At 49.5% G+C, this 284,690-nt stretch overlaps 3 protein-coding genes and 1 non-coding gene across 6 annotated transcripts; 1 reads left to right on the top strand and 3 right to left on the bottom strand.

Annotated features, from left to right (window-relative positions):
- Nucleotides 1-84,330: 84,330 nt before the first annotated feature.
- On the top strand, nt 84,331-229,074 carry MYH10 (myosin heavy chain 10). Of its 2 annotated transcripts, none has more exons than XM_062215692.1 (41): nt 84,331-84,412; nt 92,865-93,238; nt 114,474-114,630; nt 128,755-128,782; nt 143,129-143,231; nt 151,458-151,550; nt 166,212-166,275; nt 167,905-168,003; nt 169,607-169,750; nt 169,968-170,063; nt 171,856-171,974; nt 172,638-172,790; nt 177,399-177,572; nt 181,135-181,308; nt 181,684-181,798; nt 193,745-193,938; nt 194,018-194,139; nt 196,445-196,514; nt 196,613-196,773; nt 199,906-200,014; nt 200,105-200,236; nt 200,889-201,095; nt 204,390-204,527; nt 204,926-205,049; nt 205,943-206,114; nt 207,364-207,576; nt 210,727-210,871; nt 211,781-211,987; nt 212,699-212,803; nt 213,758-213,910; nt 214,267-214,515; nt 215,242-215,454; nt 217,015-217,227; nt 219,283-219,444; nt 222,241-222,369; nt 222,505-222,593; nt 223,126-223,249; nt 223,330-223,538; nt 225,021-225,129; nt 225,921-226,093; nt 227,536-229,074. In XM_062215692.1, exons 2-41 carry the CDS (start codon nt 92,894-92,896, stop codon nt 227,678-227,680), a joined length of 5,931 nt encoding a protein of 1,976 aa, XP_062071676.1. In that variant the 5' UTR covers nt 84,331-84,412; nt 92,865-92,893; the 3' UTR covers nt 227,681-229,074. The 2 variants fall into 2 exon arrangements, with proteins under 2 accessions (XP_062071676.1, XP_062071675.1); XM_062215691.1 differs by lacking the exon at nt 84,331-84,412 and adding an exon at nt 84,857-84,975.
- LOC133746876 (basic proline-rich protein-like) lies at nt 85,305-86,809 on the bottom strand. Its single transcript, XM_062175116.1, has 2 exons — nt 86,806-86,809; nt 85,305-86,050 (listed from the first exon to the last, which is right to left on the bottom strand). The coding sequence occupies exons 1-2, from the start codon at nt 86,807-86,809 to the stop codon at nt 85,305-85,307; spliced, it is 750 nt and encodes a 249-aa protein (XP_062031100.1).
- Nucleotides 229,075-233,282: 4,208 nt separating the features above from the next.
- On the bottom strand, nt 233,283-271,376 carry NDEL1 (nudE neurodevelopment protein 1 like 1). Of its 2 annotated transcripts, XM_062215810.1 has the most exons (10): nt 271,225-271,375; nt 259,852-259,949; nt 258,409-258,562; nt 257,082-257,230; nt 254,549-254,685; nt 251,749-251,922; nt 248,455-248,546; nt 241,897-242,048; nt 238,695-238,729; nt 234,378-234,467 (listed from the first exon to the last, which is right to left on the bottom strand). In XM_062215810.1, the coding sequence occupies exons 2-10, from the start codon at nt 259,935-259,937 to the stop codon at nt 234,460-234,462; spliced, it is 987 nt and encodes a 328-aa protein (XP_062071794.1). In that variant the 5' UTR covers nt 259,938-259,949; nt 271,225-271,375; the 3' UTR covers nt 234,378-234,459. The 2 variants fall into 2 exon arrangements, with proteins under 2 accessions (XP_062071793.1, XP_062071794.1); XM_062215809.1 differs by lacking the exon at nt 238,695-238,729 and having other exon boundaries at nt 233,283-234,467; nt 271,225-271,376.
- LOC133747378 (U8 small nucleolar RNA) lies at nt 257,299-257,412 on the bottom strand. The gene has a single exon (XR_009864332.1). It is a non-coding gene; the product is annotated as a U8 small nucleolar RNA (small nucleolar RNA).
- Nucleotides 271,377-284,690: the final 13,314 nt, after the last annotated feature.

Raw genomic sequence — 284,690 nt, 5'->3', positions numbered from 1 at the left:
AAGTTTATTGTACTGTATTCATTTTTTTAATTTTTCATTTTTATGCAGTGTATTATAATGACATTTCCTGTCATTATAATGAAATACCTCAAGCAGGCTACTTTATGAAGAAATGAGGCTGATTTGGCTCATGGTTCTGGAAGTTCAAGTTCATGGCTCTGGGAAGGCACAATGGTGGGAGCGTTGCACATGGGAGCAATCACAGCACCAAGACAGGAAGTCAGGAAGGGCCTGCTTCCAGTGGCAGAGCCCCCAATAACCTGGGGCCCTCCTGTTAGCCCCAGCTCTCACTAAAGGTCCACACCAGCTGCCAGCATCGCCACGCTGAGGACCAAGCGCCCAACCCACAAATCCTTGGGGAACACTCGCAAACCAGAGCACGTGGTCTCTGAAAAGTTGCAAGTGACCAGAAAAAACAACAGACAAGGAAAAAAAAAAAGGCGCAATCCCAAGCAGGAGGGTTTTCTATAGATGACCCCTTGGAAGGAAGCCCAGTGATGTTTTTGCTACTTTGAATGTCTTCTGTGAAACAGACCGACAATCTGAGGTTGCCGCCATGGTCCAGGCCAACTTGGACTTGTGCAAAGGGGCTATTTGTGTAACTGATCCAAGCAGAGCCTGTGGTTGAACAAGAAGGGGGTTGGGGGTAGAAGTGGGGTGAGGAAGGAATCCAAAGACTTCCCTCGCTCCTGACAAGTAGACCCTGGGATGTCCCGGGAAACTGAGACTCTTCGGAATCCTGCTGACATTTTGGTCTAGGTCTTTCCCAGGTTTCTAGCTGCTTCGCATCCTGTGCTACATGTTTTAATCCTCCTAATTTTATTCTCATTTATTTACCTACTCTGCTTATACTTACATATCTTCAAATGATAAGGATGAATTGTGCAATTTTTTTAGAGACTTACTTATTTATTTGAAAGAGCTACAGAGAGGCAGAGAAAGAAAAAGAGAGATCTTCCATCTGCTGGTTCACTCCCCAAAAGGCGCAATGACTGGGGCTATGCCAGGCAGAAGCAAGGAGCTAGCCAGGAGCTTCTTTGGAGTCTCCCACATGGGTGCAGGGCCCCAAGCACTTGGGCCATCGTCTGCTGCTTTCCCAGGTACACTCACAAGGAGCTGGATCGGAAGTGGAGCGAGACTCAAACCGGTGCCCATGTGGAATGCTGGTGCCACAGGCACCTTTACCTGCTACGCCACAATGCTGGCCCTGCTTCTCTGCTTCTGATTCAGCTGTCCACTAATGTGTGCCCTGGACTGACAATGGTAATGGCTCAAACTTCCGGCCCCTGGGGCCACCACCTGTGATGCTGGCAACCCATGGAGTCCTGGCTGCTCCACTTCCTGGAATCATCAGCCGCCATACCGTGAGGACACTCAGGGAGCCCGGTGGAGAATTCCACGTGGTGGGGAACTGAGGCCTCCCACCAACAGCCATGCGAGTGGATCCCAGCTGCCACACCACTGCCGCCCTGACTGCTTCCCAGAGACCTGGAGCCAGAACCACCGAGAGGGAGAATCGTCTTGCTTGGAGCCCCTACATCTGAGATAATTTGAGACTCAGGCGTAGACAATGACTGCACATAGCTAGATTTGTTTTTTCTTTTCTGCCTCTTCATTTCAAAGTAAGCGGCAGACGTCACAAACCTTTACTCCGCTAAATACTTCAGAAAATTTCTCCTAAGGATACTGAAACACAAAACTGTATTTAGGGATCGATGCTGTGGCACAGCTGGTAAAGCTTCCACTTGCAGTGCCGGCATCCCATATGGGCGCCAGTTCGAGTCCCGGCTGCTCCACTTCCCATCCAGCTACCTGCTAATGCACCTGGGAATGCAGTGGAAGATGGCCCAAGTGCTTGGGACCTTGCACCTGTGTGGGAGACCTGGATGAAGTTCCAGTCTCCTGGATTCGGCCTGGCCAGCCATTGTGGCTATTTGGGGAGTGAACCAGTGGGTGGAAGATTTCTCTCCATAACTCTGCTTTGCAAATAGATAAATAAGTAAATAAATATCTTTAAAAAGCTGTTTTTAAATTTACCAGGGGTCATCACACTAAAGAGTTTTAATACTGACTAAAGGATATCTAATCAGTTCAGATTGTCCCCAAAGAGTCCCAGCAGTCAGCCACAGTCTCAGAGTTCCTACAGAGGACCCGAGACCCTCCACTGTGAGCCCACCCCCCTTCCCGATCACCTCTCTGACCTGACCCCGCCCGACCCCTGTTCTCTTCTCCCCAGCCTCGTGCGCTGCTTCCACACTGCTCGGACCCTCCAGGCACACTCCCACCACACCTTGTGCCTGGCTACAGAGTGCCCATGAGCTTCAGCGTGGCCAGTTGACTCAGACGTCCCCTTCTCAGCGGGGTCAACTATGCCATCCATATTTTTTTTTAAATTTATTTATTTATATGAAAGGTAGAGGCAGAGAGAAAGAGAGATCTTCCATCTGCTGGTTCACTCTCCAAATGGCTGCAATGGCCAGGACTGGTCCAAGCCAAAACCAGAAGCCAGGAACTCCATCCAGGTCTCCCACATGGGTGGCAGGGACCCAAGCACTTGCGCCATCTTCCATTGCTTGCCCAGGCCATTAGCAGGAAGCTGCATTGGAAGTGGAGCAGCCAGGACTTGAACCAGTGCCCATATGGGATGTTGGTATTGCAGGCGGTAGCTTAACTCACTGTGCCACAATGCCAGCTCCTATGCTAACCATTTTTAAAATTCCAGTCCTCATCCCTGGCCCTCCTACCCTTTTGCTCTGTGGTTTTTTTTTTTTTTTTCTGCATATTGCACAGTTTACTTGCAGATTTTACTTAACGTGTACCCACGGTTAGAACATAAGCTCCATGAGGGCAGATGCTTTCCTTTGTGTTGCTGGCTGCCATACCCCACTACCCAGAAGGGTGCTGAGTGCACGCATTCATGGATGCTTGTAGGATGGATCTATTCAGCCAGCTACAGCTAGACATGCGGCATGGGCTATCTATGATAAAAAGTAGGTTTGTTTGAACTCAAGGCTTTGGAGGTCCACAGGACGAGACGGAGCACCCCATGGGTCTGTCTGATGCAGGTGATGGATGGTGGAACACGTGCAGACGAGGGGTCACGCGGTGAGCTAGGAAGCAGAGCCAGAGCAGCTAGGCCAACTCAGGCTTGTAAAACCAACCCTGCCGGGGCCGGTGCTGTGATGTAGCGGGTTAAGCTGCCGCCTGCAGTGCCGGCATCCCATATGGGCACCAGTTTGAGACCTAGCTGCTCCACTTCCAATCAAGCTCTCTGCTATGGCCTGGGAAATAAATGGAAGATGGCCCAAGTCCTTGAGCCCCTGCACCTGCATGGGAGACCTGGAGGAAGCTCTTGGCTTCGGATCAGCACAGCTCCAGCTGTTGCAGCCAACTGAGGAGTGAACCAGCGGATGGAAGACCTCTTTCTCTCTCTCTCTCTCCCTCTCTCTGCCTCTCTTTCTCTCTCTATGTAACTGTGACTTTCAAGTAAATAAATAAATCTTAAAAAAAAAAAAAAAACACCACAAGACTACATCCTGACGGCATGCCCCACATGACCTAAAGACCCTCCCCCAGAGCCCACCTCTTGGACACCACAGTTGGATCAAGTGTCCACCCTTGATCCATAAACCATGATTGTAAGACTTTGGGGACAAACCCTTAACATATGAGTCTTTGGGGACCCCCAAACTATGGCAAAAGATTAATTGCCTAGCACATATGGGAGGGACTAGACAAGATGAGGGCGAGCCTGGCTAGCCAGAGAGGGCCTGAGGGGCAGAGCTGTCAGGTGGCCATCTCCCCAGGCCACCAGTGTTACCTGCATTCTGTGCCGGCCCTCGATTCCCTCTCCTTGCAGAATATGTTTCTGCTCCTCCTTGAAGAGTTGATAATACTAACCATTGCCAGCATCCCATATGGAAGGTGTGCCTCGAGACAGGTACAGCGCCAAGCAGGTTCAACTCATCTTATCCTCTCAATGTCCTATAAGACAGGTATCACTGTAAACCTCATTTTTATAGACAAAGATGACTCAGAGATTCACCTGCCTTTTAAAATTAATATTTATTAAAATTCAAACCAGAAAGCCTCATTCTTGTCTAAGCTTCCACTTACAAATCTCACTCTATCCATGTCCAGCATATGTTAACTACCGCTTTTGTACAGATTCTGACTTTAAAGTTTCTGTAATTGTGATTCCAATTTCAAAGTTAGTTTGTAGACACTTTAGGTTGCATTTAGGCCTTTATTGTGTTCCGTTTTCCTGTTATGTCCTTGAATGGCCTGACAACAAATGAAACCTTTCCAGGTATTTAAATTGAGATTATTCATCCAATGAATTACATGTATAAATATGGTGAACTTTATGTTTTCTGAGATGTTCCAGTATTCTATATAAGTCAAGGAGTTTAGGAAATTTTCAGGGTAGAATCAGAAGTCTGAATCAATCAGATACTTATTTTTAATTGAAATTTCAAAACTTTTGCCTTCAATAGGCTAAATTCTGCTTTTTTAAATGATTATTTATTTGAAAGACAGGGGTTGGGGAGAGAAGGAAACAGAGAGAGAGAGAGAGATCCTCCATCTGCTGGTTCACTCCCCAAATGGTCACAACCGCTAGGCTGTGCCACAGTACTTGCCACTAGGCTAAATTCTATTAAGTATAAACATGCATACCCACATAAAAACACTGATACTATGGTTTGGATTCCCTTAAACCTTCTATTTTTAATTTGAAATTTTCCTGGAGTTAAAAGGTTCTCATCTAGGGTGGGTGTTTGGCACAGTAGTAAGAGACCGCTTGGGATGTACGCATTCCGTGTCAGAGTACTTGGGTTTGAGTCACAGCTCTGCTTCCTGCTAATGTGCACCTTTGGGGGGGGGGGGGGAGTGATGGTGCAGGTGCTTGGGCTCCTGCCACCTAGTGTGGGAGAAATAGATTGAGTTCCCGGCTCCTGGCTCCTGACTTTGGCGTGGTCCAGCCCCAGCTGTTGTGGGCATTTGGGGAACAAATCAGTGGATGGAAGACCTCTTTCTATCTTTCTCTCTCTCTCTACCTTTTAAGTAAATATAAATGTAAAACAAAAGATTCTTTTTTTTTAAGATTTATTTATTTGAGAGGCAGAGGCAGAGAGAGAGAGACGTCTTCCATCCACTAGTTCACTCCCCAAAATGGCCACAACAGCTGGAGCTGAGCCAATCTGAAACCAGGAGCCTGGAGCTTCTTCCAGGTCTCCCATGTGGGTGCAGGGGTCCAAGTACTTGGGCATCTTCCACTGCTTTCCCAGGCCATAGCAGGGAGCTGGATCAGAAGTGGAGCAGCTGGGACTCGAACCGGCACCCATAGGGGATGCTGGCACTGCAGGTGTCAGCTTTACCCACTACACTACAGTGCCAGCCCAAAACAAAAGGTTTTTATCTGCCAAGGAAACTAATATAATTTCCAGTTTGGAGAGGTTGTCTTCTCAGCTCTCCAGAGATGACATAAGAGCCACTCTGCCCTGCCAACCATTGCTGTGTCAAGAACCCCATAATTCAAGGAAGGTACCACAGAGCCTAGGACATGTGGATGTGAGTTGCGTGTTACACTCCTACCCAGGAAGCTCTGCCGCCTGATTTAATTTTGCATATCCTTGGCTTCAAGACTGGCAAAGTCATTTCTGTATAACACTAAAGACCTCTGAACCTGAGGGGACCCTGAGGTTCAGATCTACCATCTTTTAGACTACACACATCTTCGAGATATGAAAATGATGCCTGGGGTTGGCACTGTGGCACAGGGGGTTAACGCCCTGGCCTGAAGCACTGGCATCCCATACAGGTGCTGGTTCTAGTCCTGGCTGCTCCACTTCCCATCCAGCTCTCTGCTGTGGCCTGGGAAAGCAGTAGAAGATGGCCCAAGTCCTTGGGCCCCTGCACCCATGTGGGAGGCCTGGAAGAAGCTCCTGGCTCCTGGCTTTGGATCGGCGCAGCTCCGGCCATTGCGGCCATCTGGGGATTGAATCATTGGATGGAAGACCTCTCTCTTTCTCTCCTATTTCTCCATAACTCTGACTTTAAATAAATCTTTTTTTTTTTTTAATGATTGAATCATGGCTTAGGCATCAGTTCTGTTTCATGTTAAGTGTGGACTTTAGGCACTATGAGCCATGGGAACGGAAACGGGGTGGGCGTGCTGGTGTCATTGGTTCTTTTCCAGGTTGGGACATCATACCCTGTGCTTCCATGGCCTTCGAGGTCAGTCAGCTCTTACGGGATATTTTTCTCCTGGAGTCCTGTGTTGGAGTCTGTCGCATCCCAAAGGACAAATGTCACACAGATGGGACCAGGAAGACACAGAGGCAGCAGAGCTGCAGTTAGATACAGGCCAGAGGAAGCTCAGAGGGGCCTGAGCACGTCTTCATGCATCTTCTCGTTTGATTTACAAGTCTGGCTAAGTGGGGGGGGGGGGGGGGGATGGTACCCATTCTTCATTCATTCACGAATGCATTCAACATTTACTGCCCGTGTATTGTGGACAAGATCACTGCCTTCAGAGAGCTCACTGTGTACCAAGGAGACAAACCAGCCAGAGCTCAGGACTGAATGCAACTGCTGTGGTTTGGCAATTGTTTGTACACCCAAAGGTTCACGTTGGAAGCTTGGGTCCGAGGGTGGTGGTGGTGGACAATGGACCTTTGAGATGTGGGGCCTGGTGGATTATTGGGAGTACCACCCTAAGAAGGGGATTTTGGTCTCCTGGAATGAGTTCTGGCATGGGTGAGTCTCGCTCTGGCTTCCTGTTTCAAGATATGATCACCAACTCTTGCATGGGCTCCCACCATTGTGACCCAGCATGAGGTCCTCACCATATTCAAGCCAACATATGCACCATTCTCTTGATTCTCCGGAACTTGAGTTAAAGAAATTTCTTTTCTTTATAAAGTTAGCCTGGGGCCAGTGCTGTGGCTCAGTGGGTTGAGGCCTTGTCCTGAAGCGCCAGCATCCCATATGGGTGCCGGTTCTAGCCCCAGCTGCTCCTCTTCCGATCCAGCTCTCTGCTATGGGCTGGGAAAGCAGTAGAAGATGACCCAAGTGCTTGGGCCCCAGCACCCACATGGGAGACCCAGAAGAAGCTCCTGGCTCCTGGCTTCGGATCGGTGCAGCTCCGGCTGTTGCAGACATCTGGGGGAGTGAACCAGCAGATGGAAGACCTCTCTCTTTGTCTCTACCTCTCTCTGTAACTCTGTCTTTCAAATAAATAAAATAAATCTTTAAAAAATAAATAAATAAAGTTAGCCTGTCTCAGTTCTAGTAATGAACAACATAGAATCTACATTGTGGAAAGGATAGGTGCCATGGGGGACCAGGGGAAAGCCAGTGCCTAGTTGGTGGAAGATAATTCAAGAAAACTTAATGAAGGAAGGAGGTATTACCGAGTGCCTACTGAATTCCAGGCACTGCTGGGGAGAAGGGTTAGGGATGAACAAGAGGGGTCAGCGCTGTGGCATAGAAGGTTAAGCCTCTGCCTGCAGTGCCGGCATCTCATATGGGCGTCCATTCACGTCCCGGTTGCTCCACTTCCCATCCAGCTCCCTGCTAATGCACCTGGGAAAGCAGCAGCAGATGGCCCAAGTGTTTGGGCCCCTGCACGCATGTGGGGGACCCGGATGGAGTTCCTGGCTCCTGGCTTCGGCCCAGCCCAACTCTGGCCATTGAGGCCATTTGGGGAGTGAACCAGCAGATGGGGATGAACAAGAAACAAGAAAACAGACAATTTGCAGTTGTGAAGAGCTCAGGTTCACTGAGTGCTTACTGTGTGCAGACACTGCTGTAATGCTTCATGGGGACCCACCCATGGGCTCCTCCCAGCCCTTCTGTGGTGCAGGGAGCCACGGTCACGCCTACTTCGTAGGTGAGGAGACAGTTGCAGGTATCGATTTCTGCGTGACAATCTACCCCAAAACTGAGTGGCTTAAAACATCAATCATTTTAATTTTGCACGACTTGGTGGGTCAGGAATGAAGGCAGGGCTCGGGGAGAGAGATCGCCTCTGCTTCACATTGTTAGCTGGGGGTCTTGTTGGGCTGCAGGATCAAAGTGGCCTCGCTCCCCTGCCTGGACCTTGGGGCTAGCTGTCGACTGGGGCACGTCAGTCGTCCTTTGTGTGACCTGTGTCTCTAGCAGCGTAGCAGGACCTTCTTTAGATGGTGGCTGGCTCCCCAGAGCACACAACCACAAGCTGCAAGGGAGGTAGCATCGTGTCCGCCACATTCACTTGGTCTGAGAATGTCACAGAGACAGTCCAGGTCTAATTGGGAGAGAAGTTGGCAAAGTCACCTTGCAGGATGGAAAGAAAGAATCATTGTGTTCTTCTTTGGATGCATCTGAAGACGTGGAACTTCAACAACCTGCCAAGGCCATCTAGCTAATAACTAGGTTCACAAAGTCAAGGTCAGAAATGCACAAATGTGCAGAAGGACTTTTCAGATCAAATGATGCATGGGGTAGGGCCCTGTTGACAGGAAAACCTGAGTGGATTGTTCAGTCTGATGGAAGAAGTGGGTGGACAAGAATGACGCCAGGGGCCAGCGCTGTGGTGTAGCGGGTAAAGCTGCTCTCTGCAGTACGGGCATCCCATATGGGCACCGGTTCGAGTCCTGGCTGTCTCACTTCTGATCCAGCTCTCTGCTATGGCCTGGGAAAGCAGTAGAAGATGGTCCAAGTCCTTGAGGCCCTGCACCCATGTGGAAGACCCGGAAGAAGCTCCTGGCTCCTGGCTTCAGATCGGTGCAGCTCCAGCCATTATGGCCATCTTGGGGGTAAACCATTGGATAGAAGACTTCTCTCTCTCTCTCTCTCTGCCTCTGCCTCTGCTTCTCTGTAATTCTGCCTTTCAAATAAATAAATAAATCTTAAAAAAAAAAAAATGAGGCCAAAAAAAAAAAGATGGCTGGGCCAGATGGTGGGATGATGACCTTGAACACCAGGATAAATTATTTGAACCTGATTCGGAGGCAGTGGGGAGCTGTGGAAAGGGTTTTGAGCGGGAGAGTGACCTGAACAGGACTGTGCAGTAGGGAGAGTAATTCAGCCCCGTGCAAGCTGGGTGGAGGGAGGAGCTCCCTACCGGGAGCAACAAAGACCTGACCCACATAGCATGTGTGGGACTCAGGGGGTGGATACAGATTCAGGAAGCATCCCAGGAGCATTATATAGATGAGGGAATAGTGTTTAACCCTCGAGATCTCTCAGCAGAGAAACAGCAAAGGCATCTGTTAAGAGCTGAATGGGTGAGAGGAGGGGTGGCCGGTGGGGTCCAGGCTGGAAGCTGGGTCTTGGGCCCCTGGTCCATTTAAGCACAATGGGAGGGCTCGTGGTAGAAAACCATGGAACTTGAGGGCTCCAGCGATCTCCCTCTGGGGCACACTGGCACCAGCGTGGCATCCATGCTGTGAGCTGTTCAGCAGGGAGATGGAACAGCTTGGGGCTTGAGCTAACAGGGGAGGTCCCCTCTGGTGGGGAACCTGCGTCCTTCCTGCTCTTGGGGGTGGAGGGGTCCACGCGGGGTGGGGCTGGGTCTGGGGCTGGGTGTGGAGGCGAGAGTGGTGCCTGGAGTTATGTCGCCTCCACATGCACCCCGAGTTGCCTTGAGGGCCTTTCTGGGTAAGAGAAAGTCTCAAAGAGGGGACAGGCATTTGGCCTAGAGGCTAAGACATCTGCATTCGCGTTAGGGCACCTGTGTTCAATCCCCAGCTTCTCTCTGGCTCCAGCCACCTGCTCTCGCAGACCCTGAGTGACAGCTGTGATGGCTCCTGTGCTGGGGCCCTGCTACCCACGTAGGAGACCTTGATTCAGTCCCTGGTTCCCAGTCTCAGCTCCAGGCAGGAGCCACTGTGGGCATCTGGGGAGTAAACTAGGGAATGGGAGCTTTCTGTCTCTGCCTGATTTTTTTTAGTCAAATAAATTAAAAGAATTTATTTAAGGCAGCAGGGAAGAAGGGACTGCTACTCAATTCTTTCAAGGCTCTTCATTTAAAAAGAAATTCAGTTAAAAAAAAAAAAATGGGGCCGGCGCTGTGGCACAATGGGTTAACACCCTGGCCTGCAGTGCTGGCCTCCCATATGGGCACCAGTTCTAGTCCCGGCTGCTCCACTTCCTATCCAGCTCTCTGCTATGACCCGGGAAAGCAGTAGAAGATGGCCCAAGTCCTTGGGCCCCTGCACCCATGTGGGAGACCCCGAAGAAGCTCCAGGCTCCTGGCTTCGGATCGGCGCAGCTCCGGCTGTTGCAGCCATCTGGAGAGTGAACCATCAGATGGAAGACCTCTCTCTCTCTGTCTCTCTCTGCCTCTCCTCTCTCTGTGTAACTCTGACTTTTGAATAAATAAATAAATCTTAAAAAAAAAAAAAGAAGAGGAAGAAGAACCTGGTTAATCTCCTTATTAGCAACGCTGGCTGGAGAGATGCTCCTTGGGATTTGGCTCTTCTGTTCTTCTGACACACTCAGAGCTCATTTTGGCTCCTTCCAAAACTGGACCCTAAATTTAGAATTGGCCTCAAAACTTCTGATCTTTGAGCTCAACTCGTCTGGGTTGGCGCAGCCTGTAACAGCCACCTCTTATCACCGGGGATGTTGTTGTTCCTCGCTGGTTCCCCCGTTGTCTTAGAAACACGGACTGGTATGATCGGCCTCAGCCAAGGAATGGGAGCCAGAGCCCACCCGTCCACCCGGGAGGACCCTGCCCCTGCTCTCTCCTGGTGAACAATGTTCTCCCAGAGAAGAAAACATTCCCCTCGTTTTCTCAGAGCCGGGCCTCTTGGGCCTGATCCAGATTCCTTCTGGTCTCCTTTCCATCTGCTGTAAGTTCCTTCTCATCCTTGAAATCACCAGAAACCAGGGGAAACAGACTCTGGGTTGTGTCTCAGCCCAGCTGTTGGCCATCTGGACTCAGGCCTATTAACCCCTGACCCTCAGCCAAAGTCCTGCCCTTCGCCTCCCTCCCCACGGGCCCGGCTCTGTGGTCCTGTCAGGAGAAGGGGCTGAGAGCCATGGGACCCTCCCCCAAGGCCCCCGTCCTCACCACGCTGGGTCCTGGAGGGCTGCAGTTCTGACCAAGCAACGGCGTCTCCCTCGGCACCCAGCAGTCTGCCTTCTGTGTCCTGGCCTCTGCCCCTCGCTTGCGTGTGCCCCTGGACAAGTCATTTGACTTCTAGCTGCATGCCTGTTTGCTCATCTCTGAGATGAAGAGGTGGAAGGAGCTGGCCTCTCCCCCACCCGGTTGCACGTCCAACATCGCCCAACATCGACGCCCGTGACCTTGACCCGTCTTCACTGGCGACAGCGCCCTTCCACATGAAACCACAGTGTAGTCCACAGCCTCCCTGCAGAGTACGTGTCGGGAACACTCTGGAGACTTCCAGCACCCCTCCATGAAAGGTAGGGACGTAGCCCCCACTCCACCCCAAAGTCAGCGCAGGATGCTTCTGCAGGAGCCAAAGCCATCTGGATCTCGTTTGTGGTCGTTTTGAAGGGCAACAGTGATCAAAGATAAAAGTGGAAATTCCTCAAGCTGTGTTTCCCAAATCGCTTTCCACCGAACGCTAGGATCCCACATGCACTGCGCTTCACAAACCAGTTTGCCAAGTCAGTTTAGGGAAACTGGGATTTCTCAGAGCCTTGAACTCCTTAGAGCCACTCTTCCCACCCTTCATGGCAGCCTGTTTGGTTTTGCTATTTCCATTCTAAATAGCTGAGAAAACGCAGCTCCACTGGGGAGGACACTGACGCTAGCGGCTAAGATACTGTTCTGGTAGGACTGGGTTCCTGAGGAGAGGATGTTTTTACATATTTGAGAGACAGAGAGACACAGGCAAACAGAAGGAGCTCTCGTCCACTGGTTCACTCCCCAAATTCCTACAACAGTCAAGGCTGGGCTAGAAAAGGCCATCCAGGTCCCCCACGGGGGTGGCAGGAAGCCAGTTGCTTCAGCCATGACCACTGCTCCCCACGGTGTGCATTAATGGGAACCCCAAGTCAGGAGCCAGAGTCGGGAATCAAACCCAGACACTCCGATGTGAGATGTGTCAATCACTAGGCTAAGTGCCCACTCCTTAATAGATACAATGTTTATGTCAGTGATACTTCAATAAAGCTAATTTTTAAAAAAATATTTATTTATTTGAAAGGCAGAGCTAGAGAGAGAGAGAGGGACACACACACACACACACATACAATCTTCCATCTGCTGGTTCACTCGCCAAATGGCTGCAACAGCTGGGGCTGGGCCAGACTGAAGCCAGGAGCCAGGAGCTTCTTCGGAGTCTCCCACACGGGTTCAGGGGCTCAAGCACTTGGACCATCTTCTGCTGCTTTCCCAGGTGCATTAGCAGGGAACTGGATCAGAAGTGGAACAGCCAGGACTTGAGCCAGTGCCCATACATGATGCTCATGTCAGAGGCAGCAGCTTTACCCACTGTGACACAACACCAGCCCCAAAGCTAATTTTTCTTTAAAAAAACTTTTCTTTAAAAGTATAGTTTCCCTGGTGAAGTCTATCAGACATTTGAGGAAGATAGAGCAGGGAGGAAGATTTCCCAATTTGCTTAAGACTAACAATAACCTGATACCAAACCCTAACTTTAAGTACATAAGTGGCTTAAATACATGATCCCAAATCTCAGTATCTTAATTCAAGTGAAACCCTACTCCTTACTTATTCTTGGAAGGAGAGAAGAATGAATAGCAATGACCACAGGAGTCACGGGTGTGACTGTATAGTGACAGAAAAGAAGGAACGGGAACAGCTTGCCCAGTGAGCGGACAGCAGCCTGGGAGAAGGGAGTGAGCCCAGGACAGAGGCTGCGTTGGGGCAACCAGGGAGAGAGGCGAAAACTGGGTGAGTCCAAGGAGGGACTGGCCAGCTGGATCTAACGTGATGTAGGGGTTGTAGCGAGCAGGATGTCACTGTCAGGGAGGCACCAGCCGGGGTAAAGTGGGTCAGATCTGCCTGTGAGGTGTAGCCACGGAAATAGAGACCTCAGGTGTCCCCTGGGAGAAGCTGGGGAGGGAAGGCTGGCAGTCGCGGGGAGAGGATGTGTGTGACGAGAGGATTGTTGGCTTGTTATTTCAACCGGGAGACTTGAGAATGTTTAAATATCAACAGGAAGAGTCCAGCTTGGAGGAAATGGTTAAATATATAAGAAAATGGAGTCGCTGATAGCATATGTTTCCTGGAAGTTGAAAGCTGGCGGCGAGCGGGGCCCTTAGGTGAACTTGGAGGGGTGGCGACCGAGAGCCCAGGTGATGTTGGTGAGAACCAAGTCAACGCAGAGGAAGCCAGAAGCCACGGGGAGCCAGAAGAGCCCGTGTTGAGAGAGAGTGGCTGGGCCCTGGGGCTGCTTCCACTCCAACTTCCAGCTCCAGTTCTGCCTCTCCCTCATCCTGACCACAGACCTTCCTTTCTTGAATACATTTCTGTTCACTCCACAGATCTCTCTGGGGCACCTGCCCCAGGCCAGGCCCAGTCCTGAGAGCTGCGGCCAGCGCAGTCAACCAGACAGAGGCCACGGAGCCCCGGCCTCAGAGCCTCTCCCTGCCTCCTAGGGAGCTGGGTGGCCCGGCCTCTTTGGAGAGGCGGGCAGGTGTGCTTCTCCTGGACTGTTTCCTGAGGAGCAGCAAATAGAGGCCATGGAGGTGGGGGTCACAGGCAAGCGCGGGCTTCCCACCGTCGAAGGGCAGGGCCTCTCCTCCGGACCTCTCATCCAGGCCCACCTCTGGAGCCCCTCATGCCAGAAAATCTATCTGTTTGTAGAGAGTGCTTTGATGGATAGCTCGCTGTGGTTGCCCCGATCTGTGTGATGAAATAGACTGACCAACAACCTGACCGCCCTCCTAGGAAGTATCCCACCTTGTCCGCTATTTGCTGTTTGCTTTTTGTTGCAGACATGTTTTAAAAAGATTTATTTATTTGAAATATCTTCCATCTGCTGGTTCCCTCCCCAAGTGGCCCCAATAACCAGGGCTGGTCCAGATGGAAGCCAGGAGCCAGGAGCTTCTTCCGGATCTCCCACGTGGGTGCAGGGACTCAAGCACTTGGGCCATCTTCTGTTGCTTTCCCAGGTGCATGAACAGGGAGCTGGATCAGAAGTGGAGCAGCTGAGACAAACTGGCACACATATGGGATGCCAGCACTGCAGGCGGTGGCTTTACCTGCTACACCACAGCGCCAGCCCCTGTTATAGGCATTTGACTACACATACCAAAGTGGAGAGAACAGGGCAGTGAGGGTCCCCGGCCATCATTCTCACTGCCGCTGACTGCCTCTTACTTTACACACCTCTAACCTGTCCACACATCCCATTCGGCTATAAATTTTGTTCTTTCTCATGAAGTCTTTGCATCAGCAACTCTTGCCACCAGCACTATCACTGAGCTCTTCTGTTATGTGGACAAATACCTGTCTTCCCATATTTCAATTTGAAATGAATTATTTTTTTGTTTTTTATATTAATTATTATTATTATTATTATTATTATTATTATCTTTTGACAGGCAGAGTGGATAGTGAGAGAGAGAGACAGAGAGAAAGGTCTTCCTTTTTGCCGTTGGTTCACACTCCAATGGCCGCTGTGGCCGGCGCATCTCGCTGATCCGAAGCCAGGAGCCAGGTGCTTCCTCCTGGTCTCCCATGCGGGTGCAGGGCCCAAGCACTTGGGCCATCCTCCACTGCACTCCCGGGCCACAGCAGAGAGCTGGCCTGGAAGAGGGGCAACCGGGATAGAATCCAGCGCCCCAACCAGGACTAAACCTGGTGTGCCGGCACCGCAAGGCGGAGGATTAGCCTGTTAAGGCACGGCGCTGGCCTATTTATTTATTTTTAAAAGATTTATTTGAAAGTCAGAGTTACACAGAGAGGGAGAGACTGAGACAAAGACATAGAGAGAGAGCTTCCATCCTCTGGTCACTCCCTCAGATGGCTACAATGGCTGGGGCCAGAGGCCAGCCCAGGAGCCAGGAGCTTCTTCTGGGCCTCCCACATGGGTGCAGGGGCCCAAACACTTGGGCCATCTTCTGCTGTCTTTTCCAGGCCATCAGCAGGGAGCTGGAAGTGGAGCAGCCAGGACTCAAACTGGTGCCCATATGGGAGGCCAGCACTGCAGGCGGTGGCTTAACCCACTATGCCACAATGCTGACCCCGAAATGAATTATTTTCTCTCTCATAATGTCTCACACATTGCCAACCTTATCTGCCTGCCACCCCACCCTGGTCCCAGCATCCCTCTAACGGCATCTACTCCTGCAGGGGCGACCTACAGTGGCATGGCCAACTCCCCCAAATTTAGTGGGCAGAGTAGCGAGGCTCCCAGACGACCCTGAAAGATCCTCACCCCCTAATGTCCATTCCCTTGTGCATCCTCCTTTCAGAGCGGGTCTGGGGCAGCTCGCAATGGAAGAGGGAGGAAGTGATGTAGTGCCACTTCTGATGCTGGGTCAGAAAAGGCCCATACCCCGGGGCATATCCCATGGCATCCCACCACGATTGCCACTGGCCTCGCACTGGGGAGCCAGGGAGGACTTCCTGGTAGAGGCAATGCCTCATCTGAGTCCCGAGCCCTCACCCTCCCCTCTGAGTGCTCGGTGAACACAGGTCCCCAGAAGCCTTTGTCCCGAAGGACACTCATCCCTTCCACACAGGCCCCCAAGCCATCCAGGGTGTCAGGGGACACATCTGGCCCTGAATGTCCAGGGAAGGGGGAGCCAGATGAGATCCCAAGCACTATTTCCCTCTTGGGCCACACAGGAGCATTTTTTCAGGGGGCCTCATGCAGCCAATGACCTAGGCTCTGTGGTCAGCTCAGAGAGGTTAGGCTAAAGGAGGAGCCCCAGGTAAGAAGTGAGGGGTGGGGCCGGTACTGTGGTATAGCCAGTAAAACTGCTGCTTGCAGTGCCGGCATCCCGTATGGGTACCGGTTTGAGTCCCGGCTGCTCCTCTTGTGATCCAGCTGCCTGCTAATGGTCTGGGAAAGCAGTAGAAGATGGTCCAAGTTCTTGGGTCCCTGCACCTGTGTGGGAGGCCTGGCAGAACCTCCTGGCTTCGAATAAGCCCAGTTCCAGCTGTTGTAGCCATTTGGGGACTGAACCAGTGGATGGAAACCTCTCTCCCTCTCTCTGTAAACTTTGCCTTTCAAATAAATAAATACATCTTAAAAAAAAAAAAGTGAGGGGCGTGTGTGTTGGAGAGGGATGTTGACCCCACGTCACATGCATCCCGAGTTCCACCTCTGCTCACCAGCTGTCTGCACTCCTGTCTGTGCCTCCCCCAATGGAGGAGAGGGCAGAAGGTTCTAGAATGTCCCTTGCCTTCCAACAACCACCTCCTGCCTGACCCCGCACCCCCACCCCGCTCTGTGTCAGCGCACCTTCCCCAGGCCTGCCTTCTCTGCTCCGTCTCCTATTGTTCTCCTCTTCCTCCTCCTTGCTAGATTGCCTTGTTTGTCAATGTGGCATTGAGCAGGCTTCCCTGTGCACATTCCTGAGTGCCTGCGTGTGTGAGTGACTGAGTGAGTGAGGAGCGCCTGTCTGACCCAGCCTATGGGGATGTGCATAATATCTAGGCTCCACAGCTGGGATGTCACAGCCTGGGGGTGAGGGCAGAGGTCAGATCTTTGAACACCTCCCAGCGAAGGCTCCCACCACTCGAGAATCCACCCCGCTCCTGGTCTCTCTGCTCAGCCTGGAGTACCTGTTCCTAACTTTGTCCTTTGCAACTCGGCTCACCTCCTCCCAGAAGCCTCCTGGAGCCCTGAGTGTGGCTGGGTGTGGGTGGATGCCCTGTGGAGCAGTCTTCCCCTGCCTCCTCTTTCCCCCAGGGTGAGCCCAGCCAGGAAAAAGATCGTGTGTGCGTACCGGTCCCTTTCCCCAGCATCCAGCACGGTCCCTGCCCAGGCCACTGTGGAAACCCACTGCGGAGTGACCAATCCAGGCATGCATGGGGTTTGAATGCTGGAGGTAGGGCAGAGGGTCAGAAGGAAAGACTTGAGGAAAGAAAAAAAAAAAAGTATAGATAAAGGCAGCTTCCCAAAAAAGCTCATGGAAGATGGAATTAAAAGTATGAGTTTATTTTGGTGCAAAAGCAATTTTGAAATCCACACGTTTCATAATACCCATCTCCCACACGCTATGAAAAGAAATTTTCTGCACCAAAATAAATTCATACTTTCAATTCTATTCCTCCACCAAATTTGCCAAGTATGTGTTTGTGTAAGTTTTGTTTTATTCTGTGCTCCCAGCTAAGCTACCTGGACTTTCCTGCTGCTGGGTTAAAGGAACTGAAGCGATGTTGGGGACCATGTGGCTCATGTCACCCCTGGGATGGAACCCAGAAAGGCCGGGCCCCTCACCCCCGCCCCACCCACACCCACACGCACGCCGGCACTGCCCCAGGCCCCTTTCTGGTCGCTCAGTTTCTGATCTTTCTGGTTTTAGCCTGGGGTCAAACACACCCACAGCCCAGAGGCTCCCGAACCCCCCACCCATCCTCTGCATAAGCTGCAGAGGAGCTCCGCCGGGCCGCCCGCGAGTGGGAGGAGCCGCGGGGGTGGGGGCTCAGGCTCCGCCCCTCAGCCCCCTCCTCCCGCAGCCAATCCCGGAGCCCCTGAGGTCCCCGGAGGCGGTGAGAGGGGCTGGCGGGGCTTTCGGGCGAGGCGTGCGCTGCGTGCCCGGGGCGCTGACGCAACTGCAGACTTTGGCTTCTTTTTATCACTTATATCATTTTGCCATATATGGTCACCGAGCACTGCTGGCGCCGAGGCCGGGTGCGGAGGGTGGGCTCGCGGAGGGAGCTGCGCTCGCCCCCGACAGGTGGGTGGGCCGGGCAGGGGGCTGCGGATGCTGAGGCTCGCATTCCTTCGCCGCAGCCTGTCGGCCCCCAGATGCGCAGTCTCCATTCCTGGCTTTTTTGACTGAATGTGCTAATTGCTATTCTTCCATAACCAAGGGAACGCAGAAAAATTCCAGGAGGAATGTGGTGCTGGGGGCGGGGTGGGGGAGGGGGTCAGTGAGCTGCCAGCCCGCCTAGGTCCTCTGGCCCTCTCCTCCTCCTCCATTCCTCGTCGCCATGCGAAGCCCCATCCATCCTCACCTTTCCCCGCCCCTCCCCCATTTCCACCCCCCACCCTCACCCCTCCCTCCTTGCCGGCTTGAAACCCCATTCATCCCCAGCAGCGCAGGTGAAGGTGGCCAGGTGGCCAGGAGGCTGAGCAGGGTTCAAAGAAGCCTGGAGCCCCCGCAGACAAGATCCCGCAGCTCCCAGAAATACTTGGGGGCGGCCCCTTGTCCGCTGGCGTGACCAGGCAAGAGGTGCCTTCGGAGCTGGCCCGAAGGTAGCAAACCTGATGACCCAGAAGCCCAGTCCCTGAGGTTCAGTCCTGGGGTATCTCTCATCCGCTGTCTGGTCTTCACTTTCTACCTCTGGCCTGAGGCAGCGGGACTGCCAAGGTTCGTAAGTCCAGCCCACATCCTCTCCAGAGTCTCAAAAAGTGACAGGACAGAGGTGACACTCGTGTTGTCCAGCCAGGGCACTGATGCAAGCCTCAAGCGAAGATAGATGGGATGGGTTTAGACAGCCTTTTTCCATTTTTTTTTTAAATGTGTATTTTCATTTACTTGGAAGGCAGAGAGGGGGGAAATATGAGAATGCTCCCATCCACTGCCTCACTCCCCACAAGCCCTCAGCAGCTGGGGAACTCCATCCAGGTCTCCCACATGGGCGGCAGGGACCAGAGCACTCGAGGCGTCCTCTGCGGCCTCCCAGGTGCATTAGCAGGGAGCTGGATAGAAGCAGAGCGGCTGGGACTCCTGCCAGCACTCTGCTATGGGATGTGGGCATCCCGAGGGGCAGGACCCGCCTCTACTCCAGCTTCTCCGTGGCGAGGGCCAGCTTGAGGGTGCTCGCGGGAGCAGCTGAGCCTCCGGGGTCACGGGCAAGGAAGGCGGCCAGCCTGTCACACGCATCCTGAAGCCATGCTCTGAGGTTTCAGTGACTTCTGTCCTCTAATGTACCCAAAATAATGCATTCTGATTGTTTTCTCCTTGTGCCACTACTACAGGGGCTCAACCCCACTACCTGTGAGCAACACTGGAGTAGGGAGTCTCCTGTTTCTAGCCTCAGACAGGTCTCAGGCATGTGTCGTAATAGGCAGCCCTCCGAACCCAGGGATTCTGCATTCCACCACCACCCCCAAATTCCAGAAAGTTCCAAAAAGAAAAACCTGAATTTGCCATGCACTGAGTACTACGTTGAATCCCCATGAGCGGTGTGGCCCTGCTGTAGCCTCCCGCCATGCCTGTGTTGTCTGAGCATCGGTCACCTCGTGTCTCATTCATGTGCTGCGCAGTTAGGCCTAGGTTGGAGGATGTGTGTAGGCTCTATACAAACACTAGGCCATTTTATGTAAGGGCCTTGACCAACGGCAAACTTTGATGTCTGCCAGGGGCCCTGCAGCCGAGCCCCATAGATTCCGAAGAATGACTCTATCGCTGTTCTCCCAAGTTTCTGGTGCTTACGCAGCTGCAGACCAGGCCAGCTCTTTTCTGAGATCTCTTACCCAAGCCCATCAGCTCCTGATTCCCCGTTCTGGGGCAGTCCCAGGGCTCTCAAGCAAAACCCGCTGGCCAGGGGGCTAAGGAACCGTGTTCTGTTGGCCAATGAGGATGAACCCTGGCCTGGGAGTTGGAAGCCGGGCTCCTGCATGACTCTGCCCTGAATTACCAGGGCCTCCTCCCTTCCCTGTGCTCCGATTTCTTAACACCCCAGCTCCTTCAGCCACCAAATTAGGAGGTAGAGAAGTCCTACAAAGACTAAATGGGGCCAGCGCTATGGCATAGTGGGCTAAGCCTCTGCCTGTGGCATCCCGTATGGGCGTTGGTTTGAGTCCCTCTTCCGATCTAGCTCCCTGCTATGGCCTGGGAAAGCAGCAGAAGATGGCCCAAGTGCTTGGGCCCCTGCATCCAAACTGGAGACCCAGAAGATGATCCTGGCTCCTTGTAGGCTCACCACAAAGCACGTCAAACACTGGAGTAAGGGAAAGGGTTTATTGGGGGAAACCTGACAGACTGAAGGGAAGGGGTGAGGAAGGAAAAAAAGGGAGAAGGAGAGAATAAGAGAGTGAGACACAGAGACAGAGGTCAGGAGATGGAGACACACACACACACACACGTGTTCAGGAACAGGTCCTTTTAAAACTTTGCTGGAGGGCGGGCAGGGAAGCAGGAGCAGTGAATCCCATTAGGATGGGGGTGGAGCTTGACCCCGGAGGTTGGGCCATGTGGCCACCTGGCTTCCAGCAATGGTGGCCTGGGCTAGAGCCTAGGAAGTGTCAGGGTGTATCAGGGTGTAGATCGCACCATAGGTAAGATCACCATTTTACTAACACTCCTGGTTTCGGATCAGCCCAGCTCTGGCCGTTACGGCCATTTGGGGAGTGAACCAATGAATGGAAGACCTCTGTCTCTCTCTGTTCCCTCCATCTCTCTGTGACTCTGCCTCTCAAATAAATAAACCTTTTAAATAAAAATTCCAAGATAGTTTACACAGTGGTAATGCTACCGAACAGCTGCTGTGCACCTGCACCGTGCTGACCGCTGGAGACACGTTATTTCATTCAATTCTATTCCTTTGCTTTTTCCTTTATTACTTTTTAAAGATTTATCTTATTTATTTGAAAGGCACACTAAGGGAGAGAGAAGGAGTGACAGAGATATAGAATATCTTTCATCTGCTGGTTCACTTGCCAAATGTGCCCAGCAGCTGGAACTAGGCAGACGGAAGCCAGGAGCCAGGAACTCCATCCAAACTCCCTCCTGGGTGGCAGGGACCCAAGTAGTTGGGCCATCTTCCACTGCCTTCCCAGTGACATTAGCAGAAAGCTAGACCAGAAGCAGAGCAGACAGGACTTGAACTAGCATTCGAATACAGGCTGCTAACATCAACACTGGCCCCTGCACATTTTTTTTTAAAGTTGTATTAATTTATTTATTCAAAAGGCAGAGTTACAGAGAGAGCGAAAGACAGAGAGAAATCTTCCATCCACTGGTTCATTCCCCAGATAGCTGCAGTGACAGAGTTGGTCCAGGCTAACGCCAGGAGCCAGGAACTTCTTCCCAGTCTCCCACATGGGTGGCAGGGACCCAAACACTTGGGCCATCTGCTGCTGCTTCTCCCAGGCCATTAGCAGGAAGCTGGATTGGAAGTGGAGAAGCCAGGACTTGAAACAGCGCCCATATGGGATGCCGGGACTGCAGGCTGGGGCATAACCACCCACCCCTGGCGTCCCACCCACTTTCCAAATGAGGGAACTGTGGCTTAGAGAAGCTAAATCACTTGGCCCAGTCCTACAGCTGTCACACAGGGGAGGGAAACCCCAGAGCTTGCATACACCGGCAACAGCACTGCTTCATTCCCCGTTGTCTTCTCTTGGGATGTCAAGGCCAACCTTGGCCAGACAGACTGCCGGAGGGCACTTCCGGTTATGGAGAGACGTCTCCTTGGCACGTTCCTTGATCTGGGCATGAAAGTCCCTGCCTGCCACGTGGGCTGCCCAGGTGTAGGCTTCGTTTAATTGGAGCAGAGCAGTGGCTGGCCCACAGATGAGATGAGTTCAGTCAGCTGTGGGGTAACAGCAGCCACTCTGTGCCCAGCAGGAAGGAAAGATCAGAAATGAGAATGATCAAGGAGTGTGACCAAGCAGGTGAAGAGCTGGTCCCTGCCCAGAATGCCGGCAGCCTGCAGGTTCAGGCCTCCCGTCTTGAGCAAAACCAGAAGGAAGGGGAATTTGAGCTTAGAACAGGGTCCACGGTGAGGCTGATGTCTTGAGGGGAGTGGAGGTAGGAGCTGCCTGAATCAGATAACTGGAGTTTTTGTGGGTCTTTTTGTTTGTTTGTTTGATAGGCAGAGTTAGACAGTGAGAGAGAGAGACAGAAGAAAGGTCTTCCTTTTCCATTGGTTCACCCCCACAAATGGCCACTACAGCCAGTACTGCGCCGATCCAAAACCAGGAGCCAGGTGCTTCCTCCTGGTCTCCCACGCGGGTGCAGGGCCCAAGCACTTGGGCCATCCTCCACTGCCTTCCCGGGCCACAGCAGAGAGCTGGCCTGGAAGAGGGGCAACTGGGACAGAATCCGGCGCTCCAACTGGGACTAGAACCCGGTGTGCCGGCACCACAGGCGGAGGGTTAGCCTAGTGAGCCATGGCGCCGGCAGATAACTGGGATTTGAAGCCGGCATTGGCAGGTGCAGGCAAAGCCAGGAGGCCACGGAAGCACGCAGAGAAGTGGTCTCGTCGCAGTGTGTTCCCTGTTGACAGCACTTAAGGGCACTTGGATGAGAAGGATCAGCAGTTTAGAGGCTGTTGATTGCCGCCAAGGTTCTTGGTGGAAGTTTAGGGAAGCTGCTGCCAGTGGAGGCTTTGAGCCACAGTGTTTAACAGCTTGACTGCACTTGAAGCATGGATCGCTGTAAAACTATTCTTCTGTAATATAAAAAATACTATAAACATATACTATAAAATAAATACAGCTATGTACCCTCCGATTATACTATGTACATTATCACCTTCCTCTCATCTTTTTTTTTTTTTTTCCTTTGACAGGCAGAGTTAGACAGTGAGAGAGAGAGACAGAGAGAAAGGTCTTTCTTCTGTTGGTTCACCCCCCAAATGGCCGCTATGGCCAGCGCTGCGCTGATCCGAAGCCAGGAGCCAGGTGCTTTTTCCTGGTCTCCCGTGCGGGTGCAGGGCCCAAGGACCTGGGCCATCCTCCACTGCCCTTCCGGGCCACAGCAGAGAGCTGGACCAGAAAAGGAGCAACCAGGACAGAATCCAGTGCCCCAACTGGGACTAGAACTTGGGGTGCCGGCGCCGCAGGTGGAGGATTAGCCTAGCGAGCCGTGGCGCCGGCCATCCTCTTTCTTAAACACACGCATACAACTCTTAATTGAAAAATCAAGTGTGAGTTACCCGGATTCAGTTGCTAGCCCTGGCTCCTGGTAACACAGACCCTGGGAGGCAGTGGATGACGGCTCAGGGAATTGAATTCCTGCTACCTGGGTGGGGAGAGCCAGATTCAGTTCTAAGCTCCCAGCTTCATCCTGGCCCAGTCCTGACCATTGTGGGCATTTAGGGAGTGAACCAATGGTTGGAAGCTCTCTTTATGTTCGTCTGTCTCTCTCACTTTCCCTCTGTGCCGCTCCAATCAATCAATCTGTCATGATTGCTTAAAAATTAACCTTACGAAACAAAACACAGAGGAACTGGTTGCTAGTTACCTCATGGCTCCTTTTTCACAAATGCCAGGTTTGACCAATTCTTGCTTTGAGGGATTGCATTGAGGGAAAACCTGGCCTTTCTGTTTCACCTGTGTGATCCCATGACCACTCTTAACCTGTGGCTCAGCTCCGAGCTGCCCTTAGAACTCGCGCATCCCTGTTCTTGTGAGTCGGGTTTTGCTGCTGTCCCAGCAACCGAGCTGCGGGAGGAAGACCGGAAGGTATGGAGGGCGGGGATGGCGGGAGGGTGGGGAGCCGCCCTGCTCTGATGCTGATTCTGGGGTCACCACCCTAGACAGGATGTGCTTTCCACTTCCCTCCAAGGAGAAGGCAGCGGGTCCGGGAGCCACAAGAAAAACTCGTGTGAAGTCTCTTGACCCAGTCTTGTACCCCTAGAGGAAAGAAGAACCTATTGAAGGGGGCTGGCGCTGTAGCGCAATGGGGTAAGCCACCACCTGCAATACCCACATCTCATATCACAGCACTGCTTTGAGTCCTGGCTGCTCCACTTCCTGTCCAGCTCCCTGCTTATGTGCCTGGGAAAACGCAGTGGAAGATGGTCCCAGTGCTTGGGCCCCAGCCACCCATGTGGGAGACCTGGAAAGAGTTCCTGGCTCCCGGCTTCAACCTGGCCCAGCCCCGGGTATTGCAGCCATTTTGGGGAAGAGAATCAGTAGATGGAAGATATCCCCCTCTCTATCACTCTGCCTTTCAAATAAACAAAATAAACCTTAGAAAAAGAAAAAGAACCCAGCAAAGGGAAGTGCCGATGAGACCCAGGTGAGGCGGCATGGGAGAACCAGAGTTGTTGGCACCAGGGTTTCCACAGCTGACCAGTATCTCCTAAGCTGTTTTCATCATTGACAATTTCAAATATACCCAACAGTAAAGAAAATAATGCAAAGAAACCGTCGACCCTATCACCTAGTTTAACAGCAGCCAACACTGTCTGTCTCGATTCAAGATTTTCTCCCACATGGTTTTTTTTTTTTTTTTTTTTTTCCTGGAATATTTAAAAGTGAGTATCAGGTATATTATTTCACCCAGAAATACATCAATATTTCTCTCCGGCAGAGACTCTGTTTTTGTAACGCAACCATCATACCAGCATCACATCCAAAGAAAATAATTCCTTAACATCAGATAATCGGTGTCCAGTTTTCCCTAATTATCTCAAAAATGCCTGGGTCCAGTGTGTTCAAATAGGGAGCCGAACAAGACTTCCACACTGCGACGCCGCAAGACTTTTAGTTTCTGGCAGCCTTCATTCCCCTGTGCCATCTATTTCCTGACCCTTATTTGTTGAAGAAACTAGGTCACTTGTCCTATAGAATTAGTCACGTTGGCTGACTGCACCCTCAGGGGGTCGCCTAGCCATTCTTCAAAGAGCAGATCAGATGTTCAGATTCCACACCTTATTGGGGGTAGAGGGTGGTATTCTCAACTCTAACTCCACAGCAGCATCAGCTGGGGAGATGTGAAACATTTCAGAATCCTACACTGTACCTGGTAATTCTGAGTCCTCAAATCTAAGATAGCACCCAGGTGTGTAATTTTTTTTTTTTTTTTGAAAGGCAGAGTGACACAAAGGCGGTGGTGGGGGTGACAGATCTTCCATCCACTAGTGCATTCCCCAGATGGTTGCAACAGCCAGATCTGGGCCATGCCAAAGCCAGGAACCAGGAACTCCATCCAGGTTTCCCGTGTGGGTGGCAGGGGCCCAAGTACTTGGTCCTATCTTCTGTTGCCTTGCCAGGAACATCAGCAGGGAGCCGGATTGGAAGCAGAGCAGCCAGGACTTGAACCAGCGCTCTGATACGGGATGCCCACACCACATACCCCACTGCACCACACGTACCTGATGTAAATTTTTTTAAAAAGTTGCCCAAGTCATTTTGACATGCATCCTCCTGTTGAGAACCACAGAACTTGATAGTTGGGCTTTTCTGAGCTACTGATTGTCCAGAAATAATAATAGAAAGGAAGAGGGTGAAATGGAAGTGGGGGAACAGGAAGAAGAGGGGATGGAGGAGGAGACCAGTAGTAGGCAGTGTGCATTACACTGGGATTGTGATGATCTGGATCGAGATGGCGTTACTGAGAGAGAGATCAAAGACTCACTTTCAGGTTGGTGAGTTTAGACCAGTGAACCAGAACCCCAACTGTGAAAACACAGCAGACTTCAAGTCCAAGAGCCAGCCCATGTTTCAAATCACTGTCCTAACCGAGAGACCCCAGAGCATTGGTGGGAATCGGGGCCTCTGCCCAGAATGGACGCCTGTCCTCGCATGGGCCCTGGGGCCTCCCCAGCCTTGCAAGTGAGTTGTATACCAGAGTCCAAAACATTCATGGCAAATGAAATTAAAAGACAAGTTTATTGTGGTGCAAAAAAACTTTCCATGCATTTAAGGGGTCTTAAGACAGTTGATGGAAAATAATATTATGAAAAAACAAAGCATGGATTTCAAAAAACTTTGCACCATAATGATCTTATCTTTTAATTCCATTCTTTAAGAATTTGTACCCTCACAGATCAGTGTCATCCTTTGGGAGTCTACTTGTGAATAGCAGAAAGACGAATAAAAGATAGTGCCGGGCCGGCGCCGCGGCTCACTAGGCTAATCCTCCGCCTTGCGGCGCCGGCACACCGGGTTCTAGTCCCGGTCGGGGCACCGATCCTGTCCCGGTTGCCCCTCTTCCAGGCCAGCTCTCTGCTGTGGCCAGGGAGTGCAATGGAGGATGGCCCAAGTGCTTGGGCCCTGCACCCCATGGGAGACCAGGAGAAGCACCTGGCTCCTGCCATCGGATCAGCGCGGTGTGCCGGCCGCAGCGCGCTACCGCGGCGGCCATTGGAGAGTGAACCAACGGCAAAAGGAAGACCTTTCTCTCTGTCTCTCTCTCACTGTCCACTCTGCCTGTCAAAAAAAAAAAAAAAAAAGTTAACCGGCACTATCATGATTTGTGACATTCGGCACCGGGCTACATCCCCTATTTTGAATGTAAAGAAAGCCATATTCTGCTACAATTGAAGAACTTGCTTCTGCCCAACATTTAAAGAGTGTCAGTTTGACAGGGTACCCTGAATGACTGAGTTTGACAAATTTCTCATAATTCCCAGATGTGAGTCGATAGATACTAAACAAGATTTAAGTTGGAAAAATCCATAAATGAAAAAAATTTTCCTTCTAATACAATTCAGTTAGACACTTGAGTAATGCAGACTGAAGATTTAACAGTTAATTTAATGTAACAAAGTTAAAAGTAGTAGGTTAGAAATATTGGCCAGAGAGTTGATCATTTTTTTTCCACAAATAAATAAAAAGCTCCCACAAATCAATAAGAAAAACACAAGCAATCAAGTAGGAATAAAAGGACAAAATAATTTCTTAAAAGATTTATTTTGTTTATTTGAAAGTCAAAGTTACACAGAGGAGAGGCACAGAGAGAGAGAGGTCTTTCATCCGTTGGTTCACTCCCCAGATGGCTGCAATGACTGGAGCTGCGCTGACCCGAAGCCAGGAGCCAGGAGCTTCTTCCCGGTCTCCCACGCAGGTACAGGGACCCAAGGACTTGGGCCATCTTCTGCTCTTCCAGGCAATAGTAAAGAGCTGGATCAGAAGAGGAGCATCTGGGACTAGAACTGGCGCCCATATGGGATGCCGCTGCTTCAGGCCAGGGCGTTAACCCACTGTGCCACAGCACCGGCCCCCAAAATAATTTTTTTAAATAGTTTATTTTATTTGTTTGACAGGTAGAGTTATAGACAGTGAGAGGGAGAGACAGAGAGAAAGGTCTTCCATTCATTGGTTCACTCCCCAAACAGCAGTGACGGCTGGAGCTGCACTGATCCAAAGTCAGGAGCCAGGAACCTCCTCCAGGTCTCCTACACGGGTGCAGGGGCTCAAGGACTTGGGCCATCTTCTACTGCTCTCCCAGGCCATCAGCAGAGAGCTGGATCGGAAAGGGAGCAGCTGGGACCAGAACCAGCGCCCATATGGGATGCCAGTGCCGCAGGCGGAGGGTTAACCTCCTGCGCCACAGCGCCGGCCCTCCAAAATAATTTTTAAAAAAGGACAAAATATCTGAGCAAGTAATTAACTGAAAGGAATTTCCAAATGACCCAGACACAAGATAGTCAAGTGCAGTAGTAATCAAAGAAGTACAAATTAAAACAGCAATAAGAGAGCATTTTTTTCAATTCTGTAGTAAATTTAAAGTTTCTAGTTAATAACATGTTGGTGAGAGTGGGAGCAAGTGGAATCTCTTGGCTGCTACTTACAGGAGCATAAACTGGTCAGGCTTGACGTCAGTTTGATGGTTTCTAGAAATTTTAAATGCTTGTACTTTTTTTTTTTTTTTTTTTTTTTTTTTTTTTTTTTTTTTTTACAGGCAGAGTGGATAGTGAGAGAGAGAGACAGAGAGAAAGGTCTTCCTTTTTGCCGTTGGTTCACCCTCCAATGGCCGCTGTGGACGGCCCATCGCGCTGATCCGAAGCCAGGAGCCAGGTGCTTCTCCTGGTCTCCCATGCGGATGCAGGGCCCAAGGACTTGGGCCATCCTCCACTGCCTTTCCGGGCCATAGCAGAGAGCTGGCCTGGAAGAGGGGCAACCAGGATAGAATCCGGCGCCCCAACCGGGACTAGAACCCGGAGTGCAGGCGCTGCAAGGTGGAGGATTAGCCTGTTGAGCCACGGCGCCAGCCTGTACTTTCTTTTTTTAAAAAGACTTATTCATTTATTTGAAAGGCAGAGTTACAGGGAGGGGGAGAGACAGAGACGAGAGAGAGAGAGAGAGAGAGAGAGAGAGAGAGATCTTCCATCTACTGGTTCACTCCCCAGGTGGCTGCAGCTAGGGTAGGCTGAAGCCAGACACCTGGAGCTCTGTCCAAGTCTCCTACATGGGTACAGGGGCCCAAGCACTTGGGCCATCCTCTGCTACTTCCCCAGGTGCATTAGCAGGGAGCTGGATGGGAAGTGGAGCAGCCGGGACTCTAACCAGCGCCCACAGCATTGTGTATTGCAGGCGGCGGCCCAATTCACTGGGCCACCATGCAGGCACTTGTCTGTTAGCTTTTGACTCCGGGCTTCTACATCTAATACCTCATTAGAAGCAGCAGTAGCCTGTATGGCCAAAGAGCTACTTCTGAGGATGGTCTTTCATTCATCCATTGATTCAGCATGTCTTTATGAATGCCTCGTGTATCAGACACAATTTTAGGCACAGGAAGAACACAACAGGAAAAGCTTTGCTTTGAAGAAATGATAATGGCCGGCACCGTGGCTCATTTGGCTTTTCCTCCGCCTGTGGCACTGGCACACTGGGTTCTAGTTCCGGTTGGGGCGCCGGATTCTGTCCTGGTTGCTCCTCTTCCAGTCTAGCTCTCTGCTGTGGCCCGGGAAGGCAGTGGAGGATGGCCCAGGTGCTTGGGCCCTGCACTAGCATGGGAGACCAGGAGGAAGTACCTGGCTCCTGGCTTCGGATAGGCACAGCACACCAGCCGTAGCGGCCATTTAGGGGGTGAACCAACGGAAAAGGAAGACCTTTCTCTCTGTCTCCCTCTCTCTCACTGTCTAACTCTGCCTGTCCAAAAAAAAAAAAAAAAAAAAAATGATAGTGCCAGTGGGAGGGGTCAGAACATTAAGCAAATGAGCAGCTAATGAACGCAGGACCAAACAGGAAAGACCCAGGCAGTAACAAGCACTGTGAGAAAATATTTATAGCATGATAAAGAAGAAAAATGGGAGCCCGATTAAATGTCCCTCGAGTGGGAAATAGTTTTAAATAAAAATAACCATACTGTGAAATATCATAGCATTTTGAAAGGACGAGATGTGTATCAACATGGTACATTCTTCAATACATAACTTTAAGTTTAAAAAAAAAAAACTCAGCCACTTACAATTCGGCATGTCGAGTTTAAGCCCATTTGTGTTTTTTTAAAAGACACCAAATTATATACATGCACATACACGTATGGGAATGAGAAGGTCCAGGAGGCCCAGCAAATGGATAGCAGTGATCACTTCTGGGCAAGGGATTAGGGTGTGTAGGGGCAAGAAAAGGGGATGTTTTGCCCTTTCTGTGTGGTTTGAATTTTTTACGGCTGAATGTTTGTAGAAATGCCTCACATATTAAAAAGAACAAAGTGACCGGTGCAGAACACGGAAAATGATGGAAAGCTTCCCAATTCAATTTGCAAAACTAACACAACCCTGCTATTAAAACCTGACAACGTTAGCACAAATAAGGAAGACTAGAGATCAATTTCACTTATGAATATGGATGGAAAATTCCTAGGTAGAACATTAGCAAATGGAATCCAGCAGTCTATGAAAAGCCATGACTAAGCAGGGTTTATTCCAGAGGCACAAGGATGGATGAATATCAGCAAATCTAGTAGTTCTATTTATCAAGACAATCAGCGCTGCCCTTGAACACAGCAGCCCCGCCCCCGCCTCCAGCGCTGGCTCCCCCCTTCCTCCTCTTGCTTCCCAAGGGCAGGGGATTCCTCTGGGCAGTCCCTTGTCCCTCGTTACTCCTCCATTTTCAACCACACTTGCAACTACTGGAACCCCAGATTTCATCACCCAAATGGCCCCAAGCCCAAGTCCGGGGCCTACCCCCATGCTGTGTCCTGGGTCCCTTTTCTTCAAGGGTGGCTCTTGCAGGCCCAATGATGCTGTGGCGCAGAGGGTTAAGCCACTGTCTGCAAGTGCCAGCATCCCATATGGGCGCCAGTTCGAGTCCCGGCTGCCCCTGTTCCCATCCAACTCCTTGCTAATGTGCTTGGGAAAGCAGCAGAGGATGGCCCAAGTCCTTGGGCCCCCACACTCATGTGGGAAACCAGGAAGAAGCTCTTGGCTCCTGGCTTTGACTTTGCCTAGCCCCCGCCATTGTGGCCATCTGGGGAGTGAACCAGAGGATGAAAGACCTCTCTATCTCTCTACCTTTCAAGTAAATAAATCTTTAAAAAAACAAACAAACAAACCACAAAGGGGATCTTGTACCAGAGCAGTGCACACCCCTAGCCCTGAGGGATGGCTAAGGTGAGGCTGTTTGTGTTGGGTAGAGGTGGAGGAGGGTGGCCACAGTGCAGCCTGGGATGTCCCCATCTGTGCTCGTGAGGTCCCTTGCGGTGTGGGATGAGCTGGGGTTGGAAGAAGGATGGCCTGAGGTCGGGACTAGGCATCTCTCCCTCTGCCTGCATACTCCAGCGTGATGTTCCAGGAAGCAGGAAATTCTGAATTTGAACTTGGCCTCTAAGGTGGTTACCCAGGTAAAGTCACAGTAGGAAACAAGAGCATGCTTTTATTTAACAGGGTGACGTTTTGGTTTCTTTAGAAATAGAGTATAGACATATTTGTAATCCCAGGACCCACAATTGTGAAGCACAGCCCAACATCACCCGTGGGAGAAAAGCATGAGCCAAAAAAATAGAAAGACACAGGAGAGCAATTAGGAAAAAGAAACAGGGTAAGAGAGATGGAAATGCTGCATCGCTAGGTACGTAAGTCGTGGCTGCTCAAGTCCTCCTTTGCTGGATGTGATGAGAAATTCCAGGGTAGAGAAGGGTAGAGGAGCTGTGTTGGGGGGTAATGGGTTAAGCCGCCGCTTGGGACACTGACATCTCAAAGCAGAGCACTGGTTTGTGTCCTGGCTTCTCTGCTTCCGATCCAGCTCCCTGCTAATGCCCCTGGAAGGCAGCAGAAGATGGTCCAACTGCTTGGGCCTCTGCCACCTACATGGGAGTCCTGGATAGAGTTCCTGGCTCCTGGCTTCAGCCTGGCCCAGCCCTGGCTGTTGTGGCCATTTGGGGAGTGAACCCCAGTGAATGGAAGATCTCTCCTCCTCTCTCTGTGGCTTTGCCTTTCAAATAAATATTTAAAAAAGAAAAAAGAGATGGAGAAAACATTTTGAAACTTTGAGAGTGAAGATTGACATCTAAGAGTTGGGAACAGTGTTCTCATTCTAGAAGTGGACATTTGAACTTATATCTAAGGCTGACTGTTTCATCATTGTTTTGGTAAAATTCACTAGAATTGACCCATTATTTAGCTCAATTATAAAGTGAAATTACTGAGCCATATGTTAATCTATTTTAAAAGCTGTCAAACTCTCCAGATAGTCACAATGACCAGGGCTGGGTCAGGCCAAAGCCAGGAACTCCATCCAGGTCATGGATGACACATGGGTGTCAAGGACCCAGGTAGTTGCACCACCATCTGCTGCTTTCCCAGGTGCAGTATCAGGGAACTGGATCAGAAGTGGAGCAGCTGGGACTTGAACCGGCACACACATGGGATGCTTAAGCTACTGCACCACAATACCAGCTTCCTGTACATGCATTTCAATTTATTTTTGCATCAAAACAAACTTAACCCTTTAATCCAAAGTTTCCACAAACTTTTTGAACTACTCTGGTACTGTATGGCACTTAGTACTGTTATCATTCATTAAATGTCACTCAACTGTGGCAGACATTCTAAACAATGTGCTGTTAGGTGATTTTGTCTTGCTGGGCAAAAATTCTGGAGTATACTTACACAAGAGAGGATAGTGTCGGTCAGTCATCCAACCTGGCCTCTTGATACATGAGGCTGGTACTGATAAACCTTGATTTGTTAGAAGTAGGAGTTCACTCTAATAATGATTAAAAGTGTAGGACAGTAAGTCCATAAGCCAGTAACCTAGTCATTTATTATTATCAACTATTCTGTACTATACATAATTATGCAGGCTCTCCTTTTATATGACACCGTGCAGTAGATCTGGCTTTGTCTATGTAACCACAAACATGTGAACAATGCACTGAGCTGGGATGTTAAAATGGCTATGACGTCACCAGGCAATTAGGACAATTCTGTTCCATTATAATCCCGTGGGACCACTACTGCCTAGGCAGCACGTAACTCCAACATCCTTATACGGCCCAAGACTGCCTGCCAACCTGTAATTTCTCCTTGTCTTCCATTCTGTTCAGCAGGCTCTAGAAAAGGAGCTTGGGTGCCCCAGTATTGCCTCCTTGTAGTTTGTTTTTTTTTTTGTTTTTTGTTTTTTTTTTTTTTTGATAGGCAGAGAGAGAGAGAGAGAGGTCGGTCTTCCATCTGCTGGTTCATTTACCCGATGGTCACAACAGCCAGAGCTGCATCGATCCAAAGCCAGGAGCCTGGAGCTTCTTCCAGGTCTCCCACTTGGGTGTAGGGGCCCAAGGACTTGGGCCATCTTCTACTGCTTTCCCAGGCCATAGCAGAGAGCTGATGGGAAGTGGAGCAGCCAGGTCTCGAACTGGCGCCCAAGTGGGATGCTGGCACTGCGGGCAGCGGCTTTACCCGCTATGCCACAGCACCAGCCCCCAGGCGCACATACTTGATAACAATTGCACAAAGGTGTGAGATCCTTGAAAGGAATGTTCTAAGCAATGTCAGTCGATTCTGTGAACCCACACGAGGTTCACCTGCAGCAGTGGCCAGAGCCACAGGGGGAGACCTAGGGACTGAGGCGATGACAGGATCTCCAACAGATAGAAGATTGATCTCTCTCTCTCTCTCTCTCTCTCTCTCTCTCTCTCCTGTTTCTCCTTCTATGTAACTCTTTCAAATAAATAAATAAATCTTAAAAACAAAAAAAAAAATGACGGTCTTGAATATTTTCCCCCTGAGTTGGTGTCCTTTAGGAGATGAGCTATTTAAGTAAGAATCTTATTTATTTTATTCAAATTTTTAAAAAATGTATCCTATTTCTTTGAAAGGCACACAGAGGCAGAGAGATTTCCTATCTGCTGGTTCACTCCCCAAATACCCACAACAGCCAGGGCTGGACCAGGCCAAAGCCAGGAGCTGGGAACCCAATCCAGGTCTCCCACGTGTGTGGCAGCGATCCAAGTACTTGAACCATCCATCACCTGCTTCCTTCCAGGGTGCACATTAGCAGGAAGCTAGAAAGGAGAGTGGAACTTGGACTCAAATCTAGGCACTCTGCTATGGAAGGCCAGTGCCCTAAGCAGCAGCTTAACTGCGATGCCCAGTGCCTATCCCTATTATTTCCTCCATCCTTATTGAGGTGTAATTGACAAATAAAAACTGCACATACAACATAGTACTTTGATACATGTATACATTGTGAAATGTTCATCACCATCAAGCTAATTAACAGATCCATCGCCTCCTTTGGTGTGGGTGTGGTGAGAACGTTTAACATCTACTCTCTCATTAATTTTTAAATATGTGACACATCATTGTTAACTACAGTCACCAGGCTGTATGAGAGAATCCCTTTAATTTGTGCCAAGTTGCATGATTTTGGTGACAGAACCAAGACCAGGAGGACTGAACTGAATTAACTCAGCTGGGAGCTTGGTGTTCCACATCCCCAGGCCAGGAGTCCCCCCAAGCTGTGGGAATGAGGAGCAACATAGCTAGAGATTTTTTTTTTAATTGCATTTATTTATTTATTTATTTGAGAGGCAGAGAGAGAGAGACAGATGGACAGACAGTGAGAGCATCACCCTACTGGTTCACTCCCCAGATGCCTGCAACAGCCAGGGCTGGGCCAAGGTTAGACCCAGGAGCCAGGAATACAATCCAGGTCTCCCATAGGGTCAGGAGAGGGGGTGGAATGACTTGAGCCATCACTGCTTCCCAGAGTGTACATTAGCAGGAAGCTGGAGTCAGGAGCCAGAGCCAGGACTTGAACCCAGGTATGGGACAAGGACATCTTAACAGGTAGGCAAAGCAGCAACTCCTGGAGGTGGGGTTTTGAGCCTGGCCAGGTTTCAAGCACCTCCATCAGACTGTGAATCCGAGCCCCTCTAGACGAAGGGATCGTGCAGACTTCAAAAAGTCCTCGCACCAAAATAAACTCCTCTTTCAATTCCATTTTCCACAGACTTTTTGAAGTCCTCTTGCATTTAAGAATGCCTCTCAAGTTGTGGGCACTGGCTTATTCATGCTTCTGTAGACACTGAAAATAAAATCTCGCCTTGCGGCGCCGGCACACCGGGTTCTAGTCCCGGTCGGGGTGCCGGGTTCTGTCCTGGTTGCCCCTCTTCCAGGCTAGCTCTCTGCTATGGCCCGGGAAGGCAGTGGAGGATAGCCCAAGTGCTTGGGCCCTGCATCCGCATGGGAGACCAGGAGAAGCACCTGGCTCCTGGCTTTGGATCAGCATGGTGCGCCGGCTGCAGCGGCCATTGGAGGGTGAACCAACGGCAAAAAGGAAGACCTTTCTCTCTGTCTCTCTCTCTCTCTCACTATCCACTCTGCCTGTCAAAAAAAAAAAAAGAAAAAAAGAAAAGAAAATCTCTATAAAGAATACACCAGAGAAGATGGTTATCTGTTTTGGTTGGCAGGGTGGGGTGAGGAAGCAGATTGGGATCAAGGGTTAAAGAGGAAAGTTTGACAAGAAAACTCAAAACAATGTCTTGATTTTGAAACAATCTCAAAATTAGACAAAAGCTGCAAGTATCATAAACATATCTTTTTCTCCAGAACCGTTTGAGAGAGGTTGACAGGGTGCCCTATCCCCTCTGAATACTGTAGAGTGTGATTTTATTTTTTAAGATTTATTTTATTTATTTGAAAGATAGAGTTACAGAGAGAGGTAGAAACAGAGAGGTCTTCCACCTGCTGGTTCACTTCCCAAACAGCCACAACGGTTGGAGCTGGGCTGATCCAAAGCCAGGAGCTTCTTCTGGGTGTCCCACATGGGTACAGGGGCTCAAGCACTTGGACCATCTTCCACTGCTTTCCCAGGCCATAGCAGAGAGCAGGATCAGAAGTGGAGCAGCCGGGACTAGAACCGGTGCCCATATGGGATGCTGGCACTGCAGGCTGGGCCTTTAACCTAACGTGCCACAGCGCCAGCCCCAGAGTGTGATTTCTCCAAGGATGTTCTCTGAGGTAACCACGATACAATCACAACATCAGGCGATTCACATCGATCTATTTCCACCCCTCAACTTACACCAAGCATCTCACTTGGTGTCCTTTATAGCAAAAACAGCCAGTTCATAATCAACTGTCGCCTTCGATCACCTCCAGCCTGGAATAGTTTCTCTGTCTTTCCTCAGCCTTTGTGACCACAAAGTGTATAGGCCAATAATCTTACAGAATGTCTTTTCATTTGGGTTCATCTGATTAGATTCAGGTTATGGATCTTGGGCAGGAATAACACAGAAGTGACAAACGATCTTCTCGGAGCGTCTACCAGGCAGCTCACGACTTTGATGTGTCCCGTTACTGATGATGTTAACAGGAGTCACTTTGTTAGTGCGGTGTCTGCCAGGGTTCCCCACTGTAAAGTTACTCTTTTTCCCTGTCTAGTGAGCAAATATTTTGTGGGGAGGCACACTGGGGTAAGTAAATGTCTTGTTCTTTATCTAACTCCTTTTTTTTTTTTAAAGATTTATTTTATGTATTTGAGAGGTAGAGTTACAGAGAGAGAGGGAGAGACAAAGAGGTCTTCCATCCACTGGTTCATTCTCCATGTGACCACAATGGCCAGAGCTGAGCCAGTCCGAAGCCAGAAACCAGGAGCTTCATCCGGGTCTCCCATGCAGGTGCAGGGGCCAAAGCACTTGGGCCATCCTCTACTGCTTTCCCAAGCACATTGGCAGGGAGTTGGATTGGAAGTGGAGCAGCCAGGACTTGAACCAGTTACCCGTATGGGATGCTGGTACTGCAGGCCAGGGCTTTAACCTGCTGCACCGTATTGCCAGCCCCTTTACCTAACTCTTGATTCATTCTTAAACTTTCAGACTCAGTTTCCTATTTAATTACTATTTAACTTCTTGTTTTACAGTTGTTTTTATTGATTTGAACAGCAGAAAGAGAGAGAGAGAGAGAGGGAGAGGGAGAGGGAGAGACAGAGAGAAAGAGAAAGAGAGAGAGAGAGAGAAACCAACCTTTTATCCACTGGTTCACTTCCCAAATGCCCACAATACCCAGGGTTGTGCCAGATTGAAGCCAGTAGCCAGGAACTCCATTTGGATCTCCCACGTGGATGGCAGGGACCCAAGCACTGGAGCCCTCATGTGCTGTCCCCCAGGGTATGCATTAGCAGGAAGCTGGATAGGAAGCAAAGGTGAGACTTGAACCGGGCACTCTGATATGGGATGTGGGCATTCCAAGTGGAAGTCAGTGTTTGCACCGTGACACCGTGCTGCTGTTTAACTTCTTACGCCTTTTGGAAACCATGTAAATACATATGAACTCTTTAACGAAAGGTCCTGAGCTCTAATACCTCCAGTGATCAGGCGCTTTTCATGGCATTTGTCATTGTCCTTGGGCAAGTCTCCTGACATGCACTACCCCGGTGCTTGCTGTGTGCATATGGGAGTGAGGTCTTATCAACCCCAGTGGGATGGAGGACTGAGAACGGGTTGGGATTTGTCCCCAGATAGAAATGGCTGACTATGACCAACAGAAGGAAGCACGTCCACTGGACAGCAGAAAGAGTCAGGGTCAAGAAGAGTTCCCAAAGCTGACGGAAGAACAACAAAACACACAAAAGAGGCCATGACCGGAGGGCACTTGGAGTCCAGTGTTGGAAAATAGGAGATTTATCGGAATAGAGATGGATGCCAGCAAGTGATGGAACAAGATCCAGAGCCAGAAGGCGATCATGGGACCGGGGAGCCCCTGCTTGCTGGCGTTTAGCTTTGGAAGCCAGACCAGTTTCCATGGCGTGGAGGCCCAGGTAGGGACAGGCAGTCAGCAGGGGCCACGCAGGGGCAGGCGACCAACAGTTAGGAAATCCCAACAGCTCCTCCAAAACCTGATCCGTCGCGGTGGGAGACTCCCGATGGAAGGGCACCCTGAGAAGTTGCTGGTTGTTCTTCCCAGGGGTGGACAGCAGCACAGCATTTGAACTTTGGCAGGGAGGCTGGTCCGGGGAGAGCGGCTGGTGGAATCTGAACTCTTGGTGGATTCGCATTTTTCAAAGGCAGGAAGTATCTGCCAAATGACGTGAATTACGCCTCATGCCACTCATTCTACTGCTCTGTCCTGGGCTATTCTCTCCCCACCCCTCAGCCACAACTCCACGGCGTCTGCTTATCATTCCTGCCTGCGTGGGATATTTTAGGAAACTGTGTGTTGGCGGCTGTGCCTGGCCTGACCAGAGCACACCTCCGCAGACAGACACATTCTGCAGATTTCGAACAAAGCAAATATGTTGCTTTTGGCATGGGTTAGCCCCAACTTATCAGCCTATATTGCTCAGTTGACTCGGAGGGAATATCTAGGGAAAACACATTTTATGACTTTAATTGTTATTATAGGTGCGTTCAAAAAATAAATCTGTGACCTGTAATATATTTAAGTGAAAGAACCCACATCTGGTCCCCATTAGCTCTGGAGTCTGTTGGCTGACTTAGCATGGGAGCCTTTTCTGGAAGTCAACTCTGTGTCTAGGGATTTTGTTTTCACCCAGAGAGGCACAGTGGAGACCTTGTTCCGACACAAAGGCATTAACTGTTAGGGTGACCCCCTCATGAACGCGGCAAGGCTCACCAGAGGCCCCGAGTCAGAGTCCTGTCCTGGAGGACTGAGACAGGCAGATCTGAAGGCAAAGGCTGAGTGCAGAGTGACAGAGAGTTCCAGAACAGCTCAGCAGACTCCCGGCTCTGGGCGTTGCCACTTGTACTTCATTCACAGGCAGCACCACCAGGAGCTGGGACCCAGACAGCAGGGCCTCTCCCCCCTTATTCCAGTAAAAGGACAGAATCAGTGATAGACCCTAGGGTATGCCTCGCTCCCATCTTAGCAAGACGGCACAATCTAGAAGAGACGCCTTGGCGTGTTGCCTTGTCTTCTCAGAAGATAGAGCTATTATAAACACATCAGCACATCTCCTTTTATTTAAGGGGAAGATGGCAGGATTTATGGCAAAAGTGGGTGAAAGGAAGCCAGCGTAGCCGGTAGCTGCGCTGGGGCCCATTGACTCAGAGGATCCTACCAGACAGTGGTCCAGGACGAGATGGCTTTGACGTGCATCTTGGCGATGTGAAAACCTCCTGGAGATTGCAGTTTCTGGCTAACAGGAGCAGTGCAACTTTTCCTGGGTGTGAGGAAACCAGTTGAGCTTCGACCTCCAGTTTCTCCCTCTCCAACTCATATTCTCGCCATGGACGGTGGAAGTAGTGAAGCTTACCCATGGCAGAAGGTGTAGGAAAGGAGATCATGGGGGAATGAGAGGATCTCCCTTGGGGCAGCCTCGTCTCCTCTCCATCTCCATCATCAGCTTCTACACACCCCAAGGGCTCCACCTTTGCTCAGGTGCCTCCACAGTTTCTCAAAGAAGATAGACAGACTGATGTTTACCAGCTACACGCTGAATAGAGCGAGATGATCTCCTTGAATGAACCTGACTTCATTCTTTCCCAGGTGCACGCATCTAAAAACGTGATGGACGTTAGCCTTCCGAAAGCTTTCAACGAGTTGGCCCATGGATGGTTGGTCAGTGTTTGTGACAGGTACAGAGCTACCTTCAGAGTAAGGGTGAGTGAGTATTTTCTTGTGGAAACATATGAATGATAATCTTTAAAATATCTGACAGACATTGAGCACTTATTCTATGCATTGTTATTAAGGCATTGTTCTAACTGCATTGTAAGGATTGACTGATTTAATTTTCACCATAGCCCCTAAGGGAGGTTCCATTAGGATACCGATTTTACAGATGAGGTTCTAGGCCGGCGCCGTGGCTCACTAGGCTAATCCTCCACCTTGCGGCGCTGGCACACCAGGTTCTAGTCCCGGTCGGGGCGCCGGATTCTGTCCCTGTTGCCCCTCTTCCAGGCCAGCTCTCTGCTGTGGCCTGGGAGTGAAGTGGAGGATGGCTCAAGTGCTTGGGCCCTGCACCCCATGGGAGACCAGGAGAAGCACCTGGCTCCTGCCTTCAGATCAGCGCGGTGCGCTGGCCGCAGCGGCCATTGGAGGGTGAACCAACGGCAAAAAGACCTGTCTCTCTCTCTCTCTCTCACTGTCCACTCTGCCTGTCAAAAAAAAAAATAAAAAAAAGAGAGAGAGAGGTTCTAGAATAATCACTGGGGCTAATACAATCATTTAGATTTTGTAGTAGAATCTCATTATAATGTTTGTGAATGACATAAAACACATGTATTGAAAATTCCAAGAGAATAAATTGCAAAAAGATCCCGTTAGGTTTCTGGTTGCATTTTTGGCTCTGCCCATCTTCAGTCTCCCAGCCACCTTGCATCATCCCTCTGCAACGTCGCCTCCTTTCCAAACCCTAACCTCCACCCTTCTTCAAGCCTCTACTCTGTCTTCCTCTGAGCTCTTCTGATTCCCCCTTAATAATGGCTTGGCCTTCCACCACTTCCTCACTACAATCCAGTTATCACATCACTGGCAGATTAGGTGAACACGGCACGGCTCTGCCATAGCCTTCACCAGCTCAAAGCCCACCAGCATCCACGTTCCAGGCCTTTTCCCTGGCATGCCACAGTCAACTCTTGTGTTATCACTTGAGCTATGTTCTTTGATTCCACACATGTTTGGTAAGTGACTCCCTTGAACCTAAGACCTATTGGTAGGTTATGGAAACTCAAACTCAGAGACAGAATTTTTGTTCTCAAGTTGTTTGCAATAGTGAGAAGACAGACTTGTAAACAAATGCAAACCAGTAAGATCATGGTTCCAAAGGAGGAATGGACAAAATATGGCAGGAGAAGGATCTGTGTCTGTCCTGAGGTGTCAGAAGGCCTCACAGGGAAAGGGAGCCTTGAGCTAAATGAATGCATTGAAGTTCCAGCTGGAACATTCAGAGGGGTGAGTTCCAGGCAGAGCGCACGATGCACAACACCAAGGGAGAAGAGAGTGCGTGCCTGGAAGACGAACTGGCTAAGCCTGCTTGGAGCGTACAGTTTGATAGGAAGAACAGTAAGCTGGGAAAACAGCTTCCCGATAAAGACCCTGCCTGCGCTGACTTATTGGATGGACATAATGCCAACTCCAACCTCCAAAATTATTCTAAAGTTTGGAAATAGAAGTGTGAAAATTGCCAGAAACTTTTGGGAAAGAAGAATAATGAAGAAAGGAAAAAAAAAAAACCACATTGTTCTACTCAACATTAAAAATGCTATGAAATTTTTGTGGGCCTGATAAGAATGAGAAAGATAAAAAATAGAATACAAAGTAAAGAAATGTATCCAAGTATGCATTACTAGGGAATGGATATAGATGTGGCATCTCAAATCAGGATCATAGTAATGGGTTGTGCAAGAAAATCATGAGGGGCTGGCGTCATGGCTCACTTGGTTAATCCTCTGCCTGCAACACCGGCATCCTATATGGGTGCCGGTTCTAGTCCCGGCTGCTCCTCTTCCAATCCAGCTCTCTGCTGTGGCCTGGGAAGCAGTGGAGGGCGGCCCAGGTGCTTGGGCCCCTGCACCGCCTGGGAGACTGGGAAGAAGCTCCTGGCTCCTGGCTTCGGATCGGTGTGGTTCCGGCCGTTGAGGTCATTTGGGGAGTGAACCAACAGAAGGAAGACCTTTTTCTCTGTTTCTCCCTCTCACCATCTGTAACTCTACCTCTCAAATAAATAAATAAAATCTTTTTTAAAAAATGGTAAAATGGTATTGGGGCAACTACTTGTACTGTGTTTCTTAGTCATCACTAACAAAATCTAGACCAGAGTTGTCCAATAGGACAAAAAAAAAAAAAAGATTTATTTATTTATTTATTTGAAATGCAGAGTTACAGAGAAAGGGAGGGAGGGGGAGAGAGAGAGAGAGAGGTCCTCCATCTGCCAGTTCATTCCTCAGATAGCCGCAATGGCCAGAGCTATTCCAATCTGAAGCCAGGAGCCAGGAGCCTCTTCCAGGTCTCTTACGCAGGTGCAGGGTCCCAAGGACTTGGGCCATCTTCCACTGCTTTCCCAAGCCATAGCAGAGAGCTGGATCAGAAGTAGAGCAGCTGGGACTTGAACTGGCATCCATATGGGATGCCAGCTCTGCAGGCGGTGGCTTCAACTGCCACAGCACCAGCCCCCCCCCCCCCGCCCTTAAAGATTTATTTCTTTGTGAAAGGTGGAGTTAGAGAGAGAAAGAAATTTTCCGTGTGCTGGTTCACTCCCCAAATGGCTACAACACCAGGACTGGATCAGACTGAAGGCAGGAGCCTGCAGCTTCTTCTGGGTCTTCCAAGTAGGTGCAGGGGCCCAAGCACTCGGGCCATCTTCTGCTGCTTTCGAAGGCACATGATCAGGGAGCTGGATTGGAAGTGGAGCAGTCAGGACTAGAACCAACACCCATATGGGAATGCCAGTACTACAGGTGGTAACTTAATCTGCTATACCATAGTGCCAGCCCCTCCAAAGGACTTTCTGTGATGATGGAAATATTCTATACTTGGGCTGTTCCATGTAGTAAACACCAGCAGGAAGTCATTATTGAGAACTTGAAGTGGGGCTACTGCACTGAGGTACCATATTTTTAGTTTTAATTGATTTAAATTTAGCCATTTGTGGCTAGTGGCTACTGTATTGATCAGCATAGTTCTGGATGAGCTAACTACTAATATAGGAAAGGAAGTGAAAGTGCTACAGTGAAATATAAGTGTGTATTTATATAATCTTGGAGTAAAGATCGTCGTCTTTAGCATAAAATCAAAAGCAGAAATCATAAAAGAAAACCTGACCTTACCTAAAAATGTCAAACTTTGAAATACATGATATTCAATAAGTTAAAATGCAAAGTCAGAAAAAATTTACTTCCTATATGAAGTCATTTGAAGAGTGCCTGGGTTTAAGTCCTGGCTCTGCTCCTGACCCCAGCTTCCTGCTGGTGCACACCCTGAGAGGCAGCAGGTGCTGGCTCAAGTGGTTGGGTCCCTGACCATGTGGGAGACCTGGACTGAGTTCCAGGCTCCTGGGGAGTAAACCAACAGATGAGAGACCTCTTTATGTGTCCGACTCTCCTTTGAAACAAATATATATATATTTTAATGTTGCTAGCCACATTACTGGGGAGGAAGCAGGGGACCAGGCATTTCCCCACCATGTCTGTGCAAGTGCAGAGGGGTGCAAACTTTCTTTAAAGCAATTTAGCCATAAAGATCAAATGGCACACTCTTGGGTCGAGCTTCGGGGCTCCTTAGAACACTTGTGTTAATTTTTCACCAAAACCCACAAATGGAGGCCCCATGATGACCGTCACCCAGGCTCCGTCTTGGTGTGTTTGGTGGCTTTCCTTGTGGCACTGGAAAGGTGCTGAGGGCCCAAGGGGAGTCTAATCACTGCCCCCCACTGAGCGCTCGCTGAACTGTGTGCCAAGCACTTTGGGCAGAGCGTCTCGGTGACCTCCCTCCATGCTCTGGTGACAGGCACTGCTCTCTCCGTTTTTCAGTTGCAGAGGTGGGGCCAGAGGAGTGCAGCACTATCATCAGGCGGCCGGGAAGCCCAGGTTTGCAGCCAGATCTGTGATCCTGAACTGTGTGCCTGTTGCTGGCAGGGACTCCAGGGCCACTGGTGGCATCCAGGGCCCCTTAGGGCAAGCCTGTGGGCCCCGCCCTAAACAGAGAAGCTCCAGCCCTGGGCCCTGCTGGGTTAGGAGCAAGCAGTCTCTGCAGGGAAGCCCCCACAGACAGTCCCCAGGGCTGCAACAGACCCAGTGGCCGAGTCAGCTTGTAGATGCTTCCTCGCCTATGTGGGAAGGGAGGAGCTGCGCTTTAATTAGTCTGCAAAGACTCTAATTTGTCGGGGCTGAGACAGGGGAGAGCTCTCCGAAAAGGAATTTGGGGAATTGAGTGTCTTCAGACTTTTCCATCTGCTCTTTGGTGAAGACCTGCCAAGTGACGAGGGAATGCTGGTGCGTGAGCCCAGACGAGGCTGGGCTCATCTGTCTCCCGCGCCGGGCTGGGGGCAGGCTCTCCAGCCGAGGAGGGTTGGGGTAAGCGCCTTGGGGAGGCTGACCTCAGAGGCTGCCAGCTTCCTCCTGCAGCATAGCTGAAGTCTGAGGTCTTCTGTGTGCTCAGAGGGAAACGGGGTGGGCGGGAAAAGCCAAACACCATTTGGTCTCCATCAAGCCTTTGAAAGCAACTTGGGTCAGTGCTGCGGTCCGAATTGGGGCTGCCACGAGGGAGAGGGGAGCTGGGACATTTTCTCCAGGGGCTAGACTTGCCCAGATGAACAGGACAAAGGCAGGAGAACCTAGGAGAACCTAGGAGAACGATCCCCACTGGGCCGGGAGGGCCGGGCCGGGGCTGCCTTGGCTGAGATGTGGAGAACGGAACCCAGAGACCAATTTGTAATGTACAAAATGGCGGGCCTGCCACTTTGCCCAAGGAGATGAAGACTGGGATCTGATTCGGTTTGGAAAGCCATGGAAAAAGTAGCTGTGTGCATTTGGACAGTCAGGTCTGCTGCATTGAACCTCAGCTGCGTGATTGGCACAGAGGCAGCTAAGCCAGAAGGTGTTCTGTGTTGAGATCAGGGGTCCTCTGAGATGGGGAGTCCCTGGGATGCTTGGGAGAAGCATTCTCAAATTCTGCCCCAGAGCTGCTCAATCAAAATCCCCAGGGGACAGGCCTGGGAATGCTACACCTTGGCTAGGTCTTACTACATCGGGAAATTTCAGGAATTGCTAGTAGGTGGCAGGACAGCTCTCAATTCCCCCAGCCCTCTTTTTGAGAACGAGAAGAGGGGGCCAGTACTGTGGTGTAGTAGGCTAATCCTCCACCTGCTGTGCCAGCATCCCATACGGGTGCCAGTTTGTGTCCCAGTTGCTCCTCTTCCAATCTGGCTCTCTGCTTATGGCCTGGGAAGGCAGTAGAAGATGGCCCAAGTGCTTGGGCCCCTGCACCCACATGGGAGATCCAGATGGAGTTCTAGGCTCTTGGCTTCAGCCTGGCCCAGCCCCAGCTGTTGTGGCCATTTGGGGAGTGAACCAGTGCATGGAAGACCTTTCTCTCTGTCTCTCCGTCTGTCTGTAACTATGCCTCTCAAGTAAAATAAATAAATATTAAAAAAAAAAAAAAGAAAGAACAAGGGGAGACTGAAGCTGGGAGCATTGGCCTTTAAGGAATCTATGATCCCTGGGTCTTTCCCCTTTGGGGTCCTTGACATTGCTGTTCAGCAGTTCCAGGGCTCTGGGGTCTTCCCTGGGCTTCTTCACATTTCTGGGCACTCTGGAGGGGCCTCAGAGGAGCAGCACTGGGTTAGGGGGAGTCACAGCCCAGAGCAGGGTTTAGGAAACTGGGGTCCTGTCCTGCCTTTACCACCTGATCCCAGCAGAGGAGCTTTGCAGTGCCTCGAACCCCAGTGTAGCGGGGACAATTCATCAGCATCAGTAAGAAGTATTGCTGAGGTCTGACCATGAGGATCTCTCGTGGGACTGCAGCAAGCCCCCGCGAAGTGCTGTGAGCAGCCGGAAGCTCTTTATCCACATTTCCCAAAGGGTCCCCCGTGGAGTGTTCCACACCAGTAAAAGGACACCTGTATTCAGCGGAGGAAACGTCTGCTTCAGCTGGATTCACCAGTCTTTGAGAGCTTCTCTGAGTCTTTCCGTGTGCCCTGGGGCTTGCCAGGGGGTGTGTGTGGTGGGTGAGAAGGTGAGAAGGTCATGCCAAGATGGCCGCTGACCACAGAAACTGCCTGGCAACAGGTCGTGATTGGATGGCTTTGGAAACCACATGACAACAAACCTGACTGACAACAGGCAGTTTCTGTGGTCAGCGGCCATCTTGGCATGACCTTCTCACCTTCTCATTCCACCACAGGTGTGGACAGGGGTGTGGTGCGGGTCTCACCAGACTCATTTGGTGCTGTCATTAATTGGCAGACCACCTCTCTGTCTGCTTGCCTCCTTAAAAAAAAAAAAAAAGTGGTAAAATATCAAGAATGTGAGTTCACTATTCAGGGGCATTCAGTACCTTCATGTTGTTGGGCCAGCATCACCACCTTCCATCGGTAGGACTTTTATGTCTTCCCCAGTTGAATTCTGTGTCCCATTCTACAATAACCCCCGAAGCTTCTGGTACCCACCGTTCTACCTTTCTTCCCTTTGAACTTGACTGCTGTAACTGCCTCATCCAGGTAGAAGCAGACACTCTGTCCTTTGGGCACTGGCTGCCTTGCCTTAGCGTGCTGCCTTCAAGGTTCATCCACATTGTCGCACATATCAGGAGTTTCCGTCCTGTTAAGGCTGGGTCCCTTTAAGGCTATGCGCACCTGCTGCGTTTTGTATACCCGTTTGTCTGTTGATGGACCTTTGGGTTGTTGTGAACAGCACAGCTGTGAGCGGAGGTGTGCAGGCATTATTCCAGAGCAGGCGCTCAGCTCCAGAAGTGGAGCTGCAGGATGACAGGGCCTCCCTTGGACGAGTGTTCCATGGAACACCCTTTGGAAGTGTGCCTCTGTTGCCCCGAGGGAGCACTATTAAGAGAGAAAATTCCTGAATTTTCCAGAGATCTTCCTGTCCTGGATGATGCAATGGGTCAGCATCCCCAGTTAGGAATTCAGATCACAGTCCTCTCTGAACTCTCTGGGCCTTCCCATCTGCAACAGTTCCACAAGTGGAATAAAGTGGAGGACCGGGGCCAGCACTGTGGCTTAGAAGGCTATAGCACCAGCATCCCATATGGGTGCCAGTTCATGTCCCAGCTGCTCCTCTTCTGATCCAGTTCCCTGCTTATGACCTGGGAAAGTGGTGGAAGATGGTCCAAGTACTTGGGCCCCACATCCATATAGGAGACTCAGAAGAAGCTCCTGGCTCCTAGCCTTGGCCTGGCCCAGCCATGGCTGTTGTGGCCAATTGGGAAGTGAACCAGCAGGTGGAAGACCTCTTTCTCTCTCTCTCTCTCTCTCTGTCTCTCCCTCTCTCTATCTGTAACTCTGCCTTTCAAATAAATAAATAAAGTAGAGGACCTTTTGAACTCTCAGATGCTTTGGTCCAGTGTGGTTCCCCTCCCAACCAAAGCCCAGACAAAGAGCGCAGATGAGGGGTGGGAGTGATGGGAGGAGGAGAATGGGAGAGGCTATTAGCATGCAACAGGGATTATTTGATATCTATGTATTTTTAAAAATATTTATTTATTTACTTATTTGAAAGAGTTACATAGAGAAGAGGCAGAGAGATAGAGAGAGAGGTCTTCCACCTGCTGGTTCACTTCCCAATTGGCCACAACAGCTAGAGCTGCACCGATCCGAAGGCAGGATCCAGAAGCTTCTTCTGGGTCTCCCATGCATGTACAGGAGCCCAAGCACTTGGGCCATCTTCTATTGCTTTCCCAGGCTACAGCAGAGAGTTGGATAGGAAATAGAGCAGCCAGGACTCAAACCGGTGCTCATATGGGATGTTGGCACTGAAGGTGGCGGCTTTACCTACTACGCCACAATATCTATGTCTTTTGACCATGACATTGCAATTTTTTGGTTAATTTTTTTTGACAGGCAGAGTGGACAGTGAGAGAGAGAGACAGAGAGAAAAGTCTTCCTTTTTCCATTGGTTCACCCCCCAATGGCCGCTGTGGCCGGCGCATCGTGCTGATCTGAAGCCAGGAGCCAGGTGCTTCTCCTGGTCTCCCATGGGGTGCAGGGCCCAAGGACTTGGGCCATCCTCCACTGCCCTCCTGGGCCACAGCAGAGAGCTAGACTGGAAGAGGAGCAACTGGGACAGAATCTGGCACCCCAACCGGGACTAGAACCCGGTGTGCCGGCGCCGCAAGGCAGAGGATTAGCCTAGTGAGCCATGGCGCTGGCCTGACATTGCAGTTTTTTTAAACCTAGTTTCTTTCCTAAGGGCAAACACGATTCAGCTCTTTCTCAGTGTTCTGCTTGAGGATGCAAACACTTCTCAGGTACTTCTCTCTCAGAGTTGTTCTTACCTGCTACAGAGCTTACGAGATGATGTCCAGAAGTTCATGGGGAAACACAATTTAAAGTTAAGGTTGGGGCAGGTTTTCAATGTCGCAGTTGGGCCCTCATCCCATCTCAGAGTCCCAACCCTGCTTCTGACTCCAGCTTCCTGCTGATGCACCCTGGGAGGCAGCAGGCGAGGGCTCAAGCGGTTGGTTCCCTGCCACCCACGTGGGAAGCCTAGTTGGGGTTTCCTGGCCCAGACCCAGACCTTGGGGGCATTTGGGAAGTGAACTGGCAGGGAGGAGCTCTCTTTGCCTCTCAAATAATAATTTGAATTATTCCGAGGGGAAAAAATGGAAATCTGTGCATAGTTGTTTCCTAAGATGCATTTTTCACGAACTTTCCAAAGACCGCTTGTAATTGTGGGTCTCCCTGCTCTCTCAGTCTCCGTGTCCTCCATGATGGCTGGAGAGGAAGAGCACGTGACTGGGTTTCTGCTTCCACTCTTCCCTCCTTGGCGTGGTTTGCCCTTTCTTTCACCTTCAGAAACCAGAAGCAAAGGATAGTCCACTGCGCCTGTGTCTGAGCCACAAAGGGTGACCTCCAGGAGCTGCCTTTCCCGTGGGAGATGAGTACTTCCCCACTTCCCTCTTCAAAAGCAGGGCTGCCTCTCTCCCAGTAGAAATCTCTAGCCACTCCTTGAATTTTAAATATAATAACCAGGTTTATACATTAAGCCAGCTTTGCCCGGTTCCCTTAGCAACAGCTCTAACATGGAGAGCTTGCCATAGCCCGTTCTAAAGGAACTTGCACATTTCATTATAATAACATCCTACTGATCCAGAAGAGAAGAAATCGTAACCTTTGGCAATGAGGCAAATCTAAAATAAAGCCTCGGAGCAGAACAAAACCCCGGTGAGCCCCCTGGGACAACCTCTACAAAATCCCTCGGTATAGTGCAGAGCTTTGCTTGCAAATCTTTAGACCCTGAGCGTCTACTGCCTTTTTTTTTTTTTTTTTTAGCACATCGTTCTCAACAGAGAATGGAAAGTGAGGAAGGGCTGAGACAGAAATGTCTCAGGCATTGGCAAGCCATCTGCTAGCCTGAGGACAAGGCAGGCAGAAAAACTAAGAAAAGCTGGCGGGAGTACTGTGCTGTGTCATTTTTGACACATCCCACTCAGAATAGATCAAATAAACGGTGTTGGGTTTTGCGGAGATAAGCTCCAGTTATCTAGAAAGCTCGTTTGGTTTTGCAGAGTTCGGTGCCTGCTGAGCTGACTAATTGAAGCCTCACATCTCTATGTTTTGAACCAGAAAAGCTAGCAAGGCATTCACAATTGCAAATCTATCCGTTGGATAAATTCCCCAGTGGTGTGTATGGGGTGGGAGAGCAGGTGAGACCCTGGCTAAGATGGAAATCTTAGGATTCATGAAAGTTGGTTTGTTCTGTGGATGCTTGGAATGTGTAGGCAGGTGCCAGTGCTGTGGGACAGCAGGTTAAGCCTGCTGTTTACAGTGCCAACAGCCCATATCAGTCAGTGTCAGTTCAGGTCCCTACTGCTCTGCTTCTGATCCAGCTCCCTGCTAATGCACCTGGGAAGGCAGCAGATGATGGCCCAAGTGCCAGTGACGTGGGAGACCTGGATATGGAGTTTCTGGCTTCTGGCTTCAGCCTAGCCCATCCCCAGCTGTTGCAGCCATTTGGGAAATGAAGCAGCGGACAGAAGATGTCTCTCTTCCTCTCTCCCTCTTTCTGACATATGTCTTTCAAATAAATAAATAAATAAATAAATACATCTTTTTAAAAAAAAAAATGGGTAAGCAATGGTATGTTTAGGTAGAGGCCAAGATTTCGCCTGAGGGCAGCTGACATTGTTGATTTAGGGATTATAATGGACTTTTTTTTTTTTTTTAACAGGCAGAGTTAGAGAGAGAGAGACAGAGAGAAAGGTATCCCTTCCATTGGTTCTCCCCTCAAATGGCTGATCCAAAGCCAGGAGCCAGGTGCTTCTCCTGGTCTCCCATGCGGGTGCAGGGCCCAAGCACTTGGGCCATCCTCCACTGCACTCCTGGGCCACAGCAGAGAGCTGAACTAGAAGAGGAGCAACTGGGACAGAATCCGGCGCCCCAACCGGGACTAGAACCCAGGGTACCAGCGCTGCAGGCAGAGGATTAGCCTAGTGAGCCGCGGCACCGGCCCATAATAGACATTTTAAAAAGTATATTCATTCATTCATTCATTTAACAGGCAGAGCAACATGCTGGAGGGAGAGAGAGGGGAAGATGGAGAGAAAGATTTTTCATCTGCTGATTCACTTGCCGAATGACTACAACAGCCAACTCTGGACCAGGCCAAAGCCAGGAGCCAAGGACTCCATCTGGGTCTCTCCACATGGACTGCAGGGGCCTGTGTACTCAGGGTCCTCTTCCTCTGCTTTCCCAGGCATGTTAGCAGGGAGCTGGATTGGAAGCGGAGCAGCCGGGATACAGACACATATGGGATGCTGCTGTTGAAAGCTGTGACTTGTCCTGCTGCACTACAACACCGGTCCCTTTTAATGATTCATAAAATAAAGGTATGGTTGTGGAACAGGGACAGCTCCGCTCTGCATGGCCATGTACAAGACGGAGGTCAAGTGCGTCACAAGGGTGGGGACAGTGATCAAAAGACTCAGGAGCTGAATCCTCGCCACAGGCACTGAAGGCAGCTGGCCGGACGTACCTGTGTCTTCCTGCAAAGTGCTCCAGGCTGGAGTACTGTGGAGGGAGCGGACACCATGCACAGGGTTGGCGGGAACGGAAGTTCATTTGTCCATTACAGAAAACTTGTCTGGGGGTGCCTCAAAGCCCTGGAAATAAAATTAGCCTAGGATCCAGCAGTGCCACGGTGGGGTCTCTGCTCAGAAGATTTGCATTTGTTTGTCATAGGGACACCTACCCTCCCATGCCCATTGCAGCACTCTTCCCAACATCCAAGTCATGGAGTCAACCCGAGTGTCCACCGTATGCGTGGACAAAGACAATGTGGTCTGTGTGTATGATAGAATACTAGTCAGCCTTTAAAAAAAAAAAAAAAGAGGGAAACCCTGTCCTTTGGTTACAGCATGGCTGGAACTGGAGCACATGTTGGTGAATGAAATAATCCAGACACAGATACCCGATGTGCTCATCATCAAAGCCCTAGAAGCAAGGAATGGAATGGGGCTTTCAGAGGCTGGGGGTGGGGAAGTGGGCAGGTGATGTTCCAAGGACATGAAATTGCAAAAGGAATACTTATTCCTCTTAGATCTGTTCCTTAGATCTGTTGCCCAGCATGGTGAAAGGAGTTCCTGCCCATGTGTTGTACTAGGAGAGTCATTCTGGGGTATCCCACCACACACACACACACACACACACAAAGGTGGGTGCTGGCGGCCAAGGCTATCTATGTTCATTCATTTGACTTCCTGAGTCCACACTGTATTCATAAACCATAACATCACTTTGTATGCCATAGTATCTACAATTTTAAATGATCAGTGTATAATACAAACATTTTTTAAAAGATTTATTTATTTGAAAGGCAAAGTTACAGAGAGAGGAGAGACACACAGAGAGAGAGAGAGAGAGAGAGTCCGTCCATCTGGCTTGGTTCACTCCCCAAATGGTCTCAAAGGTTGGGATTGGGCCAGGCCAAAGCCAGGAGCCAGGAGCTTCAGGGACCCAAGTACTTGGGCCATCTTCTGCTGCTTTCCCAGGTGCATTAGCAGGGAGCTGGATCAGAAGTGCAGCAGGGCCGGTGCCGCGGCTCACTAGGCTAATCCTCCGCCTGCGGCGCCAGCACCCCATGTTCTAGTCCCGGTTGGGGCGCTGGATTCTGTCCCGGTTGCTCCTCTTCCAGTCCAGCTCTCTGCTGTGGCCCAGGAGTGCAGTGGAGGATGGCCCAGATCCTTGGGCTCTGCACCCTCATGGGAGCACCTGGCTCCTGGCTTCAGATCAGCGCAGCGCGCGGACCGCAACACACTGGCCATGGTGGCCACTTGGGGGGGTGAACCTACGGAAAATGGAAGACCTTTCTCTCTGTCTGTCTCTCTCTCTCTCTCACTGTCTAACTCTGCCTTTCAAAAAAAAAATTAAATAAAAATTAAAAAAAAAAAAAAAGAAATGCAGGAGCCAGGACTTGAACCGGCATCCGTAGGGGATGCTGGCATTGGCTTAACCTGCTAAGTCACAGCTCTGACCCCAGTGAAAAATGTTTTAAAAGAGCCACTAGGCTAGGTAGACATTAGGAAATGCGCTGACCAAGTGTTGTCCTGCCCTCAGGAGGGGGTAGCACAAGAGCACATTCTTGTTGGGGAGGAGGGGCAGTTACCTCCCGGGAAAGGATGGGCGACTGGGCGATTGGACGATTGGTCATCCTGGGGCCAGAACTAGGAACTGGGAGGAGACTTGGACTCCCAGAGGGGAAATCTGCTTCCTGTACACAATGCTGGAATCCCAGTTGAATTTGAATCTCACTGGAACAACAAATAATGCAACAGCCTAAGTATGTCCCCAACAGTGCGTGTTCCTTAGTATGGCGGAGGACACACTGACCGCTGCACAGATGACTCAGTCACTTCTCTGAGCACCTTGTGCTTTTTATTTGCTGACTCTGACCACACCCCGCGGAGGGGACCTCTCCACACTGCCTTTCTCTGCTGCCTCCAGTTTTTCAGTAAAGTGTCCCTAAATAAGAAAATCTGCTTCAGCCTTGACAGGGGCAAGGGGTGGAGGGGAGGGCTGTGCTCATGGTTGGGGTGAAGGGTGAAGCTGCACTGAGGGGACAGGTCCTTGGAGTGACCCCAAAGTCCCAGGGCTGATTAGGGTGGCGGTGGGGGTCAGGGTGAGTTAGTAGCTCTTGGGAGCGTGGCTGCTGGAGCCCTAGGAAACTCGAGTAAGAAGACCCCTAAAAAAGTGCATGGCCAAGGGGGCTGGGGCACTGGACTACTGGGATTTGGACATTAATTGACATCGGGACCTCCCAAGCTGTTGAAATCGGGGATCCTTGGGCTACAAGTGCAGTTTGAGGCATGGAGGTTGGGGACACTCTAAACAGAAGTCTCCTTTATCCTCCAAGAGACTGTAACAGGGTCTCAGCAAATGGCTTTTCCTGCCATCTCTGTTTAGGCAGAGGCCCCCAAGTTAGAAACATAGGATGTTGGGTGCCCACGTACTGTAAGACAAGTACACCATCCATACAGAACTCACTAGAGAGTGAACCAAAAGGAGTGAACCAGCAGATGGAAAATTCTCTGTCACTTGCCTTCCAAATAAGAAGTGTGACCCCAAAAGGCTAGTCTGGGGTCTCTCAGAGCATCAACTGCAAGGGGAGCTGGGAGATTGGAATGGGCAGGTTAGCCCAGGTCCTCAGGATGTGGTACAAAGGGCAAGAGGGATGGCTTTCCTGTCCTCGGGCCAAGCGGACCTGTAAGTTCCCCGGGGAAATCAAGGAGGTGCAGCTCAGGGCGGTGCCCGGGGAACTGGCTGCACTCGCATTGTGTGACAGGTCACGGATGACTTCCCGTGGAGCTGACACGCCCCTATGGAAGGTGGCTGGGCCGAAGTGGTCTTGGGGAAAAAAAAAAAAAAAAGGACCCCACGATGAATCTAAAAGGAATGACACCCAGTGAAAGAAGCCAGATACCACCCCCTACAAAAAGAACACACGCTCTCCAATGCCATTGATGTAAAACCAAACCAGTGGGCAGTGCCGGAAAGCTGGTCAGTGTTGCCTGAGGCTGGGGCTGGGACTGGAGAGAGGAGGGTGCTAGGTCATAGGTGGTTTGTCTGACACAATCGCTGGGCTGGAAAGTGGGGCTGTGGGATGTCCTCTCTGAAAAATCCACAGGAGATGTTCTTGTCACAAAGACCCAGCATTTGGCCACCTGCCGCACCCAATCGACAGTAGAGGCAAGGAAGCTGCCCCTGCCACCTTGCCTCCATCCCACCCCAGAGCTTGAGGCGGTGAAGAGTGGAGGAGGTGAGGAGCGGTACTGTTGAGAAATCAGGACGAAGCCGACCGTGACAGCCTTCCCTGTTTCAGATCTCCAAATCTGAGGCTGGAGGACCACTTTCAAATGGTCGCGAGACTAGAGTTTGATACTGGACTTGATCTCAGTTTTTCAATCCCTAAGGAGGAAGGGTTTGCTAATTCCTGCACTCCTGCGGGGTGGAACAAACATAGTTGCTTCCTGCTTGGCATACCAATGAGTCCAGCCCCTGTCTCACCAGCTATACGTCATTACACAGTCTGTCCACCTGGTCTACCAAGGAGCAAATGCTGTGCCCGGCATTCTTCCTTTGCTCCGTGGAAAATGAAGAGAAACAGCATACACGAGGGCACCTGCCAGTTTTGAAGGAAAGCAACAAGACACTCCCTGAGGCGTTGTCATCAAGTGGGGAAGAGCGTGCACTATGGGGAGCAGCTGTTTGACACAGCAGTTTAGATGTCACTGGGGGTCAGTGTTGTGGTGCAGCAGGCTAAGCCACCACTTGTATACCAGCATCCCACATGAGAACACTGCTTCCAGTTCCCGCTGCTGCTCTACTTCCAATCCAGCTCCCTGCTAATGCACCTGGGAAGGCAGCAGAAGATGGGCCAAGTACTTGGGCCCCTGCCAGTCATGTAGGAGACCTGCATGGAGTTCCAGACTCCTGGCTTCAGTCTGGCCCAGCCCCAGCCACTGCAGCCATTTGGAGAGTGAACCAGCAGATAGAAGATCTCTCTCCCTCTCTTTTTCTCTCAAAGAAAATGAAAATTTTTTTAAAAAATATAAAGGTTATTTGAAAGAATTCTGTTAAAAAAACAAACCAAGAGCACGCATCCTGGATTTGAACCTTGATTCTCCCACTTCCTGAGTTGTGCGATCCTGGGACAGGTTGCACAATCTGGAGACTCTGTTGTTTGGGAAATGGGAATGATGACATTCGTCAGAGTAGGCTAAATTGCTCTGTAGTAGCAAACACGCCACACACTCAGTGGCTTATGGCAACAAAGGTTTATTGCTTGCTTATATCACAGGGGTAATGCGGGCTGCCTTTGACTCTTCCCTCTGGGATCAGACTGAAGGCGCAGCTCTTATCTAGAACATTCTTGGAGTCAGGGCAGCAGGAAAAGAGTGGGTGGTGGTGGATCTGTACACTGTCCCTTAAGCCTTCTTGAAATGACACGTCATGTCTGTTAACATTCCTTGGCCAAAGCCAGTTGCACAACCAGGCTTGGTGTCAGCATGGTAGGAAGATAACAATTCTCTCACTGTGATGATTTAGATGTCATTTCCCCACCAAGGGTTCATGCGCTGGAAGCTTGGTTCCCAGTGCAGTGGAGCTGGGAGGTGGTGGAACGAAGTTGGGGGCTTGGGGATGGTGACTGGGGCACTGCCAGGGAAGGATTCATGTAGCTCTCATTGTACCCCATCTGGTTCCCGCAACAGCGACTTCCTATCCCGCCGTGCCACCATGGTGCTGACCTTCTGCAGAGACTGAACCATGGCGCTGCCTGATAAACTTTCAGCCTCCAAAACTGCGAGCTACGTAAACCCCTTCTAACATGACCCGGCCCTTGGTGTTTTGTTAAAGCAGCAGAAAACAGACCGAGACACCACAATGATATTGGGGATATTGGGGACCTACAATGTGCTGAGATAAATATTTAGGTCAAGTGCTTCCTATCTCTTCCTGGTGACATCACAGATGCACGGGATAGGCTTATTGCTTATGCTGCTGCTTTCTCTGGAATTTGGTTATTTTCTTAGGGAGGCCAGTTGCTCTCAGAGTGTGATTTAGAACCAGGGACTACATCAGGAACTGCCCAACTTGGCAAGAGCCATCAAAAAGCCTAACAGAAGTAGTTGGAACCCAGACCCCAGAGTCTGATTTACGGCCTCACTGGAGCACCCTAATGAAGGGGCATAAATAATGCTGTTTTCCTGGCCCAGACTCTGGAAGTCTCTCCCTGCAAGACGGGCAGCAAAGAAACGGGTGCTGGTAGCTCCGCTATTTCAGGATGACACGCCGGGAAGCTCAGCCCCTGCAGAGTTATTCTTAACTTGCTTGTCTGGAGCAGACAGCAGTCACTCCACTCTGCTAAGTGCTTAGACTGTGCAGGGAACTAGCCTGGGCTCTGGGCCAGCCATCCTGTTTCCTCTCAATGTGGGGAATGGCGAAATCAGGCCCCTGGGGCTGGCCAGCCACTTTGCCATGAGCTCGATGGGGACCCAGACGACCCAGGCATGGAGTCTGACACAAAAGGTCTTCTGGCAGTGGGTTTGACGTGGGGTTTTCAACTGGGCAGTTGGATTCTATGGCTGGAGGTTGTCCCTGGATCTGGGGGAGTCTTCATTGATAAAGTTTAAGTGGAGCTGGAACTCATATCCCTGCAAAGGGATGCTGTCTGCTTAACTGTCGGCTGGATACACCCAAGATGCACCTGTTGAATCTGTGACCAGGGCACACACATGCTCAGACCCAACCCTGTTGCACATCCAACTGGGGTACCACCCCATTCCTTATTTTTTTTTTTAAAGATTTTATTTATTTTATTTGAAAGATGGAGTTACAGAGAGGCAGAGGCAGAGAGAGAGAAGTCTTCCATCTGCTGGTTCACTCCCCAGATGGCTGCAGTGGCCAGAACTGAGCTGATCCAAAGCTTGGAGTCAGGAGCTTCCTCCAGGTCTCCCATGCAGGTGCAGGGCCCAAGCACTTGGGCATCTTCTGCTGCTTTCCCAGGCCATAGCAGAAAGCTAGTTCACAAGTGGAGCAGCCGGGACTCAAGCAGACACCCATATGGAATGCAGATGGTAGCTTTACCCACTACGCCACAGTGCCGGCCCCCACCCCCTTCCTTATAAAGAGGTAGAAGACAGGAGAGGGGTTTCTTTTCTTTCTTCCGCCATGCACCGGGCTGGAAGGCCCTGCTCTTGTTTTCCTTTCTGTCCAGCACCAAATGCACTCAGACTTACCACTCTTGCCTTCTCCTTCTTGCACTCAGGTGTCAGGCAGACCTCTCCTCTCACAGGTACCGTTTTACAGTTTTTTTTCCCCCTCCCTCATTTACGGGCAACTCTTTGGCCCACTCATGTTGGGTATCTCTTGTGTAGGGCAGCCCACACTCATGTGTGAATGTGTGTTTATTCCCTCACTGTTACATAGATACTGTTCCTCTTTGCATGCAATCCTGGTCTCCACTTAATGGTTTTTAAGCCATTTTATCAGATGTAATCAGCTTGATTTTCTTTCTCTCTCTTTTTTTTAAAATATTTATTTATTTGAGGGGCCAGTGCTGTGGTGTAGTGGGTAAAGCTGCTGCCTGCAGTGCCAGTATCTCATATGGGCACCGGTTCGAGTCCCTGCTGCTCTACTTCTGATCCAGCTCTCCACTATGGCCTGGGAAAGCAATAGATGATGGCCCAAGTCCTTGGGCCCCTGTACCTGTGTGGGAGACCCGGACAAATCTCCTGGCTCCTGGCTTTGGCTTGGTTCAGCTCTGGTCTTTGTGGAAATTTGGGGAGTGAACCAGTGGATGGAAGACCTCTCTCTCTGCCTCTGCCTCTCTGTAACTCAGCCTTTCAGATAAGTAAATAAATGCTTAAAAAGAGATGTATTTATTTAGAAGGCAGAGTTATAGAGAGAGGTAGATCTTTCATCTGCTAGTCCACTCCCCAAATGGCTGCAATGGCCAGGTCTGGGCCAGGTAGAAGCCAGGAGCTTCATCTGGGTCTCCCACCTGGGTAGCAGGGGCTCCAGCACGTGGGCCACTCTGCTGCTGGTTTGCCAGGCACATTGTCAGGAGCTGGATCACAGGTGGAACAGTGGGGACTCAAGCCAACACTCATATGGGATGCTGGCACCACAGGCGGTAGCTTAACCCACTGTGCCACAATGCCAGCTACACACTTGGTGTTTTTACATCTGTGGGAGACAAGAACCTAGATTGGAAATTAATATATTCATTGCCCACATCAAGGCCACAGTAGTCACACAGCAGGACTGTTCCATTCCTGGGTCTCAAAGACTCTTCTAGGCCCCTCTAGATCTCTCCCATCTAGACGGGATTTAAGAGACCAAAACTCTTACTATTACAGCAGGTGAACTGTGTATCAGTGCTTATTAGGGCGGCTTTCATTTTATTTTCTTCTAATGGCTTGCAAATCATTCCAGAAGGCACCGTTTCAATTCAAAACATCAAACATATGTAGATTATCTTTTTTTTTTTTTTTTTGACAGGCAGAGTGGACAGTGAGAGAGAGAGACAAAGAGAAAGGTCTTCCTTTGCTGTTGGTTCACCCGCCAATGGCCGCTGCGGTGGGCGCGCTGCGGCTGGCGCACCATGCTGATCCGAAGCCAGGAACCAGGTGCTTCTCCTGGTCTCCCATGGGGTGCAGGGCCCATGCACTTGGGCCATCCTCCACTGCACTCCCGGGCTACAGCAGAGAGCTGGACTGGAAGAGGAGCAACTGGGACTAGAACCCGGCACCGCGACCAGGACTAGAACCCGGTGTGCCAGCGGGCAGAAGATTAGCCTATTGAGCCGCGGCGCCGGCTGTAGATTATCTTTTGACCAGGAAAACAGGGACTGAGCCCAGGCTTTGGATTACGCAAACAAGGCTTTGATCCCAGGCCAGGTTAGTCAATTCACGAGTATCTCTTCTTCCGCAGGGCCAAAGTGATAAGGCTGCAGCAGCCCCAGACATGGGTGTTGCTGGTAGGTGATGCAGTATTTTCTGGAAGGCAACACATTTCAGTTGGGCTTTGAATGATGACGTTGTGGATTGAACTGTGTCTCCCCAAACTACTTGCTCAGGTTCTGACCTCCAGAACGTGTAAATGTGGCCTTATGTGAAGATAGGGCCCTTACAGACGTAATCAAGTTAAGGTGGGGGTCATGCTGACTGCGGTGGGTCCTCAGTCAATGACTTGTGTCCTTGAAGAAGAGGGAAATTTGGACACAGACACAAGTCAGGGGGGCAATGCCATGTGATTGGAGATGTGTCTATGAGCCAGGGAATGCCAGTATGACTGGCAGCCATCAGAAGCTAGGGAGAGGCCAGGAAGGACCCTCCCCTGGAACCTTCTGAGAGAGCGTGGCTCTGCTGACAACCAAGAGTTTGGACTTTAGGCCTCCAAGACTGTGAGAGAATAAATTTCTGTTGGTTTAAGCCACTCAGTTGATGACCTTTTTTTTTTTTTTTTTTTTTTTTTTTTTAGGGCAGCTTAGAAAACAATGACAGGTGCTGGAACTTTGAGATGGAGCTATATAGACAGCTACAATGAGAAAACCTAACAGGCATTGAAAGCATGCAATGTTTTGGGTGGAGGGGGAGGAAATAGTGATTTCAGGTGCCAGGGCGAAGGTGATGGGAAGGAAGGAGGAGCCAAGTAATAGAGGGAGATGATGATGGAAATATAGGCCGAGGTGTTCAGTGACAGGCTGAATTTGACCTTGATCCTGTACAGGATGGGAAGCCATTAACCGTTTTGACTGAAGTCTGAATTGGGCTTGAGATAAACATTTTCTTTTTCTTTCTTTTTTTTCCCCCAAGATTTATTTATTTATTTATTTGAGAGAAGAGTTACAGAGAGGCAAAGACAGAGAGAGAGAGAAGTCTTCCATCCGCCAGTTCACTCCCCAGATAGCCACAATGGCCTGGGGCTGAGCCAATCTGAAGCCAGGAGCCAGGAGCTTCTTCTGGGTCTCCCACACAGGTGCAGGGGCCGAAGGACTTGGGCCATCTTCTACAGCTTTCCCAGGCCATAGCAGAGAGCTGGATCAAAAGCGGAGCAGCTAGGTTTTGAACCACCACCTATATGGGATGCCGTCACTGTAGGCAGCGGCTTTAACCCACTATGCCACAGCACTGGCCCCCAACATTTTCAATTTTCAGGGGTACGACTTTGCTGGCCAATATGACTTTGAGTTTCCTTTTGTCTTTCTCCAGGTTTTGGCCATAGTAATGTCACATGGTGCTCGGCTTAGTACCACTGGATGGATGACTCAAAGGTAGGAGCAGGGTCTCATTTGTCTTTACATCCTCAGCACATAGCCCAGGGTAGGTGGCCAGAGCTGCAAGTCAGAGATACATAAATTGGCTTAAACCCCCTGGAAACCCATTGGCTCCCAAGTCGGGGGAAGTGAGACTCTATTCATCTTCTGGGGCTCCTGTAATGAGTGACCACAAATTTGTGCAGCTGCAAAGCAACAGACACCTCTTCTCTCACGGTTCTGCAAGTCAGAAATCAAAGGCTCAGCAGGCCTGGTCCCTCCCAGAGATTATGTTCCAGGCCGTCCTTTTAGCTTCAGGTGTTACCAGAAAATCTGCGCATGCCTTGGCTTGAAAATGCATGCCTCGGGGCCAGCGCCATGGCTCACTTGGTTAATCCTCCGCCTGCAGCACCGGTATCCCACATGGGTGCCGGGTTCTAGTCCCAGTTGCTCCTCTTCCAGGCCAGCTCTCTGCTGTGGCCCGGGAAGGCAGTGGAGGATGGCCCAAGTGCTTGGGCTCCTGCACCCGCATGGGAGACCAGGAAGAAACACCTGGCTCCTGGCTTCAGATAGGCCATAGCGGCCATTTGGGGAGTGAACCAACGGAAGGAAGACCTTTCTCTCTGTCTCTCTCTCTCACTGTCTATAACTCTACCTGTCAAATAAAAAAAAAATTAAAAAAAAAAAAAAAGAAAATGCATCCCTCACCCCCGTGGTGTTCCGTGTGCTATCTCTGCCTCTTCCCTCCAAGCACCTTGGGTGAGGGTCTACTCCATAAGCATTCATGACTTAACCATATCTGCAAAGACTCCGTGTCCACATAAAGTCACCCAGGGATCAGGACATCAGCTTAGCTCTTTGGGCAACGCAATTCAACCCACAACAGAGGGGGAGTTCTGTCTCTCTCTCTTTTTAAGATTTTTATTTATTTATTTGAAAGTCACAGTTATACAGAGAGAGGAAGAGAGGCACAGAGAGAGAAAGAGGAAGATAGAGAAAGAGAGAGGGCAGTCTTCCATCCGCTGGTTCACTCCCGAGATGGCTGCAATGGCTGGAGCTGCGCCAATCCAAAGCCAGAAGCTTCTTCTGGGTCTCCCAAGCAGGTGCAGGGGCCCAAGGGCTTGGGCCATCTTTTACAGCTTTCCCAGGCCATAGCAGAGAGCTGGATTGGAAGTGGAGCAGCTAGGACTGGAACCAGCGCCCATATGGAATGCCGGATCTGCAGGCGGTGGCTTTACCCACCATGCCACAGTGCCAGCCCTGGGAGATGTCTCTTTAACAGGCAGGCTCCCCACCAGAGAGCTGCAGGCAATAGGAGAAAATGTGTTGATGGAGATGATACCTGTGTGGCTGGGCAGGGAAGGGGCAGAAGGAGCTCTTATGTTCCATGCTCATGGAGGCCAAGAGGGATTGTGAGTGAGGAGAGACAGGAGCAAGGCATGATTAGTGAAAAAGTGCATGGTGGTTAATTTTGCCAACCTGGTTGGATCAAGGGATACCTAGAAAGCTGGGAAAGCATGATTTCTGGGTGTGTCTGTGAGGGAGTTCCCAGAGGAGATTGAGAGTTGTGAGCAGGCAAGATCTGCCCGTCTCTCTCTCTCTCTCTCTCTCTCTCTCTCTCTCTCTCTCTCTCTCTTTCTCTCCTGGAGATAGGACATCCTCTTCCTCCTGCTGTTCTTAAACATCAGAGCCACAAGCTTGCTGGCCTCTGGACTCTGGGACTTACACGCCAGTGGTCTCGGACTGAGAGCTACACCACTGGCTTCCCTGGCCCAGAGGGTTTTGTTTTTTTTTTTTTTTTTCTAAGATTTATTTATTTATTTGGAAGTCAGAGTTGCATAGCAGAGAGAGAGAGGCCTTCCATCTGCTGATTCACTCCCCAATTGGCCACAATGGCGGGAGCCTAGCTCAACCAAAGCCAGGAGCCAAGAGTTTTTTCCAGGTTTCCTAAGCTGGTGCAGGGGCCCAAGGATTTGGGCCATCTTCTACTGCTTTCCCAGGCCACAGCAGAGAGCTAGATCAGAAGTGGAGCAGCCGGTACTCGAACCAGTGCCCATATGAGATGCCGGCATTGCAGGCAGCAACTTTACCCACTACACCACAGCCCCAGCCCCAGTCCCCTGGAGGCTTCTGTACCTGGATTGAGCCATGCAGCTGGCTTTCCTAGATCCACAGCTTTCAGACGGGACCACTTAGCCTGCCTAAATACGCGAGCCAGCTCCCCTACTAAAATCCCTCTCACCGATCTGTCTGTCATCTGTCTGTCCTTCTGTCTATCCATCTAAGTGTTGTTTCTGCAAGTTAAAGACAACGTGGAGGGCCGGCGGCATGGCTCACTAGGCTAATCCTCTGCCTGTGGCACCGGCACACCGGGTTCTAGTCCCGGTCGGGGCGCCGGATTCTGTCCCGGTTGCCCCTCTTCCAGTCCAGCTCTCTGCTGGAGTGCAGTGGAGGATGGCTCAAGTGCTTGGGCCCTGTACCCACATGGGAGACCAGGAGAAGCACCTGGCTCCTGGCTTCGGATCAGCGTGGTGCGCCTGCCGCGGTGCGCCGGCCGCAGCGGCCACTGGGGGGTGAACCAACGGAAAAAGGAAGACCTTTCTCTCTGTCTCTCTGTCTCTGTCTCTGTCTCTCTGTCTCTCTCTCTTACTGTCCACTCTGCCTGTCCAAAAGAAAAAAAAAAGACAACCTGGAGAAGGAACAGAGCCAGTGGAGCGGGGCTCTCACTAGCGCCTGGGACACCACGTTACCTCCTTGGGACAGAGCTCTTGAAAGGCATGGGTACCCAGTGCCAGGCTTGAAGAAAATTTGTGTGGAGTGTGGTACCTTCTGCTGGGACTGGTGGGGTGGGCTCTATTGTTTTCTCAACCTGACTTCCATTCTGCCTCCCTTTGGTGCCAGCATCATCCCTCCCTACCATCTCCAGCTCCTGGGGTCTCCGGAAACCCCACGACTGAGCCATCAGGAGACTCCTCTACCCCACCCTTGGCCACCGTGCCTGGCTTGGGGAAAGGCCTGCTGGGGATCTCGTGAATTCTAATCCTTAGACTTGCTGTGAAACTCTTAGGAAAGAGAAGCGCTTTCCTTGTCTGATCCAGTTGGACGGGAGTGTGAGGCTGCCAGGGACCATCTGTGCCGCCTCGTGGGAGATGCTGCTTTTAGAGGAAGGAACCAGGACAGAGTGGGAGTGGAGCTGAGGAGCAGAAGGAACCAGAGGCCGGGGGCCTGTTTGGAGTGAGTGCATCTGGCCAGGCCCCCAGTGGTGTCTTCGGAGATACTTTCCGGAATCTCTGCGGGCCAATGGATTGCTTGCTGTGCCTCGGCTGGAGTGAGAAGGATTTCCCTCTCCTAAGCCAGAGCCCGCAGTCCACAGGACTGTTGCTCAGATGCACCCCAGCCTTTGGTTTGGGCCAGCGAGAGGTGGCCCTGGTGCTCCTAATTTTTTTTTTTTAAGATTTATTTTATTTATTTGAAAGGCAGAGTTACAGAGAGAGAGAGAGAGAGAGAGAGAGAGAGAGAGAGGATCTTCCATCTGCGGGTTCACTCCCCAAATGACCACAGTGGCCAGCCTGGGCCCAGCCAAAGCCAGGAGCCAGGAGCTTCCTTGGGGTCTCCCACATGGGTGCAGAGGCCCAAGCACTTGGGCCATCTTTCGCTGCTTTCCCAGGTGCATTAATAGGGAGCTGAATCAGAAGAGGAGCAGCCAGGACTTGAATCAGCACCTATATGGGATGCTTGTGTTGTGGGTAACAGCTTAACCCATGACAGCACAATGCAGGCCCCGCCCTGGTGCTTTTAATAGGCAGGAAGTGGAAATTGACAGCCCTGGGCCTGGACACTGTCCCAACAGCACTGATCTTCTGTTTTTGGTTCAAAGATTCACAGAGCCCACCCAGAGTCAAGGGTTAGGACATATGATCAGTTTTCAATGGGAGCATTGCCAAAAACTCGTGACCATCTTTCACCCACCACAGGTACTAACAACAGGAGTAGACAGGGAGGGTGACAGGTAGAGGATAAACCACAGAAGACACAGGACTGGCACCTGCCTGGAGCCATTCACGCGTGATAGATCTGTGGAGCATTAACTAAATACAAGGCAAGGTTACACACACTGAGGATACAAGAATGACCAAAACAGACTTAAGAAAATAAAACCACCCCGCAGAGCTCCTGGGCAAGGGGGTCAGAGAGCAGAGGATGGGCCTGAGGTTCCCCATGCCTACCCTTGGCAGCACAGCAGTGCCATTGGAGTAGGAGGCCCGGGGGTCGGTTTGAATCCAGGGTTGATAACATAACCAAGAGGCTAAGCGCTCAAGTCGCCGGGCACCCGGGCTGAAGTCATAACCGCAGGAGCAGCCCTCCCACGCCGGGCTGTTGAGGAAATCCAGGATTTTGCTTCCAACCACAGGCAGGGGCTTGTGAGATTACCAAGAGAAAGACAGGCATGTTAACAACCTCTTAAGGGCAGGCAAAGCATGTGGCGTCCTGCAAAAGCGCAGCTCTGTGTCGGGGACACTCCAGGCACAAGAAGGGCTCTGATGCTGGCATTCACGCTTGAAACGCTCAGCTTAATTCCAGCTTGGGTTTGTACACGAGGACTCTTCAATGACCCTCCACCCCCACCCCCTGGGGTTTTTTATTTTGTTTGTTTTTAAGAAAAACAAGTTTCTGGACTTAGAAAACTGTTTTGGAAGCATAGATTTATTTAGTTTTGTTTTATTTCAGAGTAGATTTGGATGCTCATCTTACGTTATTGGGCTTTTTTTTAAAAAAGCAAATTGCAGAGTGGTATGTATAATTAACATTTTTTGGAAAAAATCGCATGTGTTGTTGTGTTTATACATGCATAGCAAGAGGTATGGAAGAAAATGATATCAGGATAGGTAAGACCATATCCCAGGAATAAGCCATCTCAGAATCTCAAAGTTGGGTGAGTGTTGCGACAGCAGTTAAGATGTTGCTTGGGGGGGCTGGTGCTGTGGCGTAGTAGGTAAAGCTGCCACCTGCAGTGCCAGCATCCCATATGGGTGCCGGTTTGAGTCCCAGCTGCTCCACTTCCAATCTAGCTCCTTGCTATGGCCTGGGAAAACAGTGGAAGATGGCCCAAGTCCTTGGGTCCCTGCATCCATGTGGGAGACCTGGAAGAAGCTCCTGGCTCTTGGCTTTGGATCGGCACAGCTCAGCTCTGGCCATTGAGGCCATTTAGGGAATGAAACATCAGATGGAAGACTCTCTCTCTCTCTCTCTCTCTCTCTCTCTCTCTCTCTCTCTCTCTCTGCCTCTGCTTCTCTGTAACTCTTTCAAGTAAATAAATAAATAAATCCTTTTTTTTAAAAAAAATATGTTGTCTTGGATGGGGTTGGTGCTGTGGTATAGCAGGTAAACTACCTCCTGCTCTCCTGCAGCACCAGCATCCCATATGGGTGCCAGTTCAAGTCCTGGATGCTCCACTTCTCTTTCTTTCTTTCTTTCTTTCTTTCTTTCTTTCTTTCTTTCTTTCTTCTTCTTCTTCTTTTTTTTTTAAAAATTTATTTATTTATTATTCGAAAGGCAAAGTTACAGAGAGGCAGAGGCAGAGAGCTGGATCAGAAGTGGAGCAGGGAGCAGCCGGGACTTGAACTGGCACCCAGATGGGATGCTGGCACCATAGGCAGCGGCTTCATACACTATGCCACAGGGCTGCTCCTGTACCACTTCTGATCCAGCTCCCTGCTAATGTAGCTGAGATATGCAGCAGAAGATAGCCCTACTGTTTGTGCTCCTGCACCCACATGGGGGACCCAGATGAAGCTCCTGGCTCCTGGCTTCAGATTGGCCCCACTCCAGCCATTGTAGCCATTTGGGGAGTAAACCAATGGATGGAAGATCCATATCTCTCTGTCTCTGTCTCTGTCTGTAACTTTGCCTTTCAAATAAATAAATCTTAAAAAAAAATATTGCTTGAGATGCCCATATCCCATATCAGAGTGTCTGGGTTCAAGTCCCATGCTCCACTCCTAATTCAGCTGCCTTCTAATGTACACCCTGGGCAGCAGCAGGTGATAGCCCAAGAACTTGGCCCATTTGGCAGGCCTGGGTTGAGTTCCTGGTGCCTGGCTTCAGCCCCACCTGTTGTGGAAATTTGAGGAGTGAACCAGTGGATAGGAAAAAGATTTTCTCTCTCTCTCTCTGCTTTTCAAATAAAATAAAAAGACTAAGAACCTTAACATATGTCACAATAAAGTTTTACTTGTCATACATACCTGTGTCCATTGAGTATTGGCGGTGACTCTATTCTCTGCTTTCTAGTACCCAACTGTTCCATGACAGAGAGGAAAGACAACACAGGAAATGTGGACCATGTGCTGGTTCTTTTTTTAAATTTTTTTTTAAAGATTTATTTATGGCCGGTGCCGCGGCTCACTAGGCTAATCCTCCGCCTTGCGGCGCCGGCACACCGGGTTCTAGTCCTGGTCGGGGCACCGATCCTGTCCCGGTTGCCCCTCTTCCAGACCAGCTCTCTGCTCTGGCCCGGGAGTGCAGTGGAGGATGGCCCAAGTGCTTGGGCCCTGCACCCGCATGGGAGACCAGGAGAAGCATCTGGCTCCTGCCATCAGATCAGCGCGGTGTGCCGGCCGCAGCGTGCCTACCGCGGCGGCCATTGGAGGGTGAACCAACGGCAAAAGGAAGACCTTTCTCTCTGTCTCTCTCTCACTGTCCACTCTGCCTGTCAAAAATTAAAAAAAAAAAAAAAAGATTTATTTATTTTTACTTGAAAGTCAGAGTTACACAGAGAGAGGAAAGGCAGAGAGAGAGAGAGAGAGAGAGAGGTCTTCCATCCGCTGGTTCACTCCCCAATTGGCCTCAATGGCCAGAGCTGTGCCGATCCGAAGCCAGGAGCCAGGAGCTTCTTCTGGGTCTCCCACTTGGGTGCAGGGGCCCAAGGACTTGAGCCATCTTTCACTGTTTTCCCATGCCATATAGCAGAAAGCTGGATGGGAAGTGGAGCAGCCAGGTCTCAAACTGGCACCCATATGGGATGCTGGTGCTTCAGGCCAGGGTGTTAACCCGCTGCGCCACAGTGCCGGCCAGATGTGCTAGTTCTTTAAAAAAGAGCCTACACGGGGGAACCCAGCAACTTTGATCAGTTCATCGGTCAGGCAAATCATATGAGTAAGCTGGAAGTCAGTGGGGCCCCACCTATGTGTCTTTTGAAAAGCTTGTATGAAGGTACTTCAATGCATGGACAAAATGGAATTAGAAGATACATTTAGGCCGGCGCCGCGGCTCACTAGGCTAATCCTCCGCCTTGCGGCGCCGGCACACCGGGTTGTAGTCCCGGTTGGGGCGCCGGATTCTGTCCCGGTTGCCCCTCTTCCAGGCCAGCTCTCTGCTGTGGCCAGGGAGTGCAGTGGAGGATGGCCCAAGTGCTTGGGTCCTGCACCCCATGGGACACCAGGAGAAGCACCTGGCTCCTGCCATCGGAACAGCGCGGTGCGCCGGCCGCAGCGCGCTACTGCGGCGGCCATTGGAGGGTGAACCAACGGCAAAAGGAAGACCTTTCTCTCTGTCTCTCTCTCTCACTGTCCACTCTGCCTGTCAAAAAAAAAAAAAAAAAAAAAAAAAACATTTATTTTGGTGCAAAAAAGCTTTGTAATCCATTCACACTTTTTCCATTTCGCATTAACTTTTTGAGATGCTCTTTTCCTATTTTTGTATTAAAAAATACCTTTTAGAGCTTATTTTTTTATCTTTTTATAATGGAAAGATTCAAGCATATGCAAAATAAGATAGACTATATGAGGAGCGCCCACGGCATATCTATCGTCCAAAGTTTTAATTTTTTTTATTGATTAATTTTATTTGAAATAGAGGACAAGAGAGCTCCTAACTGCTGGTTCATTCTCCAAATGACCCCAACAGTGGAGCTGGGGGCTAGCTAAAACTGGGAGCCAGAAACTCAATCTGGGTCTCCCACCTGGGTGGCAGGGACCCGAGCACTTGAGCCATCACCTGCTGCTTCCCACACTGCATCACCCTTAATTCATGGGCAATCTTATTTCTTGGATTGTGTTTCTACCAGGAAGCCCATGTCAGGTTGGTTTTCTTTTTGTAACATTGGCATCCATGGGTGATTTTTTTGTATAGTGCCAGGATTCGCGGGGGTTGTAGAACAATGATGTCCCAATTTTATCATTCCTTTGCCATCTATCAGCTGTAATACTTCTATCAAGAACAACTTCCTGCTCCTCTCTTTGGCTCTCCTGAGATACAATGACACAGGAAAAGCAAGATAGATGCTTGCTTTCCTTCTCTCCCTCTTTCCTTCTTTCCCTTTGTTTACCTGATTTCAAAAACCATGAGGTTATGAGATTGTTTTTCCCTCTTCAAAGCCAACCATTGAATTAGCTTTTCTTGCTTTTATCACCATGAACTCATGCGTCTAAACATATTTAATATGTTTCAGTTCATTGCTGTGCATCTCACTTTTGGCCAGCAGGAGCCTATTCCAATTAGCTCCTGAATTCTTTTGTCACAACTTCCTGGGTTCTGATATTTGGTTTCAGTTGTGGCAAGATGTCCTGAATTCATTTGAGCATATTTCCTGCCTCAGTACTGGACTCAGCCATTTCTCCAAGGAGTGTTGGTTTCATCAGTGGGGAACTGAACTTGTAGATCATGATTTGCAGTCTTTAGCAGTGTTCAATGTTTCAGAACCTTTCAGTGGGCAGAGCCAGGGAATACTTTAAAAATAATAATAATAATAATAATAATAATAGTAATGTATTTTACTTGTTTTTAAATTTTTTAGCACTGGGGCCAGTGTTGTGGCATAGAAGGTAAAGCCAACATCTGCAGTGCCAGCATCCCATATGGGCACTGGTTCAAGTCCTGGTTGCTTCATTTCTGATCCAGTTCCCTGCAAATGCAGCTGGGAAAGCAGTGGAAGATGGCCCAAATTCTTGGGCTCTACACCCACCTGGGAGACCCAGAAAAAACTCCTGGCTTCCACCTGGCCCATGCTTGGCCATTGTGGCTGTTTGGGGGAGTAAACCAGCAGATGGAAGATTGCTCTCTCTTCTCCTCCTCCTCCGTAACTCTTCCTTTCAAATAAATTTTATTTCTTTGAGAGGTAGAGTTACAGAGAGAGGGAGAGACAGAGAGAGAGAGTCTTCCATTCACTGGTTCACTCCCCAGATGGCCACAATGGCTAGAGCTGGGCTGATCCAAAGCCAGGAGCTTCTTTTGGGTCTCCCACATGGACGCAGGAGCCCAAGCACTTGGGCCATCCTCCACTGCTTTCCCAGGCGATAGCAGAGAGCTAGATCGGAAGTGGAGCAGCTGGGACTCCAACTGGCACCCATATGGGATGCTGGTGCCCCCTAAAATTTTTTTAATATATTTATTTGAGAAGCAGAGAGACCGAGAGCTCTCATCCACTGGTTCACTTCCCGAATGCCCTCAACATCTAGCGCTGGGCCAGGCCAAAGAGAGAGCTGGGATTCAATCCGGGTCTTCCATGTTGGTGGGAGGGTTACAGCTGCTCGAGCCATTGCCTGCTGCCTGCCAGGGTGAGTATTACAAGGCCGCGGGAATCAGCTAGTTTGTGAAGCACGCTCATCTACTCCAGCTTTCTCCTACACTGACAATATAACCAAATTCCTCATTTCTTTATCCCAGAGTGTATGCATCGCAGTCTCAGAATAACACTACCACCAATAGTACCGAAAATGGGTCAAGATGTCTGTCTTTTCCCTTTTTTTAAGGACTGTTCTTTTTGTCCTTAAAAATACATCCCACTAGGAATGTACACTCAAGTTTTTAGGTTTTAAAGTCACTTGGAATAATTTTTCTCTGTTGTGTGTATATGCTTCGAGTTGTATAAAATGTTAAGTTCATTATTTTTCATCGCTTTAGTTTTTTAATGATGACCCTTTTTAAAAAATTGAATTGTGTTGTAGTTACATAAACTACTTACATGGTTCCGAAGTCATACCTGCAGAACAAGGTATATTGAGGGAAATCTGGCTTTTTTTTTTTGAGAGGCAGAGAGAGAGAGAGAGCTTCCAAAGGCTGGGACAGAGCTGGGGCCAGTGCCAGGAATTGAGAATGCAATCTCTATCTCCTGGGTGAGTGACAGGTACCCCGTTCCTTGAGCCATCACGACTGCTTCTGAGGGTCTGCATTAGACGGAAGCTGGAGTCAGGAGCAGGGCTAGGAATCAAACCTTCAACATAGGACGCAGGTGTGTTAACTGCTAGACTGAGTGTTGGCCACCAGCTTCTACTCTTGATCCTCCGCACTACTCTCTCTCTTTCCGTGTAGATATCTTTTTTTGTAAAGATTATAGTTTACCTTTTGTACACACACATACATGCACACACACACAAATCTCCTTTCTTAAGTTCTATGCACTCTTTTTCCTATGCTGCTCTTTTCCCTGGAGTTGAGTCCAGGACAGAAGTTCCCTTGGCACTTGGCAATAAGGATTCCTACCCTGGGTCCCTGCTCTGCACTCTATACTTCAGCGGGTCCCACAGATCAGGAGCAGCGCACTCTAATTAAACAGGTCACCAGTGCCTCAGACACTCAGCACTCAGCACTGGCACAGGGAGATGCAGGGTCCTAAGCAGCCTCTCCCATCACCAACACTGTTCAGGCCCCCAGCAAACACTTGCCTCTTGCCATGTGGCTTTGAAACATAGTGACTGTCTAATGCCAATGTCACAGATGGACACAGCTTTGAGGTTTGGGGGAGGAGCTGAGTGAGGAAAACACTCGAAAAGAGCAAAATAAATTACTTGGTCAAATCCTTCCTTCCAGCATAAATGCACGGATTCTTGCAAAACAAAATATACTTTGCCGTTCATGTCCTGTGCACCTGTTCTCTACAGCCTTGCCCAGAGTATGTTGTGACAGTTTGGGGGTTTTGCCAATCTGATAAGTTTGAAATAATATCTATGTAGTTTAAATTTTTATTGCTCTTATTTTGAGTGAGGTTGAGTGTGTGTGTGTGTGTGTGTGTGTGGTGTGTGTGTGTGTAATTAGGATCATCTAAGTGTCTTTTCCTGTGGTTTACCTCTTCATAGGAAGAGGCTTGAGAAACTTCTTGGAAGTGTGTATTATGAAAAAACTGCAGGTGGACTTCAAAAAGATTTTTGCACCAATGTAAACTCATCTTTTAATTCCATTTCCCACAAACCTTTTGCTCTTCTCTGGCACATTTTTCTGTTTGTGTGACTGAGTTTTTTTTCTTCTCTATTTTTAGAAGCTCCTCATAAACAGAGTTATAAAATTTTTGTCTGTGAACACCTGGATCCTTCTCTGGATTAGATTTCGGAAGGTCAACCAAAGGTAAGGAATACCCAAGTCTCTAAGGAGCTTTAAAAATAAAGGAACAGCAAGAGAGACAAGTAACTTCATGAACCAACGTGAAAATGAAGATCTCAAAGTGGTGCAGAGTTAAGTGCCAGGTATACCACCCTAGAAGTGCAGGGAAATTGGGTGATTAAGCTATGGCTTCCCAGAGGTCTGAGGATATTATAGCAGTGGCTCCTCTGCTGTAGGATTGAGTGAGCATATACCCTTCAACCCTGAGCCCGAGAAGCAGGAAGCAGAGGGACACTGAGAGACTGAACATGATTTTCTCCTCCCTCTCCTTCCTCCTTCTCTCCCTCCACTTCTCTCCTCTCCTCTCTCTTCTCTCTTCTTCTTCTTCGTCCTCGTTCTTGCCCCCCCCCCTTCAGATCTTCCATCCATTGGTTCACCATGGGTTCACTCCCCAAATGACCACAACAATCCAGGAGCCAGAAATTCCATCCGGGTCTCCCTATGGATGGCAGGACCCCAAGCTCTTGCCATCAAGGGCTCCCTTCCCAGGCTCATTAGTGGAAGCTGGATGGGAAGTGGAGCAGCCAGGACTCCAACTGGTGCTCCGACAGGGGGATGCAGCCGTGGCAAGTGGTGGCTTAACCTTCTGTGCCACACCACTAGCCCCAGAGAATGGGTGTATTTCTTAAGAAGAATGAACATTGCCTAAACAGATTGTTTAAATGATTATATCACATGAGGATTACTATTGAATTATATCCTTAGCTTCTTCCACGCCCTCTCCTATGAGTGGAGAGATGGAGGGGGCCGAGGAAGAAGGCCAGATGAGTTACAATAGTGTAAAGTAATACACAGGTGCTCTCCACTCATCTCAGTTGTAGCTTGAACTAGAATTTTTGACCCTGGGGCCAGCGTTGTGGCTCAGTGCATTAAGCCACTGCTTGTGATGCTGGCAATCCCATATCGACTCTGGTTTGAGTCCCAGCTGCTTGACTTCCAATCCAGCTCCCTACAAATGCTCCTGAGATAGCAGTGGAAGATGGCCTAAATGTTGGGCCCTTGCACCCACGTGGGAGATCTGGGTAGAGTCCCATGCTCCTTGCTTTAGCCTGGCCCAGCTCCAGCTGTTGCATCCATTTGGAGAGCAAACCACCAGTGAATAGACAATTCATTCCCCACCCCCACCACGCTGTCTCTCTCTTTTTGTCCCTCTGTATCTGCCTTTCAAATAAATAAATTTTTAAAAATTAAAATTAAGAAAAAGTTTGAACCTACTCTGTAATAGTACATGTTGAGCATCCATAGTCCGAAATGCAGTAAAGTCTGAACTTTTTTTGAGAACCAAGATGACACCGCATGCCTGACCCATGTGGCGTAGCCGTGATGGGTCACAGCCAAGACACAGGTGCACTAAAAATACTGCTCAAAATTATCTTTAGGCTATGTCTACGAGGTTTATATGAAACCCAAGTGAATTTCGAGTTTAGACTTGGGTCCCATTCCTAAGGTATCTCATGTATCTGTGAACATTCTAAAATATGGAAAAAAAAATCCAAAATTTGAAATACTTCTGGTCCTGAGCATTTTGGATAAGGGCTACCCAACCTGTCGCGCCGTGGGCAGAGTGTTGACGTCCCCTTCCCCTCAAGTTCCTGTGTTGACATTCTGACTCCCAAGGTGACAGCTGTAGAAGGTGTGACCCTGGGAGGTGATGAGCTCATGAAGGCTCAGCCCTCATGGATGGGATTACTGCCCTTACAAAAGGGACCCACCTCTTTCTGCCATGTGAGGATATAAGGAGAAATCATCAGTCTCCAGCTCAGAAGAGGACCCGCCCCCGAAAGTCACCAGGCTGTCAATCAGACATCTAGCCCTCGGAACCATGAGAAGTAAATGTCAGTGGCATTCTGCTATAGCAGCCCCAACTGACCAAGACTGTTGGAAGGATGTTGTGAGACCTGGCATAGCAGGTGCTCAGAACAAAAGTACTAAGCCAGTGTGAGCTATGACTGTTAGCTGGTCAACAAATGATTGATGAGGGAGGGAACGAAGAACTGGATGGAAGGATGGACGGCTGAGCAACGGGCGGTAGTCCTTGCTCATAACGATAAAAGCCATGAGGACCAGACAAGCCCAGTCCCTGTGCCGTCCTGTCGAGAGCCACGACCAAGTCGCCCGCCCTGCAGGGGCTGGTGCTGGTCTGGCACACAGATTCCTTGGCTCTGTCCCTTCGACAAGCATAACTGAGGAATGTGGCTTATTTTGGGTGAAATCCCTGGAAGTCCAAGTTCAGATCTCAGTCTGGGCGCTGCAGCCACATTTTCCAATGAGTAACTCCCTCCGATATAACTGCTGGCCAGCGATCTATCGGTTGCTGGGAGAACGTGCTGTCATACGTGGGAAATAGCAAGCCCACTGCATGGCGCTGGGCTCGTCTGTCAGAGCAGGGGTATTTTGAAACCTTGACCTCATTTGCAAACATGTGTCTGCACATACCTTTGGTCAGATGTAACTTTTCCGTTCCTGATTTAGCTCCTCCAGCTTTTTCCCTGGAATGAAAGATGTGACTCTGAAGACAGACAGAGAAACTCTTAATAGGCTCTGACTGCAGGTATGAGCTAGGGAGCTCCTGTGTCCCAGAGCCAAAGTCCTATTGAGTCAGAGGCCAGGGCTAGGGAGACAAGAGGAAGGAAGTGCCAGGCTGATAACAGCTGTCTCCTTCTGCAGTGTAAGCTGGACGCCGGGCACCATGCTTGCCAACACCCGTATTGTTATGCCAGTACAGCAGCTCCTTAATCTGTTTCATGGCCCTGGCACCTTGGAAATGGAGACCCAGAGGAGCTGGGATAGAAACTCAGGATGCCTGTCTCCAAAGTGCCTGTGGAACTACTACCCTACACACTTTTTAGGTGTTACCTCGGTTACGGCATCAGCCAAGGGCCTCCCGCCTTCTGCCTGGGGACCTGGAATAAGTTTTAGACTTTTTCTCAGGGTGATGGGCTTTGTAGGGAAGAAAATGAAACAGAGGACTCCGTGATTTGTGAGCAGACACAGTGCAGGGAGAGTGGGCAGCTCTCTATTTAAGCCTCCTCGAGGTTCCATGCTTGACTCCCCCCTCCACCACCACGGCATCCTGTGTCCCCCTCTCATCGTGAAATAACGACAAGCCCATGACCTTGACTTCTTTCCGGTCACTGCCTGCCACAACACCTGCTGAATTCTACAGAGCTTGATGGAGAGCCTCTCTGTTATTTTTCCTCCACTGCGTGACACGGATCTGCAATGGCTACGACTACTGCCACTGACGACAACACACAGAGAGATGCAGGGAGGGCAGCTGGCTTGGGGCCGCTCCTACCTCTGCCCCGTTTGGCTCAGGGGATCTTGGAGGATCCAATCTGCGCAATGTGGACCTTGGCTTGAGCATCCCCGTGGTGTTTCTCACATCCGAGAGCTTCTGCCAGGCTAGAAGCAAAGGAGTGTCTCCCTGACCCTGCGCACGACTGTCCCTTAGGGAGGCTGCCCAACCAACCCCCTGTGGCCAAACTCCTTCTAAGAAAAAAAATAGCTAACTTGACATCATAGTCATGCTTGTGTGGGAATGGGATCCTACCACTCTGATTCTCTGCCCTCCCTCCCAGCTGACATGTACGTTTAACTCACTCACGGTGGTTAAACTCTGTGGTTAGGGTCCAAGCCAAAAGAGTCACTTGAGTGATGGGAAGTTTAGGACACGTAGGCAGACAATGCCTGGCAACCCTTCCTCATGAGCGAGGGTTTCTGGGCCAATGGGGCCTCACAATGCCCCCCAATCCCGAGACTGGTGATGGAAGTGGCCACGCCCTCTGCCAAGAGGCTAGATGGAGCCTCACATAGAATATCATCCCGAGAGCCCAGCCACTATCCTAGCATGCCTGTAGGTTGCACACTTGTCCTAGCAGCTCTAATGTTTGCTACACTGTTAGATCAACAATCATAGGCAGGGGTGCAGGGCTGAAGGATATCCAGGACTTAGTCCAGTCTAATAAAAAGTCTGGGCACAGGTGTTCGGTCTCGTGGTTAAGATGCCAGTTAGGAAGCTCATGTCCCCCATCAGGGTACCTGGGAGCTAAGACCAAGAACAGGTGAGTTCTGGGGGAAACAGCTGAGCTGAGGCCTGGAGACATGGATTTAAGGAGGCAGAAGATGTGAATCCTTCAGATTACAGAGGATTGTAAAAAATCAAGCTGAAGAATTTCTTGTCTATGCCAGGATCTCATTTCCTTTCCCCTAGAATTCAGCCCTCCCAGTAGAAGCCATACCAACAACAGTTATTTTTAAACATTTTTGTTATGGAGAATTTCCAGTATTTGCAAAAGTAGAAAGAGATGGGTGGACCACCCATCACCCAACTTCAGCAATTCATGACCAAACTCCTTCCTATATCCTCTCATGTAGGGCACTTAAAAAAAAAAAAAGATTTATCTTATTTATTTGAAGAGAAGAGTGACAGAGAGATCTTCCATCCCCTGGTTCACTCTCCAAATGGCAGCAAAGACAGGGGGCTGGGCCAGGTCAAAGCCAGGAATTCCATCTGTGCCTCCCATATGGGTGTCAGAGGCCCAAGCACTTGGGCCATCCTCTGCTGCCCTCCTAGGCACATTAGCAGGGAGCTGGATCAGAAGCAGAGCAGCCAGGACTGGAACCAGTACTGATACAGGATGCTGGCATCACAGACAATGACTTAACCTGCTGTGCTGTAATGCCAGCCCCATCTCCTGTAGTACTTTTAAGTAAGTCCCAGACACTATATTCTTTCATCTATAAACATTTCAGAGTACTTATCTAAAGGGAAGGGATCATTTCTTTTTATATAACTACAATGCCGTCACCACACTTTTAAAAATGAATTAATGCGTTAATATCCAACGGCCAGTTGGTATTTAATTTTTTAATTGTTTCATTAATTCTTTCTCTTTGTTTCTGGAGTAGTTGTTTGATTGTGTGGCTCAGGATCCAGAAATAGTGTGTGATTGGTTGATAAGTCCGAATCTACAGCATTGTTCCATCTCCTTGTTGATATTGCTATTCCTTGCACTTCGCTGAAGAAGCCAGATTGTCCTGTGATGTATGAATTTTGCTGATTGCGTTCCTCTGGTATGGTTTAATATGTTCCTTTGCATTTTCTGGAAATTGGTAATTGGATTCAGAGTCCTAATCAGATTCAAGTTCGAGCATTTAAATGGCTAAGTATCATCCAGCAGACTTCGTGGAAGCCCCTTGCTAAGCCAGGTCTTTGCATGCCTGTCTCATTTAATGCTTAGGACAAACTCATTGGAATCCTTGCTATCATCACTGCCAGGTTACCAATAAGGAAACCAAGGTGTTGGGAGGTCAGATCATTTGTTTTTTTGTTTGTTTGTTTGTTACTTTTTTGACAGGCAGAGTGGACAGTGAGAGAGAGAGACAGAGAGAAAGGGCTTCCTTTGCCGTTGGTTCACCCTCCAATGGCCGCTGCGGCCAGCGCACCGCGCTGATCCGAAGCCAGGAGCCAGGTGCTTCTCCTGGTCTCCCATGGGGTGCAGGGCCCAAGCACTTGGGCCATCCTCCACTGCACTCCCGGGCCACAGCAGAGAGCTGGCCTGGAAGAGGGGCAACCGGGATAGAATCCGGCGCCCCAACCGGGACTAGAACCCGGTGTGCCGGCGCCGCAAGGCGGAGGATTAGCCTGATGAGCCATGGCGCCGGCCGAGAGGTCAGATCATTTGTACAGGATCACGTAGTTGTAGGTACTGGAGACAGCTTAGTTAACTGTGGAACCCGCACACTTCTCCACTGTGCCATCCATCCCTGTCAGCTGCAAAAGACCCTGGGCGTTAGCCAGGTGTCTCATCAATGCAGTACTCTGATGACCCCTGATTCCTTCCAGTTTCTCTTAGATGAGCAGAGTAAATGCTCCTAAGTGGGTACAGGCATCCGCATGCTTACCACCATGAATCTGCCCATGAAAAGGCCATGTGTACGGTCGGTTTGTGCACACAACTTCTGGTTGGTTTTGTTTTTCTACCTCATGCTTTTTCTTTCCTTTTGTAGGAGCCTTTTAGATAGCCTTAGACTATTTCTTAGACAGTTATTTATTCAAGTGCCATTTAAAACTCCAAGCCAGGGGCGGCATTGTGGGTAGCTGGTTAAGCCTCCGTGTGCAACACCATCAGCCCATAGGGGCATGGGTTCAAGTCCTCTGTGCTCCACTTCTGATCCAGCTCCCTACTAATGCACCTGAGAAAGCACTGAAAGATGGCCCAAGTGCTGGGGCCCCTGCACCCACATGGGAGACCCAGAAGGAGCTCCTGACTCCTGGTTTCAGCCTGGCCCAGCCCTGACGATTGTGGCCATATGGGGAGTGAACCACTGGATGGAAGATCTCTCTGCTTTTCCTGGTCTCTCTGTAACTCTGTCTTTCAAATAAAGAGAAGATAAATCTAAAAATCAAACAAGCAAACAAAAACAAAAAACTCTGAGCCAGGAATAATAGTCATCTTGATATTAATGTGTTATTAATATCTACCTCTAGAATATGATGCAAGAGCACTACAATCTTTTTCTGAAACTGTGTGAGTCTTTTCTAAAGGGAAATGATAATGATGATAAACATAATAATAATAAATACTTATTAACTGCCAATTTGTGCCAAGACGTTTACAAATGGCACCAGGCAAAGATGTTTACAAGTGTTGACTCACTCTATTTCATCCCTGTAGGAACCTTCTGCAGTAGGCATTGCTGTTCCTGTTCTCAGACAAGTAAAATAAGACTCAGAGAGGTTACATAACTTCTCCAGGATCACACAGGATATTTTAAACGAGAAAAGAATTGACTGGCGTCGTAGCCTGGCAGCAACTCCAGCCTCCCATACTGGAGCACTGGTTTGAGTCCTGGCTGCTCCATTTCCGATCCAGCTCTCTGCTAGTGTACCTGGGAAAGCAGCCTGGGCCCCTGCACCCATGTTGGAAGACAAGGATGGTGTTTCTGGCTCCTGGCTTCATCCTGGCCGACCCCGACAATCATGGTCATTTGGACAGTGAGCCAGCCAATGGAAGATCTCTCTCTGTGTCTCCCTCACTTTCTGTCACTCTGCCTTTCAAATAATAATAACAATAAGAACAATGATAATAATAAAAATTTTAAAATGTGACTGATTCAGATTTTTAAAGCAACCTCCAATGAGAGGCCTACACACTTTTTTTTTTTTTTTTTTGACCTGAAGACTCATATCTATTTTCAGCAAATCCAGGGCAATTTCTTGATTTTTTTCCTAAAACACAACACATTATGTAGGACTGATGCAAAGAAAAGCAAACCAGCTCTGTCCTCGAAGAGGAGATGGCAGCGGTGCTGTGCCAGGCTTGGTGTCACACTTGGGCCCTCTGTACAACCAATGGCTCCCCTGTCCCTCCAGCCTGGTCTGCCAGCGGAAGAGCAGAAACCGAGAACAACCCTATTTTCTTTTCTTTTTATTTTTAAAGAGTTATTTATTTATTTGAAAGTCGGAGTTACACAGAGAGAAGGAGAGGCAGAGAGAGAGAGAGAGAGAGAGAGAGAGAGAGGTCTTCCATCCAATGGTTTACTCCCCAATTGGCCACAACGGCCAGAGCTGTGCCAATACGAAGCCAGGAGCCAGGAGCTTCTTCCTGGTCTCCCATGTGGGTGCAGGGGCACAAGGACTTGGGCCATCCTCCACTGCACTCCTGGGCCACAGCAGAGAGCTGGATCAGAAGTAGAGCAGCCAGGACTAGAACTGGCACCCATATGGGATGCCGGCACTGCAGGCGGCAGCTTCACCTGCTATGCCACAGCGCCAGCCCCAAACAACTCTATAATCTATTGACCCATTGGCCCGACTTCAGATTTCTCAGTTGCCTGAGCCCTCTCTCTGACTTGTTCCTCCTTCTGCAGCCACTCATACTAGGATGGTGACGACCTGGGTCCTCTAATGAATTTGGCTATTGTTTGTTATTTGCCAACATTGCAGCCAATCGCTGTTACCACCTTGCTAACATTCTTTGCAGAGGTTACTCTTTCATCTCTTCTGCTCATTTCTCTCTTTATCTGTTTCTCAAATATTGACCAAGGGAATTATTCTGGAAGTTTTGGGGGCTCCCTGATGTCTGCTGGCTTTGGTATCAGAAGGTACAACATGTATTCCAGACTCTGGCTGAGTTTGATTAGCCTTGTCCCCAAAGCTAGAGGGGATCCCTTCCTCGCTCATCCACCCACCCACCCACCCACCCATCCTCCCATCTTTCCATCTAACAAGCACTTATTGAACTTCTACTATTTGCTAAGCTCTGACTTACTTCTTAGGGAATACAGGCTGGCCCTACCCACTAGGAGTCCACAGGGTAGTGCTATGCTGTCCTATTCATGTCCACATGTAAATGCTGAGTACTTAAAATGTGGCTAGTCTGAGTCGATGGATTCTGGAAGTGTAAAACACACACTGGATTTTGAATACTTGGCGAGAAAAAAGAAAGGAATGTGAAACATTCTATGAATGCTTGTTCGTTGGTTACATGTTGAAATGTAATCTCTCCATATTTGGTTATATGTGATCAAAAGCTCTGTGAATGATGTGTTTCTAGTTTTTAGAGGTGGTTATTAGAAAGTTCTATGTTACAAATGTAGCTGGCATTGCTGGATCATATTCTATTTCTGTTGGACAGCATTGGTCTTTTTTTTTTAAGATTTATTTATTTATTTGAAAGGCAGAGTTGGGGTGGGGGGGTCTTCCATCTGCTGTTTTACTCCCCAAATGGCTGCAATGGCCGGAGCTGGGCTGATTCAAAGGCAGGAGGCAGGAGCTTCTTCTGAGTCTCCCATGTGGGACCCAAGAACTTAGGCCATCTTCTGCTTTCCCAGGTCATAGCAGAAAGCTGGATCAGAAGTGGAGCAGCTGGGACTTGAACCGGCGTCCGAATGGGATGCCAGCACTGCAGGCAGTGGCTTTACCCACCACGCCACAGCACTGGCCCCACAGCATTGATCTTAATGGCAATACAGGGATGGAGAAGAAAGAGCATAAGGATTTTTTTTCTTAGTTGTTTTTATGAATGTGTACGCAGGATATGGGGTGGGACTGTTTTTTGCCTAGGAGAACATAAAAAGGAGGAAGGAAATCAATGTGTAACGAGTCAGGCACTGTGCTAGGGACTCTAAAGGATGGTAGGCACTTTTTTTTTTTTTTTTTAACTTAAAGGTGTGTTTATTTATTTGAAATGCAGAGTTACAGACAGGCAGAGGCAGAGAGAGAAATAGGTCTTCCATCCGATGGTTCACTCCCCAATTGGCCGCAATGGCTAGAGCTGTGCCCACCAGGAGCCAGGAGCTTCTTCTGAGACTCCCACATGGGTGCAGGGGCCCAAGGACTTGGGCCATCTTCTACTGCTTTCCCAGGCCATAGCAGAGAGCTGGATTGGAAGTGGAGCAGCAGGGACTTGAACCAGCACCCATATGGGATGCCGGCACTACAGGCGGCAACTTTACCCGCTACGCCACAGCGCCAGCCCCAGGATGGTAGGCACTTGAGCCATCTTCATCCTAGCAAGGGCAGTGTGCACAGCCTGAGCGCATCTCTCCAGGCTGCTTAGTCTGAGTGGCCATCACCTCTTGACTGGATGGCGGGTGGCAGCCTTCAGCCCATTCCTCACTGTAGGGCCAGGATGATCCTTCTCAAGTGAAAACCTGGTCTTGTCACTCCAAGTGGCAGATCCCCTCCCTAGAAGAAGCACACAACTGATTTCCCACAGCATTTCAGAGGTTTTCCAGAATGCTTAAAGCACTTCCGTTTTCTGTGGATTCAGATTAAGAACCCCTGCTCTATTACAGTGATCCACTGATGTGCTTATATTTCCCAATAGACTGTATGCTCCTGGAGGGCAGGGACCGTGTCTCTGTTATTTACAAGCATTTCTGCAACACCTGGCACGGTCCCTAGACATAAACGACACTTGGCAAGCTGTGTCTGTCGGGGCAGACATTGTGGCTCAGTGGATGAAGCTGCTGCTTGTGACACAGCATCCCATATCAGAATGACTGCTTTGAGTCCTAGCTGCTCCAGTTCTGATCCAGTATTCTTGTTAATGTGCCTGGGAAGACAGTGGATAATGGCCCAAGTACTTGGCCCCTGCCACCGATGTGGAAGACCCTGATGGAGTTCTGGGTTCTTTGCTTGGCATGGCCCAGCCTTGGCTGTTGCAGTTATTTAGGGAGTGAACCAGCAGATGGAAGATCCTCTTTCTGTCTCCCTCTCTCCCTCTCTCTGACATTCTGCTGCTCAAATAAATAAATAAATCTATAATATGGCAAAAATGTGTCACAGGTGAGGCTTGCTATAGGATCCTAGACTGCAAGGATTATTATACCTTCATTTTTCTAAATCAAATCTTAACTGGTTGATGAGAAATGCTAAATTTGTAATTTTTTGGGAATCCTTACTTATGGATTTTTCCAGAACTCCCAAACATAAGTGGCCCAGGAAAATTCTGGAAGATTCCTTCTTTCTCAACTTTATTGGAATCTTTGTGTTTATATACATCCTTTGCTTTCAAGACACCACAGTTGGCCACTGGATTTTCATGTTGGTCAGGTACTATTGTCCTGGGTGGGCTGTGGATGCCTGTGCAGGGGTCCATGCCCTGGGGTTCCACCACCTGCAAGAATCATATTCCTAAAGGGGGTCCTGCCTCACAGACACCCCAAACCTCCCACTGTGTCACCACTGTCAGGGAAACAGCTTGTCAACTCAAAACTACCACCCTTTTCCTCATCACTTGGGGTTGAGCTTACAAGTCAACAGGCATGACAGGGTTTGAAAATTCAAATGCGTGTCTTAAAGACCAGGAATATTAATAACCTCCCTGAGTGAGTCAGGTCAGCTGTAAGAGATAATAGGGAGTGGTGGCGACTGGGGCAGCCAGGAGAGCACTTGCTCTGTCTAAAAATGAGCAGTGGCTAAGGCATCAAGTTGCTGCTGAATTTCCAGATCTTCCAGTTTTCAAGGGAAGTTGCAAATCTGGATTTCCTTGCGATAGTTCTTTTTTCTTGATTTTTAAAAATAACCATTGAGGAATAGTTTGCATCCTTACGTAATTCCCAGAGTACAGTTCAATGATTTTTTTTTTTTAGTACATGTACCAAGTTGTGCAACTATCACTGTATATCAGTTTTAGAGACTTTTCATCCATCCAGAAAGATATCTTGTGTCCATTTCCTGTTAATGCCTGTGTTGTCCTCCTCCTTCACCCCAGTCCTCACCCGAGGTGACCACCCTTCCACTTCCTGCCTCTGGTGCTTTGCCTTTAAGGGGTGCTTCCCCTAAATGGGGTGATTCCTGTGTGTCCTCTTGCAAGTGGCTTCTGTCACTGAGTATGGTTTCTAGTTTCGTCTGTGCTATTGCATCTGTGTGGTTGGTCCCTTTGCCTTGCTGGATGGTGTTCTATTGTATGATATACCACTTGTGCTCACCCATTTTCCCTCTTCTGGCTATAATGAAAAACAGTGCTCTTGACATTTGTGTGCAAATCTTTGTGTCCACATTTTTTTTTTTTTTTTGATGGATACCCTAGGGTAGGATTGTAGGATCTCATGCTACATTTATGTGTAACTTAATTTTTTCATGGTAGTCAAAACCACACAATATGTCTAGCTTTTTATGAAACTGCCAATCTATCTTTCAAAGTTGCTGTGCCATTTTTGCACTCCCGCCAGCAACGACGGAGGGAGGATTCCTGTGTATCTGTATCCTCACGCACATGTGTTATCGTCCTGCTTTTTGGCCTGTGGATGTTCTAGTGGGTGTGAAGTGGGATCTCCTTGTGGGTTTGATTTGTATTTCCCTAATGGCTAAGGACATTGGAGAGCTCTTGATTTTTACATGTTGGAATTCATTCAAATTTAAAAAAAAAAAAATGCTGCATATCAGTCCTCTACGGATGGAACAAAACAAGTTCATGGGCTGGCACCAGACCCAAGGGAACGGCTTTGGACTTCTGACCTAGGCCCAGCAAAACAATGGTCTGTGAACTTTTTCTTCTGGGGTGAAAGCAGCCTTGATCACCAGCAGAAATTACTGTGGAGAGGAGGATCTCTCACTCTTGGCTAATAAACTTGCACACTGGAATAAAAGATAAGTTTCGATCTATTTATTCAAATAAATGATCATGCTACTTAATCGTTAAGGGAGCCCTTGAAGTACATATTTCCATCTTCCTTTTAGCAATGAGGTTAAGTCATTTGTCAAAGGTTAAATACCTAGGAAATGGCAGCGTTGGATTCAAAGCCAGGTCTACCCGATTGTCAGTCTGGTACTTTCCTCATCAACATGGCAGCGACTAGCTAGCTGGAATGGGACTGGATGATAGGGGGGAGGAAGCAGAGAATTCGGGGCTGGTCTCATTAGCAGACACGGGGAAGGCGGGAAGAGCGAGCTTGAGTGGAGAGATGAAGAAGAGCTAGGAAGAACAGGTTTTGCCAATCTTCCTCCCATCCAGGTGTAGCCGTCCAGCAAAGAGTTGAAGATCTAGAACCCAAGTGCTGGTTTGGGGCCGTTCTCTTGATTATTGATTTCTCATTAAGAGCAACATCTCCGTGATGTAAATTCTGGTGAACTTCCTGCCCTTCTCTTCTGATGGTCCGCTGAGTTGAAAAGTATGGGTAGCCACTGACTCCGCGGCTGATGGGGCCACTTGGGTGTGGATGCTGTAAGCACCGGGTACTGCATTCAGACAGGACTTCGGTGCCTTCTCTAAACGCATTAAAAAAAAACTCAAGAGAAATGTTGTTTACCTGTCTCATCCAGTTAACTTGCACCCCATTTGCAGACTGCATAAGAAGACATACCTCCTCATGGGGTCAAGTCTGAGGACACCTGGACTAGGGCCGCGACCCAGGTGGCAGGTGGGGGAGGGGACCAGATGCAGGCGGACAAAGGACAACACGGGCCTGACTTCCTCAGGACTCTGCACTGTGCTAGCTGCCTGGGGCCTTCTCTGAATTCCACCAACCTTATCACTTCCTGCCTTTTTCGTTTTTTTTTTTTTTTTTATTCACTTTTTTTTTTTTTAAACCAGATAGGAAGTTTCCTAGGCCTACCGCACATATGAAAATGCGCCGATATCTGATATTAAATAACGTGGTCTCGCTGTGAGTTTTCCGGAAGGATTTTGATAATTTCCAGTTCCTGAGAGAACCGATCATCTTGTTGGTGCTACTTAAACGCTACCCTATTCATGCATATATAATTATGTGAGTTATGTTGCAGTTGGCTTCATTTTCAGACATTTCATTAAATATTTATCAACTTCGATTTTTTTTTCCCCAGTTTCCTCCCTTAATTTTGGAGCCATTTTTCCCCCTTCTTTTTCTAGGTCTCAGATGTTCCCTAGGGCCTCCTAAAAGCTCATCCCCCCCCCCCCCCCCCCCGCCAGGGGCTTAGCACAGCACTTCAGGAAGCCGGCGAACCCCTCACAGCCCCTCTCGCGTAGGGAGAGCCGATGAACGAATGAATGAGTAAATGGACGAAGGAATAAATGAGCTGCAGGGAGTCTTTTTTTTTTTTTTTCCCCAAGTCTCCTCGCCAATGCCGGTTCGCTCTCCCTCTTCTGGAATCTCAGCTCTGCCTGCTCGCTGACACCCCAAAACTGCGGCGGCGGCTCTCCGGCGCTCGGCGCCCCCGCCGCGTCCGAGGTGCCCGCACCGCGTCCGAGCGCTGACCGCAGCCCGGGCCCCCGGGCAGCACGGGCGCAGGGGCGGAGCTGCACCCTCCCCCACTGCAGGTGAGCCGCAGAGCCGCGGCCGGGGGTGACGTCAGGCCTCTGGACCGCGCTCCGGCCCCGCCCCTGCAGGCAGCGCCCGGGGCCCGCGACTCCGCGGCTGCGGGACACGCCGGCTGCGGCAAGCCACAGGGAGGCCAGGCGCTCGAGGGAGCTGCAACGGCAGCGCGACGGTAGGGCGAGGCGCGTGCAGCCGGAGCTCGGGCTCCTACCTCGGCACACCTGCCCCACTACCCGCATAGCCTGGGTCAGGGCTGCGCGCCGGCCGCCGCAAGCTCCGCACCCGCTGCCTGGCGGGATCGCGGGGCGCTCAGCCACCCTCAGCTGTCCATCTCCGCCCGAGCCAGCCAATTGCCTGCCACTGCCCCGGCCGCACCTCCCGGAATCTGTGATGGGCATGAGGGCCAGCCTATGAGGTTGGGACTCCGGTGGCCTGGGCTGGGAGCGGGAGCCAATGAGCACCATCCCAGGTGGGTGGGGGGAGCCTAGTCGGGAAGGTAGCTTCGCTCGGGTTGCTAACGTCTTCCCTTGGAGATGGGCGCGCAAACGGACCAGTGGGTCTGGGGGCGGCGGTGATGGGCGTGGAGCTGGCCCAATGAGGGTGGGAGTGGGTGGGGCAGCCCCGAGCGGCAGTGCTAAAGGAGCCCGGCGGAGGCAGCGGTGGGTTTGGGACTGAGGCGCCGGATCTGTGGTCGCTGCTGGGGACGTGCGCCGGCGCCACCATCTTCGGCTGAAGGTGAGAGGTGCGGCAGCCAGGGTCCGAGTGCGGCGGCCCGGGGCGGAGGGACGGCTCTTGGAGGGTGGAGAGGCTCCCGGGCTGGCGGGACCGGGTGGCCTTGGAGGGCAGGCGCGGAGCTGAAGCGGGGGCTGAGGCAGGCAGAGGGGGTCTGGGCTGGAGGGTTTGTGCTGCGGGGACCTCAGGTTCGTGCGAGCTGGAACCTGGGCCGGGGCCGGGGCCGGGGGTGGGGGTGGGGGGAGGAGATAACGGGACCCCCAGTGGGTGGAGACGGAGAGACCCCTGCAGGGGCGGGGAATGAGGTCCTTGAGTGAAACCCCCTGAGGGGCTCAGGGCCCGCGAGTGCGGCAGGGCGACCCCTGGGGGGTATTTCCGGGGGTCCTCGGCGTGTGGGAGTCCGCAGCCCAGGCGAGCGTCCCGGTGTGGGACCCCGGTGTGTGGGGGCGCCGGCCGGGGAGGGCGGCTGGGTGGTGGGCTAGGCCGGGCCTGGCCCCCCGGGCGTGGGAGAGGGGCTCGCCGAGGGCTGGGCGGACGGGCGCCGGAGCTTTGGGGGACGGCGGGCTGGGGGCTCCGGGGAGGGCGGGCCTTCGCGGGCGCCGGGGCGGCAGGGCCCGAGGGGCGTGGGGGCGTCCGCGGGCCGCCGCGGCGGGAAATGTGGCGGGGGCGCGCTGCCGCCGGGCGGCCGGGGGGAGGGTCGGCGGCCGCCTCGGGATCCCTTTATTGTGTGAGGGCTCGCCGCGGTGCCCCCGCTCGCCGCGCTGCAGCTGGGGGGTCACGCCCCGAGCCCCTGGGAGCCCACTGGAATGGGGGCTGCGGAGTGCCGGCGTTGGCGGGGGGCTTTTGTGGGCCCCTGGCGGGCGGATGCGGCCCGGGAAGGCGGGAGGCCCCCGGCCGGGCCTGCCTGGGCACCGGGGCCGGAGGAAGGAGCCCGACCCGGGGTGGCGAGGGGTGGGCAGGCGCGGCCTCCGCCGGCTACCGTTATCTCCGCTGCTCGGGGCCTCTGCGGCTCCCGCCAGGATCGCTGCGGTGCTGGCAGGGGCTGGGCTGGGCTGGGCCGGGCTGGGGCAGATCCCGACTGCGGAGAAACAAAGACCGCCGTTTCCGCCGAATAATAAATATCACACGAAGTGTAATACTTGGGTAGGGTTATTTTATTTTATTGTATTTTTTATTTTTATCATGGTCACTGAGCATTCTTTGAGTGAGGTTTAAATTATTCTTGATCGTCTCTCACTCTGGAGAACTTTATACATCTATTTATTGCGTGATCTGCTTCATCAGCCTGCCCTTACTAATGATTCTCCCGGCTCCACGCTTGTGATGGGTTAAGTGTGTGCCCTGTCTGTCTCGGGTTCTCCAAAAGTGGCCATTTTATGCATCTTCCTTACTTCTGCATCTTAAATCCAGCTCGGTCCCCCCCGGCCTTATCTGCAGCAAACATATGGCAGAATTGTGCGATCTCACCCCAGCTCCTGCAGCAAAGGGATGTGACCTTTGAGAGCCTGGCTTTTTATCTGGGCTCCTTGGGGAGATCATTACAATGAAGACAGGCCGCGTGGAAGGTGAGATGGAGGAAATTTTGAAGGGCTTGTTGTAGGGTACAAGGCTGCCTGCTTTGATGGTTTGTATACTTTGTTATCACATACAAAGGATTAAATTCCTGGCCCCTGGTTCCAAGTTTTGGGAAATATTTAGCACAAAGTAAAGAAATTAACTGGGAGATGGTATGGGTGATAATGGCCTCTCGCGGTCTGGTTAAGCAGAATTTTGGTGAATTAACAGACTGAACGCAGTGCTGTGGTGGAAGTAACCTTGAGGGTGGCCTCACACGCATGGACGCGACTGTTCTGGTTCATCCATTTTTAGAGGATGACTTACGATGGATCCCCTCCCCATCATTTTTGTTTGCCTCTCTGAAGGCAAACAAAATTGTAAAATTGAATTTTCTCCTGGTATCTGCACCTGTGGTAGGTTCTGGGCGGCAGCTGGGGAAGTTTCATTAGAAGTTGAACAATAAGCCTGGGGTATGAAACCCCAGGGATGTGTATGGCTAAAGCCAAACAGGAGAGCAGGATCTTTGAGGGTCTGATTCACACAGTGAGAAACGCCTTGGTTGTAATTAGAGAGTTCAGATGACGCCAAGAGAGACCTCCACATTCCTGTTTGGTACTTTTTCCCCTACATATAGGTGTTGTTGTTTTTTTTTTTTCTATAAAATATAAAGCCTTTGCCAGATTGTGCCACTGTGTTCCCTGGCTCCCGTTCCACCCTCCGAGCTCCTGCAGACAAGGTATTTGGTAGGGAGGCACCGGGTGATGGGCTACAACGCATTACCAGATTGCCTCCCTCCTGCCTTCCATCGCTGTAGCAGGCACGCTGGACCTGCACCCTGGGTTCCACCCCAGTTCTGCTACTTCCCTAGCTGTGACCTTGGGCTCATTATTGACTTTGCCCATATCCCAGATTCCTCATCTGAACAATGGAGATATTAATAGTACCTAGCTCACGGTGCTGTTGTGAGGATTGAGAGTTGATATATGTAAACAGCTTAGAATAGTGCCTGGTCATAGTTGGTAATATATGACAATAGGATTTGCTATTCTAAAAATCAAAGTAGTAGTCTTTGAACAGGCAAAGCACTTGGGAGTGGTGTACTGTGAAAAGCCAGTCTGTCCAGGTTGGGTACCACACGTACAATGGAGGGAAGATTCACAAGCGAATAGTTAAACCCAGCAAACCGTCTTCACGGGCCTGGTGAACTCCATGATTAAACAGCAGTGGGACATCCACTGCCTGCCGAGCCCTGCGGTGCGGTACAAGGCAGGGCAAGAATGCCGGATGAGCAGTACAGAACGTTAGGAGGAGGATTAAGTTGCCGGATTGACCTGAAAAGAACTTCTGAAAGGGTGGCATTTGGGTCAGGAGTTGAAGGAAGGGTAGGTTCTTGGTTGTGGAGAAGTGGAAGCTCACTCGGAGGGTGGGGCCCATTCCCTTCCTATTCCTCAGTGTGTGTAGATCCCCTGTTGTGTCCCAGGGACCCGGGTGACCAGTACAGGCAGCTGTCCGGACTGGGTTTATAAAGTGCTAGAAAAATCTGGAAGAGTAAAACTGATTTGTTAGCCCACTTACCCAGTGAAGACCCAGTGAATACTTGTTCCATTTTTTAAAAAATTGTGTGTTTGAGGGTATTTCCAAAAGTTTATGGAAAAAGGTAGTGGAAAGGGTAATTTGTGTTTTCCACAAATGTTCTGATATATCTGTATTTTCCTCCACAAAGTTGGGAGTGTATTATGATTATGCTTTTGTGATCTCGGGGTTTATTGTTTTTTTTTTTTTTAAAGATTTATTTATTTATTTGAAAGGCAGAGTTATAGAGGAAGAGGAGAAATAGATCTACCATCCAAATGGCAGGAACAGCCAGGGCTGGGCCAGGCTAAAGCCAGGAGCTTCCTCTGGGTCTCCCACGTGGGTGCAGGGGCTTAAGTACCCAGGCACACTAGAAGGGAGCTGGATCGGAAGTGGAGCAGCTGGAATGTGTGAACCAGCGTCCACGTGGGATGCCAGTGTCACATGCATTGGCTTTACCCACTGCCATCCCTCTTAGAAAAAAAGTACTGATCCATCATAAATGTCCCAGTTTGATAAACTAGTTTTTGAAATATATGATTTCCTTTTTCTGGACCTGATCTACGAATGACCTGTTAACTTATTCTAAAGTAGAGTCATCTGGTGAATTTAAGCATATAATTACCTGCCCAAGTAAGTGAAAGAAAGATGTGCATGCCTGTCGGCTGCAAGACAGCTCCCCGGGCGCTATACAGCATGTACAGTTAATACCTACTGAGACTAGTGAGAGGGACACAGCACTTTGTGATGGCTGGGCATTTTCTTTGAAATAGATTCTGCTGTTCTGAAAGGTAGAATGTGTGTTCCATCATCTATGCTCAAATTCAACTCTGATGCTTCCGCCTCAGAGCCCTGCCTCCCCCTTTGTAACCAATGTGCAGTGTCTGTTTTGGAAAGGTAAGAGACTTGTTAATGATCTTGTTAGACCAGTCCTAGAGGTAATGAGTTTTTGAAACCCTTCTTCAGCAAATACAAGGGCCCTTCAAAAAGTTTGTGGATAAATGAATTTAAAATATGAGTTTAGGGGCCGGTGCTGTGGCGCAGGGAGTTAATGCCCTGGCCTGAAGCACCAGCATCCCATATGGGCGCCGGTTCAAGACCCAGCTGCTCCACTTCCTATCCAGCTCTTGGCTATAGCTTGGGAAAGCAGTGGAAGATGGCCCAAGTCCTTGGGCCCCTGCACCTGCGTGGGAGACCTGGTGGAAGCTCCTGGCTCCTGGCTTCTTATTGGCACAGCTCTGGCCGTTGCAGTCAATTGGGGAGTGAACCATCGGATGGAAGACCTTTCTCTCTCTCTCTCTCTCTCTCTCTCTCTCTCTCTCTCCTCTCTCTGTGTAACTCTGACTTTCGAATATATAAATAAATCTTTTAAAAAAAAAGAGTTTATCTTTGATGCAAAAAATTTTGCAATCTACACATTTTTTTTTTTTTTTAATTATTTATTTGAAAGGCAGAGGGGTGGGAGGAGAGGCAGAGTTACAGAGCAACAGAGATCTTCCATTCACTGGTTCACTTCCCGTATGGCTGCAACAGCTGGGGCTGGGCCAGGCTAAAGCCAGGAGCTTCTTCTGGATCTACCATGTGGGTGCAGGGGCCCAAGCACTTGGCCACCTTCTGCTGGCTTTCCAGGTGCATTAGCAGGGAGCTGGATGGGAAGTGGAAAAAGCAGGACTTGAACCTGTGCCTGTATGGAATGCTGGCGCTGGAGGTTTTAACCTGGTGAGCCACAGTGCCGGTCCCAGCACATAGTCTTTTCATAAGATGCATTGCCACTGAACTTTTTTTTGACAGGTAGAGTTATAGACAGAGAGACAGAAAGAAAGGTCTTCCTTCCGTTGGTTCACCCCCCAGATGGCCGCCATGGCCAGAGCTATGCTAATCCAAAGCCACGAGCCAGGTGCCTCCTCCTGGTCTCCCAAGCGGGTGCAGGGCCCAAGCACTTGGGCCATCCTCCACTGCCCTCCTGGGCCACAGCAGAGAGCTGGACTGGAAGAGGAGCAACCGGGACTAGAACCCAGCCCCCATATGGGATGCCGGTGCCACAGGCAGAGGATTAACCAAGTGAGCCACGGCGCCGGCCCCACCCCTGAACTTTTTGAAGACCCCTCTCATTTGAATGCCCATGAATAATTTCTGTACTGCCCTCACCCACGTGGATGCCTAAGAAGGCAGATACAAGTCTGGCTATAAAGCTTGCCAGCAATTTTATTTGCAGAAGTCTGTTCATAACGTGAATCACATGTTTTGTGATTTTGGGGGGAAGGTAGGTTCATTTAGACTCTTTAGACATCAGCATGTTGTTGAAACCGTGTTATGAAGTGGCCTAGAACTTTGATACTCAACCTCTTTTACCACGAGTGTATCTGTTTGTAACAGTGGCTCACCATGGCAACCAGGGAACTCTGGGGTAGTGGCTCTCAAGCATGGCCCAGCACCAACAGCATCAGCATCGTCTAGGTAGTAGGAAGAAATGCAGGTCCCCAGGCCCACCCTGGACCTGCTGAATCACAACCCTGGGGATGGGGCCCAGGAGGCTGTATTTTAAGAAGCCTTCTAGATGCTATTGACGTTGCCAGAATTTGAGAATTACTTTAGAGCATGGATTCATTGGATTTAATTTAAACGTTTGTTTATTTTTATTTGAAAGGCATAGTGACAGAGAGAAAAAAGACACACAGAGAGGGGACTCACTCCCTAAGTGCCTGTAGCAGCTAAGTCTGGGCCAGCCAGGAGCCTGGAACTCCATCTGGGTCTCCCACATTGCAGGGGCCCAAGCACTTGAGTCAGGGTGCATTAGGAGGAAGCTGGGTGGGAAACAGAGTAGCTGGGACTGGAACCAGCATTCTGATATGAAATTCAGACATCCCAAGAGGTAACTTAACCTGCCATGCCACAACTCCTAGAGCATGGGTGTTTATAATGCAGTACGTTGTAACAAATAATTTCAGAAGAATCTGGGCTATTTGATTCTAGTATATTATTCTTAGGAGTAAAATCTGTGTGTGCCCACTACCGGTGATTAATTTTTAGAACATAGGCAGCCATTTGAGAATCTACAGAAAGTTGTGGGTCTTCTCCTGGGAATACAACACACATGTACACTAAATGTGCAACATTTTTATACCATTATAGTGATCTCAGTGTGAAATTCCTCTGTGGACCCAAGGTTAAAACCCTCTTAACATGTTGCCCTGTGTTCTGATTTCTCTGTAGCTCCCAAGGGATGCCTTCTGGCCTTTGAGAACTCCCAGCATTTCTGGTGTGAGGGAGATGGGATAAACCAAGAGTGGGTACTCAGCCTGCTTCTTGTGCTGATTTGGATAAAGTCCCAGAAACCCTGGCTCTGCCGTTTGTAATAACCTGGAATTTGGGGCGCCAGCTAAAATGTTTGCGTTGATATTGGATTCCAAAAAGATACTGTCAGGCAGGAAGGAGGGGTCCCATCAGAAGGTTGAATCCTGTCGTGTGATCCCAAATGCCAGTTGCACGCTAGTGTAGGAGGAGGCAAAGCTCAGTAGCAAGAGTGTGGAGCTTCTGCTGGTAGCGCCTTAATGGCCAGCGATAAAGAGTGCTACGTAAACCAATTAGATCCTGAGACCCATTCATAGTAGAAGTCTCAGAACCGTGTGGCTAAGGTTGTCAAGGGTTCCTTTTTCTTCTGGAATATTTGCTTGCTTCTGGACCACACACTCTCCAGGGAAGACAGAAGTACCCTGGAGTGTGTTTAGAGGTTGGAGTTCCGGGTAATGGGATGAGTCTTGATGGAAGTGGTGCTGATGAGAAGGAGGCAGGGAGTGGGGTTGCTGCCAACGGAAGAGGAGACCTGAATAGATGTCCTCCCCTGTGTCCGCAGGCTGTCCTGTGAAACCAAGTTATTGTGGCCGCATTTGATCCATTGAGACCACAGCGGGCCATGGAGGAGCTGTAGGGGAGCTGATGTGCTGTGTTGCCGTCTTTATAAGGAGGGACTTAAGTCTGTTGTCTGAAGTGGAATGTGAGGTCCTTAGCCCTCTCTGACCGTTCCCATGTGTCTTTGTATCTGTGTCGTGCTCACGTTAACCCCAGGACCACTTAAGCATCTTTGTTCTTTTTCTTCTTACTCTGTTTTTTTCCTCTTCCTCCTTTGTTGTCATCATGTTTTATCTGTTAGAGTAAGAGAGAGAGACAGACATCTTCCATCTGCTGGTTCACTCCACGAATGGCCTCAACAGCTGGGGCTGGTCTAGGCTAAAAAGCCAGGAGCCCAGACCTCCATCTGGGTCTCCCATGTAGGGAACAGGGGCCGTCCTCTGCTGTCTTCTCAGGTACATTAACAGGGAGATGGCTGTGAAGCAGAGCAGCTGTGACTTTATATGAGATGCCTGTGTCGCAAGCATTGGCTCAACTGGGTGTTCCACAACAACAACAACCCCTTGCTCTTTTCCCTTTTAATTTATGGCGAGGGTGAAAGATGAGAAGAAGGAAAAAAAAAATCACTCTGGAACTTAACTTTTTTTCCTTCTGCCTGATCATCAGCCCTTGGTAACTGAGGGCGAATCTTGAGTAGTCATCAGACAACCAGAGTCGTAATTTGTGGTCACCCCTGAAATTTACCTTGGAATCTTGTTAACTATGGCTATGAAGAGCAGTACCCCAGCTCCTTAACTCAAGGGTTTACGCTTTGCGTTTGCTGAAGGTTCTGGTTGGAGTTTGTTAGTAAAGTAAAACTTGTGAATTATTTTCTGTCTTAAGCATCTGCCTTTGCCCTCTCCCTCTTTCTTCAGAGGCAGTTGCTCTTGGATCCTTGTTTACAATGGCGCAGAGAACTGGACTGGAGGATCCCGAGAGGTATCTCTTCGTGGACAGGGCCGTCATCTACAACCCTGCCACCCAAGCTGATTGGACGGCTAAAAAGCTCGTGTGGATTCCATCCGAACGCCATGGTTTTGAGGCAGCTAGTATCAAGGAAGAACGGGGAGATGAAGTTATGGTGGAGCTGGCAGAGAATGGAAAGAAAGCGATGGTCAACAAAGACGACATTCAGAAGATGAACCCCCCCAAGTTCTCCAAGGTGGAGGATATGGCAGAGCTGACGTGCTTGAACGAAGCTTCCGTTTTACATAACCTGAAGGATCGCTACTATTCCGGACTTATCTACGTGAGTATTCCTCCCAGGGGATCCTGTGAAGTGGGCACTGGGAATTCGTGTACATTGTCCATCGTGTCCTGATAGAGGAGAAGGTGGAATACCCACAGTAGCACCTCTCCTAACTGTGGAAAGGTCGCCTCTTGCTTACCAAGTCTTGCTTCCTTTACATCTTTTTTTTTTTTTTAAATAAAGATTTATTTTTTAAAGTTTGTTTGAAAGGCAGAGGAAGAGAGGGAGAGAGAGAGGTCTTCCATCTGCTGATTCACGCCCCCAAAAGACTGCAACAACCAGTACTGGGTGGATCCGGAGCCAGGAGCCAGGAGCTTCTTCTGGATCTGCCATGTGGGTGCAGGGACCCAAGCACTTGGGCCATCTTCTACTGCTTTCCCAGGCTATAGCAGAGAGCTGGATGGAAGAGGAGCAGCTGGGATACGTATTGGCGCCATGTGGGATGCCGGCAGCACCGTCCCCTCCTTTACATCCTAACACCTTGAGTTCAGGTGATCCAGTCTACAGTTAGATATAATGAGAGGCATGTGAACACTTTGGTTCTGGTGCTCAAGCACGAGATGGGAGAGGGCATGAGGCAGGAAGCCGGGGAAGTGACTAAGGTAAAGAGACTTGTGTTCATAGGGGAATTAGGGGTCCACAACCAAGTGCATGTCAAGGAGGGTGGAGGGGAGGGGATGCAAACTTAGAGGTTTCAGTGGGTACTGGGGAGCTGGAAGGATGTGCTGCTGAGGTTTCTAAGAGGAAGCGGTTCAGGGTGAGATTGGGGTGGAGTTTGACCTGTGGTTAGCAGCTGACACATATTGTGGTCACTGACTATGGCCCTGACCATATAGAAGTTACTGAAAGTAGTTAAGGAACTAGATGTGGGGGGGGGGGGGGTGCAAGCCAGAGACTGAACATAAATCTAGAACAACAAGTAGGTTTGAGAGGGTGGTGGACAGAGGTGGCAGTGAAATTAGGAGAAAGTGGTGCAGATGTGATTTAGGATGAAAAGTAGAGAGAAGAGCTGACCAAATAGTGGTCTGCAGTGGGAAAAGGGCTGAATTTTATGCAAGGAGTGCACTCCCAAAATTCAAAAATTCCTCAGCGCTAAAGTAAATCAGAACTTGTTGGGGCTGGCGCTGTGGTGCAGTGGGATAACGCCCTGTCCTGAAGCGCTGGCATCCCATATGGGCACCGGTTCTAGTCCCGGCTGCTCCTCTTCCAATCTAGCTCTCTGCTATGGCCTGGGATAGCAGTGGAAGATGGCCCAAATCCTTGGGCCCTGCACCCATGTGAGAGACTGGAAGAAGCTCCTGGCTCCTGGCTTCGGATCGGTGCAGCTCCAGCCATTGCCCTTTGGGGAGTGAACCATTGGATGGAAGACCTCTCTCTGTGTCTCTACCTCTCTCTGTAACTCTTTCAAACAATAATAATAATAATAATAAAAAGCGTTTTCCCATAGGTGTTAACTTTAGTTAAGGGCTATTTACTGAGCATCCACTGTGTAGTAGGTACTAGGGATAGGTGGTGAACAGCGCCGGTCAAGTCCACCCCATAAGGAAATGAAGCAGGGCTAAGCGGGGGAGCAAGGAGAGTGGCTTTCCCGTGGGCTAGGGAAGGGCTCTGTAAGGAGTGACTATTTGAGCTGGCATCTGATAGGAGAGAGCTGAGAAATGGAGAGTTGACTCATGGCTGTGGCCAGCGTGGTTTTAGTCAGGCTGGGTCATCTCCCTTATTTTCCCCTTTCTCTGTGAGCGAGGGTGCAAGGTGAGAGTGAGAGGCAGCGTGGTTAGGAAGGTGGTTTGAGGAGAGTGGAAAGGGCCCAGAACAGAGGAGAAGCTAAGGGCAAGAAGGGGACAGGAGGGCAGCTTTGAGGCTCCGTGTGGAGGGCGTTCACAGTGCTGTGTGACAGCGTGATCTTGCCAGACTATAGGATTGCCCCAAGCTGTGAGGGCACGGAAGCTCTGTGTCTCCATGGCTGGCTCAGCAAGAGGACAGTGCCAGTGGTTGTCTCTGGGCAGGAGGGGCTTACAGATCAAGGGCTGGAGGTTTGGTTGTTTACATGTATTTTTACTTTGAATCAACATACAGTAGCTGTATGTGTTTATAGGGTGCAGTGTGACGTTTCAGTACATGTATACAGTATATTATGATCAGATCCAGGTAATTGGCATAGCCATCACATTTATCATTTCTTTGTGTTGGGAGCATTCAAAATCCCGTCTCCTAGCCAGCCTGAAATTCAATGCATTGTTTTCAACCTATTGTGCTATGGAACATTAGAAGTTGCTCCTTCCATCCAGTTGCACCCCTGCACCTGTTGACCGTCCTCTCTCCTCCCTGCCCTCCCGAGGTGTTCGGGAAGGGTGAGAGGTCTTAATGATGAAGAGGGTTAATGGGAACATTTTGGAAAACGAAGAAATTGTGGTCACATTGTAATGGCCACACCTGACGTTTGGATGCAGCCCAGAGCAGTGAGCGGTGCAGGGTTGGAAAGTTGGTGGCACACCAGGGAAGTTGTACTGAAGTGGAAGGTAGAAAGGCTGTTGTCTGTGCCTGTCTTCACCTTGCTTCCCCACAGCGCACTTGGTGAGGCGCTGAAGCCAGAGACAGGAGGGAGGTAAGTAGGAAAGGGAAGAGGCTTGTGGTTGTGACCCAGAGGAATGACAGGAAGGTCAGTATTCTTAGTCCTTGCTTGTGACAATCCTGAGATTTCCCAGAGTTTGAGTTTTTTCCAACTTGATTCAGGGACAACTTGAGTGGATTTCTGAGTAGTACAGTCAGAGCGGAGGGGAGGGGAGGACTGGGTCTTCTCTCAGACACACAGAGAAAGGGTTCCCACCTGAGATTCTAGTTGGGAGACTTCTAAAGAAGCCTTGTGGAGAGAGTGAGGCTGAGGACAGCCCCAGTTGCTAGTATTGGGCTGAATTTGGATTGGGCTTTGGAACTGAAATTGATTCTGTTGAAGTTGATTCACTGATGTGCCATGATAAAAACACCAAATTGGGTGCGACCTTTCTGGCCATGTTTCTATAGATAAAATATGATACAGATTCATTTAAGTGACAGGTTACTAACAGGTTTGGGTATGTTCTTTCTTCATATTTTCTTTGTATTCTCCCTGACCTCCAGATTCTCAGTCATTAATTTTCATTCTGCTTTCCAAACAAAACCATTTATAAGGGGCCTACACCGTGGTAAAGCTGGCATCCCATATGGGTGCTGGTTTGAGTCCCAGCTGTTCCACTCACGATTCAGCTCCCTGCTAATGGTCTGGGAAAGCAGTAGAGGTTGGCCCAAGTCCCTAGGCCCCTGCAACCACATGGGAGACGCAGAAGAAACGCCTGGCTCCTGGTTTCCCTGGCTTTGAATTGGCCCAGCTCTAGTCATTTGGGGAGTAAACTAGTGAATGGAAACTCTTTCTCTCCCTCTGCCAATATTTTCTCAATTCTATTATACTTTCTTCTTTCACCCAAGAATCATCTAAAAGTATACTCTGTAAAATTTCATTTTTTTTCTTTTAAGATTTATTGATTTATTTGAGAGGGAGAATTATAGACAGACAGAGGGAGAGACAGAGAGGTCTTCATCTGCTGGTTCACTTCCCAAATGGCCGCAAGATCTGAAACCAGAGGCCAGAAGCTTCTTCCGGGTCTCCCATGCAGGTGTAAGGGCCCAAGGACTTGGGCCATCCAATGCTGCCTTCCCAGGCCATTAACAGGGAATTAGATTGGAAGTGGAACAGCCGAGACTCGAACCAGTGTCCATAGTGGAGGCTTAACCTATGCCATAGCACCAGCCCCAAGATGTTGACTTTTTAAAAATTATCTTATTATTAAGTTTTAAAATAATCGCATTTCACTGTCATCCATATAATAGTCCTCATTTGGTTGACACTTGTTTCAGATAGGATGTTGTTACCCCCTTTTTTTTTTTTAATTAAGATTTATTTATTTGAAGAGGAGAGTGACGCAGAGAGAGAGAGATCTTCCATCTGGTGGTTTACTTCTCAGATGGTCACAATGTCTGCGGCTGGTTTAGGCCCAAGCCAGGAGCCTGGAGCTCCATCTGGGTGCCTAAGTACTTGGGTCGTCTTCCACGGCCTTCCCAGGCACATTAGCAGGGAGCTGGATTGGAAGCAGAGCAGCCAGGACTGGAACCAGCGCTCTGATGTGGGATTCTGGCATTTCAGAGGGCAGCTTTGCTCGCTGTGTCACAACGCTGGCTCCTGCGTTGTCAGTTTCTATGAGTATTTGAAGAATGTGTACTCTGTTATTGTCGGATATATGGCTCAATATATGACCATTAGAGTGAGCTTTGTAATTGTGTTGTTTAAGTCCTCCATAGCCTTACTACTTCGTATCTGTTTGATCTGTCAGTTACTTTTTAAGTTCCATATTGTTTTGTAATTGAATTTACTGTCATTCATCAGCTTCCAAAATGTGGTCTGTGGATCCCTAGGGTTTCCCTAAGGCCCTTTCAGGAGACCTCAAAGTCAAAACATCCAACACAAAAATCTTATTTGCCCTTCTCACTGTTGACGTTTGTAATGTTGGTATAGAAGTTACAATGGATAAAACGCCTGACATCTTACCAGGAGGCAGTCACCTCTTGTTACTCTTTCCTGCCGTTTATTGGCAGTTGAAGAGAAATCTGGTTTCACTCAAGAGTGTCCCTAATAAACCTGGAAAGTGAATGATTTTATTAAATTAAAAGCATACATCTTATTAACCTCCTGTGTGGTGAAATGGTAAGTACGCATGAGTAGCTTGCATAGCGATGTGCAATGGTTGTCTTGAGGAGAAGTTCGTTCATTATTTGAGTTACAAGCTAAACTTACTACTTTTAAAATAGAATGCCATTTTTAATAATAAATGATAGAATGGCTGGGTGGCAAGCCGTGGTTATTCACCCAGAGGCATTAGGCAGACTTGACAGCTTGTCAGTACTTAAAGTCTTTCTGATGATGATGTGAAGTTGTTTTTTAAAGTCCTTTAGTGAATTGTCATCATTTGGAAGACTTGTATAATTCAGGGAGGCCATGTTTTCCAAAGGATGAATTATGATATTGCCAAATCATGCATGGGTAGAAGATTGATTCAACATACAAGAGAAGCCAGTGGATTGTGATGTCACAGAGTATAAGAAGTTCACTTTTTGGGTTTCAGATGCCACATTGTTCCTAAACTTTAGGGAATTATTACTTGTCAAACTTTGGTAGTATCAAAGAGGAGTCTCCACAATTATATAAAAAGGCTGTTAAACTATTACTCTTTTTTCCAACTAAATATCTGTGTAGGACTGATTTTCTTAATATACTTCAACCAAAACAACATATTACAGTTGATTGAATGCAGAAACATATGAGAATGATCTGCCTTTTAATAAAACCAGACAGTAAAAGTTTTGCGAAAATACAAATAAAACCTGCCACTTGTCACTATTTGTTTTGGAAGTCATTTTTCACTAGAAATGTTATTTACACTAGCATGTTATATATTTATTATTTTAAAATTATACATTTATACATATTCTTTAAAAATTCAGTATACCTACATATATGATGAAAAAATCTTTGGGGGTCCTTAACATTTTTTTTTTTTAAAGATTTTATTTATTTGAGAGGTAGAGTTATAGACAGTGAGAGAGAGAGAGAGAGACAGATAGAGAGGTCTTCCTTCCATTGGTTCACTCTCCAAATGGCCGCAATGGCCAGAACCGCACTGATCCAAAGCCAGAAGCCAGTCGCTTCTTCCCAGTCTCCCATACTGGTGCGCTTGGGCCATCTTCTACTGCTTTCCCAGGCCATAGCAGAGAGCTGGATTGGAAGAGGAGCAGCCAAGTCTTGAACCAGCACCCATATGGGATGCCGGCACCGCAGGCGAAGGATTAACCTACTGTGCCGAGGCACTGGCCCCAACATTATCTAAGAGTATAAAAATGGCCCTGAAATGAAGAAGATTAAAGTAGTTCACTTGTTTTTATTGGGATATAGTATTCCATTGTAAGATTTGTGACCCAGTCCTTCAACTGTGTGTGTTTTTCCCAGTTTGGTAGTAGCATGAACTCGCCTTCAGTGATCAGCCTTGTACCCAGCACAGATAAGCGTGCCTTTCTGTAAGGTGTGCAGAGAGGAGTAGTCTTCCTGGGTGATAGGATGTGCATTATGTGAAAGTCATATACATGCCTGATCTGGTCAGAGTCCCAGCAGCAAAAAGAAGGCTCTCAAGTGAGATATTTTGGAGTTTAGTGAAAGGAAGAGTTTCAAACATGTGGATTGAATTTAAAAAGCAAATGAGAAATAGTGCAGTATTCCAGGGCTAGGGATGGCCAAGAGCCCTTCATACATTTGGGGCTTTTTTTTTTTTTTTTTTTTTTTTTTTAAGATTTATTTATTTAATTGAAAAGCAGAGTTACAGAGGCAGAGGCAGAGAGAGAGAGAGGTCTTCAGGTCTTCCATCTGCTGGTTCACTTCCCAAATGGCCGCAATGGCCAGAGCTGCGCCGATCCAAAGCCAGGAGCCTGGAGCTTCCTCTGGGTCTCTCAGGTGGGTGCAGAGGCCCAAGGGCCTGGGCCATCTGCTGCTGCTTTCCTAGGCCATAGCAGAGAAATGCAAGTGGAAGTGAAGCAGCTGGGTCTTGAACCAGCACCCATATGGGATGCCAGCACCACAGGTGGAGGATTAACCTACTGCACCACAGCGCTGGCCCCACATCTTGGTCTTTAAAGGGGTCTTAGCTGTGGAGAGAGGGCTGCCTGATAGGAACCGAGGCCTTCTTAAATGGATTCAGAGAGTTCATGGCACTTGGCTGGGAGAGAGCCTGGGGATTAAATGTTCTGTTCTTCTCTCACCCTCAGTCTCCCATTAGCCAAGCTCAATTTAATGCGTAAGAAAATGGAAATTTGACAATACTTAATGTTGACTTCTGCTGCATCTGGGAATTTTTGTATATGGTGTGAGGTGGGGACATGGTTCTTTTTTTTTTTTTTTTTTTCTCCAAATGTCTACCCAGTTGATCCAGTACATAGCAAAGCACAGTCCTTTCTCCATTGCTCTTCAGTGCCGTCTTTGTCATAGTTGTTCATAGATATATTCTTGATTGCTGCTGTGTTCTTTGGATCTGTGGCCCAATCTTTGGGCTAATATTACATTGTCTTACTGACTATGGTTTTATATTATCTTGATGTCACGTGTGGTAAGTCCTCTCATTTTTGTTCTTTAGGATTATTTTGGCTGTTAGGTCCTTTGCATTTTTCAGTATAATTTCAGAATCCACTGGCCAGTGTTTCATGTAGACATACAGACAGCATGTTGGAGTTTTGATTGGGATTTTATTAATGTTGAGGAAGAAGTCAGATCTTTACAATATTTAGTCTTTAAGTTCTGGGTTTTTACCCTTGTAACAGATGTAGGATGTATATAGTATGTTCACAATTATTGCCATTATATAGGAATACCGTTGGATAGTTTTTGTATATTGACTTTGTATTCAGTGACTTTACTTAGTTTACTTATTGGTTATTTAGCTGAGGATTCTTATGAATTTTCTATGTACATGCTCGTTGTGAATGATGAGACTTTTTTCTCTTCTCAATTCTTATTCATTTGTTTTACTTGCTTTACTGCACTGACTAGGACCTGTAGTACCATGTTTCTGATTAGCAGTAGTGCTGAGAGGTATCCTAGTGTCATTTCTGATCTCAGAGGGAAAGCTTTCAACATTGACTTGTGGGGCAGGTGTTTTGGCACAGTGGTTGAGATGCTGCTTGGCAGTAGAAGATGGCCCAAGTGCTTGGGCCCCTGCACCCACGTGGTAGACCAGGAAAAGGCACCTAGCTCCTGGCTTCAGATCGGCATAGCTCCGGCCATTGCGGCCATTTAGGGAGTGAACCAATGGAAGGAAGACCTTTTTCTTTGTGTCTCTCCCTCTCACTGTCTGTAACTCTACCTCTCAAATAAAATCTTAAAAAAAATGCTGCTTGCGCCGGCGCCGTGGCTCACTAGGCTAATCCTCCGCCTTGCGGCGCCGGCACACCGGGTTCTAGTCCCGGTCGGGGCACCGATCCTGTCCCGGTTGCCCCTCTTCCAGGCCAGCTCTCTGCTGTGGCTAGGGAGTGCAGTGGAGGATGGCCCAAGTCCTTGGGTCCTGCACCCCATGGGAGACCAGGATAAGCACCTGGCTCCTGCCATCGGAACAGCGCGGTGCGGCGGCCATTGGAGGGTGAACCAACGGCAAAAGGAAGACCTTTCTCTCTGTCTCTCTCTCTCACTGTCCACTCTGCCTGTCAAAAAAAAAAAAAAAGAAAAAAATGCTGCTTGGGATTGGGGCTGGTGCTGTGGTACAGTGAGTTAAACCACTGCCTGCAGCATTGGCATCCCATATGGGTGCTGGTTCAAGTCCTGGTTGCTCCACTTCTGACCCACCTCTCTGCTAATGTGCCTGGGAAAGCAGCAGAAGATGACTCAAGTCCTTGGGCCCCTGCACTCACGTGGGAGAGCTGGAAGAAGCTCCTGGATTTGGACTGGCCCAGCTCCAGCTGTCACAACCATTTGGGGAGTGAACCAGTGGATGGAAGATCTCTTTTTGTCTTTGTCTCTGTATCTGTGTCTCTATTGCTCAGCCTTTCAAATAAATAAAACTAGATAAGTAAGACTTTTTTGAAAAAGAATACTTGTGATTTTTTTTTTTTTGACAGGCAGAGTGGACGGTGAGAGAGAGAGACAGAGAGAAAGGTCTTCCTTTGTCGTTGGTTCACCCTCCAATGGCCACTGCAGCTGGCGTGCTGCAGCTGGCGCACCGCGCTGATTCGAAGGCACGCCTGGTCTCCCATGGGGTGCAGGGCCCAAGGACTTGGGCCATCCTCCACTGCCTTCCTGGGCCACAGCAGAGAGCTGGCCTGGAAGAGGGGCAACCGGGACAGAATCCGGTGCCCCGACTGGGACTAGAACCCGGAGTGCCGGCGCCGCAGGCGGAGGATTGGCCTAGTGAGCTGCGGCGCCGGCCGTGATTTTTAAAACATACTTTTAGCAGATTAAGGGAAGTTTACTTTTTTATTTTTTAAAATTTATTTATTTACTTGAAAGGTAGAGTAACCAATGGTCTTCCATCTGCTGATTCACTCCCCATATGACTGTAACAGCCAGGTGTGGACCAGGGCGGTCAGGAACCAGGAATGGAGCTCCATCGCGGTTTCTCACAGGGCGGCAGGCACCCAAGCACTTGGGCCATCCTCCACTGCCTTTCCAGGTGTATCAGCAGGAAGCTGAATTGGCAGCAGAGCAGCTGGGGCTTGAACTGGCATTCTGACATGAGAGGCTGGTGTCATAAGTAGTATCTTAACCTGATGTGCCATAACGCCAGTCCCAGGAAGTTTCCTTTTATTCCTAGTTTTTATGCTGAATGGATGATTTTTTAAAAATTGGGTGTTAGTTTATCAAATGTTTTTCCATTTTCTAATGAAATAATAATGTAAATTTTCTAGTTATTTTGTTACTTTGGAGAATTACATATATATATATATTTTAAAGATTTATTTATTTGAAAGTCAGAGTTACACAGAGAGAGGAGAGGAAGAGAAAGAAGTTTTCCATCTGATGGTTCACTCCCCAATTGGCTGCAATGGCCGGAGCTGTGCCGATCCGAAGCCAGGAGCTTCTTCTGGGTCTCCCATGCGGGTGCAGGGGCCCAAGGACTTGAGCCATCCTCTATGCTTTCCCAGGCCATACCAAAGAACTGGATCAGAAGTGGAGCAGCTGGGTCTCAAACCGGCGCCCATTTGGGATGCCGATGCTCCAGGCCAGGCATTAACCTGCTGCACCACAGTGCTGGCCCCAAATTGCGTATATTTTTGAGTCTTAACTGTAAGGACCAATGATTTTTTTTTTAAGATTTATTTATGTATTTGAAAGGTAGAGAAAGAAAGCACTCACAAGCGAGCTTCCTTCTGCTTGTTCACTCACCAAGTGGTGGCAATGACTGGGACTGAACCAGGCCAAAGCCGGGACACTGAAACTTTATCTGAGTCTGCCACGTGGGTGCAGGGGCCCAAGCACTTAGGCCATCTTCCCAGGCACATTAGCAGGGAGCTGGATAGGAGTTGGAGCAGCTGACCCCCAATCAGGAATGTGAATGTACACCCTGGGAGAGAACACTTGAGTCCTTGCCACCCATATGGAAGACCCATGTGGAGTTCCCACCTCCTGGCTTTGGCCTGGGCCAGCCGTGGCTGTCTCAGGCATTTGGGAATTGAACTGGGTGTGATGTCTGTAAGGTTACAGAAATGGAAGGGCATGTGTTTTCTGCAGTTTTTGCACACTGTGTTGTATGTGTGCTGTTGTTCAATTTCATGTGTCCTTGTGGCTTTTTGTCTGCTTGTTCTGGTTACTGTCGAAATAGTGTTTCTCATTTTAGCTCTGTCCATTTTTGCTGCATACTTGCTGCAGCTGTGTTATCACATCTACACAGATGTAGGAATTTTTTATCTTTATGGTGAATCATCATGAAATAGTCTTCATCTTTAGTAATGATTCTTGCAGAGCTGACTTTGATCTAGCTGATCCAAGTATTAGCTGTTTTGGTTTTTTTTGTTTGTTTGTTTTTTGTCTTTTTTTGTTTAGCCTTTGCATGGTTCATTGTTTTCCACATTTTCAGATTTTTTTTGGCTTTATATTTAAGGTATATCTCTTATAAACCACCTGTACTTGTTACTTTTGTCCCAAATCTGATATGTTTTTTTAGCTAGAACACTTATACGTATGTAATGACTGATACATTTCAGTTTAATTGACTATAAATTAGTTTCTTTCTGTCTGTGCTAACTGTTCTAATTTTTTTCCGTGTCATTTATACCTTTTTTTTATTCCGCAATTTTTATTCTTTTGTCTTTTCACCTCTTGTAGTTATGTATTTTTGCTATTCTCTGAACTGTTCTTTTTGTGGCCACCCATTCCAACATGTATCCTTGACCTTAGTCACTGATATAAAGTATAAAACTCTTACTACATGGAGGATGAGAGGACCCAGGAAGATGTGAACTCATTCACTCTTCTCTCCCAACTTACAAGCCAATGTTGACGCTGTGTTTTAAAATCCACAGGATACTTACTACTTTTTAATATAGTCAGTATTCATTATTGGTTTTATTGCTTTACCCTTCCTGTTGCTTTTTCTCTTTATTTCCCCTTACATTCTTTTTTCTTTTAAAGATTTATTTATTTGAAAGAGTTAGAGAGAGAGGTCTTCCATCTGCTGACTCACTCCCCAAACGGCTGCAGTAGCCAGGGCTGGGCCAGATCGAAGCCAGGAGCCAAGTGCTTCTTCTGGGTCTCCTATGTAGGTGGCAGGGGCCCAAAGACATGGACTGTCTTCCGCTGCTTTCCCAGTTGCATTAGCAGGGAGCTGGATTGGATGAGGAACATGGGGGATTTGAACCTGTGCCACTATGGGATGCTGGCATCTCAAACTGTGGCTTTACCTGCTGTGCCACAGCGCTGGCCCCTTCCCTTACATTTCTTAGCTTTCATCTTTCTTTTAGAGAGGACTTCTTGAAAATTGTCTACAGCAATCTATTTCTGGTTTATTTTTGAAGTTTTCTTATGTTTGTCTTTGCTAGATTTGGGAGTCAGCGCTTCAGCAGTGAGATGTGACAATACCGATGCATTGCGTGCTGCCTTCTAGCTTTTTCTTTTAATAATTCAGCCTGCAGTTGTATTTAATTAATTAATTAATTAATTAGAAAGGCAGATAGCCAGAAAGGCAGAGAGAGAGAGGGAGAGATCAATCTTCCATCCACTGGCTCACACCCCAGTGGCCACAATGAAAGCCAAAAGCCAGAATGCAGGGGCCCAAGTCCTTGGGCCGTCTTCTCTGCTTTCTCAGGCCATAACAGAGAGTTTGATTGGATGTGGAACAGCCGGGACTTGAACTGGTGCCCATATGGGATGCTGGCACTGCAGATGACAGTTTAACCACCTGCGCTGTAGCACAGGCCTCTACTGTTGCTCCTTTGAAGTCATCTGTGTTCTACCTCCTATCCCCAGTTCCTTAGATGTTTGAGATTTTCTCTATGGTTTTCAGTAGTTTTTCTGGGCTGTGCTTAGGTAAAGCTTTCTTTCACATACTCAGTATATAGTCTGTAGTTTGTGTTTGTTTGTTTTTAGTTTATTTGGAAAAGTTAGAGGGGAAGAGGGAGAGAGAGGGAGAGAGGGGGAGAGAGAGAAGTCTTCCATCCACTGGTTCATACCCCAAGTGGCCACAACAGAAGCCAAGAGCCAGGAGCTTCTTCTGGGTCTCCCATGTGGGTGCAGGGTCCAGGGACTTGGGCCATCTTTTGCTGCCCTCCCAGGCACATTAGCAGGGAACTGGATCAGAAGTGGAGTAGCTGGTACTCAAACTGGCAGCCATATGGGACGCTGGCACTGCAGGCCGGAGCTTTAACCTGCTGTGCCACAGCGTCAGCCCTAGTCTGTAGTGTTCTTGAACCTGGGGCTTGATGTCCATGTTTTTTATTTTGATTTTGGAAAATCTCTTCAAATACTGCTTCTGTTCCACTCTTTCTTGTCCCCTTCTAGGGCTCAGATGCCTGGTTGCGTCACCCCCTTTTCACCGTGCCCGTGACTCTGTCTTTCCTCTACATCTCTCCTTGTATTTCCCCATGCTTTTGCTATAGGAGTTGGCTTTTGTTTAAAATGTCAAGTAACTAATTCTTTCTTCAGCCATGTCTGATTTGCCCTTAAACCCTGTTTTTGTTTTTTTTTTTCCCAGTTTTAGAACTTTCATTTGGGTTTTCTTTTTTTAGTTTCCAGTTCTCTGCCAGAATCCTCAATTGTGTCTTTTAATTAGTTGAACGTATAATCGACCACAATGCTAATACAAGTCCATAAAATGGAGTCACAGGAGGCTTGGTATTATCTTGGATGTTAGTCCCAGCTTGTGACTTTGTATGCCTGGTTGTTGTAGACAGGAAATTGCGAAAGAGAATGTGGGGCCCTAGGTGGCATTAAGCTCATTCTGGAGTTGTGCTTTGGGTAGGCAGTTGGGCCCAGGGGAACTTGGATGTGACATCCTTCCTGGCTGTGTGCGGTCTGGGCATATAGAGAGAGTTGTGGGTATAATCTTGATCCTTAGGGTGCAGCCATCAGCTTTGGATGGGCCGGAACTATTTAATGTTTCCCCTCTCAGACCCATACGCTCCCGAAAGCTCTGCCTAGCCTCTTGCTTCTCAGCAGCAGTTTGAGGATTTGTAATATTACCTATCTAAAAAGGAAGTAACAGCTATTGTCTTTGATCACATCCTGTCACATTTTAGGTTTTCTTTATGTCTCACATCTCCTCAACCTAGGATCCAAACAAGCCCCGGGGGCGCTATGTCTGTTTTAATCTGTATGTTCCCTCTCCCTTTAGATTTTACTGGAAGAAATGCAGTCAGTTATATTGTAGAATTGCCCATATTCTGGACCACGTTGACTGTGTTCCTATGGTGTGTCCTTATAAACTGGAGTTCCGATCCAGAGGCCTAAACAGATCTGGATTCGAGAGAGACCGAACACCAACCAGGTTTTCTGTTGCTGTGTGGTGCTGAGATTGGCCCAGGAGTCGGTAGAGAGTCAGTTTAGATTTTGCCTGCCGGGTTGGTGCAGTAGGAGTTGCCTCGCCTGCCAGTCATGGATCGGAGCTGCCCCTGGTGGTTGCTGTCCACACTCATTGTTTCACTGGGGGCTGCTTATGGGGACAGTCAAATGCATTCACTCCTTCTGCATTTATAAGCTTGGTAGGGTCGTCCTCAAGTTTATTACAGTTTAGAAAGAGGGAGCACTTCTTCTTCTTCTTCTTTTTTTTTTTTTTTTGACAGGCAGAGTGGATAGTGAGAGAGAGAAAGGTCTTCCTTTTTGCCGTTGGTTCACCCTCCAATGGCCGCCGCGCTGATCCGAAGGCAGGAGCCAGGTGCTTCTCCTAGTCTCCCATGGGGTGCAGGGCCCAAGCACTTGGACCATCCTCCTCTGCACTCCCGGGCCATAGCAGACAGCTGGCCTGGAAGAGGGGCAACCAGGATAGAATCCGGAGCCTTGACCGGAACTAGAACCCGGTGTGCTGGCGCCGCAAGGTGGAGGATTAGCCTACTGAGCCGTGGCGCCGGCCAGAGGGAGCACTTCTGTCTGCTGGTTTGCCCCCCAGATTCCCACAGCAGCTGGGGCTGGGCCAGGGCCAAAGCTGGAAGCGAGGAATGCAAACCAGGTCTCCCACAGGGTGGCAGGAGCCATCATCACTGCCTCCCAGGGTCCACACTAGCAGGAAGCTGGAATCGGGAACCTAACCCCGACACTCTGATGTGGAACGTGGACATACCTTAACCAGTAGGCTAACCACCTACTTGCGATTCACATTTTAGGTGTCCTTCCCCGTTCCCTCCATATTCATCTGCCCTCTATGTGTTATTTTTTTGTGTGGGTTTTACTTTTTAACTTATTTTATTATTTTATTTTTGTTCCATTTTTCTTTTTAAGAAGGATGGTCTTGTCGTCTCCGGGAGTGATTGTGTTTATTCTTACCACTTAATTTCCTGAAGTTTCCTTTCTGCCCTTTATTTTTTCCCATATGGATTCTAATTTTGTTGTTTGGATGCCGTCTTTTCTTGCTTGAGTCACCTTTCTTTCTTTCTTTATGTATTTTAGCTGTGCTATGTAGAGTCCACGTTGTAACATCTGCTACCTTTATTTCCTAAAGCTTTCTGTTAACTTATTTTATAGATAATTTTCATTGGTTATGTTTTCCTTTGAATTCTCTGAGTGATTTCCTGCTTGTCATGTAGAGTTTTTGTGTTTTTAATATGGCATGTGAATTTCTTGGTGCAATGTTTGCGGTTGGTACCAGTGAGTTACTCTGTCCTCCCACCCTTTCCTCCTGAGTGGTGGTCTGCTTTCCCCGCCGAGAGCTGGAGCTGGGATGCAGGGGTACCTGTTGTTTGCAGTTCAGTCCTCTGACCCTAGTTAGGGGGGCTGTTCCATGTGTGCTCCATTGATTGCATGGGTGCCTGCATCTCCACCTGCCTCCACTTCCTGGTTCTCACATCCTTGGAATCTGTGAAACCACGCGTGGATGACTGGACTCTGAAATTGTGGGAAATTGCATTAAGATTGGTGTGACATATTTGAGAAGGGTCTTCAGAGGGTTCATGAAAGGAACGGTCGTCTGGTGTGCAGTTACGACACCACTTGGGATGCCTGTACTCCATTTGGAGGTGCTGGGTTTGAGTCCTGACTCCTTCTGATGCCAGCTTCCTGTTACTCTGCGTCCTGAGAGGAAGCAGGTGATGGTCCAGGTACTTAGGTCCCTGCCACCCACATGGAAGATTTGGATTCAGTTCCAGGATCTTGGCTTTGACCTGGCCCTAGCTGTTGTAGGCATTTGGGGACTGAAGCAGCAGATGGAAGAAAGATCTCTTGTCTGACTCTGTTTCTCTCTATGTATCTCTCTGCCTTTCAAATACATAAAAATTGGCCGGCGCCGTGGCTCAACAGGCTAATCCTCCGACTTGTGGCACCGGCACACCGGGTTCTAGTCCCGGTCAGGGTGCCGGATTCTGTCCCGGTTGCCCCTCTTCCAGGCCAGCTCTCTGCTGTGGCCCGGGAGTGCAGTGGAGGATGGCCCAAGTCCTTGGGCCCTGCTCCCCATGGGAGACCAGGAGAAGCACCTGGCTCCTGCCTTCGGATCAGCGCAGTGCGCCGGCTGCAGTGCGCCGGCTGCGGCAGCCATTGGAGGGTGAACCAACGGCAAAGGAAGACCTTTCTCTCTGTCTCTCTTTCTCTCACTGTCCACGCTGCCTGTCAAAAAAAAAAAAAAAAAAAATTAAGGGAAGAAAATTTCATGAAAAATGTATAGAGATCTTTTGGACCAAAACATTAATTTTATTTTTCCATGAACTTTTTGAAATTCTTTCCTACATATCTTTGTTTCTTTAAACCAAAGCCTGATGCTTTCAGGGGCGAGTAATTCCTCAGTACTGTATTAGACAGCATGAGATGGACATTTCAGGTAGCGTGATGGTCACAGAGCATTGTCTGGAGCCATAAGCAGAGAGAGAGCAGGCTTGAAAAGCGGCACCACATTTTTGCATGAGTGCAGATGTTTTATACGTCTCTCCTAGCTAAAGTGTACACTGATGTTATTATTCAAACTTGGCCCTCCAGCCTTTGCAGTTCTTGAGAATTTTCCCAGGCCTCTGGCATCCTATGTGGTTCACACACCTTCCCACACTCTCAGTGTATGAAAAAGGGTTTCATTATCTTTTCCCAAAAGTAAAACTTTTTCCCTTCTGTCAGTATTTTTCCAGTCTGTCTGTCTGTCTGTTTTTTTTTTTTTAAAGATACAGAGGGGCTGGCGTTTTGGTGTAGCAGATAAGGGCTGTGATACTGGCATCCCACATAGGCACCAATCCAGCTCTGAGCTAATGGCCTGGGACAAACAGCAGAACATGGCCCAAGTGTTTACGCCCCTCCATCCATGACCTGGAGGAAGCCCCTGGCTCATGGCTTTGGCCTGGCCCAGTGCTGGCCATTGTGGCCATCTAGGGAGTGAACCAGTAGATGGAAGATCTCTGCTTCTGAAAAATAAATAGGCCGGCACCGTGGCTTACTAGGCTGATCCTCTGCCTGTGGCGCCCGCAGGTTCTAGTCCCGGTTGGGGCGCCGGTTCTATCCCGGTTGCTCCTCTTCCAGGCCAGCTCTCTGCTGTGGCCTGGGAAGGCAGTGGAGGATGGCCCAAGTGCTTAGGCCCTGCACCCGCATGGGAGACCAGGAGGAAGTACCTGGCTCCTGGCTTTGGATCGGCGCAGCGTGCCGGCCGTAGCGGTCATTTAGGGGGTGAACCAACGGAAGGAAGACCTTTCTCTTTGTCTCTCTCTCTCACTGTCTAACTTTGCCTGTCCAAAAAAAAAAGAAAGAAAAATAAATAAATCTTAAAAATAAAATGCAGAGAGAGAGATCTGGATCTCCCATTCACTTGTTCATTTCCCAAATGCCCACAGTCACCAGGGGGCTAAAGCCTGGAGCTGGAAACTCAATCCAGCCACGTGGATGGCAAGAGTCCAACTACTTGAGCCATCACCACAGACCTCTGAGGGTCTGTATCCACAGGAAGCTGGGGCCAAGAGCTCCTAACCTGTGGCTTAACCACGAGGCCTAATGCCTGCCCCTGTTTTCTAGTCTTCAAGGCTTGAAAACCTTGGTGTCCTCTGACTTGGGCTCTTGGGCACTGGGAGTTTCAAGTGTGTTCTGTTATTGTCCATCCAGCCTTCTCTGCGCCATGTTGTTCTGCTCTCCTCTAGGCTCTGCTGCTGTGCCAGGACCACTGGGCAGGCAGTCCTTACTTGTCCAAAACAACAACTAAATAAATAAATAAATAAATAAATAAATAAATAAAAAGTTACAGAGAAGGAAAGGGAGAGAGAAAAGTCTTCACTCTCTGAATGCCTGCAACAGTCAGGGCTGGGCCAGGCTGAAACCAATGGCCAGGAGCTTCTTCCAGGTCTCCCACATGGATTCAGGGGCCCAAACACTTGGGCCATCTTCCAATCTTCACTGCTTTCCCAGACCATTAGCAGAGAGCTGAATCAGAAGAGAGGCAGCCAGGACACAAACAGGTGCCCATATGGGATGCTGGCGCCATAGACAGTGGCTTTACCCGCTTCATCGCAGTGCTAGCCCCTGTATTCTTTATTTTAATAGGAGTTCCTCATCCCTCCTTCTGACCTAGTAGTCCTTAAAGAGACCAGGGAGTCCGTCTGGGTGTGCACTGTGTATCTGGTTTTACAGTTTCCAACAGGATGGCCATTGACTTTCAGGGGGTTTGGTGCATTCTACCCCAGGGCGTTCCTGCCTGTTTATGAAACCTGTTCACCCTTGTAATTGTTTTAGTGCCTTCTGTTGTGGCTTGTCTGTTTGGAGTGTATCTGTCGCCTTCATACTTTCAAAGGTGCTTGTTTATCTTCTGTGTACTTAATGAAGTTTAATTTGAACTTTGAGATCCACAGAAAATTACTTTAACAACATACAGCCCTCCCACCGTGTGCCTGGGGAAGACAAAAGTATTAGTTCAGTGGCCAGTTTATGCAAGAGATGAATATTTGAGCTAGTTTTCCAGGCAGTTAGAAGTTAGCTCCTTAAGCACTTTACTGTTTCCCCTTAAGCATTTGTTTCTGCTCCTCTTTGGCAAGAATGGGAAGCTGATGACCTAACCTTTTTTTTTCTCTTTTTGATGACTTATTCATATTTGTAAGACTAACTCATCTTTGTAATCCTAGACCTCAGCAAAGTGCCCACCACGTGGTAGATACACATGTTAGAATTATTTCTAATGAAACATGTCACTGTTACATATTACCGTGTCATGTGCTATGGGATGTTAAATTGAATTTGCATATTTTAACTTTCTTGGAGTTTTTTTTTCCTAATCTAATCTACAGTTAATCGCTTCTTTTGGAAAGTGAAGAGTAGGAGGCAGTGCTATAGCATAGCTGGGAAAACTGCCTCTTGCGATGCCAGCATCCCATATGGGCGCTGGTTCAAGTCCCAGCTGTTTCATTTCCAATCCAGCTCTCTGCTAATGTACCTGGGAAAGCAGTGGAAGACGGCCCAAGTACTTGGGCCCCTGCTAACCTCATGGGAGATCCAGATGAAGCTCCTGGCTTCGACATGGCCCAGTGCTGGCCACTGTGGCCATCTGGGGAATAAGCTAGTGGGTGGAAGATATTCCCTCTCTCTTGTTCTCTCTCTCTCCCTCTCCCTATAACTGTGACTTTCAATAAATCTTTTTTAAAAAAATGTAGAATTCGCAATTTCATGATAAACTATGATGTAATTTCTGAGTGAAAAAAAGTGAGGTTGTACATAAAAAAAATTCACCAATGTACATAATTTAACTTCATATAAATTAAACTCAATAAAAAGGGGAAGTATTTGTTTCTCACCCTTGATAAAGTCTATTTTTGTCATCTCTCAATGAGTGGCAGAGACTGGACTGGTTAGACAAGAGATTGACGGGCCAGCCTGACCTAGGTCATGTGAGGTGTGTGCTGTGTGGGTGACAAGGCCCAGTGTCTGAGGACTTGGGCAGTGAGAAGGGAGAAGCAGGTATCCAGTCCAGCCACAGGCCAGCAAGGGTCAGTTGCCCCTCTGGGCTGCTCAGATGCAAGACTTTAGCCAACACCCCCAGGCAGTGAACTGGGCGCTGGTGCCCTTTGCCACTTATCCTCTCTTAAACTTCTCACCCGGGCAGGAAGTGCATCCTATCTCTGGCCCTATCTCAAGGAGAGATACCGAGAGAGCAGCCACAGATGGTTCTGGTCCCTGGAGTTTTTGGGCAGGCTTTTGTTCTCACATTTTGTATTGCTAACTGCAGTATTCAGTATGCAGTATTCAGCTCTAGAGGGCTTTCTGGTGGCAGTTGCCCAGGGGCTGAGCCCTTCTGAACGTGGGTGTCAGTGCTCCCCAGGGAAGCTGGCCCCGCAGCCAGGCATTGCCAGTCCCCCAGTCCCTCTCAGCATGCTCTGGCATTTAGGCTTTGGCCTCATCAAATCGCCTAGAATGAAAGGCCTGCTTCCCAGTAGGACTGAGTGTCCTTTCCAAATACTTGTAGATCCTCAGAGGCCTGAGCACCTTGCAGCTGCCCTGACTGCTCTTGTTTCCCCATAGTTCCCAGAGTCTGCTTTGTAGAAGACTCTGGGAAATCATTCTATGTAAATTTTATATATGTTTTTTAAAGTGCAATTTTGTCTTTGTGAATTTATTTATTTGAAATGCAGAGAAAGAGAGACAAACAGAGATCTTCCATCTTCTGGTTTACTCCCTAAATGCTAAGACAGCTGGGCCTGGTGAGGCCACAGCCAGGAGCCTGGAACTCATTCCACGTCTCCCAGATGAGTAGCAGGTAGAGTTGGCACTCAGAACTGATGGGCATCCCAAGTGGCATCAGAGCCCTGGCACCAAATGTCTGTCCCTGTATAAATTTTTCTTAGACTATTTATTTATTTATTTGAGTGGCAGAGTTAGAGAGAGAGGGACAAAAACAGCTCTTCCATCCACTGGTTCACTCCCCAAATGGCCGCAACAGCCATAGCTGGGCCGACCTGCAGCCAGGAGCCAGGAGCTTTTTCCCAGTCTCCCATGTGGGTACAGAGGCCCAAGCACTTGGACATTTTCCACTGCTTTCCCAGGTGCAATAGCAGGGAGCTGGATTAGAAGTGGAGCATCCGGCACTTGAACCGGCACACATATGAGACGCTGGCACCGCAGGCGGAGGCTTAACATACGTTGCCACAGTGCTGGCTCCACCCCTGTGTAAATTTAAAAAACCCAAAATTGTAAGTGTTCATCATATGAATTTTGAATGATGGATATTTGATAGAAAGGTCTGGATTTTCTAAACTGGCTGCACCTAGTTTTTGTGTATGGGAGTTATAGTTATTAATATTTGCTGTATTAGAAATTAATGAATTTTTCAAATATTTATTTCATTTAAAAATGATCACAAGCCCATGATATTAGCATAAATAAAATTAAGTTTTTAATGAAAAGAACCATATTTTCCGAAACAAATTCAGAGCAAAACTTTTATATTTTTGTAGATCTCTTTAGTAACTTAACAACAACAACAAAAAACCTGGATTCATGTCTGTGCTTCTGCATTTAATTTGTTGCAACATTTCCTTTGGCTGAAGTATTTGAAGAACATCCAGCCTTCTACAGACAGATATTTAGTTAAAAAAAAAAAAAAGGAATATTTTCAATAACTTCTTCAGATAACTGTGAATATTCTTCTTTGATACTATGCTGAAACTCGACAAATCGTGTTTTTTGAAAAGATTAATTGCAGTCTGGAATCTGAAACTACACTAATGAACTTTTGACACCTTGTGAGGAAATGAATGTGAAAGAGCAAATAACATTGTTCAAACCCCAGTAGGAGCCATGGGAAGACAGGAGGGAGCGGGTCTGGCTGTTTCCCACACGAGCAGGCTGAGTGCAGAGGAGTGCTGACTGATAGCCTCTCTGTGGGAGCGCCACGTGTGGTTCGTAGTAGTCAATCGCCTGTGATGGCTAGATTTAATTTGGAGGGCAGATAATTATCCTAAGATGAAAAAAAAATCGCTTGTTCACATCATTACGTTGGTTTTGTCTCCTGATGGGAGCCTGACCGATAAATGTGGGGTTTTTTTCCTGCTTGTTCTTGACCGCTGTGTTTTGTTTTCATTCTAGACGTACTCCGGACTCTTCTGTGTAGTCATAAATCCTTACAAGAACCTTCCGATTTACTCCGAGAACATCATTGAAATGTACAGAGGGAAGAAGCGCCACGAGATGCCTCCGCACATCTATGCCATATCCGAGTCTGCCTACAGGTGCATGCTGCAAGGTAACGGAAGCTGCTGAGATCCATAGTGCTGAGGCTTTCTTACGTGGCGTTTAACTGCTTTGTAATGTCTCCATATGTTGTACAAAAGGTTCTGAAAAAAAGATTAAAAAAAGTCATGTTTATTTCAGAAAGTTTGACATCTTGAGATTAGAATAGAAAGTGTGGCCGTTTCCTGTAGGAACCTGGTGTGTGTGTGCTGCTTTGTACCAATATTGCATCTAAATTTTTATATTGAAAAGCATCTAGTTTTTTAATGATTTATGTATTTATTGAAAGACACATGGGGCTGGCACAGCAGGTTAAATCCCCGGCCTGCAGTGATGGCATCCAGTATGGACGCCGGTTCGAGTCCCAGCTGTTCTACTTCTCAACCAGCTCTCTGCTATGGCCTGGGAAAGCAGTGGAGGATGGCCTGAACCCTTGGGCCCCTTCACCTACGTGGGAGACCCAGGAGAAGCTCTTATTCCTGTCTTCGGATCGGCTCAGCTCAGGCCATTGCGGCCATTTAGGGAGTGAACCAGTGGATGGAAAACCTCTCTCTCTTCTCTACCTCTCTCTGTAACTCTGTCTTTCAAATAAATAAAATAAATCTTAAAATAAAATAAAATAAAATAAAAGGCAGAGTGACATATAGAGAGAGCAAAGAGAGGGATTTTCTATCTGCTGGTTCAGTCAATTTCCACAAAGACCAGGGCTGGGCAGGCTGAAGCCAGGAACCTAGAACTCCATTTGGTCTCCCACGTGTGCCAAGCACTTGGGCCATGTGTTCTGCTTTCCCAGGCCATGTTCAAGAGCTGGAATGGAAGTGGAGCAACAAGGACTTGAACTGGCCTTCATATGGGATGTCAGCATGGCTGGCGACAGCGTAACTTGCTGTGTCACAACACCAGCCCAGAGAACATCTAGTTTTTATATACATTTGATTCTCTGCCATAAGCCAATATAACTAAGGCTGTGTTCCATTAGGTTTTATTTTATTTTATTTTTAAGATTTATTTATTTATTTGAAAGAGCTAGAGAGGAAGAGACAAAGGTCTTCCATCCCCTTGTTCACTCCCCAAATTGACCAGGCCAAATTCAGAAGCTTCATCTGAGTCTCTTTGTCTGAGTCTCCCATGTGGGTGTAGGGGCCCAAGCACTTGAGCCATCTTCCAGTGCTTTTCCCAGGTGCATTAGCAGGGATCTGGATCAGAAGTGGAGCAGATAGGGCTTGGACTGGAGCCCATATGGGATCCTGACGTCATAGGTGGCAGCCTCAGCTGCTCTACCACAATGCTGGCTCCCCCATTAGGTTGTTTTTTTTTTTTTTTCCTTATTATTTTTTTTTTTTTAAGATTTATTTATGTATTTGAAAGTCAGAGTTCACAGAGAGAAGGAGAGGCAGAGAGAGAAAGATCTTCCATCCACTGGTTCACTCCCCAGTTGGCTGCAACAGCTGGAGCTGTGCCGATCAGAAGCCAGGAACCAGGAGCTTCTTCCGGGTCTCCTATGTGGGTGCAGGGGACCAAGGACTTGGGCCATCTTCCACTGCTTTCCCAGGCCATAGCAGAGAGCTGGATCAGAAGTGGAGCAGCCGGGACCAGAACTGGCACCCGTATTGGATGCCAGCACCGAAGGCTGCGGCTTTACCTGCTACACCACAGCACCGGCCCCAACCCTCCATTAGGTTTGAAAACCAAGGGGAAGAATGATAGGGAAGGTGGTTGTCTCATTAGGGAAAGAAAGATTATAAAGTATTATTTATGATTTAAATGCACAGAAGAGGAAACAACAAAAGGTTAAAAAAAAAAAAAGTTGGCCGATTTTGGTTGTTTTCTTCTGCATCAGAATGAAATACAAATTTGCAGTCATTTGTTGGAACTGTGACTTCAGACACCATGGTTTATGGAGGGACATTTTTTCAAAGCCGGTGTGTAGCAGGCTGCTGTGTGGAGGAGGAGAAGTTGGGAGAAGTACCCTCTCTGTCCAATCCAGTCCAGGGATTCTCATATACACAACCACATTCTCACAACTGAGATGGCCGCCCCCAGCCTCCCTGCTGTTTTGTGTAGATGGGGAGTTTCTGGAAGGTGAGGGACAGGCTCATAAGTAGTATTCTAGTTTTTAAAAAAAGGGGAAAAGGCCGGCGCCGTGGCTTAACAGGCTAATCCTCCACCTTGCGGCACCGGTACACTGGGCCAGCTCTCTCCTATGGCCCGGGAAAGCAGTGGAGGATGGCCCAAGTGCTTGGGCCCTGCACCCGCATGGGAGACCAGGAGAAGCACCTGGCTCCTGGCTTCAGATCAGTGAGATGCGCCGGCTGCAGCGGCCATTGGAGGGTGAACCAACGGCAAAAAGGAAGACCTTTCTCTCTGTCTCTCTCTCTCTCTCTCACTATCCACTCTGCCTGTCAAAAAAAAAAAAAGGGTGGGGGGAAGGGTCTCTGGACCTCTGAGCTTCATGTGCGTGTCTGGAGAGGTTCCAGAATCTGCTGTTTGGAGGGCAGTTGAAGAACAGCGCGAGTGTACCTGCCACCTTGCTTCAGGCTTAGGAGGGAAGGGAAATGCAGCGGGCATAGAGTGTGACCTGCGCAGGTCTTCCTCTACGCACAGAGCTGTGTCGGGAAGGGCTGCACTGGGGCTGCCGACGGAAGGCTTTGCCAGGGTGTCTGCCGAGGTTTGCCTTTCTCAGCATGTTAGTCAGCACTCTTGCAGATGTGGGAATGAATGCCCATACAGTTTGCCGATGACATGGAACTGGAAGGAATAATACACGCGTTTGATGAAAAGAAACAGAATTTTTAAATCTCTTGACAGATTGAATGGAAAGTTAAATCAAACGTAATAGTTAAGAGGGATAAGTGTTATATCCCATTACCAGGTTCCCAAACCAGCTGTGCGGATACAGAATAAGGAGACTGTGAGGAAGATGTGGCTTACCCACATATCACAGTATTATCAGTATCATCACTAATGCTAGCATGAACACTTCCTGAAAATCGCTATGAGCCAGGCACCAAGCCAAATGCTGTACGTGTTGTATCATTTAATGCTTGACAATCCTATAAGTAGAATGACTGTCCCTGTTTTACCAAGGCACAAAGCAGTAACTTGACCTAGAAAAAGTCGATAGTAAAAATAAATAAATTAATTAAATAAAATAAATGAGGTAGGATTCCAACGACATATTTGTAACGTGGACATCCATGTTTGTGTTAAGGAGTTCGTTGGTTAAAAACGTTTTATAAATTGGATTAAATGAAAACAAGAGCTCATCTAAGCTGTTCCCGCTGTGTTGCGTTCTCTAAGTAGCAGCTTTGCCTGCTAGTACGGGCACTGCATGGACAGCAGGACTCCTGGGCAGCCGTCAGACCACAGCACGTCACTTGCTGGTGAAGCTGGGACCGGCTGGCAGTGCCCATCAGACTATGCTTCAGTTACAAATGATGTCACTGGGCTCACAAAGAGGCTGTGGTCCGGAGCTTGAGAGGGGACCAAGGAGGATTCGCACAGGTGATCCCTCTCAGCTGTTAGGTTAGATTCATTTCCCCGTTCAGCCTATCTAGATCTTCTAAAATTTTGGTTTTGTTCATTAGAAGTATTTATTCTGTCTCCCAGTTTTGTGTTATATGTGAGTGTTATAGGCACACATCCCACATCTTCAAGTCTGTTGAAGAACAAATATTTACTAGTCTGTTTTTTTCTTGCATAAAATCAGGAGAGCTTTTTCTCCCCCATTGGGCTTCCAGGGGATATTGCATCAGTAAGATGCAAAGTGTACCTGGCTTAGTAGTCAATTAATTAATATGTGTTGGGGCCAGCATTGTGGCTCAGCAGGTTGAGCTGCTGCTCACCATGGCTACTTTGCTTCCAATTACACTCTCTGCTGTTGCACCTTGGAAGGCAACAGAAGATGGCCTGGTACTTGCCATCCCCTGCCACCCATGTGGGAGACCGAGATGGAGGTCCTGGGTCCTGGCTTTGGCCTAATCCAGCCCTGTCTGTTGTAGCCTTTTGGGGGAGAGAACTAGCAAATGGAAGATCCTCCCTCTGTATGTTTCTCTCTCTCTCTCTCTCTCTCCACCCCTCCCTCCCTCCCTCCCTCCTTTCATCCTGCCTTTCAAATAAATAAATCTTCAAAAATAAATATTTGTTGAATGAATGAAAGCACAGTTCTTGGACAAAAATTTGATTGCAAAAAAAACACACCTAGTAAAAGTATAGAGTGGCAAAATCAACACAATTGGAAACTAAAACAGTGAAATAGAAGACTAGAATACAGAACAAAAAGAAACTGATAGAACTTAGGAGAGAAAGAGTACGGAACATGGAATGTATAAATAGATTCTTAGATGCCATCATAATTTGAAAGACAGGGGGACAGACAGATGAGGCCTCCCATCTATGGTTCGTGCCCTAAATGCTCAAACAGCTGGAGCTGGGCCAGACTGGAGCTTAATCCAGGTCTCTCATGCTGATGGCAGGGACCCAACTACTCACATCGTCACCGGCTGCCTACCAGGGCACACATTAGCAGAAAGCTGGAATCAGAAGCAGAGCAGGACTTGAACTGGGCACTCTGATAGGGGATGCAGGCATCCCAGGCAGTGGCAACCACTGTGCCAAATGACCGCTCTAGCATATCGTTCAACAGGTTCACCTGAGCTACGGAAAGACTCAGATCCTCAGATTTTTTTTTCCCCCAATTGTAACAAGAATGTCTTCAGACTGAAGAGAGTCGGGCAGGAATATTGAGAAGAGGAGGGGCCGGCACTCTGATGCAGTGGATAGATCAAAATTAGATGATCTCAGTGGAGAGGGAGTCACTGGCATCATCTTTCTTATTTGCATGCTACACATTAGAACCAGATCATGGTGACCTTGGGGTGTCTACCCTGTACATAACCATCTAAGGTCACCCAAGACTGGCTGCATTCCAGGCTCACTGCCGTGTGAGGTGTCTTCCCTTGATCCTGAGGCCTTGCCACAGCCTTCCAGCCCAGCCAGCTTCCGTCTAGGCCCAGGCCGCCAGCACCGCTACCCATCCCCACTGACCCACTGACCCACTGCCCTAGCTGGAAAGGAAAGTTTTGCTGTAGTAATAATTGCAAGGGCCACCCTTGTAGGCCACCTTGAGTATTTTAAGACCTCTGATCTCCCTGGAGTCTCAGAGTGGACTGCTCCACCTCGCCTTGGCAGCTCCCCCTCTCATGCAGACATGCCTGTATCTTCAGTGTCTTCATTGAATGTTTTCCTTCAGGCTTTAACCACAACTGGCCTTTCCCCTGAGTATGGGGTTTGAGGCCACTCGGTGAAGACTGTGCCGTCCCTCCAACCCTTCCCCTGGGAGATGGGGCTGGTGTCCTTACTTGCCATGCCTCTGCCCAGCCTCTGCCCCTCAACCTCCTTGGAAAAGCTGCCCTTCCCTCCCCTCCCCTCCCCTCATCACTGTCAGCTACTTTCTTCTTCGCTCCTTATCTCACTCCTTGACACATCACTTGGTCTCTGCTCCAAGCCCTGCCATAAGAGACAAGATACTTAGCTAACTATAAAAAGATTTCCCAGTGAGTTAGTGTTCATGGCAGTGAGCCTAATGAGTTCTTGCTGTTTTTGCTATTAATCATTCATCTGTCTGGCTTTTTGGTGAAAGGAGAGATCACAGCATGCATTATAGGTTCTTTAGAAGTTAACCACAACAAAATACCACACATAAAAAATATATGCGTTGTGGCAAAACCACTTTAAGAAACAATTCATAGCTGTAATATTTTTATTAGTAAACAATAGTCTGTAGAGGAGTTAAGCCTTTTACTTGAGCGATAAAGGACAACTTTCTGATAATTTATTGTCTGTGAAATCGTAAAGGCCAGGTAATCCCTGTGGGTTTAAACCATTAAATAATGCAGAATAAAATAAGTAGCCTCAAGAACACAACTTGTCAAAGAAATTTGAATGAAGATAGTTATAAAAAATGTACATAGTGGAGGGGCTGGTGCTGTGGCGCAGTAGGTTAATCCTCTGCCTGCAGCGGCAGCATCCCATATGGGTGCTGGTTCTAGTCCCGGCTGCTCCTCTTCCAGTCCAGCTCTGCTGTGGCCTGGGAAAGCAGTGGAAGATGGCCCAAGTCCTTGGGCCCCTGCACCCGCATGGGAGACCAGGAAGAAGCACCTGGCTCCTGGCTTCAGATTGGCACAACTCAGGCTGTTGCTGCCATTTGGGAAGTGAGCCAATGGAAGGAAGACCTTTCTCTCTGTCTCTCTCTCTCACTGTAACTCTACCTCTCAAATAAATAAATAAATAAAATCTTTAAAAAAAAATACACAGTCGAATAAGGTTTGCATTAGTGAGGGGAAGAAAAAGCAAAAATGGGAGGAACCTGTTCTACCCCCCACCTAATCTGGATCCCCTCTTTAAAGAAAACCATTTCATCTGTTTCTCTTAATATGTGTGCCTACTTAATAGTAGTAAGTCCATGCCAATCTTTTTACTTCCAATTATGAAAAAAGCACTTTTTTAAAAAAAATTTTATTTAAAAGGCAGTATTCTAGAGAAAGGGAGAGCCAGATCTTCCATCTGATGGTTCACTCCTCAAATGATTGCAACAGCCAAGGCTGGGCCAAGAGCTTCATCCAGGTCTTATGTGTGGATGCAGGGCTCCAAATGCCTGGGCCATCTGCTGCTTTTTCTAGGCACATTAACAGGGAGCTGGATCAGAAATGGAGCAGCCACAAATAGATCCAGTGCTCATGTAACCACAGTGCCAGCCCCTGAAAGAAGCATATTTAAGATTTATTTATTTATTTTCAAGTGAGAGAGAGGGACGGGCAGGTATTCTCTATCTGCTGGCTTACTCCCAAAATGGTCACAATGATAGGACTGGGCCAGGCCAAAGTCAGGAGCCTGGAAGTCCATCTGGGTCTCCCACATGGCAGCAGATGGCCCAAGTGCTTGGGCCATCTGCTGCTGCTTTCCCAGGGAGCTGGATGAGATATGGAGCAGCCGGGACTCACTGGTGTCCCAGGCAGTGGCTTAACCTGCTGTGATGCAACACTGAACCCAGAAAAAGTATTTCTTAGAAAAGTTTTTATTTATTTATTTGAGAGGTAGAGTTACAGACAGAATGAAGGAGAGACAGAGAGAAAGGTCTACATCTGCTGGTTCACTCCCCAAATGGTAGCAATGGCCAGAGATGGGCCAATCAGAAACCAGGAGCCAGGAGTTTCCTCCAGGTCTCCCACAGGGGTACAGGGGCCCAAGCACTTGGACCATCCTCCACTGCTTTCCCAGGCCATTAGCAGAGAGCTGAATCGGAAGAGGAGCAGCCGGGACACAAACTGGCGCCCATATGGGGTGCTGGTGCCACAGGTGGAGGCCTAGCCCACTATGCCACAGCACTGGCCCCAGAAAGAAGCATTTTTAACTTATCTAAACCCTCCCCTCATTTTCCCCACAGAAGTTAAACCAACAATTTCTTGCTGTTTAATATTCAGTATTTACATTGTTTGTCTGTCTTGGGATTGCGTTTCCTTTCTTATATGATTTTCTGTTTTCCATGGGGTTAGTCATTTTCCGGTGTGGGGACAGGGTGGTTTTGCAGTTGGCTCTGTTAACTTGACAGAACTGCACGTCCTCTTTGTGGTCCCTAGAAAAGTGCCTCGCAGTTGGGAGACGCGGCTCTGGGAGCCTCTGCCCAGTCTCTGCTCATTGCCCTTTACCCCTCCTCCGCCTCCGCTTCCACATCCGTGGACTCCTTTCCTTGGTTGTATTTCTTCCTCATGGAACTCAGCCACTGGAGGATAACCCCCAGGAGCTGCTCAAGAAAGCTCTGCAACCAGCAGTTATCAGATCAGTAAGTCATTCGTAGCCGAGTGCTCAGCAGCCTACTGGGAAGACGTCTGACAGAGGGAGTGGCCCCCCGACCATAACGGACACAGGTGCCCCTTCCTTAAGGACAGGACCAGTACATATCAAAATGTACATCTTGAAAATGTAGGTGGGGGCCGGCGCTGTGGTGTAGTGGGTAAGGCCACTGCCTGTAGTGCCGGCATCCCATATGGGCACTGGTTCGAGTTCTGGCTGCTCCACTTCTGATCCAGCTCTCTGCTATGGCCTGGGAAAGGCAGTGGAAGATGGCCCAAGTCCTTGGCCCCTGCACCCGCATGGGAGCTTTAACCTGCTATGCCAGCACCAGCCCCATCTTTGATGATTTTTTTAAAATTGAGTAGTTTATCTTGTTGAGTTTTGACAGTTCTTTATCTTGATAGAAGTTCTGTATTTGGTAATTTTTTTCACTCCCAGTCTGTGATCCATTTTTAGTTAATTTTTGTAAGTGACCCAAGAGTAGGATTGACATTCATCTTTTACCTATAGAATCCAATTGTTCTAGCCCTGTTTGTTGATAGGCATTTATTTATTTCTCCAGTAAATTTCCTTTGCACCTGTGTTGAAAATTAACAAAGGTCTATTCCAGAACTCTTTGATCTGTCTGTCTTAGTGCTAGTATCACACTGGCTTGATTAACAGCTTCATAGTAAATCTTGAAATCAGATCCTGTGAGCCACCATTGTTCTTTTTAAAAATTGTTTTGTTGGAACGGGCATTGTGGGCCAACGGGTTAAGCTGTCACACAGAACGCCACATTCCCATATCAGAGAGTGGTTTTGATCCAGCTTCCTGCTGCTGCATCCCGGGAGGCACAGCTGATGGCTGAAGTGCTCGGGCCCCTGCTGTCCACATGGGAGACCTGAGTGGGACTCTGGGCTCTTTGCTTCATCCTGGCACAGTGCTGGGTTGTTGCAGGCATTTGGGGAGCAATCCAGAAGGTGGAAGATCTGCCTTCCAAAGAGAAAACAGATGTTTTTTTAAGAATGGCTTTGTCAGGGCCGGCGCTGTGGCGCAGTGGGTTAAAGCTCTGGCCTGAAGTGCCAGCATCCTATTTGGGCGCTGGTTCTAGTCCCGGCTGCTCCTCTTCCAATCCAGCTCTCTGCTACGGCCTTGGATAGCATTCAAAGATGGCCCAAGTCCTTGGGCCCCTATACCCACGTGGGAGACCCTGAAGAAGCTCCTGGCTTCGGATCGGCACAGCTCTGGCCATTGTGGCCAACTGGGGAGTGAACCAGCAGATGGAAGACTTCTCTCTCTGTCTCTACCTCTCTCTGTAACTCTGTCTTTAAAAATAAATAAATCTTAAAAAAAGAATTGTTTTGTCTATTCTAGTTACTTTGTCTTTCATTATATATGAAATTTAGAATTCAGTCTATTAATATCTCCAAAATAACCCTGCAGACATTTTGATTGGACTGGGTTGAGTCTGTAGATCAGGGAGTTGACAAATGTTGATTCTTCCAGTCCATGAATACTATTTGTGACTTTAGGTCTTTTAAATTTCTTTTACCGGTGTTTTATAGTTTTCCATAAACAGATCTTATACTTATTTTGTTAGATTTATGACCAAGTATTACTATAACGAGGCAGTTATGTTTTTTAGTTTTAAGTGGATCTCTTGAAGAGTCAGTGTCCAATTTTTCACTATTAATATTCAGAAGTAGGATTTATTAAACCATATGTATTGACATTCTTGTGACTTTGCTAAATTCACTTATTCTGGAAGGTTTTTTTTTTTTTTTCTCTTTGTGTATCCGTTGGGATAGTCTGTCTAGATAACCACGTCTTCCACAGATAGAGACATTGTTATTTCCTCCTTTGCAGCCTGTGCTTTGAAGTTCTTTTCCTTGCATCTCATGTTCGTTAAGAGTGTGGAGCACAGACATCCTTGCCTGTTCCTGAGCGTAGCATTCAGTGTTCACCGTTAAAGATGATATTAATGATAGGATTTTTTTTGTGGATACATTTTATCAGGTTGAAGTTCCCTTTTATCCTTAGCTTGTTGAATTTTTTTTTAAAGATGTATTTATTCACTTGAAAGGCCAAATTAGGGAAAGGCAGAAAGAGAGAGATCTTCTGTTTGCTAGTTCACTCTCTAGATGGCCACAATAGCCAGGGCTGAGCAAAGCCAAAGCCAGGAGCTTCATCCAGGTCTCCCATGTGGGTACAGGGGCCAAGCACTTGGGCCAGCTTCTGCTGCTTTCTAGGCGCACTAACAGGGAGCTGGATTGGAAACGGAGCAGCCGGGACTCAAACCACTGCCTGTGTGGAATGCCGTTGCTGCAGGCAGTAGCTTTGCACGCCTCAACACTGGCCCTGGTAACTTTTTTTAGATGAATGGATGTTCAATTTTGTCATGCTTTTTTTTTTTTTTTTTTTTTTTTTTTTTTTTTTTTTAACCTCTCTTCAGTGATATGGTTTCTTTTTCTTTAGTTTATTGAATCAGATTGTTTGCCTTTTGGTTGTTAAGTTAGCTTGCCATCACAGAATAAATACCACTTGCTCATTATTTGTATCATCCTTTTTGTGTGTGTGTGTATATCACTGGATTTTATTTGCTAACATTTTTGTGCCTTTCTTACGAAAGACATTTTATGTCATTTTCTCCTTTTGTCTTTTTTTTTTTTCCTTCCAGTTTTAGCATCAGGGTAAGGCTTCTCTCGTAGAATGAATTGGGAAATGTTCCTTCCTCTTCAGTTTCTAGAAGATTCTGTAGAGTGTTGGTGTTACTTCTTCCTTAAATGTTTTGTGGAATTTACCAGTGAAGCTGTGGCTTTTTTACAGCAAGATTTGTAATTACAAACCTAAATTCTTCAATAGATATAGAGTGATGGATGTTACTGTCCCTTCTTGAGTGAGCTTTAATGGTTTGACTTTTTTTTTTTTTTTAAGATTTATTTATTTATTTATTTATTTGAAAGTCAGAGTTACAGAGTGAAGGAGGGGCAGAGAGAGAGAGAGAGGTCTTCCATTTGCCGGTTCACTCCCCATTTGGCCGTGCCAATCCAAAGCCAGGAGCCAGGGGCTTCTTCTGGGTCTCCAACATGGGTACAGGGTCCCAAGGACTTGGGCCATCTTCTACTGCTTTCCCAGGCACATTATTAGCAGGGAACTGGATTGGAAGTGGAGCTGCCATAACTTTAGCCAGCACCCATATGGGAAGCCGGCTCTGCAGGCAGAGGTTTAATCCACTATGCCATAGTGCCAGCCCCTCCACTTTTTTCTTTATTTTTGTTTTTTTAAGATTTATTTATTTATTTGAAAGACAAAGCCGCAAGCAGAGAGAGGGAGAGACAGAGAGGTCTTCCATCTGCTGGTTCACTCTCCAAATGTTTACAACAGCCAGGAGCTTCTTCTGGGTCTCCCATGTATGTGGCAGGGGTCTGTGCACTTGGGCCATCCTCTACTGGTTTTCCCAGGCACATTAGCAGGGAACTGGATCAGAAATAGAGCAGCTGAGACTCGACCAGTACCCATATGGAATGCCAGCATTGCAGGCAGCGGCTTAACCTGCTGCACTGCGTTGCCGGCCCTGAGTCACCACTCTAGAGTGCTAGTTGCATTTTTGAAAGTAATCTGTTTTTCCCCTTAACTGTCACTGTAAGGCTGTGTCTGGTTACATGTGTAGGTCCTTAGAGTATAAAGGTCATTGTGAACTATTGTCTGGGAAGTGGAAGGAGGGGTTCTGTTGCAGAGCTGGGGAGAGTCCTGCAGGTTGACAGGCCCATCCCCCTTTTGTAATGATAAAGATCCTGAGGCCAGAGTTAGTGCAAGATCAGACAAATAGCAAAACAGATGGGATGTGCCAGGAGAGCTGGTGGTGGTGACGGGAAGGGGGCAGGGCACGTGGAGGGGTGGATTATTGTGCAGGGCTCAGCTTCCAGACAGTGATAACAGTGTGCACAGATGTAAGAAGCAAGCTGTTCTGAATTAATTAGGGGGCAGTTTAATTGGAGTTCATTTTGTGTGTTTTGATTTCTTTAATTGTACAGACCAGTTCAGAAAAGCCATAAAAAGTTGGTGTAGTGGAATTCTATAGGAATTGTTCAGACCAGGAGAGTTTAGTAGTCTGAAGGTTCACATTGAAGCAAATAAGCAAAAACTTTGTAAAATCCTGCTGGTTTGTGGGATTTTAAAATCTTATTACTTTCAAAAATGTACTTACTTTGAAAGGCTGAGTGACAGAGAGATGGAGATTTCCGTATACTTGTTCATTCCCCAAATGCCACAACAGCCGAGGCTGGGCCAAGCTGATGCCAGGACTCAGGAACTCAAATATTTGAGCCATCGTCTGCTGCTTCCCAGATGCATTAGCAGGGAGCTGGGTGGGAACTGGCTCTCAGCATGGTCCACAGGCATCCTAAACACTGGCCTAACCCACTGTCTGCCCATGGTTATGTTACATATTTTTAGTTATCCAAGAAATAGAGCTTGCCTCAACCCCTTCACTCTTCAAATGCCCATAGCAGCCGGGTAAGCATGAAGTTAAGAGTCAAGAACTGAATCTAGGTTTCCCATGTGGGAGTCAAGGACTTGAGCCATCACCTACTGCCTCCCAAGGTGGACCTCAGCAGGAAGCTGGACTGAGGAGCAGAACTGGATACTCTGATGTGGGATATGGGCATCCCCAGCAATGAGCTAACTGCTGCACCAAACCACCTGACTCATACTCATATCATGGTTTTATAGGTGAAGAACCAGCGAGGAATAAATGCCTCATTTATAGGCACATAGTCTGTGGCAGAGCTGGAACTGGAGCCATCTTGGCCAGGGCCCAGCCTGCTGTACCAGCCCTGGGTTTCTCGCATAAGGTCTTTATTGCAAGCTGGCTGTGGCTAAGGCTGTGGATGCTGGGAATAAAGCAGTGGGACAATCTTGGATCTCAAGCAGTACTTCTTAGGAGGCAGTCTGCTACAGACTTTTTTTTGTCTAATTGTAAAATGTGCTTAAAAGAAGGAAGCCTTGTGAAATTTGAGGGTTTCCAAGAAGGTTTCCCCAGAGGAGTGAGAAGGGCCGTGCAGATGTGTGACCCAGTGTGGGCCTCAGAAGAGCCTGTCTGAACAGGGCTCCTCTGTGCCCTCTGGGAAAGTCGAGGGATAAAGGAGGCTGATGTCACCTCCTCGCCTTGACTGTGGCAGGACAGTGCCACGGTTGTGAGCCAGGCTCCTTGTACAAGTCAGTTTGTGCATAGAATAGATAGGCAGATGTGTTTAATGATATTACGTAAGAAGAGGGTAACGTAAGGAATGTGCTATTTATTTCTTTCTCTTTCATGAAAGTTGTTTGCACCTGAACTACCGTGAGGTCCTCCTTGGGAGCTGGCTGTCATCCACCAGAGGAGCAAGCACAGCCTAGCAGGACACAGAAAAGTTCCTGGGCCGGGCCCTGTGACCTGTGGCAGGCACGCTTGGTAGCATGGAGACCGCGGCCAGGCCAGGGCTGTCATCCTGGCAGGCTTGCCCCTTAGTAGTACCTGTGTGTCTAGGGAGGAGCACCCCACTCCCCTGGGAATATTTTGTCTTCTTCAAATGGGGATAATAGTGCTCACGAGTGACCAGAGATCATACATCCCACAGTGACCGTTGTGTCCGTGAGTTGGAAATGGATTCAGAGTTTACCTTTTTATTTGAAAACTTAGCTGAATCATTAAATCCCTTTAAAACACACAGCTGCTGCTAAGCCATGTGTGCTTTTATCACTGATACATTGTGTTTTTACTCAAAACAGTGGTTGAACTTCATGCAGATGTTTATCTTAACCTCAGCCGTCTTCACTCAGCATTCTTGGTGCTTTTTTCCGTCCTCTGAGATGAGATTAATAACAATTCCTGTCTGGTTGTGCGTATTCTTGTAGCCAGTCTGAAAGGTAGTTTTTCCCTAACCTGGCCAGGCATCACCATCACCTGGGGAGGGGGCTCAGTTAAAGGGGAGTTTCCAAGCCCTGTGCCCCTGAGGGTGACACGGCCAGGGCAGAGCTCCAGGCAGATATGCAGCATGGTTTGAGAATTCCCAGTTGATTAGATGTGTGAAGACCTCCAGGAAAATGATGCGGGCTCAGCCTGGATTGTTGTTTGCCTCGGTGAATCTGGCCTACCAGGAGCCGTGGAGCAAACTGGATTAGATTTACGATGACTTAATAGCTTTGGAGACTTAATATCTTACAGGCTGTTTTGTAAGCTTATAGGCAACTTTATGATATCCAATGTTTTATAACCAGGCAAATGGTCACTTTCTGTTTTTGTTTGTTTTGTTCTGTTTTATAGATCGTGAGGACCAGTCCATTCTTTGCACGTAAGTAAATGCTGAATGTTCAGACTTATTTTTGATTTTTGTTGGAAAGTAGAAAATGACTTTTGTATGGGGGGAGGGGGAAATAGAGCAGTAATTTTTAAGAGTTTGTTGGAACCCTTGTGCTAAGGCTAAGGTGATATAAGCTCTTTCCGTTTGGTGTTACTGTTTGGTTGTTGCAGTGGGATTTTTGCACAGTTTATAATGCTAACCTTTGAAATTGACTTATTTAGTTTGTATGTCCAAGGGTAGACTCTCTGGACATTTCTTTGTCTCTTCTCAATATGTAAGGGAGAGCCACAGCTCACTAACACAATATTAATGACTGGACGCTGATTCGATTTGCACAGTATGAAGATCACTTTGGCCACCTGGTGGAAAATGGGCTGAAGAGAGAGTTGAGACAGGAAGGCCAATCAGGAGGCAGGGTTGCTGCTGGGGACTGCAGGTGGAGAAGTGGGTATGAACCCCGAGAACAGTGGCGTTCACTTGAGGAGACAGGCTTAGCAGGACTAAGAAAAAGGAACTGAAGTAGGGGTCGTTGATGAAATCAGGGTATCTCCTAATTTGAGAGCAGCAGGTTTGATAGGGAATAAGGAGTTTGGTTTAGAATACATTACACTGGGGGTGCCTGTGGCTCATCTCACTGGAGCTGTCCATTAGGCTCTTGGATATGTGCTTGTGGAGCCCAGGAGAAAGAGATCAGTGCTAGGAGTGTGCATCTTCGGTGTGAACAAGATGGCTGTAACGGAAGCCGTGCTGGTGAGCGACACTTTGCATTAGGGGTGTGCAATCATGAGCACCACTAACATGCAAGGTCCGCCAGAGGATGAAGAGCAATGAAGAAGGTTCCAACAACCCAAGGTGCAAGCTTGAGGAAGTTAGAGGGGTGGTGACACAGTAGCCAGGGATAGAGAGAACTTTCCAGAAAGAGGGAGTGGTCAGCATTATCAAATGCCACTGCAATGGACAGATCGATTCAGAATGGAGGGCGGTGGAGTGCACTGAGGGGATGGAGAGGTATTGCAAACCAGATGGAAGCTGAGAAATGATGCGAGGTGGAAAAGTTCAAACAAAAATGAAGTACAGACCTACTGCTTTCAAACAACTTGAAAATGAAACGAGTAATTAGTTGAGTAATGGGTCAGACATCAACAGGATTTTTGTTGCTTTTGGTGGTATTTTTAATGTGGTGATGAAATATGGATGAGAGAGAGTGGTAGGGGAGCTGCTGGCTGGGAGCAAGAAGAAAGGACTGAGAGAGCGAGGGTGGTGGTGGGACCCAGAGTACAGTGAGGGAGTGGGAGGGAGGTGCGCCTGGTCCGCAGTGACATCGGGGCAGCCGAGTGCCGGTGCAGGTAAGTAGGGTGAGAGCTGGGTGTTGAGAAAGTTCTTAGTGCGGGGTTTCCCTTTTCTGTGAGGTAAAAGGTGGGGTCTAGTGAGAAGGGAGGTGCAGGATCTGAGGTTTGAGGAGAGGAGGGTTCATCTGCTTTAATTATGGGGATGTGTATCTGTCTTTATTCCAAGTTCTTGCCCACACTGAGGTAAGAGTTCAAAGCAGAGGCATATGTTAAGTGCACACGTGAGAGTGGGATTTATTTAAAAGTGCATGAACATTCACGCGTGAGTGTGGAGCACCCCACGTGAAAAAGTGCCTCCATACGTGGGCCAGAGAGTTGCCTAGGAGGAGAGAGTGGGGGGGGAGGCCAGAGAGGAACCAACAACAAGGGCAAGAAGCCAGAGGCAAAAGGGCTGCCCCCACATACAACAGGCCCCTAATTCAGTATACAAGCCAGCTGGAGTTTGGCCAGGGTTACTGTGCAGGAGGCTCTCTGGGAGTTTCACGGCACCAGCTTCTATGGGGCCATAATGGTATCTCTTCCTTCCTGGTCCTCGATTAGACACAGGTGCATTATGGAAAAGTGGGCAAACTGACACGTAAGGGTGTGGAGTTACAATGCAGGACTAGAGGCAGAAACTGTGGAAAAATCTTCCAGCTCATCTCTTCCCACCTCATCTTCCTGTTTGTTTTCCCCAAGTTGCTTTGTTGTATGAATTTTTTTCTGATATTTTTAAAAGACGTATTTATTGTCTTTATATACAGAAATATATACTAAACTGATCTTCTGTATACAAAGAGAATTGAAAATGAATCTTTACATGAATGGAAGGGGAAAGGGAGCGGGAAAGGGGAGGGTTGCGGGCGGGAGGGAAGTTATGGGAGGAGGGAAGCCATTGTAACCCATAAGCTATACTTTGGAAATTTATATTCATTAAATAAAAGTTTAATAAAAAAAAGAAAAGAAAAAAAAAAAGACGTATTTATTGGCCGGTGCCATGGCTCACTTGGCTGATCCTCTGCCTGCAGCGCTGGCACCCCGGGTTCTAGTCGCAGTTGGGGCACCGGATTCTGTCTCAGTTGCTCCTCTTCCAGTCCAGCTCTCTGCTGTGGCCCGGGAAGGCAGTGGAGGATGGCCCAAGTGCTTGGGCCCTGCACCACATGGGAGACCAGGAGAAGCACCTGGCTCCTGGCTTCAGATCAGCGCAGCGCGCCTGGCACAGCACGCCAGCCATAGCGGCCATTTGGGGAGTGAACCAACGGAAAAGGAAGACCTTTCTCTTTGTCTGTCTCTCTCTAACTCTGCCTGTCCAAAAAAAAAAAAAAGATGCATTTATTTATTTATTTGAGAGGCAGAGTTACAGAGAGAGAGAAGGAGAGGCAGAAAGGGGCCTTTCATTCACTGGTTCATTCCCCAAATGGGTACAACTGCTGTAGCTGGGCCAGTCTAAAGCCAGGAGTCAGGAGCTTCTTCCAGGTCTCCCATGTGGGTGCAGAGGCCAAAGCACTTGGACCATTTTCCACTGCTTTCCCAGGCTATTAGCAGGGAGCTGGATCAGAAATGGAATAGCCAAGACTCCAACCAGCTCCCATATGGGATGCCAGCACTGCAGGCAGGTTCTTAACTTTCTGTGCCACGGTGCTGGCCCCTCTGTTCATATTTTTTAGCCTGAGGAGTTACATAAAGTAGCTCTTTCTAAACATCACACCACCTTGACACTTGGTGGCTCAAAAGAGCGTGACTCTGCGGGTTTCCCAGCCGTTGGGTTGGGCTCAGCCAGGTGGTTATGTTGTAACAGGCCAGGCTCAGCTGTCTCACCCAGGGCTTGCTCCTGCCCCCACGGTTAGGTGTGGGGCAGCTGGCCACCTGTCAGCTGAGGTGCCTTGCTTCTTCACGTCCTCTGGTTCTCCAGCGGACTAGCCCTGCCTTTTAATGCAGCTTTTACTTGTCCAGGTTCTCTGTGTCACATTTGCTGCCGTCCAGTTCCCAAGCCACACATAGCCAAAGCAAAGTTGTTGTGGGAAACCCTATAAAGTGAGGCATGCAACAGTGTTGGGGGAGTGGAGGGCATCACTATGATTGATCTCCCATGATGCTGTTGGAATTGAACTGTATCAGCCAGCCTTCCACTACTTAAACTAAAATACCTGAGAGGAGTAATTAAGGAGGGATGAGGGTTGATTGTGGCTTCTGGTTTGGAGGTTCCACAGTTCAAAATTGGGCATCCCCATTAGTCTGGCATCCTGTGGAGTCTGGCTGTGCTATCACAGCTACAAGGGAAGGCACACACAGTAAGCCAGGAAGCAGAGGCACAGGCAGTGTCCTCTCCCTCTCTGTGACCTTCTTACAAAGCCATCATGATCCAGTCACGGGGCTCCACCCTACCACCCCAGTCCCATCCAATCCACTCACTTCCCAAAGGCCCTGCCTTCACCTGCCACAGTTGGATTCAGCCTGCAACTCAACCATTAGCATCAGTCCATGAGCTGTTAGCTGAGACTTTGGGACTGCGTTAACCTGGAGAGTCAAGTCCCACTGAATCCAGAACAGGAGCCACATCTAGCCCAGCAAGAGGTGGAGGACTCAGACGTCTCCTCTTAGACCTTGGTGTCTTGGGAGCTCAGATGAGCATTTTTGAAGAGACTCTTGGGAGTCTGCAAGTGGGAAACCTTGAGGAAGGGAGTGGCTGCTTCGATGGATGAAAGGTTAGGGAGCACCAGCTTACTGTTGTTACCCAGACCGACCGTTCCAGACACAGCACTTGTAAGGACATGGTCCGTGTCATCTTAGTCTGAAGTTTGTCATCAACTAATAGGCTTGGAGTTAAGCCTTCCAGCAGCTGGGTTATCTCTTCTTGGGCACAAAGTATCATCGAGTACCATTTATTCTCTTCTGTCTGGTTTTTCCTTGTTAACTCTTTCCAAACTTTTACTATGAATGTTTTCAGAAAGCAAAGTTGAAAGAATTTTGTGGTGACGCCCTACATGGATTTGTATCCTTGCTCTTTTGCTGTTTTTCTATCAACCATTTGTCCTTCTGTCTGTCAGTCCATCTTCTTGTTTGTGTTGGGAGGAAACCTTTACCAACTTGGATGCAGTAGCTGGGAGTCTGGGAATTCACAGACAGTATACATGCTAGCAAAGGAAAGTTCAGGTTATTTCCACGTGGATGTCAGTGTTGAGCAACTTGTGATCTGGCCTGAGATGAAAGGCTTATATACTAACCCTACCAAACATGGGCGGGGCAGGGGAGTTTAGGGTCTCAGTGTGCTTCTTGCCGCTGACGGCTCACTGCACTCCCACTTCCCGGTGCTAAGGGTCAGTCTTGTCGCACCTGGGAACCACAGCCAGGGCCAGTGTGGCTGTGGAGGGATACGGCAAGCTGTGGCAGCTGACTGTTGGGGGTTTTTTTCTGTAATTTGTTCCTTCTCCTGTCCTCCCAGTAAACACCCCGCTGTCTCACTCTCACCATATTTCCTTAATTTTAAATACACGAATTATGATATTTAATGGCAGCCTTTCATGTTCATATCTATAACAGAGTTACATTGTGACCTGAGGAATAGGACAGCTTGAACAATGTATGTGCTGTGGACTTAAGGAGACAGTGTGAATCTGTTGTGAGGGGCAGTGAGGCTCCACCAAATGGAGTACTTGAGAGTGTGTAGCTGGGTCTTCTGAAACTTGGTACACTGCCCAGCTCATTAAGTTTCTTGGTGAGAATCCCTGTTTAGCCAGCTTTATCCAGTATTTTACTAAGTATCCATGTTTATATAGTATCACAAAGATGCAGAAGCGAATTTAAAAAGATACATAGTTTGATGACTTCTCTTTAAATTTTTTGACACTTTCTCTGTCATTTACTTTTACTCAAGAAGTATGAACTCCAAATCTGTATTCTGGCCGCCTCTTTGAACAGCATCCCACAAAGGCCTGTGCTGCCTACCCAGGCTGGGCCATGTGAACACACCCTGCCAAGCCCCCTGCTTAGCTGTGAAGCCCCTCCTCTCCCAGTGCCCACTGCCCCTTATCTCCCAGTGCTCACTGCCGGTCCTCTCACAGTGCTCACTGCCCCTCCTCTCCCAGTACTCCTGCCCCCCCCCCCCCCCAGTGCTCACTACCCCCCCTCTCCCAGTGCTCACTGCCCCTCCTCTCCCAGTACTCCTGCCCCCCCTCCCAGTACCCCCCCCCCCCCCGTGCTCACTGCTCACCTTCTGCCCCATACTAGAATTCCCCTAAACAAATCCCTCCAGACAACACTGGCCTACAGGGTTTTATTTATTGGAGAAGCAAATGACTTTTTTTTTGGGGGGGGGGGGGACAGGCAGAGTTAGAGAAAGACAGAGAAAGGTCTTCCTTCCTTTGGTTCACCCTCCAAATGGCCGCAACAGCCGGAGCTGCACCGATCCAAAGCCTAGAGCCAGGTGCTTCCTCCTGGTCTCCCATGCGTGTACAGGGCCCAAGCACTTGGGCCATCCTCCACTGCACTCCCGGGCCACAGCAGAGAGCTGGACTGGAAGAGGAGCAACTGGGACAGAATCCAGTGCCCCAACTGGGACTAGAACCCGGGGTGCTGGTGCCACAGGCGGAAGATTAGCCAAGTGAGCCGCCGCGCCGGCTGCAAATGACTTCTCAAGTCCAGTGATGACAACCATGTAGGGCCAGCTGTAGCACTCCCTCATTCAGTGAATTCCTTTTGATAAGTGGCTCATCCTAAAGGACAGGCAAGGACACCTGTGCTAAGGGGGAAAGACAAGAGGCCAGGTCCTGCCTTTGCATTGCAGCTGAGGGTATGGTTAACAACCATCGTGTGTTCAGAGGTCCAGTGTTCCTTTTGTCCAAGCTCTGCTGTGAGCTGTATGACTGGGTCAGGCGATCAACTTCTCTAGACCCCAATTTGCTTTTCTGATGACTATTCTAGATGTCTGCAGATTGTGGAACTTGGAATTGCTGGATTGCTGTAGTGGTCTCTCACTTTCAGTGAGAACAGTGTTATAGGAGAGAAAGAAATCTGCAAACCAGTTTGTAAGTAGAAGTTTTAGATGTTCTGGGTGCAATAAGCAAAGGGAACTTGCATCTTTGCCTTGTGGTCTCTGTCAATTATTGCAGCATCCTGGGATTCCCGTTACGTCTCTCATCATCCCAGAGCTGATACCACCTAGTGTCAGTGTGACAGAGGCAGACTGGACCCAAGCCTATCTTGATCATACAGTTGCCTGCTCTTCCTAGGGACCTGCTTTCTAAGGGAATGATTTTGAGACATAGGAAATCATCGTGTGTGTGTGTGTGTGTGTGTGTGAGAGAGAGAGAGAGAGAGAGAGAGAGAGAGAGAGAGAGAGAGAGAGAGAATCCCTGTCTATGGTGTTTTTCAACTTGAGGTTTTCTAAAACAAGACCTTCCAGCTGAGAGTGATTTGAAGCTGAATTGAATTGGGTGTAGTAAGTTCCAGGAGAATACAGCACATAAGGAAAACCAGTGAGGGTCTGGGACAGGGTTTCCTCCGTGGGGAAATTCCCGGGGTCCGGGAGGGGTTCCGAGAAGGAGCCCAGCATCCGTCACGTAGTGCTGATCCCCTTCACTGCTCCTCCACATTTTTGCTCTATTGGCTTGTGCACGCCTCTGAGGAGCCAGTGACCCGACCAGGAGGCTCCGACTGCGTGCTTCCCCCGCGCTCTGTGACAGGACAGGCTTCCCCAAAAGCATGTGATGGTAGGACTGTAGCCCTGCTCTGTCACAGGCAGCCGTGAGCAGCCTGCCCCGGAGGGTGTAACACTGCTCCATCCTACGTCTCGTTGGTGGAAATGGGGCCGGCATCACTCTGTCTTCCCTGCTGTTGGCTTCTCTGAGGATTCTCCTTATTTTCTTCAAGTGAAGCCTGCCGGGCTCTTCCCCCCTTTACTTTCTGCCTCTTTTTTTTTTTTTTTTAATTTATTTATTTATTTGAAAGAGTTACACAGAAGGAGAGAGAGAGAGAGAAGTCTTCCATCTGCTGGTTCACTCCCCAGTTGGCTGCAACAGCCAGAGCTGCGCTGATCTGAAGCCAGGAGCCAGGAGCTTTTTCTGGGTCTCCCATGTGGGTGCAGGGGGCAAAGGACTTGGCCCATCTTCCACTGCTTTCCCAGGCCATAGCAGAGAGCTGGATTGGAAGTGGAACAGCCGAAACTCAAACCGGTGCTCATATGGGATGCTGGCACTTCAGGCAGTGGCTTTACCCACTGTGCCACAGCCAGCCCCCCATCCTTTCTGGCTCTTTACCCCCTTTACTTTTATTCAAGCTGCTTGCATTCCCCTGTTTCCATCTGGGACAGGTGCACCATTTCCTGTTGTTTTGTTTCATTTTTTTCTCTTTTTCCAAGAATTATAATCCTTTGAGTCTGTCACCTCCTTCCAATTGAACTCAAAGGGTTGTTCTTTTTTTGCTTAACATCTTTGTCATCCTCATAGCTGTGGCTACCACAGCTGCCATTTGTTGAGAGCCTGCTGGCTGGACACAGTGCTGGACTCTTTAAACGCATTGTCTCAGTCCTCCAAAGTGACTTTCTCTCCTGTTAGCTCTCTGAGACATCAGTTTACACTTGTCTGAGAGACCAAGGCCATATAGCCAGGGAATGGGAGAAGGATCTAAATCCAGGAAGGTCACTTTGACTCCATAACCCGTGTTCTTAACCACGATACTAACACTGTTCCTGTAGTCTCTTAGGCGTTATCTGACCTCAAGTGTACTGGGTGAATGGTCATGGGTAATGTTTACGAATACTACTTATGTGCTTTACTGTTATTTCAATAATAACCCCATGCATTAAGAACTGTGAGAGTACTTTGGCAAATTCCTAGGAAAACAGAGTTAAAAGAGAAGTCATTTTGGTGCAAATTTTGAAATCCACATATGGTTGTTTGCACAATACACATTTTCCACAAGCTTTTTGAAATGCTATTCCATTTTACGGTAGAGAATATCAGACTGGTCATCTCCCTCCTCAGAAGCTCAACAGTCAGGCTTTGGAGCATGTCTTCTTTGACATGGATGCAGCAGGGTTCCCTCCAACCAGAGCCATGTCCCATCTGCAGTCCTCGGCCGAGGAGGTGAGGGCAGGGAAAGTGCCCGAGGACCGCAGAGGCATGTACGGCATGAGGAGTGAGCTGGGAAAAGTGACCGTCCTCCCTGTGTTGGAGAAGAAGCGTCATCGGGCTAATGAGACGCTCATTTCTTTTTTTTTTTTTTTTTTTTTTTTTGACAGGCAGAGTGGATAGTGAGAGAGAGAGACAGAGAGAAAGGTCTTCCTTTTTGCCGTTGGTTCACCCTCCAATGGCCGCTGCGGACGGCGCATCGCGCTGATCCAAAGCCAGGATCCAGGTGCTTCTCCTGGTCTCCCATTGGGTGCAGGGCCCAAGGACTTGGGCCATCCTCCACTGCCTTCCCGGGCATAGCAGAGAGCTGGCCTGGAAGAGGGGCCACCGGGATAGAATCCGGTGCCCCAACTGGGACTAGAACCCGGTGTGCCAGTGCCGCAAGGCAGAGGATTAGCCTGTTAAGCCACAGCGCCGGCCTGAGACGCTCATTTCTTAGCATCCTACAGATGTATGTTTTTGAAACCCACAGCCAGTGTCACAATTGGCACCGAAACACTGAAGTGTTTTGAATAAAATCAACAACAAAGCAGAAAATCACTCTCATAGCTATTAGAAATAGACTTGATAATTTATAAATTTGTACAACCTCTGTGTGTCAGTTGAAATGTTTTTTAGATTCTTAAATAAGGAAATGATGCTTCGGAGATCTCTGCCTTGACCTTCTGGGCCCATCACGTCCACCCTGTTCCTTTTTCCTCTTTCTCCTGCTCCCTGCCTTGATCATTGTTTCTGTCAACCCCAGCAAACGGCCGCCAGGTCCTGGCGTATTCCAGGGCCCTCTGTGCTCTGAGCCTTTGTCTGTCGGTCCACCTGCCTGGCGCTGTGTGACCCACTCCCCTCCCAGGAGGCTGCTCCCTGACCTTCCCAGTCTCTGACTTTTCCCTTTCCCGTCTCTCTTAATCTCCTTCCCAGCATTCCTCACATCTTGTTACCTGGTTTATCTTGGTCTCTTCTCCTAAACTTGACCCCCGCAAGACCCTGGCTGTTTTTCATAGCTACCTCCCTGGTGTTGAGGAGAACACCTGACACATAGAAGCTGACTTGTAAATTTTGTTCAGTGGGTGAATGAATGAGCCATTGAATGAATGGGTGAGAAGCCATTACCTCACCTGTGTACCAGTGGTGACCAGGTAGAGACCATATGGTGACGAAAGGGCATCAGTAAAGGAACAGAATATATAGAGGACATAGGGATCAATAAAAAAATGTATAGGATCTGTATCTAATATTTACTCAACAATATAGACCAAGTACTTACTATGGTAGGTGTTAATGATTTCAAAGGTAAATAAGACATTTCTTGTAAAATAAATAGCATGTACAATAGGATCTTAAGTAAGTTCCTGGAAAATGGGTATTATGAAAAAACTAAACTATGCATGGATTTAAAAATTATTTGCAGCAAAATAAATTCACTAGTGTCTTTTCAAAGAGTTTATTTATTTGAAGGGCAGACAAAAAAAGAAAAACTGAGATCTCCCATCTGATAGTTTACTGCCCAGATGTCCACAATAGCCAGGGCTGAGCCAGGCTGAAACCATGGAACTCCATCCACGTCTTCCACATGAGTGGCAGGAACCCAGGTACTTGAGCACAGATCACCTGTGGCCTCCTGGTGTGTGCATTGGCAGGAGGCCACAATCCGAAGCAAAGCCAAGACTTGAGCCCAGGCACTCTGAAATAGGATGCAGATATCCAAGCAGCATCTTTTAACTGCTGTGCCACACACCTGCCTGCATATATCTCTTAATTCCATTTCTTCATTTCCTTTCGAAGTGCCAATGAAGACTAACACAAAATTCCATGTATTATTTCTTATTTGGGAGGACAGAAAAAGGGCAGGAATAATAGAACAAAACTGTTGAAGTTTATCTGAGAAAATGAATTTCAGAGATAAGTTTTTTAAGGTTTGGATAACAGTTTGGGAGTCCCAAAAGGGTCCATGTGTTTTAGTTCACAAAGTTCTGTGTTAGTCACAAATGGGTTTATGTTAATGGCTAATGGATTAAGGTAGAGACTTGATTTAATTTATGACATCTAGGAGGTGGGCCCAGTGGGAGGCCGTTGGTTGTTGGGGTGTGACCTCAGAATGTACTTTTTGCAAGAGGGTTGGTTGTGTAAGCCCAGTTTGGCTTAGCTTTTCTCTGCTTCCTGGCTCACCTGTGATTGTGCCTTTACCATCCTTGGCCTTACCAGATACCCAGATTGGGGGGCCACCTGATAGGAGACTGGGAGCCTCCAAACCCATGAGTCGCATTACACTTTGTTACTTTGTTCCTTCCAAGTACTTCTGCTGAGGTTTTTTTTTTTTTTTTTTTTTTTTTAATTTTTTGACAGGCAGAATGGACAGTGAGAGAGAGAGACAGAGAGAAAGGTCTTCCTTTTGCCGTTGGTTCACCCCCCCAGTGGCCACTGTGGCCGGTGCTGATCTGAAGCCTGGAGCCAGGTGCTTCTCCTGGTCTCCCATGTAGGTGCAGGGCCCAAGCACTTGGGCCATCCTCCACTGCACTCCTGGGCCATAGCAGAGAGCTGGCCTGGAAAAGGGGCAACTGGGACAGAATCCGGCGCCCCGACTGGGACTAGAACCCAGTGTGCTGGCACCGCAGGCAGAGGATTAGCCTATTGAGGTGAGCTGTGGCGCCGGCCCCGCTCAGGTATTTAGCTGTAGTAACACAAAGCTGACCAACACAACTACTTTTTTGATCTGTTTTTAAAGAGCAGTGGTGGATGCTCTGGTCAGTTATGTCTCAAAACCAGGGCAGTGTTTTTCTGGTTTGGGAATGGGACACACACATGAGAAATAGTATGAGGAAAACAACAAATTAAGTAACTAGAGAATGAATATCTATCAACCACTGGTCTGTGCTGAATCATTGAGGCAGAAAAATTAAGTTAAATCCTTACCTCAAACTAAACATTTTTTTCCAGGTTAATTATAAAAATCTAATTGTAAAAAGTGGAACCATCAAAGTTCCAGAAGAAAATACTGATGGATTTAATCATACAAATGCAATGAAGATGAGAGTATAGATGGATATAACCTTGGAAAGGAAGGGTTTTTAAAGCATGAGTAATAGGCAAACGCCATAAAACAGAGTTGGTTAGATTTGAGCACCTAAGATTCAGAAGCTTCTGGCTGGCTGTGTTAGGCTGTTGTGTGCTGCTATGGCAGAACAGCTGAGCCTGGGTCGGTTATTATAAAGACCAGAGGTTTGTTTCTTCCGGTTCTGCAAGTCCAGGGTATAAGGAACTGCATCTGGCCGGCGCCACTGCTCAATAGGCTAATCCTCCACCTGCAGCACCGGCACACGGGGTTCTAGTCCCGGTCGGGGCGCCAGATTCTGTCCCGGTTGCTCCTCTTCCAGGCCAGCTCTCTGCTGTAGCCCGGGAGTGCAGTGGAGGATGGCCCAAGTGCTTGGGCCCTGCACCCCATGGGAGACCAGGAGAAGCACCTGGCTCCTGCCCTTGGATCAGCGCAGTGCGCCGGCTGCGGTGGCCAATGGAGGGTGAACCAACGGCAAAGGAAGACCTTTCTCTCTGTCTCTCTCTCTCTCACTGTCCACTCTGCCTGTCAAAAAAAAAAAAAGGAACTGCATCTGACGAAGTCCTCCTCACTGTTTATCCCTTGGGGGGAGCTGGAAGAGCCGGATGTATGATGTGGAGACGAGGGGGCTGCCCTCTGCCTGGGTCCAGTGACAGCAGCACTGACCCAGGCACTCCGTAAAGGGCTGGCCTCTCCTCATGGCTGCGTCGGAGATTACCTCTCCAACGTGTGGACTTCAGGGAATACCTTCAGACCGTAGCAGTGGCTAAACAAAGATGGAGGGAGGACTGTGGTAACAGCACTAGAGATGGCTACCAAGCTTAAGGCAGCCAGTGTCCTTGCAGACTAATAAGTGGGCTATATTTCAAATCAACAAATCTTGGAACTAGTAAGGATCTAATCCAGTGCCTGGGTTTTACAGATTGGGATGCTGAAGCCCAGAGAAGGTAGCTTCCTTATGCAAGGCCACGCATATGCTCAGAATTCCTTTGCACAACCCCTGCTGTGGTTGCAGCTGTAGTCATCTGGGTGTGGAGTTAGGAAGATAATGCAGCTGGTAAACCTCCTGAAACAGAGGCTGTGGACAGTTCACAGACCACCGTTCCCAGTACAGCTCTAACGACAGGGCAGGCTTTGTGGGAAAAGTTAAATTTGTAAGTTTGACGTAGAACAATTAGAATATTATTAGCTGGTAACATGTGTGATAACATTTTTTGAGTTTCTGGGGTTTTTACAAGAAAAAGTAATCTAATTGTTAAATTTTCTCTTATAATTGAAATTGAGGATTTTATTGATTGGGAAGGTCACTTTGCCTTGGCCATGTCTTATGGAACTGTCAGCATCTGAGCCTGCCTTTGGGTATCCCCCATGTGCCTAGCACCTTACTGAATTTCAGGTTGGATATTGAGTAGAAATAAAAAGCAACTCTGAAGTGCACCAGCCTTGTTTACAGATACAAACCATGTTAAGTGATGGCATTTGTCCCCATTCACAGCACGATTTCAGGATTCCTTCATTTTGACAAATTATGTACCGTGTGTCCACACTGTACACAATTAAATGGATTAGAAACAGATCATGGCTGGCACTGCAGCTCAGTAGGCTAATCCTCCGCCTGCGGTGCCAACACACCGGGTTCTAGTCCCTGTTGGGGCGCCAGATTTTGTCCTGGTTGCTCCTCTTCCAGTCCAGCTCTCTGGTGTGGCCCGGGAGTGCAGTAGAGGATGGCCCAAGTGCTTGGGCCCTGCACCCACAGGAAACACCTGGCTCCTGGCTCCTGGCTCCGGATCAGTGTGGTGCGCCGGCTGCAGCGGCCATTGGGGGGTGAACCAACGGCAAAGGAAGACCTTTCTCTCTGTCTCTCTCTCACTGTCCACTCTTCCTGTAAAAAAAAAAGAGAAAGAAAGAAAGAAACAGATCACAAATAAAGAAACAGGTGCAGTGAAACATGGTCCTCCCCGCCACCCACATAGGAGGCGAGCGGCCACGGGGAAGGTCTCTGACAAGGTCCGGTTTGGCTCAATACTAGTGTGAAGGAGAGAGTTGGTTGTTAGGCTGCTTTGAGCGGTGATCAGAGAAGGCATCTGTGGTATTGAACAGCAGTGACCAGCTGGCGTCCCAGAATTCTTTTAGCTCCTTCAGATCATGTCCCCTTTTTTAGTTTTTTAAAGATTGATTGATTGATTTGAGAGGCAGAGGGAGGGAAAGACAGAGGTTTCCATCTGGCTGGTTCACTCCCCAGATGGCTGCAACAGCTGGAGCTTTGCCTTTCTGAAGCCAGGAGCTTCTTGGTCTCCCACATGGGTGCAGAGGCCCAAACACTTGGGCTGTCTTCTGCTGCTTTTCCAGGCCATAAAGCAGAGAGCTAGATTGGAAGAGGAGCAGTCAGGACACGAACCGGCGCCCATGGGGATGCCGGCACTGCAGGCAGCTACTTTACCCACTATGCCACAGCGCTGGCTGCAGATTAAATCTTCTTAATTGAATTGTTTGGGGAATCATCTGTTTACCAGGGTGGGTACGTTTCTGGTGCCGAGGAATTCTTTCTCAGGGGGGTCAGATAAATCTCACTTCCTTGGCAGAAGCGCACCCCCCCCAGCAGGTATTGTGACCATGTCCCTGGGTCCTCTTAGGACATCTCCCCAACTCACTTGCTTGTGTGATATCACTTGTTTGTGTGATAGCTGTTTTTTCTTTTAAAGAATTCCGTTTGTTTTCTAACTACTGGTATTTCTTGCACTCTCTCTATCCTTTGCTAGTCTTTGTCCTAGTTCAGTGTAGCTGTGTCGACTGCCGTGCTGTCCTTGAAAGCACTCTGTGTTGCTGTTTCTTTCAGGGGCGAGTCTGGTGCCGGGAAGACGGAGAACACTAAGAAGGTCATTCAGTACCTTGCCCACGTGGCTTCTTCGCACAAGGGGAGAAAGGACCATAATATCCCTGTAAGTTCTCTCTCTGCCATTGATTTGTCACTCCTAGTTTTTATTCTTCAATAGTTCTAGAAACACAAGGAAGCAGATCCATTCGGTGCACTGCCCCGATTGACACCTGCCCTGTCTCTTCCACGTGTTCCTTGCTCAAGAGGGACCAGGATACGAGGAAATTGCTACTGAATAGATTTTCAAACCATAATTACGGTTGGGGCTTGATGCCTAATTTCTTGCAAAGACTTGATGTGAATTGTTGGAAGTGGATGAGCAGTGCTTACAAAGACTTCTTATTTTGCACCAAAGAGAAGATCCTCAAATGTCCCGAGCAGTTCTTTGTGAACTTGTCAGGGAGCCTTGCTGCTGTACCCCCAAAGCAGGAGGGGAGGGGAGAGATGGGAAGATCTGATGGTAGAACAAGGCTAGGCGTAGAAGCGGCAGTTACTCTTAACTTGCACAAAGCACAAGTGGTAGTTCATACAGCCTGCGAGGTTGTCAGCCAGACAGCTTCCACATTTCCAAACTGCACGGCGGCTCAGTGCTTTGGATGTGGCTTGGTGCTGGGAAAGACCCAGACTTGCTAACATTTGCGTTTATCTGTTTGCAATGAGCAGCAGGAATCGCCCAAACCAGTGAAACACCAGGCAAGTGCTTTTCTTTATGCTTCCTAGTGTGAGTGTGCGCTCATTTCTGTCTTTACATTGAGTCTCTGCCAGAAACAAGTGTCATTAGCTCCATGCGAGCTCTGTTTTTTAAAAAAATTTAATTTTAAAAACTTAATTGCTTAGAGCCTTATTCTTTTACAAGAAGCAGCATGCCGCTTTGCTTTTAAATTTTTCTTTTGCCTTTGCATGTTTATGAAGCCTATAACCTTATGAGTTCTCTCTCAAATACCGGGTGAAATTATTTTAATAGTTCTTAAAAAGTAAGGTGGACACTTAGCTTCATGGCGTACATTAAATGTTGAGTCGGGGGACTGTAACCTTAAAAGTTGTACTGCAAGTTAGCAGATTTCTAACCTGGTTGAAGTTGATGGCTTTGCACGATTTACATCCACGTGTTTCAACCTAAAGGCCTCGTTGCATTTAATACATAAGGTGAAGCAGAGTTTGCTTTATACTGGGCAAGTAGTAAAGGAATGTCATTCCTCTGGATTACCAGTGCCTGCCCCGTGGCAGTGAACAGACGGTGAGTCAGGGCGTGACCCCCATTTCTTGCCAGCTGAGAGGAGAGGAACAGTGTTGCTGAACCCTGTTCTTTGGATAGAGAGGGCATCTGTCTGTGGGCTTAGTCCTTTCCATAACATTGGGATGGATTCGGTTTGTCTGCTTTCACAGGCGCAATGGTATAAAGCTAACATACAGCAAGAAATAATACATTGAGTTATAGAAGTGATCTATTAATATAAAGAAGCAATAGTAATCTGAAGTCATTGTCACAGATACTAAGCTCTTTAAATTTTTTTTAAAAACTCTTAAGAAATTGCCAGACGCAAAGCTATACCATCCTTTGGAAGGCCCGTGATGGCCCCTTTAACTGCAGACTGGCCAATGATGCGAATCGGGAGGAGGGTTGATCTGTAAGATATTTTAAGATAATAATTAGCTTATAGGATATTTAAAGCCTTCTTTGCCAGTGAAGAAAAAAAAAAAAAAAAAAAAAAAGGAAAATCTGGGCCAGAAACCAGCTTTTCCTTGTGCTTAAGTGTCCATGCTAAATGACCTTTTCTTCTGTGCTTGGATCATGGACGAAATCGTGTTAAAGTAATGTGCAGACTTAGGTTTTTCAAATCCTCTGTGGCTCACAGGGGCCATCATCAGTAACAGTTGGCTCTGGAGTCATTCTAAGCCATACAGGGGGTCCATATTGCGTGGGAGTTGCATGTCTGCCCTGAGGCTTGACTGGGGTGCCCCCAAGTCCTGGGGAGCAAGCTCTCCCCAAGAAGGCAGCCACTTCTTTGGGCAGTGCTTCTGTGTCGTCCTGATCTGCATGTCTTCTGCATGTATGCCTTCACCAGGCAGAACTGCCAGTGCCGCCTCTCCCCTGGTGACACCAGGAGTCCCGTCAAGCAGTAGCCCTGGTGGTGTTTTTAGAAATACTGGAATTCTCAGTTTTTCTTCTCCAACTCACCAAAGGAATAGGGGGGACATTCAGCAGCATAGTAGGGAGCGGTCACACCCTGGAGAGTGTCCCTTCAAGAAATCATTTCTCCCCCTGCAGGGGTACCCCACCTCTGACTTCCTCCCCCCGTTGGGAGAATGACCACCTAGAAGTAATAGCTACCATGTGGAAAATGTCTGCTATCCTCGCATACGCTCAGAATCCTCGCCGGAGTGCTTAGAATACCCAGTGCAGTATAAATGCCATGGAAATAGTTCTTACGCTGTGTTTTTAAAGATAGCAACAAGGAAAAATGTTTGTACATGTTCAGTACAGATGCAGATTTTTTCCCCGAATATTTCTGTCTGTGTTGGTCAAACCTGCAGCTGCGGAACCCGCAGACGCGGGGAGCAACTGCTTTACGGTGTCTGATGGCACTGATTTCATAGGCTCCTGCTCCCAGCATGCTCCTGTTAGACAGCAGTATGAATCATAGAAGCAGGGAGAGGCTTTCCCAGGCTCTTACCTATTTGTTTATTTGCTCATTCTTTTTTTTTTTTTTTTTAACAGCTTTATTGTAATGTAATTCACATACCATACAATTTACCCAGATTGAGTGTATAATTCAATGGGTTGTTTTTCTTTTTTTGTAGTATATTCAGCTGCCCAATTCAGTTGTCATCACCATCAGTTTTAGAATATTTCCATCACCACAGAAGAAATCCTGTACCCATTTCTCCCCAGGCCCTGACGACCACTAATCTACCTCCTGGCTCTGCTCTGTGAACATGTCTTCTGGACATCCCATATGAGTGGGGTCACATAATGCGTGCTTCTTTCCGACTGTTCTTTCACTTAGCTTATTGTTTTTGAGGTTCATCCTCACGGTAGTGCCTGGAAGTACCCCAGTCCTTCTTACAGCCAACTAATACTCCATTGTGTTAACTGTGGCACACGCCATGCACCTGCTCAGCAGGTGGACGACATCTGGGCGGTTGCTCCTTCGCTGCTGTGGCAGCTGTGGTTGGTGCTGCTTTGACATTCGTGTGTCAGCTATGTTGTCATTTCTTCTGGGCTGGTCTCAGGGTAACTGCTGAACATTCTGAGGCACTGCCAGACTGGGTTTCAGGGAGGCAGCCCGCAGAAGCTGGAGTTTTCCCACCTCCTTGTCAGAACTTGGCCTCGCCTGCCTTCTTACTGCAGCCATCCTGGGGGGCAGGGGGGCACTTTTTAAACTCAGTATTCATTTTGGAAATGTGAGCAAATGAAGAAATCAGTTTCAAGATCAAACAAAGATCCCAGTACTTAAGTATTCAGACCAAACGTTAAGATCCAATTAAGATCCCAGTACTTCGGAAGTAAACCTCAAGTATGCGTTCGCCTGTGGCCGAGAAGCCGCACCTGTGACCTTCTGGCATAAAAAGGCAGCGGAAGTCTTATTTGGCTTTATGTGCGTTAGCCAGCTGCAGTCTGTGCAGTTTCCTCGTGGTGTGTCACCATCAGAGACCTCCAGGCCCAGCACAGTGTTCGTTGCCCCCACAGCCGCTGCACCTTGGGGTCGCAGAGCAGATTTCAAAATAACTCAACCCCCCACCCCCCAGGAAGGAGTCCTTCAAACCAGCCAGCCCTACCCCACCACCCCCTGTCAAGCCATCTTTAGGGAGACTTTGTCTCTCTCCTTCCTTAGCCAAAAGGCTAAGCCAGGAAGTAGGAGCTTCATCTGGGTTTCCATGCAGCTTCAGGGATTTGAGGCTTGGGTCATCTTCTGCTGCTTTCCCAGGCACATTCGCAGGAAGCTGGATGGGAAGTGGAGCAGCCAGGACTTGAATCAGTGGCCATATGAGATGCCAGCATTGCAGGCAGCCACTTAATCCACTGTGCCAAAGCCACAGCATCTCCCCTCCCCCAGTGACTGTTTAACCCACTATACCAACAACACCTGCTCATGGCCAACTTACTGTTAGCCAACACCAAAACAAAAAAGAGTGGAATCATTAGATCACATACACACACACATACTCATAGAAAGGGGAAAAGAAAAGAATCAAGAAAAACTTGACCACAAAATCCTCACAGCTGTGTGTAGGGAATATTGAAATATGACGGGCATTGCTTGCTTTTCCTCTAAGTTAGGAAAACACTGTAAACCTACATAATGGAAGTCACTTTATTATGATTTGCAAGATGATAGGGACTTCAAGGAAAATGTATTCTAATACCTTGATCTAACTTAGATGACATTGTAGAATAGATCAGACAGGGAAGGGGTTGCCCAGATTCTTACAGTGTCACTGTTTTCCTGATGGTCTCTGCATTTTGACCATGGATTGAACTAGGCATTTTCTACACACACACACACACACACACACGGCTTTTAGAGACCCAAACAGTACACCAAGGGTTTTGCAAGATGTGAGCCGTAGGCTTGTTAACGGCAGTGACGGTGGCCCTGAGGAACAGGGCATGTAGTCCAGCATAGTGTAACAGCCTGCAGCCGTCCATGATGGCGCTCACGATTGGTTCAGGATACCGTGTTTAAGAGAGTTGGATAACGTGGAGTGTTAGAAAGATTTACACCAGAAATCTTCTTTTTTTAATTTTAATTTTTATTTATTTATTTATTTTTTTAAAATTTTTGACAGGCAGAGTGGACAGTAGAGAGACAGAGAGAAAGGTCTTCCTTTTGCCGTTGGTTCACCCTCCAATGGCCGCCGTGGTAGGCGCGCTGCGGCCGGCGCACCGCGCTGATCTGATGGCAGGAGCCAGGTGCTTCTCCTGGTCTCCCATGGGGTGCAGGACCCAAGCACTTGGGTCATCCTCCACTGCACTCCCTGGCCACAGCAGAGAGCTGGCCTGGAAGAGGGGCAACCGGGACAGGATCGGTGCCCCGACCAGGACTAGAACCCGGTGTGCCGGCGCCGCTAGGCAGAGGATTAGCCTATTGAGCCGCGGCACCGGCCAGAAATCTTCTGATAAGTGTTTTGAAGTCAATAAACGGGAAGATTTGCTGTACAGGGAGAAAATGACCCACTGCCAAGAAGGTGAAGTGACGCTGTGTAACTAGAGTCACATCCAGCATCCGTCAAGGCTTTTCTTTAAAAAAAAAAAAAAAAATGTATTTGAGAGGTAGAGTTACAGACAGACAGGGACAGACAGCAAAAGGTCTTCCATCTGACAGGAACCGGCTCCCACATGGGATGCTGGTGCCACAGGCAGAGGCTTAGCACCAGCCCACATCAAGGTTCTTGACAGGACTGGTCCCTGACCGGTAGCAGTTGAACACAGTTTAATTTCATTTTTGTTTTTAATGAATTGTTTTATTTGAAAGACAGGAAGACAGAGCTCTCCTATCCACTGGTTTGCCAAATGCCCATTACCAGACAGGACTGGACCAGGTAAAAGCCAGGAGCCTGAAACTCAGTCCAGGTCTCCCATGTGAGTGGCAGGGACCCAGGTACTTGAGCCACCACCTGCTAAGCAGGAAGCTGGACTCAGGAGAAGGGCCGAGGCGCAAACCCTGGCCCCCTGGTGTCCCAGGGGCCGTCTTCATCACTAAGCCAAACGCCCTCCTGTGAGCACACTTTTAGATTGCTGTTGGACAATACAGGGAAGGCTCAGGAGCGTGTGTCATGGGCCCAGCCTCTCGGCTGTGGTGGCATCCAGCCCAGGCCTGGACACTGTGGCTGCATGTGAGGCCCGCGTTTGTGCGTGTGTTTGGATTTGATGGTGGTAAAGTGTTCCACCACATTTCACATTCTTACGTGAGGTTCTTCACAGTCATCCTTGTTTTGCTTAGAGAATCACATTTGCTAGAGAATCATCTTGTTTTGCTTAGGGAATCACATTTTTTAAAAATTTATTTTCTTTAGGTCTAGAATATTGTGGGTCTTTTAAAATATAGGGGTAGGATTCGTGTTTGGAAAAAGAAGATTTATTTGAGTCATAAAAGATAATTCTGAAATTACATTCCAGAAGCACAGCACCAGTGTCTATGGCTTTCTGTGGCTCTCCCTGGCCAGGAACGGCGTCGGGCATTCTCATTGCGCTGTCTCTTGTGCTGCAGATGTACTTCAGTGTCTACTGTACGGGAGATCTATTTTGTAGCCTGATTTGCATAAAAATAAAGATACTGGCCGGCGCTGTGGCTCACTAGGCTAATCCTCCGCCTTGCAGCGCCGGCACACCGGGTTCTAGTCCCGGTTGGGGCACCGATCCTGTCCCGGTTGCCCCTCTTCCAGGCCAGCTCTCTGCTGTGGCTAGGGAGTGCAGTGGAGGATGGCCCAAGTGCTTGGGTCCTGCACCCCATGGGAGACCAGGAGAAGCACCTGGCTCCTGCCGTCGGATCAGCGCGGTGCGCCGGCCGCAGCGCGCTACCGCGGCGGCCATTGGAGGGTGAACCAACGGCAAAAGGAAGACCTTTCTCTCTCTCTCTCACTGTCCACTCTGCCTGTCAAAAAAAAAAAATAAATAAATAAAGATACTGACTTTATTGTTAGCATACATTATACCCATTAGACCAGATGTCCCCCACCCAGCTCTCTGAGTCTGAGCCTGTCAGTGGCATCATCCTCTTTGTCATTCTCTGAAAGTGGAGGTGATGCTGCTGTTCAGTTTCCATCATTGGGAATTACGCAAAGCCCCTTGTGAAAATGGAACATCCTTTATGAGTGCAGTGGTAATTATTAAATTAGCTGCCTTAAATATTTGAACACAACAGTAAAGATTACCAGAAGTATTACTGTGTTCTTAAAAAAAAAAAAATTATTTATTTATTTATTTGAAAGGCAGAGTTACAAAGAGAAAGGAAGGAGAGACAAAGAGGGCTCTTCCATCTGCTAGTTCACTCCCTAAATGGCCACGATGACCAGAAGCCAGAAGCTTGTTTTTGTTTTTGTTTTTGTTTTTAAGATTTGTCTGGAAGGCAAAGTTAGAGTAAGAGTGTCAGAGAGAGAGAGATCTTCCATCTGCTGGTTCACTCCCCAAATGGCCGCAACAGCTGTAGCTGTGCCATTCTGAAAGTAGGAGCCAGGAGCTTCTTCCAGGTTTCTCACATGGGTGCAGGGGCCCAGAGATGTGGGCCATCTTCCACTACTGCCCCAGGCCATTAGCAGGGAGCTGGATCAAAAGAGGAGCAGCCAGGACAAGATCCTGTGACTATCTGGGATGCCGGTGCTGCAGATAGTGGCTTAACCTGCTGTGCCACAGTGCTGGCCCCTAGTATGTTAATTGGGTGTTGTGCCATTGCATTTTATGAAAGCCAGTTTGTTTTGTTTTATTTTCAAAATAACCTGGCACCCCGGGTTCCAGTTGGAGTGCCGGATTCGGTCCCGGTCGCTCCTCTTCTAGTCCAGCTCTCTGCTGTGGCCCAGGAAGGCAGTGGAGGATGGCCCAAGTGCCTGGGCCCCTGCACCTGCATGGGAGACCAGGAGGAAGCACCTGGTTCCTGGCTTCAAATCAGCACAGTGCGCTGGCCATAGCGGCCATTTGAGGGGTGAACCAATGGAAAAGGAAGACCTTTCTCTCTCTCTCTCTCTTAACTCTGCCTGTCCAAAAAAAAAAATTTACATTATTTTCGTTTTTAATTTGAAAGGCAAAGACACAGAGATCTTCCATCCACTAACCCACTCCCCATATATCTGCAACTGCCAGGACTGGTCCAGGCTGAAGCCAGGAGCTGGAACTCAGTCTGGGTCTCCTACCTGCGTGGCCAGGACCCAAGTACTTGAGCCATCTGTTGTCTCCCAGGGTTTGAATTAGCAGGAACCTGAATTAGAAGTAGAATAGCCGAGATTCGAACCAGCGTCTTGACAGCTCCGCCACAGCTACCCTAAACTCTGCCCACTTCCCATGCCCCATGTCTGAGTTTATCTTTTCTGTTCCACGTGACATTTTCTTTTCCTTGTGACCTCTTTATAGGTGCTAGTTTTTTCCTCTAGCAGAGCTTATTCTCGTAACCAGGAATAAGAAGCCAGCAAAGTTCCTGGGCACAGCAGAGTGAAGAACTCGGGGCAAGAGGCAGGATAGTCATTTGGGTTTTTTTGTTTTGTTCTGTTTTCTCCCTGTAGACTGGAATGAAGACATAGGATTAACATGCATCTTTGTGTGTGTGTGTGTGTGTGTGTGGTGTCTAATGTCTTCTAGGGAGAACTTGAACGGCAGCTTTTACAAGCAAATCCAATTCTGGAATCCTTTGGAAATGCGAAGACTGTGAAAAATGACAACTCATCTCGCTTTGTAAGTTGGAAACATCAGAACCTTTTTAATTCCTCCAATTTCTAGTTAAATGTCTTACTATGACAAAGCAAATGAATTACTTTTATTCCTAGATGTTAAGAATTATGCTTTCCTATGGAAATGTAATATAAATCATGTCATTTTAAATTGTATAGTAGCTACTTATGGAGAAACAAAGCCATGTGAAAGTAATTTTAATTGTTTTATTACATAGATTTCCATAGTTAAATACGTGTGCATTGCTGTGTGGATATGTAATTACGTAACCTCTGGGAGCCTGCTTCTTCTCTCTGGGGGTGTTAATGTGGTGTTCGGATTCCCTGCTGTGCACTCTAAGTACTTAGCACGGTAAATGTTCATCAAAGTTGATATCACATATGGCAGATATTTTTTTCCTGTCTTGCTGTATCCGTGGGATAGGGACATGAAGAGCCTTTGTTACTGCTACTACTTCTCTTTAAAAACTGCTCTTAACTCTTACTTCCTTGAGAGCTCTGCTTCCCCCGCTCCATCTGCCTGGGTCTAAATGCAGTGTTGGCTACATCACTGTGACCTCAGTGACACGTGCTCCCCACTGCAGCTGCTGGCAGTCCACACGTTAGTGGCCAGCCTCTCTGAACCCGTGGTTCATCCCTTCAGCACTTCCTTTGCCCAGCCTTACAGTCCCCAAGGTTCTGTAGCCCTTTGCTTCATCGTTGGTAGGAGAGGATCTTCAGGCATCGCTTACTTCCAGGCTGATGCGTGTCCAGGACTCTGCCCCCATGGTGATGTTCCTTTTTTAACTGAGAATGTGAAGTGCTCCTTGACAAGCAGAGGGGACCAGTGTCAGGCTCATCAAGCCCAGAGGTAACCTGAACACCCTCGGCACGAGTTTGCCCGCGGCCGTAAGCAAGTGTCGCAGGCCAGGGGACTTAAACAACGGGCATTAATTTCCCTGAGTGTCAGAGATAACGGTTCTGGCAGGTTTGGTTTCTTCTGAGTTCTCTTCCCTTTGCAAGTGGCTTCCTGCTCCTCCTGTCTCTTCGTGGCCTTCCCTGTGTGCTCGTCCATGTCTCAGTCCCCTCTCCTCAGGGCACCATTTGTATCTGGTTAGGGCCACTGTAACAACTTTGTGTGAACCTGATCCCCTCTTGAAAGGCCCGTCTCCTGAGGTTTGCGACACAGGACAGGGGGATGGCCCAGGGTAGCCCACCACCTGCTCCAAGAAGGGGCCTCCCACGTCACATAAGGAACCAGGGGTCTGTGTGTTTGGAATATTACTGATTCCAAATAAGATGAAATCTGAAGTCACGTCCCATTGGTTTCAGCTTTTTGTGTGCAAAGTGGGGTGGCCAGTGTGCCTGTGTCAGGAGGAAGCATGCCTTGGCTGCCTGCATTTATAAAGATTGGAACAGACGGAGCCCCTTGCAGGGTTTCTGTGGCCCCCTGGGTCAGCCCCCCTAACCTGCACCACGGTGAAATCTTGCACTGTTGCCACTGGACAGCCCTGTGTTTAGTGGCTGTGTGACAGGAGGGAAGAGACAGTGAGCTCCCAGCTTTGGTATGTGACACTCCGTGGAGCTTTTCAAGGGTGTTTTCATGGAAAATCCTTTACTCTACCACATAAATCAAGCTACTGGTCTATCCTGCACCTCCCCGCCCTTCACCTGAGCCACACTCAAGAGGAGCAGTTTGGTGCCTGGTTGTCTCATGTTTGCCCAGACAAGATAAATCACTACTGAGCCATTATTTGTGTCCTTTGGTGAACAACGTCATGATCCCATTCCTCTGCGGGAAGGATTTCTCTACCTGCCAGCATACATTTCTACTCATTATTTTTGTGTTTGGGACAGTTGAAGTTCTGGAATAGTTGTCAATGGCTAGGTAGCAAATGAGCCCCAAATCGAGTGGTTTAAAACCTTTCTTATCTCACATTTTCTGTGGGGCAGGAATTCAGTAGCAGCCCAGCTAGGTGGTTCTGGCTCAGGGTATCTCTGTGGCTGACCTTAGGATGTTGGCTCAAGCTACAGAATTCTGGGGGCTGCCTAAGGCCAGAGGGTCTTCCTTTCGGTGTACACGGAGGCCCTGGGTCCCTTGGCTGTTGGCAGTGGCCTTGGTTCCTCAGTTTTCAGGCCTCGCTGCTGGGCTGCATGCGAGTCCTCACGGTACAGGAGCAGCTGGCTCCTCGCCCCGCCCAGAGTAAGCCGAGAGCACACTCACAGTCTGCTGACACTGCCTTGGGGTCAGCTGCCACCCTGCTGCTGTGCTCTCTTAGGGGCTGGCGACCATGAACCCTCAGAGGAACCCCCGTCATGAGCCTGTGCAGAATACACAACTGGCATTGCCCGACATCGGTTGGTGCTTCATCGGAGGCTGCCGGTGGAAGCTGAAGTGTCTGCAGACATTTTTGTTTGTTCAGCTGTGACCCCTAAAGGGTAGAGGCCGGGGTGCCCATGGACATCCTGCCAGGCATAGCAGAATCCCCACAACCAAGAGTCACCCCGCCCAGAATACCTGTTAGGCCAAGGAATTGCTTTCAGAAATGTATTTGCAAAAAAATATGTGTGTTTCCTTAATGCTTGTCACTTTTGTTTTTTGTTTTTTTAAGATTTATTTATTTATTTGAAAGGCAGAGTTACAGAGAAGCAGAGAGAGAGAGAGAGGTCTTCCATCTGCTGGTTCACTCCCTAAATGCCCACAACAGCTGGAGCTGGGCCGATCCAAAGTCAGGAGCCAGGAGCTTCTTCCAGGTCTCCCATATGGGTGCAGGGGCCCAAGGACTTGGACCATCTTCCACTTCTTTCACAGGCCATAGCAGAGAGCTGGATCGGAAGTGGAGCAGCTAGGTTTTGAACTGGCACCCATATGGGATGCCAGGACTGCAGGCGGTGGCTTCACCTACTACACCGCAGCACCGGCCCCAGGACTTTCGCTTAACACCTCCTATTGCAGAGGGTGATACCAGTAACTCTGGTGGGACCCTGTTTTGTATTCTGGTAGGAACGGGATCTTGGATTGTTTTCTAGCCACCTTGTGACACACCACATAGGAAAGGTACCAGAACCAGCTGCCTCATCAGACCGTGCTTCAGCAGATACCACCTCTGTACCGCCTGCACTACTGGATGGATGGCTAAGTGATTACCAAGAGGGCTCAGTCAATATATTAAAAGCTGGTCTTTATAGGAAAGAGGTTTTAGAGTAAGGCCATGTTCTTGGACAAAGCTATTTCCCCAACCAAGAAACAAAGATATCTTTACAGTGTTGACTTTGGGTTTGAAGAGTCCACCTTTATTGAATGGATATTGAATTACTTTTTAGAAATAGTTCAGTTGCTCTCTGCAATTACAGTACAGTATCAACTACACAACACTAAACAGGTCGTCGATGTTAGGAGTTTCACGGAAAGCGAGTGACCAGTCCCATTGGGTCGACAGTGCTTCGTGACAGGACCCCTCAGTGTTTTTCTGTGAATGTTGCCAGTGCTCTGGTTGCTCAGGGGGTTTGAAAGTGACCAGTATTGGCCGGCGCCACGGCTCAATAGGCTAATCCTCTGCCTGCAGCGCCGGCACTCTGGGTTCTAGTCCCAGTTGGGGTGCCGGATTCTGTCCCAGTTGCCCCTCTTCCAGTCTAGCTCTCTGCTATGGCCCGGGAGTGCCGTGGAGGATGGCCCAAGTCTTTGGGCCCTGCACCCACGTGGGAGACCAGGAGAAGCACCTGGCTCCTGGCTTCAGATCAGCACAGTGCGCTGGCCTCAGCGGACATTGCGGGATGAACCAACGGCAAAGGAAGACCTTTCTCTCTGTCTCTCTCTCTCTCATTGTCCACTCTGCCTGTCAAAAAAAAAAAAAAAAGTGACCAGTGTTGCCTCGGTTTTTTAAATTAAATTTTATATGATTTTATATGGTTTTAATCTGTTGGACAATTTCATTATTTTTTGCCAGGGACTGTATTCCTTTAATTGACATCTCTGGATGTCCAGTAGATTTCTCACATGTAATGTAGTCCAAATGGAAATCTCTTTTTCCCTTCCAGATTTGTTCATTTGTGTCTCGGGTTGGTAAAGAATACCCTCAGATTATCCAGTTGCTTAAGCTTAGATAGGAATAAAAACAGTGGCAACAACCTAAGAAAACAACATGGCCAGGAACCCTGCTCCGGCCAGCCTTTTGTTCCCGGCCTATGGCTCGGCTGGAGGGGGTCCTGTAGGCTATGCATCTGGTCTCCCCGTGTTGCTCCCTGTGCGCGCCTGTCTGCCTCGCTGGTCTGGCACCCGCTCTGAGCAGGCCCCGCTGTCACCACGCCCTGTTTATTTTCCTCCTAGCAGTCATCACAGTCTCTAGCTAATGACTGCTGAATTGTCACTCCCTTTGCTAGAACATCAGACCTTTGAGGGTCGGGGCCTGGTCTGCCTGGTTTTCCTCTGTGTCCTTCATTCCTAGTACCAGGCCTTGCACGTGTGTGTACATAGTAGGCTTATTTACAGAATTCAGTTAGTTACAATGCAAATGCCTAGTATTAGGTGCTGATTCTCTCCCACACCAAGCTTCCAGCCTCCCAGGGCTCCCCTTTGCCGTGGCTTTGACCTTCAGGAGTTTTCGGTGACATGCCGTGGTGTTGTACAGATGAGCTCAGGGTTACGTGCTGCACAGGCAGCTGGTTCTGAGAACATGAGCATCCCGTTTTAGAAGCATGGGTGGAAGATGTGTGGGAGGCAGTGGCTCCACAGGCAGGCCGGGTGTCGGGCTGGGAAAGAAGTGAGTTATGTGTACGGTGAACTTCCATGCAGGCATTATTTACAAGCCACACGCTTGGCACTGCGAAAGTTGAAGCTACAAACTCCATACCACTTTAGAACCCATTTGGTTCCATTTCTTTGATCTGATACAGACGACTAATTTCCTGAAGAACATCATTTCTTTCAAAGATGCCAGCATGTGGTTCATATTAAAAGGGGATTCTTTAGGAGAGCATTGCCCTTATGAAAATAATCGTCCACAGTTAGTCCAGCTCTCTGTTTATGGGGAAGAAAAATGCATTCCAGATGGAGGCGATTTATGTAAAATGAATCTCTCATAATGGAGCTTTTAAAACAGGGACTTGCACTGCAAAATGATTGTTTTAGGTCAGCAGACACATCTTCCCTCAGAAAGTTTCAGGAAGAATCGCTTTCTCTATCTGCACAGATCCTTGTTTGCACCTTCTTCTCTTCAGATGGGCATTAAGCAGGTTTGGCAGTTCCCAAGTGCCACATGAGTGGGAGTTCTGCACCCTCACGTTATTGGTTAGCGAGCAAGCACTAAAGAAACGGTTGTGTGCATTGATGGCAACCCAAATCTGTTGACTGAGAGCCTCTGCCCACAGCTTTCCCAGAAAGATTGACAGAGGCAAGAGCGAGGGCGTCAGAACACACAGCCCTGGCACGGTCAGGCCTCTGGCGGCGCTCCCACGCAGACAGCCTCGGGGCTCCCTGGAGTCCACTTGTTCATCCCAGAGCAGGCAGGGTCTGTCTGTGTCTCTTTAGCACTATTCATATTTCCCCAGTAATTTCCACTATCCATCACTCTAAGTAACAAAGCCACTTAGCTCACATGAAAACTCGTTTTGCTCATCACAGAGCTTCTGGTGTCATCTGGAGATTAAGAGAGCCGAAGCATTTAAGGTAGCCATCTGGCCTTTGGATTAAGTGCTAGCTCATTACTCCTAGGATGGGTTTCCTCATTCAGGGTGATGGCTGTCTCCAGGGTGGAAATGAAACCAGGCTCACACACACACCCCTCTCAACGCCAAGGTGCTTAAAAGTAAACCACAGCTTCTGGTACCAAATTATAAAGGGAGGAAAATGTTTGCAGAACATGAAACAAACCCATATTGCCCCATATTAATTTGCTAAATGGCAGTCTAGGTTTGATTACTACAGATGTGTTGTAACCATCTCAGAGCTAGTTCAGAAAAAATGCCATTTCCAAACAAATGAAATTTTGAAACTAACACGATTTTCTTTTCTTTTTAAAAAGAGTTATTTATCAGTTTATTTGAAAGGCAGAGAGAGGAAAAAAAAAGGATAGAGATCTTCCATCTGCTGGTTCACTCCCCAAATGGCCACAACAGCCAGGTCTGGGACAGGCAGAAGCCTGGTGCCAGAAACTTTATCTGGGTTTCCCACATGGGTGATAGAGGCCCAAGTACTTGGTCCATCTTCCACTGTTTTCCCTTGTGTGGTAGCATGGAGCCTGACAGCACTCCGAAAAGTTGAAGCATCAGCTTAACCTGCTGCCCCACAACGCTGGCCCCATTCTTGTTTCCTTCATGCTATCAAAATACCAGACATCCAAATTTTCCTGGCATTTTTTGAGTGAAATCCCTTACAGTTTATATTTTAAGAAAATTATAATTGCCTGTGCTATCCAGAACTCTTCTGTTGTATAATCTTAGTCCATGGCGTGATACACAAAAAGTATATGACATCAAAATGTGTTAACTTGGGGCTGGCGCTGAGGCGCAGCGGGTTAACACCCTGGCCTGAAGCACCAGCACCCCATATGTGCGCCGGTTCTAGTCTGGATGCTCCTCTTCCTATCCGGCTCTCTTCTATAGCCTGGGAAAGCAGTAGAAGATGGCCCAAGTCCTTAGACCCCTGCACCCACGTGGGAGACCCGGAAGAAGCTCCTGGCTCCTGGCTTTGGATTGGCACAGCTCCGGCTGTTGCAGCCAGTTGGGAAGTGAACCATTGGATGGAAGACCTCTCTCTCTCTGCTTCTCCTCTCTCTGCATAACTCTGACTTTCAAATAAATAAATAAATCTTAAAAAAAAAAAAAGTGTTAATTACAATCAGTACATACTGTCCTTGTCATGGTTTTCATTCTTTTCCCTACTTTTGTTGGTGAAATTCTTTTTTATTTTCAAGATTTACTTATTTGAAAGGCAGAGTTACAAAGAAAGAGAGGAAGAAATGGAGAGATATAGAGATCTTCCATCTGCTGGGCCAGGCCAAAGCCAGGAGCCAGGAGCTTCTTCCGGGTCTCCAATGTGGGTGGCAGGGACCCAAGCACTTGGGCCATCTTCCACTGCTTTCCCAGGCACATTAGCAGGGAACTGGATCAGAAGTGGAGTAGCCAGGACTCAAACAAGTTCCCATATGGGATGCCAGTGTCGCAGGTGAAAACTTAACCCATTAAAATTATAGCGCCAGCCCCTGTTGGTAAAATTCTGGTTGAATACTCTCAATTTCATAATCTGACCTTTATGCAAATCAAATATGGAGTAGGCATTTTCAGCCCAAATTTTTTGATCTGTGTTTAAAAGGTAGAGGACAATCAAACTCTTGTTGTTTTCCAGATTTTTCTAGATTTTTGTTTCTGAAAGAGTATCGCACGTATAAGGCTTTTTAACTCCCAGGTTGTATTCCCTGTCCTACATGACCCCACGGAAGAAAGCACAGTCATTCTGCTCCTGTGGTGACTGTCCAGCCCGGGGCATGGCCCCCAGACAGCCGCACACTCCTCCTGCCTGTGTGTGCAGCAGCGAGGGGAGCGTTGAAACCCGAGATCATTTGTGGGACATTCAGTAAAGTATTTCCCTGTGTCTGAAATGTTACCGTGCTGTCAAAGTGCTTGGCTGGACCTTGTAAAATATCTGAGCACAAATGTCACATCACTTAGAGTTGTTCAACCTTGTAAGGTTTTTGTGTCATTCAAATGTTTTCAAAACAGAATAAATTCTAGAGCTTTGGCTTATAACCAAGATTATCAGTAACGAAAGAGGCTGTTCTCAGAGATGCTGGATTGTTCCAGGGTATGAAGAGAGGAAGCAGGTGGGTGACAGCCTGGGTCTACTCTCCCTCCTCCCCAGGCTGTGCTCCTACTGCTCCACCCCTTGTCTCTTTATGTCCTCTCTTATTGCTCTCTTCCTGAGCGTTTTTGTGTACCCAGAAGATTGCTCTGGCACCAATGGCTAGAGCAAGTATGGCCTCCAGCTGTGAAAGGGACAGCCGGCCAGGGAGACATCCCAGGGAGCAGAGTGCTGCATGTTGGTGACTTGGCTTGTTTATCCTTGCACATGACCACGTGTCTGAATTACCTGAGGACATTTCTGTATACTTTGCTGTTCAAAAGGCCAGAACCTCCGTCTGCTTCCTTTTTGCTGTTGAGTCTCACTTCTTTCCCATTATAATCTCCCTTAAAGGGGGGAGGAGAGAGAGTCACTAAATGGGAAATGTTGAAGATTAAACCTCAAAATTACTGGAGCTCCAAGTTTTCTGTACACTAACTTTATCTTTTCGTCCAAATAAAGAGGTTTTTTTTCAATTGGATGAATTTTGAATTTAAACCAAAGTGGTACAGACAAAAGAATAGCAACTAGTATAAAGAGTTGAAAGCTTAAAGACTATGTGGATACATACATCATAAAGAAACTAAACAGACACGTTGGTGAAAGCTGAAAGTTTTTATTAGTGGATATAACAGATTTTCAAAAGTAAAATATTTTCTTAGGTAAGAATTAGGTGATACCATATGATTTTGATTAACTTTTTGCCGTGTTAAAATGAGAAGTTTGAGAAAGTATTTGTTCCAGCAGTTTGCTGGCAGTATATTCTTGTAGCCGTGGAGTAATAACACTGTCTTGTGACTTCTGTCTCTTAAAATAGCACTTTCTAATTAACTCAGTATTGTATAGATAATTCAGCTGTTTAAAATTTATATAGACTTTCAACCCTCAATATAACATCAGGATCCAATTGTAGTCTCTGAGGTGTTTTTTGTTTTTTGTTTTTTGTTTTTTTTTTAAACAGTCCTAGGTAGAACTAATACTTAGGACTAATCATTTTTATATCTTGATTCTCTCCTAGGGTTCTTCCAAGGAACAAAGACAAAATATACTCATTTTAAAAATAGAATAAAATTCATTCCCTCTTGTAATTATCACCTGAACCTAAGATATATAGTGTGGAATATGAGTAATCTTTTTTCTTCACTCTTTAATTATTGATAGACAGAGAAGAGATTTTATGCATTCCACTTCATCTTAAAGCATATTACTCTTTCATCGCCCTAGGAATCTGTTCATCATTACATAGCATTTTTTCCCAACTATGCTTTTAAAAAGGATTACAAGAATGGAATTGCCTAGAGGAGGCTGCAGTAACTATTGTGTCATCCTTTAGTTTGCTGACGATATCACCCAAAATAATACCAGAAAGTATGGAAAAAAGGCTAGAGCCAACTTTATAGTCTCCTTTTAGATTCCAGTGAACGTAGTTGAAATCCAGAAGTTTCCATTTTCTATCCCTAAAGGCAAAGAGGCAACCGCTTCACAGATAGTAGACTTAGTGAGGAGGTGAATGCAGAGACGGAGCACCCTGGGGGCTCTGAGGGTGGCGGGGAAGTTCATTCCATAAGCAGGGTCTCCGACTGAGTCCTCAGATAGCAGCCCACGATTTTCTCAAACTCTACAATAATACATATTTCTAAGGACAGAAAGGAAGCATGGTATTAACATCCAATTAGTCATTTAGTAGGAAGAACTTCCTTGTTCGGTATCTTGCACAAGAATCTAGACCATCTGTTTTGCTGCAAGGACATCTGACAGTGTTTTTTCATCTTGTGTGATCTTTGTGTACCTCCCACAACATTATCTGATGCATTTCACAAGTGGACAGGTGAAGGCAGGTACGGGTACAGACGTTACTAGGAGGAAACAGATGATGTAGCAATGGAAAAAAAAAATTGTTAGACTGACCATTCTGACTGGTGAGGACAAATCTAAAAATGAAAGTGTTTCACAGCTATAGAATAAGTAAGGCCTTCTTTGCTTCGGCAAAACTATGAGCTGTCATACAGGGGCAACAGGTGACAATCTGCTGGCAGGAGAGAGAGAGAGAACCATCTACATTTGCTGCTTTGAGTAGCTCTTAGCCCAGATGTCATGTCTTTTGAAAATAGTGGATTCCTGTACAGCTTAGAGCTGAGATCAGGTGCAGCATGCCAAGGAATTCTACGCTTTTATCTGTCTGTCTGTCTAGAAGACAGGGTGCAAGGAGGGAGAGGCAGAGCTTTCCCATCTGCGGTGCCCTCAGGCCACCGTGTGTTCTGCTGGCCCCAGCACCACCACCCTTTGTAGTGAAGAACTTACAAATAAACCAAGAACCACCGAGCTTGAAACCAGTGAAATACTTGATCAACTCTAAGGTGCTCAGCTCCCATGGCCCCGTTTCTGTGCACCTTCTCCCCCTTCCTCTGCGTTCTCTGGAGATTCTCGGCTGTGCACAGAAGCGCCTGCCCCGCGTGCTCTCCCGGGATGGAAAGAGCTTAAGTCCGGAGAGGGGAAAATTAGCTCATCAGCTCTGAATGCTATAATTACATTATTTGCGTAGTTGTTACTTGTATAAAAGTAGCATTTCTATGATTCACAAGAGCCTGTCTCAAAAAGAGGGAAAATTTTTCTTCCCATTTACGAAAAATGCAAACAAAACTCTCTATCCTCCATAAAACAAAACTGACCAGCCACACAAATTGCCATTTTTATTATGTGAATTTTAATTAATAAGTTCTGTTTTTAATATACTTTTTTTTTTTTTTTTTTTTTTTTTTTTAATTTGAAAGAGAGGCAGACCAAGAGAGTCCCCCATTCACTGGTTCATTTTCCTCAAATGCCTACAACAGCCAAGGCTGGGCCAGTTCAGAGCCAGGAGCTGTCTAGTTCTCCCACATGAGTGGCAGGTAGCTAATTACTTGAACCACCTCCAACATGGGCGCCCATTAGCAGGAAGCTAGAATCGGGAACAGACCCCAGACTCAAACCCAGGCACTGCGATATGGGATGTGGTTGTCCCACAGGGCTCACTGCTACACCACTTGCCTGCTGCAAATAACACGTTCTACACAGAAGAAAATTGCCAGGACACCCGCCACTGGTAGTCAAGCAGCCTTGTGACAAAGGATTTGCGTTGTAGACTCCGGTGGGGTTTAGATCATTATCTCACTGAGTTTAGTGACATGGGATCAGCTTCTAGGCTGGAAGACATTGTAGGTGTTGGGACTGACTCCATTCTTCGCAAGGAGGTCCCAGTTTCACCTGTTCTGTCATGCACACACTCACACTCAGATCCATGTCCAGAATATTTCTGGTTTCACCGTTTGTTTTGATCGTTTATTGTGTAGAGCAATTACATTTTTTGTACATGGCTGTGTAAGAGATACTAAGAGTCCATTAGCCACAAATGCCTTTGCTCCTTGTGGGGATTGTGCTCGTGGCTCCTTCTTGAACTCCTCGGGGGTTTTATGGCCTTGGGAGCAGACCCTCTGTGGAATGCACATCTCTTACTACAGTGGTGTGGCACCTCGGGGGGATCTCATCCCTGGGCGTTTGCCAGAGCTGAGCAAGGCTTAGAGATGATAGGAAGCCACAGGTTGACATCTTGCTGGAGGCAGAGTTAGAAGGAGCTGCTGGGGGTACTGTTGTGCGTGGGCTGGAACTTGCCACGTGAGCTGACCACGTTACTCCTCGCCAACAGCAAATCAGCACCCAGGGACTTTGCTCCCAAGTTCCCCTTGTTTGGCTTGCTCCGGTTGGATTTTTCACAAGGGGAAAATGAGTGAGTTCTTAATGAATGCTCGTAATGCCAAGCAAAAATAGGATGGATTCTTGATTTTGGTAAAATGTCCTCCTTTTTTTTAATTGAAAAAAATCAGTCGTTGAAATATGGTTTATTCTCAGGAAAATGCACTTTATAAGCTCTGATGGTGTCATCCCCAGACTACTAATGTGTTCTACTTGGAGTAAACACTGGAGAAAACAACACACTGTTTATACAGTTCTGTATATATTTATTTTATTTAGTTGAAAAGCAGAGAGACAGACACACAGAGAGGTCTCCCAACTGCTGGGTCACTCCCCAGATGCCTGTACCAGCCAGGGCTGGGCCAGGAACTCAGTCCCAGTCTCCACCTGCCACTTCCCAAGGTACACACCAGCAGGAAGCTGAAATGGACAGCGGAGCTGGGGTTTGAACCCAGGGACTCCAATATGCAGACATCCCACACAGTGGCTTAACTGCTGCACCAAACTGTTTTCTGTCCCTATGGTTTCTTCTCTTCAGAATTCCAGGTAAAGGCGTCTTACTGTGCATAGTGTAGTGGTTTATGTCAGGCTTCTTTCATGCAGCATAACTTCTGTGTTGTTGAGCGCGTTGCAGGATTCCCCTTCCTCTCTCTCTTCCTCCCTCCCTCCCTCCCTCCCTCCCTCCCTTCTGTTTGAGAGAGAGCGAGCTTCCATCTGCTAACTTACTCCTCAAATGCCTGCCCACAACAGGCAGGGCTGGGCCGAGGCCGGAGACGGGGCCCAGGAACACAATCCAGATCTCCTGCAGCGGTCAGGGGAGCCAGTCACTTGAGCCGTCACTGCTGCCCCATAGGGTCTGTAATAGGTGGGAAGCTGGAGTCAGGAGCCAGAACTGAGAACTGGACCCGGGGCATTCACTGTTCCTTCTTGTTGCCCAGCAGCGCAGGGTTCCACTGTGTGAACAGACCACAGTTCCTATATTCATTCAGTACTTGGTGGGCTTTTAGGTTGTTTCCCATTTGGCGCTGATGATAATGAAGTGGTTACAAACATTCAGGTGCTCGCCTGTGTGGACATGAACATTCATTTCTCCTGGGTAACTTCCTAGAAGTGGGTTTGCTGGGTCATCTGGTAACTGTGTATGGGTAAGAAACTGGCACACTGTTTCCCACAGTACTGTACCATGTTGCATCTCACCAAGGTTGTGTGAGACGTGTGGTTGTCCTGCATTCTCACCGTTCTCCCATTCTGGTGAATACACAGTGGTATCTTGCTGTGGCCATCTTCATGTGGATTTCCCTAATAGCTAGTGATACTGAGCAGCTTTTCCCACTCTTATTGACCACAGTCACTTAATGAGTGTCTGTTTAAGTCTTTTACCTAGTTTTTCTATTTTTTAAACTAGGTGTTTGTTTTGCTGCTGAGCTGTAAGAATTTTCTGTAGGCAGTAATCCATCACGTAATGTGTCTCACAGATGTTCTCTCACGTTTGTGGCTTCTCTTTTCATTTTCTGGATGGTGTCTTTTGAAGAACAGAAGTTTACATTTTTGCTGAAATCCATCTTATCAATTTTTTTTAATACTTATTTTATTTCTTTGAAAGTCAGAGTTACACAGAGAGAGGAGAAGCAGAGAGAGAGAGAGGTCTTCCATCCGCTGGTTCACTCCCCAATTGGCCGCAATAGCTGGAGCTGTGCCGATCCGAAGCCAGGAACCAGGAGCTTCTTCCGGTTCTCGCATGTGGTTGCAGGGGCCCAAGCACTTAGGCCGTCTTCTACTACTTTCCCAGGCCATAGCAGAGAGCTGGATTGGAAGAGGAGGAGCCAGGACTCGAACCAGTGCCCATATGGGATGCCGGCACTGCAGGCAGCAGCTTTACCCGCTACACCACAGTGCTGGCCCTCCATCTTATCAATTTTTAAATTTTATGGTTCATGCTGTTTGCATTGTATCTAAGAAATCTTTATCTAACTTAAGATCATAAAGATTTTCTCCTGTTTGAGAAGTTTTACACTTTTTAGTCCGCACATTTGGATCTGTAAGCTACTTTGAGTTCGTTTTTGTATACAATGTGAAGTAAAGCTGTAGGTTCACTTTAAAGACCCGTCTGTCCCCATTAAATTGCCATGGCCTTTTGCTGACAATCCATCGACGTGGTCATGTGTGCATGGTCTGCTTCTGGATTCTGTTCCGTTGACTTGTGTCTCCAGCCTTGAATCAGTAACATGCTGTACTGTTGCACTGGCAGCTTTCTGAAACCAAGTAGCATGAGTCCTCTAGCCGTGGTGCTCTTCCTCGGCCTTGCTGCTCCTGCCCCAGGTCTTTCCCAGCCTGTGACTCCTGTCTGGACTCATGTGTGAATAATAGTGCTGGCTCGCTAGGATCAGTCCTAGAAAATAGCAGCCCCCATCGCTGCTGATGTCTCTTCATTCTGCAAAATCTCCAATCTGGTCTTTTCTGTCCATATTTGTAAGAAAGAAGTGACTATATTTGATTTGGCTTGCTTTTCCTTTTTTGGTGTTACTTTGCCAGTTTGGTGTTTGTGTTATGATAGCTATGAGATAATGGCTGTTTTCTCTTTCATGAACATAATCATATAGTAAAGACATGAGCTAGTCCTTACAAATGCATAAAACTGTTTCGTATGATCAAGTCAACATTTTTAAAGGAGTAATATTTTTTCATTGTTTTTACGATTACGCTGTGTCCAACTTTTCTCTTGCTTGACTGGATTTCTTGTTTCCTAGGAAATTGTGTAATATTACTCAGATTTTCACATCTATCATGAGAAAGCTGGATGTAGTACTCCTTTAAAGCTATTAAAATCTCTCATGTCTCGAATTATTTAGAAAAGTTTTTTTAAATTTTTGAATGCTGGGGTTTTCATTACTTTTATTAATAATTTATAATTTTAGCTGTTACAGTCCAGGAAAGTAGCCTATCCTATTGCTATTTTTTAAATTTATTGATGGTTTTCTTTTCTTTTTATTTGAAGCAATGTATAATGTTGACCTTGTGCCCAATTCGTATGGATACTTGGCAGGGCACATTGTCTTAGTATCTTATTATAGTGTTCCTATCCTCTGTGTCCTGACTTATTTTCATTTTTCTCTTTGTTTCCAGGGCAAATTTATTCGGATCAACTTTGATGTAACTGGCTATATCGTTGGGGCCAACATTGAAACATGTATCCATTTCCACAATCCCATAATCCAAGAAAAAGAATGATGTAATCTTCCTCCAGCCTCAAGGCAGCCCCCTGTGGCCTCACCCCCGTTGTCCAGATGACAAGACGCAAGCCCAGAGATTATGTCACTTGCTCGGATACTCTCACTTGTAACTCCAAAATGGTGGTTTTTTTGTTGCTGTTTTAAGAAACCAAGGCATACATGGTTCCCATGGCTGGGGACATAGAGAGTCCTCCAGTATGTGTGTGTTGCAGGGTTATAGGATGTTTAGATAACGCCGGGTGGTGCTGCTCTCCAGCTATTGTTTATCCATGTTTTTTGCTGTCTCCTTGTGATGTTAGTGGCACGAGTGTGCACTCACCAAAACAGGTCATGTAAAGTCATTTCAGCTTGTGTCAGGTAGAAATGGCAGATGTCCTCATCCCCAAAGCAAATGTGGAAGGAGAGGTCGTGAAACAAATGGTTCTGAACTAGAAAGGGGTGCTGTTAGCTGTTCCGATAATTGTTAGAATCATCTCCAATGGTCACAATACATCATTTCTCTCCCTCAGATGAGGACTAGAGCAGTAGAAACTACTGGTGACTATGAGCACTGTTTGATGTCTCTAAATACACTCGGCCAGCAAAAGGGAGAATGGCCAACCAGGGGCTCTGCCATCTAACTTTCTTGGTGTTAGTCTGTTACAGCATCTTTCATATAAATGTATTTTTCACTAAGCATCCAGGATGGGTCTGGGGTGGTCTGATTTGAAATTCAGGCTATGTGGCTCATGCAGAATTAAGTTACTGTGTTGGCCCCAGGGAAGGTTGACTTCAAAAGAGGCAGTCACCTTCCACGGCCGTGAACAGCATCCCTGCGAGTCCAGGATGACTGTGCCTGCAGACGCTCCGTGAGTGTTGAGGGGCTGCGGAGACTGCAGGGTCCACACCAGCCTGAGCCCTGAGCCCTGAGCACCCCGGCGGGTGTGTGGTGGTCTGAAACGTTGGGGCTGAGCTGTGGGTGCCAGATCCGGGGTCCTTCGGAGCCGCCCTGGGGGAGGCCAGTGGTGACTGATCGCAGCTGTCAGCTCACCCCAGCTGACCTCAAGGCGTTTGAAGTTAGCCTTGGTGCTGAACATCCAGGAGCCAGCACCTGGCGTCTGGGAGGCCAGCACAATGCGTTTTGGGAATCAGACCAAGTTTTGACTCCTGGCTCCACTGCTTTCTTGTTATTTTCACTAATTTCTTTGTGCCTTGGTTTTCTTATTTGTAAAACTGTGACAGTAATCCTGGTATGGTTGGGCTTCTTTTGCCTTAAACAACTGCTCTTCATTTTAAACAGCTTTTACAGTTCTTTGCACAGTGCTGTGTTGGTTAAATGCAATCCAAGTTGGGGATGGAGTGGAAGGGTAAGGGAAGCTCCCTCTAATCTTTCAAATCCCCGCCCAGACCAGTGATTCTATGAGATTGGTGGGAAACATAAATTACTAGTTTTTTTTTTTTTTTTTTCCACACACAAAATAAGCTCATGTAGAGTAGTTGCAGGATAGTTACTGTGTAGCAGAGAATGAGAACACTTCACATGGTAAATTGGTGTAGACACTGAAAGGTGACTTCCTTTTCAATAATCCTTAACCATCCTTGCTCAGACCTTCTGGAAAAGTCTCGTGCTGTTCGTCAGGCAAAAGATGAGCGGACTTTTCACATCTTTTACCAGTTGTTATCCGGAGCAGGAGAGCACCTGAAGTGTAGGTTACCAAGGCTGCTACTCTTTTGTATCCATCTGAGTGTGTGTGTGTATGTGTGTGTATATATATATATATATATATATATGTATTTTTTTTTATGTTAAAGCTTTTTGAGAGAGAGAACCATTATGGGAAACAGTAGTTGTAAACAACACCCAATTTCTAGCTGGTTAAATCATGAAAATAAGATTGAAGTTCCCTGCCAGGGGGTAAGTACTTTATCCTAAGTGGCAGGCTTGTGGATGTTGTTACAGTATCTTTTGCACTTTCATTTCTTTTCTTAAAAAAAAAAATTCTTTTTTAATGAGAAGACCGTTGATGCATTCTGACACAATTCTCTTTCAACATTTATAAGCGTGAAAGTAAAAAATACATGAACTTATGTAGTAAAATTAAGTAGAATAAATTTTTTCATTCCTGGATTTACAACTGAGTACACACTATGCTTACACTAGTAGTAAAAAGAGCCTGTAGCAGATTTTACTTATTTATTTTTCATGAGTCACAAATTCTGGAAGCGTAGGGCTGGACAGCATGAGAGGATACTCCTGGCCTGGGTCAGAATTTTGCTGAGTCAGAAGTCTCGGGGTGGGGAGGGGGAGCAGCATATAGGACCGCCTTCGACTCCCAGAATCAGGGTCGCTCCTGCACAGTTATTGTGTATCTCCCCTAGATGTCACAGTGGACATCTGTGGCTCTAGGCTTTGGCTAATCACAGGCATCTGAGAAAGCATCAAACTCAGAACTCATTAGGAAGGAAACCCGCGAGGGGAAACAGGCAGCAAAGAGCTCGCAGTTTAAGATGGCGCAGCCTGGAGAGGAGCCCCGCAGGCTGCTTGTTAGGCAGGCCAGGTGCTAACTCTGCAGCAGGCGTGGATCCAGAAGCATGAGCGCCAATCAGCATGTTGTGGGAGAGGAGGCAGGCAGAACCTAACAGAAGTGAACTGTGGCATGGGTAAGAACGGGGGTGGGGGCTCAGCAGAAAGTCTCGGCGAGAGGACGAGAGGGCCGGGGAGCCTCTGCCTTTTCTGGTCTCTCCTGAGAAGCATCCTTCTCTGCTCAAGAGCACATTTCCCGGAAGAGCAGGGTCCCTTTCACTCACGGCCCCTTGGATCCAAGTAGTCAGCGGGGACATCCCTCATAATCTGTCATTCAGCTGTGAGGTGCTCGTCACCCTGAAGGCAGAGAGTGTTTCAGGCCAGCCAGTGCCTGCCTGGGAACCTGTGTGGTCCTTAGCCTGTGCCTTCCACCTCGCGTCTTATGCCTGCCATGTTTTCATGTGGACCCTCCTGCATTTGCTATCAGCCAGTTGCTAAGCTAGGAATCTGAACTCTGGCTGGTTTAAAGATTAATTTAATGTAACACGTGAACCACCAGCCTGGAGACCCCTGCTGAGGTTTCATGCTCTTCCCTTCATTGTTCTTAACTGGTGCTGAGGATGGCGTGTACTGACATGAGCGTCCCAAGGGAGGAGGCAGGTGCTGGGGAGGGGTTGAGTGTGAACCCCGGTTCTCCTGGGATCGTCAGCGCTGTTTGGATGCTGGCGTATTTTGGTGTGCCTATGAACATTCACTAAATTGTGTTCCTTCATGTCTCCTTTCAGCGGATTTGCTCCTCGAAGGGTTTAACAACTACAGGTTTCTCTCCAATGGCTACATTCCCATACCCGGCCAGCAGGACAAGGATAACTTCCAGGAGACCATGGAAGCGATGCACATCATGGGCTTCTCTCACGAAGAGATTCTGTGTATGTGGCTCCCTCTCCTTTCCTGGGGCTTAGAAAGTCAAGGGGATTGGGCAGCCACTGAGAGCTGCCTGGGGTTTTGTGAAACCCTGAGACGTTGCTGACCCAGAAACTTTGCATAGCTAATTTTTAGCACCAGATAAATTAAAGTGTTCTCTCCGCTACGTTCTGATAAATATTTGTATTAATGTTTTTTTTTTTCTTTCGATCAAATCTGTAGCAATGCTCAAAGTAGTATCCTCAGTGCTGCAGTTTGGCAACATTTCTTTCAAAAAGGAGAGGAACACCGATCAAGCTTCCATGCCGGAGAACACAGGTGAACAGAGGAGAGCGGCACGCGTTCCTGTTTTAGGAGCTTGTGTTGAGTGCAGGCATGAAAGTCCCTCCGGATGTTTTCCAGGGGACTCGCAAGTGAGGTGGCAGCCCCACGTGCCTGTCTCTGATTGGGGGCCGTCGGGCATAGGTGGGAGTGGCGCTGGCTGTGCTGCCTTTGCCTGGCAGGGGTGGGAATTGAGGGGAGGGGAACTGACCCTGCAGCCATCTACAAGGGTGCTGTAGATGCCAAATTTCTGCTGTGCCGGAAATACAGGCCCAGTGTTGCCATATGTGACTATAGTTGACTTTAAAAAAAATAATAAATTATTTATTTGAAAGTCAGAGTTACACAGAGAGAGGCGAGGCAGAGAGAGAGAGGTATTCCATCCGCTGGTTCACTCCCCAATTGGCCACAATGGCCAGAGCTGCGCCAATCCGAAGCCAGGAGCCAGGAGCTTCTTCTGGGTCTCCCACACAGGTGCAGGGGCCCAAGGACTTGGGCCATTTTCTACTGCTTTCCCAGGCCATAGCAGAGAGCTGGATTGGAAGTAGAGCAGCCGGGTCTCAAACCGGTGCTCATATAGGATGCCAGCGCTTCACGCCAGGGCGTTAAACCTGCTACGCCATGGCACCAGCCCCAGACTGTAATTGACTTTTCAAGGAAGGATTGAAACTAGACTTTAATATGAAATCTTCTCAGATTTATATTACTTTATATTTATTTTCATTTTACCTGAAGGTTAAAAAAAAAAGAGAGAGGGATGTCTCATCTGCTGGTTCACTCTCCAGATGTCTACCATGGCTGGGGCTAGGCCAGACTGAACACAGGAGCCTGGAGCTCAGTTTGGGGCTCCTGTGCAGGTGCCAGGGACCCAAGTACTTGAACCATCAACTGCTGCCTCCCAGGGTGCACATTAGCAGGGGGCTGATCAGAAGAGGAGGAGCTGGCACTCACCCAGCTCTCTGATATGAGATGCAGCTCCCCTGTGCAGCTCTTCGTTGCTAGACCAACTGCCCATCCCTTCCAGTTTTTATGTGTTGAAAATGGATTTAACTATACACTGTTCAGGAACAAAAGTTTGTGAGCCAAAAAAATAGACTTGTGAACTTCAAATTTGTATCCAGTGGCCTGGAGACAGAAAGACCAATAACGAATCTGTTGTTGTCTGGAAGGCTCTGTTGCCCAGAGAAGAGGCATCTGTGGGGCACTGTGGCCGATGAAGGCTGGCATAGGTCACTCCACCTGCCCTCCCGTCCTCGAAACCGTGCTGCTCTTCTGCGGCCCGTTTGAGGCTTGTTAACTGTACAGTTCTGTGAGTGTTCTCCGGGACCTGGCTCTCTGCCTACATCATGGTCACCTACTGACCAAGCTGTGGCACGTAGTCTTAGCGCTTTTGACTCTCAGAACCTTCGTTTGTGACATTCATCAAAGCAGGCTGACCGACACGTTGGCCCACATCCTGCATATGGCTTTGCTGGAGCTAAGACGTTCAGTGGAGCGGTCAGATGCAGAGTGAGGCACGCGTTAGTGTCACCTGGCTTTGAAACCCTAACATGACCGATAAACAGAAGAGGATCAGGTCCCTCTCAAAGCACAGTGGGCAGCTACAGACTGAGAGTGAGCGCGATGGTTGTTTGAAAGGAGGGGAGATGCGGTTCATCAGACGCGGGCCTGGGCTAACTTTAAGACTCACTCGGTTTGCCTGGTAATGACCACCAGGGTCCCGCGGGTGTTACTGACTGCTTGGGGGGCTGTGGGCAGCAACGCAGTACTGAGGGCTTTCCCACTGCAGTTGCACAGAAGCTCTGCCACCTGCTTGGGATGAACGTGATGGAGTTCACTCGGGCCATCCTCACGCCCCGCATCAAGGTCGGCCGGGACTGCGTGCAGAAAGCCCAGACCAAGGAGCAAGTGAGTCTGACCTTAGTCGCCGTCACAGGCCTGTTTGCATGAAGCAAACGTCATGGGATGTTCTGCTTGTCACATGCGTGTAACAACCTGAGTCAATGAAAACTCTAGCATGTGGCGTTTTCAAGTATTCGTTTAGGTTTTGTTTTGCTTTCTCCAGTATAGGGATTCTTTCAGATGGTTTTAAGTGATTTATGCTGCAGTAGACCTGGACGCCATAGCCCCTCCCCCAGGTCATCTAATCCAATAGGCAAGTCTGTCCCCTTCAGGGGCCAGAACTGCAGAAGGGCCACTGCCACCTTGTCCCTGCACTGGGTGTCCCAGCAACAAGATTTTAGAAGTTATATTTACCTGTTCTGTGGTGGGATATAAAGAAATGACACTGATAACTTGGATAAGAAGGTGGCAGGCGACTCGGCCGACCAAGTGAACTGCCCAGGCAGATGGTCTCTTGGGACCCCAGGGCACAGGCAGGAGTTGTCCTCATTGGGCATCTTCGTCCGTAATGCCTGCTGTTGATGTCTAAAATGGAGACGTGGTTAAGCTATAAATGCCATTTCCGGTTTTTTGATTGCCTCGTAAACATTAAACCCCGTGTAACTAACAGCTATTAGAGCTTTGCCAAAATTGTTTCCAGAGTGAAAGGTTGCTGTTATCTAACTGTAGGCCGACTTTGCGGTAGAAGCCTTGGCAAAAGCCACCTACGAGCGACTCTTCCGCTGGCTCGTCCACCGCATCAACAAAGCTCTGGACCGGACCAAGCGCCAGGGAGCGTCTTTCATCGGGATCCTGGATATTGCTGGATTTGAAATTTTTGAGGTATTTCTCCCTCTCTCCTTCCTCCCCACTCTTCTTTTGTTTTGTTTATTGTTTCAACAAATATTAAGGTTTACTATATACCAGGGCCAGTGCCAGGCACCCGAAGTAGAATGGCCAATAAGAAGCTGCAGCCACTGCCGTTCTCCTAGAGCATCCGACAGTAGACGTCACATAACCACCAAATCCACAGATGTCGAATGACACAGTGAATGGGTGCGTGATTGACGTGTGGGGAAGGACTAGGAAGGGACGATTTAGACAGCCACTTCCTGGAAGGGGCCTCTGCAGGGCAACAGCTCAGCACACGAAGAGCAAGAAGCTGCCCTGCTTGGTTTTCCTGAGGAGGAATGCGAGAAAGTCCAGTGGTCCAGCATGGGGAGAATCTGTCAGATCTAAGAAGCTACTGGAAGGGCCAGTATGACCAGATATCGCTGACCAAAGCAAGCAGGGATTTCTTGTGGCCTGTGATACGGGCCCAGGGCAGAAGTGGAGACCACCGAGGAGGCCGCCATGACAGTAGGCCAGAGGCCGGATGATGGAGGCTGGCAGGAGCGTCCAGGAAGTAGCGGTATGAGAGCGGGGGCTGGGAGGATGGCCATCTGCGTTCTGCAGCCTCAATCACAGGGCTGGGGGATAGATTTTTTTTTTTTTTTTTTAAAGATTTATTTATTTGAAAGGCAGAGACACAGAGAGAAGAAGAGAGAGAGATCTGTCATCTGCTGGTTCACTCCCTAGATGGCCACAACTGCTAGAGCTGTGTGGATCAGGAGCCAGGAGTGGGTGCAGGGGCCCAAGCACTTGGGCCATCTTCTACTGCTTTCCCAATTGCATTAGCAAGGAGCTGGATGAGAAGTGCAGCAGCCGGGACTCGAACTGGCACCCAAATGGGATGCCGGTGCTGCAGATGGAGGCTTAACCTTCTATGCTACAGTTGCCGGCCCCTTGATGATAGATTTTAGTGCATCAAATTGTTGATCTGACTAGATTTGGCAAAACAATTATATTGGAAGGGTTAATGCTATAATTTTACAGCGAAGTGGGTAAAATTTTGGTCTCCTAAAAATTTATATCCTTTTTTAAGATTTATGTATTTGAAAGTCAGAGTTAGAGAGAGGAGGAGAGACAGAGAGAGCTTTCATCTGCTGCTTCATTCCCCAAGTGGCTGCAACAGCCAGGGCTGGGCCAGGCCTAAGCCTGGAGCCCAGAACTCCATCTTGGTCTCCCCTGTGGATGCTGGGCCAGGCCAGAGCCAGGAGCCCAGAACTCCATCTTGGTCTCCCCTGTGGATGCAGGGCCCCAAGGCACTTCCACTGCCCTCCCAGCACATTAACAGGGAGCTCGATTGGAAGTGGAACAGGTGGGATGTGGACCTGTGCTCACATGGGATTCTGGCTCCGCACACTGCACTTAACCTGCTGCCCCACATTGACAGCCACAAAATTTGTATCTTTTTTAAAAAATTGATTTGAAAGGCAGAAAGATCTTTTACCTATTAGATCATTCCCCAGATGCCAACTGAGCTAAGCCAAAGCCAGGAGCCAGGACCTCCATCCAGATCTCCCACATGGGTGGCAGGGACCTAAGTTCTTGAGCCATCGCCACTGCCTCCCAGGGTGTGTTTTAGCAAGAAGCAAAAATAAGAAGTGGGGATGGGACTCAAAGCTAGGCCCCCTGATACAGAATTCAGGCAGCCCAAGTGGCATCTTAGCTACTGGGCCAAACACCCCAAAATTTACATCTTATTAATATAGATATTTATAAATGCAGTATATCTCTATAGATGTAGTTTATCTTTTTTGGTAGACTATATATATAGTAAGGCACAAATACTAACCACTTCCTATAATCATTGTGTTACTTTAGCTACTACTGGGCATTCCGTTTCTTGTTTTAAAATGGACTCTTAGAGTTTTAAGTCTATCCTCATGAAAACCAACCCAATACTGGGGTAGTAGTTATTTTCACTAAACTACCACTACCCTCTAAGAGACTGTTTTGAGTCTGCATTAACTAATAACTTGAGAAAGCATGAAATGTGCCAGAGTACTATTTGCAGTTAACAGAAATCTGCCACCCCTCCTTTTGCAAATAATTAGAAGATATAATGAGAGAAAAGACTGAGTTTTAGAAATACCTAAAAATGAATTTAAGAAAAAAGGGCAAGATTCAGATAAAGACAACTTTATTTTGCTGCTGTGAAAAACAAAAAGAAGATTCCAAAGAAATGTCGAGACATAACCGTGTTCTTAATGGGAATGTCTAGCCCCTTTCTCTGTAAATTGAACATTTTTGTGTAAACACCTATCAGTAAGACTTTTTTTCCAAAAATATTTTTTCTTTATTCTTTTCCGTTTTGTTTCAACTTCTGTGTCCACTTATTCATGGGGATTTTAAGGGAGAGAGGGGACTAGGCAGTCTTCAAAAATGAATTTGGAAAATAATAAAAAATAGGTGGTAATATTCTGGAAAGGAAATGAGAGTAGGGTTAAGATATGTAAGATGTGGCCGGCGCCACGGCTCACTAGGCTAATCCTCTGCCTTGCGGCGCCGGCACACCGGGTTCTAGTCCCGGTTGGGGCGCCGGATTCTATCCCGGTTGCCCCTCTTCCAGGCCAGCTCTCTGCTGTGGCTAGGGAGTGCAGTGGAGGATGGCCCAAGTCCTTGGGCCCTGCACCCCATGGGAGACCAGGATAAGCACCTGGCTCCTGCCATCGGATCAGCACGGTGCACTGGCCGCAGCGCGCCTACCGCGGCGGCCATTGGAGGGTGAACCAATGGCAAAAGGAAGACCTTTCTCTCTGTCTCCCTCTACTGTCCACTCTGCCTGTCAAAAATTTTAAAAAATAAAAAATAAAAAGATATGTAAGATGTGAAGCTGTAGGACTTGAGGAAGTACAGTTCTAACTTCTAGATGTAGAGACAGTGGAGAACTGTACCTGGGTGGTAAAAATGCAAAGCTGTGAGGAGCATTATTGTCACGAGGAGTGAACAGGATAAGCTGCACTGTCCCCCACCGGACATCGGTTCAGTTATTGATGATATGGCTGTAAGTGTAACACTACACGTGCATTATGAAGAACGAAAGCTTTGTACACTGGTGCCGAAAGACTCCAGGATACATTAAGTTAAAGGAAAATTGCACTAAAACATACATACATTTATTCGTGAATGCATAAAGTGAATACTCTTGGAAGAATCATGAGAAATAGGGGAGGCTGCTGGACCACAGGGAGAGCAAGTAGGCCCCTGATGTGAGGCTTAGCTTTTCAGTGCAGCTCTTTGTGTACGTTAGGTTTAGGTCATGCAGTTTCAATTTAAAACTCTTTTATGTTAAGATTTAGTTGGTAATTTAAATATGGAACACAAGTAGGAATTTATTCTAAAAAAAAAAAAAAAATACCATTATACTTAGTTACCCAGGCTACATAGAGAAATGAAATTTCACAAAACTAAGATGAAGCAAAATCCACGGGTGTAAGCGTGGGTAAGCACAAATATGGCCGTGGCCTGTGCCGTGTGCCAGTTACTAGAAGTTCAGTGCTGAGTCAGAAACACTGCCGCGGCCCCCCCGGCATGACCTGGTTCTCAAATAGCAAGCAGAGGTGTGGGAGAGGGGAGTCAGTGACTTTGTCAGACTTCCGCAGACCATAAGTCTGGTCCTTGGAGATTGATTGAATCCTAATTGAAAACCACTTTTGATAATGAAAGTGGTTATTTATGGACACATGCTAGTCACGTGAGCAGTGTGGCAGCAGTGGAAAAGATTGAGCACATCTAATATATAGGATGATTATTTAAGAAAATTACACCTGTCATTAATTCACCTGCCTATCCATTTAGCCAGTCAACAGCACCATAGAAAAATAGGCAGAGTAGGAACAGAAATGGGGTAGTATGCATGATGCCCAGGTTTCCTCTCTGAGAGCAGTACAGGCTCACTTTGACCTTGGCAAAGGTTAGAGGTTTGATAAGAAAAGGGGAAGCCCAGAGAGGAAGCCCAGAACCTCACACTCCTTGACACAAACCACGTCGGCAGTGCCAAGCTCCCAGCAGCAGCTCTCTGAAGCCAAGATGACCCCTGGGTGATTCTCCTCTTGGCTCCTCCAGAGTCCCTGGCCTCAGCCAGGGAGTGGCACAGAAACACCTACATCTCCCAGCTCAAAGACAGGCTTGCACCATGGTACCACACTGGGCCTCTGACCTGTCCAGGTCTCCCTTGTCTCCTCCTAACTTTGCGTCTCTCCCCATCTTCATGTGTCTTGCTTAACCACTCACTGATAAGAACTGAGCTGTTTTCTTTGAAGATTGTTTAGGTAGCACGCTAAGTTTATTATTTCCTCAGTTCAGCAGTGATAGCCCATCCATTGTGCTTTTCCTTTGCCCATTAAAAAGGCTTTGTGTGTATATGTGTGTGTATGTGAGAGAGAGAGAGGAGAGGGAGAGGGAGAGGAAAAGACCCCTTTGTCTTAGTCACCATCCTTAGGTATAATCAATAATCCTGTTAATATCTAATTGATCATTTTAGTGAAGTCTGCCTAGAGAGCTAATTATTCCTGTTTTCCCTCCCATTCCCCATGTCTGGGAAAATCGTGCTTTCACCATTGGTAGCTGAACTCCTTCGAGCAGCTGTGCATCAACTACACCAACGAGAAGCTGCAGCAGCTCTTCAACCACACCATGTTCATCCTGGAGCAGGAGGAGTACCAGCGCGAGGGCATCGAGTGGAACTTCATCGACTTCGGGCTCGACCTGCAGCCCTGCATCGACCTCATCGAGAGACCTGTAAGAGTGTGGGCTTGCGGGCGGCTCCCTGGGGCCGTTCAGCCCATGCCTTGCATTTTCCAAATGGCGCACACGGAGACGGAAGTTATCTAGTCTCATCAGTGTTAGAATAATTGTCTCATTTCAATCTCATAAAGCAAAAAACAAACAAGCAAAAAAACCCAAAAAATTAGCATGGGAATTTGTGTAAATCAGGAAACAAACGGAGTAATCCGCACTGGCACTTTGGATGACTGTGATGCACCATGTGAGATGCTCGTGTCCTTGTGTCTGTGGGACACTGGAGGTTCTGCAGGTTATGTTCCTGCACCCGGGCCATGCACTAGGTAAATCGCTGTAGGAATAATTGTGCCGGAATTCTAAGTGGAAAATTGGTATCCCAGTGTTTTCCATAAGGCTTTTCTTTATTTTTATTTTTATTTTTTTTAAGATTTTTATTTATTTATTTGACAGGTAGAGTTACAGATAGTGAGAGAGAGAGACAGAGAGAAAGGTCTTCCTTCTGTTGGTTCACTCCTAAAGTGGCTGCTACAGCCGGCACCGTGCTGATCCAAAGCCAGGAGCCAGGTGCTTCCTCCTGGTCTGCCATGCGGGTGCAGGGACCCAAGCACTTGGGCCATCCTTCACTGCCCTCCCCGGCCACAGCAGAGAGCTGGACTGGAAGAGGAGCAACCGGGACTAGAACCTGGCGCCCATATGGGATGCCGGCGCCGCAGGCGGAGGATTAGCCAAGTGAGCCACGGCACTGGGCCCTCCATAAGGCTTTTAAAGCTAATGGTTTTGTGCCCTGTAAGTGAGTCTTCTAGATACTCATTTTCTTCTAAATGTTGCTTCACTGTGTTTCTTTTACTTCACCCTCTAGGGAAGATTACCTTATATGCTGTTTTGTCATGTTATTCTTCTGAACAGTGACAGTGGTAGGGAAAAGTACTCAGCATTTTGGCCTTAATGCTCAACGCACAGCAGGCGTAGGTGAGGCAGAGGGGGTTTGGACCTTGCATCTTCAGTTATTTCCCAGATGTTGAGCACCAGTAGTTCAGTTAGAATAAAATCAAAATCAAAAAAGCAAGAATGCATTGACTCTCAAATCACGGCCTGGAAATGCAGATTGGGGGAGCCGCAGGGATGTAGAGGAGGTCACAGCCTGACCCTGGTCCCCAAAGACCTGATCTGGAAGTTGGAACATAGTATAAGACATTTTTAATTCCTGGTTCTGTGCTTCCTGCTCTGAGTCATACTTTGAATTGGGAAAAGGCCAAGGCCATGGTAGGCTGGGGTTGGAGTTTTAGGAAAGTGTCGTGGCCTGGGTGTCAGGGGATGTGATGCTCACAGCAGCCGTTATGCCCATCCACTTGTGGGCGGTGAGTAGAAAGCATTAATTCGTTCCTTCTTTAGTGGCCCACACCCTGTCTCCCTCCGTCCTTTTCCTCCCTGCCTTCTTCCTTCCTTGTCGAGCACGTCTGAGCGCTTCCCAGAAGCTTGACTGCCTGCCTGAGGAGTCCTGCTGTGCAGAGAGACAGCTGAGAGAGGGCAGGAAAGGAATGCACGGCTTAATGCTGACTCACTCTGTATCTCAACTTCTTTTTTTTTTTTAAGATTTTATTTACTTATTTATTTGAGAGGTAGAGTCACAAGCAGGGGGAGAGATAGAGAGGTCTTTTATCCTCTGGTCCACTCCCCAGATAGCCACCATGGGCAGAACTGTGCTGATCCAATGCCAGGAACCAGGAGCTTCCTCCCGGTCTCCCACATGGGTGCAGGGGCCTAAGGACTTGGGCCATCTTCTACTGCTTTCCCAGGCCATAGCAGAGAGCTGGATCAGAAGTGGAGCAGCCAGGACTAGAACTGTCACCCAAATGGGATGCTGGCACTGCAGGCAGAGGCCACCACACTGGCCCCATCTGTATCTCAACTTTAAGATTACTCAACCTAGTCCTAAAAATATTAAATCAAAAAATAAGAGCATAAGCTATTTAAAACCCTCTAAGAAATGTATGATGGTAAGGAATTTACCTACAGCATGGGGAACACTGTGGGATAATTCCATGGGTGTTCCTTTCAAAATGGGGAGTGAAGATCAGATTTTCTGAACGGAAAATGTGCTTTGGAGGCACCTGCCCATCCCACCCAGGTCTCACCTTAGCGCCAACAAACCTGGCCCCTTCCTTGCCAGGGGGGAGGGAGTGGTGGCTGATGAGCTTCTGAGTTCCAAGCTTTTTACACCACCACCACCACCACCCCCAGTATTGTGAGGAAAGGAAGCTCCTTGGAAATACCGAGGTCCCAGAAAGTTCCTTAAGGTGGAAGGAGCCGTGGGGAGAGGGTGTCAGTTGCAGAGAGCTTTTGTCCACCTGCTGGCGCTCCAGCCAGCTGTCACCTTTCTGACCACTTTATCCTGCTGCTCCCTCTGGGATTTAACTGGCCTCCTCACAAACATAGCCAGCATTTCTTCTGTAAAGACAATGAGTTGAAGAGAAGTAGTCCTGGGGTTTTATCACTAAAGCTGGTTTCACGGATGTGCCCTCGAATTGGAACGAGTTCATTCTTGCATACACACTGCTGTCTTCTCAGTGTGGCCATAAAGGAGCCCCCAGCACTGCAAAGCAGAGCCCCACTGTGCCAAGAGCTCCCTTGGCTTTCGTGTGGCATTGACCTCCAAAACGAAGCCATTGCAGAGAGCAGCAAGCTCCAGGCCTTCTGTGTTTTTTTAACGCATCATTCACATGTCATATAAAATCCACCCTTTTAAACTTGCAGTTCAGTGGATGTTTTTTTATTTTATTTATTTTATTTTTTTGGCATACCCACAGAGTACTGCAGCCATCATTGCTATCCAGTTCCAGAGATTTCCATCTTCCCCACCCCAAGAAACCTGGTAGCCGTTGGCAGTCACTTCCACTGACCTACTTCCTGTCCCTCTGGATTCAGCCGCGCCTTTTTTTCAACTAACTGATAAGCGAATGGCACAAAACAGGGTCTCAAATATTTGTTGAAACAAGAATACCAAGCTATTAATGAATTATTTTGTGCCTTCCATATACTCCAGTTAATAATAAGTTTTAAATACTTCACCAAATGTGAAGTGATACATTTTACTTAATTCATCACTTATATAGAAACTTAAAATTGAGCAAGATACGAAGTGTATTTTTAAAAAAACTCTGAAAAACATTGCACCTACACATTTTATAATAATTTATCCGGCTAGTCACTGAAGAGAAACAGTTGTGTTTGGTTTCTCCACCCCACCGTGCCCCTATTTCTTTCTGATTCTTTATTTGCTGCTTTTGGGGGGCCACCTGCTTGGAATTATTTTACCTACAGTTTTCAACTTTATAAGCTTATGAGATGACTTCCTTCCTACCACTTACTCATCTGTTCTCTTGCCAGTACTTAGAGTAGTTGAGAGTAGTTGGCGTCAGCGGTGTGGACGTCACCTTCCGTCCTAGATGTTTCTCATAGATCTTCATGTAACTCCCCTTGTTTTGGAAGTCAAGCCACCAAATGCTGTGGCTTTAAGGTGACATCCAGCCTGCTGACTTCTCCCTGCTTCTGTCACCAGGCTAACCCCCCTGGGGTGCTGGCCCTTTTGGATGAAGAGTGCTGGTTCCCCAAAGCCACAGATAAAACCTTTGTGGAAAAACTGGTTCAAGAACAAGGCTCACACTCCAAGTTCCAGAAGCCTCGGCAGCTGAAAGACAAAGCTGACTTCTGCATCATCCACTATGCAGGGAAGGTAAGAGTCCTTGGGCAGGGCAGCCTGGTGAAGAGCAGCGGCTTCGAAAGGCGCTGATAAGTGTCTACGAGCACTTCGTGTGGTGTGTGCGAGCCTGCTTCAGAAACTTCATGGAAACATGGAAATTAAAAATATGTTCCTGCAAAAGAATTTTTGAAATCCATGCATGGTTTTTTTCATACACCATTTTTTCCAGAACTTTTTGAAGATCTGTATTATGAATGTGTTGCCTTTGAGATGAACTTTTTTTTTAGTGGGGGGGTGGGGTGGGGTGGGGACTTTTTTGATTGATCTGTGACAGTTTTTGGTGCAGTCTTAACCGGTCTCTTGTTTTCGCCCCTGCTTTCGTGGGCTCCGTCTTGCGCCGCGGGCCAGGTGGATTACAAAGCGGACGAGTGGCTGATGAAGAACATGGACCCCCTGAATGACAACGTGGCCACCCTCCTGCACCAGTCGTCGGACAGATTTGTCGCTGAGCTCTGGAAGGATGGTAAGCATGTGCCACTGTGTAGTGACCCTTGCCCGGGACCTCCGATTCACAGTTACGTGATCCTTGTACACGTGAAGAGCATCGGAAAGTTCATGGAAAAATGGAATCAGATGTTCATTTGGTGTCCGAAACTTTGAAATCCATGCATAGTTTTTTTCATAACACATTCTCCATGAACTTTTTGAAGACCCCGGGTATACACAAGCATGTGTATATATGAATATGAATACATATGTATATCATTTTGGCTCACTTGAAAATCTTTCTTTCCCTAGAGCAGGGCTGCCATTATGTCAGAATTTTCCTATTTTAAGAATGCTTGGGTTGAGAAATGAGCAACAAGACGCCGGCCATCTTGGTTGGATGCTATGGGGTGAAAATGGACTCATTCTAGGCCCAGAGCTGCAAAGAGCTGCACGTATGCCCTGGGCCACCTCAGTCCCAAGTCAGTCAGAATCCAAGGCCCAAGCAGCTGTGCACAGTGTTCTGTGCGAGTATGCTGAGCACCCGCAGCGTGCACACAAACACATGGCACATGCACACACACTGGCTGGTTGATGAACTCTGAAATTCCCTGTGTGTAGGGCCGGTTGCTTTCATTTCCATCAGTCTTCACAGTTCTTTTGTTGATATGACGCTCAGATGGAGATTTGGGGGTGATTTTGATCATAGACCAGAAGACGTGGCTAGTCCCAGAAGATAAAATGTATGTCTTTGCATATGGCAGGAAGAAGTCTTCTCCCGGAGCTTAGCTCTCGCTGCTACGTGTCATCCTGGTTCTAGCCCAGCGCCTTGCTTGGTCACGGACCATGCAGGACCTTAGCCTTGACCCTGAGTCCAGGCTTCTTCAGGATCCTGGCTCACCTCCTCCTCTGTAGCGTCTTGAGACTTCATAGTGTCACTGCCTTCTCAGAGGGAGAGGAGAGAGAAATACGGGAAGCAGAGAAGAAAGCAGTTAGGGCAGCTGTGGCAAAGGAAGGTGGAAGTGAGCAGGGGAGAGCAGTGTACTCGAGAACCGTCATGTGCCCCAGCTGCAGGGGTGAGGGGGCCCACCTGCCCTGCACGCATGTTGGGTCCTGGAAGAGACTGTAGGCCTGAGGCTATGATGGGAGCATTTCCAGCAAGTGAAATGGAAGCTTTTTTACATTTGTCCCTTTAAATGCAAGTCTTCCTTGGCTACTGAGTGCCCAGTGCTGCTCCCAGCAGCCCAGGCTGTTGAGGGGTGCTACCTGGGGACTGGGTGGGGAGACGTAGGGGTTCCAGGATGAATTTGCAGCCTTCAGAGGAGCTGCTCAGGGCCCCATTGCTGCAAGATGTTAGAATAGGGCTTGAGACGCTGGAATCAGAATGGGGAGAAAGACAGCTAGGGTGCTCACTGGCCCACAGTTGACAGCGCCGATAAGAAGTGCCTCAAACAGGAGAGAGGGGTCAGGCTCCCAGTCACGGCCATCGCCTTCCCTGCAGGTGTCAGTTCAGCTGTGGCTGCGCTGGGCACCACGAAGGGCTCGGTGTCACCGTGCTCACTCAGCCCCTCCTCCCAGCACGCTTCCCCAGGCCGTAGGACCCAGTGCAGGGACAGAGACAGGCACAGTGTGAGAGGAAAATGCCATGTGACTGTTTAGGGACGTGCACCTGCGGACGGCACTCCCTGTCTCCTGGGTGTGAAGGTCAGACGTCATGAAGGAGGAGCCAGTTCTTGTGACTGAGCTGTGACAGCCAACGCGAGCACCTGCTGGGCGCGTAGATTGATGAGCACCTGCGTCCTGATGACGCCTTAGACACAGGGCGGGGAGCAGGGAAGGGAAGAGACAGCTTGGGGAAGAAGGAGGTAGGATGATCCCAGGGTGAAAGGGAGAGGGAGTAGAGCGATGGTGGGGTGAAGTGCAGAGTCGCAGCCAGGAGTGGGGTTCCGCCTCCGGGAGTGCTGGGGCGAGCAGGGCCAGGCCACACTGGTGCAGTTTGGTGCTGAGCTGGGGCCGAGCAGCACCAGGGACGGGTGAGCCAGGGCAGCAGCACAGTCTGACCCTAGAGAAGCGGAAGTCTTACCAGGCAGACTGCGGTGAGAGAACCTGGAGTGGGCAGCGCAGGGAGGGGGCTGAGAGCGGCGGCCTGGAGGGGCTGCCGAGGGACAAGGGACCAGAACTGCTTTGCTCATTTTGAAGAGAGGCAGGCTTTTGGGGGAAGCTGAGTCCTGGGTTTGCATGTATGTTCTAACATTATGAACACCTTTTTGATTTTTTTTTTTAACGTTCATTCCCCCAAAAGCGGGGCTGTGGGCTATGCCTGTTGAGCACCTGGCTCATCATAATCGGCCTGTCACCCCATGCTCCCACAGTGACGTCTGTGAAGATCCAGCAGCAGCTGGAGACACAGGCCCTGTGCTCCACGAGGGGTCAGGATGGGTGTGGCCATGGCACTGGGCTCCTCTTCCTCTTGGCTCCCACCTGCCTGGGTTCCCTCCCTCCACTGTTGTCCTTCAGCTCCGGGTCCCACCTTCCCCAGACCCTGGAGAGGGCTTGGCCACAGGGCTCAGAAATTCTAGGAATGTCCGCTTTGGCAGGCAAGGGTGGAGGCCGGAGGGTCAACACAGGTCACAGGTCAGAGGTGACGGCCTCACAGGCAAGACTGCATCCGGAGACGCCCCGCCTGGACTTCTGTGCTTCCCACTTAGTTACGGGAAGTTCCTCATTTCCTTACACTCGGGCTTAGGACCACCCTGAGTCCTGTTTCTCTGTGTAGTCCAAGCTCTGGCCCCACAGTCCTGCCTAGGCCTCGGCTTTCTAAAGATTCGCAGCCTGGGAGCACTTTGGTCACTGCTGTTAAAACAGGCCCAGGAATGTGTTCTCTGCCCCAAGTTTGCTGTGGTTCTGCTCGCCCTGCCCACTTGCTCTTCTGGTGATGCTGCAGGTTCGATGGGCAGCCAGCTGAGCCTGAGTGACAGAGGGTCTCGGGGTGGGCCCAGAGCTGGCAGAGAGGCATTCTCCTTTTTTGTGCAAGGCAGGGGACTGCGTGGTGCACACGGGCAGGTCAGTGGCAGGCACAGAAGTGTGAAGAGGGTTCTAGGGTGGCGAATCCCTCACTGCCCACCGGGGCTGTGGCAGTGTCCTGGCATGAGGGACCTTTCCTCTGGGAAGACGTGCCATCACGTTCTGCTTTGTAAAACCACTCAAGTGCAAAAGTAGAAAACAAAGTTCACCAGGAATGGATGGACGGGTGATGGATGCCTTGAGTCCAAGACACTTGGTGTTGAAACAGAGTTAGTGTTGGGGCTTCTCAGAGGGTGTCAAGGCCAAGCCAGGAAAAATCAGATGGATTGGTGGCAGCCCTGCCCTAGAGGTTCCCAGTGCCCTACCTTCTGCTAAAAGATGTTGTTTTGGGATCTCTACCAGCTGCACAGGACTTCTTGCCACTTCCTAAGGCTTATGTACAGAAACAAACTGCAGAGTGCATTTTTCATGCCTCCTGGGGCATTTTCCCAAGTAACGGTATGATCACTAAGTATCATCTTTTGTATGATTTGAACTTATGTTTTAACATTTGCTATGACAGAACTTGAATTTTGTTTTCTTTAATGGTACTTACCTAGCTGTTAGAAATTTGTGTTTGAAGTAAATTGTATTTCTAAAATCCTTGTTGGAAGTAAGCTTGGACAGCAGTGTGAATTTCCGACAACGAAAGCCACTGATACTTAATTAATTTACCCTAGTGCTCTAACTTAACTGCAGGCTTGTCCTAATGTACTAATTGCAAGATGTTCATGATACCCAACTCGACTAGTACCTTACTGCTCTTAAGTGTCACCCTGCATTGACATGGGATAACCATTAAACATCGATATGATACACTGCTCACTCCTGGAGTTGGGAATATGCTTTGGATTTAGCTTAAGTTTTTCTTTTATAAAGAACTTTGTCTATAAACAGTAACGTTTGCATGGGGCCTGCCCTGGGCGGGGCTACTTTTGAAGCCCAATTTCAAACTGTACTTGTGATGTCGAATGTCTCTCGCACTAACCGAAGTGTTTGTGTATTTGCTCTTCTGTCCTCCTGTTTTTACTGTCTCTCTGCTTTAGAGATTCAGAATATTCAGAGAGCTTCTTTCTATGACAGTGTTTCTGGTCTTCATGAGCCACCAGGTGAATGGATAAAGCCTGTAGCGTCTTCCCTAACACGAGGGGTCTAAGCCCACAGGAAGAACTCATGGCAGGCTGGCAGGGGGGCCGGGGTGGGCAGGGCAGACTGGGGTGGGGGGCTCGTGTCGGGGTTTCTGTTTTCGTTTTGCTCACAGGCCTGCATGAACCTCTCATTTCATGCTCAGTTTTATTATACTTCAAGGCAACTGTTTGAGTGCATAAGCAACCCGATTGCTACTGCCTACACATTGCTTCTTCTTTTACGCATAGCACTGACAGCACTGCATATTAAAAGGTAGGTCACTACCTTTTCCAATAGTGCCATTTTGATACACAGTCCTCCAAGGGAGTCCCCAGGAGTTACCTGCTACACGGCATGTCCTTTGTCTTTGAGTCACCTTCAGAGTCTCAGCTCTAAGGAATTCCAGGGATGAAAGGTGTTTCTCTTGCGAGTCACAACAGTTTGTGGCTAAATAATGGCCTACGTGTCTCAGGAGTGCTGGCCTCATCAGCCTACCTCTGGTTTGGAGTTGATGGCTGTTTCCGGCTACTTGGTCTTGTCTGTGGAACCAGAGGCCCTGAACTTACGTACGAGGTTCGGTATGTGCAAATCAAGACTGAGACAGTGAGTGCTGCTGGATTTATACTTTGAACGTGAAATTGAACTCCAGATTTTGGGGCTTTGTGGTCTGAATCCTTAGCCCTGTTCAGCCTAATCATGGCTCAAAGGCCTCCAAAGGCCCCCACATAAAATGAAAATCACTCAGCATTCCAGTTGTTTAGTGAAATTGGCAAGCATGGAGACTCACAGATAAAGGCACATTCATCCTACGAAATTTTCCTCTCTGATTTCCAGAACGCGAGAATGCTGAGATCCAAATCCATCTCAGAGGTTACTTGTGGGGACCTGAAAGGACCAGGCCAGTTTTAATCAGCTCAGGATTCCTGCCCCCGACCCTAGCCCACACTCCATGAAAGACCTGGATGGCAGGCACGAGGCAGAAGGGGAGACCAGATTGCTAGACCAAAGAAACCATGAGCTGGGGTGGAAATTCCACAGCAGTCCAAAGGAAGGAATGTTCAGTCTCTGCCATCTGTGGCCTGGGGAGTCGTGATGGTGTTGGGGAAGCGGGGAGAGGAGAGCCGGAAGCTCCTGGCCTGCCTGGGCCTTGCGTCTTGATCTTCCTCCCAAAGTAGGGCGCCCTCTTTAGTCTGGTTCCCTGCAGTGCTTTTGGACCTGTGACTTCTTGAGAGGATTCCAGACTGAAATCAGGGCCAGGAGCTTCACGTCGCTGAGAGGATTGGTGGGCGGGCAGGGACCCCTCGCCCTGTTCTCAGCTGCAGAGCCCTGAGAGCTTCCAGCAGAGCCTTTGCCTCGCCTGAAGTGCAGCTCTCTTCCCTGGGCACCCTGGTGTTGGGGCTGTGTCGCGGCGGCATCCAGTGCCGAGCCACTTTGCGGAACGGGTGAGTGGGGGTGAGCGCTTCACCTCCCCACGTTCTCGCCCTGGCACTGCCGATGTCCTGGCTCTGTCTCTTGGCGAGGAGTCCTTTGGATGAGTTACTTCCTGATAAAGTGTCCAGGTCTCAGCCCCTGCTGCCCCTGGGAGGCCATCCATCGACCGTGACCCTGAATGTGCTCTTTGAAGTTGGCTATATTAAAGCCACAGTGAACTCTTTTTCTCTGTAATGTATTTTTATGGATTCAAGACACACTTTCCGCTCCCCCAAAAGGGGCTTGGCGTTTCACAATGCAAATGTGGGGCTTTGGCATTTTCAGCAATTTCCCAGAAGGTGGTAGATGAAGGCATTTGTAGGGATCCAGACTGTGAGTGCGTGTGACACGCTGGCAGGCGGTGAGCACCTCTGTGCAAAGCTGATGGGGGCCCCGGGCGTCTGCAAGTGCAGACAGTGTTGGGGAAGTGCAGAGCGTGCAGGCTCTCGGGGTGACGTGCGAGGACACAAGTGCAGCAGAGAAAGGAGCTAGAGGCAGAGTACGGAAGTCAGATGGGTCTGTGTCAACACCAAGACTCCTTCCCAGTGCAGAGGGTCTTGACAGTTCATGGAAGCCATGAATTATGGGAAAACTATGTGCGGATTTCAATTTTGTTTTTCTTGCCAAACTTTAAAAAAAAAATTTATTTTCTGTTTCCATGAAAGTTTTGAAACAGCCTCAGACATTTTAAAAGTCTGGGCTTGTGAGTGAAGCTGGCAGTGAAAGATAGAAGTAGAGCGAGGCAGCCAAGGCCACACTGATGCCATGTGCAGCAGTGCCTGACCCAGCCCGCATGCCGGAGCACAGCCGACAGGCTTCCAGGGGTACCGTCGTAGGAACGGGAGAGAGCGCAGACAGCCCCAGGAAGTCTGCTTTAACCGTTGGCAGAGACGCCCCCACACCTTAGGGTCTTTCAGGGAAGCAGCAGCCAACTGGTGCCCAATCACCAGGCGGAGTCTGGGAGGACTCAACGTCCCCATTTGGTCCCACGCCCTTCTGGGCCTCCCTGCGTCCTGGGCTGCCCACTGACCTCCATGCAGGGGAAACGCTTGCACCCTGGCCACGCTGCAGTCACACAGATGAGAACGTTCCAACTTCAGACACTTGCAGCCAGTCTTGGGGGGTGGGGTGCATGGTCAGCTCCACGTAGAATCAAGTAACGTCCTCAATAAGATCTCCAGATAGATGGGTCCAGCTGCCCTAATGTCCACCTGAAGTGCCACCGGAGAGTCGGGGAGTCAGGTCTGGCACAGTTGCTGTGCTTGGTTGGATTGTCACCAGTTCGAAGCCACGGTGTTCTGCTGTTGCTGTAGTTATGTCTGTCTCTCGAGTCTGAGCAATGGTTGGGAGCTCGTGGAGAAATAGCCGTTGGGTCCTGCGGCCGAGCTCCTGAGGTCCGGTGGGGACAGTGACACTTGGTTCTCGGGTCCTTAGATTCATCAAGGCAGCGGGAACCTGCACCTGGTGCACAGGAAGTGCACAGAGCCAGGTGCTCCAGAGCTGCAGTCACTGGGGCTGTGCCGGCAGCAGCCGAGGTTGCTGTTCTAGCCTGGCGGCTGCTGCTGTGACAATGAGGACCAACGGAGGCCCTCAGCGTGTGCTTTTCCCCTTGGTTTTGATTTAACGGAAATCCGCCTTTATACCTGGTGAGCCAGGGTCAGAGTTGTGACACAGGGAGAAGGCCAAACCACCTTAGCCTTCCCAGAGCAGGAGGGGAAACAAACTGGGTGCAGCCTAGTACTCAGGATAAAGAAGATTGGGTTCTCCTTAAGTCACCGGCCTCCTCTCAACCTCTGGACTTCCTGGAATTTTTCTAGAACTTTCCAAATACTCCAAAGCAGTAACAGATTGGCTGGGTCAAGGAGTTACGCAACCACTGTAACATTGTTACTACCATGTAATAGGGATGTTATGGAGAGCAGCCCTGATGCCATGATCCTTTCTGGACCGCTTAGCAGTTAACTCTTGGTTTCCCCTGTCGGGTGCCTCACACAGCGCTGGGTCCTGGCGGCCTTTTGTAGCGTGTGAGGGAGTTTCCAGCCAGGCTGGCTGTTAGAATCCTCAGTCAGGTTTCTTCCCCTCTCTCGGTTTCTGGCACTAACGTGAGTGACTTTCTGATGGTCTGCCTTCAGTCCTACAAGTTTAGTGGCACTAGTCTTCTGGCCTCTGCTTGGTTCTGGGGAACGAAAATCTCATAGACCTCCTGTCTCCCAGACTGTTCCAGAGGAAGGCCTGTTAAGCATTCTGGCTTTTTCTTTTCAAAAAGATAGACAGTGAATCAGGGGTATGGCAAAACATCACTGAATGCCCCACACATCTATACAATTTTTTGTTAGTGTTAGTTTAAAAATTATTTACAAAATAGAACTGACACGAGGCACTGCCATTCCTTATGTAAACTGTTGGTGGCAGTTGGATGATGAGACACACATTGCATTTTTGCTCTAAAACCGCCAATCTGGAGCTCATCTAAATTAATTTTTATAGGTTAATAAATTGTTAGTGTAAAATACGTTTAATTCTTTGCAGACTTCTGCGGAACCAAATCATAAATGTCAGTGCTTGTGAGCACCCTGGCTGGGCTCCCCTGGCGCAGGCAGAGGCCTCGTGCTGAAACCATGGCGGGCGGCGCCACCTGTCCCGGGCTGCTGGAGCCCCACCCCTGCGCTTTCTGCCCCTCCCCCTGCTGCCCACCACAGCCATTTCTACACATACCCTTTGTGAGTAGAGATCACTCTAGGCCTTTTTTTTTTTTTTTTTTTTTTTAAAGATTTGTTTATTTGAAAGAGTTAGGAGCCAGGAGCTTCTTCCAGATCTCTCACATGGGTGCAGGGCCCTTAGGACTTGGGCCATCTTCCACTGCCTCCACTGGTTTCCCAGGTGCATTAGGAGGGTGTTGGGTCAGAAATGGAGCAGCTGGGACTCAAACCAGTGCCCATTTGGGATGCCGGCACTGCAGACAGCAGCTTAACCTGCTCCACCACAGTGCTGGCCCCTGTCCTAGGCCTTTATTCGTAAGTGAAATCATATGTGCTGTGTGTGGGCCAAATCGTTGAATGAATTTCCCAGTCTTTTTCTGTTGCATGTTGGCAGAATCTAATCCTGAAGTTAAGTTTTTGAATTAAAAAAAAAAAAAAAAAAGAACCGGAAGTTGAAAGCATTACATTTTAAGTAGCCTGAGTACCTCGCTTTGGATTACCCTTATTGAAATTGCCTTTGAAAATCCAGCTCATTATGCGTCTGGTTTTCGGTGGCTGTGTTTAAGGCAGCTGGGGACTGCCGTGCCGGCCACTGAGCAAACGCTGCCCTGCCCCGTGTGTGGCAGCAGGGATTGGCTCTCCTGGTAAACTTAGCGCTCACTCAGCTGACACTTATTAAGCAGCTGCTATGTGCCAGGCCCCAGGCTGTGGCCAGCGTCTGGGGTGGAGGCGGAGAGGCAGTAGGCACTGTCTGAACTGGCATCAGCGTGGCAGCTCTCCGGGCCCGGAGTGTGAACTTCTAGAGGAAGGAAGGCCAGGCCAGCAGAGGTGCATGGAACCAGGGGGAGGGCTCGCCCAGGGAGTGGCCTGTCCAGCCTCCCTCCCCCCAGCTCTAGAGACACATGGGCCTCCTTAGCGCCATTTCATGAAGGAGAAAAACTGAGGCTTGGGAAAGTCCAGGAACTTGCCCCTAAGCCCCACCGTTACTGAGTGGCAGGTGCAGCTCGCTGTCCAGTCACGTCCATTGCTGAGCTGTTCTCACTGTGATGGCCCTGGTTGTTTGAGGCCATGCGGGAAGTCCAAGAACATTGATGCTTAGTAAATGCTGCTCATTGTCAGACTGGGACAGGATGGAGGCAGTTGGGGAGCTGCAGTGGACAGAGGCAGATGGAGCAGAGACATCGGGAGTCTGGTGTGACCCATGGGTGAGCAGCTGGAGTCATGGGGGTCACAGGAGGAGGCCCAGGCTCATGGGGGCAGGGAACCATCTCGGCCTCCTGTGCCTGCTCCCTGGCCCCTCCGGCTCCTCCTCGCCTGCTCGGCTCCGCGGGGCTTGGGCCCAGGCCCTCATCTCTGCACTCTCCCTTCAGGTGGCTCATGCAGTGCCCTTGCTTTAATACCACCTCTAGGACGGCAGCACCCAAATGGGCCTTCCTGGTCCCAGCCTCTCCTGTTAGCCGCAGACTGGACACTGCGGGCTGTCCACCGGGCGGCCGAGACTTGCGGAGAGTCCGGGTTGGCTGCCTCCAGCCCGTCTTACTCATGATCTTCCCCGCCATCCCCTCAAACCAAAGTCATTCTGCAAATGCCCTGTGCCTTCCTTTTCGCAGTGAGCACGTCCATTCTCCCACCATTGTCTCGAGCCTTCCATCTCTGCCGCTCTCCCCGGGAATCCTGCCAGCTCCAACTGCAGGCGTCCCTTTCCTGCCTGGGCTGCCGCAGTGGCCCCGTCTGATGTCCCCGCCTCTCCCCCGAGCCACTGCACCCTGGGCAGCCAGGGGCAGGGGCAGTCTCACCACTGCTGGGGCTGCGTGTCTTCCTGCCCCTGGTCTCTGACACTACGCTGTTTCCACCGACTGGAGCCATCTTCCCCACACCGACTCGGCTAGTCAGTGGCATTTCCCCAGAGACATCGCTAGTCTCTCCTGAGTACTTAGACACAGTGCCAGGAACAGGGGGTGCAGGGCTGAGCACAAGCGGACAGGGCAGGCGCTGCCCGAGGGTCTGCGGAAGGCCAGTGTTGGACAGGGGCAGGGTGGTCAGACGCATCTCCTTGGGCACCCAGAGGAGGGTTTGACTGGGAAACACGGCAGCAGGACAGTGTTGGCACTTGCTTCTTGCCTTATTCCAGAAGGTCTGCAGATGAGCTGATTGGATTCCCAGAGAAGAAAACAGAAGGGAGCAACGGCCGTGAGACTGGAGAAGCAGAGGAGGAGGGAGTGCAGGTGGAGGGTGTCCCTCCAAGGGCCGGAGTGCGGTCTTTAGAATGCTGCCAGGCTGGGCAACGGGCCGGGCTCAGGCACCACAAGCACCGCCCTGGTCACTGCCTGAGCCGGCTGGGCACGGGGAAACTAGTGGGAGGGGACGTGGAGAGGCGAGCCTGCGACCCACTCGGGAGAGACGCTGGGCCCTACGGAGCCTGGGCTCGTGCAGGGGCAAGGCAAGGTCATTGTTCTCTGGGCACCCACAGGTAGAGTTTGGCAGATGAAGAGGGAGAGGTCGAGGGTGCAGGAGAGGGGGCCTCTGCGAGAGGCAGGAGCTTGGGGAGCAGCCTTGAGCAAGCCTTGGCCTCACCGGGAGCGGTGCAGTGCGTGCGCATGGGCCTGCAAGTTTACCCACCCTCTCCCAGCTCCCATCCAAGACCTGCAGGGCTAGAGCAGCTGCTTCGCCTCCCTGGGCCCAGTTTGTTCCTCTGAGACCTTGCAGGTGGAGTCATGGTGCTAGGTCCCTGCGCATGTGTCACGGGAAACAAGCAGAGGGGCGAGGTGACTGCAGGGCGCCGGTCAGGGCAGTCCTGTTGATGTTCCGACCGTCAGGACAGCGTTTCAGTCGTGTGTTTCATTCGTTGCATGCTTTTTTTCAACGAGAACATGGCAACGAGTGCTTTGCGGATGGCTGGTGCACTGTTGATCAGCGCATCATCAGAGGTATCAGGTCTGCGAGGGTGAGGTTACAGATGGTCAGCGCTTTAATAAGGGGAGCATCTGACGAGCGTGGCCACCACACTCATGGAGGCCCAGGCGCCCACTGTGTGCGGAGCGGGGCTTCCTGTTTAGTGTTCGGGCCCTTTCGGAAGTGTCCGTCACGCTTTGAGCAGAGAGCTGAAGGTTACACGTTGTTGAAAATCCCATCCTGGTGTCCTGCGTTGGCTCCTGCAACTGGAATGCCTTTGTACCCAAGCTGTCATGACTGATCAGAGATGGCTCGGGCCCTGTGCCCTGAGCAGACTCACCAGGTGCATTCTACCATCAGGTGTTCCCCCGAGACCCTGCCCAGGGTCAGCATGTGTATCAATAATGCCAGCCATGGCCTTCCCGTTTTCCCGGATAACTGCCAAGGCAGCAGGCAGAACGTGGTCAAAGACAGCGAGTCCCTGGCACGAGCACAGTGGGAGGCCGCTGCGGGGGTGCGGGGCTGGAGTTGTCAGAGCACTGCCGTCTGAGTGTGTGGCTGTTGGTTCCACGGCTTGCGCGGTGTCTAACTGCTGACTGCCTTACCTATACGGCACCTCTTCTCATCCGTCCCACAAAGCTTGTGCTGCTGCACTCTCGCTGTGTCGTTCCTTCGCCCGCCAGGGCTGCCGGCTCGGCTCACCTCCCTGTGCTCTGTTCTCTCCCCACCAGTGGACCGCATTGTGGGTCTGGACCAAGTCACGGGCATGACAGAGACCGCCTTTGGCTCCGCGTACAAGACCAAGAAGGGCATGTTCCGCACCGTCGGGCAGCTGTACAAAGAGTCCCTCACCAAGCTCATGGCCACCCTGCGCAACACCAACCCCAACTTCGTCCGCTGCATCATTCCCAACCACGAGAAGCGGGTAGGTGTGGGGCGAGGCGGTCGCGCTGCCGGGCTGCTTGTACAGATCTGAGCTAGAGACCCGCTGTGTGCTTGTGCAGGCTGGGAAACTGGACCCGCACCTCGTGTTAGACCAGCTGCGCTGCAACGGCGTCCTGGAGGGCATCCGCATCTGCCGCCAGGGCTTCCCCAACCGCATCGTCTTCCAGGAGTTCAGACAGAGGTACCTGCCCCCTCCCCCACACGCACATACATGTCGCAGCTTAGCTAGACAGGGCCACCTGTTCCACCTGCCCCCTGCCCCCACACACATACATGTCGCTGCTTAGCCAGACAGGGGCACCTGTTCTGCCTGTCCACCACACACACACACACATACCCGTGTCTCACCTGCTCCACCTGCCCCCCACACACATACGTGTCGCAGCTTAGCTAGACAGGGGCACCTGCTCCACCTGCCCCCCCCCCCCACGTATCTCAGCATAGCTAGACAGAGGTGCCTGCTCCATCTGCCCCCCTCCCCCTCACACACACATTGCAGCTTAGCTCAGCATGAACGCAGACCGGGGCTTCATGAGGAAACTCTTTTCCTCGCTACCTTGACCGTTGGTACGAAGGAGCAGAGTGCTGGGAGCCGAGGCAGGTGTGGGAAAGATGCGTTCCCTGTGGTGAGGACCCTGAAGTCAGCAGTGAGATCAGTGGAGACATCACAGCACCGCATCGAGGGTACCCCTTAACCGCTCCACCTGGGTTCCAAGAATTATTTTTTTTTAAACTGATTATTTTTTTAAGTAGATGAGCAATACTCATAAAAAAATCGAACACATAAGAGAAGTAAGAAGTAGGTAAAGTCCTCTGGGAGTGATTCTGAAAACATCTGGGGATATTTCTCTCCATCCTCTCTCCATGTGTCTTCATAAATGTATTCTTCCAGTGTATGTGCACACATGTGTGTAATTGGCCCTTTGACTGAAACAGAGAAGGGACAAGGACAGCTTGGCAGTTAAGGCCACCGCCTGCAGTGCCAGCATCCCATATGGGCACTGGTTCAAGTCTCAGCTGCTCCAGTTCCGATCCAGCTCTCTGCTATGCCCTGGGAAAGAGTAGAAGATGGCCCAAGTCCTTGGGTCCATGCACCTGCATGGGAGACCTGGAAGAAGCTCCTGGCTTTGGATTGATGTAGCTCTGGCCACTGCAGCCAATTGGGGAGTGAACCAGTGGATGGAAGACTTCTCTCTCTCTCCCTTTCTGTAACTCTGACTTTCAAGTAAAGTAAATAAATCTTTTAAAAAAGTGGTGGGGCGGGGCAGTTCCATGAGTACACAGCAGGAACCTGAGGTGTCACTCTTTTATAATTAATTCAGGAATTTTCACTAATGGGTGACTGAGTTGACTTTTTCTGTTCCGTGCTTTTGGGAGTCAGATTTTGAAGTCTGGCAGCACATGCTGTTCTAAGAAGCACTCAGGGCTGCCAGGCCCAAGGGCCCTGCCTGTGTGCACGGGGTCAGCCCGAGAGCCTCTGCCCTTCCGGGTCTCCAGGAGAGCCCCTTGGTGTGGCCCCACTGTGTGCCACCCGGCTGGTAGGTTTCTGCCTCTTGTCGGAAGAGAAGGACAGACTGGTCTGCAGAACTGAGTTGATCACGTGACCAGCACCGTCCTCTAGGACAGCCACTGTCTTTATGCCAAGTAATATAAAATAATAATAATAATAATAATAAGCCTGACCGAGGTGTGACCGAGGTCCAGTGAGGCGCACATACTTGGCGATTACAGTTCAGTGAGCGTGTATACACCCAGACCAGTGCCACTTCAAATGTCACCCTGCTTTTTCTGATCTAAATACTTCCGTTCCCTAATGAATGCCTGCCACCAACAAGGACGTACAGTACAAAGAGCCAGGGTCTCTTTGTGTCTTAAAGGACGTGGACGTTTTGCTGGAAGTGAGGGAATGTGAAAGGTTTCTAAATGCCATGATTTTATTCTTCTCTGCCACAGCCTCCAAAAACCTCATTTCTGACCTGGAGACTGAACCTCATTTTTTACTCTGCTTTTTTTTCTTTTTTAATTTGAAAGGCAGAGATAGAGAGGAGGAGGAGGAGAGAGAGAGGTCATCCATCTGCCAGTTTAGTCCCCAAAATGCCACAATGGCCAGGGCTGGGCCAGGAGCCAGGAGCTTCTTCCAGGTCTCCCACATGGGTCCAGGGCTCAAGGACTTTGGGCCAGCTTCCACTGCTTTCCCAGGTTGCATTAGCAAGGAGCTGGATTGGAAGTGGAGCATCCGGGACTCAAACCGGTGCCCACATGGGATGCCGGCGCTGCAGGCTGGGGCTTTAATCTGCTGTGCCACAGCGCCAGCCCTTGCCCTGCTGCTTATAAGAAATAGAAACGAGTCTGCAGAAAAGCCTCAGTTCGGCACCTGCCCACTTCCTGACTGAATTTAACATGTAGTGCCCATCATTTTACTGTCTTGGGACAAAACCCACAGTTAGTAGATAAGCAGCTCACAGATTTCTACACTTCTCTTACAGATATGAGATCCTCACTCCAAACGCTATTCCTAAGGGTTTTATGGACGGCAAACAGGCCTGTGAGCGAATGGTAAGGTATTCTTGATTTCTTCTGGCTTCTAGCATAGCAACAGAATCTTTTCCTGTAGCAAAAAATAAATAAATAAAATGAGTTCTTTTCTCTCTCAGATCCGAGCTTTAGAACTGGACCCCAACTTATATCGAATTGGACAGAGCAAGATATTTTTCAGAGCTGGAGTTCTGGCACACTTAGAGGAAGAACGGGATTTAAAAATCACCGACATCATCATCTTCTTCCAGGCCGTCTGCAGAGGTTACCTCGCCAGAAAGTAAGTGGGGGCCGGGGTGCTGCGCACGCACCACTCCAAGGGTGCAGGCGTGCACGGCGCCCAAAGCCCCCTTCCTATGGAAGTGGCATCTGAGTGGGAGTGACAGCAAGGAAACAGGAGAACATTCCCAAGTGTGACGTGTTGTAACAAGGAAACACTCCAGCACAGGGGTTTGGAGTCCTTGGGGAGGGCTTTTCTCAGGCTCAGCCAGGGAGAGGAAGGCTGACGGTGGGCGCCTTGCATTTGGCAGGGTGAGGGAGGGGCAGAGGCGGCTGAGCAATGTGCGGGCCTGTGGCAGCCATGAGAGGGGCACTGGAGCAGCCGTGCCGGTCACCAGGACATTTCAGGCTGCCGCGTGCAGTGGAGTAGACGGGTGGGGTGGAATCGGGCGGACCAGCGGGAAGAGAGGCAAGGATCACATGGGGGCCTGGGCCTGGGCAGAGTAAGCTTGCTGAGCTGGGCCAGGGCTGGACTGGATTTCTGGAGTAATTTCTGGCATTTTCCTTACTTCTTCCTACCGAAGATTGAGGCATTGGGAGTGGGAGAACTTGAGCAGTTGGCCACGCAGCCCCTCTCGACGAGTGACAGGAACCCCCCTGGAGGTTAGCCTCTGCGGTGATGTCCCGGGCCAGGGGCAGGGGAGCAGCTCTCTGCACGCCCAGACTCTGATCCAGAGGGCTTTGTAACCTGGCGAAGGTGAAGGCAACGCTGTGCTTCCTTGTCCACACGGAGGATGCTGAGAGGAAAGGGTAGCTTGGAAAGTTGGAGACAAGAGGTAGATCTCCTCCGTGACCGATGCAGAGAGAGCTTTGACAGAAGGAGCGAAGACTTGGGTTTGTGTTTATTGATGCTGCAGCTTGTGTGAACGATACAGCCAGCCTGCTGGCAGCAGAGCACGTGCTACTGTGGCTGCGGGACGGTGGAGCGCCCAGCGTGGCGTAAGGAGCAGGGACGGCGGGTGCCTTCGGAACTCCCAGGGTTCTAGAAAGTCTGCAGCCACCAGAAACGTGCGACAGCTGTGGACAGGCAAGTGAAGGGCACAAACACACCTTGACGCACCTTGTACAGCTTCTTCGTGGAAGCCTGAACTTGGTGCCAAATCTCCACGTCGTAGGGACGTCAGGCAATGGTACACTCGCGCTGTCACCTAGGACTGAGAACGAACAACTCCGTGGCATCTTGGGTGTAAGGCAGCACGCCTGCCTCGCGGGCGCCTTCACATCCCACTGTGTATGTGGTGACACTACGCCAGCAAGGGAGGATCCCAAGGCTGTGGTGTGGAAGAGGCAGAGCCGTGCCTAGAACAGTCGGGGAGGCGGGTGTCCGTGAACTTCAGAGGACCCTGGGATGAGCCGAAACAGAGGGGAGGACCGGAAGTGATTTGTCAAGACTGGAAGTTTATTTATTTCCCAGATGCTGGAAAGCCAGATAGAGGCCAGGCCTAGCATGCAGCAGGTGCTCAGCGGATGGCAGCTGACTGTTAGGGGGAGGGGAGGCCCTCTGCCATGTTCAGCTGAACCAAGTGTGTGATGTGCGTCTGACTCACCGTTCAGACCTCTCGCTTCCCAGAGGGCCAAGGAAGCGACCAGGGCAGTGGTTTGTAGTAAAAGGGTTGGATTGAGTTTTTACTGCATTCCTGAAAGTGATCGCAGGAATGGGGAAAAATGGATGCTTTATGGTGTCAAAAGGTGTTTTTGGAACCGTCTTTGTAGGAGAAACTCTGGGAATTAAGCCTGGGCCAAACCTCCTTGGCCGGCAGGAACCAGAAGGCAGAGGAAGCCGCTGTGCTGAGCGAGGGTGGAGGCAGGTGCGACACAGTGGGCACAGAAGACACCCGCACCAGCCGGGAGGCCTGAGCTGGCCCACGTGGCAGTTCTGGGGCTCCTGAGAGGAACCATACCGGCAGATCAGCAGAAGGCTGGACACGGGTCGTCTGTGCTGACAGTCGCTGCCGGGTCTTGTCTTAAAGAGCCCACCCACCCGCAGCCTGTGCGGTGCAGTCGGCAGCCGTGTGCCGGGTGAACGGATCGCCCTGAGTTTGTCTCCTGCGGTTTGTCTCTCTCCACGGCTGCTCTGTCAGGAGGCTACTCTCGCAGAGCGTTGCACGAGGACTCCACGGGGAATGACGACGTTGTTCTCAGACGTGCCAACTGATCTTGATTCGCTCAGCGAGCCTGTTTGGAGGAGGCGCTGGGTGTTTTGATCACTGGATTGCAGCTTTGCTCACAGATCAGCTGCTTCCCCCAAGGCCCGGGTCTGGTGGGAAGATGGCCATTTACGCAGACGATCGGGAGGGTCAGGGTGGACACTGCCGTCCCTCTGGCCCCTGGAATCCAGGGGACAGGAGTGCGTGAGCAGCCGGTGGACAACAGAGGCAGGGAGGTTTGCCGAGGAAAAGGCCAGAAGGTTCTGCATCTGGGAGTGGCTGTGCCAGCGTCTGAAATGCAGCGTCGGTAGCGTGATGGGGCACACGCCACGCTGCGGGGAGCCAGCCCACGAGGTGACAGGGAGGCTGGCCTGCGGCTCCCCAACACCCAGTCCCGCAGGAGAGGGGTCGGGTGTCCGTCAGGAGTGCCGGGGCAGTGAACCTGGGGATGGGGCTGCTGGCGGCAGGAGGAGGGCGGGCACTGGGTTCCTGCAGGAGGTCCCTCAGGCTGTGGAGAGCACTGTGGCGTCCGGGGAGAAGGCCTGGCACGGCGAGGGTGGGCTCCGTGGCCTGGAACAGGTCTCGAGTTCTTTGTGCGTGCATCTGTCCATGGGCCATGTGGCTGCCACCCTCCGAGTGTGTCCCTGCTTGAGTGCCACGCCGTGTGGTAGCAACGTGGAGAGAAGGGGAAGGCAGCTTCCAGTGGGCAGGGATGTCCCTCCTGCGATGCAGGAGCAGCGGAGAGCCCCGGCAGAGGAGGGAGAGGGCCTGTGCGCCCACCTGGCCATGTGTAGGATGGAGGCTCAGGGATCGGGCAGCAGGGCTGGGTGTGGGCTGGGCAGGCCGGGGAGCGGGTGCGTTTGAGTGGACATCGCATTTCCTCACCTGTTCACCCCAGGGCCCCTTGCTAGCCCGCGAGGGTGTCTGCCGTGAGAAGGGGCGTCCCAGCCGGCGGCTGTCACACGAGGTCTCTTCCCGTCCCGCAGGGCCTTCGCCAAGAAGCAGCAGCAGCTCAGCGCCCTGAAGGTGCTGCAGCGGAACTGCGCGGCCTACCTGAAGCTGCGGCACTGGCAGTGGTGGCGCGTCTTCACCAAGGTGGGCCCCCCCCGCCCGTGTGCCACCCCACCCCACCCCGCGCCTTGCTGTGCCACGCCCCCTGAGCAAGGCGCTCTCGTCTGGTCGCAGGTGAAGCCTCTGCTGCAGGTCACGCGCCAGGAGGAGGAGCTTCAGGCCAAAGACGAGGAGCTGCTGAAGGTGAAGGAGAAGCAGACGAAGGTGGAAGGCGAGCTGGAGGAGATGGGGCGCAAGCACCAGCAGGTGAGGCCGGGCGCCCGGGACACGGACACACACCCGGCCCAGGGACGCACGGTGCTTGCTCTCGAGCAGCTGTGGGGCACCTGTTGCTGCTGAGGCTCCCATTCTGTCACCTTCTCATGTCCGCCTCTGTAGGGGACAGAAGGTCAAAGGACACCACAGCTGGGGACAGGGCCACCACCGGCCTCTTCGCCGGTGACAGCGGTCTTGAGCCAGTGTCCATGTAGTTACTCATCCCCGACAGATGTCTGTGGACTTGTCAGTTAATAGAATCGGAGCCCTCAAGGCCAGCATTGTCGAGCATAAAGGCCAGGAATACCGCTGGGTACCAGACAAGCTCCAGTAGTCACTGCAAACTCCGTAACGTTTGAGTATTCTTCCTCTTCTATTTCTGTGTCCCTCTAACTTCACTGAGGAACAGTAATTCTTAAAATAGCATGAATTTAACACGTAGTATGCAGGATGCCTTGAGAGAAGAGAAACAACCAGAAATGTTTTCCCGTAGCTTATTTTGCAGTAGCGCCAGGCATCCTCAGAAGTTGACCTAACCCCCGCTCTTTGGGTGGGGTGCCCGGCCCCGGCACGCGCTGACGTGCCGGCGAATGCGTCTCGGATGCGCGCGGGGGCCGGCGCCATCACTGTGCCCTGGTTGCAGCTCCTGGAGGAGAAGAACATCCTTGCCGAGCAGCTGCAGGCCGAGACCGAGCTCTTCGCGGAAGCAGAAGAGATGAGAGCGAGGCTGGCGGCCAAGAAGCAGGAGCTGGAGGAGATTCTGCACGACCTGGAGTCCAGGGTGGAGGAGGAGGAGGAGAGAAACCAGATCCTCCAGAACGAGAAGAAGAAGATGCAAGCGCACATCCAGGTATCCAGCTCACGTCTACGTGGAATTCCACTGGGATTCTCCAGGGGATCTGCTGGCTGCATAGACGCTCCGCGCGCTGGACTCTGGGGCTCGCTGAGAAGCGAGTGGTGTTTAGGCCGAGGGCCCGGCCCCGACAGGGGGACCCTCACCTGCAGCACACGAGTCGTGGAGCACAGATGGGCTTTGTTGGATGGGAGCTCTCCATTCTGCTGTGGCACCTGAGGGCGGCCTGACTTGTGCTGTGTATTGTCAACAGGAAGTGCTTTGGCTCATTAGCCTGTCCCTGGTGTTTACTTCCTGTTTGGAACACAGGCCGTACTCACGTGAAGCACAGCTCTGTGAGGGGGTCTTCCAAAAGTTCGTGGACAATGCATTTTATGGAAAAGCTATGCATGGATTTCAAAAACCCTTTGCACCGAAATAAAATTACCTTTTAATTGCATTTCCAAAACTTTTGAAGCCCCCCTGTATCCACAGTGGACTGCTCAGACCAGTGGTACAGACTGGGGTCAGTGTGTCCATAGCCTAGCACGCACGCACTCCCACTCCTTTTCTCCCATCCCTCCACACCTGGCACCCTGGGACGGCATGGGGTGAGGGGTCAGCTCACGGCCCCAAGGCTCACAGTCTGGTAGCAAACCTGCCTCCTCTCGGGCGCTCCTTAGTGTCTCCTTACCCCACTGTGGTTCTTTCTAGAGCAGACCACGAAAGGTACATGGTTTCCTTAGCAAGCAGCCATATGGTACATCCTCCACACACGTGTCCTCCCCTCCCCTCCGCAGCACACACATGCCCATAGCAGGCGAGCAGAGTAACACAAAGGCTGCAGAAGCCATGACTCTTGAATCTGGCAACTCCAGCTCTGGGACCTCAGAAGAAGATGAATGTAACTGCAGGTTCCAACGACCTCACCTGAAATGCTTGCATTGCTCTACTCTGCTTAGAAGGCAGCAGGTCCTGGTAGAAACAGGGTTTTTTGTTCCTTTTAAGACCTTTATCTTCACACTCATAAACTTCTAGGTTTTTGCTCTGATATCTTTTTTTTTTTTTTTAATTATTTTTTTTGACAGGCAGAGTGGATAGTGAGAGAGACAGAGAGAAAGGTCTTCCTTTTTGCCGTTGGTTCACCCTCCAATGGCCGCTACGGCCGGCGCATCTCGCTGATCCGAAGCCAGGAGCCAGGTGCTTCTCCTGGTCCCCCATGCGGGTACAGGGCCCAATGACTTGGGCCATCCTCCACTGCACTCCCTGGCCACAGCAGAGAGCTGGCCTGGAAGAGGGGCAACCGGGATAGAATCCGGTGCCCTAACCGGGACTAGAACCCAGTGTGCCGGTGCCGCAAGGCGGAGGATTAGCCTGTTAAGCCACGGCGCTGGCCTTGCTCTGATATCTTAAGTTAGTATCTCTTTCTGTGATACAGAAGTTCATCTAGGCACATTATAAAGATACTATTTATTTATTTTATATATTTTAATAACTATGTATATATTGTTCAAAATCTTTTTTTAAAGATTTATTTATTTATTTGAAGGCAGTTACAGAGAGGCAGAGGCAGAGAGAGAGAGAGGTCTTCCATCCGCTGGTGCACTCCCCATTTGGCCACAACAGCTGGAGTTGCACCTATCCAGAGCCAGGAGTTTCTTCCGGGTCTCCCATGTGTGTGCAGGGGCCCAAAGACTTGGGCCATCTTCTAGTGCTTTCCCAGGCCATAGCAGAGAGCTGGATTGGAAGTGGAGCAGCCGGGACTTGAACCGGCAAGCACTGCAGGCAGCAGTTTTACCCGCTACGCCACAGCACTGGCCCCAGATGTACTGTTTATGGTATTAGGTGTTGGTTTGTTTTCGCTGTGGGATGTCAGAGTTCTGCACTCATTTCCGTGTGGCCTTTAGGAAGTCCCTCCCAGCCTTCTTAGTCCCTTGACTTTCTGTATTGGGGGAGGGGCTCGTGGGTTTAGGAGATTTCTGATCTGTCCCCTTTGCAACCAGAACTTCTGGAGTGCTTTGGGGGGGTGGTTGGTTTTGTCCCAAAGATTGATTTCTGGATGTGAATATCAGTAGGTGACTGTTGTAGGAAACCTAAAGAACACAGGCACTCGTGGTCCCCTCCTTGCATCCCCCTCGCCCCGTCACTCCCTCCGCATCGTCCTGCACAGACGCATGGGTGCCTGGAGTCACTGAGGCTGCACTGAACCTACTGTTGTGTTGCCTCTTGTCCCTTACAAGTCTGCAGCCGAGGGAGGCATTTAGCAACTCTGGGCACTGGAGGGCAGAGGACCTAGTTAAACAAATGAGATGAATGGAGGTGGAGAGGAGGGGGAAGCAGAGCAGAACCCAGAGACGAAAGTCTGAAGAAGCACAGCCCCTCAGTCACAGCGTGGGAGACCACCTGGATTCCCACTGAAACACACATTCTTGGGATGGTCTCGCTACAAAGTCTGCGAGGCTTCCAGGTGAAATTCGCTCTCTGGGGTTTGCTGCAGAGTGACAGGTTGGGGGGGAGGGTGGTGGGCCGTGAGCTGGCACCTGTGGGGTGGGGAGACGCCCACGTGGAGCCTCCTGTCTGTGCTCAGAGCATCTCCCAGTGAAACCTGCACCTGCTATGAGCACTGCTTCTAAGTTGACCAGGAGCCACTTATGTAGCCGCGGTTTCTCTTGCAAGTTTCCCACGTTGGCCACGCACCGCTGTGTGTGCACGGCCTTGTCCACCAGCTCGTGTTCCTGAGTGTGGGGGAAGGCTGGCGTGTCACCCCAAACACCAGCGCAGGCGCCACACCCTGCCCCAGCGCGGCCCACGCTCTGTCATTGCTGTCGCCTTCTCCCTTCTGTGGCCAAACATGGCTGAGTTCCAGAGTTAACGCACAGTGCTCCTCTATAGTCGTATCTCCCCGTCTTACAATTAGTACTCAAAAATGTGAATTTTCATTACTTTGAAAAAGTGTCACCATTTCGGTGACGGCCCCTCAGTGCTGTGAATAACCCTGCGCCATGCACATTTTCCACGAGTCACGTCGGCACCAGCCTCCTGAAATTGCTGGTTTAAAAGAAATGCCCGTTTTCAAAGCTTGCCATGCTTCGCCGTGGTGGCATCCCTCGAAGCCAGGGTGGGCCGTTTGTGCTCTCCCTGTACTGGATACGCAGCCCTGTCTGACAGAACTGCATTCCTATTTAAGGTGTCCTAGCCAGTGTGAAAACCAACCCTTAGTGTAGCTCATCTCCTTGAGCTCCTGTGACTACTGATGTACGGAGGAGCCCCTGGAGGCTGGGGGGACACTGACCGGGTGTTGCTCCTCCCCAGGACCTGGAGGAGCAGCTGGACGAGGAGGAGGGGGCCCGGCAGAAGCTGCAGCTGGAGAAGGTGACGGCGGAGGCCAAGATCAAGAAGATGGAGGAGGAGATCCTGCTGCTGGAGGACCAGAATTCCAAGTTTCTCAAAGTAAGAGCCCCGGGCACGGGTGTCCCCAGAGGGCCCCTCGCTGCGGGTGGCTGTCACAGAGACCTGGCCACTCTAGGCACATTCCTGAAGATGTGGACACCCTTGGTTTTTCCTAAGCCCTCCAAGTAGCCGTAGATCTTTTGGATTTTTAGCCTGTGCGTTGCGTATGTGTGACAACGCCTCGTGTGCGGTTTGTCCTCCGGCCACGCAGCCGGCCCTGGTGTGGGCACCTCCGCGAGCAGCCCTGCACCGCAGGCGCGTGCACTCGCGGGGAGGCAGCACCAGCGGCGCTCGCCGACTCCGTAGTCAGAGAGACGGGGCTCCTGTGAGTCATCGCAGACCCACGCCATCCTGTCAAGTGTCTTCTGTGAGCAGTCGGGTGTTTTTTTCCTGTTCAGGAAAAGAAGCTCATGGAAGACCGCATTGCCGAGTGCTCCTCCCAGCTGGCTGAGGAGGAGGAGAAGGCAAAGAACCTGGCCAAGATCCGGAACAAGCAGGAAGTGATGATCTCGGATTTGGAAGGTCAGCATCTGGGTTCGGGGCGCCGGGTGCCGAGTCTGAGCCATGCCATGTCGCTCGCGCTGTGACGCAGGGCCTGCCGCGGGTCTCCTGCTGGTGACTCAGCGCTGACAATGGCATGGCGCTGGCACACGTGTGCCTGCTTACCCCGCTGCTGGGATGAGGGCGCGTGGCTGCCCTCCGGCTGGGCCGTGCGTGCACTCATTAACCGCACCAGCATGCCTGGGTCTCACACCCCAGGGCGGCTGGCCGCGGACGGCACCACCAGGCAGCCACGTCTCACTGACGGCAGAGGTAATGCCAGCGATGTCATTGAGCAGAAGAAACCGGAGAAGCGGGAGCTGGGAGGGGCCCTTACCTGGGCTGCTGGCTAGAGCCGGGCAGCACCATCGGAGGGTGGGGGGCCACCGCTGTCGGGGTGCGGTGCATGGTACGGGACGTGCCCTGTTGAGGGTCTGGTTTTGTAGTGTAGACAGAAGAGGGAAGGCCCAGGTGAGCTGGTACACGGTTCCTGTGCCACACCCACAAAGCACAGGCGCCTGTTGGACCAGCCAGTGGTCTCACACCCTGGGCAGACTGACTCCTGCCCACAGCAGGAAGGCGTTCATGCCAGTGCCGCCCATCGCCAGTGTTCACTGAGGGGTCCCTGCAGAGGGACGGAGGAAAAGAGGCGGAGCCATGCTGCCCCCGTGCTTGGCAAGGGTTCTGGGCCCCCAGGTCTCCTGTAGCATGCGCCCTCCCCATGGAAGGACTTCCCGTGACTGGCCAGCTGCCCCAGTAGTGCCGTCTACACGTGGGGTCACGGCCCCAAGGCGCAAGGCGCTGTCGAGTAATACACTGTGTTTGCAAGGTGCGTCTCCCAGGGTGCTCACGAGCTGCTTCCTTCCCACCTACAGAACGCCTGAAGAAGGAGGAGAAGACTCGGCAGGAACTGGAAAAGGCCAAGCGGAAACTGGACGGCGAGACCACGGACCTGCAGGACCAGATCGCCGAGCTGCAGGCGCAGATCGACGAGCTCAAGATCCAGCTGGCCAAGAAGGAGGAGGAGCTGCAGGGCGCGCTGGCCAGGTCCGTCCCCGCGCCCCCTGCGGCCCCCGTCCCCCCATGCCCCCGCGCTCCCGGCCAGGTCTCCTGTCAGGAAACCTCAGCAGAGCCAGGCTCGGTTCGCTCGCCGTTGGCTTTGCTTGTGCCAAGGCAGCAGAGAGCACCTGATGGCCCCGTCTCGGTCCTTTAAAAAGAAAAAAACATTTTTTATTTATTGAAAGGCAGAGGAAGAACAAGAGAGGTCTTCCATCCACTGGTTCACTCCCTGAACGGCCACAGTGGTAGGGGCTGGGCCAGGCTAGAGCCAAGAGCTTCTTCCAGGTCTCCCATGGGCATGCAGGGGCCCAAGCACTTGGGCCAACTTCCGCTGCTTTCCCAGGCCATAGCAGAGAGCTGGATGGGAAGTGGAGCAGCTGAGACTTGAGCCAGCACCCATATGGGATGCCGGCATCACAGATGGTAGCTTAACCTGCTGCGCCACAGTGCCGGCCCCACCTATCAGTTCTTCAGACTTGCTAGCCACATCCAGGAGTCCTGGGACGCGCTGTCACCGTGTCAGATGTTTGCGTGTCTGTGCGTGACGGGTTAACGACTACGGCCAGGATCATGGTGGGAAATGATTCACGGTCATAGCTGTGTGTCTTCAGAGCACAGTAACTCTCTAACGTGTCATTCCTGTACAGAGAATCCCTGGCGACATGGTCACAGCGCTTGGAGTTTCATTTATAGTTCAATAGAATCAAGAAAACCCCGTAATGGAGCTCGTCATGGGCCTCTCGGTGACACCCGGAACGGGGTGGGCTGCTGGCGCTCCCAGCCGCCCCACCCCACCCCAGGCATCCCAGCTGCTCCTGCTCACACAGCCCTGCCAACGTGTTCAGCCCCACACTCGGGCAGCAGCTGCGCTTTGGAAAGAGGCAGGTGTGGAGCGCAGAGCAGAGGCGTGAAGGCAGCTCGGCTCCTCGGCTCCTGTGCGTGCTCCACATGCGGCCGCCGTGCGCTGATTGGCGTGGGCTGGGCGCCACCCCTGGAGGGACCCGACTGTCGCCTCTGGCACTTCCCGGGGAGTCCTTTGCCTCTTAAGGGACAGTCAGAGCCTTCTGGAGGCGGGTAGGGTGGCATCTAATTCTGAGTCTGCTGCCACTCGCTTTGAGGCCTAAGGACCCCCAATCTCAGCAGCTGCTGCGGCTCCGGCCAGAGCAGAGGAGGCGTCGCTGGGTCCCCTGTGGGGGCGCCAGTCCGGGCACTGTCTCAAGGCCGGGTGTTTTCACAGAGGTGACGACGAGACACTGCACAAGAACAACGCGCTTAAGGTGGTGCGGGAGCTGCAAGCCCAGATCGCCGAGCTGCAGGAAGACTTCGAATCCGAGAAGGCGTCACGGAACAAGGCCGAGAAGCAGAAGCGGGACTTGAGCGAGGAGCTGGAAGCCCTGAAGACGGAGCTGGAGGACACTCTGGACACCACCGCGGCGCAGCAGGAACTGCGGTGAGTGCAGGGGCCGCACCCTCCCTGGAACCCGGCACTGGGCACCCCGGGGGCGATTGGCTTCCTGATGCCGCTCGTGGACCCTCTCCCACCTGGGCACCACGGCAGGTGGAACTGTGATGAGCAGGCTCGCCCTTGGGGACAGATACCTGTGCAGGGATGAGCGGGTGGCCCAGTAGCTGGAGACGTTCCACAAGATGTGACCAGTGATGCACGCCTAGGGAGACAGCAGCACACGGGGCAAGGGCTGGGGCGCGTGGCAGTGCCATGTGGTGGGGACAGTGGCCGGCCAGCAGATGAGAGGGGCCTCCCACGCACGGTGCAGAAGAACGGGGAGCACAGGTGGGGCTGAGCCTTGCAGAGGCACATGCAGTGTCAGAGGGTCACAGGCAGGGACCTGCGGGGAGCAGGGCGGTCTGCAGTCACAGGCGGCGTCCAGGCTGCGGCTGGCGTGCACCGCCCTGGCACATAGGTGTGGTTCTCACATCAGTCGCTGGGACCGTGGAGACGCTCCAGTGTTGCAGGAGACGCTCCAGTGCTGGGAGATGCTCCAGTGCACTCGCTGGGCCTCTGCCTCACTATCTGCTTGGATACCAGGGGACACCAGGACTCACACACACAGGGTGTGGTCAGGAGGTAGGAAAGAAGCCAAGGCTGCCAGGAGGGAGGAGTATGGCCGTGAGGGTGCATCCTGTCCTGCAGCCATGGAGGGGACAGCCTACAGAGTAGCGCTGGCTCAGTGGAGCAGTGGCTGGGCCTGCCAACAATGTTGTCGTGAGTGTGGGCATCTCCCGGGGCAGAGGCCAGCTCGTCTATGCCGAGACCCACCTGAGCCCAGCAAGCCTGGACACTTCCTGTGCCACCTCCAAAGAGACTTGTCGTGGTGGCACGGCCTGGCCACGTCTTTACAAGGCCTGCTTTTGTTTTTTGTTTTTCTAAAATCTGGAAACATTTGAACTAGATTTTATCAAATTCTCCACTCTTTTTTTTTTTTTTTTTTTTTTTTTTTTGACAAGCAGAGTGGACAGTGAGAGAGAGAGACAGAGAGAAAGGTCTTCCTTTGCCGTTGGTTCACCCTCCAATGGCCGCTGTGGCCAGCGCATCTTGCTGATCCGAAGCCAGGAGCCAGGCGCTTCTCCTGGTCTCCCATGCGGGTGCAGGGCACAAGCACTTGGGCCATCCTCCACTGCCTTCCCGGGCCATAGCAGAGAGCTGGCCTGGAAGAGGGGCAACCGGGACAGAATCCGGCGCCCCGACCGGTACTAGAACCCGGTGTGCCGGCGCCACTAGGCAGAGGATTAGCCTGTTGAGCCACAGCACCGGCCCAAAATCTCCACTCTTGACTGGAGTTTTGGCCACAATTTTTTTAAAGGCTCTCATCATTTTTTCCCATTCAGCTCTTACGAGGAAAAAGCCGTAAGTGTGCATATCTGTTGAAGCTATGCACGTGTTCAGCTGTGGTTCTCCTGATTCTGTTTTGTGAAGAGTTTGTTGATTTTCATTTTACTTGATAGGCAGAGAAACAGAGATGTCTTCTCTCTGTTGGTTCAGTCCCCCAAATGTCCCCAACAGGGCTGGGCCAGGCCACAGCCAGGTGCCTGAAATTCAGTCCAACTCTCCAGGTAGGGGGCAGAGACCAGGTATTTGTGCCATCACCTGCTGCCTCTCAGAAGCAGAGTGCAGGAGCCAGGATGGGACGCGGAGGTCCTGAGTGGCAGCTTACCCATCGCTCCAAACACCCGGCCCCGTGTGTGGGGCGAATGAAGGCACCCGTTCTAGCGAGGGCTGTCCCAAAGTCATGTCCACACTGTTAGCATGGAAGGAACAGTCCCCGGCCAGCCAGTTCCTCTGCAGCTTCCTTGGCCTTTTAACCCTCTTAGGACGTACGGTGCCAGGCTAAAGGAATCGGGTCATTTAGCTGGAGGAGAGAAGGGCAGGGTCCCTGCGCTGGCCAGATTCCAGGAGGGATCCAGAACAAGCTGTACACCCGAAAGACAGTGAGCCGACGGCGGGAGAGGCCCTGCTGAAGGCCGCTGGCCACTCGGCACACTGAGGCGTTCTTGCCGGAAGAGCCACAGAGGGCCGGGCCATACCCCAGGTCTCTGGCCCCTAACTGAGCCAAGAGGGTTGGGGCTGAGCTGGGCCCACGAGGAGCCTCCAGACTGCCTCAGTCCGGGCTCCACTCAGCCACAGAGCTGGCAGCGCCTGGGGCCCAGTCCCCTTGGCACAGCCATCTCAGCCCCCTGGATCTCCCTGCTGCCCCAGGAGACGGAGGGGACGGCATCCAAATGGAGTTGGGCGTGGAGTCTCGGCTCTCACCCCACATTTGCAAGGAGGGTGTTCACCCGACAGCTGTGAGTCGGCATCGCGCCCTGAAGCACACACTGAAGGAGTGAATTTGCTTCCGGTTCGTGAAGTGCTTTGAGGTAGTCACCCTCCGTGCGTTAGAGCCACGTATGAACATGTTGGAGAGCCATTTGGTCCTTGGACCCTAAGTGCAGCCCAGAGAAAGCCTCCGTTTCTCTCAGAACACTCCAGGTCTGTGCTCTTGCCCCCTGCCGTGTTGGCATCAGACCCCACCTTGAGAAGCAGGAATGCGACCCATCATCGTGTCCCTCCAAGAGACCATGTCCTCCTCCCCACCGGGGCCAGGGGCCGGGGCACCGCAGGCACTGCCCAGGAGCACTAAGCAGGAGGCTGGCGTGGGTTCTGTGCTGCAGCTTCCAGGCTGATTTGGCTGTAAACCTTCTTGGTTTACTTTGAAGTCTTTTGGGCCTGTGGCAAGCCGAGTGAACCTGGGTCTTGTGTTAGCCAATTCCTGACCTGTCATGCCACCAGATTGCCAGAGCAAGCTGAAGACACACAGGGTGTCACACCATGTCCCCACTACAGTCAGACACACACGGTGTCACACCACGTCCCCACTGCCGTCAGACAGGGGTCACACCACGTCCCCACTGCCAGTCAGACGTGGAAGGTGTGCTGCTTCTAGAAGGATCCTGATACCCCACGTGGACACGCCCACCGCCTAGAAGTAGCGTGTCACTCATTAAAGGAACCGGCGTCGTGGTGGCGCCATTAACGGCACTGTTTTTCATTTAATCAGTTGACCGGTTCTGATCTTCCTCCTTTAAAACTCCGTGTCTCTAGCACGAAACGTGAACAGGAAGTGGCAGAGCTGAAGAAGGCTCTGGAGGAAGAAACTAAGAACCACGAAGCTCAGATCCAGGACATGAGGCAGAGACACGCAACCGCCCTGGAGGAGCTCTCGGAGCAGCTGGAGCAGGCCAAGAGGGTAAGGGGCCCGGCAGGCCCGCGGCCCCGGGAGACCGCCCCCGCGCTGACACTCACAGGGCCGGAGCTGCTCCCTACCAGCACGCTGCCTTTCTCGAGAGAACAGCCGTCGGCCCTGCGTTGGCCGGCACCACATCACACGCCCTGCTTTCCCTGGCACCCTCGTCCTCCCAGTGGCTCAGCTCGTGACCCCCAGCGGCTGCCACTCGAGGGCGCTGGCACTCCCTCACGGTGCTCTTCGCGGGCCCTCCCATCTGTGATCTCACTCGGCCTCGCTCTCCCCAGACCCCAGCCACCCTGGGCTTGCTGCCTCCTCCTCCCCCTCCCTCTCCCCCTCCCCCTCCCCATGCCGGGTTAGGCCTCCCTCCCCACCTTTGCACCATCTCTGGTTCCCCATCTTTCCGGGCTCTGCTGCACCCCGCACCACCCTGTAGTTCACAACCCTGATGAGCGTGACGCTGCTGAGTGCTGACAGCCCCCACGCATGACACCCAAGGTGGGGAGGGGCGCTCTGGCGCTAAGAGGGAAGGAACTGAGGCCCAGGAGCGTTGTGCCCTTAAGCCCGAGCCACGCAGCAGTCAGAGGACAGCCAAGCGGTCTGGCTCAGGACCCGTTGTTTAGACGAAAGCTAGGCGCGTGGCTTTTACAGAGGCAGCGTGAGTGAGCAGTGGGCCTCTGGATGGGACACACACGGACAAGGTCAGCTGCCAAGGGCCCTCCACAGGCAGGGTGTGCACACGGGGCCCCCAGAGCGCTTCATACTGAGACAGCGACACTGCTTTCGTGCGTTCATTCAACAAACGCCGGCCGCAGGCTTCCTGTGTCAGCCCTTCTGGGGATTCAGAAGGCGGCATTTTTCATAGAGAGCTGCAAAGTGACTTACAGGTGATTTTCTCCGTCCCTGTTCTAGTTCAAGGCAAACCTGGAGAAGAACAAGCAGGGCCTGGAGACGGACAACAAGGAGCTGGCGTGCGAGGTGAAGGTGCTGCAGCAGGTCAAGGCCGAGGCCGAGCACCGGCGGAAGAAGCTGGACGCCCAGGTGCAGGAGCTGCACGCCAAGCTGTCCGAGGGAGACAGGCTGAGGGCGGAGCTGGCCGAGAAGGCAAGCAAGCTGCAGGTAGGCACTGGACACAGACAAGCGGTGTTTACTGAGGGACTAAAACCGCGTGAAGGGGATCGGCCTTCCACCCAGTGAGTGCCGCCTGGGCTCGTGACGCTAGTTCTCGGACAAGTGTGAGCGTAGTAGGCAGAGGCTCGGAGCAGCACGGCAGCCGTGCACACGGCGCATCCATGCTGTGGTCCTGGGCCTGCGGGACACAGCGGAGGGCGCTGTGGCCGAGCTCGGGCCACCTGCCCCGGGCCCCGTGAGCGCACGAGAGCCGCGTGTCCGTGTCCAGGGTGGTGCTGGGTGGGCGCTTGCAGAGCGGCTCACAGAGGGCACGGCTGGGAAGCGATGGCCTCTCCGTGCTGCCATCTGCGAGCGCCCCGCGACACCTAGGGTGGCCGAAGTCCTCAGCTGAGTTGGCGTCTCCAGGCTCACAGCGAGTACCGCCGTCCGGACTCATGTCATCATGTTTTCATTTTATTTGAAAAGCAGAGAGACAGAGAAAGGTCTTCTGTCTGCTGACTCTCTCCCCTAAATGCCCACAGCAGGTAGGGTGGGGCGGGGGGAAGCCGGGAGCCAGGCGCTCCGTCCTGGTCTCCCACGTGAGAGGCAGGGCCCCAACGATTTGAGCCTTCCGGGCGTTTCTGGAATAAGATGTGGAGCTGGGCTGCTAGCCCTTTTGTTTGCTTACTGTTGAACTGAACGACCTCTTTCTCCTTGCAGAATGAGCTGGACAACGTCTCGGCCCTCCTGGAGGAAGCAGAGAAGAAGGGAATTAAATTTGCCAAGGACGCCGCCAGTCTAGAGTCTCAGCTACAGGACACACAGGTGCGCCGCGGGCGCTGGGGGCGGTGGCACAGCAGGCGTTGGCGGGTCTGTGAGCTGCCAACCACGGGACATGCGAGCCCGGAGGCCGCTTCTGCAGCGGTTGGCCCTGGCTGTGTCTGCATCGCGCTTCGCTTTTCCCTGCTGCCGGGGAGCTCCGCTGGGCTGGGCCCCTGGGTCTGGAGGCCTGTGGCGGCCTCTCGGGGGCCCGGCTCTGGTTGACCCCAGCAGTGGTCCCCGTGCACATAGTCTCGCTCGCCATTTCAGTAAGGCGACTTTGTCGTGGTCGAGATTGCATTGTGCCGACCTCAGAGGAACGTTTATGAGACCGTGGGGTGATGCGCCTTTTCGTCCTGTCAAGACTCGGACCAAATCAGCTGTCGGGATTGTCAGAAGCAAGTTAGCAAATAAAACGTGGTGCTTTAATAAAACGGGGTTTCGGCATACTTCCACTTGCGGGCACTGATGAATGGTCATTTGCCACACTCGGTTAGGTGTGGGATCACGAGGCCATGGGGACAAGTTCAGGGTCCCAGGGTAGAGGCTGTGACAGAGCTCAGCGAGACTCCGAGAGGGGTGAGGGCCATGTCACGGAACGCTCTGTCCAGGCCTGAGAGCAGCCGGAAGGCAGGTTTGCGCTCAGCCACTAGGGAAGCTTGACGGCTGGATAGGTTATGGGGAGGGGGCCCGTGGCTGGGCTGCCGCAGGGCGGAGCAGAGGAAGGGGCTCAGAGGTGCTGATGAGCGCACGGGCTGGGAGATGCAGGAGAGGGGGCCTTGGGCTGCCCCCGGTCTGTGGGTGGCCGGGGCTGCCACTCTTCAGGTGTTTGTGCCACGAGCTTCGGCATCGTCGCCACTGCCTGTGCTGCACCTCCCTGAGGACGTGTGTGGTGAGAGGCGTGGTGTTGTGACGATGACGTCTGTACCCGTGGCACTGACCTTGGCCAAAACCACCCAGGAGCTGCTCCAGGAGGAGACGCGGCAGAAGCTAAACCTGAGCAGTCGGATCCGGCAGCTGGAGGAGGAGAAGAGCAGCCTGCAGGAGCAGCAGGAGGAGGAGGAGGAGGCCAGGAAGAACCTGGAGAAGCAGCTGCTGGCCCTGCAGTCCCAGGTGTGTCCTGCGGGAGCTGTGCCCGCCCAGATGGGGACAGTTAACGAGGGCGCGCTAAATCCGGCTGGGCAGGGTTCAGCGTCGACGGAGCCAGATACGGCTGTGACCCTTCAACGTGAGGACCAGGGGCTGTGTCAGCTCTGTGAGGCTCCCACCCAGCGTCACTGTAGAGACGGTTCGCTCAGGAATTCCGTGGCACTCTCAAGATTCATTTGTTTTTAAATCCTACAGTGTTGACTTTATGATGTTTTCTTCTCAAAAATATTGCCATTTCCTTTATTTTTTATTTTTCAAATGGGAAAACCAGTTGTGTTCTTTAACACTGATCTTTCTTTCTTTCCTCCCACAAAACCCAGTTGGCCGACACCAAGAAGAAGGTGGACGATGACTTGGGAACCATTGAAAGTTTGGAAGAAGCCAAGAAGAAGCTGCTCAAGGACGTGGAGGCCTTGGGCCAGCGCCTGGAGGAGAAGGCGCTGGCCTACGACAAGCTGGAGAAGACCAAGACCCGCCTGCAGCAGGAGCTGGACGACCTCACCGTGGACCTGGACCACCAGCGCCAGATCGTCTCCAACCTGGAGAAGAAGCAGAAGAAGTTCGACCAGGTGGGTCAGCGCCACGCGCGTGCCCTCCTCGCCGGGCTCCTGCTCTTTGTGTTTGGGGTTAAAGGAATTTTTTTTTTTTAATCATTTATAGGCAGGCAGAGAGCAATACATAGTGCTATAAAAATTGGAAAAAGCAGAGTAAGCCCCCCTGCTAGTTCAGTCCTGTGGGCAGTGGACGACGGCCCAAGTACTTGGGTTCCTGCCACGCCTCGGGGAGACCAGGACGGAATTCCTCACTCCTGGCTTCCGCCTGGCCCAGCCCCGGCTCTTGCAGACACTTGCAGGGTGAACCAGCAGAAGGAAGATCGCTCTCTCACTCTGCCTTTCAAAAAAAAAAAAAAATCAGTCTTTTTGTTTAAGTGGAAACAGCAGACACACAAAAATAAGGAGACGGAGTATCCAAAATGCCTGGGACCAGAAGGGTTTCGGATTTTCTGGGTTTCGGGTATTGTCAGGTTTGGGGGTATTTGCATACACTATGTCTGCGCATGCGGAATGGCTCCCAAGTGTGACGTGTACGACGCTGCCTGAGCTGACTCAGGGAGGACGTGCAGTGACCTACCTGGGTTTTGACCGTGACGCATCCCAGGAGGTCAGGCATCACGCCGGGGCACGGAGAGTCTCGGACTGAGCCGAGGGCTGCTCGGCCGGTAGCAGCGGTCCTAGCGACGCGTTAGGCAGGGAGTTAGACGTGGGTCTTCATCGTCCGCGTGCCTCTTCTCGTAGCTGTTGGCGGAAGAGAAGAACATCTCTGCTCGCTATGCAGAGGAGCGGGACCGGGCGGAAGCAGAGGCCAGGGAGAAGGAAACCAAAGCCCTGTCCCTGTCGCGGGCGCTGGAGGAAGCCCTGGAGGCCAAGGAAGAGTTTGAGCGGCAGAACAAGCAGCTCCGCGCGGACATGGAGGACCTGATGAGCTCCAAAGACGACGTGGGGAAGAACGTGAGTTGCCCACGGGGGCCGCGGGGCTTCACGGAGGAGCCAGGTGACTCCTCGGGAGCCCCGGGATGCTGCGTGGCCCCTGCGTGACCCGGGCCAGCTGTCAGCCTGGCGCTCTCGCAGCAGTGCTGGTGGGTGACGGACGGCTGAGCCCCGTCAGAGGGAATCGGTACAAGGGCTCATGGTCCTGTGTTCCCAGGTGGTCGTAGCGGCGTCTGCTGTGGCACAGAGGAGGCCCGGGGGGAGCAGCGGGGAGCGGCAGCCCCACAGCGAGCCCCAGTGTTTGCTTTGAAGGCGTCAGTGGCTGTGGGGGCCCGTTCACGGCCGGGAGGCTTCCTTGGTTCCGTTTCCCTTGCCACTGTGTACATTTTCCACAAGAATGACACCGATTTCCATTCAGCCCGCATCCCTGTCTTCCTCCAAGAGGAGAGGTCTGACTCCTCCCAGCTTCCATTCTGGCCGTGGAGGCATTTAAACTGAGCCCAGGGCTCCTCATCGGTCACACAGACGTCACACGCGTCCTTTCTACAGCTCAGGGCTTGCTTTCATGGGACACAGGACCAGCCTGCTTCCTCCTGGGGCTCCCCCCTGTGCCACCCGAGGACTAGCCCTGTGGACGAGAGCAGGCCACCCGAAGCAGGCACAACAGTTAGGCGGCAGAAGGAACTGTAGCGTTGATTCCACACAAGTTGATCTGAATCGTCAGCACCAACACCACCCACAAACACGTCTCCCCTGCCCGCTGGTGCTAGGCGCTGCCTGGGAAACCCCCTCCTCTGCTCGTCTCCCCGGCTCTCCCCGGGGACCTGCGAGGGGGCACAGCTTCTAGCCCATCTTGAAGTCGGGAGACTCTAAGGAGACAGGAGGTGAAGGCACCCGGCGAGGCCCAGGTACAGGTAGTGATGGGAGAGCGCAGCCCCCCGTTAGCACCCTGCTTCTCGGGCCTCAGCTACCGGTGCGTGCTCAACCTAAGCGAGCTGTGTAGGCAAGAAGGGCTGTTCTCCATGGATTTTGGTACATTAAGCAGTAGCCTTATTTTAATGCTTTATGGGCTACATTTATGAATAGTAATGAAAAGATGTACACAGTTAAATACAGTACAGAGAGGGAATTTCAGTATATTGGAGTATTAGTTTTAGAAACGATATATTCCAACCAGAAATCTATACAAAGAATTTTCTAGACCATCTTGTTTTAGTCATTTAATGTTGATGTTGTTCAAATGGGTAAATGTAAACAAAAATTAAAAAACAAATAAAAAATAAAAAGGGCTGTTCTCGCAGCTGCTGCACCCAGAGCTGCGGGTGTCCCTGGCACCTGCCTCTCCTCACCACTCTGCGACCTGCGGCACCCTCGGCTGCAAGGTGCGCCGAGGAGGGTGAATGAGGGCATCAGCCCGGGAGTTTCAGCAGCCGGAGAGGGGGAGGGAGGGGTGTGTGAGCCCACGGGCTGTGCCAAGGACACAGCATGTCCTGCGTGGGGGCCCAAGCAAGGGGACGATGCGGCCCTTCACGTGTGCCTCTGCCAAGGGTCAGCTCTTTCCTGATGCTTCCTGTGGTTTAGGTCCATGAACTTGAAAAATCCAAGCGGGCCCTGGAGCAGCAGGTGGAGGAGATGAGGACCCAGCTGGAGGAGCTGGAGGATGAGCTGCAGGCCACGGAGGACGCCAAGCTGCGCCTGGAGGTCAACATGCAGGCCATGAAGGCCCAGTTCGAGCGGGACCTGCAGACCCGAGACGAGCAGAACGAGGAGAAGAAGCGGCTGCTGATTAAGCAGGTAGGGAGCCCAGGGCCGGCTCGGCATCCTGTCCGTGCGCCAGTGCACACCTCAGCAACACAGCAGCTCGCGCGCTCAGTGGCCCAGCCTTCCCGGGCCTCAGGCAGCACCACTGCTGCGGCGCAGCTGGAGAGCCCGCAGGGACCCTGGAGGACCGCGTGGTCAGGTTCGTGGCCTGAGTCTTGGACACAGGTTGCTGTAGCTCCCGTCACAGGACGTCTGTGTTGCGTCACTGTCCACAGGAAGACACGCAGGTGCCCACGCCTGTGTCACGGTTCTAATTTCAGTCTGTCGTAACAGTTGGCCATTCTGACAGTCTCTTGGGGTTCATGGTACCAAGGCTTAGATGTGGGCTTAGATGTTGGGTTTTGCTAATGCTTGTTCTACTAGCCATTTATTTCTGGGTAAGAAATTACCGCAGACTTAGGGCTGGAAACAACACTTAGGATGTCAGGGCTTCACTGGGTTGGGAATGCAGGGGGCTCAGTAGGTGGGGCTGGTGCACTGGGGACCCAGGCCTGGCCGAGGCAGCAGGGTCCATGCCACGCTGGCTCACGCACACGGCCACAGCAGGCGGCCTCTGCAGGGACTCCCCCGAGGGTGCAGGCTCCCAACACAGCAAGTGAGGAGGGAGCCTCCGCTGTGCCTCTCTGTGGTCTTCCGGCTGCTTGCTTTCCATTCTGGAGGTCTGGTGACTGGGGTTTTGGTTGCTGGTTTTTTAAAGATTTACTTATTTGACAGGACAGCAACAGAGATCTTCCATCCACAGGTTCACACCCCATCTGCCTACAGCAGCCAGGGCTGGAACTCCATCCTGGTCTCCCACATGGGTGGCAGGGCCCCAAGTACTTGGGTCATCACTTGCTGCCTTCCAGGTGCACTGGCAGGGAGCTGGAGCAGGAGCAGCGCAGCCAGGACCTGAACGGTGTCCCAGTGCGGGCCGCCGCGGCGACCCTGCCCCCATTCTGCTGGGAGAAGTCCCTAAGTCCCACCCACCTCCAAGAGGAGGTCAGTGGGCTGGCACTGGGCCCAGCGGGAGAAGCCATTGCCTGCAGTGCCGGCTGCTCCACTTCCAGTCCAGCTCCCTGCTGATGCGCCTGGGAAAGCCGGAGGATAGCCGAAGTGTTTGAGACCCTGAACCCATGTGGGAGACCCGGAGGAGGCTCCCAGCGTCAGGTCAGCCCAGCTCCAGCTCTTGGGGCCATCTGGGGAGTGAACCAGCAGAGGGAAGACCTTTCTTTGTCTCTCCCTCTCTGCCTTTCAGATAAATAAATCTTTTAAGAAAAAAAGGAAATTAAGCTCAGCTCCAAGCTGGAGTGGGGTGTGTGTGTGATGATTACCACAGAACCCGTGGAGCCATTTAAAGCCCCACACTGACTTGTGGGGGTGGGGGGAGCCAGGGCAGACTCACATCAGCTCCACCTCTGTGGTCCCGTGACACAAAGACCCCCCACCCCAGCGAGCACCTCCATTCTGTGGCGGTGCGAGAGGGGCCTGCTTCACCCCCTTGGAGGCCTGCTGGCTTCCTGGCGTCGCCCCAGAGCACGCCCCTTCCCACAAGGTTGCGGCTTCCGTAGCAGCCCCATTCTGTTTGCCGAGAGCACTGGCCTCTGAGAGCACTGCCCCTCGGGCACGGCAGCCCCCAGGCTACACCCCAGCAGGGCGCCAGGAGACCATGTCCAGTCCAGGCACGGACGGCCGGGCCATCGCAGTGAGCTCAAGCTGGCCTGTCCCCGACCCCTCCCCTGCGGAGGCAGCACAACAGGGCTCGAGAGTGACTGCACCTGCGGCGGCTGGTCTGTGAGCCGATGACCGTGTGCAGCCCGTGAGTGACGTCATGAGTACCCGATGGCCCTCAGCAGAAGAAAGGTTCTGCAGCCCTGGTGGGCCCCGGGCTTGACGTCAGGGACTCTGGCTTCTCGTGTCGGGGACGGTGCGCCCTGGTGTCTGAGGGCCCCCCTCAGTGAGTCCCAGAGCACTCCCCCGACAGCCAGCTGCTCTCCTCCGGCCCAGGGCCCTTGGTTTAACCAGGCATCGTTCCATGCTCTCCATCAGGTGCGGGAGCTCGAGGCCGAGCTGGAAGACGAGCGCAAACAGCGGGCGCTCGCTGTTGCTTCCAAGAAGAAAATGGAAATAGACCTGAAGGACCTTGAAGCGCAAATCGAGGCCGCGAACAAAGCCCGGGACGAAGTGGTCAAGCAGCTTCGCAGACTGCAGGTGTGCGGCGGGCACCAGCCTCGGCGGTGGGTGGGGCGGTGGCCCGCCGAGATGGCCTGCAGCGTGCGTGCATGTGTGTGTGTGAGAGAGAGACTGAGCTAGGGACGGGCTCCGGGTGCCGCGTCCTTGCCGGAATGTGCTCTGGTGGCCCGCGACAGCCCGCCAGCCGCCCGGAGCAGCTGTGCTGTGGCGCTCTCCTCCTCAGCGGCGCTGTGATCCGCAGTGTGCGTCCGTCATCGCCGCCCAGGCTGCACACCAGCTCTCAGGGCTATAGCGACAACACGTCAGCTCTGTAGCAGTTCCCAGCCTGGGCCCACACAGCCGCCTCGGGGGGCACAGTCAGCACCAGTAGTGTTCTCGGGGGCAGTTTGTCAGGACGTATCTTAAGAATTTATGCTGGCAAAACAGGAAAATGACCCTAGCTGAAATGTTATTTATGGTAGCAAAGAGGTGGCAGCTAAGTGGAAAGTGCTGTGGACTGAGGTAGCGAGGGCCGGAGAACGAACAGCAGCAGGCCGTAAGCCTAGGCAGCACCTGCACACGTGCACGGATGTTCATGCATGTGTGTTTGCACACGCGTTGGTTTCTAGAGGGACACGGGCATACCTAGAGAAAATGTGGAAGGAAGTCCCCTCTGGATCCTAGGTTTGGGACTTCTCTGCTTCCGTAAGGTCTTCCCCCAGGCTTCTAACTGCGGAAGTTCCGCGCTAATTGCTGGAGATGGCAGCCACAGCACTGATTGCTCAGCGCTTTACTGAGTGCAGTCCCCAGTTCACCTGCTTCGCGCTCAGGCTTAGGCACCCACCACGGCCGTCTAATTGTGGACACTTCGTTCCCCCTGCGAGAACCTGTACCCACTCGCTGTCACGCCCGTCCCCGCCTGTCAGCTCCTGTCTGTCTCGGGGTTGGACATGGCACGTGGGTAGGCCGGCTCCCGTCACGGAGCAGCCGGACACAGTACTACTTCTGAGTAATGTCACACTGCTTGGAGACAGAGCCACGTGTACTCACTGTTCATCAGGGTGTTCCTTGCTCCTGCTGTCTAGCTGGGACGAGTGGTGCTGCTCTGAGTATCGTGTGCAGCTGTGTGGACGCGTGCTGTCCACGTGCACGGGGGTGTCGCTGGGTCTCAGGGTAACGGTAACTTAGGGGGAACTGCCAGACTCCTGCATAGCAGCGCACGTGGGGTCCCGGCAGCCAGGCAGCAGGGTTCACTTCCTCAGACCTCGCCAGCACTGCGGTCCATCACTCACTGTGCCTTTGGTGTGCACGTTCCTGATGACTAACCCTGGGCATCCTGTGTGCCTGCTGGTCAGTACTCAATTACAAAAACTGCCTTTGGCCCCTCTGCCCATCTCTTCCAGTTGAGTTTGTGTTGTAATTATTGAGTTGATCCGCGTATATTCTGGGTGTAGGTTTTGTATGAGATTAATCATTTCCAAATATTTCCTCCCATGCTGTAAGTTGTCTGTTCTCTTACTGGTGGGACTGTTCACAGCACAGACGTTGTTGTTTTGTTTTGTTTTGTTATCCTAGCTACGAAACCACAACCTAACCCAGTCAGACAGATGCAGTCCTGTGTTTTCATCTAAGAGTTTTATGCTTTTTAGCTCTTTGAGTTCTTGATTCGTTTTATTTTCATCACCCAGTTTGAGCACAGACACGACTTCCTGACTCACAGATGGATATTGAAGCCTGTGGCTCCCGCTCACTGAGCTGGCCTGCACCCTCGTCAGAACCCACGGGCCAGGCAGCAGTGTGTGTGTTTCTGGACTCTAGCGGCTCCGCGGCTGTGGGTGCCTGTCCCTACACCAGCACCACAGTCTTTCTGCGGCTTGGAAATCGGGAAGTGTGGCAGCGCACACTGTCCTCCCTTTCCAGCCTCTTTGCTGTTCGCAGATCCTAGAAATTCACATGAATTTTAGGGTCAGCTTGTCAGTTTCCCTCACACACACAGCTGGCGAGGATTCCGACACTTACTGTGTGGACCCCAGGTCATTTGGGCGGTGTCATCTTAGTAAGTCTACTGGCTCGTGCGGTTGGGTGTCAGACCCTCCACTGCTTCGTCTTGTTTGTGCCACTGTAACTGCTTCATGTTGCCCAGTCACAGTTAGCATGTAGAAATCCGCTGATACTGGTCTTGGTCTTGTGTCCTGCAGCTGCGCTGAACTTTGTTCTCATGGGGTTTTTGTAGATTCCTTAAGATTTTCCACATACAAGACTGTATCACCTGCAAATTGAGATAGTTCTACTTCTCCCTTTCCGATTATGTCTTGCATAATTACCACGGCTAGAATCTCCAGCACTGTGTTAAATAACAAGTGGCAGTACTGGGCCTCCTGTCTTGTTGCTGATCTGTTAAGGGAAAACATTCTGTGATCAATAAATAGGACCCTGGCTGTCGGCTTGTCATGAATCCCTTTATCAGAGTCGGGAAGGGTTCATAGCTCATGGATGTTTATACGGAAAGGGTGTTTGGTTTTGTCAGATGCTGTCTGCATTTACTGAGATGACCTTAGGGCTGTATTATCACTGTTGGTTATCATACCAACCTTGCATTCCTCAGATAAATTCCACTTGGTCACAGTGTAAAATCCTTTTTAAATGTTACCAGATTGTTTGCTACTATTTTACTAAGATTTTTGCATCTATATTCCTAAGAGCTATTAGTCTGTAGTTTCCTTCTGATGTCTGTCAATTCTGGATACTCGGATTTACAACAAACGTGCGTCACTTTTATAATGTGGGGAAAATTGAGAATGAAAACCACCCTAGCATCTTCATATATCACCTTAGGCCCAGATGAAGGATTACCAGCGGGAACTGGAAGAAGCGCGTGCGTCCCGAGATGAGATTTTTGCCCAATCCAAAGAGAGTGAGAAGAAACTGAAGAGCCTAGAAGCGGAGATCCTGCAGCTACAGGAGGTTGGTTTCCTTACTCACCCCTGCTCCCCGCGTGGCCGCAGCAAGGCCGCTGCAGCCTGGCCCTGCTGCCCTACACGCGAGGCACGCGAGGCAGCTCTGACCGCCGGGATTAAATCGCCGTCTCAACTTCCTCAGGAACTCGCCTCATCTGAGCGCGCCCGCCGGCACGCCGAGCAGGAGCGAGACGAACTGGCCGACGAGATCGCCAACAGTGCTTCTGGCAAGTGAGTCTCCTGGCAGAGGTGGGAAGGGCGGGCTCAAGAAAGCAGGGGCCGCCTGCCCTGTCCGGGGATGCCACCCAGCACGTGGCCGTCCGTGGTTGGTCTGCTCATTCGTTCGAGGTTGGGAGAGATGGGCACGCGGTGCTGGGCCCGGCCACTGGCCATCACACTTCCCTGTGCCCCCAAGCAGCCGGGCACGCCGTAGGTGTCCTGTGTCTTCACTTCCAGATGCCAGGTCTGGCAAGCAGGCTCCTTAGACACGACCTCTCCCCCAGGTTGATTTCCCCCTCTCATTACCGAGGGTTCTGCGTGCCGGGATGAGAAGTTGGAATTTTACTCTTATATCATTCAAGAGCTTAAGCCAGGGAAGGCTGGGACCTTGTTTGCATGTCAGAAGTTGGTTCTGGCTGCCTTGTGTGGAGCACAGATGGAGAAAGACTGGGGGAACAGCAGGTGGGAGTGCAGGAGACTGCCCTGGGCTTCCCCACCGGGTGAGGCTGGCGCTGAGCCACCGCCCCCTCCTCGCCCCCTCCAGGTCGGCGCTGCTGGATGAGAAGCGGCGTCTGGAGGCGCGGATCGCACAGCTGGAGGAGGAGCTGGAGGAGGAGCAGAGCAACATGGAGCTGCTCAACGACCGCTTCCGCAAGACCACGCTGCAGGTGGCCGGCCCCCCCCCCCCCCCCCGGGAAGGGCCCTGCCGCCCTGGCGCCGAGTGACCGAGTGCCCCTCTGCTCTCCAGGTGGACACGCTAAACGCAGAGCTAGCTGCGGAGCGCAGCGCCGCGCAGAAAAGCGACAACGCGCGCCAACAACTGGAGCGGCAAAACAAGGAGCTGAAGGCCAAGCTGCAGGAGCTGGAGGGGGCTGTCAAGTCCAAGTTCAAGGCCACCATCTCGGCTCTGGAAGCCAAAATCGGGCAGCTGGAAGAGCAGCTTGAGCAAGAAGCCAAGTAAGCATCCTTGCTGCCGTAAACTGAAAACTTCACCACATTCTGTTAGAGACCGGGCCCCCGGCTCAGACTAAGTCACACAGACGGGCCCCGCCCCCAGAGGCTCCCCATTACATGGCAAGGGAGGACAGTGGCATGTGTCACCCAAGAGGGACGCCGGAGGTGCTCGGAGGACGGCTGGGTCTGGCCCATCAGCTCTCCCGGCATCCATTCCCCAAGTCCGCGGCGGCCTGTGATGTGCTGGTCTCCACTTTGCCGTACTAAGGCAGTCTCCAGTGTACCGGCCCGTAGCCTGCCAGAGCCTCAGCCACCTTCAGACTTGGCCTCCTGGAGGGACGGGGCCCAGCACCCCTGGGCAAAACTAAGCCACACGTGTTGATTTTTAGTTACAATTCACCTAACTCTTCTCCTGCTAGCCACTTTTGCACAATATTTGTTAAAAAAACCAAAGAACGTGTTCCATTTTCCATGCTCCCCTACTAGGCCTCTCTGGAGACGAAGGGGAGTTGTTCATTTGCTTCACTGAAGAGGCAGTGGTGGCACTGTAGTGTTTTGTTGCTGCTGAAACCCACAGCATAATAGGAACTTGGTAAATTCTGACTTGAAATAATCACTTAGTGAACCAGGGTTCTGCTTGTTGTCTGGGCTCATTAACCAGCTAAGAGTCTGTGCTCAGTCTAATGGCAGGTGGCAGGTGCCACCTTTGCTATTCACAAACTCACAGGTCAGATCTGCCTGTTACAGCCAACAGGGAACAGCTTCAGGGCCACGTGAATCACCGGTGTTGCGGGCAGTGTGTCATCTCAAAGACGACGGACTGACCGGGCTGGGGCTGCAGGTCAGGACACCCACCTCCCACAGCAGGGGACTGGCTGGGGCCCCTGCCCTGCGTTCTTCACCTAGCCTATCAGGATGCCAGCTATTACCAGATTAGAGTTTACTCGATTTTTAAAAATTTTAATAAGATTTATTTATTTAAAGGACAGAGAGAGAGAGAGAGGTCTTCGATCTGCTGGTTCACTCCCCAGATGGCTGCACTGACCAGGGCCGGGTCAAGCCAAAGCCAGGAACTTCTTCTGGGTCTCTGGATTGGAAGTGGCGCAGCCAAGACTTGAACTGGCGCCCACATAGGTGGCAGCATCGCAGATGGCAATGCCAGCCCCTAAATTAAAACCTTTTTTCCGGGTCTGGTACTGTGGCATACTGGGTTAATCCTCCACCCGCAGTGCCAGAATGCCATAGAGTGCCAGTTCAGGTCCCGGCTGCTCTCCGCTGTGGCCTGGGAAAGCAGTAGAAGATGGCCCACGTCCTTGGGCCCCTGCACCCACGTGGGAGACCCGGAAGAAGCTCCTGGCTCCTGGCTTCAGATCAGCGCAGCTCCGGCCGATGCAGCCATTTGGGCAGTGAACCAGCAGATGGAAGACTTCTTTCTGCCTCTCAAATAACTAAAACGTTCCCCCCCGCCCCCCTCGCTCCTCACAGGGAACGAGCAGCCGCCAACAAACTCGTCCGCCGCACTGAGAAGAAGCTGAAGGAAATCTTCATGCAGGTTGAAGATGAGCGTCGCCATGCAGACCAGTATAAGGAGCAGGTGGGACAACTGACAGAGTCCTCTGAGACTCATGCTGCTGCCCCGCCGGGGATGCACAGGTGTTAAAACTAGGCACACAGCAGGGGAGGTGGCTGTCCGTGTGAGGCCTAAAACCACAAGTGGAAGTCACCATCCATCTCCTCCACGCCAAGACGTGCCTGCTTGTCCACTGTCATCTTCCCAGGGCTACAGCAGCTCCTGGGCTTGGCTGGCAGTCGGGAAATAGTGGTAGGATGGAGCGGTGGCTGCAGGTAGGCATCCTAGTGCAAGTGCCAAGGCCTGACACACAGGGCGTGGAGCTCCGTGCTGGTCTGCACTGCCCTGCGTGGGCCGCAGTGCCTTCCCCCTACCACGCCGAGACTCAGAGGCAGGACGGTGATAGGGCTCAGGCTTTTGCTGCCTTTGGCCAGGGCCCTCCCTGCTGAGCCTGTGGGTACCAAGGGCAGACATGGGCTGGCCCCACGTCTCTGACCTCCATGCTGGCTCAGGAATGAAGCTCTAAGCACTTAGGACAGGACAGGTCCTCCCAGAGTAGCTTTGTACGTGAATCCAAGCGTGACGTCTGCGACGTCCGTCCTCGGGAGCTAGGGGGCGTCTGTGTGCTCTTCGGCATTTTCCCTTTCACAATCCCATGGGTCACTCATGTGAAGGTAGGAAGCTCTAGGTCGTTTTTCTGCAGAAAACTCACTAGTAGAAACAACATGTTTCAGTTTTAAGTTCTTTCAGCAGTGTTTGTAGATTTTGGCTGTGCTCACCAGTTTGCCTTGTCTCGCTCGTGTCACTCCCCTAAGATGGAGAAGGCCAATGCCAGGATGAAGCAGCTGAAGCGCCAGCTGGAGGAGGCAGAGGAAGAAGCTACACGTGCCAACGCCTCTCGGCGCAAACTCCAGCGGGAACTGGATGACGCCACCGAGGCCAACGAGGGCCTGAGCCGCGAGGTCAGCACTCTGAAGAACCGGCTGAGGTGAGCACCAGGTTCCCTCCCAGTCCCCTATGGATCATCCAACAGGAGGAAACCCACTTGTGTTCTTTGCCTCTCACTAACAGATCACACTCATGACGGTCAGGGCTGCAGAGCTAAGGGCCACCAGGTTTCCTCCTTTTTTTTTTGGATTAAGAGGCAGAGAGGTTGATCGATCTTCCATCTGTTGGTTTACTACCCAAATGGATGCAATAGCCAGGGTTAGGCCAGGCTGAAACCAAGAGCCTAGAACTCCATCTGGGTCTCAGACCACGTGGGTGCAGGGTCCCAAGCACTTGGGCCACCTTCCACTGCCCTCCTAGAAGCATTAGCAGGGAGCTGGATCAGAAGCAGAACAGGGGCCAGCACTGTGGTGCAGAGGTTAAGCCTCTGCCTGCAGTGCCAGTATCCAGTAAGGGTGCTGGTTCCAGTCCTGGCTGCTCCACTTCCGATCCCGCTCCCTGCTAATGTACCTGGGAAAGCAGAAAATGACCCAGGTCCGTGGGCCCCTGTGCCCACATGGGAGAACCAGAGGAAGCTCCTAGCTCCTGACTTTGGCCTAGCCCAATCCTAGCCATTGTGACCATTTGGGGAGTGAACTAGTGAATGGAAGACCTCTGTCTCTCCCTCTCTGTAACTGTGCCTTTCAAATAAATAAATCTAAAAAAAGAGCAGCTGGGACTCAAACTTGGGCTCATGGGATGCCAGCAGCATCCCAGGCAGCGGCTTAACCCACCGTGTGCCAACGCAGACCCCCGACCACCACCACAGGTAGCCTGAGCAGGAACCAGGGAGAGCATGCCTGGGACTAGGACTAAGACATGTGCACCCTGCGCCAGATCCTGAGAGGCAGCACTGATGGCCCAGGTAGTTATGATCCTCGCTCCCCCTTTGGCCCCAGCTGTTAGACATCTGGGGAACAAACCAGATGCATGGGTACTCTCAAAATAAGGTTAAAAAAAAAAAAAAAATGGGCCAAGACTGCTAGCAATGCACCATCCCCTCAGGAACCGCTGCCTCTGCTCCACGCTGGGTCTGCGCTGTGGCCCACGCCCTGCGTCTGTACAGCCAGCAAGCCCGCGACAGTTTGTACATTGGAAGGGGTTGTAAAAACCCCAAGAACACGGGAGCCAGCCTCCATGGCTTGCAAAGGCAAACTCACAGATCCACTGTGTGGCCCTGGGGAAAGGGGGCGCCCGCTGTGGCTCACGCTCCTCACCCTTCCCGTCACCAGCAGTCGATCAAGCCAGTCCCACCGAGAGCCCTGGTCTGTGTACGCAGCGTGTTGCCCGGGTGGGGGCAGTTCCTTCCCCAGATGGACCCTCCCACTACAAGTGCAAGGAAGGGGTGGAACAGAAGGCTCAGCGTCATTAGGGGCCGGACACGCTGACAGCCGCACGCTCTTGTGCATTTACCCACACGTGTCTGCTCTCTGTTCTCTCCAGGCGTGGAGGCCCAATTAGCTTCTCTTCCAGCCGATCTGGCCGGCGCCAGCTGCACATCGAGGGGGCTTCCCTGGAGCTGTCAGATGACGACACAGAAAGTAAGACCAGTGATGTCAACGAGACGCAGCCACCCCAGTCCGAGTGAAGCCGCGGGAAGCCGGAGGGGGCTGTGCGGTGGACACAGAGGAACTGGCCCGGCGCCAGCCCGCCTGGGGCCTCCTACGCGTTTAAGAAATTGGCAAGCTACGGGACTCCTTACGAAAGATCAACTGTGTCTTAAGACTCTGCAGCCTACGCATCCTGTATCCTGCTTCAAATTAGGCACAGCCACTCCCCTTTTTATATATACACAGACACCAGACACGCGCGTATTGAAGATTCTCATCATCCCATCTATTTTCCATATAGTCATCGAGAGACATTTTATAACACATGTTAAGAAGAGATCCCTTTTTAAATGAACTCCGGACCCCTGGAGGCCAGTCGCTGGGTCGGGGCAGCCCCGTGGCCGCCGTCGCTCTGCATGCTCTGTCGCAGACAGATCACTTAGTTCTGTGTCCGTGTGGCCCGACTCCTCAGCCACATCAGTCGCTTAGAACATTGTGGAACCCAAACTGCACTTGTGTCTCTCATTTCCTTCGAAAAATGATACGCTGTTTCCGTGAGCAAACTGTGAAGGGGGCTTGGGAACCATCAGAGGGGTGGGCTGCACTGGGGCTGCTGCGCCCCTACAGTTGACAGTGTCCCTGCGTCCACCCATGTGAACTGTCCTCAGCCAGGGCTGGTGTGGGCATTAAGAGGGTGGAGGCCCCAAGTGGCAGCCAGCCCAGAGGCGCTCAGTCTCCCGAAGCTCCTGGCAGGAGCAGGAGCTGGCCCAAGGCTCCCCCTCGCCAGCCAGGCCCCCATGCCGACCTTGCAAATTCAGCCGCTGCTTTGAGCCCAAAATGGGATCATAGGTTTTGTGTCCGAGGCTTGTTCCAAGCTTGTCAGTGAGGTTAAGAGGACCTCAGGGACAGAGGCCACTGCCTGAATGTTGACATGCCAGTGGGGTGAATCCCTTCTCACTTTTCCTTTTCCCTCCCCTCGGGACAGTGTTACAGTGAACACTTAGCATTCTGTTTTTGGTTGATAGCTGAGCAAACTGACATTACAGAAAGTGCCTTAGACACTACAGTACTAAGACAATGTTAAAATATATTATTTGCCTCTCAACAATTTAATGTATTAAGTTTTAACTGTGCTTCATATCATGTACCTCTCTAGTCAAAGTGGTATTATAAACATTCAGTGACAATGAATCAGTGTTAATTATAAATCCTTGATCCTCTGCAATGTGCTTGAAAACACAAACCTTTTGGGTTAAAAGCTTTAACATCTGTTAGGCAGAACTCGTCGTGTGGGTTTGGAATTTTGAGTTTCCCCTTTATGAACTGTCCTGGCTGTTGACCACCAGACACCTGACTGCAAATATCTTTTCTTGTATTCCCATATTTCTAGACAATGATTTTTGTAAGACAATAAATTTATTCATTATAGATATTTACGCCTGCTCTGTTTACTTGGAGAGAAAAGCACCCATTAAGAATGAACAGACCTCAATAAATGAGAATAATCACGTGACCATGGAATCTTGTTTTCACCTTCTGTTCTCAGCTTCCCGTCTGTGATCTGATAGGAGGGTGGCTAGCTACACAGACTTGAAATGACACCACCGCCCCCCCCCCTTTTTTTTCCAGGGGCACTGTCTCCCAAAAACTGCCGAATGGCAGAACCATTCCCTGGGCAATCCTGACTCCAAGCGGCCTCCAGGGGAGATGCACCTGGGAGGAAGAGAGGGCCTGAGGGCAGGGGCTGGAACCCAGCTGTCAGGGGAGCAATCTGGGACTGACACTCACTACAAAATCTGTGCATTCTAAAGGGTCCAGAACGGGCAGGATGCACACTGAAAACAAAGCCTGGGGCTAGTGTTGTGGCGCAGGGGCTTCTAACAAAACCAGCACCAGTTCAAAGCCAGCTGCTCCACTTCCAGTCCAGCTCCCTGCTCATACACCTGGGAAGGCAAACGGCCCCACATGGGAGACCACAATGGAGTTCCTGGCTTAGCTTCAGCCTGGTCCAGACCTAGCTGTTGTAGGCATTTGAAGAGTGAACCAGGGGTGGACGATCTCGGTCTCTTTCTGTCCCTCTGCTTTTCAAATAAATCATACCAAAAAAAAAGATAAGCTTATTTTGGAACAAAAGTTGAAATCCATGCGCATTTTTCATAATACACATTTTCCATGAATGTTTTTCCAAATTTCTTGGGTAGATTTCAAAATTTTTTTTCTCCCAGGGATGGGTAAAGTTTGTGACAGAAACAGCAATAGGTTCTAGTGTCTTTCTGATGTCAGGGTTTGGGAAGTGCGCCCTGAAGCCAGTGGGCACGCGATCCCCACCAAGGCCGTTTAGTGTCAAACAGTGCCCTGAGATGTGGTATGGGTTCTGCACGCCAGCCCGGAGTGAAAACTGCCCTCATCTGAGCCTCCCAGTGAAGGGGGAGGCCTTCCCACGCTCCTCACCCGCCACACTCCGGCGGGGAGCTGGCCGGCTGCTTGGGTTGTGACACACTCAGTGTCGGCCTTGTGTTCTGAATGCCCGGCCAAGGTTTCTAGGTGCCTTTCATTACACAGTGGTGGGTTTTTCAGTGAAGGTTCCTTCTAGTTGGCCCCTGTGGAACCAGGCACTACAGTCAGTCCGCCAAGAAGTAACCAACACCAAGAGAGCCAGCTAGTAGGGGAGAGTTCTGAACTTCTGAGACAAACAAGCCCCTAAACCCACGAGCTCTTGGATGAGATACTAGAAGCTGTGGCTGCAGCATCCACGTGGTGACACAGGAGGGAGGGAGCATCCATCCCTTTCTCGCGTTCCGCCCCCACCAAGAAGCCCAGAATACAAGGGGGTTACCCGACCTGATCACACGCTGATCCAGCAGCAACACCGGCAATGCAGAAGAGCCTTCACCCGTTTCCCTAAATTCTAGGTGCCATTGGGATTGACTTCGTGATTCTCTTCCTAGTTAAAAATCATCTATTTTGAACCAAACGAGTGCTCCTCACAGCACCATCCTCCACAGAAGGGAGCAGCAGCAGGCTCTGAGCCTACCTGGAGACGATGCCAGAAAACCGACTGCCCGGGCCTACCCACCCACACGAGTTACCCACTGCCCTAACCAGGCCTCTGCACTGCAACAGAGACCGCAGGCATGCTCGCAGCCACGAGTGAGAAAGCTCCGTTCTGTTTCAGCTTAGTGCGCATCGTGCTTCCTGCAGAGCTGACCGGAGGCACTAGCAGAACTCTGGACAGCATGCCGACCCAGGACCCACCCTAACCCCGCACAGCACAAACCCCACATGGCCCCGGCACTAGCACCACTAGGTTTCCTGTTCTATTTGCCTCTTCGCCTGCCCGATCTTTCTAAAGGGAGTCTGTTATGTTACTGTTTATCCCATTTGTGTTTTCTCTTAAAATTCAAAAACTATATTTCCATATTTTTGAATAGTCATGGGACCACTTTACAGATAAATGCTTTAAATCACAGAAAAAGTGATTTACATATAGAACTCCTCACATTTTTAGGAAAGAATCAAGTAACATTGTTTTTAAGGCCAAGCTTGTGTTTTCAATTTGTTTTAACCTTTGGGGGAAATACTGAGAGTAAAACCACCCACGCACTGACACCATGGCTCACTTGGTTAATCCTACACCTGCGGTTGCTCCTCTTCCAGTCCAGCTCTCTGCTGTGGCCTGGGAGGGCAGTGGAGGATGGCCCAAGTGCTTGGGCCCTGCACCCACATGGGAGACCAGGAGGAAGCACCTGGCTCCTGGCTTCAGATCGGCGCAGCGCACTGGCCGTAGCGGCCATTTGAGGGGTGAACCAACGAAAGGAAGACCTTTCTCTCTGTCTACTCTATCAAATAAAAAAAAAATTTAAAAATTTAAAAATTAAAAAAAAAAAAAAAAACCCACGCAGCGGCAACTGTACGGCAACAAGGCTCACCTCAAACCCTATAGGCACACAGGACCAGCAGGGACCTGGCCCTCTCTCCAACCTCATTCCTCGGGGGAGGGGCATAAACCTGGCTACAGGGTGCTCCCCCCCCCCAAAAAAAAAGGTGCTCCCCAGAGCTGTGGCTCCACCCCCAGGTGCCGGCTTCCACACCCCACCAAGCACAGGATCTGGGGGGCCAAGGCTAGGAGAACTGGATATTCCCCCAGCTCATCTCTCCCAGCCTTCGGCACTCACCTCACACCCAGGACTGGCCGAGGCAGCCAAGGCCAGCTGAGGCCTCGACTGCACAGCAGCAGGAGGTCCTGGCTCCTGTCCAACCCTGACTTCAGCTCTGGGTAGTCCTCGGCCCCGGTTTGTCCTGCCTCTCCGCTGAGTTGCAGGGGGAGGGGTCGTAATTTCGGACATTCTGACAGAAAGGCAGTAGAGTGCTGGCCCCTGTTCCCATCCAGGAAGGCGTCTGGGGCGCAGGGGACGGGGGGAGGGGTGGAAGAAAGACACTCGCATGCAGAGGCTGGCCTTCACCTGCAAAGAGCAGCCCCCTCCAGCAGGAAGACCACCACGGGGACCCAGCACGAGGGACGACTGGACAGCAGGCCGCCTTGGGGGAGAAGGCCCTCGGAGGCCACGTCAGCTACACAGGACAACAGCAAGCAGAGCATTGCCAGGCAGCAAACGCTCTGAGCATGTACAAAGCAGTGTTCTGAACCTCTGAAAACAAGGGTCAGCCAACTAGTTTCCTCATGGAGTCTACGAAGACTGAAATAAGTGGGGTCACCTGAGGGGCCTGGAGCCCCGCCCGGCCACGCAGCGCTGCTGCCCTCGCTCTCCCGGACCAAACCAGTGGTGGCGTCCCATCAAGTGACTGACCAGCAACCGACGGAACAGGGTGGATGGGATGAGCACAAGGAGCAAGTGCAAGGGAACTGAGAACTCCCTGGGGGCCAAGGGCAAGGACGCCGGGCTCCAGATCCCATTCCTGCTGCAACAAGGGCAGGCTGCTCGTCAGGTTTTACACTCGGGGCTGCTGCAAAAACAAAGAGGTCGGTTAAACGTGGACACTGCTGAGTCATCTGACCCTTGCAACCAAGGCGGGCCACGAGGCCGGAGGTCCCGCAGCTCGGGAAGACTGCAGAGCCCTCTCTCAGCCGCTCTGCCAGCTCCACGGGCCACAAGTGTCTCAGGGAGTCAGCGAAGGGCCACAATCTCTAGGACCAGCGAGCAGCAGCTACTCCTGCCCACAGCAGAGCAAAACGTACCCCCACTCCATGTCTGCTATGCACTGAGGCATGGGAGCCGCTGCTGTAACCAACACCGTCAGGACCCTGGCACAGTCAGACCCTGCCCATCCACGCCTGCAAGAGTCGCCCTGTGTCCTGGCACCCCGTCCCCTCGCGAGCATCCCCTGAAGAGCCCAGATCCACAGGAAGTCTAACCCCACAGTGAGTGACAGCATCCACGGTGAAGGCAGCACAGCCGGACGACCAGCTCCCAGAGCCTCCCGGTGACCCCGGGACCCAGAATAGGCCATTCCCAAGCTGCGCCTGGAAATCACGGCTATGGCTGAAGACCGGCGCTGAAGACGCCTCCCGGGGCCGCCTGCGTCCCTGTGCCCCACTCCACGGCCCGTCAGAGCACAAGTGCCGTCTGAACCACTCCACTTCTTCTCACAGGACGGAAGGAACCAAGAAAGCAACCTCAATCCTTTTTTTCTGTGAAATTTATTGTTTCCACATTAAAAGATTTTTTTTGAGGGAACTGGTTTTTTTTAACCACATGATGATCCTATACAGCTGCCCAGAGTAGGACACCATCGGGAGTCATTAACATGCCATATGAGTTCTGAATAAATAAAAGCTACAAAGCCCAAGTTATATACAAATATCTTAGGCAATAATGTTTACAAACCTATGTACAACAAAACAAATGTAAACAGTAAATGCAGCATGAGAGTAATCAAAGGATGCACAGGACAACCACTGGGGCTCAGTCTGCCCCGAATCTGGCCACTCCACCTTCCAACACCACTGACGGGCCATCCAGCGAGAACAGAAACTGAAGATGTCACGACACTACCCGAGGACCAGAGCTGGCACGGACGCCGTCGCCCCTCCCCCGAGTCTGAGGCACATGGAGGAGATGGCCGAGGCTCTGCCCGTGCTTGCCCAGGCCCCAGAGGCTCCTGCCAGGGGGCTCAGCAGGGCGTTTCGCTGCTCTGGGAGGCAGTCTATGGAATGGTAACTGCTACGTAAAACGAGGAGGAACAGACAATCTTCCCTAATTCAGCGACCTTCCTGACTCCTGGCAGAACGGGCCCAGACGGGGGGTAGGGCCGGGAAACACATGATCGTGAGCACTGAGGGCGCCCGGGGGGCTCAGGAGGAGGGCATGTGTCAACCTGATTGGGGGAGAACTTGTAGAAGATTCGCAATGTCCTAAACACAACTAAATCCTATCAGTACAGCAGGGCGGGGGCTATGAGGCAGGGATGACAAATGGGTACTTCTGCATCCAGTGACCAAGTAATACAAGTATGTATCACCTCGTGACCCACAAAGTGCAATCATGTGAAACCAACGGCACTACGGCGAGAAGAGAAAATAGCCAGTATTGATATCGCGCAGAGTCCTGGGGCTGGGCAGGGCCCAGCAGCCGCCACTGCATGCAGCCTGCCCTCTGCCAGCCGTGTGGGGAGGCAGATGGAGGGCACAGGGCTGGCCCAGGCACCGAGGGGTGAGGCGTGGGTGTCCTGGGTTGTTGGAGGAGGGCAGGAGCCCCCCGGAGGCCGGGCACTCACACACTGAGCGGCAGCATACCGGGTGCTGACGACGGGCGCGAGGAGCCCAGGCCAGGAGGAGGAGGAGCTGGGTCAAAGCCGTTTACTGCCCTGTGGAGGTGACCAGAGCAGAGAAGGGAGGGAAGGGGGAGAGAGAGAGAGAGAGGGAGAGGGGGAGGGGGGGGAGAGAGAGAGAGAGAGAGAGAGGGAGAAGGAGAGGGAGAGAGGGAGAGAGAGAGAGAGAGAGAGAGAGAGAGAGAGAGACTGTCATTCAAAATCACTCCATACACAACAAGAAATCAGTTTGCTTCCTACAACTATCCCTCTTCCTGGCCCCATGGGAGGATCCTGCCAGCTCCCGGGTGAAAGCAGCATTAAACCAACAGGTCCCTGTCCGGGTACTGGGCCACTGAGCTGGCAACCTCAGCACACCGCCCACTGTGGCCACAGGCCTCGCCACTTTCTGGGTAGAGAAGGTCTAAATGTCTGGCAGTAGAGAACTAGCTAAATAAACATAACTAAAAAGTGAACTATTATACAGCCACAAGAAATGCATTCCACAGAGTTAATAGCATGAAAAATATTCAGAATGTAATTAATGCCAATGGAAAAAGCAGCAGGTTACCAACCCGTGTGTTCAAGTGATGTGAAGGGATAAAGTAAGTAGCACACAGTCTGGACTGCAGACTAAAGCCCCTCGTATGGACAGACAGTTCTACTAGAAGTCTGTGGAACTAAATCGAGAACGTGCAAGTCTTACGTAGATAAATATTTATATGAAGTGTATAGATGAAAAGGCACCAAAGAGTTCCTGGAAAATGCCTGGCATGGTAAAACTATGCATTATTTCCAGTTTTCTGCATCAAAATCTCTTCTAATTCCACTTTTCCACAAAGCTTTTGAACTATCTTATTTGTACACACACAAACCCCACACATGAATACAATATATTTATCATACATATATATATATATATACACATTTTATATACATATACATACATAAAATCATACTGCTATAGATCAGAGAAGGAAAATTTCACAAGTTACTTTTCTTCCCGCTGGGTTGTAAGCAAATTTTGTTTATGACTTTATTGTTTTGCTTCTAAATCTTCAACAATGCACATGAGAATCTTAATAAGGGGGAGAAAAATAACTTTGTAAGAACTGTTTAGCAAGCAAAGCCAGATGGGTAGGTTTTCTCTGCAGACTCCCGCACAGGCAACCCAGGCCAGCAGAAGCAGCTGCACAGGACCCACACCCAGGGTCCAGGATTGGAGCCCCAGCCCCACTCACCAAGCAGTGCAGCCACAGGAAGCAGTGAGGGAAGGCAGGAGGAAAGAGTACAGGCCTGGAAGCTCTCTTAGGTGGGAGGCCACTCCAACCCTTCTATCCTGAAAGCTTCTGTCCCACTAGCAATCGAAGAGGCACACCTTCCCTTCTCTGGCTCCCCACCTACTCAGCAGAGGGTCCTAGCAATTCGATAAAGGCTCATGTAGAAAGATTTTCTTTAAAAGAAAGAAAGAAAAAAAAAAAAAAAAAAAAAAGAGGGGACCAGCATTGTGGCAAAGCAGCTTAAGCCACTACCTGCAATGCCAGCATTTCATATGGATGCTGGTTCATGTGCGAGCTGCTCTACTTCCAATCCAGCTCCCTGCTAACAGCCGGGGAAAAGCAACGGAAGATGGCCTAAGTAGTTGGGCCCCTGGTACCCACATGGGAGACCTGGAAGAAGCTCCTGGCTTTGGCCTGGCTAAGCCCTGGCCAACCCCTAGCTGTTGCAGCCACTGGGAAAATGATCCAGTGGATGAAAGACTTCTGTCTCTCCTTCTCACTCTGTAACTCTTTCAAATAAATAAAAAGCCAAGGGAGGGGTGGGGGAAGACACATTTTCTGCAAAGACAATCATTTTGAACTCTGAAGAGGCAAGTGAAACTCAGAAACAGGCACAGAAAGAGACTCTGAAGCAGAAGCTCATGTCTAAAGGAACTAAACTCAGAATACCTATTGGGGTGTGGAACTCAGCCACACACACAGATACCAAGAGCAGTGGGAAGGAGGCTCTGGCAAATCCAACTTCTCCCTGGTGGCCATGGACCCACTCCCGTGACAGACAGCCTGGATTTTCCCTTCTCTTTTTGGGCTAAGGGAGGTCTGATGTTTGAGCTTCATCATTTTTGAAAACTTCTAATCATCCTTCCCCATTCTCAGGGCTCATGCCCATGCCTCTTCTGGGGAAAGAGGCCACATCCTGTTTGTTAAGGCAGCCCTACCTAACAAGCCCCATCCATCATCATCTGCCTGGTACCACAGTCCCCAGAGCCTGCTTCTTCTAGAAACCTCAGGCAGACCGAGGCAGGCCTCACTAATAGCCCAGCGATCAAGAGGTGACCACAGGCTCCAGCCTCACGGATCACAGCGGCAGGACAAGCTGTACACAACAGCCCCCAAACTCAGGGGCAGCCTGGAAGGCCAAGAAGAACCTGGCAGGCAGTCCACCCAGGCGAGCAAAGCACTCTGGATGGGCCACGTGCAGCTTTCAGACTGGGACTCGAGCATTTTCAAGTGGATGGAACCCTAAGGAACACCAAGTTCATGCCCACTGTCATACTGCCAAGGAAACCAAAGCCAGGGAAGGGCCAGGCAGCACCCTGAGTCCCCCAAGGAGCTGGCCATGGGGAGGGACCCACAACCTGCTCAGCCACTACCCCTTCCCAATGGGCAGCTTCAGCAAGCAATCACTGCTGCCCCCATGCAGGCCAAACCTACCGGGAAAACAAGCAGTACAGTCAAGGGTACAGGGAGAGGAGAGAACCAGACAAGTACTTCTTCTGTGTGGGTGGAAATGAACTCTTGACCTGAAGAGGACCATCTGCCAGAGCCCCACCTGGCACCACTCAAGAAGTGGAAGCCGAAGACCACAAGGAGACACAAGCCGGCCACACAGGTGGGATTACAGGTCTGGTGAGGTCCACCAGGCAAGGCAAAGTTTTGGGATGGGGAAAGGTTCCCGTGAGAAGAAACACTGCTGGACACACAACATTTGGTTTCAGGGAGCAGCAACCAAAAGAAACATCTCAGTGGACAGTGCAGGGCCAATCAGAAAGAAGCAGCAGGGAGGAAAAACGCATCTGAGAATTAGCTATGCAAAAAAGGCTCTCGAAGCTATGAACGCCATACTCCACCCCCAAAGGTGAGGTAAGGAATTTGAAAAATAGAAACCCCACTCAGAAAAGGTGTTAAGGTCAGCTGTCAAATGGCAGTGGGAGCAGGGAGGGAAGGGCGGAGCGTGTTCAGAGCTAGCCAGGAAGACACTAACCTGACACAGCAGAGACAAAGGATGGAAACTCAACCTGTCAAGAAGCAAGGTCAGGGGGCCAGCGGTGTGGTGCAGCAGGTTAAGCCTCTGCCTGGGACACTGGCATCCCATATGGGCACCAGTTCAAGACCTGGATGTTCCACTTTAGAATCCAGCTCCCTGTTAACATGCCTGGGAAAGCAGTAGAGAATGGCCCAAGTGCTTGGGCCCTTGCACCCACATGGGAGACCTGGAAGAAGTTCTGGGCTCCTGGCTTCAGCCTGGCCCAGCCCTGGCCATTGCAGCCATTTGGGGAGTGAACCATGGATGGAAAATGTCTGTCTCTCCTCCTCTCTCTGTAACTCTCTTTTTCAGATAAATACAAATTTTTAAAAAAAGAAGCAAGGTCGGGACGGCTGAGAGGACACCACAGAAAAACAAGAAAGGGCTCCCCAGAACCAAGGCTTCCTGTTTCAGCGGGTAAGCGGAAGCTCAGAGCAGCTCTGGTGAGCCCCAGGCCTCAGCCCAGGCTGAGCTGCAGGGTAGATTCACACCCATCCCCATCTACCCCTCCCACTGAGCTTGGGAACGCCAGCCTGCACACAGAGGTAAGGGAGTCCCCCTCAGAAGGCTCCATGGCCACTGTGACTGATCTGAAAAAGAAAACAGAAGCTACTGGATGCCAGGAGAACCCTCACCTCATGAGCTGTTGAGGTCCCACTGTGACCAGTGCCCCACCCTCAGACTCTGACATCATCGCATAGCACCCTGCCCTGTTTACGAGGAGGGCCACCGGGCAAGCCATCCACAGCCACCCCAGAGCCACAGCAACTCATCTGTTTTCCCTGCTCACAGCTGAACTATTAATGACAGTGTACAGTTGACTCAAATAGGATCTTGAAAGCTTACTCATGGGCTGTAAGTTGGTTAAAGCCAAGTCAGCCCCATGCAGTTAGTAAAACCAATTTGTTAATGCATCTTCCACCCCACACCATGATTTAGAAAGAAAGAAAAAAGAGCACAGCAAACAAATTCAGTTACCCATGAATAACGTGGGAAATATGACTTTTTCTTGCCTAATAAAAAAAAAAAAAAGGAAAAGACATTAACTGTAATACAAATACTATTTACACACCATGCCCTAAAATTAGCCCATGCCCACCTACACAGCCCCAAAGAAATCAGCTTGCTTGACAAAAATAGGAAAGCAACACATAAGAAACTAAATAAAAATCATGGAGAAAAAAAAGAATGTCTTTGAAAGAATTCAAGTGATACACTGCATGTGAAATGTGCCCTTCCCCTGGGTGACACAGAGGCCATCCACGCCGGAGGGAGGCGGCAGATGCACAGTCCACACGGCAGAACTGGCAGAAGTGATCCCAGACGGGCTCCCAGAGCACCTCTGAAGCCCACAGAGCAAACGCACTTATGTGAGGGACGCTGTTGTGCGTGGTGGGAAAGCCCACAGAGCACACACCTACGTGAGGGATGCTGTTGTGCGTGGTGGGGCTTCGTCGCGCCTGAAGGTCCTTGTGAGGACTGGGCAGGTGGGGTACAAACACGTACACCCACACACAAGCCCACTCTGATGAACTCCTTCCCCCAGACAAGCCTCTCGCAGGTCTCTGGGCAACACCAATAAGCTACAGTGACAGTGCTACACACAGACTCAGGAGGGAGGGGTGGGACAGGCCGGTCCCAATGCCAAGGGCTTGTTAAAATGGATCCTTCTAAGAGGACTGGCTTTTTTCTTTTTTTAACCTGCCACATTTAGTAATGGATCTGGGAACCATCCTTTTGCAGCTGGAACACACCACCTTCGTTTTCATCTAGTCAGTAGGTCAGCAGGAAGAAAGGCTAGAGGTAAAAGCGAAGCAAGCCAGAAGGAAGCCAAAATCAAGGCAAAGCAGCAAGAAAGTGAAGACACAGCAAAACCCTCAAAGGAGTTATCTCAGGATTACAGCAATGAGGCCAAGATAACTCAAGGAGCAGGAGCTTCACACTTCAGCATGAAGACAACCCATTTATCACATAAGCTAAGCACTCGAGCAAAGGCCAGCCTACAAAAGCACTTTTAATTTTTAATAAGAAATGGTATAATATAAAATTTATACAATTTAAAACCAAAACGAAGCACTGTCTGTTGCGAGTGCACAGTTTCAGGTGCAGAGCATCTAGGACGCTCCTCAGGGGACAGGGTCCAGTCAGAGCGTGCAGGGCCCAGGCCTGTGTTCAGCTGACACTGAATCCTCTACTGCTCTCCAAGAGTGGGTTCGGCTCTGGGCAGTGCCTGCCCTAGTGCCCTGCAACAGGAGCCAACTGAAGGCAGGAGCAGTGAGCCAGCAGGGACAGCGTTACTCCTCCCTCACCGTGACTCCCTGAGGGCTTCCCAGAGCAAAGGCAGCCGCCACGCAGCCCAGCGCCAGCCAAGCCTGTTCTCGTGTCTGAAGGTGCCCGACGCCCACCAAGAAACACGACTCCAGAGAAAACCTGATCACCAGTCTACTGGAGGTAATCACCAGTTGCAGGAAAAAATAATTAGCCATTATTTCCAACACTCACGAAGACTACACAAACCTTCTCCACGCCATTTGGGGGAAATGACTACTGTAATGTACAAATTATCTATGCACTCATTTACCATTAGGGAGTAAAAATGGGGGCACGCCTTAGGCATCTGGCTGAAACAGCTACACCTGGGGAAAATGAACTGTATACTTACCCCAGCTGAGGAACCCCAATGGTTAGCATTAAGTTCTAGTTTACGGGCATTTTGGAAAGTGCTTTTAGCAGTGTCCTTAGTGAAATGCATACATTTTGGGGTAGAATGCTCTTAGGGGACAGAGATAAACCAGAACACTCCATTATGAGGATGGACAGTTAGACCCTTTTCAGAATAGACTGTGTGTCACATCACTCTCTCTACAAATGCGTCATAATTATCAAGGACAACAGAAAACAGAAGCCCCTTTGAGAAACTGTGAAAATGTTCAGAATTGAGCCAACACTGCTTTCACACAAAAACAAGAAAGAATTGTTGGGACTGGCACTGTGGCACAGCAGGTAAAGCTGCCACCTGCAACATAGGCATCCCATATGGGCACTGGTTCAAATCTCAGCTGCTCCACTTTCAATTAGCTACCTGCTAATAGCCTGGGAAAGCAGCAAAGGATGGCCCAAGTGCTTGGGACCAGAAGCAGCTCTGGGTCTCTCTGTGGGAGACCCAGAAGAAGCTCCTGGCTCCCGCTTTGGCCCTGCCTGGCCCGGCCCAGCCCAGCCATCTGGGTAATGAACTGGCGAGTGGAAGATCCTTCTCTCTGTAGCTCTTTCAATGCAGTAAATGAAAGAATTGCTTCTGCAACTCAGAGCAGAGACCATGGCAAAGGACCCTGGGTACCTCTGCTGTGTTCCGGTAACCAAGTTAGACCACCAAGTCAGCATCCACGTACCCTAACTAGCCCCTGCATTAAGGCATGCCTGTACAAGAGCATAATCACACAGTGCCTGGGAATAAAGAACACTGAGGTGGAACCACGTGCACTGACACAGGAAACAGAGGCAGCCTAAGTTACCACAGCCACGCCGCAGCGCGAAGTTAAAGTGTGATCCCCAAAGTGTGCTGGCGACAAGCTGACAGCAGATGCAGCAAAGTACGATTTTGCATGCCTAGGAATAACTGTATGGAATGTGAAAATAATATGAAAGCAGTTATTTTTTATTTCATATACTTCCATGCCAATGGAAATTTTTTGCATTAAGAAAATATCACTGTTTTAATCTTAAGACTTTTTAAATTTCAATGCCCAAAAAGCATCTTCACTTTATGCAAAAGTTGTATCTCCTAAACTCTATTTGATCCAGGGTCTAAATAGCTCAGGGCTTTGTTTTCTAAGATGCTCACACAAGCTCACTGTTGAGTTTGCTGCACCTCCATAATTACAAAAACCACCCTTAAAGACTATTCGCTAAGAAAGCCGCCAGCCCACAAGCACCCTGAGCACTGGAACTCTCACAGGGCTTTGGCACTAGCGCCACCGCCTCTGCAGACTCAGGACTCCCGAGCAACAGATGCCGCAGGGGCCAGGAGACAAGAGATTTCACCTCCCCATAAGACTGAAACGGCAGCAGACTTCAGTAAGTTTGCCAGGCTAGATTACCTTTCCAAGGCTTCAGTAAACTCACTAAATAATCTGCAACTTCACTGCTCAAAAAACGACCATTTAAAACGTCCAGGACTTACCCTTTGTCGAAGAAAGATGTATGCCCTGATCGAGAGAACTTGGTGCCGTTGCTGTTCATCACCCCACAGTTAACATTCCCTGAAATATAGGATTTCCGTGATGCTTGGTCCTTTGCAAAATTCCTGCAAGCTGCTAATTTGGATTCTAAAGCCTACAGAAAGGAGGAGGAATGATATGGTTGTCATAACAGTAGCTGCACACAGAAATCTGCATTTCAAACCATTTCTATTTCAAGCCTCAGCCTTCACTTCCTTAACTGATAATGGTGGTTAGTTCAGCCGTAATCAATCACCTTTCCAAGAAAAACAGGGGATACACATGCTGACTCCCTTTCTAACGAGCAGAGAACATTTCATTTACTCCTGTCAGTATCATTGAGGGATACAAACATAATCCTCACCTTACAACTAAGAAAATGAGGTTTGGTAGGTACAGTTCCCATATTATCACTTGGCCCCCTCCCATTGTTTGTAAATTATGGACAGTTTGGTGGTTGGTATTAGGGGTGTGTGTTTGGAGCAAGCACTGTAAAGAATCCAAAAATATTACTGGAGAATTTTTTTTTTAATGCAGCCAATCATTTCTAGAGGCTCTTCAGTTTAGTTTCTTCCACTGGATTAGAATGAATGAGAGTATTTACAACACCTCCCACAAAATTAAGCTATTTCTGAGAACACACTGTAAACTGTAACTGATACCCTTTGCCTATAATTAAATAATTCACCTGCAAATGATACCAGCCCTTTACCATCTACCTCTAAACCGGGTCCCCTTACTGTGCACCTGTCACCACCGCACCTGGCCAGTGCCAGGTTCTACCAACAAATAACTCAACAGGAGTTTCTTATCTATTTCCACACAGAGATGTCACCCTTTTGTCAGATGTCACAAACTCTCTGACCAAAGCCCACTCTTACTCCCAAAAAGGAAAATACAATCCATAGCAAAAAAAGATAGACAAAGGACAAATACAGTGCTCCCCTGTAGCCACGACCCTAAAGGAACAGGAATGCATGATGTGCTGCAGACGCATTAGCGTGAGGGCATCCACTCAGAGCTCCTCTCCCCAAAATTTCAATAGGAGCTGTTAAAAAACAGCAGCAGGGGCCAGTACAGTTGCATAGCAGATAAAGCCACTGACTGCAGTGCCAGCATCCCATATGGGTGCCAGTTTGAGTCTTGGCTGCTCCACTTCCAATCCAGCTCTCTGCTATGGCCTGGGAAAGCAGCAGAAGATGGCCCAACTCCTTAGGTCTCTGCCTACATGGCTCCTGGCTTTGGATCAGCCCAGCTCTGGCCACTGCAGCTATTTGGGGAGTGAACCAGCAAATGGAAGACCTCCCTCTCGCTCGCTCTCTCTGCCTCTGCCTTTCTGTAACTCTACCTTTCAAATAAATGAATAAATCTTGAAAAAAAAAAAAAAAGCAACAAAAACAGATGGAAACTTCTTTCTCTTCTTTCCCTTGACAAAAGCACAATAAGTTAGTAAAACAGTGACAGAAAGGAGGAAGGAAGTGACCTGTAGGGTAAGTTCTGAATCAGTGTCATTCAGTGGCATGTCAAACATTCACATACACAGATCCTGGAGTCATTCATTCTCTATATTCAAGACACCCGTCCATTCCTTCTAACATCTGTTGAGAGTCTAAGAGGTATCAGGGAGACAACAAAGTGTGAGCACTTCGTCTGTTCAGGAGGAAAAGGGTGGCCTCGAAGCTAAGACTTGTACAACATCTACACCCAGTGTAGATGAAATCATGGTTGTAAGATCAGAAATCAGACAGAGCTCTAAGTAAAATCACCATCAAAAGGTGATTTGAAGACAAGCAACAGGAGATGGGAATAGCTAGGAAATAGCATCAGAGAAGCAGAGGGAGGAGGACATTTCAAAAAAACCAGGTCATTGTTGAATGTTCCAGCAAAATTAGGACAGGACAGCATCATGACGTATGACAGTGGATCTGACAGCGCTGAGTTCACCAACCAGCAGTTTGGGCATGAACAGAGCCCAGCCCAGAGCAGCTGGAGGGTGTATAGGCAATTAAAGTGCCAACAAAAAAATGCAGACACACTTTCAAAAAGCCTGGCTGTGAAGGGAAGAGACAAGGGTGGTAGTAAAAGAATGGTGTAGGGTAAAAGGAAAGAACTGCCTTAATTTTTGCTTTTAAAGATTAAAAAATTGCTAATACATAATTATATGAATAATAATATATGCACAAAATATTACATATCAAGTATATATGATATTCAATGTATAATATAAGTACATATAAATATCAACAATATAAATATGGAGGAATTAAAGATGAGAAAGCTAGGGGCCGGCGCCATGGCGCAGTAGGTTAATCCTCCACTTGTGGAGCTGTCATCCCATATGGGCGCTAGTTCTAGCCCCAGCTGCCCCTCTTCCAATCCAGCTCTCTGCTATGGCCTGGGAAAGCAGAAGATGGCCCAAGTGCTTGGGCCACTGCACCTGCATAGGAGACTGGAAAGAAGCTCCTGGCTCCTGGCTTCTGATCAGTGCAGCTCTGGCCATTGCGGCCATCTGGGGAGTGAAGACGGAAGATCTTTCTACCTCTCAAATAAATAAATACAAAATCTTTAAAAAAAAAAAAAAAAGATGAGAAAGCTAGAGAGAATGGGATCCAAAGCACAGATGAACAAAATTAGCCATGGGCAGGAAGATGACACTCACACCACTGAGACAAAAAGGAAGAAAGGCTACAAACAGGACTAATAATAGGAGGGTAATAATAATAGAAGGTGAAAGAAATCAATGTTTTAAACCTGATGGCCTGAATTTTCTCTGAAGAGGATGCAAGAATAAGAAAGGGGCTTCCAATTGAAGTCAGTTGACAAAGTAGTACACCAGAGCATAAAATGAAATATTTAAGAAAGCTCACAGGGGCTGGCAGAGAACAGGAGACCAACAGTTCTGACAACAACTTAGAATGTCAGCTGACTAGGTTGCAAGGACTCCAGATTAAACTTCCAAGAGCCAATTTCTGAATAATCAAGTATTAAAGGAAAACAAAGAAAGATAATCTGGAGTTGAGGAAGAGGCAGAACTAACCCAAGAATACAATGAACAGAAATGCAATAGCCCTGGAAGCTCATAAGGCATTCAGCAGGTGTGAATAAGCCAGAAACAGAGAAATACAGCAAAGGTAGTATGTATTTCCTCCACCCACAAGAAAAGAAAGGTAGTTTGAAACACTAGGAAAAAGAAAAAGGCATACAAATCAGCTATGATACAAATAAGAATAAAATCTGTTACGGTTTTGTGTAAATGATAAAGAACAAAATGCTCCCAACATCTGTTGAGTGGCACAAATACAAAGACTCAAGAACCCAGCTACTCCTCTATGGTGAAGCAGTAAAATGATAAACACATCACATAGTAAAAGCTAATTCTCAACTCTCAGAACTAACCAGCAGAGCTCAAGAAGGGACACAGTGCAGGGGAGGGGAGGAGGGGGAAAAACAGGGAGTTGAGACGTAGTCTAATAAAATTCAGAAACACAGGCTTAAGAAAGTTGTCTGAAATTAAGGCCGGCGCCGTGGCTCAATAGGCTGATCCTCCGCCTAGCGGCACCAGCACACCAAGTTCTAGTCCCAGTCGGGGCGCCGGATTCCGTCCAGTTGCCCCTCTTCCAGGCGAGCTCTCTGCTGTGGCCAGGGAGTGCAGTGGAGGATGGCCCAAGTGCTTGGGCCCTGCACCCCATGGGAGACCAGGATAAGTACCTGGCTCCTGGCTTTGGATCGGCGCGGTGCGCCAGCTGCAGCGCGCCAGCCGTGGTAGCCATTGGAGGGTAAACCAACGGCAAAGGAAGACCTTTCTCTCTGTCTCTCTCTCACTGTCCACTATGCCTGTCAAAAAAAAAAAAAAAAGTTGTCTAAAATTTTAAAAAAAAAAAAAAAAACACAGAAAAGGGAAAAATTGGAACTATTTAATTAAATCAAGATGCTGAAAACCGAGCATATCATTTCAAGTTACCGAGGCAAACATAGCTCTTACAGAAGGGAATTTTTTTTTTTTTTTTTTTTTTTTTTTTTGACAGGCTGAGTGGACAGTGAGAGAGAGAGAGAGACAGAGAGAAAGGTCTTCCTTTGCCATTGGTTCACCCTCCAATGGCTGCCTCGCTGCGGCTGGCACACTGTGCTGATCTGAAGGCAGGAGCCAGGTGCTTCTCCTGGTCTCCCATGCGGGTGCAGGGCCCAAGCACTTGGGCCATCCTCCACTGCCTTCCCGGGCCACAGCAGAGAGCTGGATTGGAAGAGGAGCAACCGGGACAGAATCCGGTGCCCCGACCGGGACTAGAACCCGGTGTGCCGGCACCAAAGGTGGAGGATTAGCCTATTGAGCCACGGCGCCGTCCCAGAAGGGATTTTAAAAACGGTTATCTTGGGAGTGAGAAAAGATTTTGTATTGCAGGAATTATTTGTTCACATTTCACAGCAACATGAAAATATGGATGCAGAGTCAATCTGATGGTTAGAAAATAATGCATATTATAAAAGGCAAGAAGGACCTTATGTCTTGGCTCCCCCCAACCCCCGTTTCCTCTAGATAAAGTATAATGCAATTTCTACTCTCCCCACACAGTATCTCACACAAAAAGTGAGTGAAAAGACACTGCACCGTGAGGAGTCACAGGGATGACCACTGAAAAAGAGAGCTAAGAGTGAGTGAGAGAAACAGGAAGGGAGTGAGGCCACAGTGCTCAGACTTCAGAGCAGTGGCATGAACCCCTGGCTCTACAACCGTCTCCAGAAATCCAGCGGCGTGGATGATCCAGACTGCAGCTCTCTTTTGTGGCCAAAGAGACCATGCAGTCAGGAGGAACAAGGAAAGTGATCTCTGGGATTAGCAGAAAGGAAGGGAAAGCAAGAGATGACTGATAAAGACAAACAAGCAAATGAAGTACTATCTCAATACAGAGAAAAAACCAAACAAGCAAAAAATAACTTGAGCATTTTAAGAGCCAAACTGTTCTGTATTAGAGGTTAGAAGCTAAGGAGAGGGGCTGGTGCTGTGGTGTAGGTTAAACCTCCACCTGCAGTGCCAACATCCCATATGGGTGCCAGTTTCAGTCCAGGTTGTTCCTCTTCCAATCCAGCTCCCTGCTAATGGCTTGGGAAAGCAGAAGACGGTCCAAGTCCTTGGGCCCCTGCACCCACATAGGAGACCTGGATGAAGCTCCTGGCCCCAGCCACTGCAGCCATTTGGAGAGTGTACGAGCAGATGGAAGCTCTGCCTCTCTTCTCCTTCTTTCTTTAATTCTGCCTTTCAAATAAATAAATCTTAAAAAAAAAAAAAAAAAAAAAAAGCAGCAGCAGCAGCCAAAGAAAAGGCACTGACGTTATGGCAGGGCAGGAACAGGGAGACAAGCAAGACTGAAAGTAGAAAGCAAGGTCACGAGTCCAATGTTAACATCTAACACAACAAAAGACAAGAAAATGACCAGAAGGATGGTAGAGGCAGCAAAGAACAGGGTCAGAGGGAGGCAGGAGACAGACAGCAAGCTTTACACAAATTATTTTAGACAAGGACAGAGACATCCTGCCATAGAAACAGCTGCAGGGGGCGCTGGTGCTGTGGCATAGTGGGTGAAGAAGCCGCCACCTGCAGTGCCAGCATCCCATGTGGGTGCCAGTTTGAGTCCCGGCTGCTCCACTTCTGATCCAGCTCTCTGCTATGGCCTGGGATAGCAATAGAAGATGGCCCAGGTCCTCAGGCCCCTGCACCCACATAGGAGACCCAGAGAAGGCTCCCAGCTTCAGATCAGCACAGCTCTGGCCTTTGCAGCCAACTAGGGAGCAAACCAGAGGATGGAAGACCTTTCTCTCTCTCTGTGTAACTCTGACTTTCTAGTGAATAAATAAATCTTTAAAAAAAAGAAAAAGAGGCCGGCGCCGCAGCTCACTAGGCTAATCCTCCGCCTTGCGGCGCTGGCACACCGGGTTCTAGTCCCGGTCGGGGCACCGATCCTGTCCCGGTTGCCCCTCTTCCAGGCCAGCTCTCTGCTATGGCCAGGGAGTGCAGTGGAGGATGGCCCAAGTGCTTGGGCCCTGCACCCCATGGGAGACCAGGAGAAGCACCCGGCTCCTGCCATCGGATCAGCATGGTGCGCCGGCCACAGCGCGCCTACCGCGGTGGCCATTGGAGGGTGAACGAACGGCAAAAAGGAAGACCTTTCTGTCTCTCTCTCACTGTCCACTCTGCCTGTCAAAAAATAAAATAAAATAAAATAAATAAAATAAAAATAAAAATTAAAAAAAATAAAAAGAAAAAAAAAAAAAAAGAAACAGCTGTGGGGTACAGGACGAATGTCCAAAGTGGTAAGCTCAGAGCTCAGGCCCCTCTGCAGGGTGCTGGCACACCCAGTCCTGGAGGTGCCTGGATGAGCCTCTGCCAGCGACTGGACGCTCTAGGATCTCAATTCATTACAGCCTTTACCATAGGAGGGCATTCTTTATTCTTCCCCCATCCAAATAAAGAAACAATGCTACATTGGCAGGGTAAATATCTAGTGAAGAAATAAATGACCACTTACCCCTACTTTCCGTAAGAGATCCCCTACAATGTTTAGCGCTGATATCCTGGCTGAAGGAGTTAGTGGACTGGTACCAAAACCATTTGGTATAGCTAGAGAAAAACAAAGGTTAAGTGAGTACACTGACAGTTCCCTTTATAGTCAGGTTGTACTGCTCATGCTATAAAGCAGCTTACTTTCAGAGAGTCCTAAAAACAGAACCACTAGACCACAGGGCATGCCCGTTTTTCTCACCTTAACAGACACTGCCAAAATGCTCTCTAAAAGGTGTGCCAGTAGTTACAGTTTAACTTTTATTTCTGTATAGTCACTTGAATCTCCTCTTCTGGAACTCATCTGTTTATCCTTTGTACTTTTCCTACTGGCTTGTCTCTCTTTAATCAATCTGTAAGGATTCTATACATTATATATATATTCAACTCTTTCTTGTATGTATGGTTTGCAATTCTTAGTGAGACATTTCTTTTTGTGGGAGAATCCCTGGCTTCGCCATGTCAATATAACAATGTTCCCCATGGTTTTCAAGCTTTTTTCATATATTTAGATCATTTAATTCACTAGGAATTTATAGTTATCTGGATGTAAGGCAGCCTTCTAAACTTCATCCAGTCAATTGTGCTAGTACCATTTTAGTGAAGACTCATCTGAAATGGTACTACAATCACATCCTAAACTCTACATACATGAATATATTTCAGTGCCACTGAATTCTGCATCTATGCCGCCTGAAATACACTACTTTAATTACTACAGCGCTAAGACAGATTCCGGTATCTCAAAGAGCAGAGACCCTTCTTAGAACTATCCTATTCCAAACTTCTCTTGGTTATTCTTGTACATTTACTGCTCCGGAATAACTTTAATATCAATGTTAACTTTAAAAATCCTGATGGGATTTTTATGAGAAGTTGGAATTATAGACTGATCTGGGGAGAGCGGACATCATAAAACGTTAAATCCCTCCATTCAGAATCAACAGTATTCACCATATTTACTCACGCTTTTTGGCACGCTCTTCAGAAAAGGTTTTCAATGGTGTGTATTCATTTTTAAGAAATAATAGAGCCTAATGATTAACAGCTCTTGAGCTAAACAGCTGCATACAAATCCACTGGATTTGTCACTGGATGTATGCCTTGGGCAAGTTACCTCTAAGTGAAAAAGAGGCAGACAGCACTAACTTCATGAAGTGAAGTTAAATTGATTGTGAAGTTTAATTTAAAGCATATTAACTTCAAGAAAGCCTAGCACATAAGTACTCAGTAAATGTGAGCTTTTTTAAAAATCTGTTTTCTACAGAGTGCTGATCAGCCAATCAGACATCGGTGTGGGGGCTTTGCTATTTGCTGCCCCTCCTCCAGAATGCGAGCTCATTACAGGCACAGCCTTTGTCTTCTTTGTCAACTCCCAGCATCCCACATGAGGCACAGCCTACAGCAGGTGCTCCATATGACAGAAATCAACTGCCGCCTTTTTCTCAGCAGGGATTTCTGCATCTCATTTTTCCATATTCTCCTCAAATTCTGCATTTTGGATATTCTTAAATCTGTGCTTTATGGTAATTGCCTTGAACACTTTTTGGAAACTGGGATTATATAAATGAAATTTAATTACAGATCACTTCACAGAGATCAGCTCTTCAGTCTTCCCACTGATCTCTGACCACCTACCTCTCATGTCTGGGCATTCCTGTCATACAACCACAGTCTAACTGGCAGCAGCTTTCAGGTTAGTGAAATTCACCCTATCAGTCCCAGTCTACAAACATATCAAAGTGGAAAAACAGTGTGGCCTTGGGGATGACACCTAATTCTATGTCCTGTAGACTCCCTGAAACTCTCAGGACTTCCAAGGAATGCATACTGCGCTTGTGTGTCCCCTAAACTCAAGTTCTTAACCATGTTGATGAGTGCTCAACTAAAGAATTTTTTTGAACCCATCTGCAGAATTCTGGTAAGCTAGACAGAGGCAAAATTTTGTTAAACTCGAGTGTTAGCAATTATGATAAAAGCCTCTGTTTACACATGCAGCTACTCCAACAAAAACTGACAGGGAGAGCTTCTAATGACCTCATACTGCCCGTCCTATCCCAGTACTCTCATATGATTACTCACACACAACTACATGCATCTTCACACTTCATCTAATTCTACCTCATGACAAGGCAGACAAGTTGAATTATCTATGTAGGAGCTATTAGGCACTTAAAATACGACTACCCTGAGAAACTGAATTGCACATTTCATTTCATTTAATTAACCTAAATTTAGATACTCCTATGAAGCTAGTGGCTACTATGTTGACCAGCAGATACAGAAGAGCTTGCTACACTAACTGCCCAGAGAGTAAACCTCATATCACTCTGAAAGATAAAATCCTGTAGATAAAAAGGAGGCAGGAGGACAAATTTCTCCAGTTTGGAGTAAAAAGGCATGTGGGAGTGGGAGTAGCTGAAATCTGATCTGCAAGCTAAATAAAAATCTAAATGGAGAGCTTTAGGATTCCAATCGAAGGTTCTAGCCAGTGGCTACTGGTTTTTCTAGATACTGTTTTTTTTTCTGCTTATCTGGATTCAAAAAAGAAAAAAACAAAACACATATTGGCTGATGGCAAAAAGAATATTCTCAATTCACTACTCATCATTTACTCTGAATGCCACAGTTGAAAATGGCAGCTCTGAAAGCATGTGACAGAGTGGGTGTGTCCACCCAGGCCAGTCTCACAGGAGTCTGCATGGTGACCTGGTGGTCCTCTGCACCTTCTGCATACAAACAGAAGTTTCTCCTGGTTCAGTAAATGGGAAAAAAAAGTGCAACTATTTCACTATAATCCCAAAAGTTGTGTGCGACAAGGAGGTGTGCATGCACACACACACAAGAGACATGTTAATGTCGTTAGCTTCAAGTAGTAAGTGCAGATGGTTCTCATTTTATTTCTTCCAGTGTTTCTAAAATTTGCAGATGGTTTTTATTTCCTTTTTATTTTGTGGGTTTTAAAATATTTTCTACATAACATGTATTACTACTGTAATCAGAAAATAAACTTTCCTTAAAAATCTTTAACTTTTTAAAATCTCAAATTATGAGGTTATTCAACTTCAGTGTAGCCATCATCTCAGTGATTCCTACATATGCTTGCTTTAAGAAAACAATTCCTCCTCTGCTTCAGCCAGGAGTAGACTTAACCTATTACAAAGTACAACGGCTGCTTAAACCTTAGCAATCCCTGCTTCAGCAACAAGTCCTCTCACATTGCTCAGCTGACACAGCCTCAAAAAGAAAAGATGCTACAAACCTTTTGGGGAAGGAAAACTGTTTTCTGTCCCTTTGCCAACAGGTGTAGCTGGCAAGGAAAGTGATGCTTGTACAGCAGAATCCATCTTTTCACAGTCTAGAGTTGGAGAACTAGGAGCCGACTTTCTGGTCACTTCCTGTTGTCTTTCTCGGACTGCTAGTTCTTGCCTCAAATCTAAAATATTGCAAACAAAGGCAGTAATGTACATTAGAGGAACAAATACATCACCAAAGTTGTCTAAAATGTCATAAAGGTATTCTTTCTAAATTACTATGTCTCAAAAAAGAATTTAATAAACTTTCATTGCAAGGAGAATAAAAATGACAACTCTACTGCCTAAGAATTTAGAAATGCTATAACCTCAGACAGCAGTTACCTACACCCACAAGCAAGAATAAATAGGGCAGAGTTCAAAGGAGAATTCATTGTGAACCAATCAGACAGATCTCTCATCCATGAGTTCACTCTCACCAAGTGCCCTGTGCCAGGTCAAAGCCAAGAACGTAAAATTCAATCCAGGTCTCCACTGTAGGGGGCAAGAACCCAACTTCTAAAGCCATAACCTACTGCTTAATAGGGTATGCATTAACAGGAAGCTGGAATTAGAAGCAGAGCCAGGACTTGAACCCAGGCACTCTAGTGTGGGAAGTCTGCATCCCAAGCACTGTCATGATGCCAAATGCCAGCCCCCCAAAAATAAATACTTTATCAACTCATCTGCTTTCACTTTGAAATGTTGTAGTTTGGAGATTACTGTGAAATCAATGAAACGCATTTCTGTAATCTTATATGAGTTGGTATTTTTTATTATCACTATGAAACATTTTGTTCTAAAAAAGCAGTAGTTAAGGGCCAGCGCTTTGGCATGGTAGGCTAAGCCTCTGCCTGCAGCACATCCCATATGGGCGCCAGTTTGTGTCCTGGCTGCTCCTCTTCTGATCCAGCTCTCTGCTATGGCCTGGAAAAGCAGTGGAAGATGGCCTACATTCTTAGGCTCCTGCACCCACATGGGAGACCCATAAGAAGCTCTTGGCTCCTGGTTCCTGGCTTTGGATTGGTCCAGCTCTGGCCATTGCAGCCATCTGGGGAGTGAACCAGTCTTTCCCTCTAACTCTGCCTCTCAAATAAATAAAAATCTTTATTTAGAAAAAGTAATAATATCACTTTAAAATTAATTTCCTTGCTTTCAAATATTGAATTTTCAACCCAAAATTAAATTTTCCAGTTAGGCAACTAATGTATAGAATATTTCCTTATGTCAGAAAAGGATACAGATTATCCAACTTCCAAGGTCCAAATGAATTCAAAACAGGATCTCAAGGAGATACTTGCAAACTTGTGTTCACAGCAGCATAATTCACATAAGCCAAGAAATGGACCCACACCAAATATTCATTCATAGATGAATGCATAAAGAAAATGGATACCGGGGCCAATGCTGTGGTACAGCAGGTTAAGTCACCGCCTACAATGTCAGCATCTCCCCAGATGCCAAACTTCCAACCCAGCTCCCTGTTAATGCACCTGGGAAAGCAGCAGAGGATGGCCCAAGTCCTTGGACCCCTGTACCCACGTGGGAGACCTGGATGACGCTCCTAGCTCCTGGCTTTGGCCTGGCCTAGCCCCAGCTGATGCAGCCATTTGGGGAGTGAACCAGTGGATGGAAGATCTGTGTCTCTGTGTAACTCTGCCTTTCAAATAAAAAAATCATAATAGAAAAAAAAAAAAAAAAAGAAGTGTCTAAAGTAGTTGAACTCAGAGAAACAGAAAGCAGAACTGTGGCTGCCAGCAGCTGGGGGGAGGAAGAAATAGGAAGCTGTTCTTCAGTGGGTATAGAACAAGGTGCAAGAGTTCTGCAGGTGTGTTCCACAACAACGTGACATCTAACACTACTGCAGTGTACACTTAAAAATGGTTAAGATGGTAAATTTAATATTATGTGACTTCTTTTTTTTTAACCACAGTAGTAAAATACAGAATGGTTTACACATCATGTACATTATGAGAGACTCTTCAAATGAATGCACCAATTCCTCAGGGAAAAAGAAAAAGTCATGAAAAAAACAATCATGAAAGAGTCAATAAAGTCTGGCGTTGTGGCACATCAGGTTAAGCCACTGCCTGCAGCTCTGACATCCCATATGGGTGCCAGTTCAAGTCCCAGCAGCTCCACTTCTGATCCAGCTCTCTGCTAATGCATCTGGGAAAGCAGAAGATGGCCCAAGTAACTGGGCTCCTGCCACTCACACGGTAGATCTGGACAGAGTTTCAGGCTCCTGGCTTCAGCCTAACCCAGCAGCCCCAGCCATTGCGGCCCTTTTAAGAATGAACTAGTAGATGGAAGACCTCTCTCTCCAACTCTGCCTTTCAAATAAATAAATAAACCTTTAAAAAAGAAAGAAAGTAGGTCAGTTCTTAAGCTTACCCTGGCTAGTGTCAGACTAAAAAAAAGAATACTGTTAATATTTCTTCTATTTATTTGAAAGGCAGAGTTAGAGACAGAGACAAAGAGATCATCTATCTGCTGGTTCACTCCCCAAATGGTCACACCAGCCAGGGCTGGACCAGGCCAAAGTCATAAACAAGGAGCTTCTTCCAGGTCTCCCACGCGGGTACAAGGGCCCAAGGACTTGGGCCATCTTCTGCTGCTTTCCCAGGCACATTAGCAGGAAGCTGTATCAGAAGTGGAGCAAGTGGGACACGAACTGGCGCCCTACATGGCCAGCACTGCAGGTAGCAGCTTAACCCACTACACCACAGTGCCAGCCCCGACAAATATTCTTTAAGCTATAAATTTTACCTCTTGCTTCATCCTTTAACCGCTGTACAGAGACCAACAAAGATTCCTTTTCATCAAGTTCACTTTCTAAAAATGCATTCCGTTCTATGGCCTGATTTAGCCTTTGTTCAAAGTCTTCCAGTGAAACTATTGTTGCCCTGGAAAAAAAAATTAACAATCCATAAAGTAAGTAAATAAATAACATGTGCAAATAGCTAACACAAAAGGAAACTGTCAGTTGCTCTCATGACATTCTTCACCTAGTCTGCTTCACCAAGTTCAAAGAGAATGAGCTGGTCTTTCTCCCAACCTTCCCTGGATTCAGCGTCTCTATTTCCATTTGGGCCATTCAGTAAATTCCTTAAAATTCCTTAAAGAAAGGCCAACTGTTACACTATTTATATTTTCACTGGATTTTAAACATGATACAGTCTCATTTATGAATTTTGAGGAAAAAACTTTTTTTTTTTTAAAAGATTTACTGAGTTATTCAAGGCAGAGTTACAGAGGGAGAGAGACAGAGAAGTGTCTTCCATCTGCTGGTTCTCTCCCCAAACGGCCACAACGGCCAGAGCTGGACAAATCCAAAGCCAGGAGCTTCTTCTGGGTCTCCCACCTGGGTGCAGGAGCCCAAGCCCTTGGGTCATCTTCCAATGCTTTCCCAGGCCATAGCAGAGAGCTGGATCAGAAGTGGAGCAGCCAGGATTCAAACCAGCGCCCGTATGGGATGTCAGTGCTGCAGGCAGAGGCTTACCTTACTATGCCACAGCACTGGCCCCAGAAGAAAACTTCTGAATATAAAGAAGCATGTAAGAATTTGTCTCTAACATTAAGTCCCAGGTTCTACTTCACTTACTTCCTGTCAGCTCTTTTTCCATCCTGCATTTCTCATTCATTCACTCAACACCTACTCTGCAATTCCTGTAAACTGCCAAAATGTCTCTGGAATCTATTTCCTCCTCAACCTTCTCTCTGCCTTACTTCTTCTCCCTAAATGGATTACTCCCAAATGTTCTGCACTTCTCCGTGCTTCCAATACCTCAGTATTACCTTCTTGAATCATAACTCTGATATTACTCCTTTGCTCAAAAAAATTTTAAAGAGTTTCCCTTTGCCTACAGAGTGACTTTGAAACACAGACCAAAGACTCCTCACAACCTGGCCCCAACCATCCTCTGATCAGCCACTGTCTGGTACATCGCAAGCAAAATGAAACATCAATACCTCAAGCTCTTTCCTGCTTCTCTGCCTTTCACCTGCCTCTTCACCTGATTAACTCCTGTTTCTCCCTGCAGACACAGCTCTAGTATCCACAAAGGCTTCTCCAGTTCACCCAGAGGCACTAGCCACTCCCTTCTCTGTGCCCTGCATTTGTCATGCTGAACGTCCATGTGCGCCACCCTCAAGGGCGGTGACTAGTATCAGTCACTTCAGAGTCAATAAATGGGGCCAGCGCTATGGTGTAGAAGGCAAAGCCGTCGTCTGCAGTGCAGCATTTCATATGGGTGCTGGTTCGAGATTTGGCTGCTCCTTCCAATCCAGCTCTCTGCTATGGCCTGGGAAAGAAGCAACAGATGGCCCAAGTGCTTGGGCCCCTACAGCCAGGTGGGAGATCCAGAAGAAGCTCCTGGCTACAGCTGGGCCCTGCTGGCTATTTGGGGAGTGAACAAGCAGATGGAAGGTATCTCTCTATAACTTTGCCTTTCAAATAAAAAAATAAATAAACCTTTAAAAAAGGTTGGGGCCAGTGCTGTGGCATAGTGGGCTAAGCCTCTGCCTGTGGCGCCAGAATCCCATATGGGCACCAGTTCAAGTCTCAGCTGCTCCTCTTCCAATCCAGCTCTCTGCTATGGCCTAGGAAAGCAGTGAAAGATGGCCCAAATGCTTGGACCCCTGCACCCTCGTGGGAAACCTGGATGAGGCTCCTAGCTCCTGGTCGGCTCAGCTCCAGCTATCTGGAGAGCAAACCAGCGGATGGAAGACCTTTCTCTCTCTCCCTCTCTCTCTCTCTCTGTAACTCTACCACTCAAATAAATCTTTAAAAAATAAAAAGGTATAAAAGTCAATAAATACTGCAGAAAAAAATATCAGGTGACATTACAAAGTAATGGGACTTACTTCACTAGGTTTGCAGTGGTTAAGAAACAACTAAATATAGATGAATGGAAGCTAGGCAACAGCAACAGTATGCCACAGAAAGCTATTCAGGAAAATTCTAATGAAAGCAGTATTTTGAGACAATTCATCAGTCAATATTAAGGCAAAAGAGAATGAAAAGAAAATATAAAAGTAGAAGATAGTAGAAAATCCAATAAGACCAACAATTATGCACAAGAGGAGGAGGAAATGGGAAAAACCAAAAGAACAAAGCTTGGAAGGGCATTATCTGGGAAGCTAAGAATTCTGGTTCTTTTCAATACAATGAGTTATAGGTGGCACAAACCAAAAGCAAATGTTCTGGGACTAATATCTGTCAGAGGTTGAGGCTAATAATGTAGATTTTAATCAACAATTGCCAACTTTGGTTATTCTCCCAAAACGTATCCCTCTTTACCTTTTTGCTCGCTCCAGGTCATCATTGGCCTGCTCCAGCTCCCTCACATACTTGTGCAACTGCTCCTTAATGGCCCGAGTCTGACTTAAATCATCTTCTAATACAGAAACCTGCTTGTAGCTCTGTGCGTACTGATGTTCCAGTTTCTCCTGAAGGCATGAGTAGAGAGAGGAAGGCAACCATCATTAACACAGTCTTTCCTTTTTTTCCAGCAAGAACCAGGTAAGAGCAATCAGAGTGCCCCAAGTCCTGATTACACAGGACATTCATCACACCCCATGCAAACTCCAATCATCAGGTTCTAACAGGCAAGGATTCTCTCACCTCACAATACATACAATCTTCTTTAATAAAAAGAAATAAAATAATGAAATCTCTGCCTCAAAATCCCCAAACATGGTGGAGGAACTTCTGGACACTCAGGCTGAATGCAAGCCAGGGTCAGTGCAGAAAAAGAAATTCGCTCGTGAGTTCCATTCCTTGCCTCTTCCCTGCCCCTCTCCACCCTTCCCAAACCCACAGCTCCCCAGGCACAGAAACAGCACTCCTCTCATTTGGCCAAGGCAGGTGGAGAAAAGCAAAGCAAGGGGCTAATCCTTTTACTCCCAAAAATTCCTTTGTAGAAGACAAATTTTTAACTCAAACTAAATTCCAAAACTGAAGGAATTATAAACAATAATAAAATAAATGCATGTTTCATAGAACTTTAAAGACCACAGAACAAAGCAAACCATGTGTCAAATCAAGTGGCTCTTAAAAACTTCAGGAATATAAAACAGCTAGCAACATCAGAACTAGAAAAGTGTCAACTATGAAGTTTCTAATTCTAAATTCTAAACCACTTTTCCCTTGCTTCCGTGAAAGAAAACATTCTATTCAAACATTCACTTTAAGCCTTTTAAAATATTTCTTGTTGGGGCCGGTGCTGTGGTGCAATGGGTTAAAGCCCCAGTCTGCAGTGTTAGCATCCCATATGGGCGTCGGTTCGAGTCCCAGCTGCTCCACTTCCTATCCAGCTCTCTGCTATGGCCTGGGAAAGCAGTGGAAGATGGCCCAAGTCCTTGGGCCCCTACACTCATGTGGGAGACCTAGAGGAAGCTCCTGGATCAGCCCAGCTCCAGCCGCTGCAGCCATTTGGTAGTAAACGAGTGGATGGAAGATCTCTCTCTCTGCCTCTGCCTCTCTGTAACTCTGCCTTTTAAATAAATAAATAAATCTTTAAAAATATTTCTTGTTGTCTGTTCTCAAGCATCATCCCCAAAAACAGTCTCTCTCATTTTAATAAAAACCCAGCATATTATACACCGGCTTCAACTGCCACCATTACCTTTAGCGCCTCCACTTCATATTTCAGTCTTTGGTTATCAGCTTGCAAGTCTCTATTTCTTTGTTCAGCCTGTACTAATTGTGCCTCCAACTCTGCTTCTAATTCTCTGCTTCCTTCCTGGAATTCAACTAGCTCATCCCGAGCTTCCTGGAAGCTAATCAGGAACAAAGTGGGAAACATCAGTTATAACAGGAACCACAAGGACCATCCAAAGATGATTGTATATCAATTCAGTAATTTTTACACGAATGCTAATACTCTCTTAAAATACACTAAATAGTAAAGATAATCAGTTTTGCATCTCTAACTCTGTCTATTCAGGGTCCAGTGAAAATAAGCTGTAAGCCTCAAAAGAACTCATCAACCAATAGTTACAGTATCTACACAACGTCTACATGGATCAATACCATTATTAATCCTCTACAAAATTAGATGAGGGGATAAATACATCTCTATTTTCACTAAAGTAATTTAAATTTGGCATTTTCTTCAATTCTATTCAACTGAAATTATAGATATTCTCACATCACAATAGAGCTGCTACAGATAACTCAAGATATCATTTATTCTCATCACTCTTTCACATTCAGGTAGCTATTATACTAACCTCTAGATCTTTTCTTTTACTGCATTAATAAAGAAGTGCATGTGACTATGTCACAAATATTTAGATAACTGGTCTCCTTTGTAGTTCTATTATTTACTGTTATATATTTAAAGACATTATTCTGAGAAGAGGTCCATGGGCTTCTGTGACTATGACACAGAAAGAGGTTAAGGACCCCTGCCCTAGATACACACGTTTTCTATCCACTGGTACAATAGGAAAACTGGCCTCAGAGATAACAATGAAAGCAATACAAGGTTGGCTATGACTTAGCAAAAAACTATTACCAAAAAAAAGAAAATGTATAAATATTTTAGATTCCATTTTTAAAAAAGAAATTTAGAACAAACGTTGGTGCATGAAAGATTATCCAAAAGTTTTCCCAACTAAATAAATGAAATTTTATAAAATCTCCACAGCCCTAAAGCACTTCCTACTCCCTCGAAGTTCAATTGGCTCTAGACACTGATACCGCCTGCCTGAAGAGAGGAAGTCTAAAACACAGGCAGCTGATCAGAATCCCCAAACGACTAAATGATGAGGCAGAATCAGGGCACACAAAGCAGGCCAAGACAACCCATTCCAATAAGTGCAAAGGAGGCAACAATCCAAAGAAATCATAATTAACACTAAGTTTTCCTACTGCTTTTATAATTTGAACAATATATAGATTTACCACATTTTACACTACATAAATACAAATAATGTTGCAACTTTCTACAATCTCCACCCTAAATCTAAAACTAAATTTAGATTTATATCCCAAAAAATGCACAAGATAGACATGGTATATTCCAAATGCCCTCTGCCATTTTTAGTACAGCTTTCAACATTACCTTTGCTTATACTTCAAGGAAAGTTCCTTCCAATAAGCAGTTTCCTCCTTTAAACTTGAAAAATCTGGTATATCTTCACCATCCATGATCAAGAAAGCCTGTGAAAGAGTAAAGACAAACTGTTACAAATTAGAGAACCTAAGAATCTAAGTATAAAATCTGGGGCAACACTAAATCAGCAGCATTTTTGAGGGAGCTAAATATGAAACATTCAAGGAGTCGTTAACTCCTTCCTATAACTCAACCACAAAAAAACACTGCCCCAGCCTCCGAACAACCAAGACTGTGGCTGAGGTCGTGACAAGGAGATGAGATCAACAAAGTCCTTTGGGATAAAGCCACGTGAGGCACTTCTGGTTGCAGCACTAGGTTCCAGGTGACTGGACTCCACAGAACCATCGTGTACACAGCGTTCTTGAGGCTGGTTTATGGCCAACTGGGCATCAGCTGACATAAACAAGCATGACCTAAGAGATGCTGCTACTGCATGCCCTTCCCTGTTGTACAACTTGCAACATTTTATGCCAAGTGACCTGCTAGAAGATCAGGTACCAGGATCCCAATAACTTACTACTATTACTTTTTAAAACTTCCTGTTAATTTTTTTTTCTAATTTATATGAGAGCTAGAGAGAGGCTTCCCATTTGCCAGTTCACTTTCCAAATGCCTGCAACAGCTGGGGCTGGGCAGAAGTAATGAGCTCAACCCTCGTCTCCCATGTGGGTGGCAGGAACTCAACTACTTGAGCCATCCCTGCTGCCTTCCAGAGTCCGCAGTGGCAGGAAGCTGGAGTCAGGATCAAAGCTGGGAACAGAACCCAGGTACTCCAATGTGCTACCAAGTGTCTTAACCCCTAGGTTAATGCCCTATCTTTAAGTCTTAAGTGTCCCCAAGAAGTCTACCAATTCTAACTTCAATGATTTTTTATTTATTTATTTATGACAGCCAGAGTGGACAGTGAGAGAGACAGACAGAGAGAAACGTCTTCCTTTGCTGTTGGTTCACCCTTCAATGGTGCGCTGCGGCCAGTGCACCGTGCCGATCCGAATTCAGGAGCCAGTGTTTCTCCTGGTCTCCCATGGGGTGCAGGGCCCAAGCACTTGGGCCATCCTCCACTGCCTTCCCGGGCCACAGCAGAGAGCTGGCCTGGAAGAGGAGCAACCGGGACAGAATCCGGCACCCCGACCGGGACTAGAACCCTGTGTGCCGGCGCCGCAAGGCGGAGGATTAGCCTATTGAGCCGCGGCGCCAGCCACTTCAATGATCTTTCATCATGGTTCTTCTCCTAAGGGATTCAGAAAGGAAGGGGGAAAAAAATCTACTTAGTTAACTTACATCCAAACTGGCTCCCTAAGACCCCAGTTGATTGTCAGGCCAGACGAAATAGCAGACCTTAGGCCTGCTCTAGATATACTGCATTGTTTCCTACCACCTCTTCCCCAGGCATCCCACTTTATATTTCAGAGAAATGGTTCAAAACTGTCTTAACACACCACGCTATTTCACATCTCACGTTTTCTCAGCCTGAACTGGCTCTCCCTTCCCTGCATTTGGAAAGTTCCTATTTAGCTTTAAAATCTAGCTGTCATTTTTTTCCAGAAATCTGCTCTCACAGAGACATTAAAATCATTTGCATTCTTTCTTTTTTTAATTTTTTTTATTTTTAGACAGGCAGAGTGGACAGTGAGAGAGAGAGACAGAGAGAAAGGTCTTCCTTTTTGCCGTTGGTTCACCCTCCAATAGCCGCCGCGCTGCGGCCGGCCCACCGCGCTGATCTGATGGCAGGAGCCAGGTGCTTCTCCTGGTCTCCCATGCGGATGCAGGACCCAAGCACTTGGGCCATCCTCCACTGCACTCCCTGGCCACAGCAGAGAGCTGGCCTGGAAGAGGGGCAACCGGGACAGAACCGGCGCCCCAACCGGGACTAGAACCCGGTGTGCCGGCGCCACAAGGCGGAGGATTAGCCTATTGAGCCGCGGTGCCAGCCAAAATCGCTTGCATTCTTGACTACCTCTATCCCCCACACATGCTTTTACTGATATACTTACCACATAGCAATGCAACTGCTTTCATCTTTGTGCCCCTCTTAGGCTGTGTTTTCTTTTTTTAAAAATTTATTTATTATTTTCATCTATTTGAAAGGTGAAGCAACAGAGAGAGTGAGAGAGTCAAAGAGTGAGAGAGAGAGAGAATGAATATCTTCCATCTGCTGGTTCACCCCCTCCAAATGCCCACAATAGCCAGAGCCAGGCCTGGCAAAGCCAGGAGCTCCATCTAGGTCTCCCACATTGATGGCAAGGGCCCAAACACTTGCGTCATCATCTGTGGCTTTATCTTCCATCTGCTAGCTCACTCCCCAAATGCTCACAACAGGCAGGGCTGGGCCAAGCCAAAGCCAGGAGCCCACAGCTCCACCTGGGTCTCCCACATGAATGTAAAGAGCCCAAGCACCTGAACCATTTGTTATTTCCCAGGGTGTATTACCAAGAAATTGGATGGGAAGGGTAGTAGCCACAACTCTAACCAGCACTCCAACATGAGATGCAAGCACCCCAAGTAGCAATTTAATCGGCTGCACCACAACACCTGCCTTGATTATCCTGTTTCTCAACGCAATGCTTTTACAACAGCATTCAATAACATTTATGTAATTAGGTCATATTTTATTCTGATCCATACTGGACAACAAGAACTCAAAACCAGCTTTAAAAGTACATCAACAAAAACAAATAGGTAGAGAATTTGAATTCACCTAGCAAAAGCTACTCATGGCAATTTAGCAAGAACTCAGTCTCAGACGAGAATATAGAACTCCGATTTCAGGGTGGGTATACCAAGGATGTACAGAGCAGTTTTCAACAGAACACAACTAAAATGTCACTTTATACATGTAGTTAATTTCTTTGCAGCATAATACAAATTTTTCTTAGTCAAGTCCTCCCTACCACACTGTGTTACCTTGACATCTGCTAATCAATCTTCTGGTTCTCTTAAACGACCATCATCTGAAAGCTCTGCGTGAGGGGTGGATCCCTGATTTACTTTGCATTCCTTCCTGGCACAAAGCATAACGCCTTGCTTAGAGAAAGAACTTAATGCTTGCAAATATTCACTCAGTACCTACTAAGTGTCAAACATGGTTAAGCAAAGGATATTTACTTAAAAAAAAAAAAAAAAAAAAAAAAAAACACACCCTCCTCTAATCTGATTACCCAGACACTGGCACACTTTTGTCTGTATTATCTACTCTTGGAGATGTATGACAGCACTTTAAAATGTAAACCCTAGTAGTTCTACTGAGGCCAAGTTCTAGGGTTCAAATTCTGCCTTTAAATTACTTAAGGAAACTGCTTCATCTTTAGGGTCTCAGTTTTTCCTATCTAATCAACATTATAGTAGATGACTAACAATGCTTATTCAAATATGTATGCTGGAGGCTGGCACAGTGGCACAGCGAGCTAGGCTGCTGTCTGTAGCACCGGCATCCCATATAGGTGTCAGTTCCAGTCTCAGCTGCTCCATTTCCCATCCAGCTCCCTGCTAATTTGCATGGGGAAAGCAGCAGAAGATGGTCCAAGCGCTTGGGCCCCTACACCCACATGGCAGACTCAAATGAAGTTCCTGGCTCCTGGCTTTGGCCTGATCCAAGCCTAGCTGCTGCAGCTGTTTGGGGAGTGAACCAGCAGATAGATCTCTTTTTTTCAAGATTTATTTATTTATTTATTTGAAAGGCCAGAGTTTAGAGAGGAAGAGAAGAGAGGCAAGGAGAGAGAGATCTTCCATCCACTAATTCACTCCCCAAATGGCCACAACAGCCAGAGTAGGGCTGGTCCAAAGCCAGGAGCCAAGAGCTTCTTCAGGGTCTCCCATGTGGACAGAGATCCAAGGACTTGGGCCATCTGCTGCTTTCCCAGGTGCATTAGCAGGGAGCTGGATGGGAACTGGAGCAGCCAGGTCTCAAACCGGTGCCCATAAGGGATGCTGGCATCTTAGGCGGTGGCTTTACCTGCTAAGCCACGCTGCCGGGCCCTGTAATTATGACTTTCAAACAAATTAATAAATCTTTAAATTATATATATATATATGTATGGGGGCCAGCACTATGGCACAGCAGGTTAGAGTCCCAGCCTGCAGCGCCAGCATCCTGTATGGCCACCAGTTTGTGACCCGGCCACTCTGTTTCGAGTCTGGCTCCCTGCTAATGTGCCTAGCAAAGCAGTAAAGGATGGCCCAAGTGCTTGGGCCTCTGTGCCTGTGTGAGGGACCTGGAGGGGGCTCCTAGCTTCAGATCAGTTCAGCTTCGGCTGCTGCAACCATTTGGGGAGTAAACCAGCAGATGGAAGACTTCCATCTCTATTAACTCACTCTTTCAAATAAAATAAAATCTTAAAAAATATAAATATATATGTATGGTTATTAGTAACTAGCAGTGATTAAATATCCCACCCTGGGGGTTGGTGTTTGGCACAGCAGTTAAGCTGCCATTGGAGATGCCCACATCCCACATCAGAATGCCTGGCTTAAGTCCCAGCTCTTCCACTTCCAATCCACCTTCCTGCTAATGAGCACCCTGGGAGGCAGCTCAAGTACATGGCTCCCTGCCAAACACTTGGTAGACCTGATGGAGTTCCACACTCTTGGCTTCACCCTGGTCATTGTGGGCATTTGGGGAAGTAAACCAGCAGATGGTGGCTCTCTCTCTGCCTTTCAAATAAAATAAAAACAAATGTTTCAAATAATAATAATCCCACCCCTCATTAAAGTTCCAGATTCCCTCTCCACTTTCCTAGGTATAAAGGTATTCTTATTTGTGATTGTAACTGAATTTGTATTAAGGTGTAAAAGAGGGGAAGGCTCATGGGGCAACAAGAGACATCTGTATTTCAAAGAGCCAAAGAACTTAAAGGCATCATCATGTGGTGTTGATAACTCCTCAGTTATTGCTAAATCTCCTTGAGGGGAGGAATGTATGTCACATTAACTCAGATGAAGACAGAATTACAGGACACAAGCAGGTGGTATCTAAGGATAAGGTCAGGCCAGCCCTGTGGCGTAGCGGGTAAAGCCACCGCCTGCAGTGCTGACATTCCATATAGGCGCTGGTTCGAGTCCCAGCTACTGCTCCACTTTTTTTTTTTTTTTTTAAAGATTTATTTGAAAGGCAGAGGCAGAGAGAGAGAGAGAATCATCCATCTACTGGTTCAATCCTCAGATGGCTACAAAGGCCAGAACTGGGCTGATCCAAAGCCAGGAGCCAGGAGGTTCCTCTGGGGCTGCCACGCGGGTGCAAGGGCCCAAAAACTTGAGCCATCTTCTACCACTTTCCCAGGCTATAGCAAAGATGCGGAACTGGAAGTGGAGCAGCCAGGACTCGAGCCGGAGCCCATATGGGATGCTAGCACTACAGGCAGTGGCTTTACCCACTAAGCCACAGCACCAGCCCCTTGCTCCACTTCTGATCCAGCTCTCTGCTGCGGCCTGGGAAAGCAGAGGAAGATGGCCAGGGTCCTTGAGCCCCTGCACTAACATGGGAGACCTAGAAGAAGCTCTTGGCTTTGGATTGGAGCAGCTCCAGCCATTGTGGTCAATTGGGGAGTAAACTAGCAGATGAAGACCCCTCTCTCTCTCTCTCTCTCTCTGCCTTTCCTCCTCTCTGTGAAACTGACTTTCAAATAAATAAATAAATCTTAAAAAAAAATAAGGATAAGGCCACAATTCCTGCATCCCTTGAATGCTCTTTATAAAGTCTTTCCCAAAAATGCCTTAAAAATTGTGATTACATTTCAAATCTCTAAATCTAGCCCTAAAGAAGCTGAGTATAGGCCGGCGCCGCAGCTCACTAGGCTAATCCTCCGCCTTGCGGCGCCGGCACACCGGGTTCTAGTCCCGGTCAGGGCACCGACCCTGTCCCGGTTGCCCCTCTTCCAGGCCAGCTCTCTGCTATGGCCCGGGAAGGCAGTGGAGGATGGCCCAAGTGCTTGGGTCCTGCACCCCATGGGAGACCAGGAGAAGCCCCTGGCTCCTGCCATCAGATCAGCGCGGTGCGCCGGCCGCAGCGCGCTACCGCGGCGGCCATTGGAGGGTGAACCAACGGCAAAAGGAAGCCCTTTCTCTCTGTCTCTCTCACTGTCCACTCTGCCTGTCAAAAAAAAAAACAATAAGCTGAGTATAAGCTCACGGGCAAAGGCCCTCCAATTTGGATACGTGCTACCACCTGAACACTGCCAACTATGTATCAAGGAGCAGCCCAAATACTCAGTTTCTGACACACAACATAATCATGGTTTGGTGGAATGGTAGATCCAAGGGGACACAAGAAGCAAAATTCTGTTGTTACTTACTTTAAACAACAAACATTTTGGCCGGCGCCATGGCTTAACAGGCTAATCCTCCACCCTGCGGCACCGGCACACCGGGTTCTAGTCCCGGTTGGGGCGCCGGATTCTATCCCGGTTGCCCCTCTTCCAGGCCAGCTCTCTGCTATGGCCCAGGAAGGCAGTGGAGGATGGCCCAAGTCCTTGGGCCCTGCACCTGCATGGGAGACCAGGAGAAGCACCTGGCTCCTGGCTTCGGATCAGCGAGATGCGCTGGCTGCGGCGGCCATTGGAGGGTGAACCAACGGCAAAAAGGAAGACCTTTCTCTCTGTCTCTCTCTCTCACTATCCACTCAGCCTGTCAAAAAAAAAAAAAAAAAAAATCTTAAGCGGAATGAAAGGTTAAGTCTCTCCAGCCTGAAGGCAGGACCTATGTCTTATTTATAAATCCTTCTGCAGCATCAAAAACATGGAACACAGAAAATCAACAGATAACTGAATTGAACTATAATCTTTTTATTCCCTATTTAGTTTCAAAGTACCACTTTCCCTTCTCAACATCTGAATTCCTGTTTCAAGGATGGAGTAAGCAAAAAGATCCATGGGTAGTTTATTTCTACCTCCCAATGCAGCTCATGTATTAAATCCAGATTATAAAACCAGTCATTCCCAGTTGTACAAAATTATGCATGCCCAGCTTCAGCCACAGTCACCTGAATGGATCCACATCAAAAACCAGGGAGATGAGACTTACTGGGAACAAGCTTGCAGAGACCACTGCACATCAGCTACCTCGGATAATCATCCTCTGGCCCTTTAGTCTTAAATATCAAGGGACAACGCCACCCAACAAACGAGAAAATCCAGTAGCATGAATAAGAAAATCCTAGGAGCTACTAAATTGTCAGGAAGCAGATAATCTAGGATATGACAGAAAATTTTTCTCCCGCAAGAACTCTGGAGGGAGTTACCTCTGACAGGCTTTCCGAGACTCTCTAAAGGAAGGGAGAGAGCCACAGCCTGGACAGCAGAGATGCAGGACACAGAGACTCCAACCCAGGCCTGCAGAGAACAGTCCCTGAACAAAGTCTGGTCCATCAGACAGATGGACAGCTCCAAGAAAAATGAGGACTCGCATAGAACAAACAGCATGGAGGCGGGCCCTGGGCGCAGCGGTTAAGGAAAGGAGTCACATTGGGACACCTGCATCCCATAGCAGAGTGCCTGGTTCAAGTCCCAGCACTGATTCCAATTCCAGCTTCTTGTTAATGCACATCCTGAGACACAGTAGGTAATGACACAATACTTGGGTCCCAGCCACTCCTGTCAGAGACCCAGATTGCATTCTGAGCCCCTGGGTTCAGCCTGGTCTGGCTCTAGCTGCTGTGGACATCTGAGGAGTGAACCAGCAGATGGACGATCTCTGTGTCTTTCAAATAAATAAAAATAATTTTTTTAAAAGAAGCATGACTGAGAAGCTGGATAAATGTTGAGGTTGAGATGAAAGCACATTGTTCTTTAGTCAAAAAGAAGTAATTAAAACCTTCAATAAGGCTGGCGCCGCGACTCACTAGGCTAATCCTCCGCCTTGCGGCGCCGGCACACCAGGTTCTAGTCCCAGTCGGGGCGCCGGATTCTGTCCCAGTTGCCCCTCTTGCAGGCCAGCTCTCTGCTGTGGCCCGGGAGTGCAGTGGAGGATGGCCCAAGTGCTTGGGCCCTGCACCCCATGGGAGACCAGGAGAAGCACCTGGCTCCTGCCTTCGGATCAGCGCGGTGCGCCGGCCGCAGCAGCCATTGGAGGGTGAACCAACGGCAAAGGAAGACCTTTCTCTCTCTCTCTCTCACTGTCCACTCTGCCTGTCCAAAAAAAAAAAAAAAACTTCAATTAAAAAAACCTCAAAAATCAGTTCTGATCCTTATATAAAACATTTTAATTATTTCAAGTAACTAGACTTTGGAATTTAAAACACACAAATATTTCCTTAAAATTAATTATCCTGGGAAGCTTTATGCATATCCCAGTGATACTACCATCACTGAAAACATTCCTAAAACTCATTTCGGGATAGTATTAAGAGCTAGATAAGAACTCAGCAAAAATTTCTTATTTTGTGTTCACACCTCAATTTTATTGTTTCCCAACTGGTACTATCTAGCTTTATTACTCTAATTTCATTTGTCAGAATTACCCTTTTTAAAAATCAGATTCTGGAGACCAGCACTGTGGCGCAGTGGGTTAAGCTGCAGTTTAAAAGTCCTGCACTCCATACCAGAATGCCAGTTTGAGTCCCTGCTGCTCTGCTTCCAATCCAACTTCCTGGTAAATGCGGCTGGGAAGGCACTGGAAGGTGGCCCAAGCACTTGGGTCCCTGCCACCCACGTGGGAGACCAGGATGGAGTTCTTGAATTTGGCCTGCTCCAGACCCAACTGTTATAGCTATTTGGAGAGTGACCCAGATAGACAATCTCAATCTCTCCCGTCTTCTCCATGTCATTCTTCCTTCCTGCTTGTGATGCTGGCATCCCATATCAGAGTGCTGGTTTCAATCCTGGCTGCTCTGCTTCTGATACAGCCTTTTTTTTTTTTTTTTTTTAAGATTTATTTTATTTGAAGGCAGAGTTACAGGGAGGCAGAGGGAGAGAGAGAGAGACAGTCAGGTCTTCCATCCACTTGTTCACTCCCCAGATGGCAGCAACGACCAGAGCTGCACTGATCTGAAGCCAGGAGCTTCTTCCAGGTCTCCCACGCTGGTGCAGGGGCCCAAGGACTTGGGCCATCTTCCACTACTTTCCCAGGCCATAACAGAAAGCTGAACAGCAAGTGAAGCATCCAGGACTCGAATCAGCACCCATGTGCCATAATGCAGGCAGCAGCTTTACCCACTATGCCACAGCACCGGCCCAGGATCCAGGTTCTTGCTAATGTAGCTGGGAAGGCAGCAGTTGATGGCCCAAGTACGTGGGCCCCTGCCCACCCATGTGGAGACCAAGATGGAGTTCCTGGCTCCAGCTTGGCACAGCCTTGGCCATTTAGGGAATGACCCAGCAGATGGAAGATCTCTGTCTCTTCCTGTCACCCTGCCTTTCAAATAAATAAATAAATCTTAAAATAAAAATAAAAATTCGATTCTTTACAAATAAAAAAAAATTTGCTACCACTGCAAATATTCAAAAAAAGGACTTTGGAGACTATAAAGACAATCTGTTCAGTTTGCTTCAAGTTACATTGGGAGGATGTGTTCACTGTGTTATTTGAAACTATGTAACTGGAGATATTAAGGCTGTAGAAAGTTAGCCAATATCAAAAAATACACTGCTTAAAAAAAAAATGCTCTCCTGGTACATCTATAATTTTCTGAGGTGTTAGACTGCCTATAACCTTCAGATATCTAACAACTGACACTCAACTCATCAGGGGCTAAAACAACCTGTCCAAAACGGCTCATGCACAAGAAAACTATTCTTCAACATTGTAGAATGGACTGAAGCCAAAAGAATTCTTTCAGAACTCACTGTAGGTAGTATCATCTGACTGAAATTTGTCTACTTTTCCCAGAGGTGACACTTAACAGAATTTTTAAATTTTCAAGGTCAATCACAAATATGGTCTCCATTTTGATCCTGACAAACTACTTTTTCTACTTTATTAGATGCTCAGAAACTTACATCAGAAGTAATTTTAGGCTTTAGTAACCAAATTTATCTCCTCATGGCTCAAAATGAAGGGGAAAAAAAGCTTGGCAGATGAAGGCAATATCTAAGCTTTTACTGAGACTATTTATTTTAAATGCTGCTTATCCAACTTCAATCTATTTAATTTAAAAAGCCACAGCAGAGCTCCAGCTACATAAGATTTAACAGCTTCTAGCTTGGCCAGCTCAGCCACTAACCAGAGCTAACCCAAGGTTTTAGTCGTTGCTTTTGCACTTCTATTTTAAATAGTAATTTTAGTCCGGAAGGGACGGCTCACTCAGTTTCCCTTTTCTTCTCTTCAATCATGACTCAGAGCTGCACTTGCCCCTTCAGTTTCATAATCTGACAGAACCATGGCCCTATCTCCTGGGTGCACGGAGAGGAAAACAACTTATCAGACAAAATAATTAACCAGCAACCTGTAAGGATGCTCCCGAGTTAAGATTTCTCTCCCAGCCAGGAGTTTGCTCAAGTCGTGCCCTGGCTTCTGGCGGATCTCGGGCAAGTCAGATTTTCTGCCTTGCTCTCCGAGGAGGGTACAGAAACCCCAACTCCAAGCCTGGAAACGTAAACCCTGACCCACGCTCGGCCACGCACTCACCAGCCGGCTGAACCTCAGGCTCAATCAATCACTTCATCAGCCCCACCTGGGCTCCATCGCCCCACCCCTCTAATGGCGGTAACAGAATCAGTCACAGCTGAGGATGAGGAGGTTCACGAGAGACAGCCGGGGGGGGGGGGGGGGGGGGTTCCCGGACGCGTAGACCCGGAACGCAACCATCCAGGGGGTGAGCGCTCTCGCTTCCTAGGCGAAACTCAAAGCCTAAGTTAGCTCCCTGCTCACCAGCAAGACAAGGGTTGGGCGAGTACAAGCCACGCGAACCCCTGGGGGGGCGCGAGGAGCCAGGTCCACCGGGGAGCCGCGGGCGGCAAAGAGGCGGCAGAGACCAAAGCCCGACCTGGCGTCCGAGCGCCCACCGCCCAGGGCGCAGGGGGCGGGGAGCAGGGCTGCCCGGGCCGCACCTCGCGCCCACAGCGTCCCGGCCCGCGGTGCCACGTCCCGGCCTCCTCCCCGCCACCCCTCACCCCACCCCGGGGCACAGCCTCCAGACGCCGCTCGGCTCCTCCGCCGCAGGCGCCCCCGGAGGGCCACACCTCGCACCGGGGCAGGGTGGGGGGCAGTTAGAGCGGTTGGGACAGTTGCCCCCCCGGGCTGGCCGCCCCCGCACCTGAACCCGGGCCCGGCCTGGCCCGGCGGGGCCTCAGACACAGCCCCCGGGCCGGGCAGTCTCCCCCAGGGACAGGCCCTACGGCGCCGCCCGCGCGGCTCGGCCTCCTCGGCAGGGGCCCCGCACCGCGGGCTCACCTCCAATGTGTCAACAGCGCATGTTCGCCGCCGGCTGACCGAAGTCTCAGCTCCGCTGGCCCGGCCAGGCCCGCCCAGCCGCTCAGCTCCGCTTCCCTCCGCAGCCCTGAGCTCCACTCCGCGCACCTCGGCGCCCGGCTCCTCCCCGACACGTCAGGAGCTGCCTGGGTGTCCGAGGCCATTCTGTGACGCGCCGGGGGCGGAGTTCGGAGCATGCGCGCGAGTGCGCGGGCGCGCGGGGCGGGGCCGTGGCGAGGCCGGGGGTGCAGGGGGCCGGCACGAGCCCGGCGCGCTGACGTCAGCGGGCGGCGTCCTTCTGCGCAGGCGCCTCCAGGCACCCACGACCTGCTAGTTTAGGCCGCTGCGGTTGCACGAGAAAGCGGTTCCTTGGCAGGGGCGGGCAGAGGGGCATTTGGAGTCATAGCTCAAAAAGATGGATATTTTAGGGAGTGGAAACTTAGGAGAGCCATTTTAAAAACAACCTTGCTGTGTGATGTGCAATGTAATTCTAATTTCAGGGCTCCTAGGATTGGATCGTGGGGCTTTAGGGGTACAGTCATAACGTGTGAGACAGGCTTGGGAGAGAGCAGGATGAGCCTCGGAGGTTCTGCCTTTCGTGGAGATGGACCGTACCCAAGCTCAAAGGGATTAATGGGGTTTGTGGCAAGGCGAGCACCTTGAGCCAGGCCGAAGGATATGGGGTTGGGGAAAAAAAAAAATGATGAGTAATGTGCCTTAGTTGTGCAATTTCTATCTGCTGGCAACTGTGCCAAACACTTGCTTGGCGTTTCTTCAGCTTCCAACTGACCGCATTAGATAGCTGTTACTCCCATTTTACAAATGAGGAAACAGTACCGTGAAGTCGCCCACGGTCACTAAACTCTGAAGAAGAGGACTCAGGATGCAAACTCACCCAGTCTGGATCGTCTTAACCCCGGCAACCAGGCTTAACTACTTCTAGCCTTCTGCTCAGGAAACTGGAACAGTAGTAACAGTTACGCGGCTAAAGCTGAGTGCTTGCTTTCACAGCATGACCTCTCTCAGTCCTCCAACGGGCCTGTGAGGTACCTGCTTCCTACACGCTGTAAACAAAGACCCAGGAAGCTGGGGGTTACACTCAAGCAGGTCCTCCTCCCAGGCCTGGGACATCCTGGAATTTCATCCAGGCTCTTGGGCTGTGCCTCTGCGCAGGCTGATGAGCTCACAGGCAGGGAGGTCAGTCATGGAGGCTTTCCTGTGGTTTGGTGCCAAGAAGGAAAAGTCCCACCCCAAGAGGAAAAAATAAAGGCTGCAGCTCTTTGCCTCCTGGCTGAGGTGCTAGGAAAGGCGTTGAGTCATCTAATGCCAGGCTAGGCCTATCAGTAAGTGTAGACGTCATCTTCCAGCCTGCTGCTCCTCCCATGCAGCCTGCACCTAGAGCCGGTGTTTATCAGAACCGGTGTGTTGGCCTCATCTTGAAGGATGGGCTTTGCTTGCTAGGATTCTCAAAGGCATCACAGGCCCTACCCTGATGTCCTTCTCTCTTCTTGGTTAAGCTTTCTCCCTGGGAGCTGGGCCCTGATTACCGGCAGCGTGAGCAACAGCAACAGCCTGCTTCTGATATGCCACACCTGAGGACTGTGGACAGGAAGGTGGAAGACAACCAGAAGAGGGGACAGAAGTTAGGATGAGCCTTGTGAAAGTGCAAAAGCAGAGAGCGAGGGCCTCCCCATCTTCTGTCTTCATAAACCTATTAGGAAGGGGTTTGCTGAGGCATGGTCCTGATACAAGGTTTTTGTTGGATTGAGCCAAAGTGTGTGTGTGTGTGTGTGTGTAGGGGGGTGTCAGTGTGGGGCTGGCATTGTGGTGCAGCGAATTAAGCAGCTGCTTGCAATGCTGGCATCCCCTATCAAAGCACCAGTTCAAGTCCTGGCTACTCTACTTCCTGTCCAGCTGTGAGCTAATGCACCTGGGAAAACCATAGAAAATAATGGCTCAAGTACTTGGGTCCCTGTCACGGGAGACCCCATGGAGTTCCAGGCTCCTGGCTTTGGTCTGGCCCAGCCCTGGCCAAGGTAGCTATCTGTGGTGGACCAGCAGATAGAAGATACCTGTGTCTGTCTACCTGTCTCTCTTTCAAATAAATAAAACTTTTTTAAAAGGTGGGTAGGATCAGTGTTACAGTTCCTGAAAGCATGCTTGAGCATCCTAACATCTTCCCTGCCAAAAACTCTTGAGATGCAGGAAAAGGGAACAGGTCCCATCTCTGGGAAGGGTGGAGGTTGACCAGCTGCCGTGAGCATGCTGGCCCTGGGCCACGGCACACACTCACAAAAAGCATGCAGTGTACACAGGCCCACTAAGGGAATTCTGTGCAGTGGGGCCTAGTTAACTCTGCTGAACTAGATGAGCAAGACATCTCAAAATCAAAGACTTGGGGAGCTGGTGTTGTGGCACAGGGGGTAAAGCCACTGCCTGAAAGACTTGGGGAGCTGGTGTTGTGGCACAGGGGGTAAAGCCACTGCCTGCGACACGAGCATCTCATGTGGGCACTGATTCATGTCCTGGCTGCATTACTTATTTATATTTTATTTATTTATTTATTTTGTTATTTGAGAGGTAGTTACAGAGAGGCAGAGAGAGAGAGAGAGAGAGAAGTTTTCCATCTGCTGGTTCACTCCCCAAATGGCCACAACAGCCAGAGTTGAGCCAATCTGAAGCCAGGAGCTTCCTCCAAGTCTCCCACGTGGGTACAGGGACCCAAGCACTTGAGCCATCTTCTACTGATTTCCCAGGCCATAGCAGAGAGCTGGATCAGAAGAGGAGCAGCCGGGGCCAGCGCCGTGGCTTAACAGGTTAATCCTCTGCCTTGCGGCGCCGGCACACGGAGTTCTAGTCCCGGTCGGGGCGCCAGAGTCTATCCCGGTTGCCCCTCTTCCAGGCCAGCTCTCTGCTATGGCCCAGGAGTGCAGTGGAGGATGGCCCAAGTGCTTGGACGCATACTTGGGCCCTGCACCCGCATGGGAGACCAGGAGAAGCACCTGGCTCCTGGCTTTGGATCAGCACGGTGCGCCGGCTGCAGCGGCCATTGGAGGGTGAACCAACAGCAAAAAGGAAGACCTTTCTCTCTGTCTCTCTCTCTCTCTCACTATCCACTCTGCCTGTCAAAAAAAAAAAAAAAAAAAAAAAAAGGAACAGCCAGGACTCAAGCTGGCACCCATATGGGATGCCGGCACCGCAGGCAGAGGCCTAGCCCACCAAGCCACAGCTCTGACCCTTGCACTACTTCTGATCCAGCTCCCTGCTAATGTATCTGGGAAAAGTGGCAGAAGATGGTCCAAGTGCTTGGGCCCCCTACCACCCAAGTGGGAGATCCAGAAGAAGCTCCTGGTTCCTGACTTTAGCCTGTCCCAGCCCTGGTAGCCATCTGGGAGTGAACCAGCAGATGGAAGACCTCTGTCTCTCCCTCTCTCTTTGTAACTCGTTCAAATAAATAAATCTTTTTTTTTTAATGAATAAAATAAAATCCCACTATGTACGGAGCATCCCTCGCTCCAAAGCTTGTTTTGGCCTCTTGTTGGCTATGTGATAAAGTGCAAACCATACATCCTGGAAGTCAAGGCTCTTCCAAAGCAACTCCAACGAACTTCTACACACTGCATCCTGCAGTCCGCCAATCCAGATCCCCCGACTCTGCACTCTGTCCCCTAGGCGGGCAGTTCCCGTGCTCTCTCTGGGCCTGTCTGACAGCTGCTCCCTGGGCTTTGCCAGCCCGCCTCCCCTCTGCCTGTTCAAGTCTCACTCATATGCTTCCTCCTCACAGATTTACTGAACAAGGCCTTTTAGTCACAAAGTTGTGCCATCTCTCCCCAGGAACAAAAACTCATTGAGCCCAGGGAAATGTTGATTGTCCCAATATCTTCCCCGCCCCACTCCCCAAACAGGCATGACACTTAGCACTCAATAGACTTCAATGAAACTGAAAGGATGAATCAATGTCTTGGTGACTATAACCCCAAATGTAAGACTTACAGAACTTTCTGGAAAATGCCCCAAATCTGGAATAGAAAAAACTCCATATAGAGAGGAAATTTTCACTGTTAGGAAAGACCAATTTTAGGGGATGCCAGGTTACAAAGGGACTGGAATTTACATTATAGGCAAATATGCTTTTTCTTTAGCCTTTTGTAATTTAAACAATAGTTGTAGAGGCTGGTGTTGTGGTGCAACACATTAAGCCACCACTTACAATACCAGCATTCTGTATCACGGTCCCGGTTCAAGTCCTGGCTACTCCATTTCCAGGCCACCTTCCTGCTAATGTGCCTGGGAAAGCAATGGATGTACTTGGACACCTGCCATCTATGTGGGAGGCCAGATGAAGATCTTGGCTCCTGCCTTTGGCTGGCCCAGACCTGGCTGTGTGGCCATTTGGAGAGTGAATCAGTGGATGGATGATTCTCTCTCCCTCTCCCTCTCTCCCTCTGTTTCTCCCTTTCTCTTTGATGCTATGCCTTTAAAATCAGGAAACATTATCTTTAAAAAAATAATAGTAATGGGGTGGGCATGTGACATGGCAGTGAAGACACTGGTCAAGGCACCTGTGTGGCATCAGAGTACCTGGGTGTGATACCCAGCTCTGGCTCCTGGCTCCATCTTCCTGATTATTGGAAAATAACAGTGATGACTCGAGTGGTTGGGTTCCTGCCCCCCCACACAGGGGACCTGGATTGAATTTCCAGCTTCTACCTCGGCCCTAGCCTTGGCCCAGACTCAGCCGTGGCAGGCATTTGGGGAATGAACCAGTGGATGGGAGTTGGCTCTCTTTCTCTCTGCCTCACAAATAAACAAACATCTTAAAAATAGTAATAGTAATAACAGTCATTAATATTTACGGCCTTGAGGGGTGATGTGTTCTCACGGAGAAAGGAAAGCCTTTTACACATCAGGTCTGAGTTTCGCGCCTGCTGGGGGCGAAGCTTCATTCTGAGCCTTGGGAATTCAACCACAGCTTTTAAAAATACCCTCCGCAGAGCTTGTATGCTAATAGCAACAACGGACAGAAAGCAAATAGACACATTTATTTCTGTCAGGTCATGACAAGTACTATTTAAAAAAAAAAAATAAATAACCCGGTCAGAAGGTAAGGAGTGGTGAGGGAGCACGCTGAGAGACAATGGACTCGGTGCTCAGTTATCCAGGCCCTTGACATAAAGGGCTGCTGAGGGCGTGGGTGTGAGGCCTCACAGTTAAGAGGCCCATGTCAGAGTACCTGGATTCCTCCTGCCGATGCAGACCCTGGGTGGCAGTGGTGATGGGCACTTGGGGAGGCCTAGATCGAGTTCCTGGCTCCTGGCTCTGGCCCCACTCCCTCACCCACTCCCTCATTGCAGGCATTTGAGGAATCAAACAGTGGATACAATCCTGCCTGCCCCCATCTCTGCCTCTCAAGGATAAATAAATAAAGGGCTGCTAGATAAAATACAACCAATCTGTGAAATTAAATAAGAACATATATATATATACATACATATATATATATATATATATATACATACATACATATATACACACAGATGACTGAAGTAGAAAACTGTGTCTTACTGGCATACAGTGGTCACTCAATAAATATTGGTTGGATGGATTACTTGCTGAGTGGTCTACAGAATAGTAGAGCCTGGTAAACTTACCAGCTGATAAACGTAACCTTCCAAGATTGTGAATGGCAACAAGGGTGTGTTTCATTTAAAAATGCCCACTTCCGAGCCAGCACTTGGATGCAGAAGGTTGAATTGCCAATTGTGATGCCAGCACCCCATATCCGAGTGCCAGATAGAGTTCTGGCTGCTCCAGTTTCCATCTAGCTCCCTGTGGATGCACCTGGGAAGGCAGTGGATGATGGCCCAAGTACTTGCTACCCACCTGGAAGACCAGGAAGAATTCCTGGCTCCTGGCTCCTGGCTTCAGCCTGACCTCCTGTTTCAGCTAGCTGGAGAGTGATGAAAGAGTTTCCACTCTATCTCTTTCTCTATCTCTGTCTCTGTCTCTATCTCTATGTCATTGTCTATCTGTATCTGTCCCTCTATCCCTATCTCTATCTCTTGCTCTGCCTTTCAAATAAATAAATACGTAACTCCTTTTTTTAAAAAAATGCCCACTTCCCTGACCCTTGCCCCAGATAACCATGAACAGCACAGCTTGCAACTTTTCCTGTACCACCTTGATGGAAAAGAAAGCTCTATTTGTTTTCATTATTATGTCTTCAGTAACATTTTAAAAAATTCATTTGAAAGGCAGAGAGACAGAGAAAGAACTCCCATATTCTGGTTCACTGTCCAAATCCCAACAGCCAGGTCTGGGCCAGGCTGAAGCCAGGAGTCATGAACTCAATCCAGGTCTCCCACAGAGGTAGCAGGGACCCAGATAACTGAACCGCCCAAACTGGGTGCGTATTTTTGGGAAGCTGGAATAGGGCTTGAACTCAGGCACTTCAACAGAGGCAGGAGTCCCAAGTGACAACTCAACTGATGTAACAAGCACCCATCTGGAATGAACAGCACTCACCCACTGCCCAGAGCAGCTCAGACTCCCAAACGCCCATCCTTCCACCAGAATAAGTCCCCAACTTTCACACTGCAGAAAGCCAGGATCTGGTGCAGACGAATTTCCCTGTGGGGTTTTGGGTTCCAAGGCTCCTTCTGCTGCCTCCCTCTGCCATGTGTCTGTCTGAGAACACACCTGCTGCTGGCCCTTGAACCCTTTCTCAGGAGACGGCTTCACCCTCTGCAGGCCTCCAGGTGGAACCTGCTGGACAGTGCCTCTCAGAGGGAAAAAATAAGGACAATGCAGATTGGGGCTGCAAAAAGCCTTCCCCTCCCGGTCCTGCCCTAGTTCCTGGTACCTGGAAGGAGACCTCTTCCTCATCCAGGGCATAGATGAGAGCTGGCGAGTTCCTGCCCAGCCTTTCATCCCCTGTTGTGCCCCCTGGGAATCTCCCAGAGCTTGTTCTGCCTCCTTCCCCAGCAACCTACCTGAATAGCAGACTTCCTGCTGATCTGGAACCTCAGTCTCCACTCGCCCAAGCTTTGGTCTTCACCGACAGCCTCGGCTCCCACTCCAGCCCCTTGACATCACTGCCTACAGCCCAGAGTGGCAGCTGCCTCCCCAGAAGAGGACGGCATGACACTGCTCATTGCTAATGTGGTTAACACCTGGCAACCCCAGGAGCTGTTGACATCACACCTACATAAACAGTGTGACTATCCCTGGAGAGAGAAAAAAAAGAGATCTGCTCACACACTCCTACACAGGGAGGCGGCACCGAGCTTACCTGCTCCCAATCCAGGCTAACGAAATGACAGGGCTGGAGAGAGACGGAGTGTTTCCTCCCACCCTGAGATGGTTGCATCAGGCAACTGCAGCCGCAAATCCCCATTACCAGGTAAACAAGGAGCAAAATCGCCAGTACCAAAAGATTTTGTATTCAACAGCTCAACAAATGTTTATCTGGTGCCTGGCACAGTTCTAGGTTCTGGGCTAGAGCCACTAAAAGAAGATAAACCCCGGGCCTGACGCTGTGGCACAGCAGGTAAAGCCACCACCTGCAGTGCCATCATCCCATATGGGCGCTGGTGGAGACCTGGCTGCTCCTCTTCCCATTCAGCTCCCTGCTGATGCACCTAGGAAAGCAGTGGAAGATGGCCCAAGTGCTTGGGTCCCTGTACCCACATGGGAGACCTGGATGAAGCTCCTGGCTTCAGACAGGCCCAGCTCTGGCCATTGCAGTCATTTGGCGAATGAACCAGTAGATGGAAGACCTCTCTATCTGTCTCTCTCTCTCTCTCTGTAAATGCTGCCTTCCCAATAAGTAAATACATCTTTAAAAAAACTGCAAAGAGATTTCAAAATTCCATCTAACACATTTATGAGATTTTAAAACATTGGACTCTGGGGGCCGGCACTGTGGCGCAGTGGGTTAAAGCCCTGGCCTGAAGCGCTGGCATCCCATATGGGCACTGGTTCGAGACCTGGCTGCTCCAGTTCCAATCCAGCTCTCTGCTAAGCCCGGGAAAGCAGTAGGGTCCTTGGGCCCCTGCACCCACCTGGGAGACCCAGAAGAAGCTCCTGGCTCCTGGCTTCAGATCAGCGCAGCTCCAGCCATTGCGGCCAACTAGGGAGTGAATCAGCAGATGGGATGGAGGAACAACAACCCCCCCCCCGCCGCCGCCGCCTCTCCTCCCTCTGTGTAACTCTGACTTTCAAGTAAATAAATAAATCTTTAAAAAAAGAAAAATATACGCACATCATACATTAGAAAATGATTCTGGAAATATAGTCACCAAAATGATGTTAAACAGTGCTCATCCTTGGGAATTCACAGACTCATTCCTTCTCTCTCTCTCTCTCTCTCTCTCTCACGCACACACACACACACACACCTGTCTTTCCTTTGTTGATTTATTATTTATTTTATTTAATTGATTGATTTATTTGAAAGGCAGAGTGATAGAGAAGGAGAGGGAAAGAGACAGAGATTTTTTATCCATTGGTTCACTCCCCAAATGGCTGCAACAGCCAAGGCTGGGACAGGTCAAAGTCAGTATTCCAGAACTCCATCAGGTCTCCCATGTGGGTAGCAGGGGCTCAGGTTGGGCCATCAGCCTCCACTGCCTTCCCAGGCACGTTAGTAGGGAGCTGGATCAGAAGTAGAGCACCTAGGACTCGAACAAGCACTCTGACAAGGGATACCAGCATCCCAGGCAGCAGCATAGCTTACTGTGCCACAACGCCCGCTCCCCCCCTTTTTTTTTTTAATATTTCTACCAAAAAATATTTTAATGTATAATTGTCTTAAGTTTTAAAAAATAAGAAGGCATCCATCAATGGAAGACTAGATAAAGAAATTATGGGATATGTACTCTATGGAATACTACATAGTGGTAAAAAAAAAAATGAAATCCAGTTATTTGCAACAAAATGGAGGAATCTGGAAAACATGATGAGTGAAATAAGCCAGTCCCAAAGGGACAAATATCATTTGTTCTCCCTGATCTGTGACAACTGAGCACCTAAAAGGAAACCTGTAGAAGTGAAACTGACACTGTGAGAAGCAATGACTTGCTCGGCCCTTGTCCTGTCGAGGAACAACTTACTATTTTATTCTTTTTAGTATTTTCTTGTTCTACTTAATACCATTGGTATTAATGAGAACATTTCAGGAATGGAAAGCCAAGACACTGTAGCAAAAAATGACCCACATAAAACATCTCTGTGAGTGAGATCCTGGTGGAAAGAAGGGGCCAACAAAGAAGGAGGTACCTTTCTCTGCAGGGAGGAGAGAATTTCCACTCTGCTCATGGCTTTGTCTAAATAAGGTCGGAGTTTGAGGACTCAAGAGAATTCCATAGCCTTGGCAGCTCATGACAAGAGCCTCAGGTGATCACTGACGTCATAAATAATAGTGTCAATTGTTAAATCAACAACGGGAGTCACTGTGCACTTGCTCCCCATGTAGGACCTCTGTCCTTAATGAGTTGTACTATGAGAATTAACGGTAAAATTAGTCTTCAAACAGTACTTTATACTATGTGTGTCTGTGTGGGTGCGAACGTTGAAATCTTTCCTTAGTATAGAGTTGGTCTTCTGTATATAATTAAAAATGAATCTTAATGAAGAATGGGATGGGAAAGGGAGTAGGAGGTAGGACGGTTTGGGGGTGGGAGGGCGGGTATGGGAGGAAGAACCACTATAATCCAAAAGTTGTATCTATGAAATTTATATTTATTAAATAAAAGCTTTCTATTTAAAAAATAAAAGCTTCAGTGGCAGGGGGCAGTCCCCAGGTCTGTGGCACAGGTCATGGGAAGGCAATCCTGCCATGATGCCCCAGGCAGCCCAACCTGATGGCATGTGACAACTCCTGTGAACACACGTGATAGTTCTACCCACATCAGATTCCCAATCTGCAATGTTTTCTTTTCAAAATTTATTTTATTTATTTGAAAGGCAGAGTTAGAGAGAGAGAGAGAGAGAGAGAGAGAGAGAGGTCTTCCATCTGGTGATTCAGTCCCCAAATGGCAGAAACAGCTGGGGCTAGGCCAGGCCGAAGCCAGGTCCAGGTCTCCCATGTGGGTGCAGGGGCCCAAGCACTTGGGCCATCCTCCCCTGCCTTTCCAGGTGCATCAGCAAGGAGCTGGATTGGAAATGAAGCAGCTGGGACTTGAGTTGGTGCCCTCATGAAATGCCAGCGCCACATGCACGGTTTAACCCACTGCACCACAGTGCTGCCCCCCCTGCAATTTTTTCAACTTCAGACCTTTCAAAAGTCCTTGAGCTGATGATATAATGATATCTGGGGCTGTGATTGGCAGAGCTGCCTGGGACGCCAGCAGGAGCTGATGAGGGAGTGGAAGGGCCGCTTCTCTCTGATCACCTGTTTGGTGACCGTTGTCCAAATAAGAAGAAAACCAGAGCCGACCACCGACGCTTACAAGGTAACATGGTAAAGTGAACGAATATGGGATCTCGGACAAACTTTCACTCCAATTTTTTTACCATTTTCTGCTCAAAATTAGGAAGCTGAGCTTAATTCAGGAAGTCCCAGGTCACAGGCCAGTTCTGACTTGGTAATGCTGAATTGCAAGAATCAAGCATCGCAGGTGTCACGTCCATCCCAGTAGAAATGACTCTTTTACGGAAAGATCATAAGCGTCCCTCTGGAGGGGAGTGAGGTCAGCAGAAGAGAAAACGTGGACTTAAGTGCTAGGGCCAGAATAATGTTGGGGGGGAGGTGTGGGGGTGGGGGGATCCCTCTCCAAGCTTCTGCTGTTTCAACGGCTTCCTAAGGCTCATGTGCTAGCTGGAAGGGTATGAATACCCTGATAAAAAGATATTAAGGGAAGTTGTGTGGAAGGAAGAGGCCCAGACACAGAGAGAAGGTGATCAAAGGATGGTTAGAGCCACCCTCCACCCCCAGCCAATGGAACAGGCCCCACCCCTTCCCAGAGCTCCCCACCCTGGTGTGAGAACCCAGCCACGCCACGGCCTGGTGCTGCCCCCTCCCACCGCCTTAGGAGATCAAGCATTTATTAATCTTGGCCAACTCAGCCCCAGCACAGGCAATTTTGCTCCGGCTACTTCCTGTCTGCCGGCCTCAGTTTCTGCATCTGTGAAATGAGCTGGTCGAACCAGATGACACTGTTGATGGTGCCCATGAGTCAGGGCCCAGTCTGTCTCCTGGCCAACCACCCTCCTGTGGGGCCCAGAGCCCTGCCGCTCCCTGGGCTGTGAACGCAGGGTCAGCCCCCTCCTAGGGTTGTAAGGCTGAGCGACCAAGGATTGTCCTCTCCATGCCAGTGTTCCTTTCTCTGCCTGGGGGAACTGCTGGACTTGCAGAAGGAGCCACTTCAAGTGCACCTGCTGCTTTCACAAATCACCACCAACTTGGAGGCTTAAAACAACGCACATTCATCCTCTCATGGCTCTGCAAGGCAGAAGTCCAACATGATGGAGCTAAAGTCAAGGTCTCGGCACGGCTAGAACCTTCTGAGGGCTCCAGGGGAGGATCTATCAGTTCCCTGCTTCTTCCGGCTTCTAGAGGCTACAGGTGCACCTCGGCTCAGGTGCACTGCTCTCTCCAATGGCTGCTTCCATCCCCACGTTGCCTTCCCTGCTTCTGAGCCTCTGGCTTCTCTCTTAGCAGAACCTCTAGATCACACTGGACCAGATAATCCAGAAAACTCTCCCTATCTCAAAACTCCTGACTTCACCACATGTGCAGAGTCCCTTCTGCTACCTAAGGGTAACACACGCACCGGCTCTGGGGACTGGGGCGTGGACATCTTGGGGGAGGGCTCTTACTCTGCCTACCACATCAATATTCAGTTTTGCCACCTCCCCAGTAGTTGCCATTTCTGCATACCAACTTTGAATTTGTCTTTTTTTTTTTTTTTTTGACAGGCAGAGTGGACATTGAGAGAGAGAGAGACAGAGAGAAAGGTCTTCCTTTGCAGTTGGTTCACTCTCCAATGGCTGCCACGGCCGGCGCACCTCGCTGATCCCAAGGCAGGAGCCAGGTGCTTCTCCTGGTCTCCCATGCGGGTGCAGGGCCCTGCACCACTGCCCTCCCGGGCCATAGCAGAGAGCTGGCCTGGAAGAGGGGCAACCGGGATAGAATCCGGCGCCCCGACCGGGACTAGAACCCGGTGTGCCGGTGCCACAAGGCGGAGGATTAGCCTGTTGAGCCACGGCGCCAGCCGAATGTGTCTTTGAATGCACTCTTCCTTTTAAAGATGAACTGAGGAGTAAGTGTAGTGGCACCGTGGTTAAGCTGTCCCTTGGGGCACTGGCATCCGGCGTGCCTGGCATGGAGTTCCAACTCGGCTTCCAATCCAGCTCCCTGCTAATGCACCTGGGAAGGCAGCAGCAGATGGCTCAAGTGCTTGGGCCTCTGCCACCCATGAGAGAGACTGGGATGGAGTTCCAGGCTCCTGGTTTGGCCTGGCCTAATCCTGGCTTTTGTGGACATTTGGGGAGTAAACCAGTGGATGGAAGACCTCTCTGTCTCTGTCTCTGTCTGTCACTCTGCCTTCAAATCAATAATAAATAAACTTAAATAAAGAAGATGAACTTAAAACCTGTATTAGCCCCCACCTTAATCATATCTATGAAATCATGGAATTGATAGCCTGTTTCCCCTAATATTCCATACACTAAATACATTACTATTCAAATTCTAAATGCTCCTCTCTACCACCTCACACCCCTTGGCAGGCCACCAGCAGTGTACAGACCCTCTGTTGGGGGGACAAAAATAGAATTTTGATTTGTCCAAGAGCGAACACAAGCAAAGAGCAAGACTCCAGCCACACCCACAGGTCCCTCTGCCCACCCATCACAGTGCTCCTGAGTCACAGCTTGACACACGCCACCCCTTTCTACAGAGCGGCCCCAGCACGGATGACTCACACGGCCTGGTGCTCGGTTCCCCTCCTGCCACAATCAGGGCTTCCCCGGGCCCCATGTTGTGTCTGGATGTGGGGTTTCCTACTGCTTCCCTTTGGACCAATATTTGTGCATCTGACTGATCCGTGTTAAACAGTGGCCTGCTGACTTGACCCCCCCCCTCGCTGGACAGCGTCCAGGCCCCAGGGAAGAAAGATCTGAAAACAGAGGTTGGTGGCCAGCGGTGACTTTGTCCTCTGCTCTCTGGCATCTGTCCCAGCCACAGCTTGAACTCTGAAACCACTTTTGGGAAGACAGAGTTCCTTTTCGTACACAGAGTGTGGGTGACATAATGACCTTCCTCTTATGTAACGACTGGCATGCAATACACATAGCTAGCGTTTATTGGGTCCTTAGTGTGGCCAAGCTCTGGGATAAGTGCTTCACAAACACCCAATCACACCCAGCCTAGGAAGTAGCTATTAGTGTATGCGTGAGGAACCTGGACTCAGAGACAGTATTCAGCTTGTCCGGGATCACACAGC

The sequence above is a fragment of the Lepus europaeus genome, chromosome 18 (genome assembly GCF_033115175.1).
Source record: "Lepus europaeus isolate LE1 chromosome 18, mLepTim1.pri, whole genome shotgun sequence".
In the NCBI taxonomy this organism is placed as follows: Eukaryota; Metazoa; Chordata; class Mammalia; order Lagomorpha; family Leporidae; genus Lepus; species Lepus europaeus.
This window is presented reverse-complemented; position numbering and strand designations above follow the sequence as displayed.

What these genes read in the sequence shown, in the direction of transcription:
- MYH10 (XM_062215692.1), top strand. Translation starts at nt 92,894, where the DNA reads ATGGCGCAGAGAACTGGACTGGAGGATCCCGAGAGGTATCTCTTCGTG. An exon ending in TTCCCAACCACGAGAAGCGG is followed by an intron (nt 193,939 to 194,017) that starts GTAGGTGTGGGG and finishes GTGCTTGTGCAG; the next exon opens with GCTGGGAAACTGGACCCGCA. An exon ending in TGGGGCGCAAGCACCAGCAG is followed by an intron (nt 200,237 to 200,888) that starts GTGAGGCCGGGC and finishes CCCTGGTTGCAG; the next exon opens with CTCCTGGAGGAGAAGAACAT.
- NDEL1 (XM_062215809.1), bottom strand. Translation starts at nt 259,937, where the DNA reads ATGGATGGTGAAGATATACCAGATTTTTCAAGTTTAAAGGAGGAAACT. An exon ending in TCCTTGAAGTATAAGCAAAG is followed by an intron (nt 258,563 to 259,851) that starts GTAATGTTGAAA and finishes GTTCCTGATTAG; the next exon opens with CTTCCAGGAAGCTCGGGATG. An exon ending in ACATCTTTCTTCGACAAAGG is followed by an intron (nt 234,468 to 241,896) that starts GTAAGTCCTGGA and finishes TCACCTCCACAG; the next exon opens with GGCAGTAAACGGCTTTGACC.